General features: G+C 36.5%; 4 protein-coding genes and 2 long non-coding RNA genes across 15 annotated transcripts; 4 read left to right on the top strand and 2 right to left on the bottom strand.

Annotated features, from left to right (window-relative positions):
* Nucleotides 1-8754: 8754 nt before the first annotated feature.
* Nucleotides 8755-10873, top strand: CDC42EP3 (CDC42 effector protein 3). Its single transcript, XM_087936001.1, has one exon. It carries the CDS (start codon nt 8905-8907, stop codon nt 9673-9675), a length of 771 nt encoding a protein of 256 aa, XP_087792127.1. The 5' UTR covers nt 8755-8904; the 3' UTR covers nt 9676-10873.
* Nucleotides 10874-22022: 11149 nt separating this feature from the next.
* On the top strand, nt 22023-22356 carry LOC148127642 (uncharacterized). Its single transcript, XR_015740986.1, has 2 exons — nt 22023-22115; nt 22221-22356. It is a non-coding gene; the product is annotated as an uncharacterized LOC148127642 (long non-coding RNA).
* A 62785-nt stretch (nt 22357-85141) lies between these two features.
* Nucleotides 85142-96795, bottom strand: NLRC4 (NLR family CARD domain containing 4). The gene is given in 9 exon segments (XM_026695521.2): nt 85142-85501; nt 87284-87448; nt 88864-88956; nt 89974-90141; nt 90971-91063; nt 92400-93527; nt 93530-94387; nt 94891-95293; nt 96677-96795. Coding segments are annotated over 8 exon segments (3114 nt in total). The 5' UTR covers nt 95153-95293; nt 96677-96795; the 3' UTR covers nt 85142-85154.
* Nucleotides 96796-101715: 4920 nt separating this feature from the next.
* YIPF4 (Yip1 domain family member 4) lies at nt 101716-111918 on the top strand. Its single transcript, XM_026695523.2, has 6 exons — nt 101716-101943; nt 105356-105518; nt 106229-106400; nt 107504-107581; nt 109087-109200; nt 110473-111918. Exons 1-6 carry the CDS (start codon nt 101844-101846, stop codon nt 110608-110610), a joined length of 765 nt encoding a protein of 254 aa, XP_026551308.1. The 5' UTR covers nt 101716-101843; the 3' UTR covers nt 110611-111918.
* Nucleotides 111919-116477: 4559 nt separating this feature from the next.
* Nucleotides 116478-264116, top strand: BIRC6 (baculoviral IAP repeat containing 6). 10 transcript variants are annotated; one of them, XM_026695516.2, is made up of 74 exons: nt 116478-117004; nt 128085-128266; nt 129545-129682; nt 130333-130526; nt 131996-132107; nt 134378-134460; nt 135650-135872; nt 135957-136117; nt 136775-136833; nt 137657-139051; nt 143315-143464; nt 143938-144163; nt 145007-145167; nt 145781-145909; nt 147987-148118; nt 148345-148523; nt 149132-149262; nt 151021-151182; nt 151296-151427; nt 151725-151822; nt 152900-153047; nt 154034-154167; nt 155359-155505; nt 156261-156349; nt 157703-158017; nt 158414-158513; nt 159592-159806; nt 159961-160169; nt 160375-160721; nt 162459-162678; nt 163089-163222; nt 163644-163781; nt 167238-167365; nt 168007-168138; nt 169239-169454; nt 170424-170607; nt 171584-171739; nt 173482-173615; nt 174756-174909; nt 175439-175597; nt 176175-176329; nt 177274-177400; nt 179769-179879; nt 181304-181437; nt 181732-181859; nt 184831-185393; nt 186806-186981; nt 187558-187654; nt 188052-188246; nt 190662-190862; nt 191974-192253; nt 193368-193624; nt 193912-194020; nt 195283-195504; nt 196771-197551; nt 198113-198256; nt 200115-200244; nt 201127-201258; nt 203618-203785; nt 204726-204899; nt 209130-209326; nt 212078-212378; nt 215732-215949; nt 217636-217800; nt 218230-218398; nt 248145-248355; nt 251599-251744; nt 252694-252804; nt 254007-254224; nt 254746-254907; nt 255699-255776; nt 256423-256611; nt 261806-261940; nt 263435-264116. In XM_026695516.2, exons 1-74 carry the CDS (start codon nt 116728-116730, stop codon nt 263612-263614), a joined length of 14547 nt encoding a protein of 4848 aa, XP_026551301.1. In that variant the 5' UTR covers nt 116478-116727; the 3' UTR covers nt 263615-264116. The 10 variants fall into 10 exon arrangements, with proteins under 10 accessions (XP_026551301.1, XP_026551302.1, XP_026551305.1 ...); XM_026695517.2 differs by having other exon boundaries at nt 116539-117004; nt 155359-155493; XM_026695520.2 differs by having other exon boundaries at nt 116539-117004; nt 155359-155493; nt 156261-156448; nt 175439-175555.
* LOC148127641 (uncharacterized) lies at nt 232902-235192 on the bottom strand. Its single transcript, XR_015744090.1, has 2 exons — nt 234914-235192; nt 232902-234034 (listed from the first exon to the last, which is right to left on the bottom strand). It is a non-coding gene; the product is annotated as an uncharacterized LOC148127641 (long non-coding RNA).
* Nucleotides 264117-288358: the final 24242 nt, after the last annotated feature.

The following is a 288358-nucleotide window of genomic DNA, read 5'->3' as shown; positions in this document are numbered from 1 at the left end:
CCACAGCAAGCATTGAAGACCACACATCTTAAACTTGCCACAATTGAGAAACGTTCTAGAACACTGTTTCTTAAAATATGGTCCTAGGTCCTTTCATGATCCTCCAAGACTCTCTTAGGAGTCTGCAAGATCAAAATAGTTTGCCAGCCTACATTGAAAAATAATACAATTTTAAAATCATTTCAATCAATCATAAGAAGAAATAGCAACAAATGCATTAATTTTAATTTTTAGTATGGTAAATATCAATAAATATAATTCATACAAAAACTTTTATGGAGCCCTTTATAATTTTTATAGGTAGTAAGAGTCCTGAGGGGAAAAAAAGGTTAAGAAACACTGTTCTACAGCATTATCTATCCTACCTAAATTTGTGTCATCTGCAAATATGATAAGCATTTCCTCCACTCTTTTGTTAATGCCGTTAATAAATTCTTGAACTATCTTGGTTCTGCAGTTCATATAGTATATTCCAGCCTGTTGAAAAACTGTTAACAAATACTTTTTATCCAGCCCTTGTATTTCAATAGTTTTGAACAGAAAAGCATGGGTTACAAGAATAACCTTGAGGAAGAACAGAAAGAAATGCAACACAGCAAGGGTTAGAATTGATTAAAAAAATCTAACCCTTGCTATGTTGAAATACAAGGGCTGGATAAAAAGTATTTGTTAACAGTTTTTCACCAGACTGGAATATACTATATGAACTGCAGAACCAAGATAGTTCAAGAACTTATTAATGGTATGAACAAAAGAGTGGAGGAAATGCTTATCATATTTGCAGATGACACAAATCTGAATCCCAGGCAGAATGTAATCTGAGGCAACATCTCAAGCAAGGATCTCCTTTGTTTGTAAGAAGATTTTTTAAAAAGGGTTGGGTGGGTGGGGAGAGAGAAGTGCATCTCAGGGTGCAAGATTCTGTTACTATAACCTTACAATAAAAGTAGTATTAGCTTGTATGTTTTTGGTTTCCAGATTTGGCCTACCTTGGAAGGCAGATATGTACTTTGTCAAATATCAAAAAATAGTGTGTCCACAGCATTTTCATTACCTCTGTTGGAATTATAAATAAACAATTAAGATGTGGTCTGACAAGGCTGGCCTTGACAAATTCGGTAGGTCCCCAGTTCTCCATTCAAGATATGAACATTTGCCTTTTTCCAAGTCATCTGGTTTTTTTCTGTTCTGCAAAATTTCTCAAAGAGAATACATAAAGATTCTGCCAAACTGTCTGTAACCTAAGTGCAACCTACCCAATCCTGCATATTTAAACTCATTCAAGGTCAATAGATATTTCCTGATTATATTTCTAATTGTGCTTGAATTGGAATTCTGCCTTCCCAAATGCAGAGTCTCTTCACAGAGAGGCTGAACCAGAATAGAAGCAGATTTCTCGGATTCAAGAAGACAGCTCGTGGAACAAGCTGGAACAACACATGGAACAAATTCATTAGAAGGCCACCTCGTATTGTTATATCACATTATACAATTAATTTAGAAATCCCTTGTGATATGCTGTTTTTCAACAGCCATTCGGTCAAACAACTGTACTCTTACAAACTGTTCTCAGATTTAGTGAGAGCTTATTGAAAGATTCAGGAAATCACATGGTACTCTCCCCTTAAGCATCCCTTTTTGAAAGTGTATTTGTGGAAATTTCCTACTATAAAGTTTATTTCTACCCTTTGTTAGACCAGGAACTTACCTATTTCACTGAGAGCCAGAGCCCAATCAAAGAATCAATATTCTTTGAGTCCAGAGGTGGTATTCAGCAGGTTCTGACCAATTCTGGAGAACTGGTAGTGAACACTTTGCATAGTTCAGAGAACCGGCAAATACCACCTCTGACTAGAGATTTTACAGTATCCTTCCCCTGCCACACCTACCAAGCCACACCCAAAGAACCATTAGTAAAAAAATTTGAAACCCACCACTGATTGTGTCTCAAAATGGACAGTGGGTGGAAAGTTAAAGGAGAGGAGCTACTGTTGTTTCCTTTTGAATCACAGGTGTGACTTACTCCTCCAACAACACCTACCACTAATGAATACTTACAGAACTAATTAGTACTTATATACTGTAGTTTTGAGACTGATTTACACATCAGGCCTCAAAGCTCTGTCAGTGTACCTATATTTTAAAAACATTTTTGTTTCAGATGAAGAGCTTTGCAAAAATTGAAAGCTTGTGCATTCTTTCTTCCATTTTGACTGATCCTCATTAAATTAGTTTGGAAAGTTATCATTCACGGAAAAGACAGAATCAGGTGCCTTTTATTTTTGAGGAGGCGCTGTTCTTTGCATAGCAACTTATGACCTGGGAAACTCCTTCACAGTCATGCAAAATAAAAAGAAAAAAGAGTGAGTTATGTGGTAATGCTCATTACAAGCATGGAAATCAGAAAAAAAGGGTTTACTTGGGATATTTAGGGTATTAACTTTTAATTATATAAAAGACTAACATGGATAAATAGAGTTGCCAAGTGGCACCCAACCACAAGAATGTTGAATCAGGCCTTTTATGATTCATCTACACAACAACCTATTGTTGGATACATCATCCCCACCCATCAAATTGTTTCTTTAATGGTGCAAAATAGAGGAGGAATTCCTATTGTTCTACATTCCATCTCTATTCCGCTGCCATTAAGTACATAAAAAGATTAAACCTAACAAAAGGACTCTCCATTTGAGATTGTTGATATTAATTCTCACACTATTATTATCCGTACAATATTTGGTTTTTGCTGATGTTTAATAAATCATCATATTTATGGTACCTATAGGAAGGGGCACATGAGCTTGCTGTGATCTGGATGTGGGGATGGATTCAGAGTGTGATCGGCAAACTAAACTGGAAATTATCTATAGCAATATTGTCTTCTTCAGAAAAATTTAAGAGATTCGGACATAATTTTATTGCTGAACTTTGGTATAAATAGTAAAGATTAATAGAGCAGAATTTTTTTTAAAAAAAAATAGAGTTACTAAACAAGGACATCCATTTTCTCCAATTTGTTTCATCTCATAGAAATATGGAATATTAAAATGAATAAGAAACTTCATAGTTTTCATTTTAAAAATTTCGTATATTGTGACTGCAAATGATAATTTAATTTTTCATCCAATAATGGAAAACTAAAATACATAGTCTATCATTCAGGGATAAATTGTATTTAAAACACAGAGAATACTACTACCGGTAGCAAAATTAACAATTTAAACAATTTTTTTGAAGAATCCTTTATTTAACAATTGGTCAATTCATATTTAGCCTTCCTTGTTTAATTATGGTAATAAGTTACCTCTGCTATGGATAATTTAAAATTAATACTACAGTTGAATTTTATATGCTGCCATGCTCTATTTTTTTTTTTAAAAAAATGGATTTTTGCTCATTTTACTTTCTTATTTTTTTATCATGTCATATATACACATATTGTACATACATACACAAACACAGAGAGACACATACATAGATATAAATGCTATATTATTTTTAAAGGCAATTCTGTGGTACAACATAAATCAGTACGGCTGCATGTGGCATATAAAGGTGGAATTACTGAATTAAACCTCCAATATTCAGAGTAAGAATAAACATTGCCTTACTGTCAGGGGTGTCAAACTCACTTCATTACTGCAGCATGACATGATGTATTGGGACTTTTTCCCCCTTGGCTAAACCAGGCATGGGTGTGGCCAGTGCGTGATGCATCCAGCCCATGGGCCAGGAGTTTGACAGCTCTGCCTTATATAAAATATAACCAATAAACTAGCTTAAAGATAATCACTTGCATGTATTTTCTTGCCTGTCTTTTCAGTAATTTAATGCACATTAGCAATATTTTGACTCTACTGTGTTTCTCTCTCCCTCCCCCCCCCCCCCCCTCTCTCTCTCTCTTTCTCTCTTTTAAGATATAAAACTGGTTTCATGTTTTCGGGACCAGCCATTATTTGCACAGGTTTCTCAGATTTACATGCACATAATTTTTCCATAATAGTCTTATAGTACTAGTGTCCTTTCCTAGCAGCTATTACACAAACTAATTATACTAATTATACTAATCTCATAACATTTGAAGAATAACTATATTGGCAAGGAAACTCTACAAAGCCATAATTTTCAGGCCTACTCAATTTGTAATAGGTAAATGAAAACCTCACAAGTCTACTGAAAAATTTCAACTCTCATCATTTATTCCAATTTCTGCTCATGTTTACCTTAAATCCATCAACAAACTTGTAAATTTCCCACAGTAGGTTGAATAGCTGCTCACAAATTATATAAGGGGACTCTAGCAAAAGAAAATCCAAGTGTAAGCTAGGTTATTTATAATTCATAAATTTTATTTATTGTTATATTCTGCAGTCTGACATGTTTGAATTGCATAGCAAAGAATTCTGGAGGCTGTGATCCCCACATTCTCTATTTTGATATCTAAATATTAATAAGAAATTGGTTGCTTTTTGAATTGCAGAATAAAAAAATTAAATAGGTGACATTTATACATATAGTCTTTCTTTCTAATGACTGCTTATTTGTTTCACTTGAGATAAAGAAAAATACAGAAATAAAAACAAAAACAACTCTCACCATTCAAATTGTTCCATTCATGAAATAAAAATTCAATCCTATTGATTACAATAAAACACATAGCATAGCTGTCTTAAAATCCACAGATGCAATTGAGATGTACAAATGTTCCAGAAGAATACCATAAATATTTTTAAATGGTCAACATGACTAACTTCAAACTTATTTAGATCACACTAATAGTTAAGGTCCTTTCTGTTTAGGGGCTTGCCTTATTTCTAAATGTCCACAAGCTTGGAAAAGAATTATGTAAACAATGAGTAACATAGCTTTTATTATGTAGCTGTGTTCTAAATTGTCATTGTCACCATAGTTTTGTAAGTGTGGATTTGACAACTGATTTCAGTATTTCAAATGAAATGTTCTCCTAATCAGTTAATAAACTTTACACAATCTATAAGACAATTAATAAATGTTATATGTTAACAAATGTACAATTCTTTTGTTGTATAAAACCTGTCATTGGTTCAGATTTCCCACATGAGATGATTTGAAATAAGTCAATGGAAAAAGCACTAAAGAGACAAGAGAGGGATTATAAAAATATAAAAGGGACATGTATATTTAAATAATTAAAAATATGTTTTAGTATGCATTTATCCCATATATTATTATTTCAATTTTGTCTTTTCTTCTATTTCAGATCTATCCTCTACTGCAACGACACAAACTTTGCAACATTAAAAAACAACAAAAGGTGAGCATTTCCCATAAACCATCTGTCAGAAACAGTTGATTTGTTAAATTAAATAGCAATAGCACTTAGACTTATATTCTGGTCCATAGTCCTTTACAGCACTCTCTGAGCTGTTTATATTGCTCCCAACAATCTGGGTCCTCATTTTATTGACCTCAGAAGGATGGAAAGCTGAGTCATTCTTGACCCAGTCAGATCAAACACCTGGCTGTCGGCAGAATTAGCCTGCCCTATTGCATTCTAACCACTGTACCACCTTGGTTCTTAAATGCTTATTAAATACCTACATTTAAATACCCACATATTTTTCCAATAGCATATGTTGAGGGCACAGAGAGGCACCTTCAGGAGAAGAGGAGATATGTGGATTGTGTTATACTTAGGAATAAAAGCAAATATATGTGTCCCAAGTTAATTTGATATGAACCAAACTGGGTTGATCATCAGAACGAGAGGTTTAGTCTTTCGGTTCCTGACAAATTCCTTGAGGATGGACTCAGTATGAGTCCAAAAGCTTGAAAGACTAAATGTCTGGTCCCAGTGACGACCCAGATTGGATTCTATGTGATACTTTTTTAAGCTGTTGGGTTCAAATTCTGAGCATTTACATGTAGAACCATGATAGGATAGGTTTACTGTTTCTATATTTATGCATTTTATTAGAAAAAATTATGTTCCAAATATCTCTAGATTGAAACTCCAGCAATCTAGTTCTTTACCCTATAAATGATTTGTATAAATCAAAATGATTAGAATATGGACAGGATTTTGATTCTAAACTGTTGTCCCTTAAATAAGAATATGATTTAGGTATTTTTGATCAGCTATTTGATTATTTTTTACCCAAGGCTGCAAGCAATCAGGTAGTAACTTGGTAGTGCTGCCTGGCACTTAAATTGAAGAAAATTTAGCATAGAGAATCATTTTAAAACATTTTTAAAAAGTATAAAATAAATCTTCATAGGAAACAATGGAAACACAACTTTGTTCTTACCCATTGAAAAATAGTTTTTTAAAAAACAGAGTATATTATCAGGCACTTAGCTAACAGGCATATCAGAAAAAGAGGACGCCTCTTCAACATACTATTCACATTTTTCAGCTTGATGTTACAAAAGCCAGAGAGACACATATTTCATTCTATTTTCTATAGGCATTATCATCCCACCTTTTTCAAGAGATGAAATAATACCTGTGGTATATTTTGTGGTTTTTTTAGTCTTGGGGGAAGCAAGGACAGAAAAAGCAACCATGGTTGTTGTTGTTTTTTTTAACTGTTTTTCGACTACAGGGGTAATATTACAATCAGATCTGAGAACATGACAGACTGCAGGAACAAACAAACCAGTCCAAGCAATCTGAAATATATCATGAGGCACCTTTGCATGACTGATTGATTCTTCTTAAAGTTTGTTATTTTTAGAATCTTACTCCAAATCCATAAATTAAAGATTTCTATTTCTTCCCTTATTTTTCACAGTATTCGTCTTTTACATATTACTACTAGAAAGGCTATTGCCTAACTGTTCCAGCTTTGCTGTTACAGAAATAACCTTATCCTCCATAATCTTATCTAAATTTTTGTTGCATTCCTCCTTAATCTCCTATTTGCATTTTTAGTACATGTACGTATTTATCTGTTCCTGAGCTCCCACTTCTCCTTTTCTTCAATCTCATTTGTTCTATCAGATCATGATTATTCTTGAGAGCATTCCTCCTCTACCTATATTTTCCTGTGATTTCTCTTAAAAGAGCTCTCACTTCCATTTTCTGGTTATATGCCTCTGGTTATTGACATTCTTGATTTACATATATTTTCTTATTCTTTCTTGCTTGAAGATAAAAGCATGTTTCCAGTCATTGTGCATGCCTCTATCTCATTGCTCAAGCCTTTCATCCTCTCTCTGATTATCATGTTGTGAAAGCCACTTGGATCTTTTCCACATTTAAATTTTGGGAATATTTTCTGTTCCCTTGGTTTTCGCAATATAGTTTTTTCTTGAAGGCAGTTGACTTCACTCAATCATGCAAAGTTTCATTTTTTTTTCTTATCCCCATGATAGGTTACTCTTAGTTTCAGCATATTTTTCTTTCTTATGCTTCTATTTATTTATTTTTTATTTATTTATATTTACTTATTTACAATAGATTTGGTTAAGAGCAACATTTTGAGAATTTTGAAGAATTGTCTTTTAATTTTAAAGGGCTGTAGTGTTGCAAAATTTAAGGATTTAGAATATTCAGTTTTCTTTTTTTCTGTCATTATATAATTGGAATACATTTTGTATTATTATGGGAAGAGCCACGTATACAGCTGTATGTATTAAAATAACTGTAACTTAGTGTGTGTCTTTCCTTATGAAATATGAAATTCAGAATAGGAAGTTAATTCAAATCCCTGATTGAAATCTGCTTTCATAGATTAAATTCCATTTGTTTGTCGAGGAAGTGATTATTTAAGGAAGTGATTATTTAAGGAAGTGATTATTTAAGGAAGTGATTATTTAACTGGTTACTATAACAAGGCTAGATTTCAGTGAGTGACTTTTAACTGATAATTTAATCATGGTTTCATTTTGTTAAATTGTTTTAGCCTAAAATTGGCAGCCAGCCACTAAAAGCAAATTTGGACAGGAACAAAACATGTCAATAAGGTTTGAAAGTATAGTTTTAATACTATGATTATGATTTCAATATTTATATTTAATCTTCACTTGCAACTGGAGTATCTGTATGTTGATGTGTATACATACACACCACACACAGGTAGCTGGGTAGCTAACCCAACTCATTAAACTCTCTGCATGAAATATTACTTGGAACAGAATTTGCCACATTATACAAATAGGAAGTTAGACCAGTATTTGAACCAATCACCTGGATGAGTCAAAAGATTTGTAAGAATTTGTGTAAGCAATTTTGGTGTTGACCTTTAAAACCTCAAATAGAAACATATTTCAGCTTTGTGTTTCAAAGGCAAACAAATGTGAAGGTCCTTTTTGGCATAGATGTTTAAATGGAATGTCCTTAAGTGTGACCGCTAAACATAAGAATTCTATTCCATAATACAACAAGAAAAATGAGAAATCAAATAGTAAATTTATCAAGATAGTTGTGTTTGGCAATTGTGTCCAAGGAGCCAAGTTAGAAAAAAGACTTGTTAGCTTGTTAGCTCTTAGATTACTTTTTTATCTTGCTTAACAAAAACAAAACTACTTCACAGAGTTAATCATGCCAGAACTAATAAAAGTATCATTCATTGTTTCTGCAATAGAGATTGAATGTATTACAGAGAGTAAATACTAAGGTATATTTTTTTTCTTTTACAGAGTTGGGAGAGAAAGCAACAAAGCATTCTAACTCTCTCAGTCATCTTGAAGAAACATACCATACATAAAAACAACCCCGCTTCCAAAATTTTGTTTGTGAGACGGTAGTTATATGAATATTTTTATAAATGATACTGCAATCAATAATGTAGCATAGATTTATACCACACACAAAAGAATAGGTTGGATAAAAAGCTTTGGTACATCTAGAGTATTCCCCCACCCTTTTTTTCTAAACAACAAAGACTTAAGTCTTCTCTTTCCACATAGTGTCAAAAGATGCCAGCCAAAACACCCATCTACTTGAAAGCTGACAATAATAAGAAAGGAAAGAAATTCAAGTTGAGGGACATTTTGTCTCCGGATATGATCAGTCCACCATTGGGTGACTTCCGCCACACAATTCACATTGGGAAAGAAGGACAACACGATGTGTTTGGAGATATCTCTTTCCTGAAAGGAAATTATGAGCTTCTACCTGGAAATGAGGGAGAAACAGCAGCCAGCCAGTATGAAGGATGCAATGATTTCCTAAGGGCAAACAGCACTTCTGACTCAGTGTTTATTGAAACTCCTTCTCCCGTCCTTAAAAATGCCATATCGCTTCCTGCCATCGGTGGTTCTCAAGCCCTTATGTTGCCCTTGTTGTCACCAGTGACATTTAATTCAAAGCGGGACTCGTTGGGACCCCTGAGGAATCCCAGGCATAGTTGTGAGCCCGTAATGGAAGAAAAGTTGCAGGAGAAGAGCAAACACTTGGAGAATGGGAAAATATACAAAGATGACATCTCATGGAAGCAGAAAGCGCCAGCATCATATTATACTAATGGAACAGACAGCCATTCAACTAGCCATTCAGAACAATACACCAAATGGCAAACAGAGGAATTCCTTGACAACCCCCATCTGTCATATGATCAAACCAAGATGCAGCCTAAATCAGAGGATCCTCTGTCAGACCTGGCAGAGCCTCTCCTTTCTTTGCAGCTTGACCTTGGACCCTCTCTTTTGGATGAAGTACTCAGTGTAATGGACAAAAATAAACTATAGAACTTGCTGCTTTGTGCCCTCTCAGTTTTCTTCAAATAAATATATTTGAAATGTGCAGACACCATCCATCCAATATCAAACAATTAAAGTTGCAATCTGACGCATTACTGATAGTCTCACAGTGTTTTTGCTTATTCATAAAAAGGTGTCAAACCTCAGCTGATTTGAATGAGGAAAATTAAGTAAATATTTAAGTCTCAGCTATGGAGAATAAATGAAAAAGAAATAGGCTTACCTTTGGATGGATTGTGCCTTTTTTGTGTATATAAAGAAATTGGTTCTTTTTGCAATTGACATGTTTTCTAAAAACAAATGACTTTAAACTATTTTTTTACATATTTTTCAGCATGGCAAATGTTTTCAAATGAGTACATATTTTAATGACACAATTTTCAGCTGTATTAAAATGTTTCATTAAAACAAGAGATGTCAATGTAATATTTGAACTTATTCTGAAAATCTGAAAGTGTATGATTCTCAAATATTCCATGTATGCCAGGCAGAAGTTTTATGAAATAAAAATAATTAGTTCAAAATTATTTGTAACTCCCCAGAATGATGAAATTCTTTTTACTAGTACTACTATAACGATTGTTGTTATTATATTAGCAATGTTTTCCTCCCCATTCTGGCTGCACTGTTATTGTTTAGTGTTAATGTATAGTTCTAAATTGAAATGGGAATGGCTTTTTCTTTTTAACTATTAAGAATGTGTAGCCAATGCAAACTGGTGCCACTGAAGTTAAGGGCGATTCCTGTGCAAGCTCTTACGCAATACATTTTCAGTACTAGACAATCTGAAGAAATAAAGTGAAGTTAAAGCTGCATTATTTTATGAGCTGAAATCTATTTCTATGCACGTTACACTTTTAACAACTTCTACAAACAGAAACTCTTGTGATTGCACCAGAGAACTGTTGTTTCTTTCCATTTTTTGAGAATCTGAGTATAAACTGTATATTTGTGTGCATTCACATAAAATCCATAGTTTGATCTTTTAACTTTGTCCTCTTGGTTATTAATATTGACAAATGTTTAAAGTTTTGTGATGGATTCTTTTACATTTTAGAAGGAAGCACCAACTAGTTACAATGCTCAGAAGAGATTGTGCTAGATCAATTGGTATTCAGGGACTGTTGTGATGGTCCTGAGTTGCGTAGATACTTTGTGCAATACAATAAAGAATAAATATGTAAAATCGTGTTTGTGATTGCTTTATATATTATAAAAGAATGGATTAATTTAAAATGTGGCTGAGTATTATTTAACATATTCCCATTACATTGTTCTAACTAGTAGTAGTAGTAGCATTGTATACCAATTGCTATGATTTTAACCAGGTTAAGTATGATATATGAACAGAATGGATCTCTACATCATGAGCTGTGTACACTAGTGTTATAATTGAAATAAAGTAGTATCTTTATTTTTATTGCAGTTCAGATTTCCCTACTCAAGTTTTTCAATTAGTGTGGAGCTATTTTGTCACTCTATTATATCAATTATACAATACATAGATTTGTATACACGTGGAAGTGGATGTCTAAACATGGTTCTGCTATTGGACTACATGAGATCTCTCTTCTAGGGCTTAATGCTCACATACTTAAAGTTATTAAAGTAGGACATCCATACGTTATTTCTTTAAAATCTGATATAAAATTATCTGTTTTCATTATTTATATTCAGAAAGCTAATTCATTCCATTTTAACAAAGATAGGGTGGCCTATTTTCCCTTAACATTTATTACTTCTGCAGTGTTAGTCATTAAAATTTTGCCAGAGTTGGAACAATTAAGGAATGCTACCTAATGAGATTTCTGATGCATGTGATACACAGAAGGCAATTACATTGGGCATTAAATCAAGAACAATAGTAGAGCTTTTACATTACAGAATTGTAACTTTCCAAAACCCAGTGCCTTGCAGGTGTGAATAGCTTTGATTCCCCATAATCCCTAGCCTAAAAGATACATTGCACCTGATGCACTGTGTATGTATGTATGTATGTATGTATGTATGTATGTATATGGCATTCAGCTTTGTTCGGGTATTTTCCCATGTCATTGTAGTTGTGTTTTTAAAGTTGTAGCAACCTTTTGGCAGAATCTCATCTGCCATCATCAGGCACCAGAAGCCTGATGATGGCAGATGAGATTCTGCCAAACGCTGCTACAACTTTAAAAGCACAACTACAATGACCTGGGAAAATACCCGAACAAAGCTGAATGCCAAACATGTAAGTACCCTGCAAAAACTTAAGAAATATATATATATATATATATATATATATATATATATATATATATATATATATATATATATATGGATCTTTGTAGTTCGGGTTTTCTCCGCGTAAGATTCAAGTATCTAGGCAACGTTTCGATGAAGTCTCATTCATCATCTTCAGGCTTCTGTCTCCGGCTCTGTGCTTCTCAGAGTAATGAGATTGCAGCTGCTTCCTCCTTTTAACTGCCAGTGGGGGTGGGACTTGATTGGGTGGGGGCTTGGCTGTGTTCTGATTGGGTGGGGTGTGTTCTCATTGGTAGGGGGTTTGGCTGTGTTCTGATTGGTTGGGGGTTGGCCGTGTTCTGATTGGTTGAGGCATGTTCTGTTCAGGTGGGGGCTTGGTTGTGCTCAGGTTAGTCTTAGTTGCTGGGGATTTGAGTTGGTGAGCTGTGGTCTTGCTGTTTGGCTTCGAGTTCGTGGTCGTGCTGCATCTTCATAGTGGGTGTCGGTTTGCTTCATGTATGGCTCGGAGGGGTTTGAAGTGGGTAGTGATGCAGCTGCAGTGCAGATTCTGGTCCATGGTCGTGTCTCATCTTCTGAGTGGGTGTGAGTCTGTTTTCTACATGGAAGTGTGGTGGTTGCATCTTGTGTGGCTCTCATGGGTGTGGGTCTGGTGTCCTTCTTCATGTTAGGTACTGCCTGTTCATGAGGGCGGGTTTCCAAATGGCTGGAAGGCGGAGGTGTCATCTCGTTTGTTCATGCTGTGTGGGCTTTTCTATCTCTATGGCTTCTCTGATTATTCTGCTGTTGAAGTGTTCGGTTTTGGCGATAGTTCTGGTATTTTTAAAATCAATTTCATGTCCTGTGGCTTTGAGGTGTTGGACCAGGGAAGAGGTCGTTTCTTCTTTTTTGATTGAGTTCTTATGTTCTTCAATGCGTGCACTTATTCTTCTGTTAGTTTGTCCAATGTATGTGGTAGGGCAGGCAGTGCAGGGGATTTCGTATACTCCTTGGTTTTCTAATTCGATTTTGTCTTTGGGGTTTCTTAGGATGGTGGATATTTTTCTGTTTGTGCAGAATGCAGAAACCCGCCCTCATGAACAGACGAGTACCTAACATGAAGAAGGACACCAGACCCACACCCATGAGAGCCACACAAGATGCAACCACCACACTTCCATGTAGAAAACAGACTCACACCCACTCAGAAGATGAGACACGACCATGGACCAGAATCTGCACTGCAGCTGCATCACTACCCACTTCAAACCCTCTGAGCCATACATGAAGCAAACCGACACCCACTATGAAGATGCAGCACGCACCACGAACTCGAAGCCAAACAGCAAGACCACAGCTCACCAACTCAAATCCCCAGCAACTAAGACTAACCTGAGCACAACCAAGCCCCCACCTGAACAGAACATGCCTCCAACCAATCAGAACACGGCCAACCCCCAACCAATCAGAACACAGCCAAACCCCTACCAATGAGAACACACCCCCACCCAATCAGAACACAGCCAAGCCCCCCACCCAATCAAGTCCCACCCCACTGGCAGTTAAAAGGAGGAAGCAGCTGCAATCTCACATTACTCTGAGAAGCACAGAGCCGGAGACAGAAGCCTGAAGATGATGAATGAGACTTCATCGAAACGTTGCCTAGATACTTCGAATCTTACGCGGAGAAAACCCGAACTACCAAAGATCCACATATAAATACCCGAGAACCTCAGAAAACAAATATATATATATATATATATTCCTTATATTTAGTGACTTACTTTGTACAATCCATTTAGCTCGATCAATTAAAAGATGTAGCCAGGTCATATATTCCACATGCTAAGTATGGTTGAGCTTGACTTTTTTGTATCTTTGAACCTTGAGTGAATGAAGTCCCCTTGGTTAGGTTACTCAAGAAACCCAAAAAATCGGTTGTCAGGTTTAAGTGTTTTGCATATAAGCCTGCAGGTTCACCTATCACAGGGTTCTCAAGCTCACATCGTCATGGCAGCATCACATGATGTGTTGGGACTTTTTCCCTGTTCGCTAAACTGGGGATGGCCAGCGCGTGATGCATCTAGCCCACAGGCTGGGAGTTTAACAGCCCTGATCTAGCAGGATAAACTGCAGAAAAACTAACATTTTGAACAACATGTAGTGTATTGTATTATTGTACAGCAACTGTTGTGACTTTAACCAGCTTAACATGTTGTATGAATGGACCTGATTTCCAAGGAGAAGAAAGCAAAGCCCAAACAAAGCACAAATGAACTCAATAAATGTGAACTTTCTACCTTTCTGTCAAATCAGCAAAAACATACTAGAAGTGTTGGAGGACTGGGGGAGTGGGTTTGTGGGAATGGTTTCATCTTTGGCAGGGCCAGAAAGTCTTTATTCAGTGTAGCTATAATGGAATCAGAAAATACAATTTTCCAGGACCTGCACTGACCAGAAGTCTGATATTTTTGGCTGCACTGCAAGTTTGAGACAATCTGTTATGTTGCCTTTAAGAAAGTGTTGTTCTTTGGAAAGGAATCTCTCCCTTGGGAAATATATCAGGTGATCTTGCAATTAAGATAATACCTTTCTGTGTTTTGTATTATTTGATTATTTCCCTTGCCACTTTACTGGATAGAGAAAACTATTTGAACAAAATAGCAACTGCTTCTATCTGAGCTCATCAAATGAGAATGCTGATGTTGTGAGAACCTGACTGTTTTCACAGCAGTAGACCACTCAGGAGACACTGCACAAAAGAAAGAAGGCTAGTTTGAAGTACATGCCAAAGGCAATCCTTCTGATATGGCTTCTTTTCTAATGCAGATTTTGAAGTTTTGTGGCATGAAACAAGGGGTGTGATCCAAGATACTTATGCACTGTTATAACCCATTGGTATCATCCAAAACAGTTAAACATATGCTTAAATGCATTTCATTGGAATTGGTGATACTTTAATTTTCACCAATTCTATCTTCTTTTGCTTTTAACTTCAGGGTAAAATCAATTGGAGTTGGTACCAAAGAAGTATTTTAATAGATAGCTTGGGAATAAAAATATTTGCCAGAGAAAGATACATTTTTATTAGGACAAATCATCACACTATAAAATTAAGAGTTAGATCAAAAGTTCTGCAGAAAACTTCTCAGCGATGAATCAAAATGTTGTATTTTTTTATTGCATGAGTGCCAAACTCGCCAGGTCATGTTGCCATCACATGATGTATCAGAACGTTTTTTCCCCCTTTGTAGAGTTGGAGTGGGCATGGCCAGCATATGGCACATCCAGCTTGTAGGCTGCCAGTTTGACACCCCTGCTCTATCATATGATGGACTGCACTATTTCAGTATAAGAAATTGTAATTGCTAATTAGGATTTCAGTGAGTTATAGTTCCAAAACAATTGAAGCTCACCAGTTTGGAGAAATAAATAATAGGAGGCAATTGTCTTAAATACAACTGTAGATTTTAAATTGGAATTTAACTTACCTTCTTTAGCATTCTGGCAATATTTGAGCTCTGACGTTAAACTTGGCCCTGAGGCTCGGATTGCATTGGAAATTCCTGATGTTTTCACCATCTTGAAATTAATAAATAAATTTAACCAGCTCTATCTTGAGTGCTGAACAAATCTTTCCACAGCTTAAGTAGAAAAGTGATGAAGCTGGGTTATCCATTCTTTATTGCAATGGAATTCTATTTTAATTTAATTCTCATTGGACCTATATTATTCATAATTTGAAATAATTGCCTTGCATGTTCACTGGACCTTTGACCAGTAACATCAAACTGGATTTATAGATCTTGCTGGAGATAGACTGCATCTGGAATACCTTTAATCAATATGTTATGGTTTTGTCCTATCCTTACCCTATTCTGGCAAGATGCAAAGCAATAAATTATCCTTGTCCTTGACTCAGCCTTAAAAATGGTCAGCTCTCAATTTGATCCTCAGCACATTCCATCAAAAACAGGAGGTTACAACAACATACTCAAAATGACAGGTTTATGGACTGCACTGGGAGTTAAGATAAATTGTTCCTTAGTGAAAGAAGCATTGATCCAATAGTCTTCGAAATTTTAAATGAGGATCTTCTAGAACTTGCAGTCAAAAACATTAACTAGCATGCTGCTAGCACAAATTTCTCGATACTTGTTTCACTTTCTTCTTTCCAGTTATATTTCCCATTTTAACTCTTTAATTGGGTCAAGAGACATAGATAAGGCTATATATGATATTTGGGAGTGGTTTTGGTTAAATATCTTCTTTTCTATAAATAATAACATTTTTTTAAAAAAAAACATGGGGCAGTGGGGATTATTTTGCAAATAATATAGATTAGCAATTCTCAACCTTGGCAACTTTAAGATAGGAGAACTTCAATTTCCTGAATTCCCTAACCAGCATAGTTGGCAGGGAGTTGAAATCTACTTCTCTTAAATTTGCCAAAGTTAAGAAATGCTGATGTAGATGTTTAAAGAAGTAAGGGACAGTCATGTTTTCACATGCTTTACTGTTGGTTCAGAACAGGGCTAGGGCCAAGGGAGAGTAGGGCAAAGATATTTAGAAATCATATAAGATTGGACAGAGATGCTAAATGTTGCCCCTTTACAAAGTAATAAATTGAAAACCTTTCCTCACATGCAACTAACTTGTAGCTTTGTCCTTGTGACATTTCCTTCACCTGATCCCCAGCCCATACTTGAGGCAGCCTTAAATCATCCATAGCTCTACCATTGTTAAATTGGTGTTTTCCCCTTATGCCAACATAAGCTTTCCTTAGATACATGTAAATGCACTCTATCAGACATTCCTCAGTTACCCTTGGTATGAGATCAGCATGGCTTCCATCAGCCATTTTAGATTGGTACAGTGATATATATAGAGTGCATTTACATATCTCTAAGAAAAGCTTATGTTGGCAAAGTAGGCTAGCAACCAAATTTAAAACAGAAACGGCTGTGAAAGCCTGACTCACAGATGAACACAATACACAAGCCTGATGATGGCAGATGAGATTCTGCCGAAACGTCGCTACAACTTTAAAAGCACAACTATAATGACGTGGGAAAATACCCGAACAAAGCTGAATACCATACATATAAATACCTGTGAAAACTTAAGAAAACACACACACACACACACACACATCTTTTCTAAGCAGACTCTGGGCATTATTATTTCAAAATGGGATCTCTCTTTGATTCCTCACTCCCAGGTTGGAAGCCTAGATTAGCTTAAACAACTGAGCAGCAGTGGCAGCAGAAACAGAATGAGTAGAGAGTCTTTCCTTGCTCCTTAATGAACCCCACCTGTGCCTGTCAGCTGCTTTTGAACATGATTTTGATACTTTTCTGGCACATTTTAAGCTTATATTTAAAAGGAGCCCAGTTATCTAATAATGGAGCTTCTTTTGAGTGCATCAACGCAAAACCAGAACAGGTTTTGAAAGATTATTAAAACAGCTGGTCTAGTCATTGTCAAAACTCATCTCCTTCTCCAAACCCAGTTGCATCTTGCATGTAGAAGAGCGACCAGTGGATATTTTCCAGCTGCCTGTTTGGTGGGAAGGCAGAGAAACAAAGCTGGGGGAATCCACCCATTCTTGTTCTTAATGTGTCTTGTTCACTGTTAAGGGCTTGTATTGTAATGTCGTTGCATATGCGACAAATAGAGATGACTAGTGGAAACAGAATATTTTATGGTAGTAGTTTCCTGCTGGGCTTAAAACCTGTTGGACAGGGGTGGGATTCTACCAGTTTGCACCTATTCGCTAGAACCGGTTGTTAACATTCTAAGCAGTTCGGAGAACCGATTGTTAGAAGCAATTACTAGCCTAATCCTGTAAGGAAGGCAGGAAGGAAACATTCTGGTGTTGCTTACAGAAACTGCCTCTCCGTTAACCCTTATTACATTCTTGGCACAACTAGACTTCCTGTCTCAGGAACATCTTTGGAGTTTTTTTCCCCTCCTTTACTGGTACTTTGCTTGTGTGGAGTGACCATTCAAAGTTACAGTGGCACTGAAAAAAGTGACTTATGACCATTTTTCATACTTATGACTGTTGCAGAATCCCCACAGACATGAGAGGCCAGGCAAGGAGATGTGTGCCTCAATGTGAGTGATATTGAGTTGGCCACGCCCAGCCAATAACATGACCACCAAGCTACACCCACCACCTAAGCCACGCCCACAGAACCAGTTATTAAAAATGTTGAATCCCACCCCTGCTGTTGGATAGTATTAACTAAGCATGAGAAAAAATATTTATGTGAATGTTAGAGAAAGAGAAGTTCACTTTTTCTAAAACTCAAAGCTCTTTCTTAGTTCCTTCAGAACAGAACTCTGCTAAGAAAGAGACGCCTGAGTAAGCTGAGCTAAAACTGTGGTTAAAGAGAAGTAGATAAAGAGCTAGTGCTTAAAAGCAAACAATCTTTTCGTGCTATTCATTACTTTCTCTTTTCAATGCCATTTACTTCTTTTTTACATTTAATGGATAATTTAATATTGGCTATCTCTGCTTCACCCACCCTCTCCCCCTCCAAACAAAAAACAAAAAATCCACCCACACACTTCAGGATCCCTGATATAACAGAACTGAAGGTTGAAATATAAGTATTCCATGTCAAAATGTGAAATAATCTTAATCAAAACCATAATGTATTTTATGCACCAGCTAAAAGCCCATTACTTTATATAACCATTTTATATTTGACTTTGGTAAACTGATTTAAAAATATGCATTTACTCACATGGCGTAATGTATAATAATAATTCTATTCATGTATAAATATATAACATAGAAATTATACACGAATAAAAATATACTATTCAGATATTAATAGCCATTTTGATCTAATGGTTAAGGCACCAGGCTAGAAAGCGGGATATCATGAGATCAATAGCAATAGCCCTTAGATTTATATACCACTTCACAGTGCTTTAAAGCCCTCTCTAAGAATCAGCATATTTCCCCCAACAATCTGGGTCCTCATTTTACTGACCTTGGAAGGATGAAAGGCTGAGTCAAACTTGAGCACGTGCTCACAACCAGTGAACCAGTTATTAATGTAAGTGCAGCCCACCTCTGCTTCCACCCCATTCCAGACCAACGATAATGCAAAATCCTCCCATTCCCTGTCTTCCAGCTCTGTTCTCCTATGTGCAGGCCAAATGGTCGGGTTTGCTGGTTCGTGGAACTGCACAGAATCTTAACAACCGGTTCACCTGAACTGGGCGAACTGGCTGCAGCTCACCTCTGTGTGTTGGATATGATGACCCGTCTTGAATTATCTGTAAAAATAAAAGTGGATACAAATAAATTTTAAAAATTTACTTAAGGATCATATGATTTATCACAGTGAACTCTTACATTGCTTCCCACTTGATCTGGCTGTGCAAAACAATTTATGCATTTCAGTGAATATTTAGTAATAATCAAATGACCTTATAAAGGTGAAAATTACTCAGACAGGAAACAATCCTTTGGTTCATTGCATAAGCAATCCCACCAGAAGAATAACAAAGATAATTATGCTGCATTCATACACTGTCTTTAGTTTTGTTGACCCACAAAGGTAGGGAATGGTGCATGGTTTTCATTAGACAATTAATTGTACAATATTCATGACACCACTTTCCATCATTTTATGGCCACAGGCTCTGCAGAAAATCCCCTGAGACAAGATGATGAATGGTGACTTTGGACTGCAAACTTATCTCTTCTTAACGAAGAGTAGGAATTACAAGGCAGGAATTCATTTAAAAATAATAATAAGCTGTTCTTCCCTGCCTGGTGCACCCCAGATCTCTGGGTCTAAAATTCCCTTTAACTCCAGCCTTTTCATATCTGTAGTCTAAAACATCTGAAGGGTGCAAGATTGAAAATGCTTGGTTTAAATTATAACCAAGCAGACTGAATAGGCAAACATACTACCAAGGTATTCAAATCTAGCCTTGTTCCAAAATCTTCTAGGGCTCATTCTCTGGGCTGCACTTCAGGAAAGCTTAAGAGCAGAAGTGGACATTTCCAGGATATTTATTTGGAAGAACAAAGATGTAAATTGAGATGTACTCCCAAACAAATGTGCACAGAGCAGAATATGGTTTATTTCAATAAACTCCTCTTCCTCCCACAATCAAGTATCTTGATCTAGAAAGACCAGAACAGCCACATCGGTAGGGTCCAATCTTTTCAGCTGGAGGCCTCAGTGCCAGGATTGTTTTATCAAAGATCTTCATTGGTTATTCTGAAAGATCTGGGGCTGAAGAGCAGGATTTTTTAAAAAATGATCTAAATAAATCAATACATATGTTATTTCAGTAGGGTAATTTGCCTTAATGTCAAAGGTAATTCTCGCGTAATTGCTCATCCACTACCAATTTTGAAGAGAATTGCTCTTTGTTGCAGGGGTGCCACTGGGGCTGTCAACAGACAGCACCACAAATGCAGATCAAACCCAAACATTTATAAAATGGTCCACAGCTGTGAACACTGGAAAGAACTGCCAGCATGGGTTCCAGGGATACAGTTGTTTAAAACTAGGCTGCAAAGCTTTGGTGAAATTAATAGTGCTTTTCTCGTTCATGAATCAAATATGTGTGCAGTGTATCCTCACTTATCTAAACAGCCTGGGGCCCTCCAAAGCAACCAGACAATTCACAAGCTGTGATAAATCTCAGAGTTATGTACACAGAAGTTACACAGCTGAGGAAGTACCTAGAACTCTGAAAATGTAACATACAACTGTTTCATCTACTTCTGTATGTATACCTCACAAAACTACATTTGTATGTCCATGGACATTCATGTAGCTTCTTTACTGAAGAACCTCTCTCCAATCCCAGCTATACCATTTCTTGGGGGGGACCTTAAATGATTGGTGCTCTAATTTACTGTATAAAAATAAATAATAACAAAAAAAAAACCCCTTTCCGCTCTGTCTCCATGACTTACAAAAGGGAAAAAGTAAATCCCAGTCCAGTACTCATCATCCAACATACAGAAGCCTTTGCACCAGGGATGGGATTCTACCAGTTCGCACCTATTCACTAGAACTGGTTGTTAACATTCTAAGCAGTTCGGAGAACCAGCTGTTAGAAGAAATTACTGGCCTAATCCTGTAAGGAAGGCAGGAAAGAAACATTCTGGTGTTGCTTACAGAAACTGCCTCTCTGTTAACCCTTATTACATTCTTGGCAGGACTAGATTTCTTGTCTCAGGAACATCTTTGGAGTTTTTTTCCCCTCCTCTGCTGGTACTTTGCTTCTGTGGAGTGACCATTGAAAAAAGTGACTTATGACCATTTTTCACACTTACAACTGTTGCAGCATCCCCACAGTCACGAGAGGCCAGGCAAGGAGATGCGTGCCTCAATGTGACTGATGTTGAGTTGGCCACGCCTAGCCAGTAACATGACCACCAAGCCATGTCCACCTAGTCACATGACCACCAAGCCACACACACCAACTAAGCCATGCCCACAGAACCAGTTGTTAAAAATTTGAATCCCAAACCTGCTTTGCATCCCTTTTAAGGATGGCTTTTCATCAAATTTATAGATCCTGCACTGGAGTGCAAAGTCAGTGAACCCAATGCTTTGTACATGGGTAAAAATCAGAAGATTCCAGCAATGTGCAATGACTAATACAATCACAAAAGTCAAGCTGGCAGATGCATGTGTCATTATACATGACACATAATAAAAAAAGAGGAAGAATTTTGATTATGAAGTTCAGAGTTGCCTTCTTGACTTCTTTGCTCTCCCTGGACACCTTTGCAAGTTAACATATTTTAGGCTGCCACAAGCCCCAATAACATTGTTCATGTATTTCATTTTGTGATTTGATTTTCATGTAAAGCAACTTGCTTTAATCGATTTGATTCATTTTAACACAACCATCCTACTTTTGTACAGTTTTCCCTCCCCATCCCTCCACGTGACTGCAGTCACACTATAAATCAAACAGCTCCAGGCAATAAGCTCTTTTCTTCCCTCATTTCTTCTCTTTTTTTATCTTATAAATCCTCCTGAATGTAAACCCGTTTTGGAAGTCAGGAAATGAGGAGGTTGCTGAATTTGAAAGGATGCACATACCCTTCTTTTTTTTTTCATAGGATAAGGATGTTTTGGATCATGGCCAGCATCTCCACAATAACCTTTGTGGAGGAGGGGCGCTAATTTTGCTTTTAAATCCCATCAGACAAGGTGAGCATATTGAACTTGGAGAAAGTGACTATTTTCTTAAACTATGGCTAAGCACCCGTGAGTCTTCCAAAGTATGCATATTCCTTCCTTTGTTTCTTTTCTCAGATAATCTGTTGCTGGAGATGGAGGAATGGAAAAGAGCAGATCATCTGTCCATGTTTGGACAGTAGTGAGCACATGGAAGTAACCACTGATGCAATCTCTGTGATAAATAATAAAATAACAGGTGCCTGGCACTGGTCTATTTGAAGCACTGTCATACTTAACTTGGCTGTTACACAAAAACAGATGTCAGGGGAAGGTCAAATTTAGGGCAAATCAATTAAGTGTGAACAGGTGCCTCCAGACCACCATGAAATGTATTGCCTGGTTAAGGTAGAATCCAGAGGTCTTCAACCACCATGGAGATTAGAGAATTTAACATTTTAGGAAACCTCAGTTTCACGCTCTTTGAACCTTTCTTGGCGGAAGAGGAAGGTATGTTGTTGTGGAATGAATCTTTAATCTCATGAATTTTCATGGGGTATTTTATTTTGGCTCTCACTTAACATGAGCTTTAGCTAGGAAAGAAAGAGTATGAATTACTCTGAGGCTAGCTTAAACACATACCTTCAGAGGTGCTGGTGACAACCCTTTGAGGTAGACTAAGTAAGGAAAAAGCTACCATGTTAACTACTGAGATCTAGTTTATTGTTATGAGATGTAACCAGAGGTGGTATTCAGCAGGTTCTGACCAGTTCTGGAGAACCAGTAGCGGAAATTTTGAGTAATTCAGAGAACCGGCAAATCCCACCTCTGACTGGAGGTTTTACAGTTTCCTTCCCCTGCCATGTCCACCAAGCCACGCCCATAGAACCAGTAGTAAAAAAAAAAATCGAATCCCATCACTGGGTATAATAACATAATCTTAAAAGCCTGACAGATTTTCCCCCCTTTTCATTCTAAAGAGAATTGAAGAGGGGCAATCTCAAGTTTCTTTCCCCCATCCTGTCTATCTGAGATTAGTAGATGTTTACATAACAGTCATTTAATTCCTCAAGGCTATCTTTATACTCTTTACCTGAGCTGAGATTATACGGGAATGGAGGGGTCTAGTACTCTAACTTCTCAACAGTTAGCAGCTATGTTTCCGTTCTTCGGTTTGTCAGACAAGAGAGAAAGTTACTGCAACTGACACCCTGCAACATGACTGGATGGGATGGACTGCAGCTTAGTGGCTGTTTCCCAGGAATAGACAACATTCCAATGAGGAGAGGGGAGAAAAGCAATGACACAATCCAGAGCTGCATCAGAGAAAGATATTTAGGATAGCTCTCCAGGATATATCTTTTAGGGTTGAAGTAGTACAGGTTTTGTCTGTCTACATCAGGGGTGTCAAACTGGTGGCCTGTGGGCCAGAAGAATCACGTGCAGACCATACCCATGCCAGCTCTACGAATGGGGGAAACATCACAAAATATCCTGTGACAGCAATGTGACGCTGCGAGTTTGAACCCGTGGCCTTAAAGATGTAAGCAAATAAAGAACTGAGCTTTGATGGGATTGTTCAACATCATTCTTGGGCTCGGTCTGACACTGGAGAATCCTTAAACATCCATTCTTCAGCTTTCCAAAAGTCTGGGTTGGTGAAGGGTACATCCATCTCTAATTTTGTTATCAATTTTTGACAAGCAAATTATGCCAAATTATGCCATTATCTTAAATTCACTCAATCTTGGAATACTGAGAACAGCTGAGAACACCAAGGGCTGATCAATGTTCCTTCCAGATGAACAACAGAAAAGTGCAAAAACACTATTTGGTTAATGTCCTCCTCACTGAATTGTAAAAAGTTTTGGAATAACCAAATTGTGCCTACCCTTACTTCACACGAAGTACATAGAAAACAATTTGCTAGCCTCATCTATACATCAGTGCACACACACACACACACACACTTCCAGTACATGGTATGCATCTGACTAGCAAAGCACCTTGAACTGTGAGAAGAATTAACTGGCAAGAGACACCATTCCTTTTCTCTCAAAAAGCCACTGCAAATGACAAAGCCAATAGCTTAGCAAGTTGGCATTTTTGAAACTAGTCCCTTCTCACATTGACATTAGCCATGATTACTTCTTGCTGTAGCATCAGGCATGGAGAAAAAAATCAGGATTGACCAGGACGGTTGTAACAGTTTGCAGATCCCTGAGCACAATAATCCAGGGAAAAGAAATGGGAATGAAATTGACATGAGTTCTGTCTGTTTGCCTTTGTTCTTTAGCAGGGAACCAGCTGGCTACAAAGGTTAGGATGTTGTGCTTAGCTATTGTGTATGTAGAGGCATATGAATGTCTATGTGTTTGAAAAATGGAAATGGAAAGTCCCATGAGAGATATTTTGGTGGGTTGGAGAACATAGCGTAAGTTCAGAAGTCAATAAATAGGATGCGAGAAGAGTTCTTCTCAATGGGGACACCACACCACTGACAAACCATTGCCAATTATTCTCTGAAATTCACTTGTTTGCTTCAATTTCAACTAGACTGCTGCAAAGTTGGAAGGAAATCAGCTCAGCCGTTGAACACAGCTGGCATTGTGTAAAGTCTGCCACAGATCTTGAATTGGCAAAGAATGGTTGTGGAGAGGTTACTGGAATCTTTTCCGTATACTAGTTGTGCTTCTCAAATGGGAATGAAAATGCAAAGTTTGAAGTAAGACGAGTGACAACAGAAAGCAGCATTCCTAAACATGGGGCTCTTCAGACCAATTTTCTATGTCAGGGGTCACCAACCTTTTCCTCAGGGACCACCAAACTCATAATTTTAAATCCCATGGACCAGAGACCCTGGGAAAATCCCCCCAAAAAGTCTGCAGGAAAATTCCCCACCCCGTTTTCCTACCAATTGATCATTCTTTATTTGGGATCACAGGATATCATCTCCAGCTCCATTCTCAGGGGGAGAGAGAGAGAGAGAGAGAGAGACTTTTGGCTTCATGCAAGGAAAACAGCAGAAGCAGCAGAAATCTTTCTTTCTCTCCCCCAAACTCCACCAGAAATGAGTCGTTGTGAGACTTGTTGCACCAGCCTCCTGGAGCCTTGCAGGGTCCCAAAGACTCATTTCTGGTGGAGTTTGGGGGGAGAGAGAAAGACTTTTGCTGCTTTCCTTGAATGCAGCCAAAAGCAGAAGAAAGAAGCGGAAAGAAGTGGCCAGGCGAGGCGCATGGGGCGAGTGGAGCAAGTTCTCCCCCTCTGCCCTTTTCCCCCTCCCCTCACTACCTCATGTTGTTCACAGTGCAAGTGATGCAAGCCTTGTGTTCCCACAGGCCATGTGCGAGGCTCAGCCTTGTGTTCCCATGCAGCCCGGATTAACTGCTTTGGGGGGTGCTTTGGGGTGACATTTCTCTGCGGACCACCAAAATTTTCTTGTGGACCACCAGTGGTCCCTGGCCCACTGGTTGGCGACCACTGTTCTCTGTGACTAGAAATCCAGAGACACCTGCTGTTGCCACAGATTTCTGAGGGAATTCATGGTGGAAGGATATCAAATGAACCTCTAGTTGTCCCTGCTAATTGTGAGCTTAGTAGCTAGTGGGAAAAATATTAAAGAATATGGTAGGCACAAAAACAAGTCAGTTTTGTTAAACAAATAGCAACGGCAATCTTCTTAATTAAGAAATAAACATTATAGGAAGGGCAAAACTGTATCTCTGTTTTATTTATTGCTCCTTTACAAAATCCAATAAAAATTCTTCCAGTGTATACATGACAAACTATAAAACCGTATAAAATAATGCAATATATAAATAGTATAAAAACCTCCTCCAAGATAAAAGTCAGACCAGCAGTTATAAGTAAAGCATAAAGGAACAACAATAATAATAGCGTGACAATAGAAGCTATAAATAAAAAATCCAGTTCTTAAAATGGAACTGGGAAAATGAGTTTGTAGTTTCATCTAGTGCCCCATAGCTCATCATAGAGGTGCCAGATCTCCCTCTCTTAGTCACTTGTTCCATAGAGGGGCACCCCGACAGGAAAAGCCCTTTCTTTTGAGGATACTGGTTGCCTCTTGCAATGAAGGACCTTAGGGGAATGATCCTAAGGTCCTTGTAGGTAAAATAACTTACTTATCTCATCCCACAGTATTCAATGGTAATATCATTGGTATTTCAATTTTAGAAAAAGTTGCAGGCTGTTTTTCTGGTTGATTATTGTCCATATCAGGAAGGGTTGGGATAGCACATGCAGAAGGTTGGGATAGGATATGCAGGAAGCTGGTTGGGATAGCACATGCAGAAGGCTGCAGGTTCAGTTCTTGGCATGTCCAAGTAAATTTTAAAAAGCAACCCTCAAGCCTAACATTTGAAAAGCCACATCCAGTTGGTTTCAATCTTGCTAATTTAGAAGGAAGTGTGGTTTGATCTGGCAGGAGGCAGCATCCTTTGGTTTGTGTGTTTTTGTTCTTCACTTTCTTCTGATCAGGATGTGGGATCAGAACATAAAGAAGCCAGGTTTATCCATTGGCTTAAATGTGATTACTAGAGTTCGCCAAATTTTCAAGAATCAGTGAAAACAAAGGAGGAAATGACTTAAGAAAGGTTGCTCATTCTTCTGAATCATCCATCCATGGACCCAGTCATATTCATCCTCAGGCTCTGTATAGGTAATTATTTCTTAACCAGATCATGGGATTGGTATAAAGAGAAAATATTTCACTCTAAATGCCTTTGAAATCAGGATGTGTTTATTAAATATTTAATTGTAAACTGTCAAGAGACTTTTCTGGTCAGTAATGTAACAAAATGAATGAACGAACGAACGAACGAATGAATGAATGAATGAATGAATGATGGATATCAACTCTAAATCAGGAGTTCCAAATTGTTCAACTCATCTACTCCTTCATGCAGTTTCAGATGGTTTATTGGTCTCCAAACATTTATTATATGGACATAATTTTTAAAACATACAATTTTAACTAATAATCAACAACAATAATGGCTAGTCCCATCAACCATTGGAGGCCAAAGTGGTCATATCTATATCTAGATGTTTTTGGAAGGATTACCTCCTATTCTTCTTTACCATTGGCAATTTATTGGCTTGGCTATCCATCTTCCGCCACTTCTTCCTTCAATTTGCAACCTTGCCTCTAAATTTTATGGTACTGTATAAAATCCTAAAAAGACAATAGACATGACTAGCATAGTTAGAACAGAACCACTTTTAAAATATTATTTACATCTGCCAAGAGTAATTACTCTACAACAGTCCAAAAATGCCACAGTTGATATATTATTAGAAAAGAAGTTAATTGATTCAGTGGTGAGATTCAAATTTTTTTACTATTGGTTCTGTGGGCATGGCTTAGTGTGCGTGGCGGGGGAAGGATAATGTAATATCTCTAGTCATAGATGATATTTGCTGGTTTTCCAAAATACTCAAAATGTCCACTACCAGTTCTCCAGAACTGGTCAGAACCTGCTGAATTCCACCTCTGCATTGATTGATTTCAGAGCTGTTGTTTAGCTTCGAAGTTAAATAGTCTGAGTAGCAGGCCAGTACTGTACAGAGAGTCGTCAACTTACAATTTGTGACTGTTCAAAGTTGTAACTGCATTGAAAAAAAGTGACTTATGGCCATTTTTCACACTTACAACCGTTGCAGCATCCCTGTAGTCACATGATCAAAATTTAGATGCTTGGCAACTGGTTCATATTTATGACCATTGTAGTGGGGTCATGTGAGCGCCTTTTGCAACCTCCTGACAAGCAAAGTCAATGGGGAAGCCACATGGACTTAACAGCTATGTTACTAATTTAACAACTGCGGTGATTCACTTAAGACCTGCAGCTAGAAAGGTAATAAAACTGGGCAAAACTCACTTAACAACTATTGTATCCCACTTAGCAATTTTGGGCTCAATTGTGGTTGCAAGTTAAAGACTACCTGTGTGTGGCAGGGTTCTGGAAAGTGCTCATCTATGGCTATGCTGTTGCTCTCAGTTATTAACCCAATATGCAGACCAAATATTTGCACCAACTAGTAAATGTGTTAATACCTGCACCAATTTACAAAGGCATTATTAGCATTAAGGACTAAATGACCCCTCTGCTAAAGGTTTTCACTTTATGAGCAATGGTTATCATTGCATTTTAACTATTTTAATTCCTCAAGGTGCTCTGGCACCCCACCTGACTTGTAACTCCAGCTTGCAGATCTTTTTAATCCACTGATTGGTATTTAGGGCAGCTTTTTGCAAGCAAAGAAGCGTTTTGTATTTTTGTAAAGGTAATCCTTGACTTGCAACAGTTCATTTAGTGACCATTTGAAGTAATAATGGCACTGAAAAAAAGTGACTTATGGCTGTTTTTCACACTTACAACCGTTGCAGCATTCCCACAGTCACGAGAGGCCAGACCAGGAGAAGCACCCCTCAATGTGAGTGAGGTCGAGTTGACCACGCCTACCCAGTCACATGATCACCAAGCCATGCCCACCAAGCCACATCCACAGAACCGGTTGTTTAAAATTTGAATCCCACTCCTGACTACCAGATGCAGGAATCGGGAAAACTACAAGATGAAATGCACCCTGCTGACCACAAACTGCTCTTCTAACTTTCCATGTGCACTTTGTATACCAAAGCATTTCTTCTGTCCTTTTTTTTCCTTTTTCTGACTCTTTGGCATATGAAAATACCCTTAACCAAACCTTGCTGGCAGGCAGTGGGTAGGAAAGAAATTTCACCCCTGTGCGTTCCAGCCAAGCATAGAAAGCAGCTGGCATTTCAAAGGTCTATGCGGGTGACTATTTCCAGAAGGCATCTTCGATGAATGATAACAGTGGAAGTTCTCAGAGTTGCTAACAAGAGTTGCATCTGTCGTACCACTTAGTGCAACCTATTACAAAACCATCAGAACTAACCATCAGATGACTGCCAAATACAGTAATAAAAGGGAGAAGCTGATAATCCTTCCAATTTTCTGGTGTTACATGTCAACCAAGTTTGCTTTCCCACTCGAAAAAAAAAATAGATAGTGCAAACCCTAAAATAGATACAACGTGAAAGGATGTGTGTGTGTGTCTGTGTGTGTGTGTGTGTCTTTTAAAAAAATCATTACCCCAAACACTAGGAAATCCCAATTCTGCCCATGTATATATGGCTCTGCCCACTTCATTTCATCACTCATCATTCCACTAACTATGGCCTTCAATTACCCATAAAATATTGCATGGCCTACCTGTATCCCACTGTTACTCTGAATTTTTTTTTAATCACATGTTTTAATCACATTTCAAGAAGTGATTTGTTGCGTCTAACTGAAATAGCAGACACATTGGCAGCATCTTCATGGAACTGTAAACCATAAATGTTGGAATTCTGGTTTATTGGTAAAATCCTAGATGATGTACTGACTACTAATCTATTAATTCGAGTGCCTCCATGGGGATGTGTGTGTCAGAAAAGTCAAGATGGTGATTATAACTGCCTGATCAAAACATGCAATGCAAATTTTAAAAAGAGTTATGGCTTTGATTGTACGATCATGACTGTCATCTTGCCTTTTCTTATCCTCCCTGCTCTTATGGGTTCATCAGACTCTTTCTCCTGTTGGTCAGCTTTAATCATTTCTTTCTTTCTTTCTTTCTTTCTTTCTTTCTTTCTTTCTTTCTTTCTTTCTTTCTTTCTTTCTTTCTTTCTTTCTTTCTTTCTTCTTCCTTCCTTCCTTCCTTCCTTCCTTCCTTCCTTTTTCTTTTTCTTTTTTCTTCCTCCTCCTTCTTTCTTTCTTTCTTTTTCTTTCTTTCTTTCTTTCTTTCTTTCTTTCTTTCTTTCTTTCTTTCTTTCTTTCTTTCTTTTTCTTTCTTCTTTTCTTCTTCCCTCTTCCTTCCTTCTTTCTTTCTATCTTCCCTTCTTTTTTCTTTCTTTCTCATTCTTTCTTTCTTCTTTGCTTCCTCTTCCTTCCTTCCTTCTTTGTTTCTTTGTTCTTCTTTCTTTCTTTCTCTTTCTTCTTTTCTTACTTTTCTTCCTTCCTTCCTTCCTTCCTTCCTTCCTTCCTTCCTGCCTGCCTGCCTGCCTGCCTGCCTGCCTGCCTGCCTGCCTGCCTGCCTGCCTGCCTGCCTGCCTGCCTGCCTGCCTCCCTACCACAAATTCTGATTCATCAGGTCAGGATATTCCAGAAATCAAGATCAAAGTACAACTTTAGATTTCAGTTTTTCTGAACAAATAAATTAAAGTAGGTGAACATTTTTTTTATTCTATCAGAATGGCTACCTAGAAAATAAAACTTCATACGATGCCTTTGCTTTACCAGTCACCTGCTCAGGGGAACTGGAACAGTTTGCTTTAGAAAACAATGCACCCAATTGCCATGCAAGTTTCTGCTTCAGTCCCCGCTGTGTCCAATTTCAGGGGGAAATTACCGGTGGGATATATGACCCCTCCCAGCCTTCAGAGTTGGAACTTTCTGCCTTGTGATGCTGTAAAAGTTAACACATGGGGAAAGAATGGCTATGTAATAATTTAACTGCTGTGATTTTTGCCAGTTTTCAGGAACTGCTACAGGCACACAATATTAGTTCTGATGCAGCCTGTAAATGCTCAGCCTGGGTATATGCTTTGTGTCAAGCTAATTTGTAGTGGATTCCACATGTTGTATGAGTTGTCATGCAGGAAACTAAATCTGGAAGCTCAGCCCAAATACTGGTTTCCTAAGAATTACACACATCCCATTTCGCAAACATTGAGATTTTGGCTCACCTAGCTTAGCTGTCTGCTAGTTCATGAAGATCTAATGATTTCAGCAGGATGGCTTATTGAATAAATCAGGTCATTCATACACACACTGTGCTAAAACCACATTGTAGCTCAGCGTGCTATGTGGCTAGTCAGAGCAGCATTTAATGGCACATGTTTTGGATTTGACTGACATTGAACTATAGATAGGCAAGCTTTGCGCCCCCCCCAAAAGGCAAACAATTGTAGTTTTATGAACTAGATGGGATTCATGATTAAGTTAAAATTTATCTAGCAAATGCTGCCTAACCTTTCTGACAGTTTTACTGGCAAAACTCTAGCTTTGTGGTAATGTGAGCTGAAGGCCTTTCAGTTGTGAACGACTTGAGTTCCAGTGCTGTGCAAGTGACTTGTGATAGAGCCATATCACATGAAATTAGAGCTGTCATGTGCAGGGTAAGCTCATATGTCCTCACATTTCCAATATAGAAGTCTGAAGCATAACAGCTCTAAAAGCAGCTATAAAAACAACTCTACCGAGCTTACATATAAGTGAGAAGTACATTATCTTCGACACCGAAATATCCTACACTGTATGATATTATTTCTAAGGCTTCATATATAATGACTGACTTTCATTATAGGCAATTAACCATTCGGTCATTTCCTCAAATTGCACCAATTTTGCCAGATCTCGGCTTCAATAATGATCAACGTTATCCATTTTCGATTTTCCTATAGAAATTCTAAGGAATGGGGGACTCCCATCTTACAGAGACTTAAAATAAATGACTGGCTACATTTAAAAATAAAAGCAGCATCAGTTTCCTCGGGCCCATGCCTTGGGGGGGGAAATCACAGCAGGCAATCAATTATCACAATTTGCCTTAGTCCAATAAGCTTGTCTGTATTATGCTACTGGTAAAAATAAGCTTTGCCTGCTTTGAGAACTGTCAATAAAAATGAATGAGTGAACATTTTCCAAAACCGGGCCTCCCAGTTTTCAGCAATTTAGGTACAACTGAGCGTGTCTGGATGGGGAAAGAAACCTCCAGCACTGTTGGCTAAGCTCCCATAAAGAGAAATACTATTGTACATTGGAATTAGAAATATAGGTAAGGAGGTCTACCAGCTGTCCAAACCTACAGAAAATTATAGAAATCTTGTTTACTTAATTTTCTTGCAAAGAAAATCTTTACCAGCTAGTTTCTTCACTGTAAAGAGACAAGGAGATAAAAATCCAATTTTTACCTTGGAAAAAATTGTAACATATAATGATATTTTGAATAAGAAAGGGAAACTAATCAGGAATTACAAAATCAAGGGGTGGAATTAGCATGGTGGCCACCCTTGCAAATACAATCAAGATATGAGAAAGATCAAAGACATATAGTTTCTATAAAGAGTCAACAACACTTCATCGGATAATGCTAGCAACAGATGAAAAATTAATAAAGGAAATATCCAGCTATTTATTAAGTCTTAAAATGGAAGATGAACAGGTGAAAGAAACAATGATAGCATGGGCAAAAGAACTTTGGAAAAACTATAGAATTAGATAAATGGGAAAATCTCTGGGATGGGAATTATAAATTGACAATGGCAACTACCTACAAGGAAAACTTGTATAAAATGTTTTACAGGTGGCATTTGCCATCAGCAAGGCTGGCAAAGATGTTTAAAGATATGTCCACCAAATGTAGGAAATGCAGTCAAATACCAGGTTCATACTATCATATGTGGTCGACATGCCCAAAGGCAAAAAAAAAAAAAATGGATGAAAATACATACATGGTTAGATAAAATGATAAAGCAACATATAGATTTAAAGCCAGAAATATTTTTGTTTGGCACAGTACCAGAAAAATATGATAAAGGGAACATATATTTAATATTACATGTTTTGACAGCAGCAAGAATTGTATTTTCACAGTACTGGAAAAATGAGGAAATTCCTACAGATGAAAATATAATTAAAAATATTATATTGTGCAGAAATGGATAGGTTAACATTAAAGATAAAGGATAAAGAAGATACAGAATATTTTTAATATGGAATTTGTTTTACCAATTGTTAGATAATGAGCTATAAATTAGAAGTTGGAAGAATATCACTTTACACAAGTAAATATTATTATTATTATTACTATTATTATGTATAACTAAATTGACCCAGACAATACACTGTTTACTAATCATTATGTATGTTAAAGGAAAATGCATATTTTTTTAAAAAAATCCAAGTTTTACATCTCAAGCAGCTGAAAGAGAATCTCTGTTTTCTTTTTCTCAATTGAATGAGACGTCATTCAAAGAGCTATCCATTTTAAACCCACTAATTCTTAAAATCAAATTATTTTAGAAGAGCTTAAGCAAAAATTATGCTTCTATTTCTTAGAAAATTCAACAGAGGCAGCCTGGAACATTGAATTAAAATGACAAGACTTCCTTTTCTCCCCTGATTGTAAAAAGCAAAAGTAGGGGGAAAAAAGTGGAAGGCAGACTTTTGCTGACTATTTTTTATGCTCTCTTATTGGTCAACTGGAGAGTGTCCTGGGCAATACATTAGTGATAGTATAAAACTGCTGCCAAGTATTAGAGGCTGGCAGTTGTTTGGAAGTGTCATCTATTTGTCATACGCCATTTCCTTTCATTCATCTCACTGCCTCTTCTTTCTCTCATTTGTAGGAGGAAATCCAAGAGATTGTTGCAAAACCCCTTTGTCGTTTGGAATTATTCTTTGGTTCCATTTTCAAATTTCTGTTTTATCAAACTCTTGTGTTCTATCTCTCTATTGGACCACTGTTGAAGAAAGCAGAGTGCAGATTGTCTTAAAAGTATGAGCTTCACATAATTTCCTTAGCCTTGTGATTGGCCAAGCCAAAGCAGAGCCTGGTGCTCATTGTCTCTACACCGTGTTGAGCGATTGACTACATGGCCTCTAAATCTTGTTCCAAATTGGTGATGGGTGGCATTTTGCATCATATCTGACAGCAGTAGGCCAGGAAAGTTGAGTAGAAAAGAGAATTAGTTGTAGGCAGAGTTCTGCTCTTCCCCAGAGAGAAATAACTAGTGGGTTGCCTCTACTGCATCCAAGAATTAGCTAGCTAAGGCTGAGGCTTCATTGGCAAAACATAAAGACAAGAGGAAGGAGTTCTGCAAAGTGTTCAATGATGGGCTGTCAATATTCTTCTTTCTAACTACTACATTGATATTGAAGTTGGAGAACTTGGCTCCTTACTGTAAATTCCAGATAGTGTGGAGACCAGCCAGCTGATTTTATTCCTCTAGGCAGAACAACAAGGGAAATCTGGTAAAGAACATTGGGGAAAGATAAAACATAGGAAAATAAATTGGTAAGAAACTGTTATCCCCAAGGTATAGAATCAGCATGGTAGAATAGTCCAGCAAGACATTTGCTTATTGGATTTTGTTTCTCTTTGAGTAAAGAAAAGTCCAATTGCCACTACAGATCAGTCAGGTCTCTGGACATTAACAAGGTGAAAAGGAGGATTTCTTCAAGATCCTTTTGAGAATTTTAATAATACACAATCAGTATTACCATCTTTTTGCCCCTCCAATGATATCTGCAGAGAAATACCAAACTTCGACTATCTTAATATTTTATTTAGTATCTATGATTTTTGAAACTCAGTATATATTCCAAGTTGTTAAAGAAATTCAACTGAACAAAGATGCAGTCTTCCCCATCATCCCCAAAATTTAACAATATTTTGAAGGTTCCTAAAAGTACAGTATCTTATGCACAAAACAATTAATCACAAAACAATTTTTTTCTGTTGAACACAAGCACTGTTATTTTTTAACATTTTTTCTATAAAGTTTCTATAAAGTTTTTAAAGAACAGCATTCCTATATTTATGATCTATATCAAACAAAACCCTTTATTTTCATTAGAAAGAGCTTATCTGCAGAGTACGGTGGAAAATGTGATTATTCTGATTAATAAGTCACCCTCACTTTGATTTCTCAACATTTACATCAAACAGACAGATCAAACAGACAGATAATCAGAGTTGGAAGGGACCTTGTAGGTCATCTAGTCCAACCCCCGCCCAAGCGGGAGACCCTACCCCATTTCTGACAAATGGCAGTCCAATCTCTTCTTGAAAGTCTCAAGTGATAGTGCTCCCACAACTTCCGAGGGCAAGTTGTTCCATTGGTTGATTGTTCTCATTGTCAGAAAGTTTCTCCTTATTTCCAGGTTAAATCTCTCCTTGTTCAGTTTCCATCCATTATTCCTTGTCTGGCCTACAGGCGCTTTAGAAAATAGCTTGACCCCTTCCTCCCTGTGGCAGCCCCTTAAATATTGGAAGACTGCTTATCATGTCTCCCCTGGTCCTTCTCTTTACTAGACTAGCCAAGCCCAGTTCCTGCAACTGTTCGTTGTATGTTTTAGCCTCCAGTCCCCTAATCATCCTGGTTGTTCTTCTCTGTACTTTTTCTAGAGTCTCAACATCTTTTTTATAATGTGGTGAACAAAACTGGATGCAGTACTCTAGGTATGGTCTTACTAAGGTTTATAGAGTGGTATTAGTACTTCCCTTGATCTTGATTGTATCCCTCTGTTAATACAATTTAGGATTGGATTAGCTTTTTTGGCTGCTGCTGCACACTGCTGGCTCATATTTAGCTTGTTGTCCACTAAGACTCCAAGATCCCTGTCACAGTTACTGCTATCGAGCCTGGTTTCACCCAGTCTATATGTGTACTTTTGGTTTTTCTTGCCTAAGTGTAGGACTTTACTTTTCTCTACATTGAACTTCATTTTATTAGATATGGCCCAGTATTCTAGTCTGTCAAGATCCACCTGGATCTTGAGCCTATCTTCTTGGATGTTAGCTATTCCTGCCAGCTTAGTATCATCTAAGTTCCCCTTCTATTTCCTCATCTAAGTCGTTAATGAAGATATTGAAGAGTACTGGGCCTAAGACGGAACCTTGTGGCACCCCACTGGTTACTTCCCTCCATGTAGACTTAGATCCATTAAGGACTACTCATTGAGTACGGTTTGCCAGCCAGTTGCAAATCCATCTAGTGGTGGTGCTATCTATTCCACTTTTTTCTAGCTTACTAAGAAGTAGGTTGTGGTCTACTTTGTCGAATGCCTTGCTGAAATCTAAATATATTATGTCCACAGTATTTTGCTGGTCTACTAATTTAGTCACTGTGTTGAAGAATGAAATAAGATTGGTTTGGCATGATCTGTTTTTAATAAACCCGTGCTGACTGCTAGTTATTACTTTACTTATTTCTAGATGTTGGCAGATCTGTTTTTTTATTATCTTTTCCAGTATCATCCCAGGTATTGATGTTAGGCTGATTGGTCTATATTTTCCTGGGCCTCTTCTTTTCCCTTTTTGAAGATGGGAACCACATCAGCTCTTTTCCAGTCCTCTGGTAGTTCCCTGGTGCTCCAAGATTTTTGAAAGATATGGTGCAGTGGTTCTGAGATGACCTCTGCCAGCTCCTTTAAAACTCTGGGATGTAATCCATTAGGTTCTGGAGATTTGTTTTCATCAAGATCAGACGGGTGTTCTCTTACTATTTTTTTGCTTATTTTAACTTTTATTTCTGGTCTGTCTTTTACAGTTATGTTTTTGGTGGGTTGAGCTATAGTTTCTTTTTGCGTGAAGACGGATGCAAAGAATGAGTTAAGCAGTACTGCTTTCTCTCTGTTACCTGTTACTTCCTTGCCATCTTCTCTCTTTACTAGCTTTAAAACTTTGGCTTCATAACGTATGACCGTATGAAATATTTGGCATCCTAAGGCTAATGCATACATTGATGCTGCCTTTGGAAAATCACTTAAAATTATTCAATTTAGTAGTGAGCCGTTTGTTCATTGTAGTAAGACAGGAGTATTAAACTCAAGGCCTGCAGGCCAGATTTGGCCTGCAGGGTGCTTAAATCACTGCAGGGCTGTCTAGAGAACGCAAAGGGCCAGCCTGCGGTGCCTCTGGCAGCCAAAGCAGGGCATGCAGGTGGCTGTGTGGGGCCCCCGGGGCCCCATTTTGGCCATCAAAGTGCTCCAGGAGGCTGTCCAGACCAAAAACAGAGTGTGGGGTGTGTGCATGCCCCCCTGTGCCCCATTTTGGCCAGCAGGGTGCTGCAGGAGGCATCCATACTATCTCCTTCCCACCCCCATGGCCGGCCTGCAGAGGAGAACTACAACACTGACCCAGCCCTGGAAGAAATCCAGTTTGATATCCCTGTGGTAAGCAATCACATAGGATCAAACAAGTTTTTTGCTCCATGTCATTGATGTTTTTTCATTCTTAATCATACAATGTAATGAGACATTTGAAAATCAGTTTCATGTCATAGTTAAGGCATCAGGCTAGAAACCTAGCCTGCTTTCAGCTCCAAGCCAGCTGGATGACCTTGGGCCAGTCACTATCTCTCAGCCGGAGATAAAAGACAAGATTCTGAAATCTTGCCAAGGAAACTGCAGGGTCCTGTCCAGGCAGTCACCAGAAGTCAATACTGATTCAAAGAAGGAGGGGAGGCAAGAGGCGAGAGGAAGGGGAGAGGGAGAGGGACAGGAAAAGAAGAGAGGAGAGGAGAGGAGAGGAGAGGAGAGAAGAGAAGAGAAGAGAAGAGAAGAGAAGAGAAGAGAAGAGAAGAGAAGAGAAGAGAAGAGAAGAGAAGAGAAGAGAAGAGAAATAAATCATTGCTGGATAAATAGAAATTAGCCTTCTTAGGAACTAGTACAGGGCTGTCAAACTCCTGGCTCATGGGCCGGATGAGTTACACACTGGTCACGCCCACGCTGTTTAGCGAAGGGGGGGGAGTCCTGATACATTACGGGACACCGCTGTGATGACATGAATTTGACACCCCTAAACTAGTAGATCTTTTAGCACTCAGCTGTGTGTTTAAGGTGATCAGAATGTGGAGGCTTCTATCTTCCATCTACCCAGAACTCTTATTACCCATTGTTTAGATTATCTCTAGCTTTTCCTTCCAAAGATAGAAGAAAAAGTATACAAGCAATATTCTATTCAGTTGCTTAGATTAGAAGATACAATCTTCTCCTTGTTTAAGGCAAGGGTGGAGCAGCTGTTTGATGGCCAAACCATGTAACATTTGGGGGAGCTTAAGATCACAGAGTGGATAGGACAATCTCATACACGTCGGTGGGACTAAATTTTGAAACAGTTTGGGAGAGCTATTTTAGTAGAGCTTCCAGATCTGAGTTGTAAAAATCTAAACAATCGTTAGATGGCCGCAATATACTAGAACGATCCGTATCTTTTTGCTGCCATCCTGTGGTTATCTGTGGATTTGCAGCCAATATATGATACCCTGAGTTTGGGATGTATACTCCTGTGCAGTGTTCATATATTCTGTCTCATCTCTTTTCCCAGGTTTTTCCCAAATACACTTACAAGAGGGGCCCTGGCTGCATCAGCCTGGAGTAGCCAGTAGGAGTTAGGCAGATCTCCGTCTCTGGCTACATCATCAACCATGTTGTTGTGCTAAATCATGTTCATGGGAAAATTGTATTAGAAGAAGAGGGAAAACACTACCTTAGCACCGAAAGAGCTAAAGAAAACATAAAGCTCCCTCAACTGTGGAGTGAGGATACTTTGAAGACAACGTAATGAGAACATACCATAAAACAGCAGTACCCAGAGCATTGCTCATGCCAATCGGGGTATGTGTGTGTACGCTAGGCATGAGTTCTGAAATGCTCGGTGCATAGTTAGCTCCTCTAACAGGCCAAGTACTCAAGAGGCCAAAAGTTCAGTCTGTACTTCAAGCATGATTTTTCTTCCTTACTTTTCTGCATTTTACAATGCAGTTTTCTGCAGGGACCTTAATAACAGCATATGAAATAAATAAAAAAGCAAAGCTTATTGCTTTTAAATCTAGAGAGGAAAATAAATGGAAACATTAAGCATAATAAACTTGCCTGTATCTTAGCAACTGTACGGAGAATATCTCCCTGGTTTCTTACAGTTTGATGGTTATCAGTAGTTCATGCAAACAGACATCTCCATTTTAAAATTGAAAAGAATTTCTCACTGCTTTTATAGGCTACCACTGAGTTTTACACTGTGGCGTTCTCTAGATAATTTCCCCCCTCCACTCATAGACTCTTTATCTTGATTAAATCCCCCCTGAATACACCGTGCTAATAGCTCTAGGTTCCTATGCATCCCATGAAAATATCACAGAAATCAATTTTCAGCTCAGAAAGGCACAAATATCCATTAGCATCTTCAGAATGGACAAAAAGATCAATAGTAACAATCCTAGGTTTCATTTTCATACAAACCAGTACTCAAGGCTTTTTCAAGCATAAATTCAGAGGTACAAAATACAGAACATTACAAGCAGTAAAATTGATCTCTTTATTTCTGGAATACATAGTTCATGACAATCAAGCCCTCGAACTTTCCCAAACTTCAAATGAGATTAAATGATTACAAAGTATAGATTAGTTTTTGAATATTTACAGAATGGAAGCAAGGTTAAAACTGGTGAGCTGAAATTCTCAGATGACAAAGATTCAACCTTATCCAAAGCATTATTAAGTCATTCTCCTGATAAAGCATGGGAAAATCTGTTAAATTCAGGATGATTTTTTATAAGAATATAACATTAAAGAACATTGCTAACAGAATGTAGAGCTCTGTAAATCTTTGAAAGGTGCTTTCCTTTTATGAAGATCTGAATGACACTCCCCAAAGCTTTTTTGAAAAGCAAACTGACCCTGTTAATACTAATATTAAAGAGAAGTTGTAGTAAATTGGATTACTGGTACCATCAATAATATTTTGATCTAGTATTGTTATTTGATTATTTTGGGATGCCTAATACAATTACAATTCTTGCAGACTCTCTGGCGTCCTTCCAAAGTTCTAGGAAAGCAAGCAGCAGAAAAGCTGACTCCTAACTCTTGCGTCTTTGTTTGATCAATAGAAAAGACACAAGAATAGCAACATAGTAGAATTGGTTTTCAGGATTTATAAGATTCAGCCACTATTGTCAATCTTCAATACACTAGAAAGGATCTTGCTTAGAGAAGCTGCTCAAATGCAGTGTTGGCTTTGTGTTCTTCAAGGTTACAAAATAAGTAGATTTCAAAAGGACACAATGTTGCCTTTCTGGACGGAATGTCTAATTTATTTGCAGAAGGCAAATTAATTATAATCCATATTGGATGGGGATTCCTTCAGCACATTTCTATCAAGTCTTTCTGTTACAAATGAGATAATTCAAAGGGAAACTAATATGACCCAACTGTGCTTCAAATTTACACACATCCCACCCAAAAAATCTGTTTATGGAATTTTATCAGAACCATGATGACATGTGCTAGAAGTTGTATTAAGTGGGGAATGAGAATTGCCATACTGTTGCAGCTGAATGCAAAATATATGTTAAGAATTCTTAATAATAAAGATGAAGGCACTAATTTTCATCTTGACATTTAGATAAATTGACATACATTTAACACTGATTGGGCCACATACAAAAACATCTTAACAAAGTAATTTGTCTTTAGTTTTAGTTTAAGAAAATAATAGTTACAATTATGTTTCTTGAATCAAAACCTTTTAATGTAATTTCTCCATAGTATTAGACTGAACAATAGAATAGAATAGAATAGAATAGAATAGAATAGAATAGAATAGAATAGAATAGAATAGAATTCTTTATTGGCCAAGTGTGATTGGACACACAAGGAATTTGTCTTGGTGCAAATGCTCTCTGTATACATAAAACAAAAGATGCATTCATCAAGAGTCAAGAATCATAAGGTACAACACTTAGTGATAGTCATAGGGTACAATAAGCAATCAAATCATACTAGGAAACAGTCAATATAAATAATAAGAATGCAAGCAACGAAGTTACAGTCTGAGTTAGATTGAATACATCACATTGTATTTTCAGGTCAAACACGGTATTTCATTACTGAAGGTATTAAAATAAGCCTCAATATTACTGATATAAAACTTGAAAACTTTAAAACAAGTGAGAAGTTTTCAAGCAATTAAACAATCCCCTTCTTGTGCCTTGGAAGGGCACATTTCATCAAGATCTCAGTCTTGCCAAAGATACTTTATACTCTACAGATGATTCCCTTCTTTGGTAAGGATGTGAAATAGTTTTTATTGAAGTAAGGAGGATTTTTGAAATTTCAAAGTGTTTTCAGCTATAAAAATGATCAACACACAAGTCACCTGTTTTAAATACATATAAATCTCTGTTATCAACTACCTGGCCTTTCTTCAATCAATTTCAGTGGAGATAAGTGTCATTTTCCAAGCAATTAATTTACTACAGAATGTTTTTTGTCACGGAAGATTTGAGGTCCCAGAAAAATAGTTGCTTACCAAGTAAAAGGAAAAGGAATCCCTGTGAGTTTTACTCTGCTAATCTTTGCCAACTATGGGGGGTGGGGTGCTCATCTCCTTTTCGAGGCCATTGACTCAGCTCTGTCTAAAGATATTTCTGCATTCACATGGCCACTGTGATGTCACAGAATGTTGTTACCTTCCTACTGAAGTGGCACCTATTTATTTACTCACATTTGTGTGCTTTAGAACCGCTAGGTTGGTAAGACTGTTATATCGGTGGATCAGGTCACATAAGAGGCGAGACGCGAAAGTGAACAGTCAGCTCTTTATTGTGACTTCAGAACAAGGACAGCTAAAGCGTGCGAGCCACTTGGCTTTATACAGCCAGCCGGCGGCTCGGCGGCCAATGGCAGCGCTTTGAATCTCCCGCGATCGGCTCGGCCAATCGCGGTAGATTCTCAGCGCTCCAATCACAGGCGTTCAGTGAACCAATTGGGTTGCGGTCCGGACGGACCAATCGGAATGCGAGTTTACAAGAATGTTAATACAGAACAAAGACCTAGGGTGAGGACAGCAGCTCACCCCCATCATGTGGCTCTTGGGTCTCGGACCTAAGCTGCCAGCTGACAAGCCCACCATCTTAACCACTGACTCACTATACTTGGAGTCACTGGATTTATTTACAGGAAAAAATTAATATTGTAACTATTTTCTGAAAGTCTCCTAGGCTGTTTACCTAATAACAATAGGTAAATCGAGATCGTTTCCTCTACAACTAGAATATCTATGTTTGATAAGATTTCCATTTTCACACATTTTTCCTTCCACTTTTGTTACTTCTGCCACTCCTGTACCACTCCTGCAGGGACCCCAAATCTCCAGAAAATGTTTCTACGCACATCAGTGGAAGAGAGCTTACAAAGGAAAGAAGGAAATCACAAAATGTGTTTTCTTTCTTTGTTCCTCCATTGTGAGCAGAATGTCACCGGGAACAACATCTAGATCCAAATGAATATCTCTCAGCCAGAGCCACCTCACAGGGTTCTTCATAGAGGGAAAATAGAAGGAGGAAAGAGTACTATGTATGTATAAGGTAAAGGTAAAGGTTCCCCTCACACATATGTGCTAGTCATTTCTGGCTCTAGGGGACAGTGCTCATCTCTGTTACAAAACCAAAGAGCCAGCGCTGTCCGAAGACATCTCTGTGGTCATGTGGCTGGCATGACTAAAAATGCTGAAGGCACACCGAACGCTGTTACCTTCCCACCAAAGCGGTCCCTATTTTTCTACTTGCATTTTCCCACCTGAAAACCATCATGGATCCACTGTTAGATCCCATGCAGTTTACATACCAAGCAAATAGATCGACAGATGATGCTGTTAACATGGCTCTGCATTACATCCTACAACACCTTGAATCTCCAAATACCTACGCAAGGGTCCTCTTTGTAGACTTCAGTTCAGCATTCAATACCATCATTCCAGACACTCTTCTAAGTAAATTAAACCAACTGTACCTGAACACACTTGTAAGTGGATCATAAGCTTCCTAACAGACAGGAAACAGCAGGTGAAGCTAGGCGGAATCACATCCAATACCTGTACAATCAGCACAGGGGCCCTCCAAGGCTTCTCCAATTCTCTTCTTCCTATATGCCAATGACTGCATCTCAAACGATCCATCTGTTAAAATACTGAAGTTTGCTGATGACACAACAGTGATTGGTCTCATTTGAGACAATGATGAATCTGCATACAGACAGGAGGTTATACAACTTGCCTCGTGGTTTAACCGGAACAATCTGGAACTGAACACACTCAAAACCATAGAAATGGTGGTAGACTTTAGAAGAAACCCTCCTATACTACCACCTCTTACAATACTAGACAACACAGTACCAACAGTAGAGACCTTCAAATTTCTAGGTTCTACTATATCACATGACATTTTAGGTGTCCTAAAATGGACACCTAACATCAAAAACGTCATCAAAAAAGCACAACAAAGAATGTTCTTTCTGCGCCAACTCAGAAAGCTCAAACTGCCCAAGGAGCTGCTGATACAGTTCTACAGAGGAATTATTGAGTTTATCATCTGCACCTCTACAAGTGTCTGGTTTGGTTCTGCAACCCAACAGGACAGACACAGACTTCAGAGGATAATTAGGACTTCAGAAAAAACAATTACTACCCACCTGCCTTCAATTAAGGACCTGTATACTGCACGAGTCAAAAAGAAGGCTGTGAAAATATTTACAGACCCCTCACATCCCGGACATAAACTGTTTCAATTCCTTCCCTCAAAAAGATGCTATAGAGCACTGCACACCAGAACAACTAGACACAGGAACAGTTTTTTCCCAAAAGCCATCACTCTGCTAAACAAATAATTCCCTCAACACTGTTCAACTATTTACAAAGTGTACACTGCTATTATTGTTAATCTTCTTACCACTCCTTATCACCCATCCCCTCCCACTTGACTGTTTCCTAGTATGATTTGATTGCTGATTGTACCCTATGACTATCATTAAGTGTTGTACGTTATGATTCTTGATTCTTAACAAATGTACCTTTTCTTTATGTATCCTGAGAGTATTTACACCAAGACAAATTCCTTGTGTGTCCAATCACACTTGGCCAATAAAGTATTCTATTCTATTCTAAATATAATAAATTAAAAATCTCAGCAAAAAAGCAGAAAGTACACTCCTGATAAATATCTAAAGATACTTAACCTCCAGATAAAACTCGATAACTGCTCTTTTATTATCATATATGTTATGTATTAGCATACTTACCTGTGATTGGTTGGTCCGTGGTGGTGGGAAATTCAGCGAGCCATCACTGGCCACATCTGCAAGCAGCCCGACTGTAAAAGGGCTGCCACGGTTTCTTCGGTGAGCAGTTCTAGATAGAAATAAAGATGATTGATTACTACACTGGCTCCTTGAGTCTCATTCCCACGATCTAACAAGATACTTGCCTTCTTCCCAGTGCTATACATTCCTCTTTTAATTGCAATAGGAAATGTCGGTGCTTGAATACTTTCAAAGATCACTGTTGCTACTTTAGGTCTGCTGGAAAATAGCCTTTCCTTCCCAAAAATGGATACTACAAAGAGAGAGGAGATAAGGAAGGATAAAAAAAAAACCTTAGTTTTTTGGAATTTACTCACAACACCCTTAACTTAAAGAGTTGTATAATTACATACAGGTACAGTATAATTTTTCCATATTTGCAAACTCTTAAAAGGAGGGAGGAGAACTTCTGAGAACAGAGATTAACTTCAAGCTAAATACCAAACTAGAGGTATTGTGCTGACTAGGAATTATGGGATTCTAATTCAACACATCTGAAAGGCACCCTATAGGCAAGATAATTCTACAAAGTGTAATGCACCAGGTCTATCCATCATAGATGTGAACAGATGGAGGAACAGTTGTAGCTAAGATACTTTTCACATATGGACTGGCACCCATAAGAATTAGTCTGATGTTTTTGTATCCATAAATTCAAGCCATAATGGCCATGTAATCACATGTAATTGTCATGTAATCATATGATAACTGCATACCCTGATTACCAATAAATTAAATTTAAAGTAGGTGGGGGAGTTACTGCTTTGTAAGATAAATATTTTATTTAACATATATTTTTAGTAAATATAAGTGCAGGTTTTATTTGTTGGGCTATAGCCAGGCTGTGGCCTTGAACAGTTTTTCTCAGGTGCCTCACAATTTCTTTTTAATCTTGCTGCCTTGTGGATGGAGCTTTGGCTGCCCAATGCAAGTTCTCCATGGAATGCCAAAAATATTTGACTTGTTATTTGAAACGTATCCCTTTGGTGCTGTGTGAGTGTTGTTCAGAAATGTGCAGTTGGCTTGCTAGTAGATTTCTGGAGAGCAAAATTGAATTTGGCAAGGGACATGGCTGTTCATATTGCTTCCAGGTGAACTTTAACTTCAGGATCATTTAGCCCTGTGGTATTTAACGGTGGCTGTCAGAACGGCATTGCTTTTGTTTAAATTTAAAATCTGTTTGTTTTGGACTAAAGGAATAGGTATGCGTTTTTTAATATCTAAGTTTATCCTGTTGCTAAGAAAAATCTTTTCTCTTTAGCAAATTCATAAACTATGCATTAAGTATTTGCTTCCTGATATTAATATTGATTCCTAAGCTTTAATATTTCCTCTGTAAAATTATTATTGCACTGTCTTTCACAGAACAATATTATTTTCAATTATCAGTTAATTACTGATTAGGTTTACCATTGTTATTCAGCACAAAATTGCAGAAGGCAATTAGTGGGCTCATGAACTATGCTTTGTCAAAGCCAAATAATCAAGTTAGCATGGCTTAGTACAATGTATGAACCTAACCACTGTTGTCCATGGTTTACAGTTTCATCTGACTGTGGTTGAGTTAACAAATCACGTGACATTGCCAATATTATCAATGCTTGTCCTCTCCTTAATGAATCCTAAAAAAGCACTTGCCCTGCCTCATTGTTCTAACCACTGGAATAGATAGATAGATACCGTGTTTTTCATATAATAAGGCCAGGCCTTTTTTTTTTTTTTTTGAGCCCCGAAAAAACAGCTAGGCTGCCTTTCGGAGATGACTTAATTCCCCCCGCCTTGCATCTTCGGGCGGGCAGGCGGCGACTTCTTGGATGTTGACCTCAGTGTTGGTGGGGCACTTTGTATCAGGGTCAACCCAGGCAGCACCATCTCTGGGTGTGCAACAAAAGTACTTCCTAACGGCAAGCCCCCCCGCCATTTCTCCCCCATTTTGCATGTTTTAATATAGGCCTTAATTTTGGGGGGGCTTAATTTCATTTCATGCCTATAAAACATGCTGGGACTTCCTATTGGGGGAGGCCATATTGTTGGAGAAACAGTGTAGATAGATAGATAGATAGATAGATAGATAGATAGATAGATAGATATAGATATACACACATACATACACACATACATACATGCTTATTGTTTTTGTTACCATTTTCATTTTGCCTCAGTTTGTTCACCACTTTTTAAATTTATTTTTTTAAAAAACACAGACAATTATAATGCAAATCCATACAAAACTATGCTTAAAAATGAAACAGTACAATAGAAAAAAAAGAAAAGAAATTAAGTATATTCTAGTAGCAATTAACAGTTGTAGTGTATTTAGACACTAATACTATCCATTCAATCAAAAGTACTTTGTATACATATACCAAATTGTTCCAAAATGGGAAACGAATGCCAATTGTGGGCTTCCAATATTTAATACTTCACAATAGGTAAGCATGACAATATAACTCTATAACCCCATCAATTGGTAATTGATAATTGCATTTTCTGTAAAGATATTCTTGGAATTGAAGAACCCCATAATTTTTTTTCTAAACAAAGAATTTATTTTCTGAAAACATTTTCCAGACATATGCGTTTGTTAACCACTTTGAAATCTTTTTTCCTGTAATTTTGATGAAGATATTAATGCACTTTATTTGAATAGCCCCCCCCTCCATTTTCCACATTCTGCAACAATAGTAGAAGAAAAATGCAGATCATTTTAGAAATAGCCAGGAAAAATATTAATCAAAATAAAACATCAGGGGCTGCATTCCAGATGGAGCTTTGTTGTTTTAGTTTTTGTAATTTGATGCTTAAAGAACTATAGCTTGACAGTCACATAATCTGCTTGCTAAGGGTTTTATTTCAAAGAATTCTGCCATGTCTTTTCCAGCTGTAGTAGGTATGATGGGATAAATACAAACATTTATCTATGTGTCCCAACCATTTCTCCTTATTTCCCAAAGATATTCTGCAGTAAGATACTAATAATTAAAATATCTGAGGCAATCCCATCCTATGTACTCTATCAGAATAGGCCATTTATGCAGTCTCCTATACAAGAGCATTTTGCTACATTTTTGAGGAAAGATGTTCTACAACTCTGTTGCCTGTCTGCCTGTTCATGCCTTCAGATCAGTGTTGGCTCCTGTCAGCTGCCTGAAGATTTACTGGCAAGATTTTCAGAAGTGGTTTGCCCTTGCTTGCTTTCTAGGGCTGAGAGAGAGATTGGTCCATGGGTAATCCTCTTGGCTTCATGCCTAAAGTGGGCCTAGAATATACAATCTCCCAGTTTCTAGCCTTAACCACAACATCTCTGTAACTATGGACCACTAGGAATGAACAGATCAGTGGTGCTATTTTGTTTACGCATGGACAGAGTTGCAAAGCTTTGTTGATAACACAGACAATGCTGGCATTTTTCTTCATAAAAGCTGTGAGGCGATTAATCAACACAACTATTTCCATAGTATGGACATGTCTGTCAAAACTATTAGCAAAATCTCATTATAGTTGATTTTCCTGTCAAATAGACCCTTCTTGATGAAAAAGAAACAAAAAAAATCTAGATTTTTTTTAAAAAAATCCTTGCATATTATTTTTGATTATTGCATGCAGATTGATATATCATTTTGTTCTGTCAGTTAGGTGATCCAATACCCAAAGTAAGAGATTTGTTTATAGTCAGGAAGTTGGAAAATAGATATAAAGATATATCAGTGTAAAACCACACCAACATTAATGCTTTTCTACACCATCAAGTAAATTATATTCTTCATCTTGCCATACAATCTTCCATTTTTTTACTATTAACATGAATGTGGTACATAGATATCACAACATATGCATTCTATCATCTATCTGTACAGTTTTCATAGCTGAAATGATTGGCAAACTATCAAGGGTAGTTACATAGCTATATATACATACATACAGATTTTTGTAATATTCGTTTTCCCATTTATTGTGAGCAAGCTCATAAAACAAAATTGGGCAGAAACTATTACATATGTATAAAAACTCAGGAGTATTAATTACTCCAGTTTATATTTATTTAGTCTCTTAACCAACACAATGTTATTCACCTGTAGCATCAGGATATAAAGGAACTTTATGTTACAGTACATGCAATTTATACCTAGTAATAAAAAGTTGTTGTGGGATAGTTCCTATCCCACAAATTTATTCACCGTTTAAGAGCTAATATCATTACAGTAAACATATCTCTGTATCATAGATTTAAAGCTTTCTATTGTCATGAGGAAGACTTGAAAGGTCTTGTAATAAATAATAAATGACATCTGTTAGGAATTCTCATTATTTTCTTTTCATGAGGATTTCAAAAACCTTTTACTTATTAACAGTCATGAACTATTTCCACTATATAGTTAATCAAGAGTTAGTCAGGTGTCAGCTTTGATGAATATACAGAACATTGATTGTGTCAAGCCGGAATTTACCTACATTCTCTTTCAAATAATGTAACAAAAATATTCCCAGTTGACCCCCCTGCAAGAAGCCCCCCCCCCCCCGTCCCCCGGCCCGGGCCCCCCCCCCCCCCCCCCGCCCCCCCCCCCCCCCCCCCAACCCCCCCCCCCCCCCCCCCCCCCCCCCCCCCCCCCCCCCCCCCCCCCCCCCCCCCCCCCCCCCCCCCCCCCCCCCCCCCCCCCCCCCCCCCCCCCCCCCCCCCCCCCCCCCCCCCCCCCCCCCCCCCCCCACCCCACCCACAAACAAACTTATTCACCTTAAGCTATAAATCCATGAGAGGAGGCTCACTCAGAGAGAGTCACATAATGATACATATGGAGATGTTGTGCCCTCCATTTATTAAGGCAGAAGGTTGTTTTTTTCCTTTGGCAGGAAAAAGAATCCATGTCATTTTCTGCTTGTCTACTAAAGCACATTCATCGACATTATTTCAAATCAGAACCCAACTATAAAACCATGTATTATGACAGTTCCTCTTTATTTACGAATAGTAAATGGCCTCAGAAACAATCACGCAATATATTCAGCAATTAGGATTAAAACTCTTCTCTGATGCAAGATAACCCCCACAGGCAAAAGAATTCTTTTAATACGATTTTATACATCTTACTCAGTAGTATCTCTGATCAAATCTACCACAGTTAATTGTGCTTGGCTGGCTGAGTCACATTATATTCTTGTAAACCAGTACTTACATGGTTTTATCCAAAACTCCAGAGAAAAGATATTATTTTTGCTCATTAGGAGGCAATAAAACACTTAAATAAGTTAGTTGCAAAATGTTAAAATATATGCATTTTGTACAATAAGTAAATTAATGATTCAAAATTGAAAATCATCTTAAAAATAAACCAAATTTAAAATATAACCCACAGATTCTTTGTATGTTTATTATCTTGCTAGATTACTTAACTAAGAGCCAGTTTTGTGAAATAGTTAAGGTGGTGGACTAGAAACTAGTTTTCTGCTGAGTTTTGGAACTAGTTTTCTACTGAGTTCCAATTGTCGACTATAGTAGAACCTCTGGTCATGAACAACTTCTGACTATGACAAAATGGTTCCGACCAACAAATTCACATTTTGAATCTGGTCACAATTCAGAAATAGGGTGGTGATCAAACACGATTATGGCCAATTTCCCCTTCCATGCCATATTTTTTAAATAATGCCTACATAGATTTAGATTATATTGTAGTGCAGAGGGAGAAAGAGGAGAGTCTGTGGCCTATGACAGGAGAGCCTATGGCATAGGCCAGATCTTAATAACCTTGTTTAATATTATAACAATAGGCTATACTGGTGACAGAACAAGGACATTGGTAGGGAATGTGGGAGGGTTATTGATCCTGGTAACATTTTAGGAGAAGCTATGACTGAATATGTCTGCATTCAGTTCATAAATTCACAAACCCATTGAAATGCCAGGGAATATTTATTTTATTTATATGATGTACAGTGAAGATAAACAGTTGTTATAGTTCCATTTTGTAGTCAAGCACTACCAGGAGAAATTAAAAATAAATGAACTCATTAAAATGTCCATAATGGGATTTGGGCAGACACCAAAGCAAATAATACACTAACACAATGGAGATTAAAAACACTTTCTTTTTCTTTTAAAGTTTGATTTTTCTGGGAGAATGGTATTACACAGACAATAAGTAAATTTTGCTGGTCACTTCTGCTGAAATAGGTGGATTTAGATCCCTATTCCCCATTTCAGACATGCTTATGACAAAAGCAAGAAGGAATTTAGTGATCTGAATTAACTACCTTAACCGTCATCCATATTTATGTCAAGTGACATAAAGTATGCAAGAGGGTGAGAAGAAATGTTGCTTTGCAGAAATACAGTTATATGGGTTGGGTATGGATTAAAAAGGAAATGTATTCATTATTTCCATTCCTTTGGCCAAGTACAGGTAATCCCTGATTTACAAACCACAATTGGGACCATAATTTTGGTTGCTAAGCAAGACAGTTGTTAAGTGAGTTGCACCCAATTTTGGGGTCCTTTTTGTCACAGCTGTTAAGTGAATCATTGGAATGAAGCATGCAATCATGAAGCAAATCCGGTTTCCCATATTGACCTTACTTATCGGAAGCTAGCTAGGAAAGCCACCCAATGGCAAACCTGTGACCTTGGAGGCTGCACCTATTGTAAATACATGCCATTGGCTGAGCACCCAAAGTTTGATCACATGACTCTGTAGATGCAACAACAGTCATAAGTGTGAGAACTAATCTTAGGTCACTTTTCTTCAGTGCCATTGTAACTTCAAATGGTTGCTAAAAGAATGGTTGTAAGTCAAGGATTACCTGTAATGGAACAGTCTTCCAGCCAGTAGACTATAGAGCAGGGGTCTCCAACCTTGGCAACTTTATGACTTGTGGACTTCAAGTCCCAGAATTCCTCAGCCAACTTTGCTGGAAGTCCACAAGTCATAAAGTTGCCAAGGTTGGAGACCTGCTATAGAGGGTAGAAGGAATGACCTTGAAGAACAGGAGGAAGATTCACTATTAAAGCAGCAGTTGAATAAATGGGGCCTGAGCCCAGGCCAAGAAGTAACCTGAGAAAACATCTCAGACAAATCCATAAAGCAATGGAAGGGGTAACACATGCAGACTTGCAAGACACTCTTACTCAGTTACAAAAAAAAATTGTCCTGACCTACATGGCATTGATTTCTTTGTCAGATCTACCTTGTCAGGCTGACCTAGACTCAGCTATTTTACTACAATATATGCACCTCACAATGCTATTGCTGTTTTTAACCGAAAAGAGATAACTTGAAACGAAGGCTAGAAAAGCAGAAATATTGAAAAAAACATGGTATTTTTCCCAGGATGAATATGTAGGCATTAGACATAAATTAAAAACAAAAACAGAACTGCGTTTAGCCAACTCTATAAAAGACGAGGAACAAAAATGTATATATTGCCAAAATCAAGCAATAAGAAAAGGATGAGTTAGGTATTCTCGTATAACGTGGAGTTATATTTATGTAGCCTGGAAGGAAAGCTTACAGGCCTCATATAGCAAATACACTGAAAATGTTTCTCTCAGGTCTAGCACAAAACTGTAATGAAGAATTTATTAGGGTAAGGGAAAGCAATAAAGTTCTCATTTTGGCATTTAAAGATAAAGATATTTCAGCTTTAACCACAACAATGCAAGAGCACACAACAGATATAAACTCAGTGTAAACCACTCCAAACTTGATTGCAGGAAGTACCATTTCAGCAACAGAGTGGTCAATGTCTGGAACTCAGTACCTAACTCTGTTGTCACATGCTCAAAACCCCACTCCTTTACCCTCAAACTAACCTCTATTGACCTCACCCCATTTATTCTTATTTATATTGTATTTTAAGTGTTTGACAAGTCAAATCAAATCAAATCAAATCAATCAATCAATCAATAAAATATCCCCAACCCCTCTCCCAAAATGAGAGACCATTAATCACTAGTCCTTGAATGATATACCTTATTACTTTATCACACACAAAAAGGAAAACGGAAGGATATAGAAAACAAATAAGCAATGGCTTAGCAAAAAAAAAAAAAGAGAATATTGTAGGAACTAAGCTGTGATTCTACCATGTTTTCTGGACCAGATCTATCATGTTAGTTTACTTGTCTGGGCACAAACAAGTGTGCATCTCATATTAGTAGCTACATTATTCTAATTAAGAAAAGGATGAAATGGGAGCTGTTAGGAATCAGAAACATTTTCTGGTCTTCTTCACTTGCTTGCAGTTGCATGACTCTTGGCTCCTTCAATTACTTTGTACTTTGCATCATTAATCAGTGATGAGAGATGCCAAGAACCAGTTAACTGAAATCCAACTAGCTATTGAAGCACATTTTTTATCCTTCTATGGATAGCAAGTCATCAGTTCAAGTTCTTCAGAAAATTAAACAAAGGGCAATGGAAATGACTCACGTCAACTTTCAATTTACTGTTTTTGTTTTCAGTGGATCACTGTAAGTGGTTGGTACACTAAGCTCTTTAAGGAATATAATTTTGTATTGGCAATTTTACTAGATTCCTCAGAATCAGAGGCCTTACAGTACATTTAGACTGGTCCAGTCTTCAGATCTTTCAAAATCACCCTGAAGAACACAAGAAAGTGAGGACTTCAGATCTGAGATGCCTGTTTAGAAAGGCTGTGCCCTAATTTAAATTCAGTTCTGAAAAGGTGCTTCAGAACATACAAGAGAGTAAACATCACAACACCTGGAATTACACAGAAATTGCAAAGAGCAGGTGTGTGAATCTGGGAAAATCCATGATTGCTTTAAAGACCTGCAGACAAGTGCGTCATCTTTGAAACACATTTTCTAAATTATTTCCCAAGAGTTGTACAGCTCTAACATTATGACTTTTTCCCCCTGTGTCCTGTCAAGGGAAAGGAATCCATTCATGTCCAGGACCAGGAAGATGTTCTAAGAAGCAGTAGAATTATGAAAGCAAGACAGTTACAAAGCTGTTTTCCCTGGCATCTAGCTGATGCCACAGCATCACACATGTTTATTAGGGGGGGAACTATTCAGACAATACTCTTGCACTTGAGTACACTCCAAAATAACCATCCAATTCTGCTGGAAAGAAAACTAACTATATGCAATATGGCAGTTCCCAATCTTTCATTCAGATGACTGGAGCTTCAATCTATGCCTGTATACTACTAGTTGTATCTGCCAAGCGTATGTGGAATTGATGGAATTAGTATTGGCTCTGCAGATCTGGGAATTCAGAAGTTGATAGTTATAAACCTGTCTGGGAATCTCCCTCCATGTGCAGTTAAGTGGACAGGTATTATATGGAAAAGTTGGATGTTTTCCACTGGCCACATCCTTACATATTTCAGACATAGCTATTTTTCTCACACTTCATCAGAAAAAGCAATTTTGAGAATATGAGATGACTTAGAGTATATCTTATTGCCAATGAATCAAAATGATCTTGCCTTCTAGAAACCCAGGTTCCCTGGGGAGCAAGCCAACATTACATAATATCCTGGTTACTTGCTTGCCTGTCCAGGGACAAGAAGCATTCCTGAAAGCTTGCCCGAGAAACACAACAGGCAAATTGCTAGTATGACAATGGTTCATAACTGTTTTATATGGTGAGATACTTTCCAGCAAATTCTTGCTTTTCTCAGAGTTATATGCCAAAGTATGGAAGGGATCAAGAGTTCAAGATCTTATGTTGAAAAGAGGCTATCAAGAGACATTTGGATCTGAACTAAGGATTTTTTGCACACATTGAAGGCTAATTAAGAGCAGGACCAATCTGCTTGTCATCTGTATTGATAAGAAAAATGCATGGGAACATAACCTCGAACTTAATTGGAAGGTCAAGTTTCTCCATGAGGTGGCTAGACAGTCTATAGATTGACTTAACTGCGAAAGGAATATTTCCCCCACTGACCCCTGATTCTGGCCAGGCTGTTATCAAAATGAGGCAACAGCTGGCTCCAACACTAATTCTTTATGTTGCTTCATTTAGATAAATGCCCCCATCCTGTCCAGAGCCTGGAAGAGGTTAACTTCACAAAGACAGTATATCAGAAATAGTCTTGCTGGACAGGAAAAGTGCTTTCCTCAGTTATATTCCAACTGTTCCAGAAGAGAGTTTGCAATGCAACCCTCTTCTGGATTCCATAGCAATAGCAACCGTGAAGGAGGCCTTTTCTTTAAATAGAAGTAGCATTGTTAAAACAACACATTTTAAATAGTGTAATACTCAATAATGCTTTGGTCCTAAAAGTGCCTTGATCGATCAATTGATCGATGGATGATTCCCTTGCTTAAATTACTACACAGTTTTGTCTCAGAGAGCCAGATGTATCCAGGCCTTCCCAAGAAGTGCTTTCAAAACTGTTAATTGCAATTGGGAGCCCAGAGCATCAAAACTACTCTGGGCAGCAAAGTTGAAGCTGACTCAGTTGCATAGATGCCTGACCAAGAAGAAAAGAGAAGAAAGAGAGCTTCAAGAACTGAACAGAACTGAATCTGTTGGGCTTTATCAACTATTACCTTTGATAGTGGTTAAGGAGACTGCAGTATACAGAAGGAATAGAGACCTATTCAGGATTGGCAATTCAGTTTCAAACCAGGTTAATTTTTGATTAACTCAAAGATAGGCAGAGAGTACTTCTATCAGGAACATTTATGAAGGAAGGAGATTAAAACTGTTGAGGTGGCAATTGCAGCTATGCCATTGAAGCTACCCTTTATGTATCGTGTGTGTGGTGCACATAAAAAGTGGGCAAGGCTTCAATTGCGTGGTTGTGGGCACTCTTTTTGACTTGTTCAGTGCTTTCCTGCTGACATCCCTGACCTCAGATAATAGTGGCCAATTATCCTGAGAAAAGAAGAAAATGGTTAAATATCCTTAAGCATGTATCTGCACTTTAAACTTCCACCAATTTTATAATAATTTATAAGTACTATAGCTTTCTGTAAAGAATACCAGGAAAGAAAATTTAATGGCATACTAAGGCTCTTAGTTAGAGTTTCATAGGCTCTCCTGACAGTGCTACATGGTTTTTCTAAAGTGGAAAAAATCATTTCAAGTGGTTTATGAAGTTATGAGGTATATTATATTCAGTTCAAAATGAAGTTAAGAATCCCCCTGAAAGCAAAATATTTGGGGAAAGAAGAGGTGATTGTAAATCTGGTTTGGAATTTCAGCTCTTAATGTTACTGACCCAAAGCAACAATTAACTGGAGTTTCCAATACTGGCACCTTCTGATGTAATTGTCCTGGGGTGATCAGCAATATTATTGCGCTGAGGTCAACGATATGCTATTTGACTGGCTCATTGGAAAACCAAACTACTATTGCCCTGTGTTTTTTTACATCTCTTCATAAATATTCTTTCCCTTTTAAATGTGTATAGGCCGAAACAGCCTGTTCTGAGGTGACTGGAAATGGCAACTTCTAGTGCTAAAAAATTAATTTCCTATTACCCAATGCGTTTTAAGAGTCTCTGGGGAAATTCTTTTGAGTACCTCAGGCTGACAAGGCACTATTTTCACTCAGGGTCCAATAGTTTATTTGTGAGCTGCAGATATCCAACTGTATAAAGTAACCTCACATCAAGATTTTAATGTAAATGGACACTATCTCTGCCATGATTTAATTATATTAATTATCCTAATTACCTGAGAACTTATTCTGTTTGAAAAAAATACAACCACAGGCTTTCATGACGAAAATGTAGGATGTTTTTCTTCCTTTTATTATCAAAGCATATCATGCAATATACTATTATACATTGGTTCAAACTTATAATGGCACTGAATGAGTAGTGGTTACAACCGATCCTTACAACTTATCACAATGTCCTGTGGCCATGTGATTGTGATTTTTGATCTTCCCTGGCCTTCTCCCACTAGCAAAGTCAATGAGGATGCCAACAGGAATTTGCAACTTGAGGTCCTGTCATGTCTTCACTTAATGATTCACAAAGTCCTTGTTTAATGATGGCCATTGGTGATAAAGCCGTATCACTTAATTATGGATATTAATTAATAAGTCCACTCCAAATTAGTGTTATTAAGGGAGGACTGCTGGTATTATATACAAAGACAGAAATTTTACATATTTGCATATCAATAGTGACTATGCTTTAAAGCAAATAGTAAAAACCCAGGCTTTCCAGAGATTCTTCAGCTGGAACTCCAACAACAATGGTCAAAGCAAGGAATGTGAGAATTAGAGATTTCTTTTTTTTAAAAAAAAACTGCACAACCAGAGGTTCTTCAGTGCTTTTTTTTGACAGAAAGCTTTTATTGCACACATTGCAACTATCCAAAAGAAAGGGCAGGCTCGAAAAGTCAACACCCTCCTAATAATAATGATGCACTATGAATTGGTTGGCAACATCTATTTTGCTCTTCAAGTTCATGGCAACCTAATCTGAACCCTAAGAGGGTTTCTCCTCCTAAGGGATTTTCTTAACTCTTTTATCAGTAAATGTGGTTAGGATGCATTCGAAAAATCAGTGCCCTACCACTCCATTATGAATCCATTGGCGACATCCATTTTGTTCTCCAATTTTATGGCAACCTAACCCTAACCCTAAGTTACTCTTCCCCCTTATGAGATTTTCCCATGTATTTTACCAGACATTACTGTTTTTGAGCCAGGTTTTGCCTAATCTGTAGTTGTACCTTGATATTGCATATGTATGGTTAGGAAGGTGCTCATTATTTAAGCCTGTCCTATCTATATTTCCTGGTAAAATACATGAGAAAATCACATTGGAGGGAAAACTTATTTAGCATTAAGATTGGATATAAAAGGAGGAACTTTTTTTTACTCATCTCTCTGTCTACCCTATTTTTTTGAACTCTTGCCATAGAAAATCACCTGAAAGTCCTCTTCCTAGGATATTTTTGTTATAGTTTTTATAAATAATTGCAATGTGAATGAAATGAATGTAACTAAATATAATTTGATGAACTTCCCTTTGGAAAAAGAATATCTTGAATGACATTGTTGGGCATGCAAGAGCATGCACCTTTTGCCTATCGGGCAATTTATTTTCAAGCTTAAATCCAATTTTAGAGCTTTTTTAAAACAACCTTTAAATCTGCCTTAATGGAAACCTTTTTTAAAAAAATCTCCCTCTCATTATGCATCTACTAAAAATATTTTTCCAAGATTATATATTATTTCTGGGGTTGTTTTTTTCCCAAGAAAAAATGAAGTTTCTGATTGCATTGTAAGAGCATCATTTCATACTGAGTGTGTGTATGTTTAATGTTTGGTCTGCAAACCATCAGACATGCCTTGCATGCCCAGCAATGTCATTTATGATAAGTGGTCTTGGCCCCGTGGGATGGCTTGCGTGGAATTGCTGTATCTTAGCTGTTGCTAAGAAACTACAGATACAGGTTACAGTAATGGCTTCTGCAGAATATGATCTTGAAGTGTTTCCTTCCTCTAGCATTTTTTTTAGCTTTTCCAAGTCTGGCTGGTCAAGTAAGTCTACTTTAATGGGTCATATACAATCAGTGTATTAAGCTATAGCTTTGTCCCGTTTGATATAAGCATTAGCTTTTTAGTCCCCAACCTGCTGGATCTCAGCTCAGGATTATCCAACATCTCTCTTGGAACAAGAGAATAAAATCAGCAACGCTAATCTGTTAATTTGAGGTGCATTGGTTTCAGTGGTGGGATTCAAAAAAATTTACTACCGGTTCTGTGGGCGTGGCCTGGTGGGCGTGGCAGGGGAAGGATACTGTAAAAGTGTCCCAGTCAGAGGTAGTATTTGCCAGTTTTCTGAATTACTCAAAATTTCTGCTATCGGTTCTCCAGAACTGGTCAGAACCTGCTGAATGCCACCTCTGATTGGTTTGCTGTGGTTAAATCAAAGTGAAACACAAATCATGGAGAGAGAGAGGGAGGGAGAGAGAGTGTGAGAGAAAGAGAAAGAGAAAGAGAAAGAGAGAGAGAGATTGTTAGTTTAATTAAACAATGTGTACAGCAATTACATTTTGGGTTATTTTTACTTACTTACTTACTTATTATTTACCAAATTTGTTGGCTTCCCATCTTATCAAAAAGTAGCTCTGGGAGACTTACAACAGTAAACATAAAACTATATAAATAGAATACTACAAAACTACAAATCACAAGAGCTAAAAGATGGGGGGGAGGGAATAGGATGAACATTGTGGGAGGTGGAGCCTGGCCTTTGGAGTCTGGCCTTGGAGCCACACGCCAACTGGCAGAGCCAGGTCTTTAGATTCTTATGGAAATTCCGGGAGGTTGGAGCAGGCATCACTCTGAGAGGAGGGAGGGGAGAGAGAGAGAGATGGTCCAGACTCCAGAGGGCAGGTGCAACAGCAGAGAAAAGGCTTTCTCCTGGACCCTGCCAGCCAGAATTCCCTGGCCAATGCCTCTTCTGCCAGCATGAGTAGAGCAGGCCAATCCCAATTGGATGAGATGGTCCCTTCAGTAACCTGTACCTATGCCTTTATAAATCTTATTCCAGATTTCTTAAATCTGGTGCCACTATAATGTATTGGACTAAAGTCCTTGAATTTCCATAGGTTGTGCTGGCCCAGAATTATGGAATGTGTAGTCCAAGATATCAGAAGTCCATTAACTAGAGAACGATGTTGTATAGCCACTTTTCCTGCATGTTTGTAGAATAAAGCTTGATTCTGAAGTTTCAATAGTATGCTGGCTGGGGACTTCTGGGAGTTGAAATCCATGCATTGGTCAAAGTTTGCAAGGTTGAGAAAAACTGCAATAGACTGAAAGTCAGGAGGGCTAAAAGGAGGGCTAGGGGTATGAATCTGGAATCAGAATTGTGTGCACCAATTGGATATTGTGTGAGGAGAGACACAAAGGGCACATCTGCATTTCTAGCAGTCTGATCAGTGGTGGCATTTCAATTTTTTTACTACCAGTTCTGTGGGCGTGGCTTGGTGGGCATGGCAGGGAAAGGATACTGTAAAATCTCCAGTCAGAGGTGGTATTTGCCGGTTCTCCGAACCACTCAAAATTTCCACTACTGGTTCTCCTGAACTCGTCAGAACCTGCTGAATATAACTTCTGAGTCTGATGACTTTGGCATTTGAACTATTTTCACTCTTACCAACACTTGAATTATTCAGATGTATATGATTAACTATAGGTTCATCAGATTCTCTTGTATTGCACAACACATATCCACACTTTGCCAAGTCCTGGCAAGTCTTTTAATTTAATATAGATGTGTGCAAACACTTGTAGATGAAACGAAGTATAAATTACTGGTTCTGGATTATGTCCTTGTATTCCCATGTTCACTTAGCGGATATTGCATAGGCTTCAGCTGCAACTGCTTTTGTAGTAAACCCAACCAGATGAGTGTCCATTCTGATCAGAATGGCTCAGCTGTGAATTATGCTAAAGATTCCAAACACTTAGCCAGCAATGCAAAACAATGGAAAAATAAGAAGGGTAGCGTTCCTTGTTTGTCCTTGTTTGTTTTCATTTCTTAAGCAGATAGCGGGGACCTTCCTAGAGTTCCCATCTAAATTTTAACAGAGCGCCCAGGAAGTTTGGATCCTGTGGATTGGTGACCCACCCCAGGTCTCCTTTTTGACTTCTGAGGTCAAGAATTCCTGACTTCAAAAGAGCAAGGCTAAAAGAAAGCAGGGAGGCGGGGGAAAATCCAATGTTCAACACACCTTATATTCCCTAGCATACCCTCCTGAGGCCCATAAGTCTACTTCCTTAAATAGTTTTTCTTTAAAAAAACACCTGTAAATAATTTAGTAAATAAAACATTCTAATGGAAGATTACGGGTAAGGCAGGCTGCTAACAAATTAGAAAAGAATTAGAAAAGAATTGTCCAGTATGTCTAAAAGGAAAGAAATAATGAGATGCAGACTATGCAAAGTTAGTGTTGTACAAATATCCTGATTTTCCTTTGCAATAGGCTGAAAGATAAGCATACAGTACAGTGCCTCGGAGTCTTCAGAGATCTACAGTGTACTCCAGACTTCTCAGAAATAATTATTAGAACCATGAAAAATATGCATGATTAATTACAGGACATGTGCTTTTGAGTTCATGTACTCAGGAATTTGCTTTAGAACTTCAAGTCAGCTTGGTCTCAGTCTTTTCAGACAAATAGCCTCACTTGGTTTTTCCGTAGGCTTGTCTTCATTTCTCACAGTTAGATAGCGTATCTACTTAGTCCTAGGAAACAAAAATGCTTTACTCAAAGTAACCCCACCTTGATTCTTTGAGCATAAGAGGAAAATTCTGGTAGGCTTATATCTTAAGAGCTGTAGTGGCGCAGTGGTTAGAGTACAATATTATAGGCTACTTTTGCTGACTGCCGGCTGCCTGCAATTTGGCAGATTGAATCTCACCAGGCTCGAGGTTGATTCAGCCTTCCTTCCTTCCAAGGCAGGTAAAATGGGGACCCAGATTGTTGGGGGCAATAGGCTGACTCTGTAAACTGCTTAGAGAGTGCTGTAAAAGCACAGTATATTAAGTCTATTGCAATAAAGTTCCAGTATTCCTTATGTTGTCGGTTCGAAGACTTGGCACACCTCAAAGGTATAATAAGTAGAGAGTGTTGTGTGTCCTGTATCATCCTCTGACTCCTTCACTAGTTTGTTGTCCAGATCCTGCTCTTCCAAGTGTCTGATTTTACACATCACAGCTCAAGTACGTGTATATAGGACTGACTTGACTAGCAGAAGCACCCAGATGACGCTGGTTTACTCAGAAGCTAATCAGGGTTAATCCTAATTAAGATGTAGATATGAACTGCCTGAGATTCCCAGGTCTATAAGCAAGATGGGGAAGCCAAAGTATGTTCTGGAATAAGGCAATGATAAGCTATTTCTCTAATGCTGCTGATAAAAGAATATCTTTGCCCTTGAAAGCACCTTTTTGGGGGGACATAAATGGGCCACAGCTTTTATCCCTTCTTTTCTAGCAAATTTTTTTGCTGTGGTAGGACTGTTTTTCTACAAACAGGGGCCAGACTTTTTCTTTTTTAGAAATCAAAAGCTGGAGTGAGGAGATTAGACTTTTTGTTGTGTTTCAGAAGTCATCTTTCTTTGGTTTTCTACAAATTGGTACAAATGTCTATTGTGTGGATGCTTGCTGGTGAATATTGATAACAATATTAAGGGAGTCGTAGCAGCCATAAAATGTAGAGTTGTGGGCACACTCAATCTGCCAAGTGAAGCTTGCCCACCTCTGTTCTTTGCTTTGATTGATCAACAAGTCTGCAAATCTAATCTTTTTTTTAAAAAAAAAATCTAAGTTACTTTTTGGAGCAAAAAAATCCATGCACATTTGAAAGGTTTCACGAGATAGCTTTGCTTTCTCAGTGAGAGGAAGATAATGTTCCTCAGTCTACTTTTGGAAATGTCAAGGCACAATAAAGATTATTAAGCATAAACCATATGGAGTATTTTCAAAATCGACCAAACATGAAATCAACAGTCCTTACCTAGCTTATCACCAAAAGCTTAACTGGGTTCAAAGAAATCAATTTAGAAAATGTCTTAAAGAAACACTTTGTCTTTCTTTAATGTGTGTGTGTGTGTATGTTTGTGTGTGTACCTTTTTTTTTAGGTCAAAACATATCGCAGTTTTAGCACATGCATATTTCAAATGACATTGAAATGACATCTACCCTGTTTCCTCGAAAATAAGACTCAACTGGAAAATAAGCCCTAATGCGTCTTTTGGAGCAAAAATTAATATAAGGACCTGGCCAGGACCTGTTCAGGGAAACAAGGTTAGTAGGTACCTAGAACAAAAAGAGAGGTACTGCTCCAGGCATCCCTTGGTTCACATCTTTTCTCTGGGACTCATTTTAAGAGATAGAAAACGTCTTTAGGAACAAAAAGGGAAAAGGCCCAAGAATGAAAGCTTTGTGGCTAAGCGGTAACACAGGGTAAAATTGAAAGAAAAAAAATTCCACCCTGCACCAGAAATAAAATGCCTGGATACTCGGTGGAATATATTGAATGAATAAATAATTAAAACTTATACATTATTTTGTTTCATTGGTTTTATCCTGTCTTCTCATCAACAAATCATGCTCCTAGCTGCAAATAAGAAGTGGGGGGGCATTGGGGGAAACCACATAGACATTAAAACATTACAAAAAGCACCTTAATAAACAAACAATGGTTGTGCAGAAAGGCAGCCAACTTGCCTGAATAAAAATTATTTTGCTTGCAGTTCAGCCAAGAAAACTGAGAGGGAGTTAGCCGGCCTCCCTCTGCCAGGAGCTGCAACACTTTGGAAGGCCCCCTTTCACTTCTCCACCAAACATGTCTGTGTTAGTGGCAAGAGGGAGAGAAGTTTCTCTATCAAGATCTGGGGAAGCTGGAAAAGACGTTTTGGGGTCACAACCAGGACCTGAACTTGTGATGATCAGGAACAGACTGGTAGCTCCTAGAGTAAGAAAGCCATATATTCTCCATAAGCTGCTCCAGAAGAACCTTCTGTAAACCACAATGGAGGATGTAAATAGCGCATATGTCAACAGGCTCAGTTCTGACACCTCCCAAAATGGGTGTAACTGGTGCCATTCTGTTGTAGCTGTTCAAAACACACTACTGTCCACTTGCAACATACAAGTAGTCCTCGACTTACAACAGTTCATTTAGTAACTGTTCAAAGTTACAACAGTACTGAAGAAAGTGACTTATGACCGTTTTTCACATGAACATTGTAGCATCTCCATGGTCACAATTAAACTGCTTGGCAACTGACTCATATTTATGACGATTGCAGTGTCCCAGGATCACGTGATCATCTTTTGTGACCTTTTGACAAGCAAAATCAATGGGGAAACCAGATTCACTTAGCAACCATGTTACTAACTTAACAACTGCAGTGATTCACTTAACAACTGTGGCAAAAAAGGATGTAAAATGTAGCAAAATCACTTAACTATGTTGCTTAGCAACATAAATTCTGAGCTCAATTGTAATAGTAAGTCAAGGGCTACCTTTAATGCTTATCCAAATTCAGATCTGATTCCAGGAATAAATTCATATTGTAAAACTGTCCACCACAACTTGAAAATTTTCAGTCCTGTTGGGTTTCTTAATTCATCACTATCCATTTTATGACCAGGCATTACTGACATTTTACATTTTAGATGCTTTTATTTAAAATAAAAATTCAACCAGAAGTACTTACTAAGATTTGTACAAACTTCAAGAGTAAACCTTGTTCTAATGCCTAAATATTGTAGCAATACAGCATAATTCATTAGTTGCTCAGTGATAGCCATTCCTAAAATATTGTTGTTTTATGAAACTTTGCAAATAATCGGGATAATGCCAGTCTTCCTGACATTTAAAAAGTGATAGCCCAGAAGGAGAGATTTGACTTCTCAGGATATGAGTGTTTGGAAAGCAGCATAGTTTTTAAAACTGGACTGGATTCTCATTTTGGGGTCTCTAAGATGTTAGCATTTTCTTAGTGGTGTGGCAAGGCAAACATCAGTGTAAATGAAAAAAAGGGGGGTGAACTTTTTGCCACCCTTAATCTGATCCTACAAGGCAGGATATCACCACCCTTAATCTGATCCTACAAGGCAGGATATCACTTTTGTTGGATCATTTCTTTTTAACCAACTAGCACAACAGAGTGGACATGTCATGTCATACTCAAATTTTCTTACCGTTTTCATTTTTCCCAATTCTATCTCTGTGTGTTAGAGTTCCCATGCCCCCCCAACACAATCATATGGTACTAAGAATAGAGATGTCTCCAACTTTTTGACCAACTCTATTGGGCCAACTAATATATGACTAGTCATGCCCCAAGGCTCAGCCCCGGTCACATTCCCAAGGCACATGCAAACACAAAAGAACACAGAATATCTCCACAAAGTTCCCGTACCTGGAGATCTCCATTCTGCTTGCCAGGCCTAAGCTATTTTCCCGAATCTTTCATTCTGATTCCACTATTTTATGCAAGAACTTCAACCTTTCTTCCATCTAGCCTATTTAATAGGGCCAAAAAAAAAATCCCAGTCGTATTTTTTTTCCCAAAAATCAAAATACAATTTTATAAAAGAAAGATAAAACTTTCTTCAAGTTCAGCTTGACTTCTGGTGATTCAAGGACTAATCTAGAAGTAGTTTGACACTTTAATATTTTTATTTTCATTATTTTCAGTGGCAAAGCAACGAAGGTGACAGTGGCAAGGAATTGGTAGAAGAAGATTCTGAAATCTCCTGGAGCAATAGTAAGACAGGAAAGTTGTGATTTATGATCTGAAATTTAGTCAATAAACAAATGAATGATGTCAATTTATTTTGGGAGAGTGGATAAAAGCATGTGTTTATTCACCTTTACTTCATAACAAAAACAATATTTGTTTATTATGCCTCTAAGCCATCGCTATTCCAATGGAAGTGTAGAGGTTACAGCATTTCATGAGTATTTCCTTGTGCTATTTTTAAAAAGAACCTTTTCCTGTCTGCATTCTCTCTTCAGGTATGGAGCCTGTACTCAAACAATCCCAAAATGTGAAAATTATTTCTCCTACACCCCCCGCTTAAAAAAGAAACTTTTTAGCACGGTGGCTCAGTGGCTAAGACGCTGAGCTTGTCGATCAGAAAGGTCAGCAGTTCGGCAGTTCGAATCCCTATCACCACGTAATGGAGTGAGCTCCCGTTACTTGTCCCAGCTTCTGCCAACTTAGCAGTTTGAAAGGATGTAAAAATGCAAGTAGAAAAATACGGACCACTTTGGTGGGAAGATAACAGCGTTCCGTGCACTTTCAGTGTTTAGTCATGCTGGCCACATGACCATGGAGATGTCTTCAGACAGTGTTGGCTCTTCGGCTTTTAATGGAGATGAGCACTGCCCCCTAGAGCCAGAAACAACTACCACATATATTTCAATCTCAAAACACTCCAAAACTGAAAATGTTTTAGTCAACCTTACCAGGGTCTTCTAACAAATGAGGGAAATAAGTATCAGATCCCAATGGCCTAGAAACCAGCAATTGCTCTTAAGTTACAGTCACTTTTTCCAAACTAGTGCTCTTCAGATAATTCACAACCACAGCTTCCAAAATTGCCAGTCAGCATGGTCGCAATTGGTTTCAACTGAGCATGGATGGGTGCACACTGTTAATATCAGTCAACATTTGCCTAGATTGCAAATGGAAACAAGTTTGCAGATTACTTGGCATGGGTATATTGCAACTGCAAGCAAGGTTCAGCTAGAAAGGCAAGCCATTCCTCAGCCAAGAATAGGAATATCCTGTCTGTAGTTGTGCTGTTCAGTTGTTGGGTGAAAGCCAAAATGTAAGAGAGTGACTTTTGTAAATTGCTGGACAGACTCCATCAAGTGACAGCATTAACTTTTGCCCATGTGGGAGCTGACCTTCAAAGCCTTCAGCCCTGCAAGTTCTTCATCTTATCTTCTGGAATTCTGCCCTCTCTTCTGCTAGTCTAATCTTATACTTATGACCTCACTTTCTTACAAAGTTTGCAATTTGAATAACACTGTCCATGTGCAATGTTTACCAAATGTACATTATTCAGCACAATCAAATGGAGAATGTCTGGATAATAAATCCAGATGGTAATAATTTTATACTGGTGGAATAGTTTGCTATTTCCTTCTTTACTACTGTTAAACCAGCCATGAACACCTTCAACCTCTCCTTTATAGAAAAGTCTGGAACAAAGTCAAAGAATATGACATAGTATTTATTTATTCTTATTAGAAAAATATATATGGCCACCCGTATTATATAGAACAAGCCTGGGTGGCAGCAAACACACAAATAATAAAAACACAAGATTAACACACCACTGGCCCCATAACCCTGTCTCAAAAAAAAATGCTGGAGTCACCCACCCATTATGGCTCAATGCTGCAGGAAAGAGCCAGGTTTTAACAGCTTGTGGAAGGCAAATCCGCTATATCTCATATGAAAGGCTAAGTCTTCCATAGATGTGGTGCAGCTATAGAAAAGAATCATTCCTAGATCCCATCAGAACAACTTTTTAATATAGAGGACATCCAGCAAGTTCATTCTATCTAAGCTTTGGGAGAGGTGAATGTTCTCAGGAACAGCATGTATGACATGACGTTAGGTTCCTCAAATGACCTAGCCTCATGTCATACATGGCTTTAAAGGTGGTAGCCAGCACTTTGACTTGCACCTCAAAACTAACTGGGAGCAAGTACATTGAAAAAAGTGGAGTGCCCGAAACTGCATGTGCCTCTGCGTACTGGACCAGTTAACCCAGCCGGACTCCAATGTAAAGCAACCCTAAATGAGTTTATCTGATAATTGCCTAGAATAATCTTCCAGGGGTTGTCTCAATCTCTCTTTACCCAGAGGGATCTAGTTCAGCGATGGTGAGCCTTTTTGTTGTGGTGTGCCGAAAGTGCACATGTGCTGGCACCCACAATGCAATATGCCCCACCCACCCCCTGTGTGTGCATGTACAACACCCCGCCCCGCCCTCTTACCTGCACTGTGCATGCACGCACATCCCAGCTGATTTTCAGCCCATTTGAGGCCGTTTTTGCCCTCCTGGAGGCTCACGGGAAGCCTCTGGAGCCTCAGGAGGCTGAAAACAGGCCTGTTTTGGCACTTTCAGTATTTCTGAAAGGCCCATTTTTCAGCCTCCTGAGGGCAAAAATGCCTCCGGGAGGGCAAAAATGGCCTCAAATGGGCCGAAAATCAGCTGGGGGGGTGCGTGCATGTGCAGTGCAAGTAAGTTTAGCTGCAGCTCATGTGCCCACACAAATGGCTTTGTGTGCCACCTGTGACACCCATGCCATAGGTTCGCCATCATGGATCTAGTTTAATACAAGGCCACAAGAGAACTAACTGTGGGTACAATAAGTATCAGATCCCAATGGCCTAGAAACCAGCAATTGTTCTTAAGGTACAGTCACTTTTTCCAAGCTAGTGCTCTTCAGATAATTCACAACCACAGCTTCCAAAATCGCCAGTCAGCATGGTCGCAATGGGTTTCAACTGAGCATGGGTGGGTGCACACTGTTAATATCAGTCAACATTTGCCTACAGAGAAGTAAGGACAAAAAGAGCAGTCCTAATAAAGATTTTCATCAGCGTGCCATCAGATTAGCTCTTTGTCCTTTTCCAGTGGTGCTCTAGGCATCTCTCGAGTCATTTCATCTCTCTCAGTGTTACTGTAAGTCAGAGGGTTCTACATGATCTGTGAAATAGAGATTCTGCACAGCATGATCTGATCCAGTGCCTAGCCACATGCTCATTTCAAGCTGGGACCAGAGTCTCAATCAGACTATACACCAGAGCTTCAGAAATAACCCCAAGTTGCCTCTAAAATCCCAGTGGGTCCATTAAAATCCTGGTGTGGGGGACATGAAAAACATCCTTCCTCCCTCCAACAAAGAGAATCTCAGGTTCAAAGAAGGAATGATGTCTCTGCAGCAAGGTATTGATATTAACATCCCCCAATCCTACACCATGTTGTCACTGTTGTGTGACAAAAATCAGGTGCAATGTGTGATTACTAGTATGAGTTGGGCCATTAATAAGCTGCATCAGGTCCATGGTGGCCAAGAACTCCTGAACCATTCAAACTCTGGGCTAGAGAAGATAGTTTCAGAACCATCAGAACTCTACTCCCAACCCATTCTAGCAAGGGCTCCAATGTTCATGACATCCACTGCAATGAGGTCATGCTAGCCTAATATAGCCAGCTAATGCTCGGTCCCATGCACCAGACATAAGATGGAGGGCAAAACTGGAAATGGCACCCTCTTGTTGCTCTTTCTGCTGAGCCACCACAGACGATCACTGCTCATCAACTAAGTAGAGAACAGCTCACCTAGACTAACACCTCTACTGCAAACACTACCATCTCTCTATAGGTTCTCCATCATCTTGAGGAGCACAGTCTGAGATGGAATTAGGGCAAAATGTACCACCAGCTGCTCCACCATTCCAGCAGAAGATACCTGGAACTCTGATCTTCATCAACCATAGGCTGAAAAACATTCAGGACTTAACTTGTGTTTTTTTTTCCCCAGCCTTTTAGATTCTGGGGACAAGGTGACCTTATTTTAAAATTTGCTACAACACATTTGATTTCCACAGAAAGTTTTTCACCCAAATATTGATTTATCGATCTGGTTTGCTTGCAACAATGAAAAATATTGCAATATGAAATAGTACAGGATACTGAAGTAAGCAGAAAAGCAAACCACTTAAAATACAAATAGTTTTACAGGCTACATCCAGCCGGGGGAGCAACTTTCTGCAAAATATGATAAAAGACTTGTGCGCTTTTTACTTAGTAAGTAAATAGACTTAAAAAGTGAAAAACGTTTAAAGTCTGTTTACTTAATGCATTTACTAAATATTGTTAGTAGTTTGTCCAGATTTTACTTTACAAAAAAAGTATTTTTTTTCATAACCAAGCTTTCCCAAGGCAAGAAACAACACATTATAAACAGAACATTTTAAAATTAAAATTAGTAAAGTGCAATGTATAAGCAATTTGTATTGTGATGATTACTGTTGAAGGTGCTTCCTCTCTCTTTAGAAGTCATAATTAGAGATACACTGCCTCTGATTCACAGAGGACTCTTAGGACACAACCAGTAACAGGAGAAAAGTCTTTACTTAGTGGTCCAGGAAACAAAGACATGTTTCTCTCACTTTCTCTTTCCTCCTGCTTATCCAGAAACAAATTGGTCATCCGGAAACAAATTGGTCATCCAAAAACAAATTGGTCATACAGAAACAAATTGGTCAAGAGGGACAGGTTTGATTCATGGTGCTGCCAGATAATAGAATATGAGCCTGCTTGCACCCTCATCTTCTTCAAGTCTCTCCCACTTGGGACTTTTTCATGGGTAATGGTACTTCCCATAGTTTATTCAAGTCTGAGGACTCCCCATCTAAGGACTTCCCAATACGATGGGATCCTTCCTTGGCAATGCTTTCAGCATAATCTCACCATGAGTTAAAGTTGATCAAACAAATGATCAAACATAGCTCTGGATGTTCCCCAACTGAACAAACCACTCTAATGATTGTCATCTTTATTCTTTAGTAAGGCTTATGCACGGGTAAACAATAGTTGATACCCATAATAATAAATAAATAATAATAATAAATAAAAGCAAGCGGCAGAGGATTTTTGCAAGTGTAGCAGACAGTTGAAGAAGAGAAGCATGCTCTGGCAGATTACGTGAAAGACGGTGTTGAACCAGCTTTGATGGAGGTCAACAAAAGGAAGCTGCTCAAAGTGCAGCAAACCAAGAATCAATACAGGAAAACGGCAATGCAAACTCAGGCTGACAGCTGGTGCAATAAAGCACTGCATGGACAGTTCCTTGAAAAGATCCAAGGAAAAATAGATAAGGAAAAGCCCTGGTTATGGCTTACTGTTCTGTCTCATCTGTGACCACGAGGTGAGAGTCCAAGTTTCCAAAGGAATATAAATAAACAGACAGGACCAGGAACGACAGAGTTAAATTCCTTTGGCTGGAGAAGTCCTTGGCAGTCTTCCAAAAGCTGCCTGCTAAGTCCGATAACAAGACAAGATCATAAATCAAAGGCAAACGCTGCACGGAGAATTTGTCAAAGCTTCTATCCCAAATAAACAAGTTGTCCCGAATGAGGATTCAGAGCTAACATGCCCCCTTTTATTTCCTGAGGGGCGTGTCAGTCTCTCATATCAGTCCCTGATTTGACATTTCCTTTTACGTTGAATTTCACGTCTGTGTCTACGTCTTTGCCTTGCATCAAACCAACATTCCTCAGTTTGATCCTCAGCCAGAGGCTCCGCTACGTTCTCCTGATTATCTGCCGACAACCAGGGAGGAAGGTCCTGGGGAGGAAGATGATTCCGAATCCTCCAGCAAAGCAGGCTCAGACCTCAGAGCCAAATCCTCCTCTTCCTCCTGGCTCAAGTCTGTGTCCTCCAGCAAAGCAGGCTCAAACCTCGAGGCCAAATCCCTCTCTTCCTCATAGCTTAAGTCTGTATCTTCTAACAAGGCAGGCTCAGACCTCCAAGTCTCAACAGCTGACCAACAGAACACTGAAGAAAGAGACAGAAGGCCTGATTCTTGCAGCCCAAGAACAAGCCATCACAACAAATGCAATCAAAGCCAGAATAGGAAAATCTGCTGATGACCCCAAATGCAGACTCTGCAAAGAAGCGGACGAAACCATTGGTCATATACTGAGCTATTGCAAGACAATCACTCAGACTGACTACAAACAATGTCACAACACAGTCGCTCAGATGATCCACTGGAACTTGGGTCACAACTACCATCTGCCTGTAGCAAAGAACTGGTGGGATCATAAGCTTGAAAAAGTGGTCAAAAATGAGGACGCAAAACTACTGTGGGACTTCCGAATATAGACTGACAAAGTTTTTGAACGCAATACCCCGGATATCACGATTGTGGAGAAGAAAAAAGTGTGGATCGTCGACATTGCCATACTTGGTGATAGCAGAATCAATGAGAAACAACTTGAAAAAAATCACCAGATATCAGGACTTGAAAACCAAACTGCAGAGACTCTGGCATAAACCAGTGCAGGTGGTTCCAATGGTACTCGGCACACTGGGTGCTGTGCCTAAAGACCTAGGCAAGCACTTAAAAACAATTGGTGCTGACAAAATCACCATTGGTCACCTGCAGAAGGCCACCTTACTGGGATCTGCTCGCATAATCTGCCAATACATCATGCAGTCCTAAACACTTGGGAAGTGTTCGATTAGTGTATCGTATCAGTGTGTGATACGATATCCATCATAGTTATCTCATTTGCTGTGTACACTGTCATTTTTGTGTATAATAATAATAATATGTTATTATTATACTATCATAAGATGCCAATTTTTGGTTCCTTTTCACAGTGATATTGCTTTTGTGATGCAGAAAAGATTAGCTACCATCTTCTACGGGCTTACCAGAGAGAAAGTCCATACTGTATTTTAAAAATTGCATTTACAAGTTAGGAGTAGAGATGAATAGACGTGCTTTACATTACTTGTAACTATAAATCAATGCTATAAATCAATGAATTCTATATTCTTATCCCTCTTTTTTTTCAAACTTGTGGGGTTTTGTGCAACAATAGCAGTATGTCCAGTGTTGACTGATAAGATACTAGTGAGATTTCTCACAATGTCTATACTTTTAATGAAGTTTTGCCTTTTTGCTATTTGCCTTTTCTGATTGTTTATTGCTTACCAACTACAGTATTATCACTGCAACGTTAGCAATGTAATAATTGCCCCAGTGCTGATTTATGTCCCTGCAACATAATTAATTTCTAATCCTCCCTTTTCATAGTTAAATAGCATTATTTCTTTGTTTTCCACTATTTTTTTAAAAAAAAATCAAAATGGAGAGAAAACAGATGCAAGATATAAGTAACTACAGCCTCCTCACTTTCTTGGTAATTGACTTATCAAAAGCAAGAGTGTTTCCAGAAGTAATGATTTCCAATATCAGTGCAACTCCCAGAAATGAGAAGAAGAAGAAAAACCAAACAAGGAAAAAAGCAGCTCTTGAACCATCAACAAAGGTTAAATTGGCTTCCACCCTATCCTCTGCCTTGTACAGTCAAGTTTTTTTTGCTGCTAGCAATGAAAAATGTCTCCTTTGCCTCTGGAAAGAAAATATTCTTCTACTAAACTGCAGTTAAGTTGCACCCCATTTCTTTCCTGTCGCCTTACTCTGAGAGAGTTGCATTTAATTCATACGTTTCCATGTCATACTCAATCCCCAGTAAAAAGACTGAATAAGCATCCAAATAAAAGCCCTCAATCTAGCAAATCAGCTATCGTAAATAAATATTTAACAGTTGTTGCTAAATATAAACAAACTGTTGTTAAACATAAATATTTAACTATTGTAAATTAAATGTTTAATAATATTTAATAGGCTGCATAACTCCTGAATCAAATCCTCCAAAGGGGTCTCTATTGTGAGATTGATCTCGAAAGAATCTGAGGGCAGGACAAGAAGCAATGGGCGGAAACTAATCAAGGAGAGAAGCAACCTAGAACTAAGGAGGAATGTTCTGACAATGAGAACAGTTAATCAGTGGAACAGCTTGCCTCCCAGAGTTCTGGGTGCTCCACCTCTGGAGGTTTTAAAAAAAAAAAGATTGGACAGCCATTTGTCTGGGATGGAATTAAGGACTCCTGCCTTGGGCAAGACTAGAGCACCTCCAAGGTCCCTTCCAACCCTATGACTCTATCATTTCTCTGATTTAATGATATCTTTTCAAACTAGTGTGCAAAACGTGTGTGTGCAAAAAGTGTCTTAATTGGTTTATTGACACACTTCTTTAGAATGTTTCATGCAAATGAGTGCAAACTGAATGTGCCATTTCTTTTCCCGGTCCTCCCACTTTTGCCGTGCACACTCAACTTTCAAATCCTGTGGATTGTATAGCCATAGATCTTATTAATGAATAAATTAATGTCCTCTGAGAGCCTGGACCAGCACCGGGTGGCTATAGAAGTGGACTTTGTCCAGGCTGGGACCACACACTCCTGCCTAAATCTCTTTTCTTTTTTTAAACAGCAGCAAATTTTCCTTTTCAATTTATTATAGTGCTCCTGAAATAAGTATTGATCACCAGCACTTCAAACACACATTGTGACTGACTGGCCTAAAGACTGCCGACCATGTTTGTGAATCCTTTTGTGCCCCCATGAATGAAGCATTTGCATGATTTTCTACAGACCCACCACAGTACAGTTTTTGGCAGATGTTTAAAAAGCCAGGAAGACTAGCAGCCATAGATGAAGTTGAATGGCTTGTTGCTTTGCTGTGAAAAGTCTGCCTTGGGAGAGAATCCAGCTACTCTAGCAGTAACCTTTTGGCAGAGGCTGAATGCAGTAGACAGATTGGTGGTGGGGGGTGTTGCTTCTAATCTGCTGGCGACTAGGACAGAGCCCACTTGACGGATGCAGCAGGCTGGCCTATGCAAACAGATTACTTCACCTGTAACACTTGCTTCTTGGTGAACCTAGGGAAATTGCAAATTTTGGTGTGCATTTTCTAATTGCTGTGAAGAAAGAAGCTCAATGGGTCAAAGCGCTGGATAGAAAACCCAACCCATGTAGGTTAAATCGGCCAGAAAGAGGAGAAGACTGTACAAATCATTGCAAACCTACAATGAAGTCAGTGTCAAAGCTTGCAGAGGGCTTTCTGGCTTTTGCCACCTAGTGTATCAAAATGGTCGATCTGATAGAAGAAAGCATGGAATAAGCCTTACCTGGGGTGAAGCTGGAGAGCATTTCTGTTAAGTCCCACAGTACCTGTAGCTAGAATCTGAAAACAAAAAGATGCTATGGCACATGTGAGACCAGGATTTCACCGTTGACCTCTGCAGGTGCAGTATGGGCACCAAGAGATTTGGTGGGAGGAGTTCCTGACAAGCGTTAATCTGGGGTGTGGGTTTTAACTTTTTCAATGTTATAAACCAGGAGTCTCCAAACTTGGCAACTTTAAGACCTGTGGACTTCAACTCATAGAATTCTTCAACCAGCCAAATCTTAAAGTTGCCAAGGTTGGACACCCCTGTTATAAATTAAAACAAATTCCCACAACCCTACCTCCTAAAGCAAGAATTAGGACTTAACTGGTTTTCAGTTTTTAGTCTGGAACTTTTAATCACTGCACCAAACTGGTGCTCTTCTATTGTTACTCGTTCTAATTATTTACATTGTGTGACCTTATGAGCTCCCTTGAGAGCATCTGGGCTAAAACTAGTTCAAGTAAATAAAGAGTATATGCTCCCAATTCTTCACCAAGGGACACAATCCAAACAAAAATGTACATATTTTGCAGTCATAACCAAATTATATTTATTAAGAATGAAGTGAGCCTTTGTCCCAGGAGAAGGGAGTGTGAAGAGCCCCAACAGCCCATCTTTCACTGAAATAATTAACTTCTTCTACATCAAAGATCTAACTCGAACACATCTAATTATTCATATTTATGAAAATAAAGGTGACTTGTCATCATTCCTCAACATCTTTATGGACAAAGCACAGTGTGGGAGCAAGCAAGAATAAAGCACAGGACTTTCAGGGCCTGTATGTTTTGTTTTGTTTTTATCTGGGTGTCTGGCCTCCTCAATTTAAGAGCTCTTCTTTCTTCTGAATCCAACAGGCCTTTTAAATTTCAACCAAACCATGAAATGTCACGTAACTTTTAAATGGTCATTCCACATGCTTTATGTTTATATATTTAGGACCAACATTTAGGACCAATATTTCTTCCAAGGTAACATGCATCAGTAAACTGTCTATGGAGATTCTCAATCATCCAGGTCATGATTGTCCCAAAGGTGCTTTTCAAAAGGCAACTGGATGTTTTGACTTTTTTTCCTTGAAAATGTTTCACTTCTCATCCAAGAAGCTGATGAAGGTTTTTAGATGAGAAGCAAAATATTTTCAAGAAGGGGAAAAACCCAAGAAAGCCCAATTACCCTTTGAAAAGCACCTTTGGATGTCAGTAAAATGTTGATGTTCCAGTAATGAGAAGTTAGGGGCCAACATTTCTTCAGGAATTTCCCTACCAGTCATCAGTTAATCTAGAAATTCAACTACAGGAAAAGAAGAGCCACGGCAGTCTTTAAAATCCACTAGCAACTTTGGGTTTCACACAGCAACTTGCAAAGGTTTCAGATTTAAACAAATTTCAATGCTGTTGACTTGGATGGCGCCATGTCAGAACGAAGCCAAATATTTGGCTTTCACTGAATTGTGGATTTGGGCTACCCGGACCCCCCAATGAAAAGTGTCCCTGTGGGCATGACCTTGCTTCCACGGAAGTCAAAGAGACTCTTTGCATTGACTGCGCAGCAAGTTCTATCAAGCTCTCTGTGTTTGTCTAAGAAAAGCTAATGTGGAATTTAACAGAATAAACACTTTAGCAGTGAAGATTACAAAGTAACGTTTCACTTGGACTTTTTCTTAAACAGAAAGGAGATGTTTGGCTGCCAGTTTGGGTGTTTATTTTCCAGTTTCCATAGAAAATAATTGGTCTCATATTATTTTTTTTCCCCAGGAATAAATACCTTTATTCATGCTTCCCAAACTTTGCAGCATCCACCGCCAAGATTCATGCTGAGACTCCATCTAAGCTGTGTGTTTCCACAATTCACCGAAGACAGATAAGGCCCGACCGTTTTTCTGTGCAGTTTTGGATGGCTGGATGAAAAACACATTTCTTTTCCAACACATTTGTCCTGCTGACATCTCCTGTTCAATCCAGGGATACAATAGCAAAAAATAAAAATAAAAATGGAACAATAGATTGTCATTGAGCCAAATTGTTCCAGAAGAGCACCAATCCCCTGCTTGCATAGAGCATTATTTGTAATTTCATCACTTTCCTTCTCGTTTTAATGTCCATTCACAATCTGATTTTTTCTTTCTTTCTGGATCAAGCACTGCATATATCAGGCTCTTAGAAGCCACATTTCATAGTATAAACTCATTAAACTGAGCACAGGAACCATTATCTGAAGTTAATTCACAAATGGTTCAAAATGTTATACTGAAAAAAAAAACGTGCCACTTAATCGCAGGTCCTGAGATCTATGCTTTAGTGGTAAATTCAGTTTTACTCCACTCGTCTTAGTTAACAGTTCTGCCAATAATACTATTCAAATATCAGGTATTTCCATAACCCATAATTTATAACCCAAGGCCATGTTAAAATTTTGGGGCATGGAAATTAACTGAAAAACAGTCACCCAGATCAGAGCTTATGTGTATGCATATGTAAATTTTCAAGCATTTCCTTAAGAGCAAAGGCATCTATTGGCAACAACACTCCAAATATTTTTTCTCCTGGATTTACTGCAGAACATTCTTTTGTCCCTTACTCACCCTCTCTCTACCACAGTCATCTGCGGCTATCTAGAAATATTGGGCTGTTATTCTTCTACTGTGCTCCTGGTCATCTCTGAACCAAAAACTACCTAAATACTTTGACAATTATATTAATTTAAAATATTCCTGGAAACAAAGTGTAATTTTTATTTTAACGTTGACTGCTTTTTCTTCTTCTTTTATATATATAAATAAATATATATTTGTCAAAAGGAAGGAGAATTTACTGCTTTTTGTTTTTTTCCAGCACGCAGCCAGGGGTGGATCCTACCTGTTCAATGTTACATTTATTTGATCAATTTTTCCTCTCTTTTTTTGTACACTATTTTTTTCTTTTTGTTATTGTTAGTGTTGAATGTATATTTTTGCTTTGTTTCATTTTGTTTGTTTTTCTGTTTTCTGTTTTACCTTTTACGATCAAACAAGAAATAATATTTTAAAAAATATGTGATTTAATGTGATTGCGATGGTGGCGCAGTGGTTAGAGTGCACTACTGCAGGACACTTCTGTTGATTGCCAGCTGACTGCAATTTGGCAGTTCAAATTTCACCAGGCTCAAGGTTGACTCAGCCGTCCTTACTTCCAGGGTGGGTAAAATGACCCAAATTGTTGGGGGCAATATGCTGACTCTGTGAACCGCTTAGAGAGAACTGTAAAGCACTGTGAAGTGGTGTATAAGTTTAAGTGCTATTGCTATTAATTAATCAAGATCCAATATGCTAACAATAACAAATCATTACTTCTTCCCCTCTTCTGCTTGCCCAATAATCCCAATATAGCAGATATATGCTGCAGAAATACATTAGATGGAAGCAAAGAGACTCAGAAATTTCAAACTCTTTGCTGCCATCTAGTGTTCACGTGAAGATGTTCAGATCAGGTAGCTTTATTCTAATCTAGCAGATAATGAAATGAAATGAAATAGTTATCCCAATGAAAAAAAAATCAGAAACTTATTTCAATCAATCAGAATAGAGCTGGAAGGGACTTTGGAGGTCTTCTAGTCCAATCCTGTGCTCGGACAGGAGTCCCTATACCATTTCAGTCCAGCCTTTTCTTAAAAACCTTCAGTGACAGAACACCCACAATTTCTGAAGGCAAGTTGTTCCATTGGATGCTTCAGATGACTTAGCACTATTTCCCCTTGATTAAGCATATCTTTTAATTGAACTATATGTGTTAATTTGTTTGCCAGTATCTGTGTTACTTCCACAGTTGTCTGATTAATGGCTGCTATATAAGTAATGATCGCTGTTCCTGTTTCCTGCATTTCATTTTCAGATGACTCTTCTATTTGCTATTCACACTTACATATGGTACTCACTTGTGTATATCTTTATTTCAAAAAGTTACAGCTATGCATGGATTGTTCTTTCAAGATAATGTTTCCTGCACCTGAAGAAGTAGGCTAAAATTCACACAAGCTTCTGCTTTCTTAATATTAGGGATCATTTCAATAATATTTTTACTGTATTGAACTGCACAAAAAAAGAAAGTATTTATGTATGCCTTTTAAGTGCTATTAAATAACAGCCCTTCATTTTTCATGTTTGGGTGGCCATATTTTCTTGTAGTTAACATAATATAAAAAGTATTTAAGAATATAAGAAGAACTAATAATTGTAACTACGGCTTTCTAAAATATGTCTTCTGCTCCATGAATTTGTCTCTGTTCTCCCTTAAAGCCATCTGAGCTGTTGACTTGACCAATAACTTTCTGGATTCGTAGGAAAGATAATTAGACATCTCTTTTTGATTTATACTTATATGTCCACTTCAAAATTTTGACAGCTGGTTTTGCTATAGAGTGTTCATGTTATTAAAATATTGGGGAAAAATAAATTACATCATCTTGCAAAAGTGATTTCCTGAAAATAATTAAGCTTGGCAATGTGTGCTGATTCTAGCATTTCTGCCCATTCCTTCTTTTTTCCTGGTTTAGCAGAAATTGATAAATAGCGCCATCTAATGTGTGAAATGCACATTGAAATTAAACTTTATAAAGATTGACTTATGCAGTACTGCTCACAACTAGATTTTTAAAAATTATTTATTGCTACTCTTTGGTATTTGTTTATCCTATCCTAATTTTAAGATCATTATTTTTAAAAATTACAACATTTAAAAAAAATCTACCCTGGAAATATCAGAAAACTATACTGGCTTAAAATATCTTTCCCAATTCCTAATTTCCATCCTTCCTTCACCTTTCCTGACACCCTTCCTTAGAGTAGGGGTGTCAAACTTGCGGCCTGCACACTGGATGCATCATGCACTGGCCACGCCCACCCCTGATTTAGCAAAGTGGGGGAAGTCATGATACATCACGTGACAACGACATGACAATGCAAGTTTGACACTCCTGTCTTAGCAATTTTTACAGGTGAGTAAAAAAAAAGTGTAGATGGTCTTCTGGTTTGAGCTTCTTCGGCGACAGACTGAAGCCTCATCTCTGTGAGGTTTTGATCCATGCTCGCTGCTGGAGCGCCCCGAGCTAGCTGGTTTTGGGGCTAAGCCACCCCGTAGAGGTGGTGAAGAAGGGGGAGACTGCCTGCAGGGTTGAGGAGAGCCGCATCTCTCCTCCCCAGCTGGCCATTACTCCCTTTCCTGAAGGTGGCTGTAGCAGTGGTCAGAAATGGCCACCACAAAGAAGAACTTGACTGGAAAAGAATGTACAGGAGGAAGATAAGAAGAAAAAGTTTTGGTTGACTGGGTCAAACAGCAAAAGCAACAAATAAGGTACCCTGGAATTGAAACTATTAAAAAAAACAATAACATTGTTCCCTAAGAAGATTTTTAAGCTGCAAAGGAGAGAGAAAAGAGAAAAGATTTGGGTTTTTTAGCTCCTTTTTCCTATACTGACAGCTAAGAGACTTAAGCAAGAAATTGGAAAGAAATCCACTTTGACATTAATAGGCATTTAATGTTGAAAATAAAAAGTCAAAGGGATGATAAAGATTTCTGGATAATCAAAAGCTTTTGAAAACAAGAAAGGAGAGAAAAAGAATAAAAGGGCATGATCTGGAAGAAAGGAGACTGCCTGGAATGAAAAAGAACTTACAGCAAAATCTTAACAAGACTTCTAAAAGATACATTTTAACTGAAACATCGCAACAAAAACCCCAGAAAGATAAAGTGGAAAAAGAAATAAGAAGAAACAGCTTGGGACTATTTGGATTACTTGATGATCTCTGGATTTTTGGTTATTGTATTTGAATGACTAAAATCAATTGGGTGGTTGTTTAAAAATGTTTAAAATGGCTCCATTTTTAGAACTGGCTTCATATTTCAGTTTTTAGAAATGGAGATTTGGAATTATGAGAAACAACAAGAAATGCCTGCAGAACAAGAAGATTGTGACAAAGAAGAAGCCATCTTTAATGAACAAGTAATCTTAGATGGGGGGAAAAAGGAAAGGGGGGAAAGAGAATGGAAAGTTTAAGATTGGGAAAAACAACCCCCCCCCTAAAAAAATAGAGTGAAAAATACGTATAAGATCAGAAAGCAACAGAAGAGGGAAATGCAGAAGAGAGAATTAGAACTAGAGAGACAAGGGGGTAAAAAGGGGAGGGAGAAGATGAGAGGGAAGAAAGAAAGGAAAAGAAGTTATAAAGGACAGAAACAAAATATAGAGAAACAGGGCCTATTTAGAAATAATGGGTGAAAATTTAATGGAAAAAGGGATTCTGCAAAGGTACATAAGATAGTATGGTTATATTAGAAATAGAAATAATTTTAGAAAATATGAAACAATGCCTGATTAAAATGTTTGATAAAATAGCTATCATAATTCAGTGGAATGCTTGTCAATAAATAAATGTAACAAAATGAATATTTAATGATTTATAAAACATATGTGAAGAGAAATAAGGGAAAATTAATTATGGAGATTATACGTGTCTTTAAGGAAGTATGATATTTAATTGAAAAGAAATGTTAAAGACGTTAAGATTTTAATGATTATTAATGATAAGAACTGAATTGGAATGGAATGAGGGTTTATAATTACATATATTTATAATCCTTTTTAAAAAAAGGATATAGTGTGTATTATAAGAATGTACCAAGCAGAATTCGATTGGAAGTTGTGTATTATGTATCATATTGAAGGTCATAACCTTAAGGTATATATTGAAGTTTAAATAAGAGTTGAATGGATGTAATTAAAAGATATAAAGGTGTCATACTCCAATTAGTAACTACAGGAGAAAATTTGTTTAATGAGAAAAGATAATATGAAATTGAAACAGAACAGACAAAAGTATAAATATGATTTGAATTGAGATGAGATAATTAAAATAAAATTGAGAAAATTAAAGGAGGGGAAAAACTATATAGAAAATGTAGAACAGCATAAGATATGGAACAGAACACAAAAAGGAGCATGAAATTGAATTTTGTGTCTGTATAAAGAAGTTCAACCCGGGACCATGCTATTTTCAAAAAAGATGTTTTACTTGTATTTTGTATGTGTAAAAACCCAAATAAAACTTTATTTTAAAAAAAAAGTGTAGATGGTGGCCAGAATTTTGTGATTGGCATCCTCTTCTACATGCATGGTGTTGTGCACAAAAAAGGTCCAGTTGTTGATTGCATGGTTGTAACCACAATCTTGACATTTTTAAAGCACTCTAAAGACCCAGCTGTTACCTTCCGAGTACAAAGTCAAGCAGTAGAGCTAAGGTGTTTTGGCCCACCGGCGGCTGATGGAGCTGGCAGCAGAGTCGGACAGCAGTGAGGAGGTTGGGGAGGAACCTGGGCCAGTCTTGGAGGCTGAGGAAGGCTCGGACGAGGGATCTGCATCAGAGGCAGAGATGGAGCCAGGGCAAGCTGGCAGTCATCAGCTGCCTCCAGGCTCAGATACCAGTGAGGCTAGGGAGCAGTTGGAACCCGTTCCCAGCCTGGGCATACGCAGAGCTGCTAAAAAAAAGGAGCAATTAAGAACTCAGGGTTGAAGTGGGCACAAGGCCACAGGTGAATGGCCCCTCCCATCAGGATTAAAAGAGGAGCAAAAGGGGAGGGGGCTTTTGCAGGAAACAACTCACTCGTTTGATCGTTTGTTTGTTCCAGCCTCGTGAAGATTTGTCTGTAAACCCAGCCTTCCCTGCCAATAGTGAGTGTGGAACTATTTACTAGGTAGTGTTCCAGGATTGATAAAGGTCTGAAATAATTTGTCTACCTTCGCGAGACTGTTTGCCAAGCTGTTGGCTCACTGTGAATGAAATAATTCACATTATTATAAATAGAGAGGTTTTTGCCGGGACTCAGAATTGACTGAGTGCTTTTTGGTGAGGCCTAGAACAGAACATAAGGAGCAACTTCAGTCTGTCTCACCTATGATTGAGAATAAGAAAAATACAGTGTTGCAGGATGTGGCACTATAAAATGCTTTCAGTAAGAGCTTTGATCTGGCTAGGTGCAAGTGGGGAAAGATCCTAAGATATGACAAGATGGTTTTCTCTTTACTTGCTTCCTCAAGTCATTTAAAGCAGCTCTTTTCCATGAAACAAAAGGTGATCCATCAATAAAGTTGACCCCTGAGGGGCTATTATTAACTGAAAGTAAATTGCAATAAGGTAAGGTCAGCTCTCCCAGGTAACCCAGAAAAGAAATGTATCAGCTAAGTCTACTTTAAAATAAAGCTACATTAACAAAATCTTGCGAATCTGGAAGTGCAAGACTTCCCGCCACTACTTTTAACTGCTTGATTTGGAAAGCCGGGCCCATTCTCAACTTCTTTCTGTGACTGATACAGATACAGATTAACAGAATTGGAAGGGACCTTGTAGGTCATCTAGTCCAGCCCCCTCATCCAAGCAGACCCTACACCATTTTTGACAGATGGCAGTCCAGTCTCTTCTTAAAAGCTTCCAGTGACTGTTGAACAATGCTGCTAAAGCCTTCCATTACATGTGAGCAGGAAACGCCAACCCAAATTTGAGCATTGAGTTGAGAATTACCCTGTGCCTTTTTAAGAGGGCCTATTTTCCTGATGGTCATTATAATTGAAGACTACAAGTTTGAAATGTTAAGCCTCTAACAGCTCCTCTTGTACCACTTGCTCACTCAAGCTAAGTGAGAAGAGGTGATAAATAAACACTTCATACATAGACTTCATACATTCCATACAGCTACACTAATCCTATGCAGCTTCTGCAGTCATATGAGGTAGGTCAAGGCAAGGGTGAAATGACTTTTCTGTAGAAGAATTTTAATTAGCTAACAATCCAGCCATATACAACAATACCTGACAGTTAACAATTGCTACTGTTTGGGACTTATATTTCAAAGTAGCTTTTCCAACATACCTTTTTCTCTTAAAAAAAAAAGATTAGACATTGATTGGATAATCATTTAATATAACTACTGCAACCCTTCTTCTAATCTGATTAACAAGCTTCTAAGTAGCATTAAGGACATTTTTATTGCACTTGTGGGAAGGAGTCCAACTAAAATGACCCCAAGGTTGCATACCTCCAAGCACAATCAGGAGTTTTTAACTGATCTAACTATGAAAAACAAAACAATGAGGAGGGTTTTTTGAAATTCACCATTATCGGAAATTATTTCTGAAATCATAAAATTTCTGAAGAACTTGGTTTTGTGTAATATTGTTTGTCTTGAAGTGGTTGCAAAAAGCTTTGTTCCTGATGTCAGCAGGGGTACCTAGAATTGGTACAACCCATTGTTAATTTCTATGGTCTGTTTGATTTCCCTTCTAACTGATTTGAGTAGAGGTACTCCATATATAACAATAGAGGGACAAGGGAATGCCCTTGAAAGACAAGAAGAAGAATCACTACCAAGGCAATCATGAGATAAAAGGGAAAGGTCAGGAAAGTAATGTGAGTAAACTTCATAGACAAGCCCCTCACTGATTCACGCCTAGATAAAGAGAAGGAGGGGGAAGCACATTCAGTCTTGCAAGATTCTGCTACTACAGCTTTACAATAAAAGTATTATTGACATTGTATTCCATTGGTTTCCTAGTCTGGTCTGGCTTGAAGGGCTGATAATAATGGACATTGGCACTTGTTATGATTATAGAAACCCAACAGCTCCCAGACCAACGCTGGCTGGGGAATTCTGGGAGTTGAAGTCCGCCAGGCTTAAAGTTGCCAAGGTTGGAAGATCCTTGCTTTAGAGCAGGGGTCACCAAACTTTTGCACCTCAGGGTCCACCAAACTCATCATTTTAAATCCTGCAGACCACTAATATCAATTTTGACTGATGGTGGCTTGCTGACATTTTCCCAGGGTCTCTGCAGAAAGCAGCAGAGACCCTGGGAAAATCCCCCAAAAAAGTCTGAAGGAAAATTCCCCACCCCTACCGATCGATCAGTCTTTATTTGGGATCGCATGATACCATCTCCAGCTCCATTATTGGGGGGGGAGGGAGAGAAAGAGAGAGAGAGAAAGACACAGAGAGACTTTTGGCTTCATGCAAGGAAAGCAGCAGAAGCAGCAGAAGTCTTTCTTTCTTTCTCTCCCCCAAACTCTGCCAGAAATGAGTCTTTGTGAAACTTGTGCTGGTGCAGCCTCTTGGAGCAGGAAGCCTTGCAGGGTCCCAAAGACTCTTTTCTGGTGGAGTTTGGGGGAAAGAAAGACTTTGGCTGCTTTCTTCTGTTCTTATGTCAAGTTGTTCTGGTGTGCAGTGCTCTATAGTGTCGTTTTGAGGGAAGGAGTTGAAACAGTTTATGTCTGGGATGTGAGGGGTCTGTAAATATTTTCACAGCCTTCTTTTTGACTCATGTAGTATACAGGTCCTCGATTGAAGGCAGGTGGGTAGTAATTGTTTTTTCTCCAGTCCTAATTATCCTCTGAAGTCTATGTCTGTCCTGTTGGGTTGCAGAACCAAACCAGACAGTTATAGAGGTGCAGATGATAGACTCAATAATTCCTCTGTAGAACTATATCAGCAGCTCCTTGGGCAGTTTGAGCTTTCTGAGTTGGCGCAGAAAGAACCTTCTTTGTTGTGCTTTTTTGATAACATTTTTGATGTTAGGTGTCCAGTTTAGGTCATGTGATATAGTAGAACCTAGAAATGTGAAGGTCTCTACTGTTGATACTGTGTTGTCTAATATTGTAAGAGGTGGTAGTATAGGTGGGTTTCTTCTAAAGTCTACCACCATTTCTATGGTTTTGAGTGTGTTCAGTTCCAGATTGTTCCGGTTAAACCACGAGGCAAGTTGTATAGTTGTTTAAGTTTATTTATTTATTTGTTTGTTTATTTCTTTATTTATTTTGTCAAACAATTATTAGATAACAGGTATAAGTATAAACATGGTTATAAATACATAAAATCGATATGAATGAGAAAAAAAGAAACAATGGGACAGGGACAGTAGGCACGTTTTGGTGCGCTTATGCACCAAAGTTGTATAGGAACGATGAAGCAGCATCTGGAAGTGATGATTTGCAAGCTGCCCCCTCTAAAGTGTATTTCTTGATTTCTAGTACACATATTTCAGGATTCCTAATTTAACATTATCTAACCTTCAGCTCAGTAAAAGCATTCTTCAGATAAATATGGTGGTTGAATGGAGGTCAAAAGCTCTCTCAGTTGCACTGATGATAATGAAATGATGCAGGTGGAGGAGACTAAGGAAAGAAAAATGAACTTTCTTTCTTTATCAAGTCTCTTATTTTTACCCATACATGGGTGTTTACACACCAGTTCAAAATTTGCTAAAAGATCCTGCTAAGGGATGAGATCACAGGCTTTAGTTACCTGCTTGTATTGTGAAGTTATGTTTCTTTTAAGAGATACAATAGTCATAAAAGGGAATAAAATGTTCGGATGACTTTCATTGCAAAATAACCTTTATAATAATCTTTCTTGTTTTTTGCATCAAATAAAAGAGGGGGAAATTAAAGCATCAAAACCCCAAAGGAAAATGTGCAGACATAATCTTGTTTATACTGACAATATTAGATTTGTCTTTCAAAATAGATTCACTACTATTATTAAAAAAACAAAGAATATTGTAATTGTTTATATATTATAATGCTGTATATTAAAATTCAGATAAAGAGAACTTGTATAACACCAACTTTCCTTCCACATTTTAAAAAGACTGTGCTTTTTTAAAATACACATTTCATATTTTTTTTCTGATTTCAAGGTTAGATTCTAGAGGGTTTCCCCCACTCATCTATAAGTCTTTTCCACCTGTAAGTTCTTCATATTAAGATACTTAGAAGTATATTTCATTGGGGTTCTGGGAATGATCAAATTGTTGTATCTAGAAGTGGCTTGATTGAAGAAACTATTACGTGCAACTCATTTCTATGACTTTCCTTTGCTTTGTTAATTTCTTGCAGCTCATGGGTATCAAACTGCCAGCCAGTCAGATCAATCTCTTGTAAAGAAACCAACTGGTTTATTAGGCGGGCCAGTGCCAAGACTAAGAGGGCGGAAGGCGTGAAGCCTTGTTCTTGGCTGAAGTCTAGAAATGTCAGCTTCTTGAGATGAGTTAATGCCTTCAAGATAGTGAGCCATCCCTCACTTGTCAAGGAAGTCTCTGCCATGTCCAGATGTTGGAGATCTGCCAAAGGTGCTTTTGCAAGAAGAGAACCTCGGGAAATATGTTTGAATTACATTCAGTCACTTCTTGTTTCTCAGATTATACAGAAAATGTAATTGAGTGTAGGCTTAATCATATATATAATATAAATGAATGTTCAAAAATGGCTTATACCGAATCTTAATATCGAGGAGAATACAAAGATAATGCTTTACATCTCAAAATCAAATCAATTAGTATTTAAGGTTGAAGGATCCTATGTCAGCATTCTCAAGAGCAGGAATCTGACCTCATCAAGGATTTGACAAGCAGGTTATATAGCCATAAGAGAGGGGAGATTTATTTATTGGAACTATTTAGGGATAGGCAAAATTTACTGAACTATATGAGGTTTTTGTTATGATTTACTGTAGAATGCTTTTTTAATCTCAACTGTCGGACATATATGTTGCTGTTTTATTGGGTTTTTTTGTATTTTTTCTAATATGCTGTTAGACCCTAGGGTTGCTACAGAAAAACTGGTGGCTATATAAATTAAAATAGAGTCAAAAAGCATGTTTCCGCATATGCCTGCAGAAGAAAACAGAAGGAAGAGACCTGTCTGAAATTTCTGAGGCAAAAAGCAATGACAGATAAAGAAGGGACACAAAGTAAACACTTAACTTTCCACCAATATCCAACTGCCTGCCTGATCAGAAGGCTATGTGGTGCTAAACTTTAGTCCCAATATATATAGGGACTTCTAACATACCCAGACTTTTAGAAAACTTAAAGTGTAAAAGCAACAGATTGTTTTCTTCCAAGATGCTTCCATAGAAGTTTCATAGAATTGTGAATCATGTAGCAATTTAGATAGTGTTGTGGTAATTTAGACCAGAGTTCCCCAACCTTTCCGGCTTTGTGGATCAGCTGTGGGGAGAAGGAGAGCGGATGGCTACGCATGAATGGTGGACAAGCATGTATGTGTGTACAGCTCCATTTGTGAGAGTGGTGGCTATGCATGCTTGCCGCTCATGCAAATGTAGTGTGCTTGTGCAAGTGGAGATGCACTTCCGCTGCCTAGTTCCAAACAGCTCAAGGCCCAGTAGTGGGCACAGCCCGGAGATTGGGGACCCCTGGTTTAGGCTGTGTCCCAAGGAGGCCTATTGTACTGCTAAATACTGAAACATAGTTCTGTTTTTTTCCAGTACCAAGTATGAATATTTATCTAATTTTTGTTTTAGGTCATATTTCTATATACATAAACATGCAGAACATCTGCAAAAGTCAGCTGAGGTATTGGAGGGACTGTCTCAATCAAATCTATCTGTCAATCAGATTTGGCAGAAATGACATGTTGTAATTCTATGTACAAAGAAATGTCATCTGACAGGAGCCAGGAAGAGACCTGTTCTGCCACAGCAACATCCTTGAGAACATCGTCCCTTCTGAGGTGAGATTAGCCCTGTTCCTGTTGGCCTTCTAGAGGAGTCTGAAAACATGGCTTTGTCATCCGACCTGGGATCTGGTGATGTGGAAAGTCTGATAAATGGTTGTGCTTTCAAGAAAACAAATGGCGCTCTTCCACAGATTGTTTTAATATTTTCATTATTTTAAGAGGATTTTTTAATGATTTTGCCATTATTTTTTGGTTGTGCTTGAATTATTTTTGGATTTTTAACTTTATAAGCCACCCAGAGTCACAGAGGTAAGATGGCTATATTTATTATATAAATGAACAAATAACCCTTACGATAGCCTTTTGGATCAGAGCTATTGCTTTGAGTCAGTATACATGTGAGTCCTTCACTCTTGTTTTCATGAATCTCATTTAATACTGCAAAATATACTTACTGAGAATTCTGGCCTCAGAGTTGGTAGTTCTCCATTTCTTTAGCCCAAGTTTGGTCAACTGTGGCATTTTCTTTAACTCTTCTAACTTAACAAGGCAAACACTCACTTCATCCACCCAAGGGAACATCAGAATTTTCATCTTTGGTAGGACATTTAAGCTTTCAACTAAAGAAAAGATAAATTCACCTGATTACTTCTGATTACTGTTTTGTTTTCCCTCTGTCTTTTTTCAGGATGCTTTTCAATCTCCCAATGTAGCCTGTAACCAGTTTGGTGATTAACCAAATCAGACCTAGTTTAACTTTACAGGCACCAGCAAATTCAACTATATAGAGGCTGCCATTTACTATGGCATTAATTAAAACATAGTCTGCAAATAAGTATTAAAGAGACATAAGCAATGCAGATAGATAATATGCAGTTCAACATACGAATCATTATTTTATTCCCATTTTTTGCTGCAAAGGGTTCCCACATTCCTATTATATGATTTTTCACCAGGCCATTTAGCTCACAAAACTCGTTCTAAGCTTGTTTGTCTGCAACTCTCGATCAAGCCTTCCCTATCATTAGCCCATTTCTGAATTGCATTCTGTTGAATTACTTTATAGAAAATGACCTGCTAGTGGCATTTTAAAAGACACCTTTAAAATAGGATATTAGTTTTTAGGATTTATTTGTTCAATATTATAGAAATTTAGTTTATATAATAATATATGATAAATAATATTGTAATTGTGTTATATTATAAAATTATAATTAATATAATATATATAACATACATTACATAACATAACAACATAACATAACAATAAAATAAATATAAATTTATTTTATAAAATTTTATTCAATATTATAGAATTCTTATTTTAGGTTTGTATTGTTAGGAAGGACAAGCTATCATATATAAAAGCAGACAGCAAACTTCACTCATCCATATGCTAATTATTTTACCTAGCTGGTAATGAAATGTCCACAGAAGAAAAATGAGCTCAGAGAATACCAAGAATCCAACAATTTTGCCTTGAACTACATATATTTTCCATTCTTGCATATTTTTCTTTTCAATCCAAGGCCCAAATTAAGACTGAGATTTCTTAGAACATAGCAGTAGCAATAGCACTTAGACTTATACACCGTTCCATAGTGCTTTATAACAGGGGTCTCCAATCTTGGCATTCTTTAAGACTTGTGGACTTCAACTCCCAGAATTCCTCAGCCAGCTGTGCTGAATTCTAGGAGTTGAAGTCCACAAGTCTTAAAGTTGAAGTTGAAATCCACAAGTCTTAAAGTCTTAAAATTGCCAAGCTTGGAAACCGCTGCTTTATAACACTCTTTGAGCGGTTTACAATGTCAGCATATTGCCCCCAACAATCTGGGTCCTCATTATACTGACTTTGGAAGGATGGAAGGCTGAGTTAACCTTGAGCTGGTCAGGATCAAACTCCTGGCTGTGGGCACAGTTAACCTGTAATATCGCATTCTAACCACTGTATCGGCATAGCTCCTCTATTGAGCAAAACACCAAAATATGATCTATGATTGCAACCTTTTTCCTGAGAGAAAATTATCTTTCTTACCTAATCGACAAAGAGCTTCTTTTCCTCCATTTCCCAAAAAATTGTTGGATAAATCAAGTGCAGAAAGTTTGGGTAAGCTGCAAATATTCTGAACTATAAAATAAGAAGCACACAAGTGAATTAACTCATCGGCATTGGGAAAGAGTATGAATTAAGATAATTAATCTGTGCTTTGTGATAAATTGCTACTAATAATGACAGAAGCAATAACAGCAGTCTAATTATATGCATTTAATTGTTTTCTGAATTTTATTATTTGGTCAAAGTTAAATGAGGTTAAATTAAATTAAATACAAAGGGATAAAGAAAAAGGTCCAGTTCTGGAAGATCCATAGGAGGAAAGACTGAAGATGAAAACAGAGATAAATCTCTGAATGACGTAACAAGGTTAGAATCACCCTTTTGAGAAACTATGTCTAAAAGATTCTTCTATCTCTAAAAGAAGAATGGGATTTTTGGCTTTCCAGATGTGGCTGAAATTTTAATTTCCAGAAACCCTGACCAATAAAGCTATTGTGAAAAGGATCCTGAAAGTTACAGTTTAGTAGCATCGGTAGGACCCCAGAAAAAGGAAGCATTTTCAATTGGTCACCTTGGTTAAAAAGCCTGAGAGAGGTAATTTCATCACATACTGAGTGTGCCAGGTTGAAGATGGCTGGGAAAAATCAGAGTTCAAGGGATGAATAACGTTTTTTTGCATGCAGAAAAGCAGCAAGCTCAGGGGGTATTTCCACCATAAAGGATCCAATAGCAACTAATATGACACTGGTGTCGGACACCCTTAACAGCTGCCACCAGTGTCCTAGAGTTGGATAAACAGTCTGAACTGCATAATGGTTATAAGGTTATTCTGTTTTGAAAGTACCGTTTTTGTTCTACGGTATAGATTACCTCAACTTACTATCCTTTCTCAAAATTCACAATCAATAAGACCGTTAATATCTGGAGACTAACAGTTTGGGATGGGGAGAATCTGTTCTAGAATTGTAAGCAATGCTATTCAGAACTTCATCTGTTTTAGAAGTTTGATATAGCCCCAAGAATGATATTATTACTGGATAACTTATAAATAGAATAAGTGGATTAAAATAACCAAAACATTGATATTACCTAGAATTTTTACAGCAGTCGCAGAAATGCAGCAATTAACCAAATAAATTTCTTCTAGTTCTTGAAGATATGATATTGATTTTACTATACTTATCATTCCATCTCCAACATTTGTAAGCTCTTTCAATTGCAATGAATTCAATTTTTTCAAATTCTTTAAGCCTTCAGCTGTAAACAAATTGAGGGGGGGGGGAAAACCTAGTTAGCGTTTTATTCTCTTACAACTTGCACATCCACAACACTACAGTACTCCCTTTTGAAATAAGCAACATTCTATAAAGTGCAGAAAAGCAAAAGAAATGAAAAACATGGTGTAAAAACACTGTGCTTGTGCCATTTTCATTATTAAATAGCATGGTTCAATATGGTGAACATAATTCAAAGGCAACTAATATCCAATTTTATCTCAAGCATGCATTTCTAAGCAAATTTATTTTCTTCCTTTTCCTTTTGTCTTTTAATAACCCTGTAATCCCTTGCATCAGGGTAGAGTTGAGGCAACTGAATGGAGCTGAGTATTTACTGTCCGGATACCGTTTCTGTCACCAATGCAGAGTTTGCAGCTCATTGTGTCCGGAGGGAGAAATAGCTGAACTCACAGCCTCCTGATTGTGAGATGAGAACTCTACATCTAGGCCACTAAACTACTCATGCATTTCTAAGCAAATAGGATGTCTAATTTAAGGACTATATATATAATCCCCATATCCTGCTAACCAGGAGGAACATGCAATGTATTGACAATCACTTGAGATGCTTTAATCTATTTTTTTTCAGGATAGATTAAAATTACTTGACTGGTTACATGCATGGTAAATATTCAGCTTCTTATTTATACTAAATTTAATATTTAGAATTAAAACATGCAATCTAACAACAGGATAAAATGAAGGAAGAAAAAACAAAGGGAAGGGTAGAATATATAAATGTTATTAAACATAAATAAATTTCAACAGAACTCTATAGGATACTATATGGGTTCATTCACTAAAGTTACCTAATCTGTCAGCAGTGTTCTCATTCATCTTGACATTATCAAATGTAATCTTTTCCACATTAGCAAGGATAGATATTGCATCCAGAAGTCCCCCTAAGAAAAGAACATTTGGTTTAAAATAATAATAAAAGGACGGATGGAATTGGATGGATGAACTTGCAGACGGAGAAACAGACACCAATAATATTATACCAAGACAGAAAAGAGACTTTCTTCCATCCCATCTTCATATACTTCTCCATTCTCCATACTACATCCAAATACTTCTCTATCCTTCACATACATACCTTCAACAAACCTGAAAGTAATATATGCAGGAGAAAATAAAAGGAGATTTTGAGTAAGCAGATGTGTTTTCTTTCTTCCTTAAACTTTGCTCAATCTCAGGGTAGCTTAGGCTTTATCACCCTTTACCGAGACGGTCAAACTATTTTCCAAAGCATCAAAAGGCAAGACAAGAAACAATGGATGGAAATTAACCAAGGAGAGAAGCAACTTAGAACGAAGGAGAAATTTCCTAATAGTGGAAGCAATCAACCAATGGAATAGCTTGCCTTCAGAAGTTGTAAATGTGCCATCGGTGGAGGCTTTCAAAAAGAGACTGGACAACCATTTGTCTGAAATGGTATAGGACCATGATGGCGAACCTATGGCATGTGTGTCAGAAGTGGCATGCAGAGCCATCTCTCCGGGCACGCCAGCTGTTGCCTGTTGCCCTTCGGGGTTCTGGCGCGTACATACACATTGACCAGCTGGTCTTTGTGTGTGCAGGAGCACTGGAAACCAGAAGAGCAGCTCCCCGGCACATATGTGCATGCCAGGAAGCTGAGCTTCTGGTTTCTGGCGCACACATGTGCACTGCCTGGGTAGTCTTCGCGCATGCATTTGCAACAGAAACCAGAAACTCAGCTTCCCAGCATGCACGTGCGCACTGGGGAGCTGTTCTTCCAGTTTCCAGTGCTCCCACATGCACACACGCTCCCATTTCGGCACTTGGTGCCGAAAAGGTTAGGATCTCCTGCTCAAGCAGGGAGTTGGACTAGAAGACCTCTGAGGTCCCTTCCACCTCTATTATTCTATGTTCTAATTGTTCTATGTTTTAAGATGACTGAGGAGCAATGCATTATGAAGGTGAAGGATAGGAATAGTGAATTTCATGTCGATATAATTTTCTGCCAATTCAAGTAAAGTTAGGTAGCACTATAATCCAGAATAGAGATAACAGAAGATGACCTTAACAGAGATTTTATTGATATAGTGAGGTATACTCCACACAAGCCTATGGAACAGAAATACAAAAGTGTATAAAGAGGCATTTTGCATGGGGGTCTGGAAACTCCCTGAACAATATACATAGAGGAATCTAATAGCACACTCCACAAATGAATCACAGTAAACATGTTATTTGTCAACATTATTGTTCACATACCATGCTGGTTTTCACTCTGCAGGTCTTTTACTTTTATAGTTTTCAGTACCATCATTTGGGTTATCTGTTGCTCATCTTCGATGCTAAGAGGTGTAGACTCCACAATAAGATCCTGCAGATTAGTACAGCTATTGAGGACTTCCCTCAACTTTCCTGTGAGGCCAGGACATTTGTTGATAATCAGTCTCAGACGTGCGGCAGAACAACATATTTTTTCCAGATACTTAACATCACCCTTTTCTAATTGATTGAAATCTTTTAAGGTAATTTCTAAACCTCTGAGCTTTCGATTCCAGTTGAAGAATAAGGACACTGCCTTTTCGGGGATGACACTTTTCCATGGTGTCCTTGTAGCTGATGAAGTGCCAAAAAAGTCTAATTTGATGACTTCTAACATGCTTACACAATTAGAAAAGTAGTCAAAAAACCCAGAGACATAGGTAGGAATGCTCTGGGTATTGATGTACAACTTTTTATCATAGAAAAATTCCTCAAACTCCTCCTTTACAGTTATTTCAGAGATGCTTTCATAGAGGAATCTAATAGCACACTCCACAAATGAATTTTCCCGAGTTGCTATTAAGCCTTCTTCTTCCTCAGCAGCAGCAATTTGTTCATATTTCTTGAGTTCTTCTGGAACTAAATCACAAACAGAAGGCAATCCAAAAAGACTACCCCCCTGATGAATGGTTGATAAATAGCTGATAACTTTTTTGGTGGCTTCAGAAGACGACCCACAGGTATACAAAAGTAAACTGTGGTGAGTAGTAATTATAGCTGAGAAACTCTTAATCCTTTTTAGATAACTGAGTCCTCTGGTTACTTCCTCATCACTATGGGATCTCAATAGTCTGGAAAGTCTTCTACCTGCAATATATTCTTGGAAAGATTTATGAAAAAATGTATATGCTACTTTTAGTCTCTGAGCTGTGTACTTGTGCATAAGGCCGATAGATAACAGCACATTTTCTTTTTCTTCACTGGGAACATCCTCAGAATAAAAAACAAATTTTTGCTCAAAGATTCCATCCAAAGCCAAATTTCCACAGTGAATTAGGCTGAGCCGAAAATGTTTGTCACTTATCTTTCTGGTCTTGTACTTGTTTTTCCCTACCAACAAATTGTATAGGTGGAGAACAGAGTGGTTTGTGTATGTGGAGTGAAAGTGGATTCTCCCATTTGGATGGCACAAGCAATAATCACAAATAAAGGGGTCCTCATAAGGTTCTCCAGCTGAGTCCCTGAATTCTGAAAAGTGGAATCTAAACTCTCCAATTGAGACAGCAGGCCCTCTGCTATTGTGGCTTCTTCCAAGACATTTTTAACTAGTGTTTTTGCACTTTCCACGGTTAGATCACCTGTCTCAGCAATCAGTGACCCAAACAGCCTCAGACTTCGAATTGACTCGGTCCTTGTAGTAACAATAACTGTATTCTTGAATCTATGACTTTCTTTTATCAGTGCTTCTATTTCAGGGCAGCTCTGGGATTTGAATTCATCATACCCATCTAAAAGGAAAAGGACTTTTTCCTCTAGCAATTCTAATATCTCCATAAAGTCTTCTTTACATATTCTATAGTTCTTCCTAAGAAGCTGCTCACATATGGTCTCATATAGTCCTGCCTCTACCCCACTCAGGCTGATGAAGAAGACAAGCTTGAACCTCATCAAAGAAGGATGATCTTCATTAGCCCAGAGTAAAGCAATCTTTTTGAGGAGAGTCGTTTTCCCCTTCCCAGCTTCTCCCTCTATGATACAGGGACTTTCAAGTTCATCTAAAAGGGCATTTAAAGTCATTTGTGCCAAGCGGGAATTATGGATATCTTTCTTCCAAAGCAAGATATCAGTATAGGTATTCTTCAAATCAAAGATGATATCAATTTCTTCGCCCAGTGGATGAAAACGTTCAAAGGACTTATGCCTATATAAGTTAGTTAAATCTTGAGCTAAGTAATTAACATCTTGTTGTCTAACTTGCCCATCTGTATCTAAAACAAAACAGAAAGATCTGAATGAAATCTTACTAAAGAGTATGATTTAACTGATATATTACGACAATACAAACTAAGTGAGATCAGATAGAGGCAACCTACATTTTATACTAGATTTTAATTAGAGCTGTTGTCCAATCTGAGCTGTACAAATCTTGATAAGTAGAAAACCCTTTCATATTTTGCTACTATTTAGTAATTATCTGGAGTTTTGAAGCTCAAATCTTTTTGGAGCCCATTTCAGGAGCTAGTTCTAACTTTCAAAAGCTTTCTCTGGTGTGGTACAATATTCTTGAAAACTACTGATTTCTATAATTTTAATGGTTCATAAAAGTCTGAGCGGATGACTTTCTCCTGACACTACCTCTATCTTAGACAAAATAATAAAGGTTAATTTGTACTTAATAAAGCAACTAAATTTGAAAAAATGGTAATCTTAATAAAGATACTATAAGAATATAATAATAATTAATAAAAAAATAAATTAGGTATCTACTTACGGCTTCCCTGTAATTTCTTAAAAAGGAAAAAATCTATTTTCTCCAGTGATCTCACCAAAATACCACAGGCTTTGTCACCTTTTTCCAAAATGGAGCATATCAATTTTCTTGACGCATCCTGCCTTACTTTTTGGCAAAGGATGCTATCTTTTTCTTCATTTGACAAAACAGATTTTGCAAAAAGACAATCTACAATTTTCTTGACGGTTGCCATCTCCATTCTTTGAATAAGCTGTTCATGGTTATTCTCTAAAAAATCCATTGGTGAGAGCAGATGGTTCTTCTAATCTGAATCTAATCAATTCTACTCCTTCTCTGAATAATGAATGCTAACTTGGTTTGACTGCAGGTCATAACTCTTATTCTGAAGGTTCAAATACAGCAGCAGAAATGGTTGGTAATCCTAGAGGAAATGCAGAGATTTTAATAATAAAATATAAACTTCACAAATGCACACAGACTGAATCATAGCCCCATGCTATGATGCTAATTATAAAACTTGATATATATATATATATATATAAAAATCATTTTCCAAGTTTTACATTCTGCACAGAATCTTCTTGGATAAATAATATAATATTTTCTATATGGGATGGGAAATGTGAATGGTGAATTAATATATCCATATCTACCATATTTATTTCCCTTCTTGGAATGCGGAAATCCACAGCAAACTGTCAAATCATTGAATCCACCAAAACCATCTCCTAACCGTAGTACAAGATGTTCCAAAGTGGTTCATTTTGTGATGTGACTGTCATTAAGAAAGGCTAATTCCTTAAACTCTCTTACAGTGATGAACATTTTAAAGAAATACATTTCTTCAGGAACATAACAAAATCTTAACAATCAACCTGGCCCTTTTGACAAGAAGATATGTTTAAAGCAGCAAATGTGCAGTTCGATTAATTAGCAGCAAACTATCAAATATACTGGAGACTCACTGGAGAAGAGCTTAGTGCTGAGAAAGATTGAGGGCAATAGAAGAAAGGGATGATAGAGAATGAGGTGGCTGGATGGAGTCACGGAAGCGATAGGCATGAGCTTAAATGGACTCCGGAGGATGGTAGAGGACAGGAAGGCCTGGAGGAACGTTGTCCATAGGGTTGCAATGGGTCAGACACGACTTTGCAACCAACAACAACAAATATATATATATTGTAGTTTTTTTAGGCATCGAGACAACATATAGATTTTCAGTGTCCTTCATCAAAATATCCTGAATTCTAAACTTGCAGTTGGCTCAACTCATAGGCAGTCAAGAGATCTGGACAGGAATAAAAGCAGTATGCATGACACAGAGCTAGCACCAAGGAAAGCAGAAAATACCCATAACTTTGTCAGGGAGCTGCTCATTGCTGTCTTTCACCTCCAAAGTTCGTTTGTAGAGTTTGGTTTCAACAAATATATTAAGACTCTGGAGCCGTAACCATGTTCTTTCCCCCCACCCACACTGCCCTCCAAAAAAAAAAAAAAAAAAGGAAAAGCATTTTGATTATGGGAAAAATATAGTACTTTGAAGGAGCCCCAGGAATCCTGAACTGGAGCTGCAGGGGCTGGATCTTGAGGAGAGGATTAACAGACCGATCTGGAGCTGCTTCTAGTAAAAAAATGTTCTCTGTCCATGTTTCCCACGCCCCTTCCTCCCCTCCTTCCTTCCTTTCACAAATGTAAGTAGAAATAATCTTCAGAGAATACCCATCTCTTGTTACGGTTGTTCTATAATACAAATCTAAAACAATGTCTGAAATGTTCAAAGTATGTCAAGCAAAAAGAAACATACCTGTTTTGAGAAGCTGTTAGGGAAAATGTTACCAATCGGTAGCAGTTTTAAGTTCCTTCTCACACCCAGTTGTTGAACTTTTGACACTTGTTTCACTTAGCTCACAGAACACTTACAACACTTCCGGTTTTCAGAAGAGGGGTGTTGCAAGAAAGGGTAGTGCTTACAGAAGGGAATACTGTCATTCAAAGACAGCTCTCCACAACATTCATTACAAATGATCTGGCAAGGAAGCAAGTGTACGTGTAACTTAGGTAAGGCCTAGGTGCTTGCTCCAGGTATGCTTTCAGCTGAAGTATAAACCTGAGCAGGTGGAATATACTTAATTCTTTGCCCAGAAAATTTCAAAGCTCTCTTTTAAAGTGAATTAAAGTTGTGACTTCTCTGTGACAACATTACAGCATCTTCCTGTGCGCCAGAGAAAAATGTTTTAAAATAAAATTAAAATTTCTCTAGATCTGCACATGAAGCCATAATTACGAAACACAAAGGCCTAATTAAAGCAGGTTAAGAGAAGATTAGAGCAGATTAAGAGAATACATTTTTATAGAGCTACATTTTAGTTGCTGGAATGTACTGATACAGGCCAAGGAGTATAGAACTTTTTGCTAAATATAAATTAACTAGCTGACTAAATATTCTGGACTCAGAAATTAAACATCTGTGATCAGGATATTAAAGATGGAATGGAAACACCTACATGGGCCAAGAATAATAAAAGTAAGACGAAAACTAAAAAAAAATCAACAACTGATGCATGTCCCTGGGCAAGACTCCTAGTAAGAACAATAAGATCTTCTTACACAATTGACCACAACCTCCCCTTTGCTTGGAAAACCTAAAGGAATGTCATACCTCTGGAAAGTATTAGGTTTGTCATCTGCTATGTATTAGGCTGTAATAAGAGCCAGCTGGATCATACCAAAGATTTAGAAAGTAGGAGAAATGGTGATCCTGTAAAAATTAGACATCAATTGCCACACATCTCATTGCCATATTTGAACATCAATAGCCAATGGGAAGAGGTGGTAGAAACTATAATCCTAAAATATTTGGTGAATCACTCCACCATTCTGTTCCCACCGAGATTAGCCAAACACCTATAGGAAGCATCCAGTAGAGTACGTTATAAGGTCAGTAGCACCATCTTGTTCATATATCCCACCAGGTCTTTCTTCTTTAATTTGTCCAGATAGCCTACCAATAAACAACATTTCAATAGTAATGTTTGTTGGATAAAGGACTAATAGGGTAAAAGTGGACAAGACTAACCAGCTAAGCGTGCAAGATTCTGCTTCCATCGCCTTGATAGGACTTGCCCAGTTGGAGTTTAATTCCAAATGGATCTGAGCAACTTTATTCTAGATGCCTAAATTATTCTTCCCAGAAGCTCTTCAAATGTTCTTGTAGCCTGTTCTCTGCAGCAATGAAGGGGACACTTTATAAAAGGCTGCTGGACAGCTATTTGTGGACAACAGGAAAAATATTCACATTTTGTTACTCTTTTTGCCACAATGTAAGATTGGTTCTTACCTGTACTAAACTTGTAGGTCTTATCTTTCTCCAGTATCATTCTAGGCATCTCTGCTGCTGTTTCATCTGCTAGAGTTTTTCAGAAAACCCCCAAAAAACCCACTTCAGCATTGATTACAGTGAAAGGCTACATAGGAATCATCCAATCTAAGTTCTCCCTCACATGCCTATTTTAAAGTGCAACAAAGGGTTCAGTTGAATTATCCATTGAAAACTCAAGAAAAAGCCTAAGTAATTTCTGGAACCCTAACCAGCAAAGAGAAAGCAGTCATAGAGTGACCCAACTATAGCAAGAGACTAGCAGTTTATCTTTCATTACTAGCTCACAGTGCAAGTACTTGTCAGGCTCAAGCTCAAAGATGACACAATGAAATTCAATGAAATCCATTCTTTTATTTGCTTACAGGTGATGGACAGAATCTTGCCAAACTAAAGCTATATCCATCCACTCTAATATATATATCCTGAGAGATGCTAGGATGTGGCTGAACATCTTTCTCCCCTTCCCCCAGTGGCGGATTAAGGCTCAATGGTGCCCTAAGCACTGACAAATCTTGGTGCCCCCTCCTTTGTACAAACTGTACAAATGAAGCCAAGCTTAGGCTACCTAAAAGTTTTTGTGGTGCCCCCTTTGGGCCTGGTGCCCTAAGCACATACTTAGTGTGCTTAATGGTTAATATACCTCTGCCTTCCGCATCTGGTTCAGCACTGCGGGACTCTTAATTTGGGCTTCTCTTTGGAATGTACAACTGCTTCTACCATGAGAAAGCTCTGTTGTTGCCAAGACTCCATCCATGGCTTCTTCTCCAGGTGCACATTCTATCACACTACCCCAATATAAAACCCAAACCAACATGCAATCACCAATGCTCAAGTCAATGGTTGCCATGAATTCTTGAGCTGCTCCAAATTCTACATCACCAATGCAGTTTGAACTTACCAAGAACTAGCCTTGGCAGTCTACCGTCAACAAGGTGACAAAATCTAGGCAGGAATGCGTCTGTGCAGCAGGGAAGTCACTATAGTAATAATAGTTGAAGGGCTCCATAGAGCCCAACTTCAACCAGAGGGTTTCACAGCAGGGTGTCTGTGGAGCTGTATTCTGAAATATATCTAGGTAACAGTTGCTCCCACATGTCCTGGGACTGTGGCTGATAGAACATTTATTTGCATTCTGTTGTTTCATGAATGAATTTCCTCAGATTGTATTTGGTATTAAAAAAGTACTGGACTCTTATACCAACACTAGCTGGACACCTGTGCTTCACTATGAAACTATGTGATCGACCTTAGTTTTTAGGAAGGAAAATAAGGGGGCGGGGGGGGGGAATCTGCCTCTGCCTACCAGCATCCATCCGTATTCATCTGACTAGCGTGTGAGAGTGTGAGAGACTGTCAAGTGTGTGAGAGAGCTGAGGGCTATTTGCAAACTGAAACAGTATTTGCTGTGTGAGCAAGGAAACAGCAAGGACCCTGGGCGTGGCTTAGCTCAACTGTTCTGTACTAAAGCTGGTTGCTGCTGTGAAACTAAAACTGAAACTCCTCTCCTCTGCTTGTGTTTTGCATTTGGAAGAGATTTCTTTTCAGGTGGTTAGGAGGAGTAGAACTCCTTAGCATCAGAGTGTGTTAATATTAATATATGAAATACTAATGTTCTGATGGTCATTTTGAAAAAATCCTTTCTTAGTGAGCACCTAGAAGCCAAAATTCAGGGACTGTTTCAAAAGTGAAGGAAGGGGCAAATGAGCTCTAGAATTCACCCCACTCTCAACAAATAAACACCATTTCATATGAAGCATTAAAAATGTATATAATATACAAATTAAATTTTTATAATTAGAAACAAACCCATTAATTATTCTTGCTCAAGGTAAAAGATGAAACTGGTTACATTTTTTAGCTCGCTCATTTTTTATATTTAATATGGCAAGTCCAGATAGCCAATCCTGGAACATTGTACTCAAGTAATTTTTAATCTATGTCAATTTTCAGAAAATCCATTTTGCCCTCGCTTCTTCCCCTGAAATAGCTATGAAAAGCACCAATGCTTTTACATATCTGAGACAACACATACATGTGAGTCAACAGAAGACAGGATTGCTCATTAGCAACCATGGATAGCTGATAGTGAATCAACTGGTTTTTTTAATTATAAAATTACAAACAAAAATTTAAAAGTATAATGCATACAATAATATGAAAGTATTAAAGTAAAAAGTAAAAAGCATAGTAATATAGAAAAGCATAGCAATATAAAAAAGGAGGAAGCCAGCAATTTATGGTACAGTAATTTATTACTATAATCTCTGAGAACACACTAAACCAAAATAATATATTTTCTTGGTTAGCAGGATGGGAACATAGACATTGGCCTGGTTCACTACATGTTTAATCACAAATTGATTATTTTTAATTAACATACTTATACCACATTGTCCTATCAAGGGCTCAGATTCTGGTGTAATCAATGAAGTATTGACTAGGATTGGGGAAATCCATATTCTAGTCCACTTTGAATTATAGAAACTCATTGGATGACTTTGGGCCACTTGTCTTTCTTCAGCTTGAGTATAAAATGACTAACTCCCTCATGTATGTAAACCTATCCTCTGCTGCTAAAAGTAATTGAAATGATTTTTCATACTGCAGCCCGATATCTTTGGCGCATTAATGGTCTTGACTGATGCATTTCTGCCAGGAAGTTTACGTTAGACTGCAATCAATTCCTGTTTCTGCCTCTATCTGATGCAAAAGTGAAGGAAAGGCAGAGGGGTAAAAGTAATTGGCCACAACTTCAATTGTATTCAAGGCATATAAGAAGACATGTAAAAGCATCAGAAATGCTTCTAACACCAGAAAAAGGTTTTGAAAAAGCGTATCTGGAGGATGTTTGAGCTTTGGTTTATCTGAAAACTATTATCATTGTAGCGTAAGTTGCTCCAACTGTTATATAACTGACCGCTGGAACTCCGTGCTGATCTACTGCAAATAACTCAAGAGATCTAACAATAGATTCAATAGATACATTCTGCCTCCTCAGCATTACAATACTGACTGAGCATTAATAGATCAGCAGAACAGGCGCTTGCTGAGCAAAACCCCTATTTTCTACGAAACAAAATAAACGCACAATGCAAGGAAGTAGCCAATCAGAGTGTTATAACCGAAGCTTCTTTCGTGGCGGCATCATCATCATCATCGTCACAGGCGTGGAAGTTTCAAGCAAGACGGTACAAGATGTACACCCACCCCACTTTCCTTTCCAGAAGAACTGTCACTCCCCCCACCACCACCTCGCTCCCATTTTTTTTTTCTTCCGTCTCCCGTCTGGTCCTGATCCAACCAATGACCAAGCACCAGGGCTCTCCAGACCAATGAAATCCAGTTCCGAGGCAATCGGGAAGAAGATCTTAGCAGCCAATCAAAGAGGGCTTTACGGGAGCCCAATCGGAAAGTCGATCTCAGGTTTGCTGCTTGATGCTCAGTCAGCTGGAGGAGGAGGAGGGGGAGGAAGAGGAGGCAGGAGAAGGGGGATGATCTCGGCCTCTGCGGGTTGCTGTTGACCGGGCTGGCCGGCGGGTTCCCTTCGGCCCTCTCTCGGCTCTCCGACCAAGCTGTCGCGGCGGGCGGAGCGATGCAGCACCCGGGTGCCCCCAAAGCTTCGCCTCCGCTGCAGCCTCTCTACGCTCCCAATAACGGCGATTTCACCTTCGTCTCCTCGGCCGATGCCGAAGGTAATGGTGGAGGGAACCGAACAGATGCCAAGAAATCCGGAGCCCTCTGGCGCAGCCTGGCCTGCGTGGCAGAGGCACCTGCGGGAAGAGAGGAGGGTTGGACTAACAGGTCCGGTAAATAAGGAAGGATCGAGTAATGGTGTTGGCGGAGGGGGAAGAGGGGAGTGTGGAGCTTTACTGAGTTATGCAGAGCCGCTAAAGAAGGGAGTGCAGGCTAAAACTGCGTTCTGGTGGTTTCCTTCCATTGTTTGTGGGCTCTCTTCCATATATTTTACACACACACACACACACCAGCGCACAAGGCTGTGGATGTGGCACCTTGGTTATTCACTCTGATAGGGCATCAGCACAGATTGCTGTTGTGCATAGATCTCTGTAGGGCACTTTTGAGCAGCTTGCTGGGAGTTGTAGTCAAGTAACCCCCGGAGGGTAACACTTGGGGGTGAATTAGTTGTTAGTCAAAATGAATAATAATAATAATTGAAGTTGAAAACTTAAATTGATCACATCCAATTAGTATGATTCATGGGCTTGGAAGTATTTTGGGAGAAGGATGGAAAAAGTGAGAGTATAGTGTTTGAAGAATAAGGTTTACAATCTCTATTGATCATGGCAACTATGGTTTATCAGAAACACTAACACTTTTGATAACCAGTTGCTGAAGGACATAGAAACGAATTTGCGATTGAAACTGCAGTTTATTAACAACCATGTGATGAGCTGCTTCAGACAAAATGCTGAACTAGACATGCCTTTGAGCTGAGTTAATATGGATGCCATTATGTCCTTAAATAATGCAGGTAGCCCTCCACTTATGATGATTCATTTAACCACCATTCAGTTATAATGATGTTGAAAAAAAGTGACTTACAACTGGTCTTCATACTTCTAACCATCACAGAATCCCCATGGTCACTTGATCAGTATTCAGGTGCTTGGCGACCAGCATGTATTTATGATGGTTGTAGCATTCTGCGATCATGTGATCTCCATTTACAACCTTCCCAGGGAATCTCCGACAATCAAAGGGAGAAGCTGGATTTGCTTAATGATTGCAATTAATTATCTTGGTGATTTGCTTAATGACCATGGCATATGCAGTCACTCTGGATAGCGGGATGGGTGGCACACAAATTAAATAAATCAAGGAGAGAAGCAATCTAAATTAAGGACAAATTTCCTAACTGGGAATGATTCAACAGTGGAGCGGATTACCTTCAGAGGTTGTGTGTGTTTGTCTGGAATGGTATAGGACAGGAGTACAAACTCGGGTTGTCACGGTGGTGTCACGTGACATATCAGGACTTTTTCCCTTTGCTAAACTGGGTGGGGGCGGGGCCAGCAAGTGACACACCTGGCCTGTGGGCTGCAAGTTTGAAACCCCTGATATAGAGTCTCCTGCCTGAACAGCGAGTTGGACTAGAAGACCTCTAAGGCCCCTTCCAATTCTATTATTCTGTTAAATAGGATAAAATTGGGTGTAACTAGTGTAACAACCACATTGCTTAGGGACAGACATTCTAGTGCCAATCGTGGTCCTAAATAGAGGACTACTGTATTAAATGTATTGATATTTCCCAGGTTTTTAATGGAAAACTTCAAAGCTTAACTAGTTCTGTATACTGTATTTAGCTCTGCACGTCAAAACTGAACATCTTATGAATTCTACTGATGGTTAAACTGTTCTTTTTTTAAGTTAAACCTCCTTCATGCTCTTCAATCAAAGCATTTTTGTGCAGTGAACAGAAGAGCATAACAGAAGCTCTATGGATTTTAGAAAGAATAGATGCAGTGCTTCAGCAGTATCTGAGCGTTATTGTTACAGAAATAACAGGCCAAGTTTTTAATCTACCCTGCTCACTGATCAAACAGTCATCTATTTTGTATAATTGGGAGAGTTTGGCTGCATCTTATTCTAGATTGTGAAAAAGTATCTTATTCTTATATATAATAAATTAAAACACAGGTATTTTCTCCAATTCTTTATTGTTTTTAGATTTGTCATATAAAATTGCTTTTCTTTTAACTTATAAGATTTTAGAAAAATCGTTGTCGGTAAGTAATTGTAAGTCTTATGCAGTTTAAGGGTCTTTCACTTCTGCCTAACTACATCACTGACATTTTTTTTAAAAAAACTGTATTTTTCTGCCATGCCACCTACATGAATGTGGACTATGTGATAATGCAGGAGAACGAACACATTTTATAACATATCCTGTCCCCACCCTAGCGTTTCATCTGTCAGTTGTTATTTGGCTTTTTTTTCATGTAATGTTGTTTTGAAATAATACTAAGCCTGTGTTCAAGTTCAGCCTGAATAACAGCTGGGAGGTGGGCAGACAATACTAAAACAGCAGAGTAAAGGTTACTACAGACTCCTGTGCCAGTCTGCTGTTTGAATTATCTAGTCCAAATCTTTGAGTCACTCATTAGTTTAAAGACCTGGAGAGTAAACAGATCTTCTCTGCCTATTATTTCTCCTTGCTTGGGCAGCTGATTTACAGGCTGAGAGAAGTGGAAACTGAAAGGTGTCAAGATCTAAATCTACAGATCAAGCCTTGTCTCTGTGATTAGGGAATGGTTTTCCTGACAGCTGATAATGAGAAGATGGGAAAGTATTGTCTTTCCTACACAGGAAATAATAACACCATCCTCTAGCAACAAACAAAGCATATATGGACAGCAAATCCTATATTGCTTTAGTTTCCTGTTGGCTAATCGGGGATGAGAGCATTTCAACTGAACTATAGGGAAGAAGCAGCTGAAACTTCATGCTAAAGTGAACATTTCAGTTCTCCATAGTAGATAATATATTGGTATTTGTTGTGGCTTTGTGAAACATCAGATGAACATGGCACCCCTTCCTGAAGTTTTGAAAAAGCCAGGTCCTTTGGAAAGCTGGTATTGTTGCTGTAAAAACTGTGTCCAAGTATCTGCCCATGTGTGTGCATGCTACTTTGCTGGTGGCCCCAAATCTAGTGTCATCTATGCATGCATCCAACAACCTCTAAAGCAGTCACAAGCCCTCCAAAGGATATCATTGCTTTAAAAATTTAAAGTTCATGTTAACATATTTTTGCAATGCACTTCTTTTGAATTCTTTATGCAACCAATGTATTTGTTTGTAAGCTATTTTCTTATATGTACTTATGGATAATTTAGCTTCTTTCATTCTCTTACAGTTCTTTTAGCTTAGGGTAATATGCAAAGTCATCCACTTTAATTTATAAACTGTGTTTTCTTTTGTAGAATGAGTTGTATATCAGGTCAACCCAAAAACAAATCAACAATGCAACAACGTAGCATGATATGAGAATTAGGCCTAGCGACTTTCCCTTTTTTTATATCAATACACATTCCAGTAGAGCAAATATATATATTCTTAACTTCTCTTGCATTTTTTTGACTTAAGATTTAAGTGGCTCAATAGCATCTACAGATGTGAAACTCAACCTTGGAGGCGGAAATGTGGAATTTATGAAAGAATCTACAGCAACTACCTTCCTGAGGCAAAGAGGTTATGGCTGGCTTTTAGAGGTGGAAGATGATGACCCTGAAGATAACAAACCACTCTTGTAAGTAACATTGCTTTGAGATTCTTAGCTTAGCTCTGACCATGAAACTAATTTTTTATTTTAGACCAAGGGCTGTGATTTGTGATCAAGGAGTTAAATGAAAAGAAAAGTTGACAATTAAATAATTCTCTATTTATTGACATTTAAATACATCTATCATTTCAATATTTTTGTACACTATAGAAGATTCCATTTTGGCAACATGTCATATTGTACTGTTTAGAAAACATCATAGATTAAAATATTTTTTCAGTAGAATTAATGTAAAATTATTAAAAACTTTAATCAGAAGCTCAAAGCTATGATAAACAATTGCTTAAGGTGTGTATATTTGCATCTGTATTCCATGAATAAAAGGACATCAATTTCTAATAATAGTATAATTATGGATTATTTTTGAGTTGCACTTTCTTTTTCGTTTCCTACTATAATTTTCTTTCCTAGGGAGTAAGAATATAATCATTATTCTCTTGCAATATTTAACATGGAATAATATAGCTGTCAGACAAGGAATGGCTTAGCTTATTGTTTACTGTTTGCTAGTATTAAAAAGTGTCCGTACTTCCACTTGTTCAATAATAGGTAAATATATTTTGGGGGGAAATCTTTCAGTGCTGTGTTTCTTATACAATTCATAAAGTCTGCCTTCTCAAATAATGCTAAGCCATAATTTCAGGACATATTATGGAAGTTCTACTTTTTTGTAACAGAGAAGAATTAGACATTGATCTGAAGGATATATACTACAAAATTCGGTGCGTCTTGATGCCAATGCCTTCTCTCGGATTCAACAGACAAGTAGTAAGAGATAATCCTGACTTCTGGGGCCCTTTGGCTGTTGTCTTATTCTTCTCAATGATCTCATTATATGGACAATTCAAGGTGGGTTAATTTTTTTTTAAAGCACCTTCATTATTTTAAGCTGTCATCAACTGTTAATACAGCTTAACTGTTAACAATCAAATATTAAACTTGCCTGCATCTTCATATAGAAGCTTGAATATATTCTTAAACATAACTGGAATATGGTTCTTTTATCTAGTGATGTTTTTTCTCTTAAATTTTATTTCTCCTTCAATAGATTGCCTGTGCTTATGTTATTCTGCTTTATGTTTATTTTTAACCTACTATTTCCAAGTGAAAGTGGAATGTGTTCTGCAGACTGAACTCTTTTGGCCCTAATCCATTGATAATACATTACAGTGGTTGACTCCTTTTTGAACTGTAATTTTGCAGAGGCCTACTGAATCAAGCTGAATTTCATACACAGGGCTTGAAGATAATAGCAACTCATAGGAACAACTGTTTGAATCTGAAAATTCTATTTATGCAAAATAACTAAAACTATTACTGCTGTTACTGTTATAGTTGATCAGGAACCAGTGATTAATGTGATCCATAATTAATCACTTTTAAAGTTTATCATTTATTATGTTATCAAATTTAGAGAAGTTATTTCAAGTATCATGGAATTCAGTAGTGCATTAATGAACAGAGTACTGCATTTAATTTTTTTTATTTGTTATGTACTCAGGATTTACTAGGGCTGTACTTTGGATTTGAGGTTGAAAAGACATTTTGGAGCAAGTCTAAGAGCACATGTTGCATCTATCAGCATCTCCTTTAAAAATCAACATGACTTGGCAAAGTGGCTGTATAAGAAAATACATATTTGAATTAAGGATCTGTTGATAAGTGTAATGTACATATTCAAGCCCACCCGGAAGCCTAGCACTTTTCTGGGATTTTCTGTCATTTATTTTATTATGATAATCACAAGTTTTCATAATATAATGCAACCATGTTATGAAAACTCGGGAGGATTTTTTCCAGAAAAAGGCTTGCACAATTGCATGAACAAGAGTGAATGGGGTGATTGAATATATTATTTTCCAATTTAAGGAAGACTTTTGGTTTGTCAAAATTAATTATTTTTTCAGTTCATAAGTAACCATATTGATTAAAATATTTAACAATTTTTTAAGGTGGTATCCTGGATTATAACTATTTGGATATTTGGATCCTTAACAATCTTCCTGTTGGCCAGGGTTCTTGGAGGAGAGGTAAGAATTTTGTGAAAGTGGACTTGGTATTTGAAAGTTCAACTTAAATTATTTTTCAAATTGGGATTAGTTATATGAATTGTCATTCCTTAATTGCCCATTTTATGGTCCTATCTATGAACAACTTGGATGAATACTAGTTGCCCATTATTACTGGTTTATCAGAGGATTTCAGCAAGTAAGCTGGGAAGTATAGCAAAAGAAAACATTGAAAAAGTCTATTTATACCACTGAGATAATTCTGCTGTTAAACACTAAAATCTAAATTAAAGTATTCAAAACAAATGAGTATCCAACCTCTATTCAAATACATCCCTTTCAATATAGTTTTTTCTTTTCAATATCCTTTTCAAATCAACCCTTGTCTTTCAGCATACCCTATTCAACATCCTTTCTTGAACTGATCTTATTAGGAATATTTTTCTAACATGAAACCAGAGCCTGCCTTCTTATAGTTTACATCCACCAGTCTCCAAAATTTTAGATCGTTTAGAACAGTGGTCACCAGCCGGTTGGCTGTGAGAAAATTTTGGTGGGCTGCAGAGAAATCTCACCCCCGGGGCACCCCCACAAAGCAATTAATCCAGGCTATGCAGAAACACAAGGCTGCTTAGCCCACATGGCCCACAGGAACCCTCCCCGCCCACTCACTCCTTACCTGGTAAACTTGCCTGCTAAATTGCTATTTTTCCTTTTTCCAATCATCATCTGTTAGGCTGTGCTGGGAGATTTAGATTAGCTAGGAAGCAGGAAATGGTTGGATTTCTTGCTTTCTAGCTGGTCTTTAGATCTTCGGCTCAGCACAGCCAAACCTTCCCTTAGGACTAAAGGTTTGCTTGCAAGCAAATTCAGTGCAGACTCAAGGCAAGCAAATTTGAGAGACTGAGTTAGCCGATGGCAGACAGATAGATCACTGAATGATTCTGTGAGCAACTCAATCTGCCTGCTTTGCCTGATTTTGGGTAAAAGTTGCTGTTTTTTTTTTAAATAAAAAATTCAATATTTACATGCATGGTGTGTTGTGAGTTAATTTTGTGAGTTTGCTGGCTAGCAAATTTTATGTGACAGACTGAACTAGCCAATGGCAGATAGATAGATCTCTGAATAAATCTGTCATTCTGTGAACAACTCAATCTGCCTGGCTGCTTTGCCTGATTTTGGGTAAAAATTGCTTTTTTTATATAAAAAATTCAATATTTATATAAATATTTATAATATTTACATACACGCCATGCCCAGCCAGTCACATGACCACCAAGCCACACCCACAAATCAGGCCACGCCCACAGAACTGGTTAGTGGTCCCTGGGAGCTAAAATTATGAGTTTGGTGGTCCCTGAGGTCCAAAAGGCTAGCGACCCCTGATTTAGAAAATGACATGAACAAGAGGATTTGGGAATTAGGCTTGTAAGAACATATATGACTTATGTACTCAAGCTTGAACAATTATCTTTGTTAGTAGACTGAGTTACTGGAAACAATGACTGAAGTATTTTAATTTACAGGTTGCATATGGTCAAGTTCTTGGAGTGATTGGATATTCTTTACTTCCTCTTATTGTAATAGCACCTGTACTCCTGATAGTTGGATCATTTGAAATTGTTTCTACTCTAATAAAAGTAAGTTCAATATCATTCATGACCAGAAGACCAAAATATCAACAATTTATCAATTAATTTTATCCATAGTACTGTGATGGCGAACCAAGGCATGCGTACCTGGAAGTGGCAGGCAGAGCCATCTCTCCAGGCATACCAGCCGTCGCCCGTTGCTTTTCTGGATTCTGACACGCACATGTGCACCGACCACCTGGTTTTCATGTGCATGGGAGTGCCAGAAACTGGAAGAGTGGCTCCCTGGTGTGTACGTGCATGCCGGCCAGCTGGCCTCCGCACGCACATGCACGTTAGAAACCGGAAGGCCAGGTGGTTGGCGCGCACTTGCGTGCCAGGAAGCTAAGAGCTTCAGGTTTCTGGCACTCCCGTGCTGTGTGCCAGGAGCTGCTCTTCTGATTTCTGGTTGCACGCACATCTGCGCGTTCCTGTTTCAGCATTTGGTATTGAAAAGGTTTGCCACCACTGCAATAGTATATTATGCAGCTAGTATTCATGTTCTACTTTGCTTCTAATTTATGCCTGTAAATTGAGAGCCAATTCACTCTAGTGCAGAACTGTCAAACTCCCAGCCTGCGGACCAGATGTGTCACATGCTGGCCACACCCATGGCCAGTTTAGTAAAGGGGGGGGAAAAATCTCAATATGTCACATGACGCTGTTATGACAACAGGAGTTTTATACCCCTGCTTAATAGTGATTATGGCTAGAAAACAAGAAACCATGAATTCAAGTCCTTAGCCATGAAAATCAGCTGGGTCACCTTGGGCCAGTCTCTCTCAGCCCAACTCAGCTAGGATATAAAATATGATACAATATATGCAGTATGAGATATATAATAAAGCTTGACTTACACTATTCCATCTTTTAATGGCTATATTCCTATAAATAAGTAATTTGACTGATGCTGAAAAACATCAACATATTGTACATTTTTCACATTAAAAAGATATAAAAGAAAAAGGAAACCAGCTTGTTAAGGAAGCTTTGGATAAAATTACTTTTTTCTTCAAATAATAATAAATTGACTATTTTAAAAAGGGGAGGAAAACAAAACAAAACCATCTTGTTAGGACTTTCTCATTTTGTAAATACATTCATTTGGTATTATAGTACTGATTTGGTATTAATTGGAGATCAGCTTCCTGCTACATAGTACCAGATTGTCCACACAGCAATAATTTTGGATTACTGTGCATAACCAGAGTTTATTCTTTTGTTTCTTTATAAAAAAAAATTCCTTGCCTTGATAACATTTCTTTTTTTTCTTTCTGCCAGCTTTTTGGAGTGTTTTGGGCTGCATACAGTGCTGCTTCCTTATTAGTTGGTGAAGAATTTAAAACCAAGAAGCCTCTTCTGATTTATCCCATCTTTTTATTGTACATTTACTTTCTGTCTTTATATACTGGGGTGTGACCAAAATTGCTAGATTTGAACAAGGACATTTTGATCACCATGAAGACTGAACTGTTGGTGGATAGAAAAGGCAAGTGACTGTATCCTATCAGGCAGATGAAGTTTCAGTAGTATCCTTAAGTACATCTGTGTATTATTAATTAAGCATTTTTAATTATATTACAGATTTAAACCAGAGTTTTAGGTTTGTTAGATTTTTAATGAATACGGATGGTAACATTTTTAAATATGTTATTTGAAGAAACTTATTATTTTTGCCAAAAGCACGTGGTCCATATGATAGGTAAACTGTCATGAAACTTGAAAAAAATGAATGATTATTTGAAACTATAGTTCCCATAAATGTATTCATCAGCCAATCCTCATCATTCCTATATTTCAATGTATAATCTTGTCCAATCTTGACTTGGCTATTGAGTTATCAGTTCTGATTTAAAGTTTTATGTTGATCAAAGATTGGTTTAGGAAATTCCATCATAAAGGGAATTTATGGTTGTCATTACTATCACATGAAATATTTGAAGTAACATTTAGTAGTATTTGAAGAAATCCTTTTTTAAAAAAAAATTCACACTGTAAATATGTCATAGCAAAATATTGCTTTACAAAGTTGATTTTGAAATCTTTCAGAAAAAAGTTTTTATTTGCAGCTTTATGAAAGTGGTAAGTGGAAAAAAGTTTAAATAAATAGTATGATTCTGAAAAACTTCTTCAATAGAATAAACATTGTTTTCTTCAAAATTGAACTTGTTTTATAACACCTTGTTTTGCTATTTATGTAAACTGGTTTTGGGGTTAGTAAAATTGTTAGTCACAAAGTTGCATTTGCAATTTGATTATCAAATTTAATACGAATTGACATTATTGAAATGGTTCTTTAATATAATTGTATATTACAAATGAAAAAGACATTCTGCATTGTAAGGATTTTCATAGCTTTATCATTTGCAAGGCACATATTTAATCTAGTCTGCTTATTCAGATAAGCAGATATAGACATACAAATATTTTTGTCAAAGGCATAAATTGCATTGAGTTGCTCATCCAAATAGAGAAACAATTACTTTTGCATTTTTTGAATTTGAATTTTTGGATGTGCATTGACATCTCACTGCACTTAAATAACATACAGCCAGGAGACTTGGAAAAAAGGAACTATATACTTTGCAAAATTGTTAATATATTAAATTTGATTGTATTTGAATCAGTTAAAAAATTATGCATTGTTTAATAGAAGAATAAGTAGCAACAAACTACTGTGGCTATCTGTTGATTTTACTGACAAATTAAATGCTCAATTTCTGCCAATTCTGTAAATCGAGCAGATTTTTATCATTAAGCAGATCAAGTTTAGACCTAAACATTCTCTTATTTTGATGGAATTTAATTTCAAATTTAATTTAATTTAATTTCAAGTTACCAGCATTTAGGAAAATAACTTAAATCCATTCCCAATGTTACAATTTATTAATCAGTGCATCCACGGGATCTGGCTACTTTTCTCAGAATGATAAAAGGAATGTCACACTGCAAGCCCCAATACTTTGGGGCATGTGTACAATACATGATGTAAGGAGTGTCACGAAATGGGATGAGGCTTGTGCTGTAATGCTGCTTTCATCAGTCTTTCCTTCTACACCTTCATGTCATTGGATCCATTTTTTAATGAATATATTCTTGGAAATCAAAGCCAGGAATAAAACAAAAAGGCTTTAAAATGTGCCTTCTATTAGTTCCCCCTCTGCAGAATTATAAAAATTGAAGAATAACAAGTTATATCTACTTTTCATATGAAGGGATGCCTCTACTTATAAAAGCTCTGAAAGTGCTACTTTCTGCTTAAATATAGCCTGCACTTGTAATAAGTGGTAAGTAGCACTTAGACTTATATACTGTTTCACAGTGCTTTACAGCCCTCTCTAAGCAGTTTACAGAGTCAGCATATTGCCCCCAATAATCTGGGTCCTCATTTTACCGACCTCAGAAAGATGGAAGATTGAGTCAACCTTGAGCCTGGTGAGATTCGAACTGCCAAATTGCAGTTAGCTGGCAGTCAGCAATAGTCTACAGTACTGCATTCTAACCACTGCACCACTTTGGCTCTTAATAATCATTATCATTTTCAGAACTATGTATTATTAAATGGTCTCCAGAATGTCCAATTCTATGGCAGACTTTGATTTACAAAAAAAACCCAAAACACTAAAATGGCATAAAAATATATTGGGTATTAAACGATACAATATTTCTGCTTAAGATATAAACATAATATTTTAGTTTCATATACCCTTTTTAAATCTTAATAATCAAATTCAGCTTTAAAGCAGATAGCTCTGCCTAGAGCCAGTTATATGGCAATCTGGGCAATCTCAGACTTCCCATACCCAATGCCCTGAACATATGCTCGGCTGAAGCTTCTATCCACTCTGTCCAGCATGATCTCAAAATCGGCTAGTGTAATCAGCCAATCATCAGAAGCATACTTAAATAGAAAAATGTTGTTTGGTATAAATGCTAAGTCATTAAAATAGTTCTCTTGATTAGAAACTGGTTTGGATTTAAAAGTATGTATTAGGATGTAACAATGTTTTCTGTAAACTTGAGCAGAACCCATTATGTTTCTAAAATTCAATATCATTTAAATATGCTGTATAAAAGAAGCTTTGTCAACAGTTTCCCAGTTGGATAAACTATTTATTTATAGTAGTGCATCAACTCCTACTTTTAGCCTAACATATATGTAAATACATGTATTTTATACAAATGGAATTGTTTGCACAATACATATAAATCTTCTGTATAATATCTAATCCAAGAGATAAATACCCATATTTCATATGTTTAAGATGTGTTTATAAGAATGTAAATAAATTTTTAGGATTACTGAAATACAAGCTTTTGTCATCTGAAAACATGAAAATAATTACAAGGATTTCATTTTATAGCTTTCCATCAACTAAAGTCATGGATATCCATGTGTGAGTTTCACACAGCCTATTGATAATCATGTTTCATCTACTGAATGTTGTAACCTAAGAAAACTAATTCTGCTATACATATACTTTTTTCTCTGCAGTAGGCATTCATAACTATTTATGTGGAATCATAAGTTTCTTTTTAAAATTTTGAGGTTAATTCTACTTTTCTTTCAATTTCATTTTAAAGAAAAAGTTTCCTTCTGCAGCTTACTTTTGCCCCCGCCCTCCAAAGTACCTATTTTGAAAGTAGCATTACACAATGGACTTGTACTGTGTTTAAAAGAACAATAACTATTTTTATTACATTTATATGCTGCCGGACTCCTAGTGCATATGTTGGCACTTTTCTGTTGTCTTATTTTGCAAATTTGCTTACTTTTTGTCATTTGTGCTGTAGTCACTTTTCATTTGGATTACTACAATGCTGTAATGGGGCTGCCCATGAAGACCATCCAAAAACTGCAGCTGGTCCAAAATGCAATTACAGGCATAGGTCTTGGTGCCTGTAGTTTGCTTGATTTACACCACTGTTTGAGCTGGATTGCTCCCATTCCTTTCTGGGTGCAATTTTGAGGGGCTTGTTATCACCTACACAGGGCCATGTTATTTGTGGGACTACCTGCACCTAAGGATCTCTGCTTCTTCTACTAAGTCAGGTATGGTAGGTGCACTCCAGGTCCTTTCCCTTAAAGCTGTCATCTGATGGGACCTTAGAAATGTACCTTCTCTGTAACCATCCCAGCCTTTTGGAATAGCCTTCCAACTGAGATTTGTGGGGACCGATCCTTTTAGCCTTCTAGAATGATGTGAAGACCAAGTGCTTCCCAAGCTGAGAGTGTTGAGTCAGGAAGTTAGTAGTTTGGTTCATCTGGCACCTGATGGTAAAGATTGGTCTGCTTTTAGTCCTGTTTTTATTAGTTGGATTGCTTTGTGAGACAGTAGGCCCTATAAGTTCTGCAAATAAATTAATCTGCCCTGCTTACTGAATTCAAGTCTTGGATATCAATGGCATAGATGTAGGCCATTGTTTTTATCTATTTTAATACCTGTTTCAGATTTTCAAGCTTTCTGTATTTTAGCTGAAACCCTCTAGAACTCTTGAATATGGAGGGACATTTGCATGGTAAACCTATCATTAAATGGACATAATGGTTCCTGTAAGAAAGAAACTAGTAATGTTTCTTTATTTTTAAATAAGCTTATTTCCTCAGCATTAAATTGAATGCTTCTGAGCTTGTATCAATACACAAATAAAAATGTATTTGAATATTCTCATACCTTGAAAATATGTTGATACATAAAGGCTAGGCTTTTAAAAGCTGAAATACAGGACTGTTCAGTCTGTTGATGAGGGCTGTCAAACTCCCTGCCCACAGGCTGGATGTGTTATGCGCTGGCCACACCTACCCCTGGTTTAGCGAAAGGGAACAAAGTCCCAGTACGTCATGTGGTGCCGCCATGACAATTTAACAGCCCTGCTGTTGATTCTTTTCAGTGTCTCAATGGCTTTTGCTAACACAGACCACAGTATCTTTCAGGCTGTCTGATGAACCATAGACACTCCATTTCAGAGTTTTTGAACTTTCTGGCCAGACTAGGCTTGGAAGTGGTAATTAGTGCTGTTCACCACTATGACAACTGCTGTACAATACTCTGATTGTATCATTTCAGATAATGAAAGTTCTGCATTCTGTGGCCTGATGGACATCATTCCACTATGACTGTCTCTTGGTTACTGCTTCTGATTTCATGTAAGCTTCTGCTTATATCATTAGCAATGGGGTCTTGGATCTTGTCTTCTGTTGGCCTCTTTTTCAATTGAATTCGATTTTAGAAAGCATCAACATTTTCCCCATTGACTTATTACCTTTGCGTTATGTATCCAAAAACCATAGCTTCATTATTAGTGCTTCCAATGAACAATGTGATTTTTACTTCCTCCAATATTAAATGATTTCTTTTTGTAATTGGTAGTATGTTCAGCTATTTTCTTCAGCACAATTCAAAGGCATCAATTTTTCTTCAACCCTCCAAATGGTCTAGCTTTCACAGTCAATTGTTAAGGCTAACCTATCTTGGCTGCAAAAATTTAGGTTACCACTAGATAGTAGCAAAATGACATCTTGTGGTACACGATTATTACAGACAGAATACAATTAATTTCTTGTGTCAGTCCAAAATATTGCTATCAAAGGGCTCAAACAGCTCAAGACCTCATTATTTCCTTGGAAATAGTAAAAGTAGGGGAAATAGAAGAGCAACTCGAATGGGGACGTTCCAGAACTTAAACAGAAGTCCAAGTATCTTTTTAAACGTACCAAAGTGGGATTTACTACTAACTTCCAATACGTGGAAATGCAGTGGTATTATCTTACTATCCTAATAGGCAGTCAGGCTGTGGCTGTGAAAATAAAGGCTATACATTCTTCACCCGTTTGGCCGGATCTATAACAAATTTATATTAAGCTTTTCAGAGTCCCAAAACCAATGGGAATCAAGAAACGGACTGCAGTCAGCCTTCTTCGACCGACCGGTCTCTAAAAGTACCTTCCTCGTCACCTCCAGTAATCGAGACATTGTTTTAATAATACATTCGGACGGAGTCTCCAAATTGACTGCCAAAAATTGCAAATCGCTTTTCTCTACAAATCTGAAAGGGAACCTGGGTTTTGTTTTTCTGTCTTTCCAGTAGTTCTATTTCGTCAGTTCAGGAAATAAATACACCCGCCGCTTCAACGGCCATTAAAAGCAGGCTGGAGGGCGGAGACATATCTGACTACGGAGGCAGGAATAGGCAGCACCTGCTGGTCAGGTGACTTAAAGCGAGCTCATCCTAGGAACCGCCTCAGGAGGCGGAAAGGCGCATGTCAATTCTCCTTCCGCCCTTTCACTTCGAGCATGCACTGAACACTCGAAAAGCGGTTTCTTAGCGGCACTCTGCTTCCGGCGCAGTTACGTCACTTCCTACGGACGCCGACGCTCAGCTCCCTCTCCTTTTCTCTCTCTCTCTCTCTCTCTCTCTCTCTTCCCCTCTCCCTTTTTTCCCTCCCCCTTTCTCCGGACCCGGATGCTGACTGGTGGCGGCGGCTCCTCTCGGGACTGTCACTGAGCGGCTCCGCCGGGCCTCTTGTCCTGCGCGATGGCGGCGGAGGAGGCCGGGGGAGCGTCTTGTTCCTCGGGGCCGGTGTCGACCGGGCCGGGGCCGGGTCCAGGACCTGGACCGGGGCCGGGGCCGGGTCCAGGCCCCTGCGAGTGGTTGCTGCTGCGGGACGGCTGCCTGCGTTGCGACGCCGACGGGCTTTGCAGCCTGTGTTACCACCCGGCGCTCAACGCCATCCTGGCCGTGACCGCCCGCGGCGCCATCAAAGTCATCGACGGCACCTCAGGAGCTACGCTGCAGGCGTCGGCGCTTAACGGTGAGGGGGGAAGAGTCGGGTCAGAGGCCGGTCGAAAACGGGACCCCCGTGGGTGGCGGGAGGGTGGGGGAAAGAGTGGCAAGCGGGCGCCGCGGGGTTTGTGTAGGGAGAGAACGGGCGGCGTTTTGGGAAGAAAAGCCCGTCGTGTCCCCTCGTCTCTTCTCGCCCGCTCGCCGGTGGCTTTTCGACCTGTCCCTGTGTGTGTGTGTGTGTGTGTGTGTGTGTGAATGTGACGGTTGGGCTTCGGGGCCTGGAAGTCCGTTTGCTTTGCTGACGAGCGCGAAGGCGAGCCGGTTTCTTTCTTTCTCTTGAGCACCCGTCGCTTTTATTCTTTCGAATTGTGACTCGGGAGGACGTAGAGCCGAAGCCAAATAAAGAAAGGCCGGCCGAGTTGCTCGCTTTGAGGAGGAGGAGGAGGAGGACGAGGACAGAAGTGGAAGTCCAAAGTTGCCTTTCCGTACCGGCCCCCTTTCCTTGAACGGCTCCCTACTTTCTTTTTCCACTTCGCAAATGGTTTATGTTTAAGCAAGGTTCCTCAGCCCGATGTGCTCCGGAAATGCAAGTCCTCAGGTCCCACCGCTGTCATTCCGCATGGCAGTCCTGAAAGGAAGGGCAACGTTGTCCACGAGTGACAGAATCCCAGTTCTGGAAAACTATTTCAAATTCTGACTCGTTTCCACCACCCCGCTTTATAAAACTATGATTTTACCAATTGTTAAAAGAGAATGGTGGGGAAAGATTGACCAAAACAAGTTTCTAAGGAATTCTTTATTAGAAATAGGTATATCCATGTGGTACTTGGTGATTACAAGCATTATGTGTATCGATATGCTGTAGTTTACCAAAGTGTGACTACAGTATGTATAATATGTATCTGTATCTATATATAGTTACATATATTTTGTATATCTGTATGTGTGTGTGTGTGTGTGTGTGTGTGTGTGTATGTATGTATGTATATATATATATATATATATATATATATATATATATACATACATACACATACACATACACATACACATACACATACACATACACATACACATACACATACACATACACATACACATACACATACACATACACACATACACATACACATACTTCATTGCTGTTTTGCACTTCTGGTTAGATGCTAACTGCATTTCGTTACCTGTGTTCATGTGCAATGACAATAAAGTTGAATCTAATCTAATATGCATGGGTACAGATTGAACATAATCTTCACTTGAATGGCCTATTGATAATAACACAGAAATTATTACTATATTAAAAATTCAGATACCCCTTAACTAGATTTGACAAACATTGAATCAATGATTTTATTAATTTAGGTAATGTGTTTTTGTATATTAAATGTTACAACTAAGCAGATTTCTGCTTTTCCTATAATGCTACTTCAGAGTGGAATGTAGCAACATTTTGAAGTAGTTGTACGTTATTACCCTCTGTAGAATTTTGTTATATTGGTCAATTTTTTTAATGCAATATATTTCAACATTTGAAAAACATGTTTAAGACAAGGAAATGTAATCCTAGTTTATCATTTCTTAGTACACATTGTATTTTGTGAAGGTTGTGGTAGGGTTTTTTTTTTTTTTTTTTTTTAGAATAATTGGTACAAATTATTTATAGATATCTAAAGATATTTATAGTGAGAACCAAAAATACCTGGGATAAGGAAGGTTTTGTGTAAAAATAATTTAAAAGGTAGAAGATGATTATAGACCGCTAAGTGTTATGATGGTATGAATTATGCTTTATTTACATACTTGTTTTAAGTGCCACTTTTCTGTTCAAAATAAGTAATTGAGACTTTACAAGTTAAAACAGCATAAAACGTACAAAAGAAAAATAAGAAATCAAAAATAATAATGTTAAAGGCCTTGGTAAAGAGAGTGTTCTAAAGGCAAAGAAAGTGAAGCGGCAAAAGAAGCTCTCTACTCTAGGTAGGCCTCTGAACGCAAGGCTATCATCTCCCATAGATCTGAGAGGAAAATCTTCTGTTAGTCAGCTCATGATATTTTTTTGGATGTTGCTAATTAGCACTAATGTCTTTAGTTATAATTGAAAATTATTTGAGAACCAATGCAGGTTTTTCAATATTATCAAGTTATGGAACATCTGCATTCTGCAGGTCACCAATAGCATCAAAATAATGAGAGTTTCCCCTTGTTTATGTGCATATGTTGCATGTTAAAAGGGGCAGGGTTTTGATTAACCAGTTGTGCCCACTATTTATATGCTGCTCACTGTCAACATGCAACTATTCCTATCATGTTTATCTTGTAATTTTGTACCACTTAATAGTCTATTATAGTTTTAATTGCAATTTCCAAATAGTTTTCAAGAGTACTCCTATAAAGAGTGGAGTGTATTGCAATTACAGTAGTCTTCGACTTACAACAGTTCATTTAGTGACTATTCAAACTTATACCATCACTGAAAAAAGTGACTTATGATTGTTTTTCACACTTATGACCATTGAATCATCTCCATAGTTAGGTGATTCCGAAGCTTGACAACTGACCCATATTTATGGTGGTTGCAGTGACCCGGGATCATGTGATTGTCTTTTGCCACCCTCTGACAAGCATATTCAATGGAGGAAGCCAGATTAATTTAACCTTGTTACTAACTTAACAATTGCAGTGATTCTCTTAACTGTGGCTAGGGTCATAAATGGGGCAGAACTCACTTAACAAATGTCTCACTTAACTGAAAGTTTGGGCACAATTGTGGTTGTAAGTTGAGGACTACCTATAATCAAACTGGGATATAACAAAATAAGTGGTCAGATTGCATCAATTGGTCCAATTGATATAATTTTAAAAATGTGATTCTTGCTGCAGCCACAATCAAGAAAACTGGTAAAAGTTGAGAATAAAATATATATATATTTTATGCTTATTATATGAGTTAGATTAGTGGTTCATCATCATTACCTTATCAAGAAATCTCTTTTAAATTTAGTGAATTTAATTTTGTTTTGTTTTTCAATTTAGCTCATTATCAATATAAACAATGGTCAAGTATAATTGCTTCTTTGGAATGAAATGGAAAATACTAATAATATTTCAGACCAAATGTGAATGACCTACCCTTTGTAGTTTCATGTAAACATGAACAGCATACAGGAAAAGATGGAATCCTGTGGACCAGCATAGGTTAGTGACTTAGGTACAGAGCTGAAAGACTCTTGCATCAGGATATGGCTTGACAGGAAGGGCCAGAATCACTGCAAATCACTTCCCTCAAGGTGCGGGTTTACGAGAGCATCTAGAATACATTGAACAATTATTTGAATGCTATCAGTGTTTGAGTAGAAGCAGAAGATCTGATATAGTTTATCAACTGAGTTGGTTTTCCATTTTCCTAACTGAAAAGTTGATTGAGGTGGATTTTGCTGAAAAGAGCAATGACTGCAACACAAAGTGTTTACATGCATTGGTGTAAAATATGTTATAAAAGATTTATTTAAAAAATCTACTGTGAAACAGCTACTTCACTTTGGCCATTTAGAACAGAAAATTTTTCATTAATATAATTCCAATATTTTTGCCTTATAATATAATCTAGGAAATACATTCCAATGTGAGCAGGCCCATTCTTACTTTCTTTTTCCTTTTCTTTCTTTCTGAGAGAAATATGTTTCATTTTTTTCTTGTTTACTTTCAGTTTCTCTAATCTCTTCTTGCTTACCAGAGGCTGTCCTTCCTTCTTTCTGCCTAGCAGAGAGAGATTCCTTGTTCAATTGCTTACAGTCCTTCCTACTCCTTGTCTAACAGAGAGAGCCATATGGCAGAATAGCCATATCCAGTCTTCCTCCTTGACCACTGCACCTTTTCTTCCTCAGACAACACTACTTCCCAGCTCTTCTTCTTTCCTGTTGCCCTGGCCTGCATAGACTGGTTCTTGTCAGAGAGAAGCTCTAAGTATAAAGAGGCATCAGGGCATCAGTTTCATGGCCTGGCCAGTCAGACTTTTTGGTTGCAAGGGGATCTGCTAGGTCAAGCTGAGGTGAACGGTTAGGTCACTCATGCCAAACCGCCTTTTTCCTGGAATGCATCTTATGTCTTCTCTCAGCATCCTCTGTGCTTACCTAAACATATGTGTAAGTATGTTTCCTGCCTCTGATCTAAGCAAAGAACATGTTAATTGCCATCTAACCATAGCCTAATTCTCAGATCTCATATAGGGATGCTCAGGGTTTGCTAGGCTACACATGCTTAGTAGGTAGGTTGGTTGAGGTATTTTTGTGGCATTTGGATGTATCTGTATTTTCTAATACTTTTTTCCCTATTTATTAATGAAATTTGGCTAAAAATGCACCTTCATGATTTTTTATCAAATATGTAAGTCTTTATGGGAGTGTTATGTATGAGGTCTGATTTATTTATTATGTACTATATCATATTCAAAAGCTGCCCATCTCCCTCATATGAAGTTGCTATTTGAGGTTTCATTTATTTATTTAAAACATTTGTATAGCCACTCAACTTAAAACCAAACTCTGGACAACTCACAACCAAAGAATAAAAGGATACATGCAAATAATAAAAAAGAGAACAATAAAACCAAGATGTTGTGTTGCCATCACAGCAAACTTCCCTGATGCAGCCTGCAACATTCTCACACTTCATCTTCATTTTTCACATTTCATCTTCATCCTATCTCAAAGTGTGGGGAATGCCAGCTTTTAAATGGTTAAAGAAGGTTAAAAAAGTAAACACCTGTTGGCTCTCATGGAGGAGGGTGTCCACAGAGTAGGGCTGCAAAACAATGGAAAAGTTCTATTTGTTCACTGTACTCCTTCACTTTGATTAGAATGCATGATAGAGATGGAAATAACTAAAGTGCATCTTTTTAAAAGGTATGTATAGTTTTAGCGAAGTATTTGATGGTTGAACGAAATAACGTGGCAATGGGATTAATACTTGAGACTCACAGACTCTTTTCAAGCACATATGACCAATCTGAGCTATGTGATACATATAGAACATGCAGAAAACAATTTTGGATGGAAAGCTTCTTTTTCAATGCCTTTTAGAGCCTGCTAGATATCGGGAAATGCCTGTGGCCTTATTGGTGCCCTGGAGACAACATTGCCACTACTGCTCCTAAACCAATAGCTTTCATCTGAATAATTTCTTTAGCGGTACTAAACGTAGGCATAAGAGTACTTTTTCTTCCTTCAGCAGTACCATAAGGCAGAGTTCCCCAACCTTTCCAGCTTTGTGGACTGGCTGGAGGTGGGGAGAGTGGATGGTTCTGCGTGAGTAGTGGGCAAGCCTGTGTTGTGCAGCTCCATTTGAACAAGTGGTGCGCAAGGGTCTGCACGCAGCTCCACTCAGGTACTTGCCTGCTGCTTGTGCAAGTGGCGATGCATGTCCACGCTCACCCGCCGCTTCCGCGGCCTGATTCTGAAGCCTGGTAGCAGCCCAGGGGTTGGGGACCCCTGCCATAACATACATAAAGTACCACTATGGGAATCTTCTGTAATGTTTCATATTTGGGGATTGGAAGCAAAGCTGTTTATACCTAGTACTGTTGGTGTATGTTGTGATTACTGTTGTTACTTTATTTTTATATCTACTGTACTGAAATTGTAGTGAAGTTATTTCTTTATCAAATATATGTAACCACCCATCTCAGGAGAAGTGACTCTCAATAGTTTCTATTTTAATGTTCATGAATATAATATATGAAGCAGGGATGCATGCGGTAGAAGAAAGAAGGGTTTATAAGGAAAGAAGATTCTTATGACATTTATGATAGTTTTTCATAATTTTATTAAAAATACTTCTAATAGAGTTGTGCAAAATGTTGCATGTATTGTTTCATACACAGAACAATTAGTTTTGATTAGTCCAAGTCTAAACTAAAATATGTTTTTATGTTGATTCATATATGGAACAAAACAGATTCTAAATATGACCAAGACATGATTATTCCAGGCAGAAATGGTTTGGGGAAAATAGGAGAAAAAAAACAAGAGGCTTGAGGGATTTCCTTAGTGACACAATGTATGGATATTGGTTGTAATGACTGAGCAAAGTCACCAGAAGGAAGTGGTTGGGCCAGTGGGCGATGCAGTGCTTGCAGATTTTTCATTACTGCTGAGACCATCAATAGTGCAGGATATTGGTGACAGTTGAGGCTGAGGGAGGGAAGAAAAGAGGTTGGGGAGATATAGAAGCAGGCAGGCCCATAAGAGTAGCTTATTGGGAACTGCTAAATAGAGAAAGCCTGGATTATGTGTAACACACATCATATGTGTCTTATCACCACCTAATAATCTGAGAGTTTTCTGGATTTAGTTTCATCCAAAATCAAGAAAAGCAATAGCATTCTGTTCATTCTGCTGGAGCCTCCTCCTTCAACTACTTCAAGAACATTTTTTTTATTTCCATCAAAATAACAGCATTCTCATTGATTTTAAATTGTAACCATTCCATGCTATTTTTACTACATACAATAGACAGTATGTTATTTAATATACATACATTAATTAATATTTGCACCAATCATTTTATGCATTCATAGTCTCTTTCACTTCATCATTCCACCAGAAATCCTATTCCACATTTCTCATTAACATCTCCATATATCTTATTTTGTTCTAACATCTTCCACACCCTCTTTTGTTAAATCCATTCACTCATTCTCTTGGGATATTAATCTGACAGTTTTTCTTCAGGCCTTCTATTTTCCTATGTGGTAGTTCTATTTTCACTGTTGCTTCTTGTACCTTCCCCTCCCCCTTTTATTCTATGTTGTCTTGCACAAGTTCTCAATTAGTTCATTTCCAGTGATTTTACTGTCTTTGTCATAAATCAATTACTAATACAAGAATTGAGAGGAGTAGATCAGGCAGAGAAAGAACTATAGAGAAATAAATTCTTGTCTAGGACTCATATCTGCAACTTAAATAATCAAAGAATAATTGACCTCTTGCAGTCAAGGATTCTAGATCTAAATTCAAACAATGAATTTGGGATATGGATCTCCAAAGAAACTTAAGCAAAGGAGTCACACCACATTTTTTTATCATATTCTCCTGTAAAAGTTCCCTCTTATCTATTATAATTTTGGAATTTTGTAAGACTTTCACTTTAGCTAGGCTGGAGACTAGCAGTCTATTTTGGATATTTTAAGGACGCTCCTATGTCCTTCTGGTTATATCCATTTAGTGATGGCTCAATAGCAATTCTAAGTCATATGCTACTATGTTGCTCCCTATATAAGGACTCTGGAAAGACATTCAGTTATCCAATCTTAAAGAACTATCCAGCAGGGAGTATGATTTCTATGTACTGTTACAGGTACTCCTTGACTTATAAACACAACCATAAAATTAAGAATGAATGGTTCTCAGTTGTCAGAACTGAAGAACCTTCTCGGATGAGAAGCAAAATGTTTTCAAGGGGAAAAAAAACAAAGTCCATTCATTTAGTGGCCATTTGAAGTTATAGTGGAACTGCACTGAAAAAGAGTCTAAATTTTGATTCCACAAGCCTTGGGATTCTGTAACAGTTGTGTGAAAAATGTTCATAAATTACATTTTTAGGGCTGTTGTAACTTTCAACAGTTATTAAATGAATGGTCCAGGTCTACCTGTAAGCAAGTGAAAATAAGAGCAGGTTATACCTGCTTTGGTACTACTCTGTGCTTTGACCCTTAATTTAGAATTTATAGGACAGATATCAAAGAAAGAGAACACTAAGAGGGAATGGTAATAAATCTTTAAAAAGCTTTATTAAGAAATTGTCCCTGACTATAATTATGTGTTAGAAGAAAGCAAGGCAAGATAAAGAGGGAATACAGCCTGAATAGGAGACAGAGAAAAGAGTTACTTTAGCCAATTCCTAGAACATCCCAGGTATACCTATTAGTGTGAGAGTAATAAAGGTTAAGCCTGGGAAAATTCTGTCTGTTGTGTACAAGCAAATAAGGAACTGAACTTTGACTGGATTGTTCTATGTCGTTCTTGAGCTGGGCCTGACGTTCTGTTACTGTAGCTTCACAATAAAGTACAGTTAGCTCATCTGGTTGTGTCTCCTGTCTGGTCTACCTGATAAGACTGACATCAATATTGCAAGTCTCCTACTGTCTTCCAAGGAGAGGAATTTCAGGAATGTCCTCTGACAGTCAAGAAACTGCTATCCACCAAGTATCTGGCAACAGCATTGTTGGAACCCCAGAAGCTAGTAGATGTGCAAATGACCACTTTGTAGAATGCTATGATATAATTAATGCAACAGCTGAAGCAGAATTTGCCTCAAGTCATGGCAGCACAACAAATTGCAGCTCAGGCAATGCTTCTGCATTCCCATAGGAGCTTGCCAAAACCAGGATCAATTCTATATTCACTGCTCAATCTGATATGTTTATGGCAGGCAGACCAGTGGAGTTTTCCCACTGATCACACCAAAATGAATTTTGGATTAAGTTTGCTGAAGGAAGCAGCAGCTCATTCATTGAGGGAACCATCTGATATTGGACAGGACCAGGACCTCATGTGTGTGTAAACTTGATGCTTTGGCGATCCCATACAAGATGGAAGATCTGGGAGCTGAAGCGGTGTCAGAAGTGAATAAGGATATCCTGGAAGAGCTACATCAGCATTGTGTAATAATAGACATTGACTGGAAGCGAAGAAATGGTAAGGGGAATCTACAGTCTGTTTTTCCCCATATCACCCTCTCCCAATAGCCACCTCGGAATCTAACAAGAGGAGAAGCCATGCAAATCAGATCAGCCAAGGTTTCCGTGTCATCAGAAAAAAAGCAAAAAAGAAGGGATCGGGGATTGTACAGTATTTTTTCTACAGGGCTCCAGGACTCTGCCAGATCATGTCTATTAAAAGTGCTTGTGTCTTAAACATCAACAAGATGCAGAAATTGTGAATCAACAGGGTGATAGCCAGCAAGTAACTATCTCATTTCATAGCAGCCAACCAAGAAAACTTTGCCAATATGTCCCCTTCCAGTAGTTCCAAACAGGATACTCCACCATTTGAAAAGAGCTCAATAGGCAAGCATACTTAATTGCGTCTCTTACTGTTACTTTAGATTCTAGGGAGAAGGTGGAATTTTCTACTGTTGTAGAGTCTGGGACAACCATAAATTTCATAAATATAGGAACAGTATAGAAATTAAAGTTTGCCATAGGTAATGCTTGACTTAGAACCACAATTGGGACTGGAATTTCCATTATTAAGTAATGCAGTCATAAAGCACAACTTTACATGACAGCATTATGTAATCCTGGCAATCCCCATTGCCATCGTTAATGAAGAATCACAGATCATTAAGTGAGTACCCACCCCAATCCAATCTTTACTTAGTCCCTCCTTCCCTTCCCTTAGTAAGCTAAGCTATTGTCTCTTCTTTAACTCACCCAACCTATCTATCTCCCACCACATCTCTGCCCTTTTGGACACCCTGCACACTGTCTTGCAGGTAATAAGTAGCCCCAGAACCTGGTTGCCACGCCAGGTTGGTTGCCACGCCATTGATCACTGGCTTCTGGGTGCGCTGAAGTTCTAGAGCTACAAGAAGCTCTGGACCACAGTGCAGCAGTGAACCTTTTGTAGTGCGATAACAGTCCAATCTAGCCCAGAAACACAGCACAAAGCAGCTGCTCCATGAAGCCCCAGCAGTTCAATGCAAAGCCTCTGCCCAACACCACAATGCATAGTCACCTCCTCTAGAAGCCCCAGTGGTGCTGCGTAAAGCTGCCACCTAGCACCGCAACATTAAGTCCCAGAGACACAGTATAAAACCACCAACCAGCAAAGCTGCCACCTAGCACCGCAACATGAAGTCCCAGAGACACGGTATAAAACCACCAACCAGCAAAGCTGCCATCTAGCATTGGAGCATTAAGCTTCTATCTTAGAAAGCCCAGCCCAGCTGCCTTCATTGCTCTGTACTCTGCATACTGCAACCTCAGCTGATTTTCACCATCTTCCTTCTGCTGTGATGTAGCAGCCCTGGGCCTTCAGAAGGAACCATATGAGGCCATCTTCCCCATGTCAAGCTGGGCATACTTGGTCAGCAGTGAGAGCAAGAGGACAAGAAAGGTCAGCTACAATAACGTATACAATAGTTGGGACAATATGCTGAATCTGTAAACCACTTAGAGAGGGCTGTAAAGCACCGTGAAGCGGTATATAAGTCTAAGTGCTATTGCTATTGCTACGATGGCAGGGGCTGGGGAGTGTAGGAGCAAAGGCATACATGGAAGAGGTAGATGGGGACTTGCATTGCCTGGGCAATCTCAAGTTTGGGCAGGCTGTCAAGCACTCAAATTCACATGACCACAGGGGTGCTGCAACGGCTATAATTTTGGGGATTGGACATAAATCTTATTCAATTCTTATATCACTTAAAAGGGTTGTTGAACAAAGGCAGAACTAGAACTTACAGTCGTTTGGTTTTTAGACTTGTATATCAAGAATGTATTTTCTTTTACTACTCTTGATAATGTTCATTATTTGCCACATGTGCATACATGTGTGTGTACTTTTCCTCTTCAGAATGCATAAAAAATCTATCTTTTGTTCAGATTATTTTTCATCAAAGATTGAACAATTTGATACATTTATTTAGTAAGTTATGAATTAGATGGATGTTTGGAAGATATTTTAATCAAAGTTATACTGAATAGATTTTGGATTTTGAAACATACTTGTCTATACCTACAAGCATTTCTTCTATAAAAATTTCAAATAATATTGTTTTTTAAAAAATCCAAGCGTTTTTCAGCTTCGTTTCAGGTATTTCTCAACTTAGTGTATGAAAATAAGGAAAATGAGTGCCTCTATACTAGGAGAAGCGGCTACAGTATTAGAAGTTAGAATACCATTCATTGATCTTCAAATGTTAGTGTAAAAGGTGCGACAACTTTGTTAAAATCTTCTCAGAAGTCGTGCATAGTGTCTTTCCATAATAGGCTTTCCCTTCTATGATTAGTGAGAGGAGATTACAATATACTGTATTTCAGCAGGATTCTATGAATCTGTTTTCTTGAAATATCTTTATTTTATTGTTTTGCTTTTTATATTTTACAGCTAAGCCAGGTGGACGGGTGAAATGTCAGTACATTTCTGCAGTGGATAAAGTCATCTTTGTGGATGATTATGCAGTTGGATGTAGGAAAGATCTGAATGGCATCTTGTTGTTGGACACAGCTCTGCAAACTCCAGTTTCTAAACAAGATGATATAGTTCAGCTTGAATTGCCAGTGACAGAGGTAAGTGATTAGTAGACTTCTGCAGGTACCCCACATACCAGATCTAATTGCCTTTTAACTTTTCCTAATGAATATGTATTTTTATTATAATACTGTTACTATGCTAGGCGAAAAAAGACTTTGCCTCTTCCTCATTTTCATGTGTTTATCATATGCAGAATCTGACTTTCATCATCTATAGGACCTCTCAGTAATCATACTCATGAAGTAGCCTGGGATTTTCATCTGGTCAAAGAATTGATAATTATGCTGATTGGTAGTAAATTTCAGAAACATGTAACCTAAATAATCCATTGGGTCCCAGTTTGTTTTCAGACAGGTTTCAAGTTGATGATAATTGCCTTTTAACAGTTTGAAATGCATCTTCCTGGTTTACCTTCCTTGATAAGATTTATGGAACAGAAGAGGCATATTTTTTCCCTATTTAAAATCAGCTATAGAGAGATTGGTTAATATCCTTTTTTCCTGTTTGCATGTACTTTAATTGAATTTTAGCTATTGGTAAATTTTGAGAAAATCAATCACGGAGATCTATTTAACTAGAATAAGAGTACTTAACTAGAAAATACTATTATGTGTGCACACTTGCATTTTGCCAATTGTGCTTGGATGATAAGAATTGGATGAAAGAGTCAAATAGGAACTCTTTTGTTGTTGATCATGCAACCTTGTTTTACGTTTTTCAAGCTTTCAATGCACCACAGATAAGTTACTTTGGAATGCATATTGGTACAAAATACAGTAAATGTCATGGTTCACTATGAAACAACGTTTTAAATGCATGGGTAAATACAAATCTGATGACCTTGCTACTTACTATTATTGTTGTGTTTACTATATTATATATTATGATACATGCATCTCATTTTAAATTATATTTTTATTAATTTTTAATATATAGTACAAATGATACCACTTGAAAACAAGACTTGATGATTTAATTCCACTCTGAAAAGTTTTATATTTAACAGAATATGAAATACTAACAATTAAAAAAAAAGGCAGAAGGGAAAAAAAACCCTTTAAAATTGTGCTGTCTTACCTCCTTGCCGATAAGAAGACCTGAAAGAGTTCTTTAAATCAGTCTTCAGAATGTGCCACACATGCATCTTTCCAAGAATATATAATCATTTTTATTATGAAAGTTGTAAGTTTAAGTAAGGGATCTAATTGTTTATTATGATCTGAACATGAATCAGTTTCTTCTCTTTTTTAACCAACTTCTATGGGTACTTCCAGTGCTAGTCAGAAGTGAAAGATTCGCTTTTTGTATCTCAGGCTCAACAACTGTTGTCTGCTTGCATAGAGAAGATAGATGTGTCAAGCACAGAAGGTTATGATTTGTTTCTTGCACAATTGAAAGATGGATTAAAAAATACCTCACATGAAACAGCAGCAAACCACAAAGTTGCAAAGGTAAGAAATCTTATCACTCTTTGTAATGCCACAGGGTTATCTTCTTTGCTGTGCTAGTCTATATTTTATTTTTAATAGTTGTTTTCCCTTGGAATGAATCTGTTAGTCAAGGCTTGAACATGAATATGCCATATAAGGATTGGGAAGGGAAAGTTGGACACTTTCTTTTTAATTATCATCATGTGTTTATAATACAGAGAGGGTCCATTTTTTAGCCATTGTTGTTTCTGTCTTAATGTTAGACATTAGTTCCTTCACGGTAAGCAAAAGAATGAAAGGGAAGTCTTCGAAAAATTTTATACAGTTATTCTTTTTGAATAAACTGTTTTCAGAATAAACATAAATTTAGTTTTTATGTTTATATTTGTAGGTTTGAGTATCTGCATCTCCTTACAGTAGCTATGTTGGGCAGGGCTGCTGACAGTCACCAACATCTGGAGGGCCAGAGTTGTACTATGTTTGCTTTGTTTCAAAGCAAAATATCTCAAAGATGCTGGTGTAGCATTCTTATTTTTAAAGACTTTTTATACTCATTAGCCTTTTTGTCATTTTATTGCGTTTGTATCCTAAAAAATACATTCATATTGTGTTTTGGAAGCTGAGGTCTTGTACTCAATAACTGAAATTCAATTTATTACTATTTTTTGTAGTGGGCAACTGTTATGTTCCATCTCCCTCATCATGTATTGAAGTCTGTTGCCAGTGCCATTGTAAGTGAACTCAAGAAAATAAATCAAAACATTGCTGCCTTACCTGTAGCTTCATCTGTTATGGATAGATTATCTTACCTCTTGCCCAGTGCACGACCGGAACTTGGTGTGGGGCCTGGCCGATCAGTGGATAGGTATGGAGAAGTTAATTCACATTTTTAAAAGCTGTTTTACGGTTTGTTCCATTTGCATGTGTTTTTTTAGTCTGATCAGAAGCAATAGCACAAAGTTTTTGGGGTGACAGATTGGCTATTTTCAATGCTATGTGTGACAGTTCCTCTAGATGAATTCAGAGAATGCTTGCTTGAGGAAGAAGTCAGAGAAATGGTAGGTTGCTTTTTGGAATTGTAAGGTTCCTATGTATACTCAGCATCACATGGTTTATATAAAGGAGTCACTATAGTAGCCTATATATGGCAATATATAGTTCATATATACCTGTTAGTAAAGCCCTAACCTATAGAATAATATTTATTTCTATAAGTACCTCAATTCACTTGGACTCCACAGGTTTCTTTGAAAATAAACATGTAGAATGCTGCATGTACAGCATCCAGCTGTGCAGGAAGAAAAATGCTGAAGTAATTTGGGTAGTAGGGAACATTCTTCTTAGAATATTGATATATTGTAAATGGTTATGCTTCCTTGTCAGGCCATTTTGCATCCCGGATACAGTATTCAAAATTTCCAACATGTCTAAGATTTGAGAGTTGGCAATTTATCTGATGATAGATAGTCTTCCTGATTTACTTTCAGGAGTAGAGTTAGAATGGTTTCAGACTTATTTCAGAGTCATCTTGTATAGCTAATCATAGCACATCTTAGATACTCAGGTTTCTTTATGCAGAAAACCTTGTAAAGATCAGGTACTATGTTGTTTTGTTTGTTTGTTTAGTTTGTGGAAAGCAATTACATCCATACAAGGAAATACAATTAGTGTTGTGTTTGCAGGTACTTTAAATATGTCTTTAGATATATAAAACCAATGTGAAGATTGATATTGGGGTGGGAGTGTTCTTGTTGAGCTCAGTGTATAGGTACACTTCTATGTGCTGCTAGTTTTGGCAACGTATTCTCTGGGGGAAAAAAGATTATAGGGAACCACATGACTTATGGTTTATCCATTCCTGTTTTTTGAAATAATTTCTGAATAATAATTCCTGAAGGGAAAAGCCCAGATTCTCCCTCTTAAGCATGTGGAGAAAGAAAAAAATTGCTACCGCATTTTTTAACTTTTGCAAACTGGATGTTGCATTATAACAGTGTCTTGTAATATACCTATAAATCCATGTGTTAATTTTTTATGTGAGGCAATCACTGTTCTGGGAGATAACCCTTAACTGTGAGCATGTATCTATGGTGGAATACAAATTCTATAAGGGAGAATTATACTATGGGTGATAGAAGGAGTAAGAAATTCAGCAGATGGAGGAAGAGAAATACAGGTGATTATTTAAGTTGTGATTTTATGAGCAGGGTGCAAACAGTAAATAATTTCGGATCTTTTGGAAGGGGCAGTGATCTACTTAAGATTGGAGAATTAAGAAAACTAGGGAACCTTTGAACTATTCGAAATTTGTAATTCCTTTTTTCTTCTTCCAAGGTCTTTAATGTATAGTGAGGCTAACAGACGGGAAACCTTCACCTCATGGCCTCATGTAGGTTATAGGTGGGCACAGCCAGATCCCATGGCTCAAGCTGGGTTCTACCATCAGGTAAATAAATAGATTTCTAACTGAAATCATACAAATGTATTATTCTTAGTGCTGTAAATGTTCAGTTTTTCAAAAATAAAGTTTGCCTTGGGGGGCAAAATAAAATTTACAAATGTTAAATTTTAAAAATGCTACAATTCTGGACAAATGTTTATAAAAGATATTTAAATCTATTTGTAAGGCAACTTGAAGGATATAAGATGGGGAACAACTACATAATTTTCTTTGCATGAGGTGGACCTTGAATTTGAAATGCTGTATGCCATATTTGACCCTGAAGCACAACTCAACTACTTAGAAATAAACCACAACCAGCATATTAACGATGTGTTTAATCTCAGTAAATGGCATCCTCTGTATAACCTCAGTAATTAAGTAGGAATGGGCCTGACCAATACTTGATTGGAAGGACTTCAAGGAATACCAGAACTATAGAATACTAGACTGCAAAGCAGAAAACATCCTAGAAGATGGCAGCGGCAAGAAAACTATTTGAAGACTGTTTTATCATACTACTTTTTTTAAAAAAACCCACCTATACATACAAACATGGGTGGGGAAAGCATCCCTTATCCCTAATCAACTCTCCCATTATAGCTTTTTGCCATCACTTTTAGCAAATAAATTTTTTCCTCATATGACCTATACATGTTCATGAGGGTACTTTTGTGCATTTTCTGGGTAACTGGATTTGTTTCAAAACAACTTACGATCCTGCAGCCTCCTATCTATTCACTATATTCACAAAAATCTTTGAGGCTTAATATATAAGAGCTTTCTAGAAGTAAAAAGAGCCCTGAGGTCAGCAATTCTTAATATGTTATCCTAATCGTTTCTTGGGTTTTTTGTTACTTAAAAATATTTTTAAAAGAGGGGCAAGTGAATTTTCTTTGTTAGATAATTGTTGAAATAAGCAATCTTTCCCATATTTTTATTTTATTATGCTAATATTTCTAAATAGAGAAATAATAAATAAACACTTTATTTAAATTATCCAAATGGCATATACAAATTATTAGGGGCAGGATATCTTGCTATATTATTTTATTATTAAAAAGAGCAAACATTTTTGTAAATCATCTTTGTTTCAAATCAGGTCATTCTTTGTTGTAGGACTATATACTATTCTTAATTATTGATTTTGAAAGATTATAGGAGGAGAGGTGTGGCAAAAGAAGTCAGGAATCTGGTAGAATTTTTTCTAACTAACAGTTTTTATTAAAATGCATAAGCTTTTGTGAACTGAAACTCACTTCAGCTAGTAATGTGGCCTCAGAAGATCATATAAAATATAAAAAAATAATGCAGGGTAATTCACTGCTCATTGCCAGGAATTCAAGTCTCACTGGCTCAAGGTTGATTCAACCTTCCATCCTGAGATTGGTAAAACGAGAATGCAGATTGTTGGGTTCAATATGCTGACTCTGTAAATTGCTTAGAAAGGACTGGAAAGCACTATGAAACAGTATATAAGCCTAAGTGCTATTGCTATTAACTATATGATATATTTTATATGTGGCCCAAGACAAATTGTCTTCACTCAGTGTGGCCCAAGCAGGCCAAAGAGTTGGCTTCTCATGATCTAAGGCAGATTGATGTAGGATTTAAATCGGGATGAGGTGAGTGAAGAAATCAATTATGTCAGGCAAATTTCCAGTACTTTATCAATTACCAATTGCAATATGTTATAAACTTCTTGGATTTGTTGAAAATTTCTGAGGTCGTCTGTAACCTTTTGATATTTGCAAGTACAAGAATCACTCCCCAATAGTGGAGTTAAAGTCTCATTTTTCAAAACAGTTATTTTGAAATTCGCTATAAAATGTCCTGGGAGAGTAAGAAAGGCTAATAAAGCATCCAGCTATAGTAGCTGCTTGTTAAGCCTTTTTCTAAAGACAGTTCAGTAATTTCCAAAGGAGAAATAATTGCAGATGAGTATTCCAGATACTTATCCATTACTACAGCAAAGCTTTTCTGTAGTTACTTATGGCCAAATATGTTTTATTCATTCAGGATATTCCTGCCTCAATGTGTGATTTTCTCATTTTGTAACAGCATGAGAGAAATATTGTTACACATATATATTTTGCAAGAAGCTTATCCCTTCAGGAACTTGCATTTATCCAGAAGACATTTTTTCTTTCCTTCTTTTTGTATGTGTATGCTAAGATAGTAGCAATAATAAGTTCTCTGCTATGTGTGGGTTTGTATATATGGGATACTGTATGTCACATTTAAACTTTCATTTGTTGCTCTCACTTCTCCTGTAGCCTGCATCATCAGGAGATGACAGAGCCATGTGTTTTACGTGTAGTGTATGTTTGGTATGCTGGGAGCCAACAGATGAACCTTGGTGAGAATGTAATATTTGAGACATATCTGCATTGCTTTCTATTCTTTATTTAAGGCTTACCTTAGAAACTGAGTTAGATCTATTAATTTAGATCTTTTTGTGACATACTTAGGTTCAAGTTTGACTATAGCATTTAAGAAATTAAAATGTCAAAATGTAGCATATGATTTTCTGATAGAATTCTTTTAGAATTTAATATTTAAATATTAAATACAATATTTTTGAACGTTCAGTAATAGACATAATTTCCATTTGAGGAGTTTTTGTCTTGTTTAAAAAGAACACAAGAGTATTTTAATAATTAGATTGAATAATGATGTCTTTAGAGAATGGAATGAAGAACCAACCATTATTTCTAATCATCATTCTTAAATAATACTTGCAAGCAAATCATAATAATTTCAGAAACAATGACTTCCCATTATTATTCTGGAACTTAGGGATAACTCTCAATATTCTCTTTCTTATTTTCCAAATTGTCAATTGATTTTAAGTTATTTACATACCAATTCACAATCTGAGAGAAAAATGTTGATAAAAAGTATCTATTTTTCTAATCACTCATCTTCGTACACTTTCAGAAGCATGCATGTTTACAATTGATTCTCCTAATATATTGGTTTCTTTCTCCTTTCCTTAAAATAATCACTTTTATGCATGTTTGAATTGTGAATTACATCTCAAGATGCTGAATTATGAACTTTAACATGTACAGTAAATCCATTGCAGTATGAATACGTGTTATGTGAACCTTTATGTAAACCTTTTTCTTCAAAATCACAAATTTCACATGCATTCAGGTAAAAATTAAAAGTGAATGAGTTCCTTAATGCTTTCTGGATCCATACTGTGAATGATAAGATGGAGGAAGTACAGCTGCATATGTCACCGACTATAAAATCCTAGAGGGTAGTCTCAGCTCTCCAGATAAGATTGTTGGAGGTACAGAGAGTTGCAGTAGAAGAGTAATGACCAAAAATCACCTTTGCTCCTTTTCTGCAAAAATGGCTATGAATAGTTTGCTCACAGGAACTTTGGAATCTATACTTTATCTCTTTGACTTAGCTAGCTTAGTGCTTTTATCTTATAGGCTAATTAGCCAAACACCTTAGCTTATACGCAGCAAAATTACTAATGAGACAAAAGTAGTGCTGTTACATTTTAACACTTATCTTTCTAATCCATTAAGGTCTGAACATGAAAGACATTCCCCTAACTGCCCATTTGTGAAAGGTGAACACACGCAGAATGTGCCCCTCTCGGTCACGCTGGCAACAAGTCCAGCGCAGTTTCCTTGTACAGATGGCACAGACAGAATAGTCTGCTTTGGATCTGGAAGTTGCCCTCATTTTTTAGCTGCTGCAACAAAACGAGGAAAGATCTGTATATGGGATATTTCAAAACTTATGAAGGTATCTTGTTGTCTTGAGCTATAATGCTAATTATGTGAATATGAATTTGCATCTAAGTTTAATTATGTTTTTAAATTTGCATAGGTGCACTTGAAGTTTGAAATCAATGCTTATGATCCAGTAATTGTACAGCAACTTGTATTGTCTGGGGAACAGAGCTCAGGGGTTGATTCAAGAAGACCAACAATAACATGGATAGAAGATTCGTCTAGCTGTTCAGATATACCAAAATTAGAAGGAGACAGGTAAATATTTGATTGAATGTGAGTGTGCTTATTTCTTTGGAAGAAGATATTGTCATAGTGTACTGAGGTAAACTATCAATATTCAGTTCCTTCCAAGAGAAGATAGCTTTGTTTTCACAATACAATAATTTTGGGAATGTGGACCAAAATATTAATTTAATTTAATGTAATTAATTTACATTTGCTCCAATATGAAGGGTTTCTTTTTACACAAAATAGTTGCTCTAAAAAGACATTTTTGCACTCATACTTTTATTATTATTTTCAGCAGGAAATGTATTTACCTTGATTTATAAAAAAACAGAATATATGTCCTGATGATCTCACTAGTATGAGAGTATAAGGTCAATTGACTCTCCTTATGGTTAACTTGACGTCCTCAACAAATTCTTTCCCATGTACCTTCTAAAGCAAAAATACGGGCTATTTGCATCTGAATTAGAGGATCGTATCTATAGGTTAAATCACAGAATGGATTTAAAATGGAAGTATAATCATAATTGGACTCATCAGTAGCTTGCCTAACTAATTTAATTTAATAATTTTATAATATGTTGGTATATTAACAGATTTTAATGCTAAAATTTATGTTTAGAAGTAGGTATATTGTATTAAATTGTTTTCTTGACTTATTTTCTCTTATTTTCTTGACTTTAGTGATGATTTGCTAGAAGATTCAGACAGTGAGGAGCATTCCAGATCAGAATCAGTGACTGGTAGGCACATAATATTTTATTATGAAATAGAAATAACATTACTTGCAATTATTTGCAATGCTTTTGTCAATAAAGAGTAAGAATTACATATCTTGCTATTAGTCTTAATATTTTGATTTAGAATTAAGAAATAAAGAAAACTTTTTCAACATAAGAAACAGTAGGGGGAATAGTTCAGTGAAAGTGTGTCTCGTGATCCTTTTTCTTCTGTTCCTACCTGCAATCTTTTCAATAGAAGGGGCAGCCCCCAAATGATTTTTTTTTTAAAGGGCTGGCTGATTGAGAATAATGTCTTCATGCTATTCTCTGAGGAAAATGTATTTGAAACCCTTAAATCTTTTTGAAGGTGTGTTCTGACCGGCCCTTATTTTCCTTCAAGGTTAGGATCTGTACCACTGATGCTGAAAATATGCATAGGTTTCCTCTTATTTCTGTTTTAGGCATTGGATATTTTATATTTCACTTTACCAGTATAGAAATTATACCTGTTTGTGTGATGATCTCATATTAACACATTATGCAGATGTTTTATACCATATTTTAAATGCATTTCTCTACCATGTAATTTACTTTTATTCTGTAAAATTTTTAGGTGTCAGACGTTCACATGACAAAGCATGTTTGCCCCATCCTCAAGCTTAGGCAAGCTACAATTACCTGGTTTGGATAAAATAGAAATATTTGAAGATATTATTAGATGTTGGTTTGCATATGTGTGTGTGTGTGTGTAAATAAAATAAATTAAATATAAAAGTTTACAAAAACATAATTGTTCTATGTATAAATTCTGGTTTTTTTTAACATTGTATGTTTTATTTTTAAGGACACACATCACAAAAGGAAACCATGGAGGTCAGCCTTGATGTAACTGCTCTCAGCATTCTTCAGCAGCCTGAGAAACTTCAGTGGGAAATAGTTGCAAACGTACTTGAAGACACAGTGAAAGATTTAGAAGAACTTGGGGCAAACCCTTGCCTAACTAACTGTAAAAGTGAAAAGATGAAGGAAAAGCATGTGGAACACCACAACATTCCCTTTCCTTGTTTGTTAGCTGGAGGTTTATTAACATACAAATCGCCTGCTACCTCTCCTGTTAGTAGTAATTCTCAGAGATCACTGGATGATTTAAGCAGGACTCAAGCTGGTAGTATATCAGACCTGGGATCAACTGACAACGAATCCTGTACTAATTCAGAACTGAATTCTCCTCTGGTAAGGAGGACTTCACCTATATTACTGCTTTACAGCATTAAGGAATCTGATGAAAAAGCAGGAAAAATCTTTTCACAGATGAACAATATCATGAGTAAAAGTTTACATGATGATGGTTTTACAGTCCCACAAATCATAGAGATGGAGTTGGATAGCCAGGAGCAATTGCTGTTGCAAGATCCTCCTGTGACATACATTCAGCAGTTTGCAGATGCAACAGCCAGCCTAACTTCTCCGGACTCTGAGAAGTGGAACTCAATGGTTCCCAAACCTGGAACTTTGGTTCAGTGCCTAAGACTGCCAAAGTTTGCAGAGGAGGAGAATTTTTGTGTAGATTCAATCACTCCTTGTGCAGATGGAGTTCATTTATTAATAGGGCTGCGGACATGTCCTGTTGAATCCTTGAGTGCAATAAATCAAGTAGAGGCCTTGAATAATTTAAATAAATTAAACTCGGCACTATGTAATAGAAGGAAAGGAGAAATAGAATCTAATCTTACTGTAGTGAATGGTGCAAATATCAGTATGATCCAGCATGACTCACCAGCAGACGTGCAGATGCCCTTAATAATCCAGCCAGAACAACGAAGTGCTAGTGGTGGTTATCTAGTGCTTTATAAAATGAACTATGCCACTAGGATTGTGACTCTAGAAGAGGAACCTATAAAAATTCAGCATATCAAAGACCCCCAGGATACCATTACCTCATTGATTTTGCTCCCACCAGACATATTGGATAATAGAGAAGATGACTGTGAGGAACCTACAGAGGAAATACAATTAACTTCTAAGAATGGCAGCGAGAGAGAAAAAAGATCGGAAATCTCTACTCTTGGGCATCTAGTAATAACCACTCAGGGAGGCTATGTTAAAATATTAGATCTTTCAAACTTTGAAATCCTGGCCAAAGTGGAGCCACCTAAAAAGGAAGGTACTGAAGAACCAGACAAATTTGTCTCAGTAATATACTGCTCAGGCACTGATAGACTCTGTGCGTGCACTAGAGGTAAGATTTTTGTTTGTTTAAAAAAAATGCTTCATTTTTCCAGGTTCCTCTGTTTATACCCTGTGGTGTCAGCTGGGGAAAGAAAAATCAAAATGATAGCTGTGACCATCTTATCAAAACTCTGCCTTCTTGTTAGTTTCTCCCCCATGACTTCCACACATATATGAGTGGAAGGACTTCAGTCTCTCAGCCACAGCTGTTGTCCTGATCTTTAAGAGCATGCTAATAGACGCCTACTTAATTCTTTTTTGTATGTTTTTATTTAAATTTAAAATATTATTTTGTACTATTATCTATTTCAGAATAAAAACCTTACTTATTTTATGGGTAAAATTTCAATGAAAAAAATGGTGAAAATAAGTCTCCACTTAATATTATAGAACAAAATTATCATGCAAAACATACAAGTATCTAATGTAACTGCTTTTCTAAATGTCCACACACACGCACACGTGTGTGAGATTGAAGATAATTTTTTTCCTGAATTAACCAAGTTTGTAAAAAATTATTTTTGAATTCTTTTTACGATGTTTACTAATAATACATTGTTATCTTAGTTTGCATGTACCATTTCCAACAGCTTTAAAACTAAATTGCTGTTTGAAGGTAATGATTTTGTTATGAGTGTATTTTTTTTTTTTTGACAAATCCATTACCAGCCATTTTCAGTCAGTTTCTCATAAGCAAAATCAAATTTAAATTTTCTACCCAGTTTGGCCCAGATATGTCTAACAACTGCTTTCAGTGCTGGAAATATAACCAAATTCCTATTTTAATTAGTTCCCAGAACTTGCCAAAGTTGCAAGAATACAAAATTATATTCAAGCTATGCTCATATATTCAGTATATCCATTCCAATACATAATTGAGATTAACAGATAAACTCTATGATATTGATTAAAATGAGGAAGATAAAAACTACTATTGTTATAAGAGTAACAAAATTCTGGCTATTTAATTCATTCATAAAATATTAACTCTTAATTTAGGAATGTGTTTAAAATAAAAATGTGTTTATTTTTACGGCACAAATTCTTCCCCACAGACTTAGAGGGCATTCTTGTCTTAGTATCTGTTTTAATCGGGTATTTTTACATTTTTAAAATAATCTTACAATCTAAACCGTATATTTTCCTGGAAATAATAATCTCTGGGAAATAAATAACTGGACAATAAACAAATAATAATAGTTTAACCATTAGCTACATTTGACTTCCAATTTATTTTATTTTATGAAATCTTGCAACTTCTACAAATTTAGAAAGGAATGATGATCATTGAAAAAACCTGAATGTTATTTGCATATAACAATAGTTTCCCTTCAAATTCAGTTAGCATATTCCATTAATTTCACAAGTTTGTTTTGTAAGCTGTTCCAAGGGTTCCAACACCAGATTGAAATTTTAATGTAATAAAGGACAACTTTTATAAATTCCATATTGTAGTAGTTGGGTAATCTTGTTTTTGTGGTTTTTCTCTGACAAGTCTATGGTTACAGTATAACATCTGAGTTTCAGAAACTTTAGTTGTAGTTTGCTGTTATTGTTTATTATTATTATTCAATTGGTTTTAATCCTCTCTTCACCACCCTGAAGTTTGATTTAGCTTTTCCAAACGTCATCTTATGAATAATATCCTAGATTTCCTAAAAAAATTAAGGGTATGGCCAATTCCTCTGAGTGCACATCTGAAATTATTGGAAAATTTAAGATATTTTTTAAAAATTGTCTGCTTGCGTGCTATGTCCAAAAAAATGAAAATTAATTTCATTATAATTGGTACATACGTTGTTCCCAAGAAATTTTTTATTAGAGTTATTATTTTACTTCATTGTAAATATATCATTTGAGAAGGCAATGATTTTACAGATTTTTCTCTGTATTCCCAATACATTTATTTTACTTGTTTTAAGAAATATTCTGTCCAACTGAACTAATTCAATTTTAGTAAAACTGTTTTGCTGCCTTTTGATGTTGTTTTAGTTTTAAATGGTAATAGTAATTAATGTCTACTATTGTTATCTGTTATGAAAAATTTTTTTTACAGTTTTACAACAGGGAAGTAGTTAGACATATGAGTGTTCCAAGCTAAAGGATCCCATTGTCAAGTCTTCGGCTCATAACTCTACTTATATGAATTTTTCAAACCTTAAAGTTTGTTCTTTCTTAATTCTTCATGAAGCATTATCTAGATTTCTTGCATACTGTATCTCTGGGATCAGAGAAATAATCTGTTTTCCTTGTGATTGAAATACAGTTAACTTGAAAGAAAACATCAATTATTTTTTTTGTCTTTTTAATAAATCTCTTAGAGATTTGAAGACCTTCTTTGTAACATGGCAAGTTTAATATGAAAAAGTAACATTTTATCTGAACCCCAATTTATCTTTTTTAGTTCACAGGCTTTTTGCATATTTTTTCTTTTATCTACTGTTTACAAATTTTGTTACTGTATATTTCTTAGTTTTTTGCATTTCATTGGACTCAGATGACTCTAAGGACGCTTTCTTCATCTATTTGAAAGCTGTAAATCTGGTAGTTTGTTGTTCAAGTTTGAGATAAGATCTCCAATTAAATTAGTATATTCTGATTTTTCCCTTTTCTGATACCTTTAAATCTCAAATTAATTATTTTGTTCCAATCCAGTATGTCAGCTAGATCCAATCTAATGTCAGTAATATATTTTGAATTTTTCCAATATCAAGCTCATTATTCATACACCATCATAGGGTTTTTGTGCTGTCCTGCTCACTCTCTCACACACACATAATGGTGGTTTAGTGTCCATTTAGCTAATAGTGGTTGAAAGCTTTATTTTTTTTAAACTATTAATGAAAAACTAATGCTTCTATAGGATGATTTCTAATAGCAATAGCATTTAGACTTATATACCGCTTTATAGTGCTTTACAGCCCTCTCTAAGCGGTTTGCAGAGTCAGTATATTGCCCCCAACAATTTGGGTCCTCATTTTACCCACTCGGAAGAATGGAAGGCTGAGTCAACCTTGAGCCTGGTGAGGTTCGATGTGCCAAATTGCAAGCAGCTGGCTGCAACAGTAGTAGCCTGCAGTACTGCAATCTAACCACTGCGTCACCACTTTTCTAATAAAAAGAAAAATTACCTAATATATAGATTAAAAATAAATATAGAAAAGAAGACAGACTAAAATAGAAAATAGAGCAACTTAGAGAATGATAGTACTGTACTGTAAAAAAAGAAGAAAGTGAATGACAGGAAATGACCAATCCTGAAAAAACTGTTCTTCTCATATTTGTCATCTTCCCTTATTTAGAATGAAAACCTAGCAAAAGTTTTCTGAAGATGATTTTAAAATCTGAGCATGCTATATTCAGAAAGATTCCTCAATTAATCTATTCCTAAATTGTTTATGAGTTTTATTATATTTTTGAAACTTTATCAACATGCTGATTTGGGACCGGAAGTAGACAGTAAATTATAAAATATAAATTATAATCAGTATAGATTATATATTCTTGCTATCAATCATGCTGTTCTATTTTGAACTGGTTTTAAGTTTCTAGTTCCTTTACCAAGTCAGCTCTGGATATAAGGACTGTTAAGAGCTAGTAAAAGTTAGAACAAACCATCCTAACAACAAGGAATCTAAAAGCACGCTTAACTAAGAGGCTTTTTAAGATTGTGTTGAATTCCACTTAGTTGGACAGCCAAGTAATCCTCCACTATATGGATTAAGTATTATTTTCATCTTTTAGACCATTGTTGTTTTAATGTGTTTCTTCTGGATACCCAGGGGCTCATCTGAAATTATTAGAAAATAGAGGTGGAGCTAGGTATCATCTTTTGTTGATATCTCAGAATGTACCTCTGCATAACTCTCGTAGTGTTTTATATAGATATTAAGTAGATTAGGAGGAAAACAATCATCTTCTAACCTGAAGGAATGAATGTCCAAGGAAATGAACAAAAGTTCTTGAGCACCATGAGAACTGACAATCCAAGTGACAATGGAATTGCTGCCAGTGGTATTCCAAGAACAGCTCATCAAAACTTGACCCAGGGGAGTCAGAAGAATCACAATTCCTCCATTTTCTTAAGAAAGATCATCCCATCAGGAAATATTACTGTGCTATACAACATTCTCAAAACCTGATTTGAAGTAAACTTGTCTCACTCAAGAAAATACCCCCCATTGAAGCATTTTGTCAAAATGAGTTGGTGCATGCGTATGCTTAATTTAGACTGTTGTGGACTTCCATTTAAATTCTCAACTCTTTCTTTTAGGTGGAGAACTTCATTTTCTCCAGATTGGAGGAACTTGTGATGATGTTGATGAAGCTGATATTCTTGTGGATGCATCTCTGTCTAAAGTGACGGAGCAATTAACGGAAGGCACCAAGCCTTTATCTAATCCTTCAAGTCCAGGCATTACAGGTAAGTCTTCAATCTTATATTCATATTTTCAGAAGGTATACTGTTGAATTGAAGAAACACAATACAGTACCGTTATAAAGTCATAAATAAGCAGTATGCTTAATTTTTTTGGTTATATTTTGCCTGCCTGCTGCAAGAATTCTCATCTGTTTTATGTGTGTTACTTTTGCAGAAATATGCTTTCCAAACTCAAGTAAATATTGAAACTTGAACCAGAATGTTCATATATTGTTTTTCCCCAGCAACAGATGGCTAATCAGTTTTATTTCTAAATGCCAGCTAGAGACTCTGTAACATAACATGCATGGAAACATGGTGCCATGAAATATGTGTGTGTATATTTAGTTTTAGTGTAACTGAACTAAAGGACAAATTAAATATTTTAAAAAGTGCTGTAGCTTCTTGTGGGAACTACTGATTTTTTTGTGATTAAATATTTTTAAAAATCTTTTTACTTTATAATTAAAAAACAGGAGTTGATCTTCTGGTGGACCAGCCATTCTCGCTTGAAACTTTGACATCTTTAGTAGAGCTTACTCGTTTTGAAACGTTGACACCACGATTCTCAGCTACAGTTCCACCATGCTGGGTTGAAGTGCAGCAAGAACAGCAACAAAGGCGACATCCACAACACTTGCACCAGCAGCATCATGGAGATGCAGCTCAACATACCCGGACTTGGAAATTGCAAACTGATAGGTAAATCATTTTTGATAAAACATTTACCTCCCTACTTTATTTAAACATTGAATCTCCTGATATCTCGAGTTATTAATAGAATTCCCTAGTAGGAGCCTTTTATATTTATTATTTTTTTAATCCCTCCTTTATTATTTTTATAAGTAACTCACACTTGCAAATATATCTAATACTGCTTCCTCCTTCAGTTTTCCCCACAACAACAATCCTGTGAGATGAGTTGGACTTAGGGTAGGCCAAAGTCACCAGCCAGATTTCATACCTAAGGTGGGACTAGAACTCACAGTTTCCTGGTTTCTAGCCTGGTGCCTTAGCCAATAGAATAAACTGGTTCTCATTTGTATTATATTACATGTAAAGATTGGAAGTTGATGCATTCTATAAATTGGTTTTAAATCCAGAAATTTCAGGTAGTCTACATTTATATAGAACAATGTCCTAGAGGTGTACAAACATTTCAAATTTGAATCATTTCAGCACAAAATGTCCTGTCATGTATGCCAGCATATTGCATTTCATTTTAAAAGTGTTCTGAGTTTAAGATACTTTTTTAACATTTGCAAAATGATCAGACCATTTTACAGTTAAGCATGCTGTGTAAAATACTTGAAATGGGGCATTTTAATTCAAAATCAGTGCAAATTCAAAATGTTCTATACATTCCTAAAGTTATTTCAACTTGAAAATGTTACTGCACCTTACATCTACAAATTAGGATCATACTAAAATAGAAAAATGGAAAAGTTGTAAACATTCATATTTTCTTATTGTATAGATAAAAATAAATTGGAGCTCTTTATCTCATTGAACATCATTTTCTTCCTCCATCTATTTTCTCTGTAGTAACAGCTGGGATGAACATGTTTTTGAACTGGTTTTGCCAAAGGCTTGTATGGTTGGACATGTGGATTTCAAATTTGTTTTGAATTCAAGTATCACAAACATTCCACAGATTCAAGTGACTTTATTGAAAAATAAAGCTCCAGGCTTAGGAAAAGTCAGTGGTAAGAAAATAACTGAACAATTTGTTTTCAGTAATATTTATATCTTTCAAAATGGCATTATTAAACTATTAGTAACTTGAACATGTTTAAAGCAATGTCAAATGAAATGAAATATAATGGTTGAACAGTGTTCCATGGTGAACAGTAGGTATCACGACATGTCAAAATGCGATAGCATCTCCTTCAATAAATACTTTTGCTTGTTTTAAGAATGAGGAAATCCTATAAATGCTAATTTTGATTTTGATACTTTTTCTTTGTGTTGCAGGAAAATTTGAGGATAATGTGGCAATTCCCATTTCTCAGATTTAACAATGTAGTAATTGCCCCACAAGCCCACACTCTTATCAATATCATAATAGCATTGGTGATCATATTAATAGTAATAAAATCTATTTTATTCTTCATTCTTACAGCATAGTTTTGATGTACCACTCAAAAGCCAAGAAATTTCAAGCACCAATTGTTTCAAAGTTCATGATAGTTTTAAAATATTTAAACATAGTTGTATAACACATCCACAACATATTATATAATAAAACTATGCTCCAAAAGAGATTGTGTCATTTAAAAAATGTAAAAGTGTTTTTTTTCCTATGTGCTTGTTCCCCAGAAGCAGCTGTAGATAGACAGATAACTTTTCCTCTGTCACCAACTCATCATGAAATGGAAAGAAATGGAAAAACAGGGCTGGATGATTTGAATGAAGAAATGCAAAACATGGATGTAGAAGAGTCTCAGTGTGAGTTTTGCTAAAGTATAATATTCTTTTAAACAGATTTGCCACATAGAAGTTTGCTAGATAAGTTTTAGAAGGAAGTCTAGTGAACTTTTGCTTCTGTGTTTCATTAGTAGTTTCCCCTAGTGCTTGTCATTACTGATTGAAGAGGAATGGTTTTAGGCCCATACAATGGAAGTATGTTCCATTGTTATTTAAGATGTTTTTTTGCTAAGATACTCATATAGTTAATTTATTTATTGTATTATATTGTTCTGGTTTTAACCCTGTATTTATCATTTAGAATTACAATTGTGAGAACAGTGGCTGCATATATTATATAAATCATAATGAACTAACTAAATAAACAGTTTCTCTTATCCTGGGATTCTGCTTACTACTGGTTTTACTGACTAAAATCTGCTTTACCTCATTCATTCAAATATGAAAGAATTTATTAGAATGAACGTAATACTGTACATTCATTCTGGTAATTAGAGTTGGTAATCAAATACTGGAGTTTCAGTAATCCTTCCATAAACAATTCATTCAGGTGCCGCTATTTGCCTGAAAGAACCATCAGAAATTATTGTAACTCAGAAAATCAAAAGAATGGAAAGGTCTTATCGGTTCCTTGAAAACAATCCAGGAGGGAATCTCAATGTCAGATTGCAAGTGCCACCAAGTTTTACTTCCTATTTTTGCTTGATAAGTTGGTAACTTTGAAGTATGATTTCCTCTGACAGACTTGTCCCATTATATTATTATAATTCTTTGTGTCCCCCCCCCCATTGAAAAGAATGCAAGTCCTAATGAATTGCTACATAATCACAAGAAACTAGCGCAACAACAATGAAATTCTAGAAATAAACTTTTGCACATATTGTCCTGTAGCTTTATATTTCTTTATTATACTGATGCATGAAGAATTTCTGTTATTAGTACTTTAATAATTGCAATTTGGATGTGTAGTTAGAGGAGGGAATAGATGAAGCCATCCACTTCTTTTAAATGCTAATGTTCCAGGGAGATCTTAGTTTAATATAATTTTACATTAAATTAATGAACATTGAAAAAACTGAATGTCTAGATCTTTAAAAATAATCATGCAGGCATTAAAATTTGAATAAAAGGCCACTTGATATGCTAACATTGGCGACAACAAATGTGTTAATAATTTTGTAGTCAGTGTAAGAGAAGTAACTTTCTAAAATCATTAGGCTCATAAATGATAAATTTAAAAGAGACATTTGACAGAGAATAACATTCTATACTACAATGTTGAAAGTATTGAAGACAGTTCTGTTTATAATGAATTATGAAAAGAAAAATAGAAATGAATGCTTTTCTTTTAAATTGATTTAAAAAAATCTCATTAAATAGAAAAGCAAAATGAGACAAGAATTGTCTTTTCAAGAATATATCCTACTTTCAATGTTATTATTTTAAAAGAATTATTTGATGTATGTATGTATGTATGTATGTATGTATGTATGTATGTTGTTAGGAATGTAAGTCACCAAACAGCTATTTGGGTTGGAAATATATAAACCAGGATAAACATTTTAATACTGTATCTTTAAGAAAATGCAAAAATTGTAAGTGGGTGTGGTTTCTCAAACGGCCATAAGATGGAGCCAGAAACCTGGGTTGTTTAGTCTTTGTCTTAGTCTCAGAAGAGAGTGTGTCTCAGTAAGTTTCTGTTTCCTTCTGTTGGAGAGTATTGCCGTTCCTCCTAATTGACTGATATTCTTGAATTTGATGTAAGTCTGATACTGAACTGTTTTTGACACTGGACTTTGTTACTGGATTATCCTGGACTGAAAACTGACTGATTTAACCTGTGAATGACTTTGGACTGCTTATTTTGAACTTTGCTTAAACGTTTCTGGAAGTAAACACCTATATTTACTGTATAGTGTGTCTGTGTGCTGTGTGTGTATTATTCAAACACTTCTCTCAATATGTCTCCCAGTATGCGCTCATTCGCCTAACGGGGAATTACCTCAACATATGTATGTATGTATGCATATATGTATATGTATATATGTATAACGTTTGCTATGATCAGTGTAATTTTCCTTTTTTATATTTTTTAAAGGCTTTCGGCTATGTCCCTTTTTAGAGGATCATAAAGAAGATATTTTGTGTGGACCTATATGGTTGGCTACTGGACTTGATTTATCTGGACATGCTGGAATGTTGACACTCACAAGTCCAAAGCTTGTTAAAGGTAATACTCTTGGCAGAATATCTGGGGGGACAAAATCTAAAATGTGTTTGTTTGGGTTTTTTTAAATGATCAAATACAGGCCTGATATTTAGAATTGATTCCTGACATTTAAAATGTGAATGTTTTTGTGGTAAAAAGTTGGCTGATAACTGTTTCTAATGTAAGCATGCATAACAAGTTTTCAAGAATTAATTTATTTTTCTTATGTCTGTCTGTTTTATTCTAGGCATGGCAGGTGGCAAATACCGTTCATTTTTAATCCATGTGAAGGCTGTGAATGACAGAGTAACAGAGGAAGTCTGCAATGGAGGAATCTGGCCTGTTTTAAGGATACCATCTCTGAAACCTCAAAATAACAAGGGACATTCACTTGCATCACTTTTAGCAAAAGTTGCAGCAGGCAAGGTATTTAAATGATATATAGACAAAGAATGGTCAAAATTATTTTCCTTTAATCAGTCATCTAAAGCCATCTTGTTAGGAGACAAATGCAGGAGCCTCTTGCAATCAGTTCATAATACACGAACATGCTTAGCATGACATACAAATATTATGATTATACTTTTCAGAATCTGATATTTCTTACAATATGCTTAACTGCTGAACCTAGTTTAAAATGATATGCAGACCTAACATGTAGTATTTGGGACATTTTTTTGATAATATCACTATTGTTTTCTAGTCATTTTCTCATATATAGTTGATAAAATAAGCAACATACTAATTTCTCTCTCTCCTTCTTTCCTTTAATTTTTGATAGTTCTATCTTCATGCTTGCATTATTAAGAACATTGTAATATATAATATGCTTACATATTTTGAGAAACATGGTAAAACCTGTATATTGATGTTTCAAATTTCTGTATAATGCAAGATTTTTAAATTCTGAGAAAATCTGTTTTGGTATTAGAGGACAATAATGTAAGTAAATTTCATAATCTGGCAAAGTGAAACATACTTGTATGTATGCAGAATATGACTTTTCAAATACATGAGTTGTTTTTTAATAACAGGACAAGTCTTCTAATAAAGCAGAAACCAGTACTTCCTCACGGAAATCTGACAACCTACGAGGATGTGATTTGCTACAAGAAGTCTCTGTAACAATTAGAAGATTTAAAAAAACATCTATTTCAAAGGAAAGGTTAGTTGGTTATCAGTGTGTATATTTCATAAATACATTTTTAAACATGCATTCAAAAAGAATGTAGGTTGATGTATTACTGATATTATTATATTGAGCTACATTGTTTCTAAAACAATAATATATAAAACAATAATATATAAGATAGCTAACTATATTGAACTATAACTATAGTTATTGAATATAAAAATAAAGCTTTAATGTTTAACTGTTTAATTTAGATTTAATTAAAATAATTAAAAATTACATGGCACATCTTAAACTTTTTCCCCCCCAAGTCAGATCTGACAACTCTACTTACAAGTCCATGCAGTTTTATAGACAACATTTTTAATAGTTGTTTGCTGGTATCTTTTTTCTGCAGCTGAGACAGAGTGACTGACTCAAAGTGACTCAGCTGGCTTTTATGCTTAAAGCAGGACTAAAAATCAGAATGTCCTGTTCCTAATCCAGCACCTTAATTACTAAACTGGCTCATTCTATAGTGGTCTTTGACTTATGACCAAAATGGAGCCTAAATTTCCATTGCTAAGCAAGACAGTTTAGTGAATTGTGACCTGTTTTAGGACCTTTTTTACCAGTTATGCAAATCACTGCAGTTGTTAATTGAATCATGCAGTTGTTAAATGAATTTGGCTCCCCTCCCATTGACTTTGCCTGTTGGAAGCCGGCTGGAAAGGTTACAAATTACATATGCCCCTGAGACATGGCAGCTGTCATTAAATACATGCCAGTTGTCAAGAGCCTGAATTTTTATCACATGACCATGGGGATGCTGCAATGGTTGTAAGTGTAAAAACTGTAAGTCATAAGTCATTTTTTTCAATGCCATTATGATTTCAAAGAGTTACAAAAGGAAAGGTGGTAAGTTGAGGACTAGCTGTGTAATATAATGTTTTGGTGAAAACAAAACCTTTAGAAAAGTAAGCGTTTGTAAAATAGTAACAGAAAAACACACTTAAGATTTTCTACCCTAGCTTCTTTTTCCCATTGAACTAGAACACAAACTTAATGGTCATAGTCATCTTCAAGTTACAAGTAGTCTTCAATTTATGGTCACAATCAGGTTCAGAATTTCAGTTACTAAGCAGTGTACTCACTTTACTTAGCAATCCCAGTGCTCCTGGCTACCATCACCCAAGAATCATGGGTTGGTAAGTGGAGGAAGTGCAGAGATACCATGGAAGTGGGGAAGGCTCGGTGTAGTGAGTTGGGGTGCTGCAATTTGATGCAAAACCACAGGTGCCCCTAGAAGCCTCAGCTTCCCCACCCAGCCTAGCAGTGTTTATGATTGCAGGACTGTAGCAACTCCCCACACCCACGTAAGGCAGATTTGCAGCCATCCAGGGCAGATTTGCAGTCCCCATGCAGTCATAAATGCGGGTGAGCTGCCAATTTTGATACTGTGACACCCAGGGACGTTGCAAAAGCTGTAACTTTGGGCGTGGATCGTAAGTCCATTTTTCCAGGACCATCATAATTACGATTGCTGAACAAATGGTTGTAAGTTGAGCATTACCCCTACGTAATTAAGAATTGTTTTAGCGGGTTGTTTAAATAACGTGGATTTCTATAATAAGACAAGTTTTGAATTTCAAATCTAAGAGGTAAAAAACAGTTTCAGGACTTTTTAAAACCATATTAGAGAGAAACCCTAAGCTTCTTCTCTTCCTTCTTCAAAAACCTTAGCAGTAATAGTTTACCCCCAGTTCACTGATTTACTTCTTTCTTTCTTATTGAATATTATTTCTTTTCTAGAGTTCAAAGGTGTGCCATGTTACAGTTTTCGGAATTTCATGAAAGACTTCTTAACAGCCTTTGCAAAAAAGCAGAAGATGGAGTTGTGACAGAACATGCTCAAAGTCTTGTATTAGATATCCTGTGTTGGCTAGCAGGAGTTCAATCCAATGGACCAGGGAGGTAAATAAATAAATAAATAAAGGAGCTCCTTAACAAATTTCTTACCTTTGTTAGAAATGTACTCAAAAGTAATGATTGGGTTGTAAAGTCTGCTTTTGTTTTTAATGTTTCAGTTCAAGAGAAACCAATGAGAGCTTGTTGTCTAAAACAAGGACATGTCTTTTCCACATAATTCGAGTATGCTTTTTTGAAGCCGGACGAAGCATAGCACATAAATGTGCACGATTTCTAGCTCTTTGCATAAGGTAATTATGTTACTTGGTGTTTTTTTCAGCTTAAAGTTTTCTTTTACTTGAATATTCTAGCTAACATGATGTAAAATGTTAACAGGTGATCTTTTATAGAGAAAATTAACATTTTGTAGCTCAATCTATGGGAGCCATTTCCATCAAATTTAGTATTTCTAGATAGATGGAAATTGGATTGCACATTGATTAAGCCCTTTATCTGCTGAGACCTATGGATGTAAAAAAAATTCTGAATAATATTTGCCGATAAACAAAATAAAATATTAAAATAAAATTGATTATATATTTTTGTAGTAATGGGAAATTTGAACCAAGTCATCAAGGATTTAGCTCGGTCCTTCTGAAGGCGTTGCTTGGCAATATATCTTATTTACCTGCAGCTGCGACTGGAGGTAAGATTAAGGCTTTTGTTTTTGGAATCAAAATTGATTTCTTCTGATACTTTCTATCTGTTTTTCTTTGTTTGATGTTCTTTTCTGTCTTAATACTAATCTTGTATTTCACTTATTAGTCAATTCCATGCTTGTATGTATGTTAATGTTATAAACATACATCCAGAGTAATATAACCTAGGAATACTGCCTGAGCAGGTATCAGTGCAAACTTACCACAATCAGTTAACATTGATTAAAGGAATATTTTATTGAATGTCCCAAAGGTGCTTTTTCTCAGGAGGCAACTGGACTTTCTTCCTTTTTTTTTCTTTGAAGAAGTTTTGCTTCTCATCCAAGAAGCTTCTTCAGCTCTGACTGGATGGTGGGGAATGGAAGGATTTATATTCCATGCAAGACAGCTGGTTATTTGCATTCTTTTAAAGAGTAATTGAGGCCACTTGAAGGTTTATCTGTGTCCTTCTGGGTCACCTGAGTAGTGCAAATGGGTGTGGAGCCTTCTTGGCTGCAGGATGTTTTCTGCCCTGTATCCCTTCACTGTTGAACACAGGAGCAGGCTGTTGGGAACGAATCTGTGGTGTCGACATCTCAGACTGAAGTGCAAAAGGTTCCTGTAGTCTGCAGTTGTTCTGGAAATCCATTCATTCTCCCACACCATTTCATCCCAAAGTGCATAGCTAAAAGTCTATGGAGATTCTCAGTCATCCAGGTCATGGTTTTCCCAAAGGTGTTTTTTTCAGGAGACAACTCGACTTACTTTTTTCTTTGAAAGCGTTTCTCTAAAAGAATGCAAATGACTAGTTTTCTGCAAGGAATATAAATCTTTCCATTCCCCACCATCCAATCAGAGCTGAAAAAGCTTATTGGATGAAAAGCGAAACATCTTCAAAGAAAAAAAGAAAAGAAAGTCCAATTGCCTCCTGAAAACGCACCTTTTAGACAACTTTTGACCTGGATGACTGAGAATCTCCATAGAATTTTATTGAATGGATTTTGTAGGTGTCTGTAAACATATATTTAAAGATTGGTTTTCTATCTTCTTAAGGCTGAACATCTATCTATATGTGTTCCTTTTAGGTTCTGTGTATTGGTATTTTGTTTTGCTGAATTACGTAAAGGATGAAGATTTAGCTGGCTGCAGTACTACTTGTGCTTCCCTGTTAACTGCAGTCTCTAGACAATTACAGGACCGATTAACACCCATGGAAGCACTCCTTCAAACAAGGTAACAAGGGGAAAACTGCATCACTTTTTATTCATTCAATTACTAAGGTTACCCACACATCAACCATGGGTGCTTATAAAGGATTAAAAATGAAATATCAGTTAGTTAAGCACAATAATAAAACAGCTATGGTGGAGGGGGAGAGACACAGCAATTAAGCAGAATTGTCAGAAGTGGCATCATATAATCAGAGTGAGTTGGGCAGTCTCTAAATTTGATAAATAAAAATAATAATATCTTAGCTCAATGCCTATGTTACAAGCCAGCTATTTAAGGCTTTCTTGGGAGGAATTGCTGCTTCAAAAGGCAGTGCAATGACATGGAAGGCCTATGTCATGGGTGTGACATAGTTTAATATACAGTAGCTGAAGTATGTGTGCACTGTCAGGTCCCTTACAGGACAGGCAGAAATATATGCTGAATATACTTGATGGTAATATCAGTTTCCTATTCTGTGACAGAGCTGAGGTTAAAACTGTGGAGCATGTCCTTTTATATTGCCCTATGTATAACGCAGGCAGATCTAAGTTACTGTCTCTCCTTGAAACAGACCCTTCTAGACCCACTGTTAGTAATTTGTTCTTATATTGTCTAGGGGATGGCTCCTCATACATCACTTCTCAGGTTTCCAGTTTTTTTTTTAAGAGCTCTAACCATCAGAGGAGAGTGCTGTAATTCTCTTTAGTCAAGTTTTGGGTGACCAATTGTTCATGACTAATTTTCCCATGTTCTTCTTTTGTTGTACTTGTGTTTTGGTCTGTGACCGCAAATAAAGTATTATTATTATTATTATTATTATTATTATTATTATTATTATTATTATATCAGTTTCTTGTTTCTTAAAATGCTAAAGCTTTGAGAAAAATATTTAATAGTTTTAATAGTAATTATTATTCATATCCTTAAAACTATATATTTGATTGATTTTATCTCATTAACCAAATTCTTCACATTGCCTAGTATCCTGCATTACATTGTTTTTTCAGGTATGGATTATATAGTTCACCTTTTGATCCGGTGCTCTTTGATTTGGAAATGAATGGTTCTTCTTGTAAGAATATATATAATAGCAGCATTGGCGTTCAGTCAGATGAAATCGATTTATCTGATGTTCTCTCAGGTAAGCCTATGTATCCACTTGTAACTGTGAGTTGAAAGGTTTTTTTATAGTCAATATTGTTTGCTTTTGGCAACAACATGGTTATATAATCTTCATGTTATGATTTGTCATTGAAGAAAATCAAACTCAAAATAGGCTGAACTTATTTTGTTTTCAGCAGAGTTGCATTGCATTCATTGGAAATGATTATTTCTTCATATTATATTAGCCTTTGAGATAGATCAGGGTGGAATACAGAATCTATAGACATCTGGAACTCTGCTAGTGCAGAATATAATAACCACATCTTAAAAACTTGACAGAGTTCCTTTGTCTCTCATCTTATACCCAAGAGAACCAAGGCAAGGCAATTTTGAGTTTCTTTAGGAATTCGTCTTGAGGTCTCTAGGAATATGTATATATATATATTTTATCAGTATGACAATTTTGAACATTCTGAGATCAGAACAAATAGTTGGACTGGTTTTAGTGGCATTGTTCTGAATGTTCTGATCAGAGGAAACAATTTTAAAATTGGTATTTGGAATTTCCCAAGAAAAACAAATTTTGTTTTTTATATCAGAGCAAAAGATTTCAGTTGCTTTGAGTTTAATTCCAATGGAACATTCTGACAGAGTGTTGAGTTATCTTGAAGCAAAATCTATTCCTTGTTTTGTGCAAACCGCTGGTTGCCGCATTCTTAAAAACAGAATAAAAGAAGTTAGGACTATAGGAAAATTGGAGATGATTCTTTTCAGAGGAAGTTTGAGCTGAATCCCAGTTCATTCTTCAAAAAAAAATAAAAAATCCCTGATTTGGTTTGGTTTTGACCAATCATGCAAATGGATATATTAAATTGTTTTAGAATTTTGAATAAAGGATCCAATTATGCGTGGAAGTCATTTTAACTTAAAAAGAGAGTAGGAGTTGCTGATTTTTCTATGGCATTTCTTTCTGCTGTGGTTTCTTTGTGTTTTCATGCCATATGAGTTGTACTGAGATATGGAAGAAGCAAGGATTGAGATTTACAAGTTATATATTTCTCTTATATGTGTTAATTACATACATAGGGTTTTTTTGGTTTGGATTGGGTACTTAGTTATTTATCTTTTCTTCTCTCCTCATTTTACATGCATGATAGCAATAAAAATCACAAGTTATTTCTAGTTACCATATGAGTAAAGTGATTTATATTATTTTTTCCCAATTCAGGGAATGGAAAAATCAGTAATTGTACAGCAGCCGAAGGTAGTTTTACTTCCCTCACTGGACTTTTAGAAGTTGAACCTCTACACTTTACTTGTGTTTCAACTAGTGATGGAACAAGAATAGAAAGGGACGATGCAAGTACGTTTACTGGTATATATATTTTATTACTTTTTTCTATGTAAATCAAACTGTATTAGTAGTCTGAAATAATCTTTCCAATAAGAAACTTACAGTGAATTTGAGCTATTAATTGTTAAATAAAGGCAGTGGTGGGATTCAAAATTTTTTTACTTTTGGTTCTGTGGGTGTGGTATGGCTCAGTGAGCGTGGCTTGGTGGGTATGGCAGGGGAAGGATACTGCAAAATCCCCATTCCTAGCCCCCTCCAGGGGGAAGGTTACTGCAAAATCCCATTCCCTCCCCACCCCAGTAACCGGCTCTCCAGCTCCGTTCGCCTGTGCAGGGCAACTAAAGAAGACCCAGCCAATCAACTGGGACACAGGAGGCAGAGAATAGATGGGGATGGGGCCAGTCAGAGATGGTATTTGCTGGTTCTCTGAACTACTCAAAATTTCTGCTATCAGTTCTCCAGAACTGGTCAGAACCTGCTGAATAAACCACCTCTGAACAAAGGGTATTAACACATTATAATTAATCACATAATTCAGGGTTTAATTTAACGATGAGAAAAATCTGCCTGCCTTGGAAACCGATATTTTGATTTCCCTATTCGCACCGTGAATGTTGAATCAAAGTTCTGTTAAAAATTAGATTGCTTGTGACTTTTTTCTTTCTTTTGAGATTGGTTTCTTGCTTATTACCCAAACTGTACTGTTTTCAAGTTCACTTTGTGTCTTGCCTTTCTTCATACGTGTCTTTTTCTTTTGTTTCTTTGTTTCATGCCAGTGAGTACCTTTGGGGTTACCCCAGCAGTTGGAGGCCTCTCATCTGGGACAGTAGGGGAAGCCTCGACAGCCCTGAGTTCAGCAGCCCAGGTAGCTTTGCAGTCTCTCTCTCATGCAATGGCCTCAGCCGAGCAGCAGCTCCAAGTGCTTCAAGAGAAACAGCAGCAGCTTTTGAAGCTTCAGCAACAGGTTGGAGGCCATCTCTTTCATGATGTCTCTAAACTTCAAAAGCTGAGAGAATGGTTCCCTTAATTGCAGAAAATCTCTCTTATTTGTGAGAGAGAGAGAAAGAAAGGGAAAAAGAAATCAGGCATAACTATCAAAAGTACATCTTTAGAAATAGGTTAGAATGTAACAAACATTCTGATCTTGAAAGTGGACATGGGTTTTTTATTGGTGCAGAAAAACCTTTCTTATATATGTTTATGGTTCCATTTAAAAAAAAACTTATTTTGGATTATGAAAAAAATGTGAAAATACGGAAAATGTAGTTGGATTTCTTTCAACAGAAATAAATATGTTGCTGTTTGATTAAGAGCCTTAAAAACTTCTTTTCATTGCACTCAGGAAAAGATACAGAGTTACATTTTATTCCTTCTAAAGTGTGTGATTAGCTGCAGTCCATCTTAACCATTCTAATCTGTGCTTGTCAAGCTCAAAACTCAAGAGATCTTCCGTTAGCAAATTTCAGTCTTAACATCTTTAGAAAATCCTTTGCATCTGAAGCAACCTGGATGAAGCATTTAAATTTACATTAATTTTATGATATCTGTCTTGACTTAGATCATAAGGTGCAATGACATGCTTTTGTATTTAACAGATTTTTATGAGTAATGCACATTCCTACACCGAGTAGTCCATTAAAATGGAACTTTCCTGAATATGCAAAAAAAATTAAAACCTTTTTTAATATGAAAGAACCATCACAATCAGGGGCACATAATATAAGAATTTCAGGTTGTATTCATAGTGGAAGGATATACATCTGTCGTCCCATTGAACATAATGGGTTCCTAGATGTTTACAATTGTGTGAACTAAGGACTTTGATTAAATTTAGATTTAAGTTTTCAGTCTCATGCATTCTTAGATATAATATTCTATTAAATACCAAATATATTTAAGTCAATTGGGCTGCACTGGACAACTTTAGCTTGCATGGTTTATGCAACAGGTTATCTCTCTAAGAGACGAGTTCAGTGAAAAAAAATTCGGTGAGTTTTGAAGTGTTCTACTTTCATTTCTTGCACTGTTATTCACTTTTTTGTGCTCCTTTTTGCATTCTTTTGGTAAAAAAAACCTTTGGTGTGTGAAATGAAAGCTGAAGCTATTTGCTTTTTTGTTTGTTTTGTTCATGCTGCTTATTGCTAATGCTTTTAATTGCTACTGCCTTCATGGGCAGCACCAGCCGACAGTACATATGCTGCTTTTATTTCCCCTGCAGAAAGCAAAGCTGGAAGCCAAACTACATCAGACAACAGCAGCAGCTGCTGCAGCAGCATCAGCAGTTGGTCCTGTTCACAACTCTGTGCCTTCCAACTCAGTAGCAGCCCCAGGGTTCTTCATTCATCCGTCGGATGTCATCCCACCCACTCCTAAAACAACCCCCCTGTTCATGACTCCGCCTCTCACACCACCTAATGAGGCAGTTTCTGCTGTTATCAATGCAGAGCTTGCACAGCTTTTTCCGGGTTCAGTCATTGATCCTCCTCCAGTTAACCTTTCTGTACACAACAAAAATGCACACAAGTCCAAAACGGTAACTAAAGAAAAAGAAAAAAGAAAAAGAGCTTTCATAAAATTCCAATCTAAAGATCATTAATGACAGGAACTATTTTGACTGCTTGGTAGTTTGCCTTTTATCTAAGTGTTGAAAGTATATTTTGACAGGGAGTTTTGTTAAAACCTCTTATGCAATAGTCCCAAATCTATTAAACCTACATTCCATATAAGGAAGCTAGTGCAAATAGCTTGTTAATGCTTTGGACTTTTCCATTGGTATGCTTAAAAACTAATCCGTATACAATATGAGTGATCAGTTTTTCAACTTTGAGTTTTCAGTCTGCTCTTTTTTACTTTTGCATGTGCAGTAGCAAGTGACTTATGCCAAATACAATGTATTTATATATTGATCAGGTTTTCGTTTCCCTTTCAGAATCCACTTGGAACTGGACTTGCTCTTGCAATATCTCATGCTTCACATTTTCTTCAGCCACCTCCTCATCAGTCTATCATTATAGAGCGAATGCATTCAGGTAAAATAGTAGTTTGTAGGTTAATTCTTTCTAAGTTAATTTGTTTTGAATAGCTAATATAATAACTAGATTCCAAAGCCGGTACAGTGGTATCTTGGTACTCAACTGCTCCAAAACTGACGCATTTTGACATGAAAATGTTATCCCTGATACTCATCATTTGTTTGGTACTGGATATGATGCAGAAGGAAGGGGGGATAGCTGTAGAGGGCTGACAGGAGGTCAGCCATGCTGGGAAGGTCACTGACAAGGGACAGATAGGAAGTCCTTCTCAGCCAAAACAAAGAGTCGTGTGGTAAGTCACATGGTTTGTTTAGTACTCATCCTCCCGGAACCTCTTCCGAAAGACAGGTACTGAGGTACCACTGTATAGGTATGACCAAAGCCCAAAAGATGATTTTGATATTCTTATATTTGGTGTTTTATAATGAATTGATTTTTCTATTTCCCTCAATTTCAGAAGCTTACTATGTAGCCTAGAAGCTGCTTAAAAATCCATAGAGTTGTATAATAAATCATATGTTTCTATGATTTGTTATACAACTCTATGGATTAGAATTATACAGAAACTCTATGTTTCCATAGGTGCAAATCAGTATTTTTTGTTTTGTTTTAGCTGAAAAGATTTGCACATTAAATGTAGATGTTATGTTAAAATGTGAAAAGAGTATTGTGTTGAACCCCCACCATTTTGAAATAATTGTTAAATAACTTAGTAATTCTTCAAATAAGAGGAAGAGGTATTGGGAGTGTAGTAAATGTTTACCTTACATTTAAAAACATAATTCATGATTCAGGTTCATAGAGATAACTTTGACATCTCTCTGGCTACAGTTTGAACTAAACCAAAAGACACAGGCATGTGGGTAGAAAAAAACTATTGATGTCTCAGCCATAAATTCCAGAATAATCTGTACTGTGCCAGCAGTAACTAAACTGTAAATATTTCCTTGTTAAAATTAAATATTTTTGACAACATGGATTCTGTTTGTTAAGTTGTGGGCTATGGCTGCCCTTCTGGCAAAGGCAGACTGAGTTCATTGTATTGGCATTTCATCAAAACTATTTCTGTTCAAAGGTGCAAGGAGATTTGTGACATTAGACTTTGGCAGACCCATCTTATTGACAGATGTGTTGATTCCAACTTGCGGGGATTTGGCTTCCTTATCAATTGATATTTGGACACTCGGTGAAGAAGTTGATGGAAGAAGGCTAGTTGTTGCTACAGATATTAGCACCCATTCTCTTATTCTGCATGATTTAATACCACCACCAGTTTGCCGATTCATGAAGGTAAAAATTCTTTCAATAAAAATAAGATATTCTAATGAATATATATTTCAATATGGTAAATGTTATTCATAATAGGTAATGTTCAGTTTTACAATATATTTCCTATTTTCAAAGAATGAAGTGACATGGAAAGGCTGCATGTCTTCTGTTTCAGATTACGGTCATTGGTCGCTACGGAAGTACAAATGCTAGAGCCAAAATTCCTTTAGGATTTTACTATGGACATACTTACATCTTGCCTTTAGAGAGCGAGCTGAAGATTATGCACGATCCTTTGCGAGGTGAAGTTGAATCTGCAAACCAGCCAGAAATTGATCAACATTTAGCTATGATGATTGCACTGCAGGAAGATATACAGTGCAGGTAAAACGCATTGTTGTTTCTGTTGTGTTGTTTTGTTGATGTTGATGTGTTAGTGAGATAATGCAAGTTGTTGAATGTTAGCAAAATGCTAGCCCTGTTTAAAATACTGTTATTTAACTGTATAAGTATAAATATTCTTATGTCCTGGGATCTTTTTCAATAATTTATTTATAATTAAGACATTTTTTCCTTATTTCACTTACAGGTATAATTTAGCTTGCCATAGACTTGAAACACTTTTACAAAGCATTGACCTCCCACCACTGAACAGTGCTAACAATGCTCAGTATTTTTTACGCAAGCCAGATAAGGCAGTGGAGGAAGACAGCCGAGTATTTTCTGCTTATCAGGATTGCATTCAGCTACAGCTTCAATTGAATTTGGCTCATCATGCTGTACAAAGGCTCAGAGTAGCTCTAGGAGCAAGCAGGAAGATTCTGAAAGAACAGAGTGATCCTAAAGAACTAATTCAGATGTCCTCCACGGAACAGTTGCGCACAATTATCCGATATCTGTTGGATACTTTACTTAGTTTACTCCATTCTTCCAATGGTTGGTAACTCAATTATTTTTATTAATAAAATAGCAAGCTTGCTATTTTATTATCAATATTGAATATATATATATATATGTGTTAGTGTCAGTGGAGATTTTGAAGCCTTGTAGAATGTTTCAGATTAAATGAACGAGACAAAGGTTAAGAGAGTAAGACTATAAAAAGTATCAAATTAAGGTTAAAATCCCAGTGGTGGGATTCAAAATTTTTTACTACCGGTTCTGTGGACGTGGCTTGTTTGGTGGCCATGGCTTGGTGGTCATGTGACTGGGTGGGCATGGCCAACTTGGCAAGGTGGTACAGCACTTTGCTGCAAGTAACATTGAGTTGTCGATGCCCACTCAATCACATGACTGATGCTGTAGAGACAGGGTGATTTCCTACATACCTTCCCCCCCGCCCTTGGGCTGACAAAAAAAAAAAAGCCCAACTAAACATCGCAATTGCCTGCCAAGTCTCCTTCTTCTCTGCCTGTTTCTTCTGTATGGCTGAGGAGGAAGACAGCAGCCGACTTCTTGCTCTACGAAAGAGGCATCTGGAGACTGAAAAAGAGTAGCCTCCAACCGCCCCTTTTTCAGTGCAAGAAGTCTCTTCCAGCTGCCCCTTTTTCGGTGTGAGAACCGTTTAGCTGCCGCTCTGCTTCTCCAGTGGGCAGACACATGTTGTGCTTTTTTCGGTGGGGCTGGAGAACACGCAGCAGTTGCAGGCGTCTTGCAGCAAAAATTATTGATCTCCAGCTTCGCTCCGCTTCTCCAATGGTCCGGTGCCGCCCTGTTCTATGTGCCGGCTGCTCAGACTTGCCGGGCCCAGCACAAGAAGCCTCCCCGGGGCTGGACTCCAGCCACACCAAGAAAAGCACGCAGCAACAGCAGCAGGCATCTTGCAACAAGGGGAGTGAGAAGCCCCAGGACATCTGCCCACCCACCTGCTGGCTAGCTGGGCCGGGCCGGACTGGAAGAGGCTGGTCCGCCAGGAAAAGGAAGAAAGTGCTCTGGGAGGGTGGGCAGGCGGGCGAATTTCCTGGGGCTGCTGCACATGCATACTGCATGTGTAGCGGGTGTTCAAGCAGTGCGCATGTGCAGCAGCTGCAGGACATCTGCCCAAGCTGCGCCGTGGCCTCCGCATGGTAGGGAAAGCTAGGAAAGTGACCGGGGCAAGTGAGCGACTGGGTGACCGGGTCAGGGGCATGGTCAGCCAGGCGACCCACACCAAATCACTTCTACCAGTTCGCCTGAACTGGTGTAAACAGGTTGAATGCTATCTCTGGTAGTGAGTCTTAATGAGTTGAGGGAGGTCTAGTCTACAGGGATAAGAAAGGCTGTGTGTCTGTGTGTGTGATGAGGGGGAGCTTCACCGTATATCTTGATGTGTAAAACCAGCTTCTGTATTTTTTAGAGAAGTATCCATGTGTTCTGTTTTTTTAGTGATTCTCCTTTTCATACAAATAGAAGATGAAAGGTTTCTAAATCTTCTAAATTAAATGACTGGTGGCATTTTAAATTTTTTATTATATTGTAAATCACTCAAAGTTGCTGTATTATGAGATGGGCAGCACAGAAATTCAGTTAATTAATTAATTCAATAGGAACCTGTGAGACTACTAGCAATATGGTCACTGTTGAGATAACATCTTAAACTTGTGTAATCTGTATTCACTTCTAGAATCACGATCAACTAAGTATAGAATTTTTTTGTTTGTTTGCAATCTAATATACTTCATTTCTTTTTCTAAGGGCACTCTGTTCCTGTGGTTTTGCAAAGTACATTTAATGCTCAAGCCTGTGAAGAATTATTCAAGCACTTGTGTATTAGTGGGACTCCCAAAATACGTTTGCACACAGGTCTTTTACTGGTTCAGCTATGTGGAGGTGAAAGATGGTGGGGACAGTTTCTCTCAAATGTCCTGCAAGAATTGTATAATTCAGAGCAGCTTCTTATTTTTCCACAAGACAGGTACTTTTCACATTACTTTTAATATATCATCAAGCAGCATCCAGTCTATTTATTATTGAAATATAGAAAGATAAGCAAGAGGGGGAAAGCCTTATAATAATCGTAACAATTTGCAGTTGTAATAAATGAAGACAATCATAATTACGTCTGTAAGTTGTTGAAACGTATTCATTTCATAATAGGGATCTGCATATTGATATACTGTACATAGCCGGTCATGTACCTGCAAAAAAATCTCTCATCTATATATTTAATGATATCAGTATGATTTAGTTCTTTATGCCCAAAGAACAAAAGGGAAATAAATGTTTTATTTCCTAGCATCAGCTTTTTTCTCTCTCTCTTGTGAAGTATTGCTACTCATTTAATTAGCCGGGAATATTTTCAAATGACTTACTTTTTATATTTAGGGTCTTCATGTTGCTTTCTTGCATTGGTCAAAGATCACTCAGCAACACTGGTGTCTTAGAAAGTTTGTTGAATCTCTTGGATAATCTCTTGTCTCCTCTTCAGCCTCAAATACCAATCCACAGATGCTCAGAAGGTACCAAACATTTCTAAAATAATATTAGATTTTTATAAAAAGTCAGTCCAACATTGTTAGTGTAACTGCTTTTTGCAGGATTGTAAATTACAATTCAAATCACAATTAACTGGAAACAGACAATTAACAGAAAACCTTAACTCTTAGCTACCATCTATTGGTTATACATATGGAACCATTGCACATTAATTTGACTGAATCTAATTTCAAAGCATTCATTTTAGGTATTCAAATTTATTCCCAAGTAGTTGAACAAATAATTTATTCCCATTGTTATCAAAGTTTAAGCACTCTTTTTTTTTTTTGCTTTTCTGGGTAAAGAGAAGAGAAACAGATATGTAAAATATTTTGAGATTCTGGAAAAAATCTGTTAGTATATTTTGTCTTAACAATTACCTAAATAAATTCTCTTATTTTGAAGGCGTTCTGGACATTCCTATGATTAGCTGGGTTGTAATGTTGGTATCTAGACTCTTAGACTATGTGGCAACAGTAGAAGATGAAGCAGCTACATCTAAGAAGCCTTTGAGTGGAAAAGAGAGAGAAAGATTCTTGACAGGTTAGTATATACTACTTAAGATGATAAAACCTATTAATGAGCATACAGTCTCTGAAAAGGGCAGTCATGTTTGCATAGAATAGTAAACTGCAATTTTGGATCAATCTTATTGTAAATAGCTATGAATTTTTGAGTGCATCTTTGTCAGGTGTGAAAGATCAGGCCCACATGTGAAGGTCCAGTTAAACTGATTTATCGTTAATCATGCCTTTGCACAGGAATCTTTTCATCTAATGGTTAGCACCTGCTTGGGGTTACATAATGGAATTCGGGGGGGGGGCAGGTTGGACTTACTTTGCTTGTAACTATGTAGGGATTTTAGGCTGATCCCTCTTTTTACACCGCACCCCCAGGTTCTGCCACTCCTTTTACAATGTTCTTACTCCACCCAATCATTGTAATTGCTAAACTAACCATTAATTGAAAGCTTAGGATATTACTGGAATTGAAGATCCTGCACTCTTTTTCCAAAATAAAATAATCTTAATTTTACATTTTAGAGAGAACCAGTATCACAATCTCAGACACTGAATTAAGCATTTCTACTGATTAGCTGTCTATTAGTTCAGTACTTGCCAAAAGAAGGGGGGGGGTTTATGTGGTCTGGGCATCCTCGCTCCCCAGTTTAGGAGCACTGCCATTGTGTTGGAAAAATTATTTATTTATTTAACAGCTTTCCAGGGTGCCATTTGTTCAGAGCCATGGTAACTTTAAACAATTGTTGAATAAATGTCCATTAAATGAATACCTATAATAACCAACACTGCATTGCCCTCAGAAACCAATTGGTAACCAGTTCAGCTAACATAGCAAGGGCTTCATGTGGACATAGTGAGGCTTGCCTGTCACTGCTTTGGCTGCCACATTCTGAATCTATCTTTTTTTTTTTTCAAGGACAGCCCATGTAGAAAGCATTATTATATTCCAACCACAAAGTAACCAAGGCTCGACTGTGATGAAAGCCTATCAATCCAGAAATGAGCATAACTGGTGCAGCATAACTGGTGTTTCTAAATAGGCTACAAAGTGAAAATCAGAATGTCAAACACTTGCAAGTGTAAACATTGTAAAGAATAGTTTTTAGTCACACCCTTCTAATCAGTTCTTTGGTATTTGCAAATAAAGTTAACTTGTTTCATAATATTCCCAGTGTTAACAGCTAGACAGAAGTAGGCATAAAGTTTGGTGGGACTTGTCTGTTCACAGAATAACTGACAAGATACATGGCCAGTCAAAAAGCACTGAGTTACTGTAACACAGCCTGAGGATTCTTTTCACCAGCCGCTATCTGCACAGGTTGCTCTTTACCATTGTAGCTTATCTTTACTATTTTTTTCCTTGACCTCATTTCTAGTATCTCCCCATTTACAAAGAAAGCCCTGAGCAACAACCACCTACTTTCATTTTCTCAGATTATCTATAGATCTGTGTCATATTTTGAATTATTCCTATAAGAATATTACAGTCCAGCTTCATTTCTGTCCATCTATCAATTTAGCAACTGTTCATCTGTTTAAAAGTTGCTTTAAAAATTCAGACATGTCAGGAAATCTGTATGCCAAGGGACATATCTGTAGGCATATTAATGCCCAATGGCATAATAATAAAGATGATGGATTTTTGGATTAAGCCATTAGGAAAAACATAGGGATGGGCAGCATTTGATGTCCAGAACTGAAAAAGTTAGCTATTTTGCTAACAAAATAGCAATAAGTGTGTACACATGTTTGTTTAAAGAAAAGTACCAGTATTTCTTTTCCTGGGGTAAAACAGTAACTATGCAATCCAAGTAAAATACACATTTGAGTTAAGGATCTACCAATACCCATGTATTATACCCATGACCAGTCCTTTTCTTTTATTATTTGTTTGTTTGTTTGTTTATTTATTTGCTTCAGATCTGAAGTAATTCACATCCCTAAAAATACTGCTTAAACACATTACACTGATGATTAGCCTAAAGTTGATGGGAAAATACTTCATTATTCAGGATAGAAATCCCTCCCACTTGAATAATTAAGTATCATCATAAGGGCTTTTTGCTCACTTGTGTTTGCTTATAATTTTGTATTATAGAAAACAATTGATGACATTTATCTACCTATTTGAATTGTTAGTCTGCTTTTCATTAAAATGAATTCAAGAGTGGAGTGTGATAAAATTGGTGGTAATCATGCAGAGTTACAAAAGCAACAACCATAAAACAGTGTGAGCCACACATTAAATAACACAGCAGCCCAGGTTTAAGTTGAAGTCTGGGTTAGTAGGCTTTTAGTTGACATAAATTCTAGCTGCTGTTTTCTCCCCCTCCCATACACGTTTCAAAAAATTCTGGAATTGTATCTTCTGCTTTGTAGTAATAGATCTATAGTCCTCAGATTTTGGGATAGTTTTCCAATTGTTTGATTAAGAGATACAACCTTTTAGTTCAGCTTAATTTCAAAATATACAGTAATTGAATAGTTTCTTTGCTAAAAAAAAATTGGGATCTTAATTGTTACAAAGAAAATGTTCTAAGGTCCACTCAGTTTCAGGCTGATTGAAGGTTTTACAGCCAGTGCCAATCAAGTTGCCTGTGAGATGCCATGAAGTACAGGTAGTCCTCAACTTAACAACCAGAATTGAGCCCAACATTTCTGTTGCTAAGTGAATCTGTTGTTAAGTGAATTTCCCCCATTTTATGACCTTTCTTGCCACAGTTGTTAAGTGAATCACTGCAGTTGTTAATTTAGCACCACAGTTGTTAAGTGAATCTGGCTTTCCCATTGACTTTGCTTGTCAGAAGGTCACAAGGTGATCACTTGACCCCGGGACATTGCAACAGTCATAAATATGCGCTAGTTGCCAAGCATTTGAGTTTTAATCATATAACCATGGACATGTTGCAGAGGTCATAAGTGCGAAAAAGGTCATAAGTCACTTTTTTCAAAGTCGTCACTTTGAACGCTCACTAATTGAAGTTGAGGACTACCTGTACGCAACGAAACAGTTCACACTGGCTCTGAAAATACTGGTGAAATTTCAGGATAATATAAGATGAGGCCAAGGCAATTTAGCCTGAAAGCTCATCCCTGGTTGATATACACACATTTATTGCATAGGACTTCCTTTCTCATCTGATTTTCTTGTGCAGCATTTAATGTCTTTTCTGCCTTCCTTTTAAAATATACTTATTTGTTTGTTTGATCATTCAATTAACATTTCATTTCAAAAAAGCCCTGTTTTAAAGGATGCAAGCTAACTGTTTCTAAATACCGTCTCTGGTCCTTTCAATAAAGCTAAATCAATTATTTTCCTAGCATCCATAACAATAATTCAATCAATGTTTATACCCTTTAACAAACTAACAAAATACTTTTTTTTTCTTTTTTCCAAAATATGTATACTGATTTTTGTGTATATATGTGGTCTGTGTGTACTACCAAATTTGAAATACCATTTTGTTTTGCTTTTCAGGCAATCAGTGGAGTTTCATTAACAATAATTTACATACACAGAGCCTCAATAGATCTTCAAAAGGCAACAGTAGCTTAGATAGGTTATATTCCAGAAAGATCAGGAAACAGCTTGTTCATCACAAACAGGTAACTTCTAGCTCATATTAATGATTTTCTTTCTTTTTCTAAATTACAGGAGGATTTGTGCTTTTGAGATACAATTCATGTTTTATATTCAGAGCAACATTTTATAAGTTAGGTAGCATATAGCTGGGATGCACTGAAACAAGTTAAAGGAAATTCCAGTTGCCTGACTTTCCCACAGCAACCATGAACCTAACTGAAAGCGTGACTGATACTGACAATATAATAATTGCAGACAAGGGATCTAAGGAAATCCTATGCGTGCCCTGCAGGGTGGAATAAGAGATTTCCACCATCTTGGTAGAAGAAGAGTTCACATAAGTTTGAAACTTTGAAGTAATGTGAGAAACCACTGTTCTATTTAACTTGCTCATTATACAACGTTTGAAAAACTTGACAGTGAGGACAAACACTTGGCAAATATCTGCTCCTATATATAGTGTTTGAAGCCTCACCAGTTTCTGCAACCTTAAATCTGTTACTGAAACTGGCTTTGTAATTCAAGTCTGTTGGCAGCCTGTTAAAGTTTTATAAATATAAAAACTAAAATTTAAAAAACTTTAACTTGACCATCCTATGAAAATGCATATCTATTTTGCATCCTATTATATACATTTTTATACACTGTTAATATTTTCTTTTAGCAACTTAACTTATTAAAAGCAAAACAGAAGGCTTTGGTGGAACAGATGGAAAAAGAAAAAATACAAAGCAACAAAGGATCATCCTATAAACTTTTAGTAGAACAGGCAAAACTAAAGCAGGCCACGTCAAAGGTATGATGTTCTGCAATTATATTTATTGTCTTGTGCAGAAAAATATTTTTCTGCAAATTCAAATATGTTTTGGGTTCATTGTTTCCACAAATGATTTCATTGTGCCTCTTAAGGCCTAACCTGTTGATTCAGTTACCTGCTATATCTCTAGTTTTAGAACTAGTCAATTCTAACATAGGTACCTGTTCATATGTATGTATATGTACATATATTTTATGTAAGTTGTTTTCTGAATAATGCTGTGGGTTATTCACATCAAGATAGTTCCTTGTTATAAAAATTAAGATTACATTAGAATATTTCAACAATTCTCCAACTGTGCCCTTTTTTGAGTCATCATAAAAGGTGCATGGACAATATCCAAATAATTATGCTACTAATTAACTAAGGCCAAAGGAAGTTGGATTTGTCTTTTTAAAACAACTCCTCTTTCACTATCCATTCTCTTATTATGTGATGTAGGTTGCTCTTCAAGTAATATGGTGTTTTAAATAAGCACTCTTTGGTCCACAGAATTGTCTGAAATAGTCTTGGCTATTAGTTTCAGTTATTTCTTTTAAGAATATTTGTTTATTTATTAAATTTATATGACACCCATCTCACAGTTAGAGGCAAGTTGTACAAAGTATTGAGAAATCTTCACTTGAAGACCAATAATCATTCCCATGATTCAATTTTCACATCATCTAACCTAGAAACCATTGTATGTTAAGGCATCAGGTTTATCTAGTGTCTTATCCAAAGGGTTCAGTGTAATAATACTTGAGTAACAGTTTATGTAATCAGTTAATTTGTTTCTTACAAGAATTATAAATTTGAAAACAATGTTATTCGTGCTGTGTTTTAGGAAAGAATCTTATGTATGTATGTTAAATAGACATTTATTTATTTGGACTTATTGTGTAATATTGTAATCTAAGGCTTACATAAGATAAGAGAACTCAGTGTTTTCTCATTTCTTTTTGATTGAAATAGTGTGTTATTGATACTAGTGATTTATGTGGTTGATGTTTTTTTCTTTCTTTGTGAAATTATCTACTCCTATGATTCAGTGAATAGTTGAATAATGGCAAATGTGTTTGTGTTTATGATTTATGTAGCATTTTAAGGATTTGATACGCTTACGACGGACTGCAGAGTGGCCCCGTTCTACATTAGACACTGAAGTATCAACTGCAAAAGAAACTCCAGAAATTGAGCCCCTTCCATTTACATTGGCACATGAGCGCTGTATTTCAGTAGTGCAGAAACTGGCCCTCTTCCTATTGTCAATGGATTTTACTTGTCATGCAGATTTGCTGTTATTTGTATGCAAGGTATGGATTATGCAATGCAGTTAATAGAAATAAATCTGATCAAAACTTGAAAGCTTGCATTTCAGTACACTAGGTTGGATCCGTAGTTCTCCCAAAATTCTTTCCCAATAATTATTTGTCATCCAAAATTATGATGACTTCAACCCCTTGAGGGAAAATAATAAAATAAAATTATTTGAGATGATAATTTTAAAAGATCCACTGTTGTTCTGATCCCAAGGAGTTTCACTCTGATAGGATAACGTTTCAATAAAAATGTTTCAACAAGAAGAAAACTAGTTGTTGAACTTTAAATATAATTCCATCAATACGATGTATCTTTTCCTAGCTGTTGTTTATATAAAATCATCTATATTTTTTCTCAATGTATGTGTGCTGAAACAAAAGCTATGTATTGTATCAAATAACAGTTTTGCACAAACCTTTAATTTATGCTAACCAGAGCACCTAAATTTTGCTTCTTTTCCCCTCTTGACTAAAGATGTAGCCTGTGAAAAATATTGCCAATGTGCCTGATAACTGGCAAAAATCTGAACCATGATAGCAGAGGGAGTGGTGGGAAATAAACCAACATTTTGTTGGGAATTTTTGAAAGTGGTGTTCAGTTAGATAGAAACACTGTTGGTTGAACCACAATAACTTGCAATTTCTAAGATGAAATTAAAAATAAAGACATTAGAAATGGGGAGGGGCACTCTTTATATGAGAAGACCTTCCCCAAGTTGCAGATGGAAGGCATCAAACTAAAGTTACATATACTCCCAAACCAGGAAGATTATCTTATTTCTTCTTTTGATCAATATCAATACTTCTGATATTATTCTAAATTCCTTTACCATTAGTTATAAATACATGTGTAAATTACAATTACTAAATATTCAAATCTAAATTTTGTAGAAGTGTTGTGTTCTCCATAGATATGAAACAAGTTGCAGCAAAGAGAATTTTGTCTACCTGTTTTTATTTCAGGTTCTTGCTAGAATTGCAAATGCAACAAGGCCTACAATTCATTTATGTGAGATTGTGAATGAAGCTCAGTTAGAAAGGCTACTACTGCTTCTGGTTGGGACAGACTTTAACAGAGGCGATATCTCTTGGGGAGGAGCATGGGCTCAATATTCTCTGACATGTATGCTGCAAGATATTCTAGCAGGTTTGTTAAAAATTATTTTTTATCTATGGAAAATGCTTTGGTTACCTGCAGTGGGGAACGATGAAGGAGTAATAAATTAATTAGCCTTGAACCACATCAGAGACAATAAAATAAAGGTTAAATACAGGAATTAATTCCAGGATAAAATAAATAAAAACATGAAACAAAAATATGTATGTAGTAAATATAGAAAAATATTTCATCTGTTTATGATATCCCAATTTGTTTAGTATATAACAAGTTCTTAGCTGAACTGCCTTCTCTATACATCATTTTATAATATGTAATGGAAGCACCCATGTTTGGTCATGGAATCTAGTATGTCAAATGCTGCTCTTCATAATAGGCCCTTCATAAGAATTGCATCAAATTCATTGGCAGGTACTCTTTATATTGGAAAATGGTTTTGTTCTTAGCCAGTCAAATTAAAGATGTATTTTTTCCCAATAATTCCATGTTTCCTTGGGTACTGATATCTGAGACTCCGAAAATTTCCTCTGCCTGGGAGGCAGTTGAGAATGGGAAACCCATATTATGAAACAAGTTTGGTAATTCAGCTTATGCAGGGGATAGGCTAAGCCATATGTTCCGCTAAACATTTTGGATAGTCTATCAGGGCTGCCAATAGGTTAAAAACTTTAATTATTGAGTGACTATATGGAGTGAAAACTTGCTTCTGCTTGACTGCTGAAGTTAACATGTTCTTGTCAATTCCCACTATGCTACTTTAAAAAATGGAACTGAACTTATTCCAGTGAGGAAGTTTTTGTACGGCCCCACAATTCCACACTATACCTCAGCATTGGGACTATTTTTTGTTCTAAATATTTTCAGTGGGTGGGGGTGGGACAAGGTACCTGGCTAATTATATTTAGATTATATAATCTTTTGGTACATGTCTCAGCTTCCACCAAGCTTCTTTTAAAATTGATAGCCATCTTTGACTGTTCCAGTAACTCTTCCCTATACCATTTAGGAGAACTGTTAGCTCCAATAGCTGCTGAAGCCATGGAGGAGGCTGCAGTAGGAGAGGAGGCAGGAACTTCAACTGTAGATTCAGATGACGCTCTTCAGCAGTCTGCAGCTCAGTTAGTGGAAACTATTGACGAGCCTTTAGCGCATGACATTACAGGTAAATCAATATAACTTGCATAATGGCTTTGAATTGTTAAAACTGTTCTTTTTTTGCTTTGGCAATTCTGCTAAACATTCTTGGATTTCAGTAATTGTTGAAAAGTATGCAGCTCTGCTGGTGTCAAGTAATATTAAGCAACTTTAGTACTCAACAGCTAAAAAGCCACACACAAAATAGGCCAAAGCACAGATTCTGCTAGAGAGAAGTTCCCTGAGGATGGGCTCCATCTCAAGTCTGAAAGCTCAGAAAAATAAGGTCCTGCAACATTATTCTGGGACATGTATATTTGCCTTCTGAGCTTCTTGTTTTCATCTATAGAGAGATAAATTCAAAAGAGATAATCAACTAGCCCAAAAGAGAAAACTTCAGCACCTCTCCACCAGTAATCATCACTCAGATCAGCATAGATTAACGTCAAAGTTAACTTCAGACCAACATCAAGTAAGTAGTACTTCAATCAGGAAACTGCCAAGGAGCCATCAGTAAACAGCCCAGCCAAATAATCTCTAAGACCATCCCCACCCACAGAGATAGGCAAGACACTAGAATATAAACTGACAGCAAATTTCAGTCGCTTCTAGCACAGATGAAGTTACCTAGTTAGGTAATGGAATGTTTGCAAGAAAACAAGCAAGATCAGAGAGCACCAAGGACTTCTCATTGCAACCCTGAGCGACAAATATTCTCCTTTATTGATATTTGCCTTCATTCATGAAAACTTGATGCAGTCCATAGCAGATGCAAGTCTCTAGATAAGATGTGTCCAACTTGCAATCCATAGGCTGTATGTTGCCTGTATAGCTAGTAATGCAATCCCACAAGATAATAACATTTTTTAAAAAACTAAAGCTAGATATTAACTATGTTATATATTTTATGTGCAATTCCCCTTCATTCAGTGCCGCCCAGGCAAGCCAAAAGGCTGGACAAGCATGCTTTAGAGTATAATGTAGCCTCATTTTGCTTTTCCCCCCCACATTTTTGTGCATAATAGAAATTCAGAGCTCACATTCCAAGACTTAAAGAGTAGATAGACAAAGCATTTCTATTTTCTGTTGCAAACTAGGTAATCTTCCACCTATAACCACAAATGGGCGCAAGATTTTTGGTAGTTGAGCAACGTTTCATGATCTTAGTTCTCCCAGTTGCACTTGTTAAGTGGAGCACCAGGAAAATGGTCCAGGCTTCCTGAGCATGTTATGGAAAAGAGAGGACCAGGGTCCTTGACTGTACCTGAGAGGCCTAGACCCTCTCTCCATCCCCACTGGGGAGAGCAATCCCTCTGCACACTAGAGAAATAGATGTCAAATCTGGCAAATATACTAGCAAATGCCATTTCGCTTCCCCACCCCCCACCCCAACAGAAGCCCAGGAGGCCTGGATCCTCTCTCTGCAGAATCCCACATTCATATAACCATGATTTACAATGTTTTTGCTGGAAATCTACATTTACGTTTGGTTTCCGGCAAAAAAAAATGCCAATTGCAAACAGTGAATTCAGTTAATGACCTCAGCATTTGCTTACTGACCATGGATTCATTTAATGGCTTCTGGAAAAAATGTAAGATTAATAACAGGCACAGCTGACATCATTCCGGGCTCAATTATGGGTGGAAGACAAGGGCTGCCTGTATTTTGTTTGTAAGCTTCTGTCTTTATTGTTGTAAGCTGCTCAGAGCCATGACAATGGGGTGGTCTGTAAATTCAGTAAATAAATAAACTATTTTAATCACCCAAAGGTACTCCACCTTTGTCATCTTTGGAAAAAGACAAAGACATTGATCTTGAGTTATTACAAGACCTGATGGAAGTTGACATTGATCCACTAGATATTGATTTGGAGAAAGATCCTCTGGCAGCAAAAGTCTTCAAGGTATGGAACATAATGCATTTTTAAAATAGCTGCAAAACACCTGTGACACCGCCTTAGCTCTTTTCCAATTGTTTGTTTCTGATATTATCATGATAGAGTCCTGTACAATACACAGGTATCAATACTATTTTCAGTATAAACCTCTTAGGTTTATTTTGTGATTATTTTGTATATATAGGTTATATTTTCATTCTAACAAATATTCATAAAAGTCACGAATATGAAGAACATAGTTAAAGTGTAAGTGGTATTTCTAGACATTCTGTAAAGTCCTAATTTTAAAATGCATCATTTTAACCATTTTTATTATTTTTGTATGTGAAGAAATGGAAGAGGGGAAATACCTACAAATATAAAAAAAATAAAAAATGATGGAGGAAGAAAAACATATTGTATTACTTATAACAAAAAGCAGGTGTTTTAAACACATCATTATAACTTGAACACATGAAGTAATATTATAATACTGATCAGTATTACAATGATAGAACCAATTCATAACCAGAAAGTAGGTACATATTAGTGATCTGAGATTGTAAATCTGAACCACAGATCCGATTCTAGAAATGTCACACTACAGAGGCCACTTAAGCATTTAATTACAGTTGGATCTGTGAGTATAGATTCTTTAGATTCTTTTCATTAAATGTGTCACAGCATATGATTAAAATAAACTGGAAGGAGGGACATTCAGAAGGCTTAATGATCATAATAGGAAACATGTCTGTGCTAGATTTGATTTTGAGCATAATAGTAATAGATCTATTGTAATTTTTGAATTTGAATTATTTGATACTCTATAATTCATTTGCTTCCATTCTGGGCATATGATCATGTAAAGCAATCTTCTTCGAAGATAATTTGGATTTCAGCTCCTTTCAACGCGGCCATTTAACATGTGATTGGAGTGATAGTCCAAAATAATGAGCTGGGGAAAAGTGCTGTAAATATTAGCTGCGCAATTCCCTTTATTCTGTCAAAATTATAGTTCAGTCAAAGAACATATTGATCTGAAAGCTGCCAGTATAGTTGGCAGTTTATATGGTAAAAATAAAAGACAATCTAGTTGACAGTTGCGGAAAAAAGGTTTTTATTTTCAGGAATTTCAGACCAATGAATGCTTTTTTTTATTTTATAAAGCCTATAAGCAGCACCTGGTATGATTATTGGGGTGCTGATTATGGAACATACAATTACAATCCTTATATTGGAGGTGTTGGAATTTCTGTGGCAAAACCACCAGTTACAACTGAGAAGAATGGATCACAGATTGTGAGTGTATCAGTCTCTCAAGGTAAGCATATCTGCTAGTTTACTTTGCAATCCAATTTGAGAAAATTCTGCATTTGTGGTAAAAAAAAATACATGTTCTCTGTTGGCATATTTCAGTTATGCAAACTATGCTTAAAAGTCTATTATACAGATAGTAATTAAGATACTGATCCAGTATCCTATTAGACAAGAGGTGTACATGTGAGCATAGACAGATTATAAAACAATGTTGCATTTTTAAAAGTCTATTAAAGGTAAGAACTGGATTTTTTTCTGTCTTGGAAACATGTCTTGCTACTTAGAGCAAAGATCTTTCTGGCTTGATGTATTTAACTCTTTGCTCACGTTTGCACATATTTATAATTAGCTCCTATGTTAATTCATTTTAAAAGTATTTCCAAATGTATGAATCAGTCAAAACTCTTATTTATATAAGAGTAAACAAGTATTTAATAATGTACTAAGGCTTAATACAATATTTACTATTAAAATATGTAGAATTTTACCTGTTTGATGTAATTTACAAATGCATTTTATGATTCTTTCCAAAGCTTTAGATGCACGTTTAGAGGTTGGATTGGAACATCAAGCAGAACTGATGCTGAAAATGATGTCTACTCTGGAAGCAGATTCCATTTTGCAGGCCCTGACCAATACATCTCCTACATGTAATTTTGCACAGTTAAACCTCAGCATCTCTGAATGTTATGGTAATCTTTCTCTTGCTATTGTAGATAGTCTGGAACTTGTAGCTGAATAGTGGATGTATTATGTCAATTATACCTAACAGCAACATATCAACTTCCCAGTGTACGCTTAGTTTTACATACCCTATTAATTTCTTAGTTCATGATAAATGTATATGAGAAGGCTTTTTGCAGTGTATTGTAGCTCCCTATTAAGGATATCAATTTATCTTTTTAGGATGTTCTTAAGATGTTATTTCAACAAGTGTCAATTTGTCTAGCTAATATTTATCAACTTGGTGGTTATTTACAGTATACATCAATAAGCATGTAGACAAACAATGAAGCATTGATTAATATAGGTGATTTCTAGAACTTAGGATATGCAAAGAATTTAATTCAATTTCCTAGCAATATGTTTGCCAGATTAATTACAGTTTGAACTTAAGTTATTGTATCATCAATCTGTTTTTTCAAGTTATTTAATTCAGTTTGAATTCTAGGAAACATCATGATATTTTGGAAGAATAACACATTCAGTGATAAACACTATGTGATTCTCTTTTGTAATTAAAAATGTCTTGCCTTTTTTTTTTGCTAGTAACTCAGTCTCCTGGTGGAACAGATGATTCTTTGCTGCGTGGGTTGCACACTTCAAATCAAAACAATCAGTTTATTATCCAGTTGTCCTCCATTCCAGTGTTAAGTGCATGCTTCAATAAACTATTTTCCATGCTACAAGTCCATCATGTTCAGGTACATGATTGTTGCTATTGTAATTTGTAGAAAATTCATATATTATGTAGGCATTTAGGATCAAGAAATGTACACTTGCTCAGCACTATATTTTATTGAGTTGATGCCTAGTCTGCTATTGTTTGTGTTTTCAGGTTGATGTTCCTAATAAAAGTACTTGACAGTGTGCCACATTACTTTAATAAATGTAATGTAAATGTAATTGAAAATAAATTGATGTCTGTATTTCTAGAATAGACAGACATACAGATAATCATTAATGATGTACTTTTACAAATTAAATAGTATATTCTAATGCTAATCCTTATAGGAAAGCACTAGTTAACAACACAATATTAATAACAATTTTAATTAAAAAGTTTATCACCATTTAAAAATATAGGTATGCATGTGTGGGGATTAAGACTCACATATTATACTAAAACATAATACAATACATTTTTGATGTAGGATATACACTGGTGCACTAGTGCTTTAAACTGTAGTTTCTCATAACATTTATCTAACATATCCAGTTACAATATATTTAAACTGGAATTTACAGTATTACATTTTTATAATATCATCTTCTGGATTCTGAGATTGTTTTCATTAATTTATACAATTATATTGTTAAAGTATATTCGTAAGTTCAAGTAAGCAGTGGAACCTTGGGGGAGGAAAACAAATTATAATGCCACAATAAAACAAACACAAATATTTAAAACAATAACAACAAACACAATTTGGATGTTATGTTGATGCTTTGACAAACTGATTATAATCTGCTTTTAGTAACCATGCAAATTACAATATGGCAAATATAATGCATGCAGTCTGCAACAGTAGTTTATTAACCAAAGTAAAAATTGATGTTTGAAATCTTAATTTCAAGTTATCAGTTACATGGTTATCATGTTTTAAGTATACCTTTTAAATAACATTTGCTAATAATTGTTCTCTAGCTTGAGTCCCTACTACAGTTATGGCTCACATTAAGCCTGAATTCTGGAACTTCCGGAACTAAAGACAACTGTACTGACATTTTCTTATACAATGCCAACCGGACACCTGTCATTCCTTTAAATCAAGGTGAGCTTCATCACTATGCACTGCTACATTGACCTAAATCAGTAGTTTTAAAAATATTGGACTTCTGCTGTATTCAGTATACTGTACTACAGGTAGTCCTTAACTTACAACAGTTCATTTGGTGACCTTTTGAAGTTACAGTGGCACTGGAAAAAAGTGACTTATGATCATTTTTCACACAAACGCTGCAGCATCCCCATGGTCATATGATCAGAATTCAGATATATGGCAACTGACTTGTAGTTATGATGGTTGCAGTGTCCCGGGGTCATGAGATCACCTTTTGCCACCTTCTGACAAGCAATGGGGAAGTGAGATTCACTTAACAACTTGACTTATTAGCTGCAGTGATTCACTTAACAAATGGGGCAAAATTAATTTAACTAATGTCTCACTTATCAACAGAAATTTTGGGTTCAATTGTGGTCATAGACTATATATTCAGATTGGATTTTTTGTTACATTATATGGTAAATTGAAGAACTATCTCCAGTTCAAATTAACTGTCAAAAAGAAAAAGATAGGAGATCAATACTTTGAGTCCTTTATACATCAAGCTCCTTTATATTTGAAAACCAATTCCTGAATTCACTTTTTCTTTCTACCAGAAAACTTTCTGGAATACATTTTTCCCACATTAAAGTATGGTAAAAACGAATTAAGCTTTCAACTGGAGTTAATTCTAACACTGTTTTAGGTGATCTCCATATTAGGTAGACAGCCAAAAGTCACTCTGACAGTAAAATGGGCAATACATAAAATAGATAGATAGATAGATAGATAGATAGATAGATAGATAGATAGATAGATAGATAGATAGATAGATAGATAGATGTGGCCTTTAGGCTACTTCTTAATACATTTAAGCAATTCAGGAATATTTAAAATGATAAAATGTGCAGATTACAGAATCAGTTAGGTTTCTTTCCCTCATTCATACCTTAGAATAGTTAGCATAAGTGAATGTCTTCTTATTCTGTGGTATGAGTTGCCTGCTGTTGCAAACCATTCAGAGTCACTTAGGTGAGGTGGGCGGTATAGCAATTTAATAAATAAATTAATTCCTGGATTTCTTTTATTTGAAAGAAATTTTGTATTTACCACTCTGTAGCATCTCCAATCAATTTGACTTCAAAATAAATTTCAGCATTCTTAATCTCTCTTGGTATGTACAGGTAGTCCTTGACTAACAACCATTCATTTAGTGACAGTTCAAAATTACAGCAGCATTGAAAAAAGTGACATGGCCATTTTTCATACTTATGACCATTGCAGCATCAACATGGTGACATAATCATCATTTGGATGGTTGGCAACTGGTTCATATCTATGATGGTTTCAGTGTCCTGGGGTCATGAGGCCCCCTTTTACGACCTTCCGACAAGCAAAGTCAATGAGAAAGCCAGATTCACTTAACAGTTGTGTTACTAACTTAACAGCTTGAGTGATTCACTTAACAAATGTAGTAAAAAAAAGGTCGTAAAATGGGGCAAAAGTCAATAATTGTCTCATTTAGCAACATAATTTTGGGCTCAATTGTGATTGTAAGTTGAGGACTACCTGTGTTTGTATTTATGTGTATGCACACACACATCTATCATGTATCTAAACTGCTCATCTCCCAAAGATTTGGTGCCTACCTTCTTCCTTTTTTCTATCTCTGGGGGCTGCACAATGTACTGGTATGTAAGCTTGAGGGTTAGGGCTATATTACTATCCTTTTTTTATTAGTCTGTAAAGAAAAAGAGCAATAATACTTATCCTAGTGTCAGTTGGCCAATTCGGTCATTAATATGCCATATGCTGATTGCCTAAATAAGACAACAAATGTTGCTTCATATATTATCAAATTTTTACACAGATGTCCCACATTGAATTTGTTTTTATGTTGGAAATTGCTTGGTTTCTACATGCAGAACTTGACATATTCTGACCCCACTGAGAACATGTGAAATGATCCCATGGAGTGTGATTGTCTATGATAGCAACTCAGTTAATTGCTGTGGATACAGGAATAAGTCCATTACCAATAAATAAGTAAAAGTCTTGGTCTTCATTTCAACAGAGAGGAAACAAGCCAAAGCAAAACCAGAGTCTTATAATTATTATTTTTTATCTTGAATGATGATGAAATTATAAGTTTTTTCTGTCCCGCTCTTCCAGTTTCATGCATGTTATTGCTAAGTGACTTATGTAGTTCATTTACTCGCTTGGAAGATCCAAATACTAAAGGCTCTGGCATAATGCTTTTTTTCCCCCGTATCTAAAAAAATGATCAGTTCCCTTTTCAAATAATTCAATAATAATTCCAAAAACTGTGACTTATGGTTATGATATGCTATTTTTTATTTCTTTGTTTTTTTTTCAGCATCAGTAACTAGCTTCCTGACTGTCTTAGCATGGTATCCTAATACCTTGCTGCGAACATGGTGCCTTGTACTTCACAGCCTAACTCTCATGACAAACATGCAGTTCAATTGTAAGTTCAAGTTAAGCTAGAAATGTAATTATCATTTTATAAAATAGTAAATTTTAAAAATCGTTTTGACTAAAAGTAGTAGACACCAAAAGTTGATGCCTCCTTTTAATCAGTGTATTTGTTAAAATAGCATAAAATAAGAACCTCTTATATTAATTCTGTGTATGGAGCATAAGAATTACTGATCAAATGAATCTAGATTTCAATTCACAACTTGCTAGATCATTACATAAAATATGCTTTGTGTAGACCATATCAACTCCATAAGTTTATACTGAATAGTGGATAGCAATGACTGGGTGGGTAATCTTTCCATTGGCAAGTATGCCTGAAAATACCTTTCATGCATCCAGCACCTAATTTTAATTTTTAAAAAATCTGTTCTTAAAAAGCAAATTGAAAAATTGACATACCTGAAAGAAAAGATCAATTTCTAAATACATTTATTAGGACTGTATGACTGTTTGGGATTCAAAACAGTTGTTTTGAGTTTTAAATGTTCTGCCCTAAGCAAAAAAACGTTCCCATACAATTCTAGTCTGAAATGTATTGACTTTGCAATAATTCTGTTTTGAATTCAGATTGAGTCCAAACACTTTAAGAAATTCACTTCCAGTGAATCAGAACAGCTATCTCCAGCCCAAAATACAGATTATGGATTGAAACAAAGTATTTCTGAGAATTCAAAACATTTTTAATTTGATACATTTTACAGATCACCTACATTTATTAGCATAAGCATTCTTAGCAAATAAAAACTAGATGGATATAGATTTCTGCTTGTGCAGTATGGCTACTACATAGAAAAGGAACACAGTGTTAAAGTGGAATAGTAATATACCAGTACATCCTTAGGTGCTACTGTGTCTTCTGGTATATGTGTGTTTTGTGGCTATGTCCAACCCAATACTTTGTTAAAGACTTTCTCATAGTAGCCATTTCGTAAAAATATCTGTAAGCATCCATAATGTGGTTTCCAAATTCTGTTAGCTCCAAAGATGCATTGTTTATTCCCAGTTTTTATAATGTTGATTAATAATCTTGATAAACATAGCTGTTGCTCCTCCTATATGTATTTCTCCCACACAGCTTGGCTGCTTGAAACTGGTGGCCCTTCTTTTATTTTGAAAGTGACAGATGGAGCTATGAAAGAGATCTAGTACCTTATAGCTAAGTATTTAAGACATTCAGGGTGGCAACTAGAGGTCAGGGTCTCTTTTAAGTAACAGAATGGAATCCTGACTTTATTAACCCTCCTGGCATATAGGAATGACTTAGTACTGAAGTATTTGATAGTTGGAAAGGAATGTATTTTAAAATTCAGAATTTCAGAATACTGTATACTATATATAGAATGAACATTTCAGAGTCATAGGTACTATAATTTAGGCTGAAGAAGAACCAACCTTTTATTTGTCTTACAGCTGGTTCTAGTAGTGCCATTACATCTCAGGAAAGTACTGCCCAGCTATTGGTATCAGATCCTAATCTTATTCATATTTTAGTGAAGTTTCTTTCTGGAACAAATCCCCATGGAACAAATCAACATAGTCCACAGGTAATATTTTTCATTCATATTAATTTTTTTGCAGATTTGATTTATATATTATCCTTATTTTTGTATTATTTGGATGGCCAGTTTGAAGCATATATAGATAAATGTTAAATCTTTTAAGAGAAATAATATGAGTATTCAAACCTACCAATTAACATTGCCATTTTAAATGTGAATATGTAGATCTCAGTTCCCTTGAAATCAGAATGAAATGCAATTTTAATCACATTAGTTTAATCACAAACTATTTCAGACTATGTAGTTATTCAGAATATAATACAAATACTTCTCTTTCAGGTTGGCCCAACAGCCACCCAAGCTATGCAAGAATTCCTTACTCGTTTACAAGTGCATCTTTCTTCAGCATGCCCTCAGATGTTCAGTGAATTTTTATTAAAGCTGATACATATTCTTTCAATTGAGAGGTAATGTTTATTATAAATACCAAAAATTATAGTTTTGGACTATAGAAACATTGCATGTGTTTATTTTTAGAATTTTTCAATTTTCAGCAAACGATATTAAATTACCATGTTTCTGACTTGTTAAACATATTAAAACTATTCCTTGAAACAAGAATTAAAGAGGAAAAAACATTTTTATCTGAATTCAAAATAAACCCTAATCATAATTATTTTGGACCCTGCAAAGTAAAACTGAAAACCACCAGCATGAAATTCTTTTGGCAAGCTAAGAGAATGATTACATTAAAAAAAAAATCCAACAGGAGCAATACATATAAACAATAAAGACAATATCTAAGATCATGGAAGTTATTTAGTGATGCATTATTGTTATTTGGAAGTTTACAATAAAAATCAGCAATGGTTCAGAAAATAAATCAGAAACTAGGTGTATGCATACAAAAGGAAGGGCTCCTATACAAACCATATTGGATCAGGCACCCTTTAGTTTGGTGGGCTTCTTTCACTAACCCCATGATGGCGAACCTATGGCACAGGTGGCATGCAGAGCCATTTGTGCCGGCACGCGAGCTGCAGGCAAACTTACCTCACTGCGCATGTGCGCACCTCACAGCTGATTTTCGGCCTCCCAAAGGCTTGAGGAAGGCTTCTGCAGACTTCTACAAACTTTGTAGGTAAAAATCTAACCCCATTTCGTCACTTCCGTTTCACTGAAAAGTTTTCAGAAAAGCAGGAAGTGATGAAATGGGGCTAGATTTCGGCCTACAAAGCTTGTAGAAGCCTGCAGAAGCCTTCCTCAAGCATTTGGGAGGCCGAAAAAGGCCTCAAACCAGCCGAAAATCAGCTATGAGGCGCAGTGCAGGTAAGGGGGCAGGTGGGGGGGATTGCACGCACATGCGTAGGGACCTGGGGGGGTGCGCATTGCCTTCTGGATGCTGGCATGCGAGCATGCAAGTGTGCACGCAATTTTTGGCACAGGAGCCCAAAAAGGTTAGCCACCACGGCCCTAACAATTCCTAGTTGCAATAGTACTTGCGGGGTGGGGGAGGGGTTAAGGTTTTCATCACATGTTATGATGGCCAATATTTTGGGCTTAATGAGTTCTGTTAGCTGCCATAGAACTCTTCCTAGCTCCCATAAGGAGCTAGTTTAACTAAAGGCCTTCAAAAGTATTTATGATATAAAGAAAGAAAAGAAAAAAATAATTTGAAGGAACATATTTATAAGACAAAGTGTTTACAAATTTGGAGTCTTCTGAGAATAAGGATAAATCCAAGGCTTTTACCACTAGCCATCACCAGCATGATTTTATATTTTAGATTGAGGGTAATTACAACAAGAAAGATTTAATTGCATTTGCTAATGTAGCACATTCAGACTAAGGAATTAGACTAAAGACACAGCATGAATTTGTTAAGGAAGATAGGAATTTACCACAGTTAATGTATTTTCAAATTGATGGAATAGTACAAAGTGATCTTAAGAAGGACATGACTCTGAGAAAGATTACAGGGTTTGACACACTCAGAATCAAGAGAAACTATTGGAATGCATTTTTAAATAGTTATTGAAATATGACGCAGAGACAGAATAAACTAAACATTGCTTGTTGAAGTGAATGCAAAATGTTAAAGATGTAATTACAGCAGCAAAATGGGAAAAAATAATAAAATTCATTCCAACTTATATAATTTAGGGGGAAATCGGTATAAAATCTGGGGTGGGATCCAAATATCTTTACTACCATTTCTGTGGGCGTGGCTAGGTGGGAGGTGGCCATGTGACTGGGTGGGCATGGCTTTTTTTGTGCAGCACCTACCCACCCCACACTCTGGTTATTTTTGCCTCCTGGGCCTCAGGGAAGCCTCCGGGCGGGGGTTGTTTTTGCTGCTAGGAGGCTTCCCTGGGGCCCAGGAAGGCAAAACACAGAGCATTGCGGGGGGGCACTTTGCAGTCATGCCCCTTTTTGCCTCCTGGGCCTCATGAAAGACTCCTGGGCGAAGCAGTAAGACAGCGAGGGGGATTCTGACACAGCTGATCGTCAGGAGGAAAAAAAAATACTGGTTCAGCCGAACTGGTAGCTGTTTTTTTACTTTGGCCGAACAGTAGCATGTTCGAACTGGTAGAATTGGGATAAACACTGTATAAACACTGTATAAAATGTATTATAGAAAGTATCCATCATTGATTACCTAGGTGGACAAATTATATAGTAAGTGCTAGAAATGCCACAGTCAAAAAGGAACATTATATCACGTCATGCTCATGCCAAAAAAAAAGCCCTCAGAAGTATTCAGAATTTTATACAATAAATTTGTATTAAAACCATAAGTATTTTTATTAACAATTTTTAAAATATAAATAAAAAGCATCATGATGTACTCAAGTAGTAACAACACAGTATTAAAATTGGCAAAAGGTTGGTAAAATGAAATTTGGCTGATGATACAAGATTGGAAGACCAAAATTGGGAATTTGCAACAATGAGAAAACAGACAATATATTATTCATAAAAAGTTTAACTGAATGTGAGCAGGAATGGCTTATTTATACATAACAAGCTACACAGCAAGACAAAATTATGCACTTGGAATATGTTTTCTAGGGAAAAAAATTAAAGATCAATTAAAAATGATTGAATGACTTAAAATATAAGCAACAACCTCCAATGTTTAATGTTTAATCATAAATATTTAAGTAATGGTTAGTGGTTGAAAAAAATGGAAAAGAAGGGGGAAATGTGCTAATGAAAACGGTTTTTACAATTTTCTCTTATGTTTCATTCCTTATTTTGTGTGTGTGTGCGCATGCACATGCGTTTTTGTGTGTGTGTCTTCTGGTATTTTTATTTCTGTGCAGGTTTTTGGCTAAGCTTATATAATAAAATATAAATATGCAGTATGTATACATGCATGTATTTTGATTTTCATTAGCCTAAATAACTCTAATTTTCATTTCCCTTTATTTCCAGGGGTGCTTTCCAGACTGGCCAGGGTCCTCTGGATGCACAAGTGAAGCTTTTGGAATTTACCCTTGAGCAGAATTTTGAAGTCGTTTCAGTGAGCACCATTTCCGCTGTCGTTGAATCCATCACATTTCTAGTGCACCATTACATTACATGTACCGACAAAGTAATGTCTCGTAGTGGTTCTGACAGTTCAGTGGGTGCCCGAGCATGTTTTGGAGGCCTCTTTGCTAACATCATCCGGCCAGGAGATGCCAAAGCAGTCTGTGGAGAGATGACAAGGGATCAGCTCATGTTTGATTTGCTCAAGTTGGTCAATATCCTGGTTCAGCTGCCTCTTTCAAGCAACAGAGAATATAGTGCTCGGGCTCAGGTGGCCAGCAGCACCATGGACAGCGTCTCCGATGAAGAAAAGGTTTCTGGTGGAAAAGATAGCAGTGGAAACAGTGGGAGTACTCAAGGCTCCACTGTCTATGTAGCTGATCTAGTCTTAGCAAACCAACAAATTATGAGCCAGATTCTGTCTGCTCTGGGCCAATGTAATAGCAGTGCTATGGCAATGATCATTGGTAGGTATTTTAATTATGCATGTATATCATTTCTGTATCCTGCTTAACCATCTCAAAAGAGCAGAGCAGCTTGTGTGCAATTCTTAGATAATGCATAATGCTGCCTGCTGTCATCCCAGCTACACCCATATTTAAATACGTTAGCTCTAGAGTTTTTGTTTGTAAGAATATTCTGTATTTCAAATATTTTTATGTAACCTAAATGAATGAATGATTGATCATGTGCGATCAAGACATTTTTTTACTCCTAACAACTACGCAGACAGATAAGCTGGAATAGCTCAGTTAGAATTGAAAACAACACACATAAAAATCTGTGTTAAACCCTGTTCTTCCCCACATACCAATCAATCTCAAGTTTTCCTTTAAAATTTATTTTTAAAAAATGAAGGATGATGTGCAATAATTAGAAAAATATCCATATCAAATATAGAAATATAATACAAATAATAGAATAAAATTCAATAGCCAATTAAGCAGAATAAAACCAAACAAAACAGAAAGAGAAACTGAATACTTTTCTTTTAAAATGCTTTAGCAAACATGTATTCATTAGATACACATTCCACTTTTCTTCCAGAAATTCAAAATGGCATAAGTAGTATTTCATCCTTCAATTTATATCCTCAGTAACAACTTTGCAGCTACCTGTGAAGTGGCTTGAGCTGACCAGCCCAAAGTCACCAAGGGAACCTCCATGGTTCCTGGTCCATCTGAATGTCTTTCCCTATTCCTAATCCACCAGTTTAATAACAATACCATACTGTCTCTTAATCTGGCACTGGAAAGACTACAAAGTTTGTAGCAGTCAAATGGTCTTGAAAACATTCTAGAGTTGTTTTACTACATAAAATGTTATTGACTTCTATGAAATACATAGAATACATCAGAGAGAGAGGCAGAGGCAGAGGGAGAATGAATTCAGTTTCCACCCATACTGAGTCGAAGTACTTACTACGTAATTGACTCAGAATATGATGTCTTAATATGTGAATGGATATGTTTGTCTCAGTGGTCTCTTAGTCAGCTTGTGCATGTTCAGAAAGAAGATCAAGAAGATAGATTTTGAGAGGGAAAGGTCCCACTCTTATACAACAGTGTGAAAAATAATATAATATACTTATTGCTATTTTCTGCCCATTGAAACCTACAAAACTGCACTGGCAATGTTATTATAAATCCACTTTTGCCTTTTTGTTTTGTCATTAACACGCATGATAGTGAAATAGGAGTATGCTAAACTTACTGTCCTGTGTGCTATTTGTCCTTCAACAAAAAAACATGAGTTGATAATTTTATATTATTTTTTGGGGAAAGGTAGAAAGATTATCTTAAATTAAATGGATAATGTTATCTTAAATATTTCACTGTTTCCCAGTGTCTTCAGATTTATGCAATTTCTTATATGCTAGGGGCCAGTGGTTTACATCTTACAAAACATGAGAATTTTCATGGAGGATTGGATGCCATATCAGTTGGAGATGGATTATTTACTATATTAACAACACTCAGTAAAAAGGCTACAACGGTGCAAGTGATGCTTCAGCCAATTCTTACCTACATGGCCTGTGGGTATATGGGGAGACAAGTAAGCGTTCAAAGTATTACCTTGTAATTAATTTCTGATCCTCTGTCTCTGCTGAAGGCTTAGGGAAGTTGTTTGGACTGCTGATTACAGTCTTTTCTGTGTTATAAACTTGAACTGAATTAAATAGGGAGAAGGAAAAGAAGCAATGAATGCTTAATCTAAATCTGGTGAGCTAACTTCATTGCTCTTTTAGTTCTTTCCAGTGAGTTCTCTTTTATTAAACATGGAGGACTCCTTTAAATGACACTGAGATGAAAATGTTAACTGACACTTTACTAATATAAACTGTAGACATTATTCTTTGCAATAGAAATAATGGGTATTGACAGATTTGTTTCACTGCTTTTCAGTTAACTTCAAACTGAATTTTAGTTTCAGGGGAAAAAAACCAGTTCAGATATTGGGAGAATTGTGTTCTTTCATTTATTTTAATTGTTTAAACAGCCATAGAAATAGCCATAGAAATAGATCATTTTCCTCTGTAGCATGACGTCAACATATTTAACTAACTTATCAATTGATTATGTACATCTAGGTAAATGTGTGTGCGTTGTTGTTTTTTTGTATTTCCACTAGGGTTCTCTTGCCACTTGCCAATTGTCTGAACCTTTGCTATGGTTCATTTTAAGAGTGCTGGATACCAATGAGGCACTGAAAGTTTTTCATGATATGGGTAAGGATCTTATTTTCCATATTCTATAAATATATGGAAATTACAATCAAAGCAATCAAAATTACAACCAGAACAGATTTGCCTATGAACTATATGGCTCCTTCTGTCCCTATGCAGCCTTCCCAATTTGTGTACTTCAGACTGCACTTTTGCTCTAACAGTTTTTGACTATTAAAAGAACAGGAGAAAGGGAGGGAACATGTGAGGGGAAATAGTTGCAAAGAGGCTGGTCTCAAATATGGTTTAAATCCTGACCAAGGAATTTTGAATATCCTCTTTTTGTGTAGGCATAATTTTTCCAGATTTTTAATAAACTGTACTCAGCTTTTTGTCAAAACTGTTTAAATTGTAACCAATCATATTGTTATTCTCAGGATTTATTGGCTTTCTTTCTTAGGAGGTGTTCAGCTCATTTGCAATAACATGGTGACCAGTACCAGAGCCATTGTAAATACAGCAAGAAGCATGGTTTCAACTATTATGAAGTTCTTAGACTCTGGCCCTAGCAAGGGAACAGATGGTACTTTGAAAGCAAGAGTACTAGCTTCTGAGCCTGATAATGCAGAAGGAATCCACAATTTTGCACCATTGGGTAAGTTATGTACATAGCTTGGTATGATTTTGAAACACATACAGGTTTCGTGGAATAGAATATGTTGCCAGGTTTGAGGAAAACTCAGATTTTCCAAAATAATATTAAATATTTCAGGTATCATGAAATAGGTTGTCTGAAATTCTGAACCAGGATTTTCAATACAAAATTATATATTCAAAAATTTATAAGAACTATACAGAATTATCTAGTCTTTGGCTAAGATTTGATATAACACAAAAACAGATTTGGCAGGGTCCTTGGAGATCTTCTAGTCCAACCCTTTGCTCAAGCAGGAAACCCTATACCATATCAATCTCTTACACAGAGAAAAACATGGAGAGATTACATTGTAACTGTTTCACCATTAAATTTGATTTACATATGTTTTAGTCAGGTTCTAGTAAGTGTTTAGAGCATCAGTTGTATGGCAGCTCAGATAAGAACATGATTTAAAGTCATCGCATTTAAGCATAGCTTTTTGGAATTAAAATCACTCGATGTTCCTCGTTTCATTGTAGCTAAAAATATTTAAACACATTAGCATTTTTAAAAAATTTCTGTTCTCACAGTGACCAAGATTCCCATTATGCTTTTTGGTTCAGAAATGTTCTCATTTTTTGTGTATTTGCTTTATGTGATAATCATTAGGAAAAATCTATCTTTGAAAAAGACTTTAGGAATGTAACATATTTTTAAAAGCTGTTTAGTGTCTCCCCAACACCACTGAAAAAAAACATTTCCAGAGACTTGTGCTTCAAATTTATATGTACCCAGTTTCCCCAACAATACAGCCTCCCCCAATAGGAAGTCCCAGCATGTTTTATAAGCATAAAATGAAATTAAGCCCCTCCCCCCAAATTAAGGCCTATATTAAAACATGCGAAATGGGGGGGGGAAATGGCAGGTGGGGGGCTTGCCATTAGGAAGTACTTTTGTTGCACACCCGGATATGGTGCTGCCTCCATTGACCCTGATACAAAGTGCCCCACGAACGCCGAGGTCAACATCCAAGCTGTTGCCGCCCGCCCGCCTGAAGATGCAAGTGGGAGGAATTAAGTCACCCCTGAAAAGACAGCCTAGCCATTTGGGGGCTCAAAAAAAAAAAAAAGACCCGGCCTTATTATATGAGAAACACGGCAGTGTTTTTTATTGTTTAATGGTATTTTTAAAGATGGGAGCAGACCATGTAATTAGATGCTCTGTGTTCCCCTGAGATCACAAGTATTTCTCTGACAGTATGAAGCGTGATTGAAAATTAAGAACTTCTATTTAAGGTAATCGCAATTTATAAACATTTGCATTAAGTTTCTGTCATTTCTTACTCTCAGTGGGAAATATATAGAAATTGTCTGTTGTGAGGAATGCATTTACTATTGCGGTAATTTCTGTCAACTAGTAAGGGCAAAGATCATGTGACATATATTTTTGTCCTAGGCTTGATGCCAAGGAACTCCACTCCAAATTTTCCTTACCTTTCACCCAAGACAGCATTTTTTTTAATAGCCATCCTCTATAATATCTTCCCTTCTCCAGAATGGCCAGAAAATCAAGTTTACACTTTCTTATTTGTTCAGGCAGTCAAGTTCCACAGACAATTACTTCCAGCAGAAACGAATTTAAGTTGTTAGACACTTTGTGGGCTTATATATTCTGCCCCAAAACAATTAAATTTCTGATATCTGATAGATGGTCTTATGACAGCCCTCCTTTATAAAGTAATGGGGAGGCTTTTTCTTAAAAGACTTTGGTGAAAGGTGCCAGGAGAGCTTACTTGAAGAGTGTCATTGATTACAGGCTTTCTCTATATAGTATATCAGTTTAGGATAAAGATCACCTTTCAAAAATAAATTTTAAAATCTCCTTCTTTACAGTAGAGGTGGGCCACTCTTTCTCTAAGCATTCATCAGTTGCCATTTTATTCATTCTGGAGAATAGAGTATAGAGAATTATCCATTCTCAAATCTTGCTGCCTGATTTGATTAACCTGTATCTCTCTACTATGCATACACTCAAACTCAGTCACAGTCAATACTTGGAAGGATATGATGTAAATGCACAAAGCCTAAAATAAAGATCTAAATTACATTATGTCTGCCTAACTACGCAATAAAGTTAAGCCTTATGATGCCTTTTTCACACCAAGTCAGAAGGAACCTTCATGTGAACTGTGTAGCATTATCATTTTTAATGGAAGTGAAATACTCACTACTTGACATCACACGTATACTGTAATATTTATTTATTCTAGTTGCATATAAAGAACAGTGAGTAAAATATATGTAGCCACAAATGGAGTTTAACTGCTTGCCTGTGGGCCACACAGATATTAATTTTTTCTCTTCTCCTTTGGCTTTTTGATAATTTTCAAGTTATCTGGAATATTTTTACATTAATGGCAATTATTTATTGAAGGCTCAATTACGTCAAGTAGTCCTACAGCCCAGCCTGCTGAAGTATTGCTGCAGGCAACTCCACCACATCGAAGGGCTCGATCTGCCGCTTGGTCTTACATCTTTCTACCTGAGGAAGCCTGGTGTGACCTTACAATTCATCTCCCTGCTGCAGTGTTGCTAAAAGAAATACATATTCAACCACATCTTGCCTCTCTTGCAAGTAGGTATCTTCACAATATCTGCTTTGTTGTTGAACAGTAAAGAAAGTCTTTTGAAATGATATTATTTGAAATGTGTGAAAATAAGAGTGCTGTTAACACAATCTGATTCTAGGGTCCATCTTAAAAAACTGAAACAATAAATCAACTTGCTGGGCCTATGCCAAATAATGTGCAGTTTTAAATCTGTTGTAAAATTCATACTTGGAAGAAAGGGTGTATCTTAAAAGATCTGACAAAGTTCTAGGAGCTAAAGCGGACAACTTTCAAGATTCTTATACTCATTATCAACATAATGCAGGAAACAAATAAGAAATTAAAAGTCCTATGATAAAAAGAAACATAGCTATAAATAGTTTACATCAAAACTATTCACAATACACTATTTCTCCATACCTTTCAGTCCTCCAATCCATCCATGCTTCTGTTATGTTTATACACAATACCATTCTAAATGTAGAATAATGATTTTTTTTCTTTAGTGTTAATTTTCTTGGAGAAAGAAACTCTATACATTTAATAATTTATAACAACATTGATGTACCTTTTTAAATTTGACCTATACATACCAGCTACTTCTCTATTGGTTTTGAGTAACCTAAAAACTATCTTAAGATATTTGGTCCTCCCTTTCGTTATAGTTTTACCTACTTCCTAATTTTGAGAAGATTCCTATATCTAGTCAGTTGCAGACATTAATAGCAGCCATTTGTTTCTGATAATCTCAATACTTGTTTTTTTACAAAGCTTAGTATTTTAGGGTTATAATTCCCTCTTCCCTTTGTTAGTTCCATAACCAACTGTTCCAGGTGCTATGAGTGTGTGCAGACATATGTCACAAGATTTCATGGTTTTACTTATGCAACAGCATACAGGCTTATATACCACCCTATAGTCTTTTACAGCATTCTGTGAGCAGGTCACAATGTAAGCATTACTTGTATATTGCCCCCAACAATCTGGATCTTTATTTTACTGACCTTGGAAAGATGGAAGGCTATTGCTATTCTATATGTGAATGTTTGTATTTATTTCATGTTTTAAAATAATGAAATTGATGCCTGTAAATTTTGCTCTACATATAAATATATGTGAACACTCCTATCTCTATAGCATGCCCTTCTTCGGTATCTGTTGAAATAAGTGCAGATGGGGTGAACATGTTACCTTTGTCAACACCTGTTATCACAAGTGGTCTTACCTACATAAAAATACAGCTTGTGAAAGCTGAAGTTGCCTCAGCTGTGTGTCTTCGCCTTCATCGCCCACGTGATGCTAGCACTTTAGGACTATCTCAGATTAAACTACTTGGACTCACTGCCTTTGGTAACACTTCGTCTGCAACAGTCAATAATCCATTCCTTCCTTCTGAAGACCAGGTATCTAAAACAAGGTATGTTTTATCAGTAGAGATATCAGATTAATTCATTTTTCCTATGTGAAACAATTTTGCTATTTTATAAGACTTAATGGATATTATTATTCATGCTGTCCCTCCAGCAAACCTCGGGCTTAGCACGGGAGTGGGAGTTGTGTGGACTTATGCCGACCCACATTTCTCTAAATATCATTCCAAGTATGACATTCAGGCTTGGAAATAGATTTCCAGTTGCAGTTTTAATACAGACTGCATCTGTTCGTGTAATGGCACTTGAGAAAGACGTTGGGAGACAGAGCAAAGAGACTCCACCTAGGGAATGAACATATAAGAGACTGCATAGCCCACAACTGGATAAGCGGGTGGGGCAAGATGCTGAGAAGAGACCCTAATTTCTCAGGCAGTAATGAAGATGGTGAGAGAAGTGTATTTTCAGGCTTGCAAGATTCTGTCAATGTAGTTTCATAATAAAGTAGAAATAGCTTATCTAAGCATCTCCTGTATGGTCTACCTAGTAAGACTGACAGTCCCCTGTGGCGACTAGACTTCAACAAACATTTGAATGTTTTTGAAGTTTGTTGGATTAATATGTAAGCCTTTAATGGTTATTGTCCCTCCTTTTATACCTTTGTCTGTTTTAAGAAATCTAATTAGATTTGGGAAATAACCGTAAATAATTATTTTCTGTTCGGGAAGCATTGGATTATAAATTTAGGCCTCAGAGACAATTTGGAAGGCATGAAGAATCAAATTTCTGACAAGCAAGTCCAGAGGAGGGTTTTTTTTTTTAACCTCTGTACTTTTCAAATTTGGATTTTGAAGTTTCACACCATTCTCATTGTACCTTGTACCAAGGGGGCCTGTAACATAAACAATCCTAGCCTGTAATTTTGATTTGAAGAGGGTTAACCCTAACCCTAACTTCAGAACTTCAAGTCTACATATTTCAACAGAGGGTTTTTCTTTCAAAACTAATACTAATTATTTTCATATATTTTTAATAAATTGGATAAACCTGCAGGGGTGGGGGAACAGTACTTTTGGTTTTGCACTTCAACTTACATAATAATTATGTTTTGTGTTGAAGTCAAGATGGAATCTGTTTTAATTATGCTTCTGTCTTTTTCAGCATTGGATGGTTAAGGCTGCTGCATCATTGCCTCACTCACATAAGTGATTTAGAAGGAATGATGGCTAGTGCTGCAGCACCTACTGCCAACCTGTTGCAGACATGTGCTGCTCTCCTGATGTCACCATACTGTGGCATGCACTCTCCAAATATTGAGGCTGTGCTTGTAAAAATTGGGCTTCAGTCCACTAAAATAGGCCTCAAGCTAATTGACATTCTTTTAAGAAATTGTTCTGCCTCTGGGAGTGACCCTACAGGTAAGAGAATAGTTTGATCTCTTTCTAGTTTTAAGCTTTGTGAGGCCTCTGCTCACAAAAAGGAAGTCATATTAGTAGATTATCATGCATTTACATATAGTGAGATTTGAAAATTTGTCTTGATTTTTCCAGTTTGGTAGCTATGTTTTCAAACTAATTATCACCAGTAAAAACTTGGAAAAATAGTGTCTTTCTTAATTAAAACTATTAAAATATCTTGGCAGACCAATGAATTATATGTTGTATTACCCTTAGTAAAAAAAAATTTTTTTTGTTTATATGAGAAGATTTGAATAGCCCTTTACTTTTTGGAAGATTAAATGGCCTGTCTTCTGACTCCACAATTGACATTCTCTATCAGCTTGGGACGACTCAGGACCCTGGAACAAAAGAAAGGTAAATATTTTCTTGAGTTCTATAGATTGTACCCTTCCTTCCGTCTTTACAAACATATCTCTGTAATTTAATTTGGATGCAGCCATTTTGTATGCATAATTGCAGTACTGCAATACATACATACATACATACATACGTGTGTGTGTGTGTGTGTGTGTGTGTGTGTGTGTGTGTGTGTGTATGGCATTCAGCTTTGTTCGGGTATTTTCCCACGTCATTGTAGTTGTGCTTTTAAAGTTGTAGCAACGTTTCGGCAGAATCTCATCTGCCATCATCAGGAACACTATACAGAAGCCTGATGATGGCAGATGAGATTCTGCCGAAACGTTGCCGTATGCCATACATACATACATACACACATATATACGTATATATATATTGCTTATTTGAACTTCAGCCAAGGGAAACTAATAAATTTGGCATTTGGGAATTAGAACAAAATTTGCTTTTATTTGGCAGTATAGCTAGCATCCTCCTTTTTGACTTTGAGTTTCTTGTCAATAAGATAAAGTATACTAAAATTCCAAAGGTTAGGAGTGGATAAACTATGTGTGAGCAGCTTGTATGTGTGTACCACTGGACATAAAAAAAGATATAAAAGCCAGAAAAATTAATTCTTGCAATATTGTTTGATTGTTGTAAGATATCCAGAATCATTGAAAGTCAGGCACCTTACAAGTTTAATAAATGGTGGTTGGTCACACAGCCAGATATTTAGACTGGATTTGACATGTTTATCCACCTATGAAGTCTTTCTCAAGAACCTACAATAGACAGATATTTTTATTGAATTGTTTTGAAATAATTTTCAGTTTGAGATTATTTTTAGTTTGTGTGCTGGTTTAAAATTTGTTTTGTCTCCTAAACTCTTACTCATATTTTCTGAAAACTGTTTCACAGTATTGTTGCTATGTATTATTGAAGTGCTATTGTGGTTTTTTGTGCTTTTGTTTTTTTTCTATGTGTGCCACCAAGAGTCATTTTGATAGTGGCAACATAGAAATACATTCAACAAATATACCTCAAAAGGTTCCTACCTTCATAGCCTTCCAGAAAGCTGTGAAAACTTGTTTATCCCAGATATTAGGCTAGAATGGGGAGGAACTGATGGATATTAGGCCACTATGGTGGGGAGTGACATTACTGTTTGAATTGATTTTCTGATGAGCTGCTTATTATATATAAGACAGGTGGTCATATAAGCTTTACAAATAAATAAATATTCCTACCAAATGTGTTCATAATGTATTTCCATCTTCTAGAATTCAAGCTTTGTTGAAATGGGTCAGTGATTCTGCAAGAGTTGCAGCGATGAAAAAAAGTGGTCGAGTTAACTATGTCTGTCCAAACAGTTCAACAAGAGAATACGGTCTTCTCATGCCATCTCCTTCACATTTGCATTGTGTAGCAGCAATTTTATGGCATAGCTATGAATTGCTTGTGGAATATGACTTGCCAGCATTGTTGAACAGAGAACTCTTTGAGTAAGTAGCCTATGTATTAGTTTAGAGATCTGGATTAGAGCTTCATGTGTTTTTTTTTTTAATCTCTGCAATGCTTGAGTGCCACAAACACACAAGGGCTCAAACATAAATTGCTGATGTAACTGCATCCACAAAAGAAATGGCTTTCCCAATGAGACCACCGATCCTTTGCTCTTTATATGTAGGTTTTACTGATTTTTTCCCATACGTTTTGACAAAAAGCTAGTATAAGTAGTCCTCGACTTACAACCATTCATTTAGTGACCAATCAAAGTTACAACAGTACTGAAAAAAGTGACTTACGACTGTTTTTCACACTTGTTGCCATTGCAGTATCCCCATGATCACATGATCAATTCGGACCTTGACAAGTGATATGTATTTATGACCATTGCAGTGTCCCATGGTCATGTGGTCCCCTTTTACGACCTTTTGACAAAAATATCAATGAGGAAGCCAAATTCATTTAGCAACCATTTTACTAACTTAATAACCGTGGCAAGAAAGGTCATAACATGGGGCAAAACTCACTTAACTTTTGCTTAGCAACAGAAACTTGGCACTCAGTTGTGGTCATAAATCAAGGACCCCCACTGTAAATTTAAAAAAAACATACACAAAGCTACGTGACCGTCTGTTACAATGATTATCATTCAGAAATATGGACCTAGTTTTCCATAAACTTTCATAATCTAATAGGATTTTCCTGTTTGCTTGGGCAATGTATATACTCTGTATCTCTTGTAGAGGAATCTTTTCTGTTTTCACTTAAAATGTGGGCATTTTCAAAATGCAGATTCTGTACTAGTACAGGGCAATGGCAAGGGTTCTATAACTGCAATTCAAGGACAGGTTTATTTATCTACAAATTAGCTTTTCTTAGTAAGTGTTAATTTAAGAATTTCAGTTTAAAAATTTACATTTCTTAATTGGCAGGTCTAGTCCCTCTTAAGGCAGTGATTTATTTTGTGGCATAAAAAGGTATAAGAAAATTAACTGTACAAATATTTTCAGTAGGATGTGCATTCAAATAAACCCCAAGTTCTGAACAGAAATAGGGCGGTTTGGCCTGCATCTTCAGTTTCTTCAGATAATGAACAAGGAATTTGCAATAAGCTAGATCTGTAGCTAAGCCACAGGAAAACTTCATCAAATTTATAGAGCTTCAAAGTAATGTAAATTGGAGACAATAACAATTGAATTCAGGGCTAGCTTATATGTCATTAATATATTTGTTTTTCTAATTAGTTTTTTCTTTCTCCTTAGGTCTCTGTTTAATTGGTCCATGTCTCTTCCGTGCAATGTGGTTTTGAAGAAAGCTGTTGACAGTCTCCTTTGTTCAATGTGCCATATTCATCCAAGTTATTTTTCCTTACTTATGGGGTGGATGGGTATTACTCCTCCCCCTATCCAGTTGCAACACAGACTGTCTATGACAGATGACAGCAAAAAACAGGATCTATCTTCGTCTTTAACAGATGACTCTAAAAATGCACAAGCACCCCTTGCACTAACTGAATCGCACTTGGCCACTCTTGCTGCCTCATCACAGTCTCCTGAAGCTATTAAACAGCTATTGGACTCAGGGTTGCCCTCCCTCCTTGTAAGAAGCCTTGCAAGCTTTTGCTTTAACCATACTTCTGCCTCTGATTTCAGTGCGCCATCAACAGACAATTCCCAAGACAGGATCAGAAGGCACCACATTCCACAGCACTTTCATAAAATGCCCATCACAGCCGATTTAGTTGCTCCTGTACTCAGATTCTTGACAGATGTTGGAAACAGCAACCTTATGAAGGACTGGTTAGGTGGCTCTGAAGTCAATCCATTGTGGACGGCACTTTTATTTCTACTCTGCCATTCTGGTGCTACTTCTGGAGGACATGCTGCAGTGCCACAACAGAATAGTGCTAGACCTACTTTGCTTACTTCAGCTTCAGGAACAGGACTGACTACTCAGCAGAGAACAGCAATTGAAAATGCTACCGTTGCATTTTTCTTGCAGTGTATTTCTTGCCATCCTAATAATCAAAGATTGATGGCTCAGGTAACATAAAAATTAATCTGGATAGTCGATGTAGCATAAAAATATCACTTTAGCTGTATTTGAAGGACTGGTTGTGAGCTTCTTTTTTCTGAGCTTTCCTTGTGGTATGGCTAACTCTTCTATTCTGGCACCAATGATGAGATCAGAATTCAGTAAATGTGGTGCAGAACAACACAGTAACTTTACAGAATAAAGATCTTAGAACTGCTGAGATTCTTATGCTAGTGTATAACATGGGAAGCAACTTCAAGAACATACATAGCAATTGCAAATTTTACTACAGATCATAATGGGTTCTAGCTGTGTTAGAGATCGACAGTGGTCTGTTTCAAGGTCTAGGCACTAGGTAGGGTTGGAATAGCCCTTCTTACAGTGGAAAGTGAGTTTAGTGAAGTTCCTGAAGGTATACTCTGACTTAAGAGTTATAAAGGGAAAAAAGTAGTGAAACCAATAGATCAACAAATGTATGCCCTATTGTAGATACAACAAAATAAATATTCATAATTATAGCTCATGAATATTTATAACTCTCTGAATTTTTTCTTTCAATTCCTTTTATAGGTTCTTTGTGAACTCTTCCATTCCTCTCCTCAAAGAAGCAATCTCCCAACATCTGGAAATATTTCAGGGTTTATTAGAAGGCTTTTTTTGCAGCTGATGCTGGAGGATGAAAAAGTGACAATGTTTCTTCAGTCACCTTGCCCAGTAAGTTGTCTCTCCACATTCAGTAGTACCACTGCTGCCTACCCTCATTGCTAGGTAAAACTCACAGTAACTATAAAAATAAAAGTTCATCCTATCCATTCCTACTAAAAAGGAAATATTAAAATATATTTTCCAGCCATGGTGATGTAGATTAGCCTTGCCCAGCCAATAACTACATATTACACAGTTCTTTTACAATATACATAGTTATTACAATTTTATTCATAATCATAAATTCTGTAAATTGTCCATATGCATAATCCTGTTCTACATAATTCCTTATACTAAAATTTTGATAATAACCTTGAAATCATAAGGTGCAAAAGGAAGAGTGTATGCTTCTCACATCTTGATAAATCCTATATTTTACCATCTGTTAATATTAATTATGCCTCAATTACTAGTGTAATACATTTCCATGTTAATTACTTAATCCACTTGCCAATTCATTGCTCCTGAATAATGGGATCATCCCTATTGTTCATGTTCTTTGTTGTGTAGTGTGTGCTGTTCCTTCCATTTTCCTTTTCAAGTAAAGAAGTTTAGAACATCCATTTCATCTTGGTAAATGTTCACTGTAAATCACTGTAATAATCTGTTTCTGATCTTTTCTTTTTTGTAGTGCTTTAATAGAAACAGTACACCCTATTTCTTTTAATAACTCAAGGTCACAAAAACTGTGCACAAAGATTCTGTCCTTTTTAGAATTATTAATTAGGTAATATGGCAAACAGGGTGATGATAGAAGCGATGGTTGATGTTCAAGTCCTGGACTCTTTGTTTAGTTACTGTCTCAAGATAAAATCTGGGAATGGAATTCAGTTATACTGTACAAAATGATATTATGAGAATGTCCTAATTTAAATGTTTCTCATCTCATTTGTAAGCTGTTGAAATCCCCTGAATCAAATTGCATTCTATAACTAGCATCCATTGCAAGATCATTTGTTTTTGGGGTTCCTGGACAGGATATGCTTTTTGTTGCTATTGACAAATATCTCCAGTCACAGGCTTCCCCAAAAGAGAAAAAGTTTTCTGATCAAAAGAACTAATTTCCTCCTCCCCAGCCAGCCACTCCTCAAAACAAACTTTAATGCTACCTTTCCTGAAAGCTTACCCTGTCCAGGAATCCTCAAAACAAAAGATCTTTAAAGAAAAAGGAAGTGAACCAGGGTATTGAGTGCAGCTTCTTCCAAACTTGACTCAGGGCACAAGGATTTCATAGGCTGCCTCCCTGCTCGCTTTCTTTTTCTTTTTTTCCCCTCCTCATTATTTTTGGCCAAGCTTTGGAAAATGAAGCTATCCAGAAAAGCTCCTACCCATCCATTCTCAAGTATTGGAATGTTCAGTTTGCTGGAGTTTGATGTGTTCCTTTGGGACATGCTGCTCACTCATTGCTGGTGTGCTGCTCCTAAGAGGAGAGGAGAAGAGATAGTGCAAAAAGAGGGAGATGGGGAGGCAGTTCAGCATGCTGGATGCTTGGACAGGTTTGGAAAGGAGATGATAGGAACAGCTCAATTAAGTGTGCATAACGTATGGGAGAAGAGGCAGAAACGGGAAGAGAATGGGCATCTGTAGCTGATAAAGCTTCCGGATACTCTTCAAGGGCAGCTTCACGTAGACCATGCTGCAATAATCCAGTATGGGTGTGATTAGTGCATGAGTGACTATAAGCAGAGCCTGCCAATGCAGGAATGGACTGAATTGGTACACAAAGGCCCTCTCAGCCACCATTACATTGAGTAGGAGTTGTGAGTCTAAGGGGAATCTCAGATACTACACAAACACACACTATGAAATGTTTACAGCCTTTTTATTTCGAAATTCTTAAAACAACTTTATGTTTCTTAACTTTTAGCTGTATAAAGGTAGAATTAATGCTACCAGCCACATAATTCAACATCCAATGTTTGGGGCAGGACATAAGTTCCGTACTCTTCTCTTGCCAGTCTCAACAACACTGGCAGAGGTTCTTGATCGTGTATCAGGTAAGTTGCTTTTATAAATAGGTATTTTTTTGTTCTAGTCTTTGGAAAGTGTGTGTGTATGGGAGGGAGGGAGGGGGAGAGAGAGAGAGGCCTTTCATTGATGGATTTATACATAAAACAAATGGTTTTTTACTTCATGTATAAATTTATTGCTCAATACAGAATTTTCCATGGTGGAACGTATAATAAAAGGGTGTATTTATATTAGAGCTGAAGAGTATGTCTGTATCATTCTATAATACTCTTTATTTTAGCAGTCTTACAGCAGTTTCATTAAAGTGACTTAACATTTAAGAACCAGATACTGCCCAAAACTATCATATTTAGAAAGATGCTATAAATCGAGAAAAATATTTCAGCAATATATTACTACTAATTTAGAAGGCAGTGTAGCAACATGGGACCTGTTGGTTTGAATTACAACACCCATTATTCATAGTTAAAGGACAGAGGTGAGGTTTGCACAGAACAAATTTGACTGGCTTTAGAAATATACAATAATGTAATGAATATATTCAAGTTGCACCAAATCCACCTTATTTTCTTCCTGTTTATCACTGATATCAATACTGAATGAATCTTGTAATGTGTACATATTAGTGCTGTGCAAGACAAGCAAAAGAAGTACTTCACAATGCACACAGCACAAAAACACACCACCTCTCTTTGATTATAGTATCTCTTTTACAGGCTTACATGACTATGTTGGAAACTGTTCTTGGCCTTCTCTGCATGCATGTCCACATACAGCCACTTCATTTTTTTTGCAAAGCATCTCTTTCAAATACTTTCTACAACCCTAGTATGTGTGTGTGTACACCTTTAGATACATAAACAATAAAATAGTAATGTTTTCTACTTAATACAATATTTTGTTTCCAGATACTCCTAGTATAACAGCAAAATTAATTAGTGAACAAAAAGAAGACAAGGAAAAAAAGAATTACGAAGAAAAAGAGAAAGTTAAAGCAGACAGTGGGTTTCAGGACAATTACAGTGTTGTTGTTGCATCTGGTATGTCTAATTTTATATCAAGTTATCACACCTGATTGGGATAGTATGAGGAGTAGTAAACTAACTTTAATATTAAATTTAAAGCATCTTTTTAAAATAATGTCAGCTATCTTGATGCTTTGCATTCATTGACCATAAGATTGGAGCATGGTAATTTACAACTTACTGAATTAAAGTTATGCCATGTGTTCAAGCAAAGGTGAATGAGGCATTAGGTGTAACATTAGACAAAGGGAATCCCAAACATTTTTCATCATCACTAGAGTCTACAACTCTCTCTTGCCTTCCAGAAGAAATAACAGAAAAGACAAAAAAAAACCCAAAAATCTGAATGGAGATAGGCTGAGAAGAGGGATAACAAAACTAAATGAAGATGGAGCATGGGATATTAATAATTGGATAAGGAAGAAAAATACAGTTTGCCCTTTACTTATATAGGCTGAATTCAATGAGGGTAGACATAAGGAAAAGCTGAGAGAGATGACTACAAAAATGTATGTAAAATCTTGGGATAGAAGATGCTTTGCTGCAAAGCAGAAGTTGCTTCTCCCATGCAATAATATCTGCTGTGTTATGAGGATATAACATGATGCCTCCATCTATTCAAAAGTACTTATGTAGGATATTGTCTCTCTTACAAATAACAGTGGCGCTTACATGTTTGGGAACCCTTTTGAATTTTTAAATATTTCTGCTCAAATACGACTTAAAATGTGATCTTTTTTCCACATGTCCTAAAACTGAAGAGAGCTCAATTAAGAACAACATTGCATTATCATGTTTCCCAGGTGAAATATGGTTCTTATACTTATTGTTCACCATTTACCAAACATAACTCTTTGCATTTTAGCCTAAAACTTCTATTTTGGTCTCATCTGTCCACAGAGCATTCTTTCAATAGTCCCAAAGATGCTTTTTCAAGAGGCAACTGGACTTTTTTTTTTTTTTTTTGAAAAGTTGGAGCCGTGCTTTCTGCAGGATGCTTTTTTCCCCTGTGTCCCTTCTTTATTGAGCACAGGCACAGGCTGTTGGGGATGAGTCTGTGCTGTCTGCATCTCAAACTGAAGCTCAGATTGTTCCTATAGTCTGCAATTGTTCTGGAAATCCGTTCATACTCCCGCATGATTCGAAGGGCGTTCATCCCAAAGTGCACAGCTAAATATCTATGGAGATTCTCAGTCATCCAAGTGATGACATTCTTTCAATAGCCTTCTGGCTTATCCATGTGATCTTTCACAAACTAGATGAGCAGCACTGGGGGGGTTTGTTTGCTTGTTTGTTTATTTTTTCATTTATTTTTGAGAGAGTGAGTGTTGGCTTTCTCTTTGTAGCCCAGCCATGCATACCATTGTTGCTCAGTGTTCTCCTGATGAACACTGACATTCAGCAGTGCAAGAGAGGCCTCTAGTTCCCTGGGCTTCTTTGAGATTACTCTGATTATTACACACCTTGCTTTTGGTGTGAACTTGTTTGGCAAACCACTCCTGGGGAGAGTAATAATGATGGTAAATTGTCTCCAATTGTACACAATCTGCCTGATATTGGACTGGAGGAGTCCAAACTATAACCTTTCCCAGCCTTTTCCATCAACAACTGTTTTTCAGAGATCCTCAGATATCTCCTTTGTTCAGGCCATGACATACTCCCAAATACCTGTGTTGTGAAGGTTGGCTTTAATAGTGAACACCCAGACTTCTGTTCTTTAAATAAGGCAGGTTCTCCCACACTCACACTTGATTATCATTCATTGATTGAATTTTTCCTTGCTATCTTAGAGTAGAGTAGAGTAGAGTAGAGTAGAGTAGAGTAGAGTAGAGTAGAATAGAATAGAATAGAATAGAATAGAATAGAATAGAATAGAATAGAATAGAATAGAATAGAATAGAATAGAATAGAATAGAATAGAATAGAATAGAATAGAATACTTTATTGGCCAAGTGTGATTGGACACACAAGGAATTTGTCTTGGTGTAAATACTCTCAGTATACATAAAGAAAAAGCACTTTCGTTAAGAAACAAGAATCATAACATGCAACACTTAATGATAGTCATAGGGTACAATCAACAATCAAATCATACTAGGAAACAGAGGTTTATATAATTTTGCCAAACATAAATACAGTATATAGCTAGATCATTTCCCTGAATAAATAAAGGAATAAGTATAATGTGCTTTGTTGAACTGAGCTCTCTTTATCTAGTGTTATTAGTTATATGGAGAACAGATCCTGTTTTGATTTTATTTATGCAGAAATATTGAAAATTTTAAAAGCCTTTAGTAGGTTTTAAGCATCAGTGTAAATACTGTTGAATTGCATTGCAAACTGTATAAAATGTAACACTTCGTTTTCATTATAGGTTTGAAATCTCAGTCAAAAAGGGCTGTATCGTCCACACCACCTCGTCCACCTTCAAGACGAGGGAGAGTGGTGACAGATAAAGTAGGCAGTTCCTCCACAGGAAATGATTCTTCCAGCAAAACTATTAGTGTTCCTGTTTTTCACCTATATCATAAATTGCTACCAGGTACTTTTCTACTTTTTTAAAAATTAGACCATGTTTTTCAAGAATGCTAAGATACATAAAATGAGGTTGAACAAGGATCTGTACATTTTCTCAGATTCACTATAAAGAAACCTTGATTTGAAATCAGAAGTTTTCTAATTATATGAAATAGTCCTATGGAACATTGTATCTATAGGCCTGTAACCTTAGCATTATAAATATATCTAATGTTCATGGATAAACTTACAGTTGAATCAGTTATTTGATTTAATATATGATATACGATAATGTAATCTGTTTAGGTAAATGTGTTGATAAGATTTTGTTAAACAAGTACTGTAATAACATTTAAGTATTTATCCAGACTAATATTGCATGCGTAGTTTTATAAAGGAACTCCTTGACTTATAGCCATTCTTTTAGTAATTGTTCAGTTATGATGGCACTGAAAAAAGTGACTTACAACCGGTCCTCTCACTTACAGATACTGTCACAGTATCCTTGTGATCACAAGATCAAAAATCCATCCTTGGCAACTAACATGTATTTGCAGTGTCCCAGGGTGATGTGATTTTCATTTGCAACATTCATAGGGGACTTCTGACAAAGTCAGGAGGAGAAGCCAGGTTCACTTAATGTCCTTGGCAAAAAAGGTCAAAAAATTGGGCATGACTCATTTAATGACCACATGGATTAGCATGGGAAATTTGAGCCCCAATTGTCATTATAAGTCAAGGACTACCTGTAACAGAGATTTTTTTCAATATTACTAGAAGATTTGAGAAAAGAAGCTTCACCGTGCTTAAAGAAGTGCTCTAATTATAGGAACTGATTGCCTAGAAAATGAAAAAGACAGAAGCTGCTTATTCATTATGTTAATGATAACTGCTTATTTAAGTCATGGTTTGAATTTATCAGTTAAATACCAATTTAGAGCTTCTTGTAACTTCATGTGATTTAGGTCAGCCACTGCCACCTGAGATGACCCTTGCCCAGCTTTTGACTCTGTTGTATGACCGCAAACTTCCTCAAGGATACCGATCTATAGACTTGGCAGTTAAGCTTGGCTCGAAAGTCATCTCAGACCCTAGCCTTTCAAAAACAGATTCATTCAAGCGGCAACACACTGAAAAAGGTATACTTATAAACGGCTTTATAGGCACTGTTTTTTTGCTCTGGTTCTTTGAATGGTACATAGATGTGGAAACATACATAAACTTATTGGAAAAGTATGTATGTATGTATGGTATTCAGCTTTGTTTGGGTATTTTCCCACGTCATTATAGTTGTGCTTTTAAAGTTGTAGCATCATTTCGGCAGAATCTCATCTGCCATCATCAGGCTTCTGCATAGTGTTCGCCTACTCATCTGATGGCAGATGAGATTCTGCCAAAATGTTGCTACAACTTTAAAAGCACAACTATAATGACATGGGAAAATACCCGAACAAAGCTGAATACCATACATATAAATACCTGCGAAAACTTAAAAATATGTATGAATGTATGTATGTATGTATGTATACTGTATGTATGTATGTATGTATGTATGTATGTATGTATGTATATATATCGATTGCATTATTATTTTGTGTGTGTGTATGTGTGTAAATATAGATATGGAGAGGGATTTATACAAAATGTGGAGAAATAATTGGCTTTCTATTGAAAATAGAGGGAGAAAGATTTGCCTTGTGGATTGTTTAAAACACCAGAATTAAGAAAATAAAACACAAACAAAACTTTTGTTCTGTTTGTATAACCTGTTAAATCATAATGCAGACATCAAGATAGTTATCTAACACAACTTCATATTGTTGTTTACTGCTGCAAAGCAAACTAAACTCAGAATAAAATTGGCCCTTTCAAGTTTCAGATGTTGCATATGGTTTATGTCTTGTGATTAGAAATTTTTGTGCCACTGTTACTTTAGACTGGATGGGGTAATATTGAGGGGGCATGGGGCCGAGGTAAAATCCAAGGGCTAAAGGAACGGTTGCTAAGTACATGGTCAGAGCTGAAGAAGATGCAGACAAAAGATTTCTGGCAACTGTATATATGCTTGCCAGGGAGATAAGTTATTATAAGATTAAATATGTTTTACTATGGGAAGAAACTTCCTGTGAATTAATAACTTGAGTGTCTTGTGTCCTGCTTTTTTTAAATTTTAAGAATTTCAAATAATTTGTTCTGCACTTGTCATAATGATAAAAACAGCTGGCTTCATATGTGGAACAACGACTTTGAACTTAAATTGGGGCATTTCAAGTTCAAGACAGTACACATTCAATGTATTATTCATAGGGGACGGTGCCCCAGCATTTTAAGAAGGCTGTGGTCCTCCCTCTTAAGAAACCATTGCTGTACTCCACCCAGTTGGATAATTTCCGAACTGTCTCCAATCTTCCCTTTTGGGGAAAGGTTGTTGAGAAGGTGGTCATGCAGCAGCTCCAGAGGTTTCTGAATGAAACAGATTATCTCAACCCCTACCAGTCATGATTCAGGCCTAGATTGGGGACAGAAACAGCATTGGTCGCACTTTTGGATGATCTCTGGTGGGAGCGGGATGGGGGTAGTGCATCCATCCTTGCTCTACTTGACCTCTCGGTGGCTTTTGATACCATTGACCATGAGATTCTCCTGGGGCGACTTCGGGGGATGGGAGTGGGAGGCCTTGTGCTGTCTTGGTTCACTTCCTTCCTCTGCAGCCGCTCTCAGTCGGTGTTGATAGGAGGGGAGAGATCCAGCCCTCGCCCATTGCTTTCCATGGGGTTCCACGGGGCTCAGTACACTCTCTGCTCCTGTTCAACATTTATATGAAGCCACTGGGTCAGATCATCCGTCACCATGGACTGAGGTATCACTAGTATGCTGATTATACTCAGCTATATGTCTTGGCCCGTGGTGAGTTAAGTGTTCTATGTTCTCCCTCTCGCTGTGCCTGCAGGCTGCTAGGGGCTGGATGGGGAGCAACGGGTTGAAACTAAACCCTTGCAAGACCGAGTGACTCTGGGTTTGGGGTTCATTGTTTCAGGGAGAATTACCACTTGGATGGAGTGGCACTACCCCAAACAGACACTTTGCGTAATCTGGGGTTTTTCCTGGACTCACAATTCCTGTTCGAAGAGCAGGTGACGGTCATGGCCAGGAGGGCCTTTGCACAACTGTGGGTTGTGCACCAGTTATGCCCTTTCTTGGATCAGTGGTCCCTACTCACAGTCACTCATGCCCTGGTCACTTCCCGTCTTGATTATTGCAACGCGCTCTATATGGGGCTGCTCTTGAAGAGCATCCAGAAGCTCCAGTTGGTGCAAAATGCAGCGGCCTGCATGGTTTTGTGAAGACCCCAGTGTGCACATGTGTCACCTCTCCTGCAGGAGCTGCATTGTTTGCTGTTTGCTTCCGGGTGCAATTCAAGGTGCTGGTTGTCACCTTTAAAGCCCTTCATGGTTTGGGTCCGGGTTATCTGAGGTAACATCTCTTGCCAGTCACATCTACCCGACCCATTAGAGCGAGGAGGCAGGAAATGTTGCGGGTCCCAGCCCTGAGGGAGATAGACCTGGTGGGACCCAGAAGAAGGGCCTTCTCCGTGGTGGTTCCCTCTCTCTGGAATATTATTCCCCCAGAGATTAGAATGGTCCCCACTCTAGCACTCTTCCGAAAGGCACTGAAGACCTGGTTTTGCCAGTGGGCCTGGGGAACCCAGAGAGGAATGGAGCCCATCAAATGGCTAGTGTGATCTGCTGTCGTCGGGGCGGGGGAGGAGTTGGGTTTTTTTCCCCAAAAAATATTGTTCTATTGTACTTTACTAATTTATTTGATTCTTTTTGTTAGTTTTTATTGTTTTTTTTATTTTTTGTTTTAAATATGGCTTTACATTGTGTAAGCCGCCTCGAGTCGCTATGGGCGAATAGGCGGCAATATAAATAAAATAAATAAAAATTATACTCAACCTTAGAAAAGGTTTGAGTTCTGTTGTTTTTGTTTGGATGAAGTATGGGGAAAAGCTTGAACAAAACCGCTCCATTTTAAAAGCTGAGTTTATTCCAGTGGAGGAAAACCCGAAGCATTTTCAGTGTTCCAGCCACAGAAAACAAAAATTGGAATGAGTTTCTTACTGCCCTACTTTCATTCCAAGAATAAGCGAAGTGGCAATCTATGTTGTTTTTTAACAGCCAGCCTATATAAAAATTGTCAAAAGTAATAATTATTCACCTTATTTTTTCATAAGAATTTTAAAAGTTCTATTTCAAAATGCTATTTCAGACTTGAAATACTTGTAAAATGACTGATCACAAAATTATTCCAGTTCAAATCAGTTCAATTCTTTTAACATTTTGCACATTCTTCTTGTCCCATTTTGTGCACAATGCTATATCATATATCATACCTAGCAAAAAAAAATTGTCCAGAACATGATGGCAATTGTCATTATTTTAGTAAAATAGGATAATAATAATAATAATAATGCAGTCTTAAAAGCTTGGGAAGTTTTCAACTAGTGATTTGTGATACAAAACCCGGCCACCTTACTGGGATCTGCTCGCATAATCCGCCGATACATCACGCAGTCCTAAACACTTGGGAAGTGTTCAACTAGCGATTTGTGATACAAAACCCAGCATGGTTATCTTGTTTGCTCATTTTTGTGAATAATAATAATTAATAATAATAATAATAATAATAATAATAATAATAATAATAATAATAACAATAATAATAATAACAACAACAATAACAATTTACCTGTTGCAAATATACAGTGACTATGGCAAAAGCAAGCAAGAATAGTACCAATAGTAATAGGTGCCTTGGGTGCAATCCCAAAACAATTGGAGCACCACTTGAACCACCATAGGCATTAACAAATTTGCCATCAGTCAATTGCAGAAGGCAACTTTACTTGGAACAGCTTCTATCCTGAGATGACATCTGTAACACCATCAGACATCCAAATTTGCCTATCCCATATCCTTTGTAAGGACTCAAAAATGCCAAACCCAATCTGAACATCTAGCTGACTGCGCAATTATCAATAATAATGATGGTGATAATGATACTTCTGTATACAGAATTAGAATAATCTATTACTTTCAGTATTTTTCTCTTGCCTCAGAAATATAGAATTTCAGAATCTTATTGCTTTTTCATTGTTTTTGACAAACTACTTTCCAATTTTGCCTAATTCTGCAGAGGTATACAAGTGTTCTGTTTGTCCAAATATATTTCTCCTACTTAATGTAGATCATGTATACTAAACAGTAGTGTGCTAGGCTGTGTAAGTCTAAAATCTCTTCAAATAAATGTTATTTAATACTATTTTTTTAAGTTTGGTTATTTTTATGTATTATGTTATGCACAAATAGAACATGCAGATTTATTGGGACCTTGCCCTGAAGATGAAGCAGTCACTCCAGTTGAAGAATGCATGGATACGGTGCTGGATGAATCTTTTCTTGATGCATGCCCTCTCCAGTCCCCATTGCAAGTTTTTGCTGGAATGGGTGGGTTGGCCCTCATTGCAGAAAGACTTCCTATGCTTTATCCAGATGTGATCCAACAAGTAAGTCAAAAAATATGTGTATAATTGACCTAATTAAAAGTTTAAAATTTATGAGAAGAATGGAACAGATGGCTTAATGGTGGCTAAGGTACTCAAATGTGTGCATTGTTGTTTCTATCTTGGCATTTAATAAACATTGCAATCTATATTCCAGCTAAGAATTATTACATATAACTGTAAACTTGTATGTAACCTGCTTAAAAAAATCTAGTGGATGTTACTTGTATGGAGATGGATTAATATAATGATTAAAAGTACTGGAATTATTCAGGGCTTGCCGGTACAGAATCTGAGAATGTTCTAAAGCAATTTGTCTTAGTTTTATATGTTCATATTGTATAAATGAGAAATTTTGCAATTGATACGCTCCATGATTTCAAACTCATATTTATCCCTGGTATATTGGAAAATGTCTCTTAACTTTTGTAATGTCTTAACTAATGTAAAATAAGAAATTCAATATTGAAAACTGTTTCCATTTCTCTTAATGTCTATTTTTTGTAGGGAAAGGCACAGACTCTTGCATCCTCTTACTAAATTTTATCTGGATTTCCAAATAACTTCTTCCACCACTGTGATATATTTATTCTCCTGTTTTCTCACTTATATATTTAAAAATCAGAAAAATGAAACTTCACCATGGAACATAACTTATCATACATACATTGGGTTTGTTTTTCAAAAGTAACTGGTTTTACTCAAAAACAATAATGCGAAGATTCCAATCAACTTCCCTAGATGAAATTTCATAACAGAGTTTTGAAGAAAGTTTAAAAATTCAAATGTCATGCACTTAAGTAATCTTGTATCCTCAGAATCGTGAGTCAAATTTGTATTTGGTTGAAAAACATTGTCTAAAACAATTCATCCCCATATACTCAGTAAAACAATATCTTGACGCCTTGTATATTTTTTATTGTGAATAAAGTTGATAACATTTGTACATTTCAACTTACAAAAGGAATTGCTTTCCAGTAGTGATACTTTGCTACTGAAGGTGGCAAAGGTTTAACAGAAATAAGACCAGTTTTCCATTTGAAAAAGGAACACAGGTAGTCCTCAACATATGATCACAATGGAGCCCAAAATTGTAGCCATAAGCTGAGGCACCACATGTCCAGACTCAATTTTACAACTGTTTTTACAATAGTCATAAAGCGAGTCACTACAGTAATAAAACAAACACATAATTATTAAGCAAATCTATTCTTTCAAATTAGCATTTTTGATACATCAATAAAAGCCACAGATCACAGTCATGTGACTGGGATGCCGCAACTAGTTTTAAATGCAAACCCAAGTGCCCAAAATGTGACCATGTGACCGGGGGGTGGCAGGGACAGCAGTCATAATTTCAAGGAATGGTCATAGATACCATTTTTTAAAGTTTGTTGTAATTTCAAACAATTCTTAAATTGGTTGTAAGTCAAAGACTACTTGCATAAGGCACTTCTTTTTTTAGCAGTGAAAAAAAATCTAAATGTTTCTTTTGTCCTTTTTTAAAATTATCCTCGCAAATGGAAAAAGTGTTAAAGAATACAACAATGTGCAGTGTCATCATTATGTCAGATATTGCCCACAAAGATAATTTTAAAACATACATAAATAAAATATAGCTCTGGCAGAAATGTTGTTTACCCCTTGCATTAAACAGACCAGACAATTTAATGAAGGCAGTGGACATATTTGGATGTCTGAGGTGATGATAGGAGTATTTTCTGTGAATAATTGACATAAAAATGCTTTTGTAATTCATAAAATTATCATAGTGTATGTTGCTAGTCATAAAATATGAGTTTACCTGGTGAGATTCATTACATTATATTTACATTTTTCAAGATAATCTCTACCACCCCAGCTATTTCTTTCTATATTTCTAAAAAAGTAAAGGTTCCAATCATTTCTTAATTTTTTTTACATGTTTAAATCCCATCTTTATTATTATTTAATATAAATAACTTGAGGCAGGAAATTTACATAATGCTCCTTCCTCCACAACAGCAAACTTGTGAGATGGGTTGGGCTGAAGAGAGTGACTGGCCCAAAGTTACCTAGCTGTAAGTTACCTAGCCGTACTTTTATGCCTAAGGCAGGACAAGAATTCAGTCTCCTGATTTTGAAGGCAACACCTTTACCACTACATCAAATTGGCTCTCCATTTTTTTCTCCATTTTCTAAATATATCTATGGAACTAAGTATGTCTTGAGGCCAAGAGGCATTCCTGTTGTAAATAAAAGTGATGTGAAAAGCTTTGCAGCATGCCAGCTTCTCATTAAGTTTTCTTAAGCTTCTAAAATAAACACATTAAGTACATTAAACAAAAAGCAGAATCTGGTAAGTGTCAAAGGTGGTTTTTATGGATATTGCATTGTCTGTCCCCATCATGTGGTAAAAAAGAAGTATTTAGAAAATACCACTTTGAGTTGTTTCAAAATCCCAACACTGGAAGTAATAATAGAAACTTCCTACTGATATATTTACTTCCCCTTATATGACAGAAAATATAAATGGTTTTTTTTGAATATATGGATTACTTTTTAAAATATGTGGCAGACAATTTCATAGAAATTTTCAAAAATACTTACATATTAGGTAAATCTTGACTGTCAATTTTCAGTTATTGTTATTCAGTTGTCAAGAATGTTGTAAATAAATCAAGGAATTGTTTAACGATACAGTTTCTACCTAAAACATATTTTTAATTATCAATCTTAGGGGATAGTATTAAGCATCTTCTTTTCTTTCTGAAGGTGAGTGCTCCCGTGATTACATCCACCACCCAGGAGAAGCAGAAGGACAGTGATCAGTTTGAATGGGTTACCATTGAACAATCAGGAGAACTGGTTTATGAAGCCCCAGAAACAATTGCAGCAGAACCGCCACCAATCAAATCAACAGTTCAAACTATGTCTCCCATACCTGCTCATTCTTTGGCTGCATTTGGATTATTTCTTCGCCTCCCAGGCTATGCTGAGGTGCTACTTAAAGAAAGGAAACATGCCCAGTGTCTGCTTAGATTGGTGCTGGGAGTTACAGATGACGGTGAAGGAAGTATGTACTGTAACTACTAAGTTTATTTGGGGACTACCGCTAAACAATTATTCTGAATGTGCAATTAGACAAGTATTTGAAACAGATAAAACTGGCTTTTCCATGGAATTTCGGATTTTTTCTGGCTTTGGAAGCAAAGCATGTGATATTAAAAACTTGTCCTTAAAGACATATATCTTCATTCTTCCTTCATTGCACAGGGTAAAAATTGTTCTAAGCTAATACAATTAATTTCTTTTTGAAAACAATGAATCATTATTGTTTCCAGGGCTTCTTGTGGATTTTTGAATAATAGCAGTAACTGACAGCCTCAGTATCATTGGCTTCGTCCTATCGTTTTGTAATAAGGACATTGGTAGCCTTGCAGAAATTAAATATCTACACATTGGCCTAGATTTTTTTTATCTGGGTTATTTTTTCTTATCTGAACTTATCTATGTTCAGATAGTCTTTCACAAAGTTAATAAGTCAAATTACTCTTAACTGGCACCTTGATCTGCTTTTGCTTCCCCTTCCCTAGGTTTGTGTTGCAGCTTTCTTATGTTATGCACACAGTGGGAGACAGCATGAGGCAAAGTTATCAGAAAGTTACTGTGTGGATATTCTCTCTGTTGGTATGCAGAAGCATACTTGATTATAGCCAAACCATTTCCCACTTCTTGACCACTGTCATTCTGCTTGTTATTAATGTCTTTCTTTCACAAATTAGGAGAAATTATTGTTCGATAGAATTCAAAACAATATAAGATTTCTCCAGTTTGGTTATTATTAGGTAATAATCTTCTTCCTTGAATGACCTGATGTATGACTGTGCTTATGGTACAGTACTTCATGTGCTGCAAAGATCAATATTTCTATGACTTAGAAATTTGAGTTTTGAGAGGTCCATGTGTAAAAAATACAGGAGAAACAGTTGAATTTTATAAACAATTATTTTAGCTATTCATTTAAAGAGCAAAAAATATTGATTTGTCACGCCTAGTAAGCATCTTAATTTTATCTGAGAATTTTTTATTAAGATCTTTTGTATATCAGCTATATAGGTTTTGCATCTATGTAGAAACCAACAATATCTTATATAGCTAAGATATTTTGGTCAGAAACCTACCCCATTTTATATGAACAGAGTTCTTATTTTTTCCTCAGTTGCTTTTCCATTGCTGCAACAATCAGGTTGGGAGTATCCTCCATTTAGTTCTGAGATTTTCTTTCTCAAAGTCATTTTGCTTTTCTTTCACATTTTCTGCTCCTTTTCTATTCAATCATTTTATCTAGGAAGAAAGGTTAGCTATTTGTAGATAGGCAAAATTGTCAGGTTGCCTTTTCTACCGTGTCGTAGATACAAAACACAGCAGTAAATCGTTCTTCAGTGACATTTTCCTTCTTTTTGCCCTCTCTGAGGATCAGGTTATGGGTGTCTTTATCCACTGTCCAAAATTCACAAAATATACTTCTGCTCTGTAATCGGGTGCTTTTATCAAACAAAACATTACATGTTTTGAAAATCTTAGCTGGTTTACACAGCTGATTGCTCCGATATCCAGCAGTGAGAAAACGTCTGTTGATCTGTCCCAGGTCACACACTTAATTACCACCCCACCCCCCACAGACACACATTATTAAAAGAAAGAAATCAAGATTTCCCCCCAAACAGAACTTCACTTCAATTCTCCTAATACTATTACCTACTCCTCCATCATCACCACCCCACACAATAGTGAACCACATTCCTTATTACTGCTATTGCCTAGGAATTCTGATGAATACTGTTCAGTTTCACTACTGTTGGCTGCATAGTTAGAACAAGGCTCCATATTGGAAAGAAGTAGGGATGTGCCATGCACCTGGGCTCAAGGCAGCCTTAATGGCAAGGAACACACTGTTAATACTATAACCCCCAGTGAAAATGATCATCAATCCCCAACTGCTGATAGATGCTTTCTTTGGGAGAAGTAAACTTTCCCCTCCCCTGAACTTCTGGAAGATAAATGAGATCTAGCATCATGCTATGATTAAGACTATTCATCTCTCAAACCCATAAGTAATTGTAGCCAAGTATAAAATTACTGTACAGCTATTTTGATGTCAGGCACTGTTGCTTTGCGCTTGACTTTGATCCCAGAAAGCCCACAATTGACCCGAACACCTCCCTTTGATGGGAAAGACATTCTCAATCAGTAGTTTCTCATACAAAATACTGTGGTGTTGTTTTTTAATTGGCACTTTGATTCTGGCTTGTATGGAAGCTATTAGCCATATTTTATAGTTCCAATCTAATGGGAAGCTCTAGTTAACATCTTCTGTTGTTTTCTCATTTCTGCAAAGGGAAAGTAAATGTACTGCTTGAAGTTTTTGCATTTTTCAGCTTGAGCTTGTTAAGAAGAGATTTGATGGTCTAATGCAACCAAAATGTTAATAATGATATAAATCTTTTAACATATATTCATTGATTTCATAAAGTTACTCATATACAGGAAATAAATCTTATAGATTAATTGCATGTATAAAATTTATGTTCCCAAAGGAACAAGGCAACACTTATTGAATGTAATGCCGTGAATGGTTTTGAAGAAGATCTATTTTATCCTCTTGTAAGAAATATTCTCATATAAAAACTTTCTAAAAATTTGGCCTATATTGTAGACCAGGCGTGTCAAACTCAAGGCCCACGGGCCAGATGTGGCCTGAGGGGTGCTTAGACCTGGCCCAAAGGGCTGTTCTGGAAACAATGAAGGACTGGCCTGTGGTGCCTCTGCCAGCAAAAACAGGTCCCAGATCTTGGTTTTCAGCTGGGACTGCAATGCTCTGCCAGCGAAAACGGAGTTCAGGAGGGCCTTGAGAGGCCACACGGCCCTCCCAATCTCCCTTTTCTCTGGCAGACGGTTGCAGGAGGCAATCCTAGCCAAAAACAGATCCAGAGCCTGTTTTTGCTGTCAGAATGCTTGGCACTCTGAGGTCACCCTGATGTGGCCCTCAAGGAAATCGAGTTTGACACCCCTGTTCTAGACAATAGTCACATGCAAAGTATATAATCCTCATGATGGCCTGATATGTGAAAAATGTTAAATAACTTAAGAGCCATGCTTTGTTACTTACCATACAGCAAATAATTCAATGAATACACTATCCTTTCCTGCTGGGGCACTTTTAAGCATATTAACACTATATTCTAGATACACTTCATAATGGAAGGGCAATGCATCTGTTTTCTATTACTTTCCTGCAGTCAGTGATGCTTAAACCTATAATAAAAACAAAAGCAGTATTTTGGACACCTAATAAAATATTTGGTATGTATTTGCATTATGCTAAGCCATTGTGATTGAAATATTTTATTTAATTCTTTTCTTTAGGTCACATTCTCCAGTCTCCTTCAGCTAATGTTCTTCCAACTCTTCCATTTCACGTGCTACACAGCTTGTTCAGCACTACGCCTCTCACTACTGATGATGGAGTACTTCTTAGGAGAATGGCCCTGGAAATTGGTGCAGTTCACCTTATTCTTGCTTGTTTGTCTGCTCTTAGCCACCATGCTCCAAGAGTTCCCAATTCTGGTTCCAACCAAACAGAGGTGAGGCTGACTCCAGAATAATTATCTCAGAATTATAAAGATGTTGGAGGTTTTTTTTTTTAATAATCCAACTTTATGTCCTCTATTATCGATATCTATGAGGATTTTGGCACTGGTATTCTCTGAATAGTTGACTGCTCAAATAATTGCTTCCAGATAACGATTATTCTAAATTTTCATAAACAGGGAAATTGGAATGTTAATGTTTCTGTCTTCATTTTGTATAGCTAAAACACTCTTTTACCAGTTTTAATTATCCAACTCCTTTTGGAACAAAAGGACCTCAATTTTCTAACCTATTTAAACATATAAGCCTATCCGTATGGATTTCAGAGCATTGATAGTTATTTAAAATAATGCTTGTTTTGCTTAATGGTCCAGAAGAGTAGCATGATATTGAAAGGATGGTACAGTAATCAATTTCCACACTAGTATGCTTGCTAGAGGACCGTTTTTCAAGATTATTTTACAAAATGAAGCTGTCAACATGAAGCTTTCTCAGCAGGTTCTTTGAGAACAAGTCTTAATTAATTCATTGTTAGAGAATACAGTGTTTTTATCGGGCCTTGTCCTGAAGTATCTATCCCAAATTCCTTCAGTCTTTCTAATAGCAGTTCTTTGTTTATTAAAAAGGCATTATTATGTCCAGTTTTTATAATTGAGGCTTGCATAAGCATTGTGTGATTTTTTGGAAGTTCAGTGGCCTGGAACTTGGTGGAAAGATGTCAATTTTGTCTGAGTTCCAGAAAAACGGCCAGTTCATATAAGGTTTTTTCCCCCCTCTAAAAACTGACTGATAAAATTTCCTAGCTTCACACAGGCTTTCATGATGTGACTTTTCCCTATTTGTGAGGTGGAGACCCTTTTAGTTCATACAGATATTGATGTCAATATAAAAACATTATGGCAACTGTCCAGTCTTACTTTTAAATAATATAATTGCTTCAAAGACACATGATAATATAACTTTGTACATACTAAGTCTTTTGTAATGTAGAACAGAATGTTTGCTACTTAGGCAATTAGTTGCAATTATCAATTTAGTCTCAAAACTGTAAGCTGTTGATAAAGAATATTCATGAACTTAATAGTCATTCAGATCAACCTTTAAGGAAATTTGTATTTTTCCAATTAATACCACAAATGATTTAAGTAATTATTTAATGTAACACAATGAATTATCTGAATTTATGGATGGATGGATGGATGGATGGATGGAAGGATGGGAGAGGTAGGTAGATAGGTTCTGAGTCATCAGATGAAAAAATTATATTTTCTCAGAAACACAAGCCATTATACCTGGTTGATATTTCTATAGAAACGTGCACCCTCATTTTTGTTAAGCAGATAGGGAAGCAGATCTTTTTTTAATCTAACTTTCGTTTACGTGTGTGTTTGTCACTGTTAAGCACTAGAATCAGATCTGTCTTACTGATAAAAAGTGTGTAAAACATTTACATTCAGCAAAGTAGATAAATGTTATTCAACAGTTCAGGTACAATGGATAAGCATTGATTGTAAAGACCTGTTAGAATCTTTGCTGAGTAAGCTTTCAACTATCCCTTCTTATCCATAAGCCAGATACCAAAATAAGAAGGGCTTATTCAGTAGGATTTTGTTGATTACTTTGCTCTAGAATATGAATCTATGCAGTTCCAAATGGCAGTTTAATTTTTTTTTAACTAGCCGCAGATGTCAAGCGCACACAATAGTGCATCAACAGAAGAACAGCAACTTTACTGGGCTAAAGGCACTGGATTTGGAACTGGTTCTACTGCTTCAGGATGGGATGTGGAACAAGCTCTAACTAAACAAAGACTGGAAGAAGAGCATGTCACATGTCTTTTACAGGTATTAAAACAATACAATATTCATATACATTCAGTTTTCCAAAAAGTAAATTTTTCATTTGGGCATTACACTGAATTACCCTTTTATTGATATTGAATGCCATCTCTTCCATTATTAAAAAATTTCTGACATTAACATGCGGCACCTGGAATCTGTTTTGAGCAGAGAAGTATGAGATTTAATTAAATCTGATCATTTCTATAGTGATTATTATATCGGGAGTGCCTACATTGTTCACTAAATGGGTGTTTGAAGTTGATGAAAAATGCTTAATTTTATTTAAATATATTATTTTTATGCAGTTATGAAAAAGAGATTTTTAAATAGTTTTCCTACATATTGTATATAGTAAGCACTACTACCTTGTAGTTGATATTCTTTATGTGTATATCTCAGTGAAATTCTCAATTTTTCCCCCTTAAATTTCAGGTTCTAGCTAGCTACATAAATCCTGCAGGCAGCACATCAAATGGAGATATCCAGTCCAGCCATGAAAGTAGAGGACAAAACAGCAGTGCCCTTCCATCAGTTTTGCTAGAGCTACTTAGTCAATCATGCCTTATTCCAGCAATGTCTTCTTACCTTCGCAATGATTCAGGTAGCATATTCTTCTTTGTTTTTCAAAATGGCTTGTTTTTCAATCCAGTGTAGAAATGCTAGGGTTTTTTTATATATATATAAAAGTTGCATCAAAGTATATCATGAAATTAAAATGCATTGAAGTTTCTGTCAAATATATGAGAAACTAGCAGCTTGAAGATTAACATAATTAGACTTCAAACAATGAGATGTATAATTTATCTTTTGTGCTTTGCAGGTTGATAGAGTGTACATATTCATTTCTTTATCACATGTTCTTATATAACAAAAACATCTGTGCTTTTTTGGTTTTCTGTAAATTGTGTATAATATACATTTGTGAATGTGAAAGATGAATATTCTATAAAGTATGATGCTGTCTACAGCAGTCTGGCTCAGAGGTGTTTCAGGATAAAAATTATTTTTTCATTACGTCAATTCCATTTTAGCTGAAACTGCACAAAGTTGAATCCAATTCAGTACAGTTTGTCAAAAGGCTAAAATTTATTTATTCAATTGTAAAGTAGAATTCTGCCTTTTCTTCCTACAAATCCTACAAAGTCTTTCTAAATCTTACTTGTACATTGTTATGATTCATAGGGATGGCAAAAATTATTCAGTTGCGAGTTCCCCAAAATCTAGATGTCAGTTGAGAATGAGTTAAAGTGATAAGCTATAGCCAAGAGTTCATAAAGGATATCAAAAGAAGCAACAGACAACAATAGTCCAATCAAGTCAACTTGCAAGAATCAGTTGTAAAAAGTTTTATGATTTGGTGAAATGTTAAGTAATGGTTCTAATAGGCAATGTAACCTTTTCCACACTGATTTTTTTAGTTTTTCTTAGGCAGCTTAATTTTGTTTAACTGACTGCCCTGAGAAACTGAATGCCCTTTTGACTTTGTCAAAAGATTCTCTAGTGCCTAAAGGCCTGATTCCTGACACATTGGACTAAATTATATTCTTCATGGAAACTTTGTTTTGTTCAGTTAACTTTTTTTATAAAGTATAAGTAAAGTACCTGGGCATTAGGGAGCAGGTGTGATATTTGCCTGGTATTAATATTCAGAATGCATAGCGTGCATTCCTTAGAAATGTTTTGAGTTCTACTAAGTTTTGAGGCATAGTACAACTACAAGCATGTTCTTGTTATAAGAACAGATCTTTTTAGATTTACATATTTTTTTATTTGATATGCTACAGTAAAAGTTAAGATATTTGTTAGTCATGTGAGAGCAGGTAATGTTGTTAATAGAGTTAATCTTTCTGATTAGGTTAATTTGTATGCATGGAGGTGGAAATATTACCTCCCTTGTGCAATGGATCCTTTGGATTAAACAAAGAGGTCTAAAAATTGGGTCTAAGTTATTGTTTTAACTTAGCTCCTATCTAAAAATGTTGAATTCCCAGTCCTACTTGTTAATTCTTTATGGCTGTGCTTGCATTCCTGCAATTCACATTCACTGATCTTATTAGCAGTTTGTTATGTTTGTTGTGGTTTAGAATTCCAAGTGCCTTACTGTTTTTACTGTAATTCTAATATTGTTTATTCAAAAAATTGAATTAGAATTCTGAGTTGGAAGCCTCAATATTTATTGACTTCTGGGGAAGCAATGACAGACAGTGGACAGCTATGCAAGAGGGAGCAAATGATTGTAGTAGAAAGAGAGTCCAATGAATTAATTGGCTCCCCAAAATCTCCTGATTAAGAGAAGGGCCTGGGATCACCCTTATTTCTCCATAGAGATGATTCCTGCAATGAAACCATAAAACAGTAGGCTTTATTGGTCTGGGAGCCAGGAAAATCAGTTTTGCTCAACCCTCAATTCAGAGTCTTTAAAAGAACAGTGGATTCACCAACTTTCTCTCTTAATCATTTTAACTAGCCGTTGTTTGTAAGTTGCATACTAAAACCCTTCAGAAGGATGCATTTTATTATATTGGGTAGTTTTCCTTGAAACCTCAATGAAGGAAATTTCATGTAAGTTCACGGGGGAAAAAATTATTGGGAAATAAGCACCAAAGGGTGATTAGAAAGATTACTTCGGAATGTTTTAAACAGATTAAGAAGCCAGATTGACTCTGGATAAGATTTTTGAAATAATTATAAGAATGCTTCCTGTGGTTTGTTTAAAAATACATGAAGAATGAGTGTAAGAAATCTTTCCCTGGGAAAATGTTGTGCCTTAGAGAAAACAGAATAAGAGACCACTTGAATTTGGCTACTAGAGACAGTGACCACAGTTCTAAACGGTTTTCAAGATGGCTGCACATAAGGAGGCTGCAACTAGCTGCTCCTTCTTTCAGTGTATGGTGTGTATGATTCTATGTGTGTTTTGGATTCTTTCCTTGATTGAATCCTCTGAGGCAAGGGTCATCTATAGTTGGCAAGCCTTGCTACAATTTGGGCTGAAATGTGAAAAAGCTATTACGGATGATTTTATACATTCTCATAACATACCGAAGGAGGCAGCTAGGACCCTGGGGGAGCCGTGGATCACTATCACTAGGGAGGAGGAAGAGGAAAAGAAACAGGAACAGGAAAAGAAAGAGGAACAGGAAAAGGAAGAGAGGATGCCATGCTGGGGTTTTCTTTAGGCTGAGTAACAAAATGGATGAATTAAGGCTACAGATTGCAAAGACTAAATTCATCAAGAACTGCTGTGTTTTGCTAATCACAGAAACTTGGCTTCATTCACTCATTCCAGATGCAGCTATTGAGCTGGAAGGCTACATAGCTCACCGGCAGGACAGGAGTAGAAATTCTGGAAAGAGCAGAGGGGGAGATTTAAGCCTTTATGTGAAGAAAAGCTGGTATATCAATACAAAGACTGTAGACAGCCACTGCTCCATGGATCTGGAGTATATGACTCTTAAATGTAGACCCATATATCTTCCACAGGAATTCAGTGTGGTTTTGATTACTGCAGTCTATATCCCACCTGGTGCCAATACTACCATAGCTTTGGGATTCTTGTATAACACAGTTAGTAATCCACAGAATAAGTATCCTGATGCTGTGCATATCATAGCGGGAGACTTTAATCAAGTTGATTTAAAAGCAGTGCTCCCTAAATTCTATCAGCATGTTAAGCATGCTACTAGAGGAGCAATCATATTGGACAAAGTATATACCAACATCAAACATGGCTATAAGGTTATACAATTACTACATTTGGGACAATCAGACCATATGTCACTGCATTTAGCACCAGCATACATCCCTCTTAGGAGTCAGGCTCTGCCTTTAATAAAGACAGTGAAATCTTGGCCAGAAGATGCTTCCCAACAACTTCAGGATTGTTTTGAGAGGACAAATTGGGACATCTTTTACCACCCTGACCTAGAGGAGCACATTTTAACTGTTCTGTGCTATATCAAACACTGCACAGATATTATCACGGTGGATAAACACATTAGGATCTATCCCAATCAGAAACCCTGGATGACCAAGGAAGTCCAGCGCCTCTTGCGTTACAGGACCAAGGCCTTTAGGTCCGATGATGGGGCAAGATACAGTGTTGCCAGAGCTAATCTGAAGAAGGGTATTCGGAAGGCCAAAACTGATTATAAGAAGAAGACTGAGGATAATTTTTATAACAATAACATGAGGCTGGTATGGCAAGGGATTCAACAAATTACCAACCATCAACCAACCAATGTCATCCCCGCTGAAGGGGATGCTTCATTGGCAGAGGAACTGAATCATTTCTTTGCTCGCTTTGAAGTGGAGACACCAGAGACAGATAAAATACAACCATCAGCCAATTGTAGCCCCCACCTCATTGAGGAACAGGAGGTGAGGAGCATTTTGAGGGCTGAGTGCTTAAAGACTGCTGATCAGTTAGCTGGAATCTTTATCAGGATCTTCAATCGATCTTTATCCCAGTCCACTATTCGATCTTGTTTGAAGGCTTCCACCATTGTTCTGCTGCCAAAGAAGTTCCCTATCAATAACCTCAATAATTACAGACCAGTGGCACTCACTCCTATCATCATGAAGTGCTTTGAAAAATTGGTCTGCCGGCACATCATCTCTGGTCTTCCGCATACATTTGATAAACACCAGTTTGCATACAGAAGAAATAGATCTATCAAGGACGCTATAGCCATCACTTTTCATACTACTCTGACTCATCTAGAACAGCGAGGGGAGGGGGGGTGGCTATGTGAGGATGCTTTTTGTAGATTTTAGCTCTGCATTTAACAAAATTCTTCCACATAGACTAATGTCTAAACTTCTGGACGTTGGACTTTCTTATTCAATCTGCCTTTGGATTATGGATTTCCTGTCTGGCTGCTCACAGAGGGTCAGATTAGGTAATCATACCTCTTCAGCCCTTATTCTTAACACTGGTACACCACAGGGTTGCATGTTGAGTCCCTTACTCTATACTCTTTATGTGCATGACTGCATTCCCACTCACACGAGTAATACTATTACTAAATTTGTAGATGATACAACAGTGGTGGGACTCATCTCCAGGGGGATGAGTCTGTCTACTGAGATGAGGTGGACCAGTTGCTTTCGTCGTGTGGAGACAATAACTTGATCCTCAACACCAGTAAGACCAAGGGGCTTATAGTGGATTGTAGAAGGAACAGATCAGACATCTAGCCCTTGCTTATCAATGGAGACCGAGTGGAGCAAGTGGCCAGTTTTAAGTTTCTGAGTGTTACCATAAAAGAGGACCTGACCTGGGGTGCTCACATTGCAGCACTGGTCAAAAGGGCCCAGCAGAGATTATACTACCTGAGACTTCTCAGAAAACAACAACTGAATGAAAAACTACTGGTGACCTTCTACCGCTGCACCATAGAGAGCACCTTAACTTACTGCACCTCTGTATGGTTTGCCAATTGCACAGTGGCAGATAGGAAAGCACTCCAGAGGGTTAACATCATTGCCCAGAAGATCATTGGTTGCCCTCTCCCCTCTTTGGAAGAGCTTTATAGCTCCCGCTGCCTTAAGAAAGTTCAAAATATTCTCATCCATCACATCCTGGGCATCTCTTTTTTGAACTATTACCATCTGGCAGACGGTACAGAATATTAAAAACAAGCACAAATAGGCTGAAAAACAGCTTCTATCCCAGGGCAGTAGCTCTTTTGAATTCTACTGTATAGAACAGTGTTGGTGCGGTGTTGGGGGTTTTCAGTTCAATGTGTGGAGTGTGAAGGATTTGTGTTTGTGTTTATTTTCATGGTCATGATGTGCACTGAAGATGGTGTTTGATTTCGCTGTATTAGGTGCAGTGACAATAAAGTAAATTAAACTAAACTAGAGGTTAGTAGAAGACAAAACCCTAAAGATTATAATTAAAGGAGAAGATCCACTAATTCAGAATGGAGAAAGGAATTTTAATCCTGGAAGTATTTAAAGATATTTGGCAATAATATACTCAGAACTTTAAGATTGTCTATTATAAGGAAAATGGGTTCAAAAGAGGGGTTAGAAGATAGAATTCAGAAATAGACTATTTTGAATATGAACTTAAAATTGACTGTACGCAAGAATGATACTGAACAAGATTTTATACAAGATTTACAAATTGAATCAGCTGATATTTTAATAGCTAAAAGGGAGATACAATTAATAAAACAAAGGAGTATTTGGGATGTGTGGAAGTATGTCATGGGCAACTTTCTTACTTGGAACAAGAGAGATGTGTTTTATTTATGAAGAAAGAAATTGGATTTTGAGACACTATTTGAAAGGAATAATCATGACTTTTAAAAGTAAAAGGAAGGTTTATAAAGTTGGCTTATTTGATCAAGGTTAAAATGTATATTATTTTTTCTAAAAGCTTTTAATGTTTTTTTTTAACACAGGACTGAATAACGAGGCTTTTAACATTCATTTATAGATAAGATATGGGAAGAAAAGATGTTTTCTTGTATTTTTACAGAAAATGACAAGCTATAGTATTAAAATTGAAGGAAAGTGTTAAAGTTGAGAAGACATTTCTGAGAGGAGATGGAAAGATGATAATACATTAATTTGTGAGACATTATTTGAAGAGATTAAAAATTATTTTTTATTATTTTTTCAAATAGTTCTTAGTAGAGTTATAATCTGATTGAATGATAAGGCTTTAATGATTTGCTTTTAGATAGAAGGTAAGAGGTTTTACACTATTGTAGTTTGCAAGAAAATAAATTATTGTGTAAATGAAAGGAACATGAAATTGAGTTGCTTGTTTAAAATTTGTATATAATGAAGTCATTTTTGTTATAAAGAGATATGCATTCCCGAGATTCCTTTATCACTGAGACATAAAGTATCATTTAATTTAGTAGAATTAAAAGAATGATTCAGGTAGTGTTAATTGGGAGTGAGAGATTCTGCAGGGTTTGGTATTATGTGTACTATTTAAAATCTGCATGAAGCTTCTGGGTGGGATCATCTGTCACCATGAGATGAACTATCAGTTTGCTGATATAAACTCAGTTTTTATCTCTCTCCTTGGTGAACTAAGTGATGTGGTTCATTTGTGGGGGGGGGGGGATTCTACCAGTTCGCACCTATTCGCTAGAAGCAGTTGTTAACATTCTAAGCAGTTCGGAAAACCAGTTGTTAGAAGAAATTACTGGCCTAATCCTGTAAGGAAGGCAGGAAGGAAACATTCTGGTGTTGCTTATACAAACTGTCTCTCCGTTAATCCTTATTACATTCTTGGCAGGACTAGACTTCCTGTCTCAGGAACATCTCTGGAGTTTTTTTCCCCTCCTTTGCTGGTACTTTGCTTGTGTGGAGTGACCATTCAAAGTTACAATGGCACTGAAAAATGTGACTTATGACCATTTTTCACATTTACGACTGTTGCAGCATCCCCACAGTCTTGAGAGGCCAGGCGAGGAGATGTGTGCCTCGATGTGAGTGATATTGAGTTGGCCACACCCAGCCAATAACATGACCACCAAGCCATGTCCACCCAGTCACGTGACCACCAAGCCACGCCTGCCACCTAAGCTACGCCCGCAGAACAGGTTGTTAAAAATTTGAATCCCACCCCTGATGTGATTGATATCTAGCTTGAATGCATGGAGAGGCTATAGTTATTTGGATGGGGAACAACAGGCTTCAGCTGAACCCTGGCAAGAATAAATAGTTCTGAGCTTTGGGGCCTTCTGGTTCGATCTTTGATATTGGATGGGATGTCAGTGCCCCTAGACCCAGTGTGCAATTTGAGGGTCTTCTAGACTCATGACTGTTTGTCGAAGAACAGTTGGCAGTTGTAGGTTGAAGATCACCTGGTAGCTTCAGCTGCTTCAGAATGTAGCTGAATGGACAACGAAGCGTAGTCCCAAGAAAGATTCACATTCCATCTGTATTCTGTGATCTCCATTGGTTGCCAGTTTGCTTCCAGGTATAATTAAAGGAGCTGGTTTTGACCTTTAAAGCCCTACATGGCATAAATCAGATTATTTGAGGGTCTTTGTCTTCCTAATTACATCTACCCATTTCAATATGCCAGGCAAGAGGGGAATACTGTGGGTCCTGTCCCCAAATTAGCACCATGTGGCAGGACTCAGGTGGTCTGTTTTTTTCTGCTATGGCCCACATCCTCAAGATAATCATTCCTGCCAAGTTGAGGGTAGCCCAATCTCTATTAGCCTTCTGGAATGCTCTTAAAACATGTACACTTTTTTTTCCTAGCAACCTTGGGGATCCCAGAGAGATTCTTCAAGTTGGATGCATCACATTAAGTGATGTTTGTTCTCCAGCTTTGGGGGGTTTGTTTATGTTATATATTTTATTTATTTGTTTGCTTTGTTTTGTTTTTAGACTGTTTTGAGGCTTTTAACGATTGTTGTGTTGTTTGCCACCAAGAATCACATGTTTGTAATATGAAGAGCTATATAAATATTAAAAAAATCTTTTACTTTTGAGACAGAAGCCATCAGGTCATGATTTGGCAGGAGAACATCAAAGAATTCTGCTAGGAATGACATTCAGGCGATAATTTGGGCAGGGTGCCTTCTGTTGGATTAGGAAAAGGAAAGGACACTTCGAGAATGGGCAGAGAACTAAAATAACACTTTTGCCAGCCTACAAGATTACTTCATAACAAAAAGTCTTTGGGGAGAAAAATCTATTTGGGTTTTTTAATATGGCAAAAACAGCTATTATGGGAGGGTTTTTTGATTTATCAGGCTTTGTGATTTATCACTTAGTAAAGCAGCAGTTGCAACAATATGCAAGCAGGTTGAAAGACATTTGCCACAGGATAACTTCCATAGAATAATAGGTTTTTGTATGGCATCCATCCAATTATACCAAGAAGTCCACTCTTTTTATCACTATATAATTTAAATAGGTTTTTGAAATTATGTCTCTCCAAAGCAGAAATGATAGAAAGCAATTGCTTAAGAGAAGTAAATTATCCAGAACAGAAACAAAGATTGAAGCATAAAGCGGCTTAGTCAAAGTGGAACACTTAGGGATCTGTTGATAATAAAAGTTAATGGTCCCTAGAAAAATTCTCAGAACTTTTTTAGTAGAGTATGGAACATGTTACTGTACAAGTAATATGACTGGGTTTTAAATTAGATTCCCAAATTTGGTGTCCCAAATAAAAAGCTTCTGAGAAGTAAAAATGCAGTTTTTTGCTGTATATTTTATACCCTTCAGTGTCATATGTGACAAAAATGCCTTCCAATGTGGTTTTCAAGAACTACCACTGGGAAGTTATCCACATACTGTATTAGTTTTGCTTCTTCAGGAAGGGTTAGTGTTTTTTGTGAACAGTTTGTTTGTTTATTTGTTACATTTATATAGCTGCCCCTCTTTCAATAAACTGAGCGGCTCCTAATTAAAGTAATGTTGCAAATATCCAAATCCCTGGAGTAAACATGCCCAAGTGTTCTTGTTTTATGAGAGGTAAAAAATAACAGGTTCGGGCGGGTGTGTGGCTAATTAAGCCTTCAAAATGGTTACATTATTTGAATTCACAGTATTTGAAGTGATGTTTCTATAGAAAATGTGGCAATTGGTTCCAACTCAATAGAAACCCTTCTTTTGAACTATTACCATCTGGCAGACGGTACAGAATAATAAAAACAAGCACAAATAGGCTGAAAAACAGTTTCTATCCCAGGGCAGTAGCTCTTTTGAATTCTACTGTATAGTACAGTGTTGGTGCGGTGTCGGGGGTTTTCGGTTCAATGTGTGGAATGTGAAGGATGTGTATTTGTGTTTATTTTCATGGTCTTGGTCATGATGTGCACTGAAGATGGTGTTTGATTTCATTGTACAAGGTGCAGTGACAATAAAGTAAAGTAAACTAAATAGATAGTAAAAAAAAATAAGCATAACTTTTATATTTATATTAATGAAATATTATAGTAAAGGATAAAAATATAAATGTATGGTTAAGAAAGTCACATAATTTAAAAAAAACCAAAAAATATATAAATATTCCTAAAGGTAAACTTACCCTGACAAAAATATCTTAATTGCCTTTCAAAATATTTTAGCAGCATTGACTGAACTGTTGTCTCTTTGTTTATAATCTTTATAATATGCTGGTAGATGCAGAGTGCTCTAGCCACATCAGAACGAATTTGCATGCTCCAATTGAGGTTAGGGTCAGCATCCATAATTAGCAGTGTCTAAAACCTGAGCCACAACCGCTCATGTGCTAGCCTGACATTAACTGAATTTTGGGCTCCCTAAAACACAGTCTGGTATCAATTGATAATTTGTACTAAATCAAATACCATAATATTTGAATTCACATTAATTGCAACCTATCCGAATCAAGAATCTGTTTATAAAAGGATACAATGAAGGAGACAGAACAAAGATTTATGACAGTAAAATGAGTGGTTTGGCAAGGATAGTAATAAATACTACAGTATTAGTACAGGGATAGTATTTGGAACAATGGGAGGAAAAGGAATTGCATAGTGATTAATCCCAAACAAAGTGACATAATTTTTTCCCCGTTTGTCCATTCTGCCACATTTTGGAATGTAAAAAATAGGGATCAAAGGTTTTGTCTCAAGACATATTTGTTATTGTGAAATAAGACTCACTTCATGAGAAATTGCTCACAGAGAAGAGTTGATATCAAAGAGATCTTCCAGTTGACCACTTCAGTGACCTCTGGTTTCTCCCTCTATATCTCCCTCTATATCAAAGAAAATATGCAGCAAATATTATTCTGGTACATCCAGAGAGACGAAGGCCCCATTTGTAAATACAGTAAATACTAGCATCCAGTTTACCTAATGAATCCCTAGCCCTAATAAGTGTACTAAAATATAAAAAGTAATGTTAGATCTAAGTTATTCTAGTTCGGAAGTGGAATAAGAAGCATGTAGTCTCTGTGCTTCCATGTTCAGATTTTCCTGAGGCAGAAAGGAGAAGAAAAGGGATTGCAGAATAGAGTAAGTTGCACTAGTATATATTAACAAAGTATTCAATCCTGAGACACGTAGACATACAAAGAGAACAGACTGATCAACAGTAATAAAAATGGAAAAGAGCCCTGGTTGTGGAAAAAAGCAGGATTAAAGTTTTCCTTTAAAGTTTCAAATTATAAAGGGTGAGACAAAATATTAATAGTTTGGGAGTGAGTTGGTATAGGAATGTAAAATTGATGGCCTGAGTATTGTCCCTACATTACAGACATTAAGATTTCTGTCATTCATATTTTTACAATAAAAGTGGACAATAGCTGGAATTTCATCCTATGGTTGACCATTCCATTTTTTGTTGGTAGGAGAGAATTTGGTTTTAAGTTGTTAAATCTGTAAAGCTAACAAATGGTCAGTCTGCATATCTTATATTGCTATAGTTCCTGGTTGTAAGTACTTACTTCTACTGATGAATAACATATATGTGTTCTCCAGTCCAGAGCTGTGTCATCAGCTTGTTATGGATGTCCCCTCACAAAGTACCCATTACTAGGGACTGCAAGATGGTAAATTCCAAAACTACAATGGAGAGCAGTGCAGAATCTGCCTTGGTAATCTCTTCTGGACCTTGGACTGCTTCCATTTCTTCTTCTATCTGCCCGGAAGTGATGGGACCAGATGCCATGAACTTAATTTTTTTTAATGTTGATGCAATGAGCATGAATTTAGGGAGACTGGAGACACAATGGAGGACTGGGTTGCCTGGCATGCTATGGTCCATGGGGTCATGAAGACTTGGCAACTGAACAATTTCAAATAAGCTAATTTACAGCATGCATCCAAAACCCAGGACCCCCACCTGCCATAAGATTTAAATTTGGTGAATTTTATAAAACATTTATGACATAAAACAGAAATGTTCAGAAAACATTTTCTCTGCTGATGTTTGACTGTGCTATACGGTACAACATGGGTTAGTTTCAAGGCAGATATACATATCTCTGAACGTCCCAAAGGTGCTTTTCAAAAAGCAACTGGACTTTCTTTGTTTTTTTCCTTGAAGACATTTTACTTCTCATCCAAGAAACTTCAGAACTGAAGAAGCTTCTCGGATAAGAAATGAAATAAGTTCAAGGTTGCTAACCATGACCTGGGTGACTGAGAATCTCCATAGATGAGTGATGGCTAACCTTTTTGGGCTCCTGTGCCAAAAATTGAGCTTGAGCTTGCGCACTCGTGTGCCAGCACCCAGAAAGCAATTTGCACCCCCTCCCCTGCGCATGCACGCGCAGTCTCCCCTTACCTGCACTGCGCCTCACAGCTGATTTTTGGCTGGTTTGAGGCGTTTTTTGGCCTCTCAGAGGCTTAAAAAAAGCCTCTGCAGACTTTGCAGGCCAAATAATCGGTCCTTTTCATCACTTCTGGTGTTTACATGAAGTGACGAAACAGGCCTATCATTCGGCCTGCAAAATCTGCAGAGGCTTTTTTTCAAGCCTTTGGGAGGCTGAAAAAGGCCTCAAACCAGTTGAAAATCAACTGTGAGCTGCAGGCATGCGCAGTGAGGTAAGTTTGCCTGCGGCTCACATGCCAGCACAAATGGCTCTGCATGCCACAGGTTCACCATCACAGCCATAGACATACAGCTCTGAATGTATCCCAGCTTTTCCAGTAAAGGCAATACGTTAAAAGCTGTATCACTGTTGAAGGCATTGAGGAATCTGGTAGGAAATATCTCTGAAGGGATGGTCCAAGGGGTTACATGTTGTCTAGTTTTGGTATTAAAGTTCAAACTAATTTAGGGCCATATAAAAGTGTATCTCTTTCCAAATGTTGTATGCCAAATGCTGTGATATGGGGGCTCTTTCAGAAACACAGTGAATAATTAATCATTACATCCCAAGGACGTCTCTACTGTGACAAATTCCACCTCCTCTCTAATTCCAGTTCACCCATGGCTCTAACTTTCAAAAGTATTCTAAATAGTCAACATATCATAGTCCTTTAGAAAAGTTGATTTTCTTGTAATAGATAATTAGAATTTTCATCTAAGTGGTTTTCCTGGATTGCTGAATAAAAGATGTGATATTAAACTTGTGATTGATTATATGCCATCAAGATGTTCTCAGTTCTTAACGACTGCATACATAGATTTTCTCTATGTTGATCTGTCTCTAATCTGATTTTCCAAGTTTTCCAACAGCGCACTTATTGGCACTGTAACTGAGTCCATACATCTTGTTGCTGATCATCCAATCTTTTTTCCTTCCACTCTTCCCAGCATTCTTCAGAGAGCTAGGTTTGTGCCTGAAATAAGATAATTTGAACCTAATCATATCTGCCTTGAATAGGAACATGGGGTTGATTTATTCAATTATTCTTTTGTTTTCTTAAATGTTCACGGTATTCTCAGGAGTCTTTTTCAACAATAATGTTCAAAAACAACAGTGCTATTTTTATCCTGCCAACTGTGTACTATTCTCAATTAACCGCAGTTAATTTATGGGCCCAGATTCATAGAGCTACTACCTGCTGAGACATCATTTTAAGAACTTGATTCTTAATATTCAATGGTCAGATTATTATAGAGATCAATGGGCCAAATTAATTAAACAAGTGCTTCTGATCCAGCAAACTCTTGTCACAATTTCTCTCCAACTAACCAAGCATTATGAACTTCTCAAGAGAGCTGGTTTTCACCTGTGTCCATAATATAATCTAAGCCTGGTTATTTGTTTCAGTGAGAACTTCAACTGGTTCTCAACTTCAACTGATTTCTTCTATGATCATTTGTTTGATTTCTTACCAACCCATGGTATTTTCTGTAGTCCTTTCCAATACCAAAGTTCAAACATATCAATGCTCTTTTTTTTCTAGTTTTTTAAAGTCCAGCTTTTACTTTCGTAGAGAGAAGAGCCATTGATTAAACAGTTCTGATCTTTGTAGGTATAGACACATCATGACATTTGAATATCTTTCCATAGCCTTACTGGCTGCTCTAGTGAGTGTAAATATTATGCGTAAACACATATATTTTAAAAATCTCTTGATTCAAAGTTATTTCACTAGAACTCTGTGTGTGTGTGTGTGTGTGTGTGTGTGTGTGCGCGCGCGCACACGCGCGCCCATGCGTGTGCAGGTATGCCACTTTAAGTCACTTTAAGACTTATTGAGACTGCCTGGAAAAAATGTAAACATTCTAAATTGATCATAACTATTGTCAAGTTCAAATGCTAATCTGAAGAGACATTTAATTGTACCTGATAATTTGACAAGGATTGACAAATAACTTGTTACGATCTATACTTTACTGATTTCTGTTTTTCATTATTTATCTTGGACTTCCTTTCAAAAATATTCGTAAAAAATGTATGGGCCCTATACTGTCCTTTCTCCTTTCTCTATATGCATCTTTCTTTGCCCCAAGAACCATGTGTTCATTGTTCACTTCTGCTCTTATACTCTTCTGTTTTTCTTTTCATTTACTTCAGTCCTGTTAGCTTTTATCAGTTCTTTATGTCCAATTACAATATGTATCCTTATTTCATATCCCTTTGTTTGCATCCGATGTCCAAATATGGGTCTCCTTTCATTGCAGAGAAATAAAAGTATTTTGCCTTCTTAATATCCTTTCATAAATCTGCGCATTTGGCCAGTCTCTCAAGCATTAATTTAGTTCTAGCAATATACAGTACATATTTTAAATTAAAAATGGGTCCTTGTGGATAAAAACTTTAGCTTCAGCTTAGAAGTTAGGTTCAACCTACCTATTCTTAGTTTTTTTCATCTGTTTAATGTCCTATTTCCTGTTTTAGAAATTAGAGTTACATCAGATATTAAACAGTAATAAAGGACAACTGCCTTGTTATATTGCCACATTTAGTATTCAAAGACATTACATTTTTTTCAAAGATTATTTACTCAAATATTAATGATGTTTCTTATAATTAAAATGTTTTTAAAAATACAGGCAAAATAGGAAAGGTAACAGCATGGACCATAATTCTTTAAATTATTGGTTTAGTTGGCACATGGAATAGGAAAACAATGTGGTTTATGTACATTTAACAGCACAGTCCTTCCTTTAGAAAAATTATAAATAAATCCCATTGGTTTCATTATGGTTCCCCTCCCCCATAAATATTACAGTCCAAGAGACACTTTAAAACTGTAAAAATGTTTATTTAGATCAATTAAGTGGAATTTTAAGTAAATGCATGAAAGATTTCCCCAGGCTATTGGCCATGGAGAATATATTGTTTGGAACCAATATAATACCATAACACTTTGAAACCATCTGTTTTTAAATCATACATGATTCAAATTTCAGTTTCTCAATGTATTTCTTTCCAGTATTCTGTTAAAGTCAAGCTTCTATAGCAAATACTGTGTTTTCCTCAAACCATGATTTCTTTTTTTTAATGAAAATTGCCCTTGAAATAACAATTTGCAATACAAACATTGTTTTACAATTACAGGTTGTATAGAGTGTAGCTTATAAGCATGGATATAAATTAATACCTACAAGCATTATATTGCAGTACCTGACAGAATTGTCAGCAGTATAAGAAATAAAACTATTATGGAAGCTAAACAATGAAGATTTTATTTAGTCATAATATGGTGCTGAACAATGTTTCTTTCTACATTTCATATATATTTGTATAAATTTTAGCACTTAGTAATGGTAAAAAGTGCACTGGATTCCAACCCAGATGTTATTTAAATGAATCCAGAAGCTTAATGGGGATCAGGTAAATAAAACAAGTAGGTTTCATGGCACCATTATCTTTATTTGTAACCTGCTTATATTATCAATTTCTCCCATGTTCACTGGCAGAAAAACACTGTATGCATTTTAGAGATTGAACATTGACACTCAGCAATTAGAAGTTGAATACTGTTTTCATTTACATGTAATAAGCTTAATTAGATTCAAAGATATATTTTATAGTCAGTGGTGCTGGGCCTTTAATTGGGCAGTTCTGTTTGGAATGTATATTTTCTTTTGAGGCTTTGTTTCCTGTTGGATAGAGTTCACTGATCCTATTTGTCATAGCTGGCCTTTGCACTATGTGCTTTTCCAGATTTCTAGAAAACCATCAAAGTGTTGTGTAGATATACACAAAAATTATTACAAATAGATTAAGCACTGTTCCAATTATTCCCAACAGAGCTAAAACAGATTCCTCTTTTTCCTCACTTTCTTCTTGCCTTTTTACATCTTCTAGCGTTGTAATGGCAGCGCTCCTCATTTTTTCTGCAAAGACCTTCACCAGTGTTTGGACTGCTGGCTAGAAAGAAGGAAAAAAATTACTTACTTTGTGGATCCTCCCTCCGCTTCACACATATACATACACACACAAATCCAATACGTACATAACCCACATATTAGTGCACACGTATTCTGTTTTGTTTTTTTCTAGTAAAAAAAGAGAAATTTATAGTTCATTCCAATCTAATTTTAATTTCTGAACTGAACAGTTTTTTCCCAGAGTCTGCACCTGTACTTTACATAGTAAACATATATGGCTTACTGAAAAACAGATAAACAGGAAATAGACAGGTAGTTAAATTGGTATACAGTATATGTTGATATGTCAATAAGCAAGTTTGATCACATAGCCCAAATTAGGTTAGCCTTTTATATAAAAGGTAGAGTGGTTTAGTGGGTTTTATATCTAAAAATCTGCATGTTGACTGGAAAGGAAAAAAGAGAAAATTGTATAAATGTTGCCATGAAGTGTGGCAACAGATAGCACGATGATGTTAAGAAGGTTTTGAAGAAGTGCTATCTATACAATTTATGGTAGATACCAGCTATTGTCTTTTGTTTCCTTTTTGTTTTGTGGTGATTAATATAGATTTAATATTGACTTTTGTTACATGGTTCATCTTATAATTTTTTGGTGTCAAAAATGAAGATGTAATCATGCTGGGATTTACAATTTGTTGTATTTAAATATTACTCTGTTGGAGAAAAAATATTGCCAGTCTAATCTGAATGGAGTGCCAGACAGTTTACACACAATATTCAGAAAGGCATATAACTGAATGCCTGTTGAAATTACATGTTTTTGAATATTTTAATTACATTTAAAATTAAAGAGATTGCAGTAATCAAAAATTAATAAACTAATTTACGCTTAAAGATTTGTAAAAGCCTCTCTTACCCTACATTGCATCAGGAATAAAATCTCATCAGACATGCTGCTTACTCCTCACTGCAGTGGAAAAACAGCCTTATCTTCATGGAGGGCTGTTTCTTTCAGTCAGAGCAGAAATTGTATGCATGCATGAACAATTCCTTGATAAATTAGGCTGCAGATGCAATAATGTTAGAATATCTTCCAAGAAATGCAGGCCTTATGTCGGTTATCCATTAAAACAATGTTATGTTTGGAAGGAAAACCCTGCTCTTCTTATCCAGGTTGTATGTTTGTTCCCCTTTTCAATTTTTTGAATCTTCGATCAGATGAAGTACATTCTGTACCAACAGTGGATACACAGCTGAGGCTTCCAGATAAAATTTAATCTCCCACTCTTTGTCAAATACATGTAGCTGTTAACCCAAGACATTCCAGAGGCATTTGATAACGTGCTGTCGATCTTGTGAATTCTCTGAGACGTTTCCTTCGTGTTGCTGAGTTGTAAATCCAAATGTAGTAGATGCAGTAATATTGCCCTGTTTGTATTTTTCTCCAGAAGGAGCAAAGTTAGTTGTTTTGCGACGAGGATGGGAGTATTACACACCTGCATTCAGAGCATCTGACAAATAATCCGAAGGCATTCTTCAGAGCATTGCATAACTTAGCAGCCAGTCAGATCTGAGGAGTGGAATGTCAGTGGCTTCAGTTGCATACGGTAGTGAGTGGTGACATTGATTAAACATGCAGTTGGCACTTGCTGAATAAAGAACAGCTACAAGTCCCCCTTGCAGACAATGAGTTGCATAACAATGCATGATGGTTCTGCTGTTTCATTGTCAGGCTAGGCACATTTTAATCCAGCAACACTTGTGAAAGTGTGCTGTGTATAAGGAAGCCAAATTGACAAAGTACTATGCTACAAATAACAACCTTAAGGCATTTAAGCCGCAACAGGATTTTTGGTTCTTTTGCTTTTGAGTTTTTTTTTTCATTTCAACAGCTTTTGGTAGACTGTTGATTCAAAATGGAACTGTCGTTTTGAAATCTATTCATTCCCCTCCTGTTCTCTCTTTGAAGAATACAGGTCAGTGTGAAAATAACATCATGTACAAAATAAATGTTCCCAGCCTTTTGTCATAGGAAGTAATCTGATATTCTGAGCAGGAATTACAGATCTGTGCTAATGCAATTTAGTGTATTAAGTTGTGGGTAATAAAATGCATATTTTCTTAACTGACATATATTTCATTATGAAGAAATTGGTAGACAATTATTTTGGATGAAAATAGTTTTTGCTTGTGTGTTTGCATCCTTTATCCATAATTAGAATTTCTTTCTGTGAGTGTAATTTGTTTTAGGTAAATTGTGGTATTTTTATGGTATTTCTTTAAACTTTAAAAACCTCAGATATGTGTTTAGCATAAAAGCAAAGCATATTACAGCACAAAGCCTGATGCAAGATGGTCTCTATCAGCATGGAAATAATTTTGAAATAATTTTGGAATTAATATATACTAATTGTAGGGCTGTTTTGTGGAAAAGTTATTTGATTAACAAATTGTTTGATTATTACATAGCTTAGTGTAAAATATTTTCCAATCTGAAGACATCTGGGGGAGTGTGTTGACAAATACATTTATTTATTTATATAACTTTATATTATTTCAAAAACTATTATTTTCAACAAAAGTTGTGTATTTTTATATTGAGTTCTGCTACTGACTCCACAAGTTGATTTCTGACTGAGTCTTGTTGATCTCTTTACTGATTCTTGTCTGTCAAGATACAACATCAACAACTGGTATATGTGTGGTGTGTTTTTTAGAAATAATATTTTGCTACTCATTTGAAAATATTTTACAGTAATCCAATAAAATTATATGCTGTAATAGAAGTAGATATTTATTAGCAACTTTGAGTATCTACGATAGATCTGAATACTTCTGTTTTCAGTCCATTATTCTTCCTATCTATAAATGACAGTCTCCTCTTTTTCTTACCACTTTTTATGATTTTACCTATTCTTGTTTGAATGTTTTGCATTTTGAAACATTGTAATTTTTTTATATATGCAGGAAATATTAAAATCAGCAGGTGCTTTTAGTATATGAACTATACAAAGTTCTTGATCAATATAAAAGCTAAAGTAGTGTCGGTTGTGGTCTTAACTTTTCTGCATTAAAGACATAACTTGAGGGCAATCAACTCAGTGTTCCACTATGTTACTTATATCAAATATAAATAATTTCTTTTCCATATTACAAAAGGATCCTTACGGTTTCAAGAGGAGCAATCCTACAAGTGGTTATTATGGTTTTGGGTTTCATATATCACCAAGCAAGAAACATTCATTGTCATTAGAGGGTAATTTATAGTATGAAAAGCATATTGCCTTCCAATGGTTTTGAGGTATTTTAATCAGAGCATTTAAGTCATTATCTGAAGAAATTTCACATGTTATTGGTCCTAAATTATTTTGATTTTTACGTTCACCAGCTTTTCTTTTCACGGGGTGCTTTAACATAGGGATATTAATTAATTTGTTCTACATTTATAATAGAAAAATAAAAATAATTCACAAGCATTTGAATTTTATTTTAATCCAAATGCTTTATTTAAAGGGTTAAAATTGGCTATGTAAAACAATCTATTGGAATTCAGTATTATGTTGGTAATAGTATTCCAAAACCTGTACAGATCTATTTCAAAGAAAAGAGGAAACAGAATTTGGATTTAAATAAATTGTATTAATTGAGGCACCAACCTCACAAAATGTAGTTGCAAAATTTAGGTAGTACGGTTCAATAAGTCTTCTTAAAATACCATCTATAAGAGGTTTTTTTTTTAATCATCTATTTTATTAAAATCCCTTTAAAAAAATGCTACAAATTGTGAAAGTTTTAATTAAGCATAATTATTCTTACACTTTTTCCCTCACTTTAAATCTCAGTGGCCACACATCATTTAATTTAAATAAGATTAGAATTAGTTGGCCATTTTCCAGAAAGAGTGATTTAGATGAATTTGAAGAGCAATATTAAATAAAAAGTGGTAGTAAAAAGGAATCAATAAAGAAATGATTATAGACAGAACTATGAATGGAAATAACAGTTCATAAGAGCCCAATTCTTGACAGAATTTCATATTCTAAGAATTTAGTTTCATTTTTTTCCTTTTTGCTAATTTTTATAATGACGTGTTATAACCAAATATGAGCAAATATATTTACATTTTTATTAGAACTGCATTGAACTACTAAGAAAAGCAACTAACATCTTAGACATCCTTGATTTTGTCTTAAGCTAGTTGACTTTTTTCCCCAAAGGGTGAAATTAAATCATTTCTCCCATTAGGTAATTAAAATAAAGTAGAAGCAACTTATTTAATCTTTTTTTTAATCTATGGTTAAAAGTCTGTTTTCATATTGTTCTCACCAACTTTAATGTAGTGGACCAGGGGGTCCTAACCCCCAGTCTATGGACTGGCACTGGTCCGTGGCATGCCAGCAACCAGTCTGTGCAAATAAGCAAAGCCCCTGTCCACAGGATGCAGGCAAAACCACGTCCCCTCCATTCTGTGAAAAAACTCTTCTCCATGGAGCCAGTCCCTGATGCCCAGAAGAGAATGAAAAAGAGATTTTGAATATAATTGATTCCTTTTGTTGGGAGATTCTGCAAAGTTTAGTAGAATCATTCTGTAGAATAATGCATGTCAACTGCAGGAATCAAAAGTTGATAAATATAGTTAGGATTCATCTGTCACATTAAGACATACAATGGTTTATGTAGTTTTGATTTAGTATTCTGTTTAAACTTGATGAATTGTGATTTATTCAATAATCCATAACTAAGCTTGATGTGTAAATCTAGTACTTGGTAGCTAGAATTCATAAAGTGTGAGCATTTGATGACTAATAAGTAAGTTGGAATCCAGTTTGAGCAGTGGCTAGGAAAAGCTGCAGGAGACCCTATACCATTTCAGACAAATGGCTGCCTGGACATTTTTAAAGAGATTGAATAACCATTTGTCTGAAATGATATTGGGTTTCCTGAATCCAGCTTGAGCAGGGAGACATCCAAGGTCCCTTCCAACTCTGGTATTCTGTATTCCTATTCTGTTATGAGATGAAAAGCTTTTAAGGCTCTGAAGTGATAGTAACTTTGCCTTCATTACTGTAATTTTAAAAATACATCAGTTTTACCAAATGCGTGCTCAGTGTTTTGATACTATATTACTATTCATGTGACAAGCAATCTGTGAAAAACAGAAACATCTAAAATCATGGATATTGTGGGGGTGGGGGGTGGGGATGACATTGAACAAGCATATTGCTGGACCAGAGCTTGCATTCCAAGGTCAGAACCTGCATTTTGTCATTTTGACCAAACTGACTGGAATTATTTCTTTTTTTACTTTTGTTAAAAACAGTGTTTCCCTCTCTTGTACAGAGCTATCCAGGCAATCAATTCTTTGCAAAGCAATTGAATATTGAGTGTTAATTAGACATTTTATAAGAGAGCTGCCTCCAGTTATTGTTTAAATAGATAAAGCAAAAGTCATTAGATGTCAGACTTCATGCAGGCATAGCTTGATTCATGAGTCTTCAGACATTTATACACACTCACTCTCCCCCACCCCTGTGCTTAGTAACTAGCTAACAGCAATATCTTCGAAGACCCAGCGTGATTAGATTGAAGCTTTATTGTAGAATTGAAAAAGAAACATCTATGCAGAAAATCAACCATTACAGAAGGCAGAAGGCAGCTATATCCACATGTGCTGGAACACGTGTAATCTCAAGTGTAATCCTTTCTTGCCATTCCTTTCAAGGCAATAAAATTTGTATTGTTTTTTCCCAGACTACAATAAGGAGATCAATTGTGGTGTGATTATTGTGAAGTGGGGGGAGGTATTTATTGTATGAAATAGAACAAGACAAAAAAGAGGAAAAAATATGTTTACATAGCAATCTGATGTTGAGTCCTGTGCTTCTCATCTTATCAACATCAGCCCTTATACTACCACCATATCATCTCGTCCTCGTCCTCCTCCTTCTCTTTGAGCCTGAAGCAGCCAGGAGCATCTCCCTCTCTTGATTTCTTCATATGGGAAACTGGAAGGCATTATTCCTTTCCATGTGTTTGTCACCACATTTTCTTTAGAGAAAAACTGGAGTTTTGTTAGCATTTAGCTCTGTGGGTTCGACTTGTAAATAGTAATGTGTTACTCTCTTGTAATTCTTTGAATTTTCTATCAGTGCAGAGTTGCAAAAATGTCTGGGATGCTCTGCTGAAATAGGTCACCTGACAGTTCATCTAATAGTCCTGTAATACAGTTATCCAAGACCAAACTTTTTTTTTAATGAGAGGGGTGTTGTCTATATTACAGTTTTCTTAGTCATTCTATCAGTTGCAAATGGTATATGAACTCTATCAGTGGGAAACTCATCTGGTATGAAAAATGCAATTCCTAGTGTGTGAGCAAAGGTAGTAAAGTCCTTAGCATAAGAAAGTTGTTGGATCCTGGGTTGGAAAGAGGCATTGGAGTTGTCTGTTTTGTTAAATTCTGTCTACCTGATTCATTGTGTGGCTTAACTGTCAGGGTCACCACTTTTTCTGATGGAAAAAAGCATGAATGGAATGGAATGGAAGGGAATGGGAATAGAATTCTTTATTGGGCAAGTGTGATTGGACACACAAGGAATTTGTCTCCGGTGCATATGCTATCAGTGTATATTCTAGCAACAAGTGATAAATCATCATCATAATCATCATAAAATACATTCATCATAAATCATAAGATACAAGAACTGGGTGATAGTCATAGAATACTAAATAAGCAATCACTATAAACCATACTAGGATACTAAATAAAACAATATAAATTGTAAGATACAAGCAACAAAATTATAGTCATAAGAAGATAAGGAAATGGTTAATAGAAAAGATAAGAAGAAGAATTGTAATACAGCCCTACTAGGTAGTTTGATAGTGTTGTGGGAATTAGTTGTTTAGCAGAGTGATGGCATGGAGGGAGGAGCCAGGGGTGCGATTCTACAGGTTCGCACCTATTCGCTAGAACCGGTTGTTAACATTCTAAGTAGAACCGGTTGTTAGAAGCAATTACTGGCCTAATCCTGTAAGGAAGGCGGGAAGGAAACATTCTGGTGTTGCTTACAGAAACTGCCTCTCTGTTAGCCCTTATTACATTCTTGGCAGGATTAGACTTCCTGTCTCAGGAACTTCTCTGGAGTTTTTTTCCCCTCCTTCGCTGCTACTTTGCTTGTGTGGAGTGACCATTCACAGTTACAATGGCACTGAAAAAAGTGACTTATGACCATTTTTCACACTTACATGTAGCATCTCCACAGCCATGAGAGGCCAGGTGAGGAGATGTGTGCCTCGATGTGAGTGATATTGAGTTAGCCATGCCCAGCCAATAACATGACCACCAAGCCATGCCCACCAACTAAGCCACACCCACAGAACCTGTTGTTAAAAAATTTGATTCCCACCCCTGAGGGGAACTCTAATCCAACATCAGAAAAGCTGCAAACAAATCAGAGCCATTGTTTAAATCCTGGGGTTGGAGTCTGAGATGTCTTTCCATAGTGTAGGAGTAAGGAACTGAATTTGCTGTCAAATTTGTTGCAGGCGTGTTTTAATTCTGTACTTTTCAGATACACAAACATGCATATATATACTACAGTAACTATCCAATAGTAAAGCCTTCAAGGACTCGGTATTGCTACATAAAAACTTGATTGCACCTAGGAGAAATGCCTATGTAAAAAAATTACAATTACAAATTACAAAATATAGTAATCTATCTTTCTCTGTGAGTTGTAGAGTTGTATTTGTCAGTTCTGGGGTTTCAGTCTCTCTTTCCCAACCTGAAATACAGAGGTCACTATGCCATATTTACATAATGGTCAAGTCTAGTCTGTGGCTTTTTGTTTCCTCCTCTTATTAGATTCAAACCTCATAGTAACATTTGAAATATTGTAACTGAGACCATGTCTTTTAGTGATTTTGTTAGCACCATATGTTTAAGAAAATGTACTACAAAAGCAGAAACAAGGGAAGTTTAAAATTTTAAATTGCTTAGACATTTTGAGAACAAAAATGTGACCTGTGGCAATAATTTTATGCTTTGAAGATCTAAACTGACTAATTATAAAGCAAGAAAATGGATTCTAGCTATTTTAATTGAATAGCTGGAGTATCTATCCTCTGTTGTAAATCTTTGGATAGTTAATGAGATTCCTGCACAACCTGTTAACTAAGACACTCTCAGGATTCAGTGTTGTTAGTAGTACTTTTTCATAACCTTTGGATGGTATTTTCAATGATTACTGAAATTATTATTGAATTTACATATGAACCCTGCAGGTATATTTTTTGGGGAAAAAAAGAGACTTTGGTTCAATCTTCAGTGTGAGTTTGCAGCATCAGAAGCTTAAATGACAAAAAAACAGGATATAATCACCACTGTCTGAATAAATGTTATGGCCTCTATGATTTCTTAAGATATGAATAATACAGAACTGATTGTAGTCAGCTAATAAAGATGAGAAGGAGCTCTTAACATAGAAAAGATGTTTATTTGAAACCAGATATGATCACAAATATATCCTTGACAGTTGAAAACACCACCTTTTATTCTAAGCCTCAACTTACATTGTCACAGGAGCATATCCTAATCTCATAATACCAAAATGAAGTGCCACATGTTACAAGTTGAATGGGTTGTATGTGTACCTTTTTTATCTTCATCTGCATAAATATTTAATAGTGTAACATTCAGAGTTGAACTCAAATAATGGATGAAGATGGAAGAAACAGAAACATATCCTTTGAATAAGTTATTAAACAATGTTTATAAAATTGTTGTACATATTTTGTGTGGTTCCAGTTGGTTTTTTTGCTTAGCTTGTTTTGAGGCACATGGGAAATATTGCATAATAATCCATTTTCCATTATGCTTGCATATGCTCGATTCATTGTGTTCTTTGAGAGTACATTTCAATAATATAAAAAGAACTTTTTTATGTCATTTGTATTTGGTTAAGCTATACTTGGAATGTTAAATGGTTTGGAAAACAATTTAGAGCTGCTCAATATTATCCATTTAATGGTTCATTGGGCTTGGTTATTCTTAGTTGGGAGTATCTTGAAACAGTAAAAAGGAATTTAGGAATACGGATGCTTCCAATTAATGTATAGCTTACGGCAAAAGTTTATTTTTCAAGAGACATTTCTCCATAAACGTTGGCTAGAATTAATACAAATATCAAATATAAAGTATATTGGGAATTTTGCAGTGGATGAGGATATAAATATTTTGACTAATGGCATTAGATAATCTATAGCTTAAGCCAACTTTTTTGTTGAATGAAATATGCCATTAACTTTTGATTTAAAAATACTGTGGAGAGAACTGTTTTAGGATTGGAGTTGTATATCATAAACATAGTGTCAGTTCAGATTCTCAGGGTCATATGTGAGAGAAAAGAATCTTTGCACAAATACCAAAATCGAATATGAGTTTCCCAGATAATAAAGCCATTGACAAATGCTACTGTTTAGTACTAAGTAATGTATTCAAATTTCTTCTTGTCTTCCCCCAATAAAAAGATAAGAATTTAGAGAACACCACATAACCAATTTTAATTACGATACAATTGTGTTTTTGTATAAATCTGGGCATTCTGTACAGTTCTTAATTCTGTATAGCATTAGCAAAACAGTTTACTGTGAAAATTTTTATAATATGTCTCAAAATATTGAACTGTAGCTATTCTCCTGTATTCTTTTTGAAATACATTGAGTTTGAATATTTGGACTCCCAGCCATACTTAGTGACATTTTCAAATATGGCTAATGGTTGAGATTATCACAATTCCAAATCTTGAACTGTTAAAACAGTTGTGTAGTCCAGTGAAGATAAGGTTTATGGGTGGCATGATAGCAGCCCTTCCAATATTCGAGAGGCTGTCACAGAGAGGAAGGGGTCAACTTATTGTCCAAAGCACCTGAGGGAAGGACAAGAAGTAACAAGTAAAAGATCATTAAAGAAAGATCAAACCTAGAAGGAAAGACAAATTTCCTGTCATTGAGAACAATTAATCAGTGGTACGGCTGACCTTCAGAAGTTATGGGTGCTCTATCACTGGAGATTTTTTAAGAGGAGTTTGGGCAACCATTTGTCTGAAATGGGGTAAGGACTCCTGCTTGAGCAAGATGTTGGATTAAAAGACCTCCAAGGCCCTTCCAACTCTGATATTCTCTATTCTGTATTCCAGCCCAAATAATTTTGTATTATACTCCTGCTCAATATATGGTTATTCTAATACAGAATTATTTGGGAGGGAATTGTCATTGCTACTAGAAATTGATTTTACCAGAGTGTATAAAAACAGATATATCAGTGGAAGGCAAAATCACAAAATTCCACCTTACTTACTTTGACTGTGTCTTGCAGTCAAACTGATTGAAAAAAGGCAGTTTTGCTTGGAATGGTCAGCAGTAAAAGGAAACTATTCAGTCCAGCTTAGTTTTCCTTTAATAGTGCAATAGACAGAACATTGAAACTTAGCAAATGATACCTATGAAAAAGGTTCATTTAGGAGTGAGGACTACCTTTTTTGCTTTATAAGTTTAATTCAGTAAGGCAATCAAATAAAATGATTGGAATGCTAAGATTGTATCCAAAAGATATACCTTCAGATGTTTAATAAAATGGTAGCATTTTCTGGATCACCCTTACCAAGTCATGTTCTTTCAAACCAACCTAAAGGATAGTTGTAATTTTTTTCCAGAATGCTGCAGAAAAGGCATACACACAAGGACAGTCCTGTTTCGTCCCCCTCTCCTCTGCATTCTGATCTGGCATTGATACTAGATAGGTACCAGAGATGAGGCTTTTATCTGCTTTGGCTAATTAAAAAATTGTTCCTGTTCTTGAAAGACAGACTTTGGTATGTCAGTGACGCATATGCTGCTTTTCACAAGCTTGGACTACTGCATTGCATTCTCCTTCAGGCAACCCCTAGATGGAAATTGCAACTGGCTCAGAATGTAGCAACATGAGTTATAAATAAGAAGATTATACTAATTTAATACACATCATTTTAAAGACTACATAAATTTCTTTTTTTTAACAAATTTTATTCAGTTTTTCACATTAAAAACAATTTTGAAACATTAAAAACAGCAGTTATACATGCATATATGCATACTTAATTCTATTATTGCCTTTTCCATTCCAAATTTTCAGTAAGGAGAGAAACAAACACATTAATTCTAGCCTCTTTCATTAATCTCAATCGAAACATCTTTTTGTTTCATTTCAATTATTTCAAATATAATCCTTTAATATTTATTTTAAAAATAAAGATAAACAATATGTGTTTGCCTAATAATAATATAAAAAGTTACCAGTGTCTCTCCTTGCTTTTAATAGTCTATATTAACTTATTAATTTAGTTGGTTCTTTAGTCTGTCATATTCCCTTTCCATTACACATTCTTTTTATAAATTCTAGATTAATACAAATTTTAACACTAAAAAAAAAGCAAGTATAGGTTCTCCCCCTTTTACTGTTTTGAGTGTGACATCTCAATGATTAAAATATACCTTTATTCCCTCATCCTGATTCCCAGTAAACCATTATTTTTAAGAAGTTACAATAATAATCATTACATCTTTTCCTTTGGATTCCGCAGCATATATCCCCCCCTTGATTTTTAATAAGAGTTATCATTATCTATATTACCCTATTTTCTAAATATTTTTAATTGCAGAAATATTCTTATTACCCCTTGTCACCCAGAATCCCCTTTTTAATTCATCAACCAATATCTATGAAAAAACAATTTTTCAACATTTTACTATTTCCGTATTTCTTTATTTCATGCACCTGTTTCTTACTGCTTCTCCTTCCCCTCTTTTCTCCATATCTTATCTCATTCCAGTTTATATCCCTCTCTTTCTTAATATCTTCCTTTCCCCTTTTCTGCTGAGTCTTTCTGCCTTTCCTGACTTCACAGGTATTCCCCCTTTTGATTGCCTTCTTAAATCTCAACTTTTTAACCTTCCTTCTTTCCCCACTTCTTTGTAGTGTTCTTTGTGTTAATTGTCTATTTAAAATGTCTTCTCCTTGAATCGACTCCTCCTCCTCTGAAGCTCTTTCTTCTTCTTCTTCTTCTTCAATCGCCATTTCCATTTTTTCTAACACAGAGCAAAGTGATTCGCCTCTTTCCTGTAGTAATTCTCTCATATTTTTAAGTTCCATTTTTAATTCCCGAAGAGATATCATCATTACACACTCTTATATTTTATGATCGTTAAAGTCCACAAAAAAAACACTTTTACTTTCCTTCTTTCTTCTTTCAATTTTTTAAAGTTCTCAGTTATTCCAGCCGAGGGTCTATACCAAAAACATCAATCAATCCCACAGTCAGTCTTTCCTTGCTTTTTTCTTTATTCTGGTTCTGCTTTCACTTTCTAAGATTCTTACTTTGTTTCAATATTTCTTTAATGTTATATCCACACAAGTTCATTCAGAAACAGGATGCTTTCCCTTTTGTTTGAGCTCAAGTTTTTGTCAAAAGGTAGCACTCTCCATTACACAAAGTCTTCACCTTTTCTCCCTACTTTTTTATTTAGGGTTTTTTGAACCTCAATATTCCAGCACAGTCCAGTTTCCAATTTGTAAACTTTATTATTATTATTTTTTGACAATTTTAAGTCCAGCTTTATTTTATGCCTGTTTATTCCCAAAATATTTTAGTCCAATTTAGTTAAATCTTTAGTTCCAGCTTCTTCCTTTCCCGGTTCGAAGCCCCGCTTAGCTGTCAAAAATATTTTCTTTTTTTTTCCCTTTCCCTTTGTAATTTCATCGCTCACTTTTCTTTTCTTAAAAATTCCATGTTACCTTAATCCCGGGGTACTTTTGTTTAGTTGTATTGCCCAGTTGTCCCGGTTCCAATGTTATCCACCTCTTTCTTCCCTCCTGCACAAATCTTAATCCAGCTGAGCCCTCCTCTTTGGGATGGCCACCGCTGCAGTCGTCTTCAGGGGGAAAAGACCAAGCCGGGGGGAGATGTGGCTCCCCTCAACCTGGCTTGCAGCTTTCTCTTACTCTGCCGCCCCTCCAAGGCAGCTTCAGCCCCTAATCGTAATAATCGGGGCTCTCCAACGAAAGAGCATGGACACAATGCTGCAGAGAGTCACGATCTACGGTCCGTCAGTGAGGAGGCTCCTAGACTACATAAAGTTTTTTGAGTATTGAAGTTCAGGTTTTGCAAGTGACAAAAAATATGATTTGTAGTTTTTGCCATGGGAGATTTGCATTAAACAGGACCAATCAAGAAGATTTGCCAATGGGAAAAATGTGATTGGAAACTAGTAGCTTTATTTCACAGCTGTTTCAGCTTGAACTTGAAATATAATGGAAGAATTTCTGAATTTTCAGAATCACCAGTGCAGATACACCTAAGAATAATTTATAATAAGTGAGTTGGACATAGTAAAGTGAAACAGAAGGTGAAGAAATTGTAGATTAACTTCAAAGATGACTTACAGGTAGTAAAATAGCAAAATATGAACTGTACTTTTAGACTGCCTTTTTTTTTTAAAAAAAGATACTTGATCAACTTTACTTTGAAAAACACAAATAAAGTCAGAAATGTATCAGCATTCAATATTTGAAACTAAATAACTGTTCTCAAAATAATATAATCTGAGGAGAGAATTAGGAAACATACATGTTAAGATATATTTTGAAGTCGTAGTCATTCCATGAATTAGTGTCATAATTCATAAAATTATCATCTGTCTTATACTTTCTAGTTTCATGAAAGTGAGCAACTTTCAATAAACATTTATAGCCAGCCTTCCACAAATTTGGCCAATTCCTTTTTACATCTGTTAAAATTAATGGCTGTTATGATATCTGATGAAGGAAACATAACTGTGTGTTGTATAAAGAAAATCTTTTTTATTCTTCTTCTTGAATTTATTTTTTTATAGTGAATTTGCACTTTTAAATGGTTTATTTTATACTGACAATCTCTATACTGTCTTATGAATAAAGTTCTGATTTTACAATTACAAAACAACCCAAAGCATTCTAATTTTGCCTCTTATTTTCAACAAACATTTATAAATAGTTATTTTTATTAACTAAATAGAATCTAACTTAAATGTAAGTAGCTGGAATTTTATTTTATTTATTTCTTTTCTTCACTTAGTTTTGGATATGGCAAGGCATGTCCCCCTTTATAGAGCTCTTTTGGAACTTCTCCGAGCTATTGCTTCGTGCACATCTATGGTACCATTGTTGCTTCCCTTGACTGGAGAAAATGGAGAAGAGGAAGAAGAACAGTTAGAGTCCCAAGCCTCGGTTGGAACTCTGTTAGCTAAGATGAAGACATGTGTGGATACTTACACTAATCGATTGAGGTATTTCTGAGATTGATTGATTTTGAGAAATAGCATAATATAACTAGTTTAGTTTAGTTTATTGTCATTGCATCTCGTACAATGAAATTAAATGCCATGTTCAGTGTACATTATAACTATAAAAATAAAGCACAAATACACATCCTTCACATTCTATACAATTGAATTGAAAACCCAATATTGCATTACTATTGCACTATACAATAGAATTCAATATAGTTACTGCTGTGGGATAGAAACTGTTTTTCAGCCTATTTGTCCTTGTTTTTATTATCCTGTACCGCCTGCCAGGTGGTAATAGTTCAAAAAAAGGGTGCCCAGGATGAGATGGATCTTTAAGAATGTTTTGAACTTTTTTAAGGCAGTGGGATCTATAAAGCTCTTCCAATAAGGGGAGTAGGCAACCAATGATTCTCTGGGCAGTGATGCTAACCTCTGGAGTGCTGTCCTATCTGCCACTGTGCAGTTGGCAAACCATATACAGGTGCAGTAAGTTAAAATACTCTCTCTGGTGCAGCGGTAGAAAGTCACCAGCAGTTTTTCATTCAGTTGTTGCTTCCTGAGAAGTCTCAGGTAGTATAATCTCTGCTGGTCCCTTTTGACCAGTGCTGCAATGTGAGTCCCCTAGGTCAGGTCCTCTTTTATGATAACATCCAGAAACTTAAAACCGACCACTTGCTCCACTCGGTCTCCATTGATAAGCAAGGGCTGGATGTCTGATCTGTTCCTTCTGTAGTCCACTATAAACTCTTTGTCTAAAAACCCTGCATAACTCTAGGAATTTTTTTTTTATTTTTGGAACCAACAGATGCTAGAAATTTTGGATACATTAAAACAATAATATTTAATAAATTGAGACGATCACACCAAAATTCAGAATTGATCTGAATTCCAAAACAAGTGTATTAATAGAAGACAAGACAAAAATTATGAAACCAAATTTAATGTTTTTTAAAGAATAGTACTATGCAGCACTTCATAGGGATGATAACTAACCGTCTACACCTTCTTAAGCAACTCCATCTTACTCTAAGAGCTCGTGTCCTGGGATCATGTTGAATATTAATTATTATCTTCATAGTTGGTACTTCACTGTATTACAATATTTATCAAGTCACACCTAATTTTTAGTTTGTTTTAAAGCATAAAGGAATTGGAGAAAAAAGACCCCTCCATCTAGATTTTTTAAAAAGCTAAGCTGATTGTAGAACAATTAAAACCTGGTGTAAATAGGAATGCTGTGGTGGGTTTTGAACAATATATTTCTCCAATGGCTGGATTTGAATTATGTTCAAAGTTTTCAGCATTATGAACTTATTTTTTCAAATATTTATGGATATACTGAAAAAATAATGAAATTGTTGGTCCTTATGTGCCCCAACAATTTCTTACCATGCCAATATATGTGTATTGAATATTGAATACACAAATAGAATATAGAAATTTCAATTGAAATGTACTTAATGTTTGACAGCTGAAAATTATAACTAAATTATTAAATTTGGGCAAAAAGAATAAGACCCAAAACCAAGATTCATATTGATAAATTCCTAGCCTCTTTTTCTTTCATAATGGAGACATAGGATACTTGTGATATGTTGCCATTGTTCTTCAGAAATAAACAGGTCATTAATGAGTCAAACCTTTCCAAAGAGCATCTTAAATAAGTCCTTGAGGAACCCCAATATTAAAGAAAAAAATGAAAAAGTATCTTTAATAAGAGAACTAAAGAAAGAAAGAAATTCCCAAAATACACAGTAGAAAAAAATGAAAAAGTAGTCAACTTCTTTCTCACTCAGAATAGTACATAATACAAGCAGAAAACATTGGCAAAATATAATGAAAAAGTATTATAGCAATAATTTGAGTAGAATATATTAAAAACAGAAAAGTTATTGCATTGATTCCACGGAATTTGAAAATAATGATAATGGAGAAAAATATTATTGCCCACAAGAGGATGAATAGGTATAAAAGCTATCATAGAAAAGCAGCTTGTATTAAGTTTTAGAATGAAAAATGTGCAAAAATCTGGGTCAAGAGAAAGAATATCTTTAAAAAGTTTAGTAAAGAAAAGCAGACAGAATATAATATAAATAAAAGAAAGCCATTGATAATCAGACAATAAAAATAGAAAATAATAATATTAAAAGGGAACATGTTTGCCTGTCCCATGAATTATAAAATAACCAGAAAAGGGGGCAAACAAAATATTTCAGAACAAGAACAGCAAAATAAATTTATATGTTAAAGCAAGCATTCAGAATAACGAAAATACAACAAAAATATCCAGAATCTAGAAGTTGGATTAAGAAAATCAGAACAAATTATAATTTGTATTTCTCCTGACTCCAGATAATAAAAAGCTTTTACCAGAAGAAGGTTTTATGTTGAACAAAAATATTATTTGTTATACTGTAGATGAAAGGCACATTAAAATCTGATAAATAAAAGCAGTAAAACAAGAAGTATTAGCCTATTAGCTTTAATAAGAGTTAGATGACAAATTAAGTTAAACGTAAGAAAAATAAATGAAGAAAAGTAGTCAAATTAATCAGACACAAGGAACTTAGAATAAAATTTAAATGCTGATATTTACACAAATATTACATGCACATGTTTCGCAACTTAGCTTATTCAGCATACTAATTATTCTAGTTTCTGAAATAGATTTTATACATTTACTTTGCTAGAATTTAAAGAAGCATTTATCAGCATTGTCTTGATAGAGAAAAATAAATAAAATTTGGATAGAGAAAAAAGGAAAGAAAAATTTTATATATACACGTGTACACACACATACACAAGAAACCTGCATTTGTTGGGGATATGCAAAACTTTAGAAAGAGGTGCTTTGCAAAAAATTGCTTTGAAATCTGTTCCCAGTTGTCTCAGCATGTGCATAGGTAGTCAAACCATTTTGTTAACAGTTCTAGCAGAAGTGTGCAATGTATGCACATATGGAAAACTAGAGGCCATTTTCAGGTAGTCTCATAAACCTTGCAAAAGATTTATTGCTTCAGTGTTGTTTTGTTAGAGATGTCCTGTTTATCCGTTTCAAGAAGAATGTGGTTCAAATTCTATATATTAAATTTTATTCTTGTTATATGGTTTCCATATTTTAAAGGCACATGCCAGGTTAATCTTTCAGTGTGTTATATTTAAAGCATATTTTGCAAACATTTTCACTTCTATCAAAGTTTTTCTTTTTTAAATCTTGTCCAATTTTGACCTATTCTGTAGATCAAAAAAAGACAAGTCAAAACCTGGAGTAAAGTCAGAGACTTCAGATCAAGAACCAGAGGGGCTGACTCTTTTGGTGCCAGATATCCAAAGGACTGCTGAAATTGTTTACGCTGCGACAACAAGTTTGCGTCAAGCTAATCAAGGTAAATGAGCATGAATTTTTGCATTCCATCTTTTAGCAGTATACAAGTTCTCAACAAGACTGAGATAACAATGAGTTCAAAAATGAAAAACTTTAAAACAAAGTATGGACAAGTAGATAAAAAGTAACATGCAATCATTTTAAAAAATTAAAAAATACATCAAATGTATCTGATGTAACTAATATACCTGGGCAAGAACTTCATCATTCTTCCGGAGACATAGAAAAATGAAACATTACCCCAAGTTCTTTTGCATACGTGTCTCAGGTGTGGAAGATCAACTTCAACACATGAAGTTCCAGTTAAACTGGTGTATTGCCTGTGCCCAGGATTCTAGTCAACTAACCGTTAGCATTATTTTGGAGCTAGATGAGGGTTAAGGGAAATTCAAGAAAGGTTGGAATTAAGAAAGGTCTGTTTGGTATCCATTTGTGGCAATGTAGAGACTCTAGGCCAGGGGTATCAAAGTGGCGGCCCACAGGCCAGATATGTCACACGCAGGCCACGCCCACCCCAGCTCCACAAGGGGAAAAAAACATCACTATACATCACGTGATGGCAATGAGACACCAGGAGTTTGACACCTGTGTTCTAGGTTGATTCCACCGTGAGGCTGTGCCACTCACTCTACACATATACTTTTTCCTTCCATCTGGACTACTTTGCCAGAGACTAGAATATCCATCAAGACTATGCTATTAATACAAAACTACTGAAGCTTTTATTTATGCTGCTTTTACTTCTTTTTAGAAATTCCTGTGATAGATAGAATAGGACCAAGCCCAACATTGGTTCCAAAAAATGCCATTATGTTTGATTTTAAACATAGTGTCTCTACAATTAGGATGAGACTGTTTTTTGATGATGCAAAATGGTACTTCTGAATTTTGCAGTAATTTAACAGTTATAACATTAAATGTTATATGTTTTTTTGTAATCATTACAATAGAGAGAAAATTGGCTGAATCCTCTAAAAAAGCTGCAATGAAACCCAAGCCATTGTCAGTTTTAAGATCTCTTGAAGAGAAATATGTAGCTGTAATGAAAAAGCTCCAGTTTGGTAAGTAAATAATCTATATTATAGCATTAAAAAAACCCAAAGGCATCTTTGTTGCTTTTGTTGCTTTGAGGTTTAATTTTCAAACACATTTTTAATGGAATATCTATATGAAAGATTGACAAAAGAGACATTTGTATTACTCCTTGTAGTCCTTTCAGAATGTGTTTAATGATTTAGACAATAAAAGAAGATACAACCACCCACAATTCCTACCCTCAAAGCTACATATAAATTAAAATTTGCCAAAAATGTTTGCCAAAATTCTGGATATAATTACCTGAAGTTTAGTACAAGTTTAGTATTTGTAATGGAGTAAGAAAGAGAAAACCAGGAGCACTAGAAAAACTTTCAAGGGAAATGCAACTTTGACAAATAAATTTGAAATAAGCAAGAAAGGTAACATTGTGCAAATATATTTTGGGAGGCTTTTCGAAGAATAAATGTTAGTGAAGCAGAAACAGTATCATAGTTTGAGGAAGACTATTGCCATTTTAGAATTTAGAATCTATAAAGAATTCTATTATGTTTTTTGCATTGTTTGTGTTTTTGATCACTAGTTTTGCTTTACTTTGTTTCTATTTTTTTTAATTGTTAGCTGCCCAGAATCATGTGTATGGAATGGGCAGCCATATAAAGTGTGTGTGTATGAGACAGACAGACAGACAAACACATATAAACACACACACACATGCACACATGTACACACAGAGAGCGGGGTTTGTTGGACACTTGTTTCATTCTACTTTGGAGGGGAAAGGAAGAATATGTTAAGGAAAAACTAGCACAGTTAACACTTACAAGAGAGGAGTATATCTTTACTTCCTGCTTGTGAGCACCAACAGGCATCAGATTGGCCACTATGAGAAAAGTGCTGGACTAACAAATGTCTTGCCCTAAACCAGGAGAGCTATCCTTGTTCTTAATTTACTCACCTTCTCCTATAATTATAGTTATTGTATCATTACTGTTGTATTCTGGAAGAATACATAGGTAGAATAACTTCACAGTTTTAAATTACACGGTATGTAGAGATAGTGTAGATATGAACTGGGGAGGAATTTGGACTGACATTTTAATCTTTTAGAACTGTTTTGTGAAAATATTTTTATCTACTGATTTGTTTTTATTAAATTTAATTATTTTATTCCGTTAAAATACATTTTTGCTCTCCTAAGTAAGAATGCAATGCTTTTTATTTTTAGATACTTTTGAGATGGTTTCTGAAGATGATGATGGGAAACTTGTGTTTAAAGTAAATTACCACTACATGTCTCAGGTGAAAAATGCCACTGATGCAAACAGTGCTGCTAGAGCCCGACGTCTTGCCCAAGAAGCTGTAACGCTTTCTACGTCACTGCCACTTTCTTCATCATCCAGTGTTTTTGTTCGCTGTGATGAGGAGAGACTAGATATCATGAAGGTAAAAAGCCAAACTTATATCCACTATGCTAGTTAAGTAATATACTTATTGGACCTGGGAAGATTCAAGGGGCAATTTAGGCCTCTGCTTCTATACATCTCTTTCCCACCTGATAGAATTTGATAGTTCAGTTAGTTCACTTTTCAAGTCTAGTGCTCAAGTTCTTATGGAAACAAGTTTGCCAGAAGCTGTCTCCTAAATTTGTTTTAGTTTTATGAACAGAAAGATGACGGAAGAGCAAAAAGGAAACAGGAGAGACAAGTCATTGAAATAAAAAAACAGAGAGAAGTAAAAACTCTAGGGAATATCATTAGCTGCAGATAAAAGAGGCTGTGCCCATCTGTTTAGGAGAAACAAGCCAGACAGCCATTCAGAAGTAAGAGTAAAGGTAAATTTAGCCAAAGACTATTGCTTGAAAAAGTAAATTAGCTAATTAACCAGTTGTAATTTCTATGGCAAATTGTGTTCTGATCTGGTTTCTTTTGATTCGTAAGAATAACTGAATTTAACTTTTTCAAAAGGTTTTGATAACTGGCCCAGCAGACACACCTTATGCAAATGGTTGTTTTGAATTTGATGTATATTTTCCACAAGACTATCCTAATTCACCTCCACTTGTCAACCTGGAAACAACTGGAGGACACAGCGTGAGATTCAATCCAAACCTATACAATGATGGCAAGGTAAATGGTTGGTCAGACTCATTGCAGACCAGTGTGATGAAAACAAATCTTCTATTCATCCTTGGTGAAGTTGGCATCTACAGTTTTAATTTAGTAGAATGAAAATATACTGAGATCATTATTTGCTTTGTGTAAAATAAAATACTGTTGCCTGGAAAGGCCCCATAAAATACTATTAAGATTAGATAGATAGATAGATAGATAGATAGATAGATAGATAGATAGATAGATAGATAGATAGATAGATAGATAGATGGAATATATGGATCTTTGGTTATTCAGGTTTTCTCCCACGTAAAATTGGAAGTAACTTGGTGACGTTTCAACGAAGTCTCATTCGTCATTTTCAGGCTTGTGTCTTCGGCTTTGTGCTTCTCAGAGAACTCTGAGAAGCACAAAGCCGAAAACACAAGCCTGAAGATGACGAATGAGACTTCGTTGAAACATCGCCAAGTTACTTCCAATTTTACACGGGAGAAAATGTGATTAACCAAAGATCCATATACAAATACCCGCAAAAACCTCAGAAAACATATATATATTCAGATCCACCAGTCTCTGTATATTAACTGTATTTCTGAATTCAGTGTATAACATCAGAGTTTATTTTCAGTAGAAGATCATGATGATATATTTTATAATATAGCAGTCACCCCTTGAAGACAGAGGAAGACACTTTACCGTTTCTTAAATTATACAGCACTCAGCTTTGGACAGGAGAGAAGCATGTAATAGCATTTATGAAGCCTAAAGGATTGGAGTCCTAAATGGTTCAAAATCTTTATTTTCAGGTTTGTTTAAGTATACTCAATACCTGGCATGGAAGACCAGAAGAGAAGTGGAATCCCCAGACATCGAGCTTTTTACAAGTATGTAACTTTTTCTTCATTAGTGTGTATAAGTCATGATGTTGCAATATATAAATCCTACAACATTTGCATCTAATGTCAGAAATCAAATACATCACTGCATGAATATTTTCATTTTTCCTTCATTGCATCTAGCCCCAGATGCCTTGAAAGCAAGCTGTTAAGTAGAGTGTTTGCATTGAGATGGTTAAATATAATTATTCTTTACAAAATGCATATTTACTCATGTCCACTATAAACATATTTAGCCATGGTTTGCAATAGGTTATCAAACATAGCATATGGAAGAGCCTGTGGATAAACAAGAAAATGTTTATCGAATTGTAGCACAAAATACTTAATTGTTTAATTGTTTTATGTTAAGAAACAAAACGGAAATGGATCTATGTTGACAAGAAAAAAATGGTAAAAACACGAACAGAATCAACTGTTTTGTAAGCCTTTTTAAAACATTGTTAAAGGCACACTAGTACGTTTAAGGTGTTATGATAGCATATAAGCACTTAAACAGAGTAGAGTATCAATTTGTTAACATGAATCCATCTCTGCGAAGGGGCAATGTTAATGGAAAGCTTCCGTTATTTTTATGTTTTCATTCATTCTAATGTTAAATTATAATATAAAACATTTCTTTTTCTTTCTACAGGTACTGGTCTCTGTGCAATCGCTCATTTTAGTTGCAGAGCCTTATTTCAATGAACCAGGCTACGAAAGATCTAGAGGAACTCCAAGTGGCACACAGAGTTCCAGAGAATATGATGGAAATATACGGCAAGCAACTGTTAAGTGGGCAATGCTTGAACAAATCAGAAACCCTTCCCCATGTTTTAAAGAGGTATGTAATTGTGGTTGTCTAAATGATCTAACTTTGTAAATCTAATGGTCTTCAATTGAACCATAATGTAACCAAGCCAAGGATATGACCTAAAGTACATGTTTCTCATGGAGATAAGGCATATAGATTAAGCAGCCATCGTTCTATTTCTCAACTAGAATGCCTTTGCTAAGCCTACCAGGCATACTTTTCTTGTTGTTCCTCACATAGGATTCTTTCACTCAACAGGGTGGGGAATAGGCCCAAGGAGTGTGGGAACCTAACAGGACAAGAAGCAAACCCCAAACCTGCAAGGACCCATTGGGGCAGGATGGTGGGGGAGGGGCTGCTGCAGTGTCTCTGGGATGTTTCAGGCAGGTTTGCTCAGCACCGTCATAATTTTGAATGGTCTTTACATTGAGAATTACCTGTATATTGATATGTGAATTTACTAAAACTCTATTTCTCAAAGTAATACAGACCTCTTCCATTTTCCCTACAAGAATAATTGTTCACAAAGACAAGTAGTAAAAATAGTTCTGCAAATTTTTATTATATAAAGTGAAATCTCATTTTAATATATTAATTGTGGGGATGCCAGTTATTTGTAAATTATCTGTTTAAAAGAACTAGCTATTCTCCCAGGGCTCGGGGATGGGGAGATGTAGAATTCTTGGCTTGTAGATATTTGTATATATAGTGTATTCTTTGGATGAATGGGTTAGGGGTTTTTTTGTGTGTGTGTGTGTGAGAGAGTGTGTGTGTGAGTGATTTGAATAGATTCAGTTTTGTTTACTTATATGTATTACGTATTTTTATTTTTTATATTGTTGCTTGTTTTTATATTGTGAGCTACCCAGAGTCATTTTGCAGCCAGGCAATGTCTAAATACACTGCTCAAAACAATAAAGGGAACACTTAAACAACACAATGTAACTCCAAGTCAGTCACACTTCTGTGAAATCAAACTGTCCACTTAGGTAGCAACACTGATTGACAATCAATTTCACATGCTGTTGTGCAAATGGAATAGACAACAGGTGGAAAGCATAGGCAGTTAGCAAGACATCCCAATAAAGGAGTGGTTCTGCAGGTGGTGACCACAGACCACTTCTAGTTCCTATGCTTTCTGGCCAATGGATTGGTCACTTTTGAATGCTGGCGGTGCTTTCACTCTAGTGGTAGCATGAGACGGAGTCTACAACCCACACAAGTGGCTCAGGTAGTGCAGCTCATCCAGAATGGCAAGCTGTGGCAAGAAGGTTTGCTGTGTCTGTCATGTAGTGTCCAGAGCATGGAGGCGCTACCAGGAGACAGGCCAGTACATCAGGAGACATGGAGGAGGCTGTAGGAGGGCAACAACCCAGCATCAGGACCTCTACCTCTGCCTTTATGCAAGGAGGAACAGGAGGAGCACTGCCAGAGCCCTGCAAAATGACCTCCAGCGGGCCACAAATGTGCATGTGGCTGCTCAAACAGTCAGAAACAGACTCCATGAGGCTGGTATGAGGGCCCGACATCCACAGGTGGGGGTTGTGCTTACATCGCAATACCGTGCAGGACGTTTGGCATTTGCCAGAGAACACCAAGATTGGCAAATTCGCCACTGGCACCCTGTGCTCTTCACAGATGAAAGCAGGTTCACACTGAGCACATGTGACAGACGTGACAGGGTCTGGAGATGCCGTGGAGAACATTCTGCTGCCTGCAACATCCTCCTGCACAACCGGTTTGGCAGTGGATCAGTAATGGTGTGGGGTGGCATTTCTTTAGGGGGCTGCACAACCCTCCATGTCCTCGCCAGAGATAGCCTGACTGCCGTTAGGTACCGAGATGAGATCCTCAAACCCCTTGTGAGACCCTATGCTGGTGTGGTTGGCCTTGGGTCCCTCCTAATGCAAGACAATGCTAGACCTCATGTGGCTGGAGTGTGTCAGCAGTTCCTGCAAGACGAAGGCATTGATGCTATGGACTGGCCCGCCCGTTCCCCAGACCTGAATCCAATTGAGCACATCTGGGACATCATGTCTCGCTCCATCCACCAATGCCACGTTGCACCACAGACTGTCCAGGAGTTGGGGGATGCTTTAGTCCAGGTGTGGGAGGAGATCCCTCAGGAGACCATCCGCCACCTCATCAGGAGCATGCCCAGGCATTGTAGGGAGGTCATACAGGCACATGGAGGCCACACACACTACTGAGCCTCATTTTGACTTGTTTTAAGGACATTACATCAAAGTTGGATCAGCCTGTAGTGTTTTTATCCACTTTAATTTTGAGTGTAACTCCAAATCCAGACCTCTGTGAGTTGCTAAATTTGATTTCCATTGATAATTTTTGTGTGATTTTGTTGTCAGCACATTCAACTATGTAATGAAGGAAGTATTTAAAAAGAATATTTCATTCATTCAGATCTAGGATGTCTTATTTTTGTGTTCCCTTTATTTTTTTGAGCAGTGTATAAATAAATAAAGTGTATCGTTGCTAGCAATGTATATCATTTCTGCAATGACCTGATTTGTACAATTGAGAAACATGTACATTTGAAAAATTGAATCAATGACATAATATTTCTTCCTGCAAATTTAACATTATTTTATAAAAGCATCTTATGGAAAAACATCTTTTAAATTAAGAACATTCTTTTTTTTCATTTTATTTGATTGTTCAGTGTCCCATATCTAATTATGCATACAAGTGTAGAGGACATCCTAAAGAAAGAATACATTCAAAGAAAGCAATAGGAATATCTTGTTTTTGCTAAACAAAGTAATATTTAAACCCTGTTCACTTCCTTGAAGTTTTCTCTGCACTATACTTACTTTGTTGGAAGTAGCATTCCTAAAGCATTTGCAATTGTAGAAGTTGGCAGTAGAAACTGAATTACCAATTTATAAGTAAAACAATGGTGAGCCTGAACATTGCACAGAAAAGGGCTTTGATACTTAAAGTACAGTGAAAACAAGCCAGACCACTAGCTTCCACTTTTTAAGGCCATGACATGTTAAAGACAGTTCTAATGAAATACATAGTTGGCTTCTGTTCTCCTCTTATTATCTGTACATTTCTTTACTTACTGCCAAACTTGGAAGTGACCTTGCAAGCTTCCATTTGGAGCCAAAATAAATCATGCATAGCCCTGGCCTTGTTTAAGATTATATATGTGTCTCTCTCTCATCATCCATCAGTCGTATAACCCCCACCCTTGTAATACATTACTGCTTAGTTAACTCCTTGTGATTTTTTGTTTCTGACACAGTATATATAGTAGGTATTGTTGCCAAGTATTTTTTTGCAAAATTTTCTAAAGCATTGTGTGCAGTTAATAGATAAAATATCTATTGGCATTTTTAGTGCAAAATCCTAATGGTCCCTTGGAATTAAATTTGGCCAATAGTAGCATTAAATTAACCTAATACAAGCATAAATAGATCAGTGCATAGGGTGCCAGCATTCCTTCAATTGTATTTAAGGCTTGAGTATTGTACCACAAAACTATATGTTCCTAAACCTTCCCATTTTCTTAGCAATTTTTTTTGTAATCTTAATCATAAATAATATTCAAAGAGGTTGTTTTTAAACAATGGATGACTTCAACTGTACTTAAAGCTAGTAGGAGTTATATTTGGGTTTCTTTATTTACTTCTTTATTTAATTATTATATATAATCATCCAACTATCAGATTGGGACTTTGGGTGAATAACACAGAATTAAAACCAAATACAAACACTAACAAAAATAAAAACAATAGAACAATAATAGATAATTTCGTATCAATCATTGCATTTCTATCTCAATTTTGAGGCACCAGGAACTATCATGATAAATCAGAACAGAAACATCTCTCTTTTGCATAAGATAAGGTTTATAAATAAAAGGTTCTTTCATGTAATTTGTTATCAAGACTTTATATACTAAAGGTAGAACAAGTGTCTAAGGCTTATTTCACACTCCTAGTTAAATGTGATTTTTTTTAAATTTGATAAGCATTAAGCTGCATGAAATTCAATAAAGAACTCCTTTCCTTTCAGTTCTTTAAAATCTTCTCAGTTGAATGGCTGGTAAACTGAATAAAAAACAGGGAAGTAACTCATGATTCAACATATTAAAATCCATTTAAGAATTGTTTAATCTATAATAAAACTTTAACATCAAATTAAAATACAATAAAGAAAATTTAGCTAAGAATGTGAGCTCAAACACAAGTAAGTCTACTCATTATGGAGTTTTTATTATTTATTTATATCCCATCTTTTATTATTTTTACAAGTAACTCAAGTTGGCAACCATATCGAACACACCTTCCTCTTCCCATTTTCCCCACTGCAACAACCCTGTGAAGTGAGTCACACTAATAGGGACCAGCCCAAGATGGTAATCTCCCCCCGGCTTTTATGACTCCCCCAAGCTTTTATGAGTAAGGCAGGACTTGAATTCACGGTCTCTTGCTTTGTAGGCTGGTGCCTTAACCACTAGACCAAACTGGTTTTTGTTGACCAAAAAAAGTAAAAGATCAAGCCACGCGGTTGCTCTCCTTCCATCCCTTGTGAGAATAAATTTGCACCAGCATCCATTGATCTCACAGATAGTCAGATATTAAAAGTCATACAGGGCAAATTGGTAAATAGAAAATTTTCTGAGATACTCCGGTTCATGTATGGTAAACACACACCTTTTGGAAGATTGTTAAACAAAACAAATTTAAATGTAAATATGTAAAAAATGTTATTTTCATAACTGAAAACAGTTGTATTTGTTCTAATCACTTTGGTCTGTGAAATAAATATGTTGCAAGGAGATGCTGTTTTGTAGATGTTTTGTTTAGTAAGAGAGAAGAAAGTTTATGTGAGAATTTTTTGAATAATGAAATTATTTTTTTTAAAATCAGTATTGTAGCCATTAAAAATTGTACTCTTAGTTAAACCAATTTAATTATTTAATTCAATTCTCAAGATTGTTTCTCATCATAAACACAAAGTCTATCAGCAGTGCTTTAAAGTAGCCATCTCTTTTCCCACTGTATTTGCCCCATGAACTTAGGAAATGAAGCAGTTCCTTTCGTGTTCACCTCAGAAGCATTGTGAAGCTATACTTGCTCTTAATACATAGGATGGACATGTGGATATTTTAGACCTGTATATATTAAACACTTTGATACTTTAAAACTGTAAATTCATAGCTAATTCTTATTTCTGTTCCTATTATTTGTTATAGGTTATACATAAACACTTCTACTTGAAGAGGATAGAGATTATGGCTCAGTGTGAGGAGTGGATAGCAGATATACAGCAGTACAGCAGCGATAAACGGGTAGGCAGAACTATGTCTCATCACGCTGCAGCTCTAAAGGTAAGAAGCTAAAAATCATATGCATTCATGGCTATCTTCAGCAAGAAAGAGTGAGTGAGTGAGTGAGTGAGTGAGTGAGTGAGTGAATGAATGAATGAATGAATGAATGAATGAATGTATTAAGGTAGGAAGTTCCTTAAAAATTAGACCTTATGCATACTAAACCTGCTGCCAGATTGAATTGTTTTTATTGTCTTTTTCCTTCTTTTTGGTTTGGAAAATATTCTCCCCACCCTAATGTTGAAGCATTTTAAAATCACTTCCTTTTATGGAAAACAGTATTTTTAGTAGGAGTAATTTTGGCTTGCTGGACAAGAGAACCTGCCTTCACTTTTCAAGAACAAAGTAATTCTTCGCCCAAATATTCCTTTGTTCTTGAACTTTTGTTTCTGTATCCCATTTCCAACAAGTCATTTTTTAAAAAAATAAATCCTGCTTTCTACTTTCATTCCAGTGTTACACATCCATTTCCAGCTTTTCAAGGACCATTCTGGAGTTAGGTCTTTTTTTTTAATCAGTGTTTTCCAAGTCGATTGTTATGCATTAGCTGAGCAGCACTGCTCTCTTCAGATCCATGATCATCTTATAAAAATTTAATCCATATGTGGGCCTTTCTGCGTGGAATTTCTTTCTTGACATATGCAGGGCAGCTCCTTCTCCCCAGCTTTTTTATGTTCTTTTATCCAACAGTGTAAACTTGTCTGGACCTCTGCTCCACAGAGATGAGTTTTTAGAAATGTAGTCTTTTTTTCAGTTAGGAGAAGTCGATCCCCTTCCAAGTAATAAGCCTAGCTTCTTACCAAAAGTATGATGGAGAAGAATGGTTACTTAAGTGCTGCTGTAATTCTTCTCCCATTTCAAGTCTCAGAAACTGAAGGGAGTTCTTGAAAACTGTGCCTAGTCATGTGTACAATGCATGGGATGTGTTTCCCATAAGCGCTAGAAAATTCCACTTGGTTTTGTATAATCATATAACCCATGTTCACTGATAAATGCTTGAATAACTTCGGTTACAGGTAAGTCAACCATTTTCTCTCTTGATCCTGCACTTGAATCTGCTGTTCCATTCCTAGGAAGGCTAAAAGTTAAGGAAATTAGAAAGGTCTTATAAAAGATGGCATATCTATATCCAAGCAATCTTTAAAGTATGGTATCAAATGACATCTATCAATAGCATTAGAAAGAGCTTCTCCCACTAGCTGAAGGTGGCTACTGTAAATTTCTTTAAAATCTTGCTCTTGGTTTGTGAAATAAATCACTCTCTGTATTATTCTCAGTTAATACAGTCCTGAGATATAAATCCCACCCAGTTCAATAGGACTGGTTTCTTTTCATTTCTGTACAATTTCTGCTAGTCCATAATTTAGCAAGCAAATAACAGACCAGCCTTGGCTCTTATCACCATATGAAATGTATAATGGTTTTACTCTAATGGGGTCTCAAACTCAAACTGCTATGAAAGGGAACCTTTCCTATCTATGTTTCTGTGCACAGCGTCACACAGCTCAGCTGCGGGAAGAGCTTCAGAAACTCCCCTGCCCTGAAGGCTTGGACCCAGATGTGGATGACCCTGACGAGAGATGCAGTGCCATGACTAGTATTGAGGACACTCTCTTGCACGAGCAAGTCAAACCAAGCAGCAGCAAAGACCTCCCAAGTGACTTCAAATTATGAGCTATGTTGACATGGACTTAATAGACAGGCAAGGCTTTGAAGCACAAGCCAAATATGTCAATATTTGTATCTAAGAAGCTAATTATGTAATAGGTAAAGAAATTGAAACTCTAATATGCCCTTCAGGATATACAGTTTAATTCAAGATGATCTTTTATTTACCTGTACAAGAGTGTAAACTTTTTTGTGCTTTTATTTTCCAATTGTGAGAACCACTGATTGGTATGTTTAAAAGTTATGTATACAAGAATGGATAAATCACTGTTATATAAGGGAAGCTACCTTAGGAAAGAATGTTTACTGAATGTTTATTATTTTTTTTTTACTTGTAGAGTGAGGGCAGTTGTAACAGAATATATATTGGTCATTCTTACAGCTACTATTTAAAGTCAGACAGTTTTCACTGAATTTGATAGATTTTACGTTTGGCCATATCTCCATTCTCATATTTGATTTCTAAAGAGAACCTTCTGTATTCTTCAATAAAGATCAAATGGACATGCTCCGTCTTATGATTTACTGGTACCTTTTTAAAACAATCTTGCCATGAATACATTATAGTTGGAGACTTGCATTTGTATGACTGAATTTATTACAGTCAACATATTTAATTTTATGCTTAATTAATTCTAAAATGCAGTTGAAATAAATGCACATGGTTTTACCTCAGCCAAAATGTGGACTACTAAATTAATCTTTTTAAATTTTTTATTAATAACTCAGTGATTTTTACTCAAGCAGACAAAATATTTTGCACAATTGAAGAATTTTGAAGATTTCTTGCCCGCTATTAAAATGTATTTTTAAAAAACGGGATTTTGAATTAAGCAAAAAATACTAGTTGGATATTTAGAAATATTTTCAAGTAGCACTCATGTTTTTAGATGCAGAGAAAGCTTTTGATAATCTGAATTGGCAATTTTTAATTCAAAAAATTTATAATTTGAATCTGGGTACCAAATTTGAAAATATTGTAACAACTATCTATGACACACAACAAGCTAATATAATAATAAACGGGGAACATACCCACCCAATAAAGATAGAAAAAGGAGTGAGACAGGGCTGCCCACTATCCCCACTGCTCTTCATATTATCATTAGAAACATTATTAACGCGAATTAGGCAAAATTCAGATATAAAGGGATTAACGGTTAAGAAAGAGGAATTTAAATTGCAAGCATTTGCGGACGATATGATCTTCTTTATTGAAGAACCAATAGATAGGGGACTAAAATTGATGAAAGAACTGGAGAATTTTGGAGCAGTAGCAGGACTTAAAATAAATAAGAAAAAAACTAAATTAATGACCAAAAATTTAACAGAAAATCAGAAAATAGAATTAGAAGGAACAATGGAAATACAAGTGACAAAGAAAGTGAAGTATCTAGGAATTTGGTTAACACCATACTGTAAGTCACTTAAAGAAAATAATTATGACAAATTGTTACATCAGGTAAAGAAAGATTTAGAATCATGGAGTAAACTTCAAATTTCACTATTAGGCCGGATTGCCACCATTAAAATGAACATTCTCCCTAAATTTCTACATTTATTCCAAACGATTCCAATTAAATTACACAAAAAGTTCTTCGAAGAACTCAACAAAACAACCCTCAAATTTATTTGGCAAGGGAAAAAACCCAGAATAAATGTTAAAGCAATGCAAGATACAAAGAGCAGAGGAGGGTTAGCAGTCCCAAACTGGGAGTTATATTATATGGCCACCTCATTAGTTTGGTTGAAGGACTGGGTGAAGTTAACTAATAAAAGAATATTATTTCTAGAAGGCCGCGACTTACAAAGGGGGTGGCACGCATTCTTATGGGATATAGGGAAAACCAGTCAAAAATATTTTCATAGACATTTAATTAGAGACGCGCTACTAACAATTTGGAAGAAAATTCGGAAAAAACATTACATAAAAATACCAATATGGATTTCAACAATGGAGGCGATGATTTACCCAAACAATTTGGAAATTACTAAAATGATTAAATATAAAGACTTATTGGACTCACAAGGAAATTTGAAATCGAGGCAGGAAATTCAGGACCAGGGACTAAAAATTGATCAATGGGTTTATCTTCAGATTCAAAGTAGGTACAAACAAGATAAGAAAGAATTTGGAATTAACAACAAACTTCACCAATTAGATAAGATTTTATTAGGACCGGACAAAAAAAGCATAACAAAATTTTACAATTATTTACTAGAAACAGAATTAGAAGAAGAAATTGTAAAAGGGAATATGATTGCGTGGAGTCGGAATGTAGGACGTAGTATTACACTAGCAGAATAGGAAAAAGTTTGGGGCAGGAATAATAAGATCACAAAATCGGTAGCATACAAGGAAAATCTTTATAAAATGTTTTATAGATGGCATCTCCCTCCTTCAAGGCTAGCGAAGATGCACCCCAACATGAGTCCGTATTGTTGGAAATGTAAGAAAAAAGAAGGAACCTTTTTCCATATGTGGTGGACATGCACAGAAACCCAAAATTATTGGAAGAAAATCCAAACTTGGTTGGAAGAAATTACAAAAGAGCAGATCGAGTATAAACCAGAGTCCTTCCTACTAGGGATCTTTGACAAACAAATTTCCAAAAAAGCTAAATATATAACAATACATATATTAACTGCGGCCAGATTAGCCTTTGCACAATACTGGAAACAACATCAAATTCCATCAGATGAAGTGATTATTGATAAAATTTCAAAATGCGCAGAAATGGACAAACTGACTCTGGCACTAAAAAACAAAGATACTTCACAATATTATGATAGTTGGAATTGGTATAATTGGATTAATCATAGATAAATTATATATCATAAGGCATAAGAGGAAAGTTTTAACTGATAATAATGAGATACTGATATATGTATAGAATAGGTGTATATATGACATAAATCAAAGGCTATAAAAAAAAAAGATCTTGCAAACTGTAAAATAAATAAGAATTTTTTTTAAAAAAAAAAGAATTTTGAAGATTTCTTGCCCACTATTAAAATGTATTTTTAAAAAACGGGATTTTGAATTAAGCAAAAAATACTAGTTGGATATTTAGAAATATTTTCTCAAATATTTCATTTGAGAGGTTTACATATTGCCCTGAGTCAGATGATTGAGCTGTCCTCTCATCTATTTTCCAAATATTAATTTGGATATAGTGAGATTTTTTTTTGTAATCAGATGGTTCAAAGCTAATAGATTATTAGATTCAGTATGTGTAACATTTGGAAACACAGAAGGAGAGTTATATTTGGAAGTTGAAACAGGTTTACAAATATTTGTTGGCAATACTTTATTTATCATTTAATATTATCCCCATTATCTTCTCAAAATAAGATGTATTTCAGATTAAGCACCACTTCTTGATGTGTCTTATGGCAAGGATGGACATATTTTTCAAAGCTTTAAAGCTAAGCTGTGATTGCAGCAAAGGAAATGTAATAATATCAACAAAGTTGGTTTTACACCATCATAAATACAGTCACACATAGATATGGTACAACAAATAGTATGATTGTAACACATCTCGTATTCAAAATATCACCAACTGGAAAAGAAGAAAAAAATGGGTTGAAACAATATATATAACAAACAGCCATAAATGTTTTTAAACAAGATCTATGAGGGAAGAATTTATTCAATGCATGATTTAACTTTTAGACCACTGATGCAATTGTACTGGATCTTCTCCTGGCTCAACCAGCGTTTAATACAGTGGAAAATCTTACACAAATTCTTTCTTTTGACTATAAAGTTATATAAATATGGCTGACCTGTGGAAAAGCCACTTCACTATTATCATTGCTTGTCCTTGTATCTGTGGCTCTTGATACAAAAGAAGAAATTATGATATAATCCAGAACTTGCAACTTTTTTTATCCTCTCCTAAATAAGGCCCGCTGAAGAGCCATAACATTGCTAGTATGGCTTTATCAATAGAAAACATAATGTACCATAAAAAATATCAAACTTCAGAATTAGTAATAGATGGATTATTTGATGTATGAAATGGAATCCTCCAAGGGTTTCTGTTGGGACTGGTTTGCTTTAATTGATTGATAATAGTTCTGAAATCCGGAGTGGCCCAGTTTGTATTGCCACAAATGATTCAGGGTGGGGGGGAAATTAAATTATGAAATGATCCCAGAACATGTCTCCAAGTGAGTGAAATGGCTTTAAAGTAAAAGCTACATTAAGGATAATTAAATACCAAGTGTTGCATGTGTTTCAAAAATTCAAATATACACTTACAGAGCCTAAGCCCAATATTTGTGCTTCCCTAGTTGGCCATTCAGCCACAAAGAATGCTGAGTTGGACAAACCTTGTCCTGATCCATCAGAGTTATTTTAAGTGTTGCGGCCATCTTCAACTCTGGGCAAACATTGCTGCTCAACTATACAATTCCTTTTCATAGACCGTCTTTTTAGGTTGGTAAAACATTTCAATGATTAAAACTATATGGGCACTTTCACAAAAGAGCTTTCATGGGAAGGCTCTCTGTTTACAAAAGGGACACAATGAAGGGAATTAGCTAAAAAGCATCTTTAGCAAATAGAGAAGAAAGAAGAATGGAAGGGGAGGGAAGGAAAGAAGGAAGGAAGGAAAGTCTTTAGAATGCTTTCTTACAACCTCCACAATTTTGTTTTTTTTTTCCTGAGTTGGTGGACAAGCCTGCAACTGTTGTTTCTATTTTTAAAGAATGGTCAGCAAACTTTGGCAAGATGCTTTGTAGGTGGGATAGAAGCTTGGCAGTGTCAAGAGAAGCTCCCATGAATGTCACAGTGCCAACCCTTCTCTCAATGACACTGTCATTGAATACTATTATACTGGAAATGCCTACTAGAAAACAATTGTGTTCAATATAGAGAAAAGGATCTGGCTGACTTCATGAATTGATACTTATACACAGCATTCTTGCTTTATTCCAAATTGCTACTTCTGGCTGTTATCCCTTGAACTGTTTTGCCCCAAAGTTTCCATTTTCTAACTCTTTCCTTCCTCCCATGAACTTTCCTCTTCATAGATTTACAGATTCATTTAGCTTCATAATATCTGATGGAGTTACATTGCACCGCAAGATGTGTTCTGTCTGAGAAACAAGCTCATAACTTCAGAAACATTTTTTTCAGAATTGCAGCTTACTCTCTTGGTTCTCTGCTTATATTTGAACTTGTAATTTTCCTTCCTCCCTCCCTTTGTGAGACGTGTTGTTATGAGGGACAAATTGTCGCTATTACCTTTTTTAGCAATTTTGCTTAGAAAGATAAGTGAACTGTTTTATTAAACTAAAGATTTATGAAGTCATTTTGACATAGATATCTTGGAAGGAGACTATGTCATTCCCATTAAAGGCATGAAATAATATTGATGTTTATTTATTAACTTTGTCCTTGCATTTGGAATGCCACTCTGACGCACCACTTTGTTCTAAAAATGCACAGCTACTGCCGGTTTAATTGCCATTAACTAACATGCCTCTGTATCATATTCTGTGTATTTTATGCTCTATGAAATCAGGGTTGATTGCTGGAAAACACAATTATCCATCTAATGAGATGTAAAATTTTAGCCGTAAGTTAGGGGAGAGTTCCACAGTATTTGGTGCCCTCTAGAACACTGTTTATTATGCACCTGGAGTTTATGGAAGCTGGCATCCTAGGCATCGTCAGAGGACCAGATTGGGAATGAGTAATCCAAGTAGAATATGTTCACAATAAAATGTTTTAGAGGGATGTATTGAACTTTTTTTCATTATTTCATTCAATTATGTCCAATTTTTTAGACTTCCTGGACAAGTCCTTGCAGTTTTCTTGGCAAGGTTTTACAGAAATGGTTTGACATTGCTTCCTTTTTAGGGCTGAGAGATTGACTGGTTAAAGGAAATTTAGCTGGTTTTGTGTCTAAGGCAGGATTAAAATTTACAGTCTCCTGGTTTCTAGCCTGATGCTTTTATCCCTATACCAAGCTGTCTCATATTGAATTTATAAACTTCCTTTTTTGCTAATGAAGAACACCAACTAACAGTCATATCCAAAAGCAGATAATACAGTACATCTTGAGTATAATCTTTTATACATATTTTAAATGTGTAAATGAATGCAAAAATTTTAAATTTGCCTCTTCAAGTCTCCTTGATGCAGTTTTGCCTTACAAAATCTAAAACAAATCACCTAACGTGAACGTCTTAAAACAATAGATTGAATGAGAAAATTCTTTTGCTTCATAGCTTATGCTTTTATCAGACAGTATATTAACTAGATTTATCTTCCAAGGTTTCAGATCATTGTCATATTATGTTAACAGACAAAGACATAAATATTGTGATTTCTTCTTAATCATCAAGACCTAAATAAGTTCAATTTTCTTCTTATTTATCTTCAGGAATTAAAATAGTTCTGCAGTGCTCTTCTGTTCTCCATCTCTGCAATAATTATCCTTTGTCTAAAGCAGTCTTTCTCAATATGGGTACCTCCCATCATTCCAGTTCACTGCTCTGCTAGCTGAGAGAAGGCTTGGTTTACAACATCTAACAAATTCAATATTGCTGTACTTATTGCATAGCAGTGTGAGATCGGCACATCACAATCCAAAACCAGGGGACATGAATTAGGTTAGTCTTCCTTTTAGAAGTAAATAAAGGATTGTTTTATACAGAGAGAAGAGTATCAGTTATTCAAGGTTAACTCAGTCCTGCAGTTTGGTTCAGAATGAAGAGATTGTTTATGCTGGCTAATAGTGCTTGGCGTCAACACATTAGGAGGGTGGCTGGCCTGGATGAGGAAAGCTGCTGGAAATACTTTTAAAACTAATCCACAAACCTAATGAATTATGAGCTTTTTAGGGGATTGACATTCAAACCAACAGGATACATATGCTCTACCTCAGGAGAAAATTTCTCTTGTTCAAGCCCAATTTGTCATGTCTGATAGACTCATCGTTCTAGGTATTTTGGCAGCGATGCAGTACAGGTAGTCCTTGACTTACAACAGTTCATTTAACTGTTGTATCATGACCATTCAAAGTTACGACGGCAGTGAAAAATGTGACTTACAACTATTTTTCACAGTTATGACCTTTGCAGCTTCCTACGATCATGTGATCAAAATTCAGATGCTTGGCACCGGGTTCATATTTATGACCGTTACTGTGCCACAAGGTCACGTGATCACCTTTTCTGACCTTGTCACAAATCAATCGGGAAGCCAGATTCACTTAACAACCAGATCACTAACTTATCAACTGCAGTGATTCCATGTGGCAAGAACAGTTGTAAAATGGGGAAAAACCAGAGGCGGGCTGCTGCCGGTTCACACCAGTTCAGGTGAACTGGTAATTAAAATTCTGCACAGTTCAGTGAACCAGCAAATCCTAGCACTGGCTGGTCCCACCCCCACTCATTTTTCGGCTTGTTTTTTAGCCATTTTCAAGCTGTTTTGGGGGGGCTGTATTTCTGGCCATTTTGGGGGTGAGTTTGGGTCATTTTTCCGGCCAAAACTGACCTGAAAATGCACCCCAAAAACCAGGCTGAAAAACAGGTGAGGGCGGGGCCAGCCAGTGCTGGGATTAGCCCCATCCGGCTGAATCTTACCTCTTTGAGATGACTGGCCATGAGGTGGGGCTTGGTATGATGAGTGATGTCACCCACAAAGTCACATGACCACGCCTACCCAACCAGAGAACCGGTTGTTAAGTTATTCCAATCCCACCACTGGGCAAAACTTATTGGTCTCACTTAACACCACCAATTTTGGGCTCAATTGAGGTCGTAAATCAAAGATTACCTGTAGAACTTTGTCATAACAGTGTTCTAGAATATTGTTTTTTATTTCCAGGTTTATCTAGAACCCTGAGATTTCTTGTTGCCTCTTGCAAGAGTTGTGTGGGGGTTATATAAACCCTTTTTTCAAATAAAATCAATTTTTCTGTCGCTATTCAAGTCTTTTAATATTCCCAAATGTGTGTTCTGAGAGACTTGACAAAGTCTAGACCATATCAGAAAGAAAAATTTAAAAAAAATTATAAAGAAGCTTTTTCTGATCTTATAAATGTTTTTATAAGTTTATATCATAATCCCATAAGCTACCCTTTCTAGTTTTCGAACTCATTAATCACAAGTTCATTTTTTCTTTTTTCTTCACCAAAAAGTCCATAAATTTTTTTCCTAGTCACTAATAAATGTAATAATTAATCCTTCTCTATGCAAACAAGTTAATCTTGCCATCTCTGTTAGTTCAATCATTTTCAACCATTCCTCTGCTGTGGGTATATTGGAGTCTTTCCAGTTTTGTGCATACAATATAGTAGTCTCACGAAGAATATCTCAATTCAAAAGTTTGTCATACAATATTCTTGCTACTTGAGAAATGGAGAGTGCATTCACATTGTATTACAAATACTTCTTCCATACGTCTTCAGTCTAGCATTTCTTCTTTAATTAGATTGTTTTGGGGTTGTAGTTGTTTTCAACTTCTCAGCAGATCCAGTAGCACATCGTATTTCCTTCTCATTTCACATCAATTTCGTGAGATACTGTACATGATCAGTCTAAGAACCAGAGTCTGGTCCAAAGTCACCCAATGAATTTCATCAGTAAAGAAGAGGCTTCCCAAGTTGTTTTTCTTTTAAACCTTCTTCCGGTTTATTCCTTCAGTTAATTAAAAAGGAAAAAGGGAAACAATGCAAGCAAATCACATTTTTTTAAATTGCCAACCATATTCAAGCAACTTTCATCTTTACAGCAAAGCCATTAATCACCATAAACTCATTTTGTCTAAAAGCAGTAGTAATAGATTGTTCTATGTAAATCACTTTATTGCCTTGTCTGATGTCAGTTTACTGAAATAGACATGCTAATAAATACCTCCCATGGGAGCACAGTTTGTTTTGAAGGTTGGTAGGAGGGGTCTCTTTCAATTGCTGGCAAGGGTTGTGTGTTGAATTTAATTTCTGCAAAATAATACTTTCAAAATATCAAAATGGACCTCTCTCTCTCTCTCTCTCTCTCCCTCTCTTACACACACACACACACAATCTAAATCTGAATGCAGAGCCACAACATAGATTCTAGAACAAGATGCTCTTGGAATATGATTATAATGAGTCTGAAACATCTTGATCTAGAATTAACAAACTATTTTGCTCAGGCCTTCTGTTGTACAAACTCACAACTGAATCAGTGCTGCTTGGTGAATTGCACCACAATATTTTAAATAAGGTCAAATTGGGCTTTAAAAATGGAGACCCTGCTGCTTAAGTGTTGTACCTTATGATTCTTGATGTATTTTTTCTTTTTATGTACACTAAGAGCATATGTTATGCACCAAAGGCACACAATATTCCTTGTGTGTCCAATTACACTTCGCCAATAAAGAACTCTATTCTATTCTATTAATTGAATGAACACTAGCACATAAATGAGCCCAGTCCGTCTACATTCTGAACTGACTCAAGGACTTGTTACATGGGAGATCATAAAGAGGAGATATTTCTGAGTTCAGCATTTCACTAATAGCCAGTGTTTTACAGGATTCTTTACCATATTGATCAAATTTTTAAAACAGATTTTTTTAAAAAGTACAGCAAAAAACAAGGTTGAACTAGATGTAGCACTGCTTAGGAAAAAAAAACTATTAAAAGCAGATGACTGTCATCTCCCAAAGGTCCTCCAAATATGCAAGACGTAAGCATTTTCAGGCATGGAGTAGAGTAGAGCATGCCTACTCTACTTTTCTTTTTCTTAATTGTACCGAAGAAATGAAGCAGAGGAAAAAATACTAACAGAGTTTCTAGTTTTAAGTCTCCTGTTTCCTCAAGCGGTGGCTTTCTGTCTATGCATGGAGCATCTCTGAGGCAGCAACGCTCTCACAGTTGCCATCGTGTAATATAAAAGGCCATGGGGGAACTCCCTGATGGATTGTTCCTTCCATCATTTTCCAAGCTTGAAGAGGGAATCTGACAGCGATAGCAAGGTAATATATTTTAAACCAAGTCTACAGTTGTAAACGAAGTAGTACTATCCCAGTCCATTCTTGCCTTTTTGTTTCTTCTGATGGTGACAAAAAGTGACAGGCTTTGAAAATCTACCCGAAGCCACGGTTCCATTTCCTCCAGCACTCGAAGTGCCAAATTATGCTAAACCCAACAGCCCACTGTTGAATGAAAGAGCCCACAGCATCTACAATGTATTACAAATTGAACATGTTCTTCTTTAATATTTGCATTAAGGTTCTTTTCCCTCTCTAATTGTCAATGTTTTCTAGTCAAATGTGCTGAAACTCAGTCAGAGCAAATGACAAAGGCACTCTGGACGAAAAGAAATGGTATATTAGCAGCTACTTCAGAGAAATGTGCAAGCAAGCTAGAAAGAATTCAGAGAGATGCTGTAAGGGAAGAGAAACCTCCGAGGCAGAGAGGCCAAGACAAACAGAAAGAAATGGGCCCTTTTATCTTAGCAAAGATGAATTGCGCAAGAGTTTTTCCACATATTCACTTTTTCCTTTGTTGTCCTTGAACAAGGAAAGGAATGGTAAAAGTGCAAATAGCAGTTACTGAAGATAGGATAAAACATTTTTCTAGAGAAAGAAACATAGGTGAGAAGTTAAGGAAAAGACACCCTATCAATCCAGTAAACAAATTAACTGCATAAGAGAAATATCCATAAAGGTGATTAAATATGACATTTTATTATTTCAGTGTGCCCCAAATATTTTCCCCCATTTCGGGAACATGTTAAAAAAAAAAAAGATGGCAGGCATGACTACATAATCAAAGCTCTCTTACAACATACATAAAAAAGGGAAGTGGTTCCAATCATGTAATCATAACTGCTATTTAGACTTGTTTTGACCCTTCAGCAGACACACACACCCCTCATATAAAGTCTTCCAGATTTCCCTATGCTGAAAACCTTCCAAAGATACAATTTAACAGCACTGGTTCCAATTAAAAGCCATTCTGTCCTGGTACTTAATCTTTCTTGAACTCTTGATCTACAACGGAGTTCTCTTGGTCGCTGCTAGCTCCCTCCCAATTCAATTTTATATATATTATTTCCATTTTAGGCCATCCTACTCCATAACAAGTCTGTGTGGCTTTTAGACAAAAATTACAGGAAAAGAAAATACATCAAGAGGGAAAAAAAGAAGACAGCTAATATAGATATAATAAAGATGGAAATAGATTTCACAGGAGGCCGGCATAAGTGCTAATCTCCAGGTGTATCTAGAGAGTCAGTTTGGTGAAACACTGTTAGGAATGTAAGTCACCTAACAGTTGTGTTGGAAAATATATAAACCAGGATAGACATTTTAATACTGTCTCTTTAAGGGAATGCTAAAATTGTAATTGGGTGTGGTTCCTCAAACGGCCATAAGATGGAGCCAGAAACCTGGGTTGTTCTCCTTCTGTTATGTATATTAGTGTATTCCTCCATTTTTCCCTATTGACCATTACTGATCATCATTATTCTTGGATTTGATGTAAGTCTGTTACTGAACTGTTTATGATACTGGACTTTGTTACTGGAATTATCCCTGGACTGAAAACTGACTGCTTTAACTGTGAATGACTTGGACTGTGTTTGGACTTTGCTTAACCGTTTACTGGAAGTAAAAACCTATATTTTACTATACAGTGTATCTGTGTGCTGGTTGTGTGTTATTCCTCACCACTCTCACTCTCTACCTGTGTGCGCTCATTCACCTAATGGGGAATTACCTCAACAAACACTTAAAGGATTTAAGGACAGGCAATACCCAGCCTCAAATCCATATTCGATTTAGAAATGTGTTAGGTCCCTTTAGGCAGCTCATCCCTCATTACATGGAGAAAGTGTAGATAAATTGAAGGTCTCCATGTAAGATGTCCTAATTTCCTGGAGAAAGGAGGACAAAGAAAATATCACACATACACACACACCCTGCAAAAATATTCCCAAGGATGTCTAGCATGCTATAGGGTACATGCTCATGATATGAAAATAAAAATGATAGGATCCTACAGCCTATATTGTTTAGACATTTCTCTCAAAAAATCAAAGAGAGGAGTAACCTCTATTTTAGTAACTTCCTTATAGCTTCTTCAAGAAGAGCTTTTTGAACAATAATTACTTTTAGATGAAGCCTTACCAGCATAAAGTTTGTTTTGTCAAGGACATATGATTCATTATAGCTGCAAAGTATGCTGACAACAAATAAAGCATCAGCTTTATTTAAAATTAGTTTAATTCTACTCTCTCTTTGTTCTTAAGTCCATTCAGGGTACAAATGTTTAAAATTCCACCATGGTTATAGAAATTGGTGAAGGTATCAAAGGATTAATCTTTGATCCTTTTTGCATGAGTCAAGCCATTTTCCCAGTACATCCAAAAGAGCCAATCTCTTTTTAATTATACTTTAATTTCAGCCGCAAATAGAGATGGACTTCTGTTCAAATAATTTTCAAATCCTAACCATAGCTAATAATATTCAACACATTTTCTGACTTTAGATTAACTGCTGATGAACTAGGAACTGAAAGAAAAAGCTTTCTATTACTGATAGTTGTTCTGTGCCACAAAAGAAGTAGTATGAATGATATAAACCGGATCAGTGATGGTGAACCCATGACATGTATGTCAATAGTAACACACCATAACATTTGGGCAACACACCAACGTTTATCAACATGCAGCAACAACTATTCTTGAAAGTTGGCCCTGTTCTCACATGATTTTTGGAGAGCACGAGAGCACATCCCATTTATTGTCAAAAGTTGCAGAGGTTGCAGGAGAGCATTCTCCAAAGCCACTTCAAGAACAAAGGCCCTGTATGACCTGGAGCAGTCTCAGGTAAGCCGCAGGGCCCTGTCAAGAGAAAGTGAAGACTTCCTCAAGGTAAGTGGTGAATAGCAGATCCTGGGGAGTACAGGGACAATCCCTTGCTGGCCATGGGGACATACCCTTTTTAAGTGGCAGCTTGATGCTAGGGCTCACTCTCAATTCTGCCCCAAGTGCTGCAGTTCAGGGTGGCCTAGATGAAGGTTGAGGATAGATTTCTCTTTTGTTTGGGTGATACACTGGCAGAGTCAAATTAGGCATTTCTGAATTTTTTATTCGCTTAGCCAAAAAAGTTTGCCATCCCTGAACTAGAGGAATTATAGCAGTTCATCTTTGAATGGAAAGAATGAGAGACACAGGTTTGAGGACTAAAGTGCACACTGAGAGACCAGATAAATAAATGAGTTAGAAAATATTGTTTTGTCTCTAATGTATGAAACAGGTTAGATATGAGATATTTGTGTGTGTGTTGATATAGTAAGAAATTAGAGGGCTTTTTAATTCCTGTGATTTGGTCTTTTCCAGCCTTAAGTCAGCTTGGTTTCAGTTACAGCATACATTAATCAGAAGGAATATGATGGTATCTTCTATCATCAGAAATGAGCTGCAGCTCACAAAAACTTATGCATTTTAATAAAGTTTATTGGTCCAAAAAGGTGCCATCAGATTCCTCCCAATTTTTTGCCATCATTGACCAACACGTTGCTCATCTTACATAGCATATGTTAATACAATTATGGAAAGAAATATAATAATTAAAGATGCAAATGTGATGTTAAATTCCATGTTCCTAAGTTAAGGAATTTATCAAGCTTGGGGTTGGCAAAGAGGAAGAGATCCATTTATCTTATGTAAATGGAAAGAATCTTATCTTCCTGGTTTTATGGATTCATATGTTATCAATTTTTGTAATCCAACGCAGCTGTTCTCTTCCTTCTCTACCCCCCACCCCCTTCTGACCTACCTACTTTTCTACAAAGAAAATTCCTTTGTAAAAGACTTTAAAGAACTCTGCAGGTCTAAAAATACAACAGACTTCCCCACTGGCGCCCTGTGAATATTAGTGATTTTCCTTTGTGGCCGACATTTCTGGTAGAGCATCAGGATGGAGAACTGAAAGTGTCAAAGAAGATCAATGATTTTGCTCCAAAAGAAACTCACCTCAGATGAAAACTGCTTTCTGAAACTCCTGTTTTGAAAACAGCAATTTTAAGGAGATTCATCAACATAAAACACTTGTGAGTTTGCTGGATCAAGATAGAGGTGTATACAGTATATTATAACATTCTCTTCTAATTATGGTCAGTTAAAAGACCACAAGCAGGATAAGGCAGAATAGGCCTCTGAAATTGGAAACACCGTATTGCGTGGTTATTATTTTTCACTGACAACCTTTTCCTCCACTAGTTGCAAAAATCATTTACATATTCTGCTCTGATTTTTTTTAGAAAACATTTTGCTTTTGCTGACTTTATCTAACAGTGATGAGTAACAGAGAAATGTACTCTGGAATATGAAGCAATACAGTAGTATATATTTGTGTTAGCAAAATTGATTGTGCAGATAACTTTTACTATCTGTCAAGAAACTTGTTTCTTGGAGATAAAATGGCATCCTTCCAGTTTGTCCCTTGGCATGGATATACTGTAATTCATATTTGGTCCTATCAGATTTCCCCCTAACCATTTCCTTAAAAAGTAAATCTTCTTGTAACAAAATCATTTATTTAATGTTTTAAATAATATTCTGATTATATTTCCTAACAGTGGCTAACAGCTTTATAGCAGTTTTATTCATCTGCTTTCATAATCAGAACCAAAATTCAGATTTTAAATTAACGAATGTGAAAGGTTAGTGAGATCATTGACTACTTTCCTCTCTTTTTTTCTGATGTGCTTGCATATAGCTGTATGTTATTTTCCCAAACTGAAGCAATATAATTTCCAATTGCCAATGTCAGAACTGACCATAACAAAAGAGAAATGCTGGGCATATGAATTTTCTAAATAATATAAAGGCCATGCATTGTCTGAGTTCCATTTTAGGAATGAGTAACAATTGTTCATATACACTTAGCTAGCAATCTATGTACATTCTGTAGTATTCAAACAATTGGAAATTAAGTGTATTCAGTTAGAAGAAAGCAACCCAGGGTCCATTAATAAGTACATATAATTAAAACAAAACAATGAATTACTTGTTCAACTACAAAAATTGTTTAATCCATTTTTTGGCAACTTTAAGTTGTGTGGATTGGTTTAAACTGTCTATTCTGGTTTAATAGATGGATGGAAACTGAACAAGGAGATATTTAACCTGGAAATAAAGAGAAACTTTCTGACAATGAGAACAATCAACCAATGGAAGAGCTTGCCCTCGGAAGTTGTGGGAGCGCCATCACTTGAGACCTTCAAGAAGAGATTGGACTGCCATTTGTCAGAAATGGTGTGGGGTCTCCCGCTTGGGCAGGAGTTTGGACTAGATGACCTACAAGGTCCCTTCCAACTCTGATTATCTGTTATCTGTTAACTTGTCTTTATAAGCAAGTGCAGTTTGCTGTAAGGAAAATTCAGTGTTGTATAGTGCATTGTTCATATTTGCAATTTGCCTAGAATATTGTATCACTGAGATTAGCTCAACTCAATATAGACACACTGGTCTTAGTTGGTTTTTTTGTGGGGGGAGGAATAATAGAAAATTGGATTGCTATTGCTTTTTCTGATTTATTCTTCAACTATTCTACAACCTTGTGATTTCTCATTTAAATTCTAACCAGATCAGGTTCTACTTATCTTTTGGGAATCAGCCATAATTGATTAAGTGGGATTCAATAAATATATTCCCTATTAAATATGTTTAGGAGTGCAGTTACATATTTTGCCTCTTTTTATTATTTATTGTGAAACAAGAGATTAATTTGTTTGAAGACAGTATTACAGAGTGTCTGGATTCATGCATTCATATATGACTCTTCCTTTGTCTCATTCCCCTAAACTACATGTCTATGTGTCACAAAGCCTGGATCAAAACCAACAACCACAAATTACAGCTTATACTTTAATAAACATGTGCACCCTTTCACATATTTGGAGAAAGATCCTATATTATTTCTGTAAAAATGTGCCTTGCAAGTTACATACATACAGCTGCACATATTTTCTTGCTTAGTCCTAGCACAGCAAATACCATCTGTTCCTTATTGTAGGCGATGATACAATGAAATCTGGAACACTGAATTTTGGATCTTCCACTAATTTTGGCCATGCTACTTCAAAAAGAATTGGGACCTATGAAGCTGGCAACCATTTTATAATAAATTGCTAAGTGTGAGAAAGAGAAGCTTGAAAAGAGATTTTAAACAATATTCCCAGCTTTGAATCAATTTGTAATCTAAAACCAGTTCTTGAAACTATGGGTGCAAGCAGCAGAGAAAGAAAAGCTACAAGTGCTATGTCTTGATTTATGGCTATTGTTTTAACAATTTCCGATAGCAAAAAAACCAAAACAACCCACAATATAGCATATACTCAATGAATAAATGTACAATCTTTTTTGATAGCAGATCTCTTAGATTCAGTGCATCAAAGGAGCATACAATTTGGAGTACAGGAACAAACTGTTGTTAAAGTAAGCGAAGGACACATTTAGTACTAAGTTCATTTGTCAAGTTGACATGACTTGGAAGCTCTCTGCATGCACAATGAAGGAGCATCTGGCTATCAAGAATATTTAAGGCCTTGCCTAGTTAGGTTTTTTTTTTTAATCTGCCATGCAGTATGAGTGAAAGATACAAAGAGGAATACACTTCAGTGTAGGAAAAAGAGATGTTTATGTATTCAAATTTGCTGATCCGTTTTAATCACTTTCAGAAAAGCGCAGTACAGTAAGTCTTAGCCACATTGACTAAGTCTAGAAAAGAAAGACCAATGCAAATACATTAAGCATGGCTGTTGAATTAGCTCTATTGTTATATTAGGATCAGAAATAAAGACCAGAATTTCCTTTTCTCTTTCCTCTGTCCCTGCCTCAATGACGCCAAGCACACATTCTATCTCTCAAAACAAGACATTAGTAATTGGGGCTGAAATTGTGCTTGGGCAGCGTGAAAGGGGTCTTCTGTCTTCTGAACACTGACTTATTTTGTCCACATATCCAGGTCTCGGTGAATTCCTCTGCCTTAGTCAGAATTGCCCTATTGTTGTGCGTCTGCAAATGTTCTGTCAGAAACTCTAGATGGGAATGAAGGTCAGAAATTACTGTCCCTGGCAAAAAGCCAGCTTTGTTGACATTCAGCCAACTTACACATCAATCAATCTTTATTTGTCCTTTTTGATAGACTAAAGAAGGACAGGAAGATGTCTAGGGCCTCCTCCTGTTGATAGGGAGATGACTCTGTATTAAATGAGAGCATCTCAAGGTTGGCTGTCTGGTATCATTGACTAATGAGCCATATATTCAATGAGGGGAGTGGGAGGGGGGATGGAACACAACAGAGGTCACAGACTCTTCTAAGACAGCCCTTTGTGAAAACTGGGTCCTTGGGAAATGAGAAAAGCTGAATCAAAAGAGACATTTGGAGCTTAGTCAAATTTGTTGCTATTTTATTACCGAGCTATAGAACTTTATTTCCCACACACACACCTAAATTGTTTTTGAAGTTTTGTCCGGAAGGCAAGAGTTTATTGCTTTCATGGATAAATTATGTACTATTATCTCTTTTAAAAAAATACTGGTGAATGGATTTTTTTAAAGGCCAATACTTAATTTTGTTTGAGCCCAGGAGTGTGGACTTTTTCACTTCATTGTCATCATTTCCTCCCTAAGATGCAATGTTCTTATTTCAAGATTACCAGGTAACCCATTAGAGGATTTTATCTGTGTGTCTTCTGGAAAATTTATTTTTAACATGAACAAAAGCTACATTTTAATTGATCAGTGAAACTGCCTTAGAACTAAATCTTTAAATACTAGTACTGTATTTTTTGGCAGAGGCTCAGCTTTTTATGATAAATTTATTGGACATTTTTATCATGAAATGTTTCAGAAGTCATCCTGATCACTGATTTCTTTTTTTTAATGAAACTAAGATTATAAGATTATCTGAGCTGCAAGGTGACTAACTGATGATTGATTGATGGATTTTTGATCCCTGTAATCATTGCTTTGTTTTATTCATTTTCCTGGTTCATCTAAAATATCAACAGAATTTTTATGATGTGTTTGCTTAGAAACAGTTATTGAGAGGGGAGTCTGGCTAATTTGATCCTACAAAACCTCCTCATTCCATAGTCTTACCAGTGATAGATCTTTATTTTCTCTAATTTCACTTAATTAACTTGTATAGCTACTCTTGATTAGTATTCAAAAAAGAAATTTTAGCTTCTCTGTAATATTTGCTTTCTTTACAAGTACTATGCACAAATAAAGCATAAACCAAGCAAACAGTAAGCACACATGTCCTTTTGAATGAGAGCAGATGGGTTTCTTTACAAAGAGATTAAGCATTGCAAGAGCTTATTTCCTCTTCTAATTCTCATCTCTTTCTCCTTTATCTGTCACAATTTTTTTTACTATTGTTATTCCTTTGCAATTTTATCTGCCACAATTTTTATTATATTAAACTATTGTTCTGTCTCACTTGGAGCCACAAGTGAGAGTCCAAATGTCCCAAAGAAATAAACATGAACAAATAATACCAGAAACCACAGAGTTAACTTGTCTCTGTAATCGTCGTTGGCAGCTTTCCCAGAAACTGTCTTCAAGCCGAGATAACGCAAGATAAATCAGGAACAGAGGGCTTCTTCAAAGCTATGCAGTAAATAACAAAGTTTGATCCAGACAAGGATAGTTAATTAACACGCCTCCTTATATTCCTTGAAGGGGCGTGTCAGTCTCTCTAATTAGTCTCTGACTTGACGTTTCTTTTCAAATTGTGCTTGACTCAACCTACGTCTACATCAACCCAACATTCGTCATCACTCAAGGACTCTGGTATGTTCTGTGGATCAGCTGCTGACACCTGAGGCATGATTGAAGTGGAAGGTTCTGGAGAGGATGGTGTCTCTGACACTCCCTCATCCGCCTGGCTCATGTCTGCATCTCTCATTAGAGCAGGCTCCAATTCCAATGCCAAACCTTCCTCATCACTCAAACCTGTGTCTTCTGATACATCAGACTCAAAGCTCACAGCAGGCTCAAACATTCCAGTCACAACAGATTATTATATATTCCTTTGGATTTACTTGACATCAGTTTCCAGTCTTTAAGTTGGGAAGGATTTGATGTGACACCTTCTAAGCTTTGACAGCTTTCCTAGTCAAAATCTCCTCATATATAACCCATTAGATTCATAGCAATAGCACTTAGACTCATATACTGTTTCACAGTGCTTTACAGCCCTCTCTAAGTGGTTTACAGAGTCAGCATATTGCCCCCAACAATCTGGATCTTCATTTTACCCATCCCGGAAGGATGGAAGGCTGAGTCAACCTTGAGATCTGAACTATCAAACTGCTGGCAGCCGGTGATCAGTACTGCATTCTAACCACTGCACCATAGTCAAGTACAGTAAATAGCTAATAAACTTGCCCGGTCTAACAAGAAATGTAAGTACAGTATATTTAAAGACCACAAGATAGGAGGAAGATATGTATTGAATGTACACATCTAGCAGACCAAACTCTATAAGTATAACAATAATAACAATAATGACTTACTTGTACAATAGAAGAGCCTGACGATGCAGATAAGCTCTGTCATTGTGATTTATTGTTTACCATATTGTATGAAAACCAGTCACTGTGAACTATCTGAATAACTCTTCTGTCACAAGATCTATCTACATTATCTAAAGTTCATCAGGTTTTATAATTCTCCCTAACTCACTGTTCAGCTAATATGGTTCAGAGTAGGACTAATGACTATAAGTTGTTTTCTGTCAAATTTGCCTATCATTTCATTGGATTGTCACCAAATAATTTTTCTTAGAGATTTTCTGCATTGGATTTTCTAGTATTCTCATACAAATTGACCTCTGCAGGTGGTACATCCTCTTTCACAGTATGCTATAAGATCTTTCTGTTCTTTTTTTGCTGCCAAGTGAAGCTTTTTTATTTTTTCCAGTCCTTTAGACTTGATATGGTTATATTGAATGTATTTAATTTGTTATTGAATTTCACTTGTTATTGTTTGTAGTGTAGTCTTTTGAATAATCAAATAATGGTCTGCATTATTTTTATTTGATGATGATGATGATGATGATGTTAACATCATCTATTAATTCTGTTCTTAGTTTTTAAATGAATGAATTAGACATATTATTTAGTTGATTTTTACTTTATTCTTGGTTATTTTGAGCTTTTTTTTTAATTAAGTGCAAAGATCTGATGGAGAGTCTGAAGAATGGCTGGATCCCTGGACAGCATTTGGAATGGAACAGTGGTCCATTTATTAATGAGAATGTAACAATGGCAGTGCAGAAAGTGAGGGGCATAGCAGTCAGTCTCTAGTTTTGGGTGGATTGATGGTCACCATTCTGGAAGTTTCTTTGCCTGGGATACCTGAATTTACTAGCAATGAAAGCTGATGGGGTTCTCAAAAAGGTATTGGACTGATTGTGGAAGGTTTAGGTTGCTGCTAGTACGGGGCCAGCTGAGGATTACAAGCTCCATAATCAGAGTTTATGGTAGAGGCTCTCTGTGCCATTGAAATCACTCTGGAGACTAGCTTGCAAGAGCATGATTCTGTTTGCTTGGCTCTTTTAATATAATCTAGATCTGCAATTTGGCTGAGACTCTGAAATAAGGGGGTGTCTGGACTCTGGAGCACTGACTTGATTGCACAAGAGCAGCCTTACCCTTGCACAGATCCATTGCAGCTCCTTTGTTTACCGAGGAACCTATAGCAATGAAGCAGCAGAAGCATTGCTGGAGGAAAACTAATTTGGGCAGACTGGTAAGAAGACATGTTCAAGCTTTATATAGGGCAACTCAAGTAGCAAAAAAGAGATGTTTGCTGCCGTTATTTCATCTGCTGAATGTTGCCCAGCAGGTCTTCTGTTCAAGAGAAACATGACTGCTGAGACCATCTGAAAGCTGTTGGAATGAATTTTCACAGCAATTTGGTGTATAAAATGATCAGATGCAGAAGGTTTTTGATTCCAGCTAGATGGGTATCAATGAAGCTGCTGAGGTGTCAGCTCCACAACGTTCTATTTGGATCTCTGCCTGTCCTGTAAGGCGAGAGTAGGTTAGACTTGATCAATAATGAATGCTTTTTGAATGAGAGTGTGTTTCTCTCTCCTGTAAAAAAGGTGGCGTCATGCTTCCCATTCAAGAAGCTTTCCTTGATTTTTGGATACCTTTAAATCTGTATCCAACTTTCTTTTCTAAGAAAGGTTGTAGAGAGGGCAGTGATTCTCCAACTCCAGGGAGGAAGTAGATTATTTGAACTCATGGTTGTCAGGTTTCAGGACAGGGTATAGCATAGAAATGGCATTAGTTGCATTTGCATATGATCAATAGAGAGACTGGGATTGGGAGATTGCAATTCTTCCTATTCTCCTTGGCTTTTCAGTGGCTTGCAATATCATCAACCGTGGTATGCTTCTAAGGCAGGGGTGTCAAACGCACATCACCATGGCAGTGTCACGTGATGTATCGCGACTTTTTTGCCCCTTCGCTAAACCAGGCGTGGCAGTGGCCAATGTGTGACACATCCAGCCCGTGGTCCAGGAGTTTGACAGCCCTGTTCTAAGCATCTAGGTGGGGGGGATAGGTATTGTTTTGCAGGTTCTGTTTCCTGAAGGGCCAGCTTCAGTTGGATATGGGAATGAGGAACCGCCTGGAGATTTTTACTTTGTGAGATGCTTCAGATATCCATCTTATCTCCACTTCTCTTAATAAATACATGAAACTGCAACGTCATTCATCAATACAGGGTTCAGTACCATTACTATGGATCCCAGGCCAAACTTGTGATGTGGTAGAAGTGCTGGTCCAGTGCCAGGAAACCGTCAAGGTCTGGATGGGGAAGAACAGATTCGAACAAACCTTCCAAGACAGAGTAGCTTTGTGTTTGTGGGCCAAACAACTCCAGAGAAATACCATTTTGGATTCTGAATGGAGGTCTATTCCCTCATGCATGAATGGTTAACAATTCAGGGGCTCCTGCTTGATGAGTAAATATAAAAGTGACGAGGTAGCTTTTGCACAGTTATATCTTTTGGTAACGGCTAACAATTACTCACACATTACTCCCAATTGGATTATTGTACTATATGTTGCTGCCTTGAGGAACATGTGGAAGCTATAGCTGGTACAGAATTCAGTGGCCTGACAACGATGGGAGTATCCCAGGATAACAGAATAGCCTGGCTGCTTCAGGACTGCACTGGTTGCCAGTTGGTTTCTATGTATAATTCAAGGTGCTGATTAAATTTTAAGGTCCTGCATAGATCTGGATCTGGTAATCTAAGAGATCATCTTCTCCTATATTCATCTGCTAGACTGAAGGGTGTCAAATCCTTCCAAGTTCCATTTTTGTGAGACTGGCATCTGATGAGATGCCATTAAGGCTCTTTCATGTTTTTCTGAAAGTAAGACTCTGGAAGCAGAGATATTTGGAGAGGTGGGATCAAATGATCAAAGCTGCATTGCATGGTCACAATGCGATCTTCATTCTTTTTGTATGCATGTCATTGCCAGGCTCTTAAAAACAAACAAACCAAGAAACACTTTTTTTATTTATTGTTCCTCACCTATAGACAGAAATCTTGCCAAAGTAAAACAGATTACTTACACCGTTAAATATATACTCCGAGAACTTCTACGGAGGAGCTGTCTTGACTCTCATACAATTTCACTGTCTTTTGCCCCTCTGGAATGCACTTCCTCCATCCTGGAATCTGGACTACACTCGGCCACAGCCATGATATATGTACCAAAACATACCAAAACAGCAGGAACCTGTGTCATGATGGCCCAACATTGGTTTTGTCACTTTGATGAAAACATTGGATGCTGCAGATGCTGCTGTATCAGAAAGTTCTGTTATGTGTGTTAAAATTGCTATAGATAAAAGCCACAATTCAATGCTGAGTTCATCTGATTTAAATTAACTGATTTCATTTGGCTCAAGCTATAGAGCTTTAAGGTGGTTTCTAATCTCCAGTGCCATAGTTCTTGCAACAATAACGTTTCCTCTGGCCACATGGTCTGATTCCTTTTCCTTGTGAGACCTTCTTTTGGTAATGGAGAGGAAGTGGGATTAGGGAAATAATCATGCTCTTTCATGCTGTCTCCAAAGACAGGAGATGGAATGTTATAGCCTTTCCAAATATCAACTCTTGTTGAGGGCTGGCTAAATTTTCATGCCTGAGGCCAAAAAACCCACAAGATGTACATACAACTGCAGAAACAGATCAGAAAGGCATTTGAATAGGGCTCAATACTGAAAACAATGGACAAGGTTTGGAATTACAGAACAGGCCCCATGGTGCATACAGACAGTTCTGTTTTCCTCATTTCTCATCACCAGTAGCTGCTTTTCAGCATCTACAAGACCCCCTCCCCATTTTCCCTCAGCTTCCAAGGGTAGGTCTGCTATCTATATTAGTAAACTGGTTCATGAATACCTAGCAGCCAAGCAGACAGATTACATTTCTCATTATAATTGATTTCAAATTATATATCCAAGATAGAAAATAGCAGTACATCATAAGAAATGTAATTTAATCAGTCTAATATGAATTTTTTCTTCAAAGTTACTTCTTTCATCTGCAATCTCCGAGAAATCATAAATATATTGCCAGGTGACTGAAAAAAAGCAAATATGTCTATTTTCAAAAATGGGAGGAAAAGAATCCCCAAATCCAGGTAATTCAAGCTGGTTAGCTTAATATTAATATTGCTCATCTGTTAAGCAAATTATTAAACAGTCAATTTCTGAGCATTAAAAAAAGAATGTAATACTGCCAAAAGCCAGTATCGAGAATAAATTATGCCAAACCAACATGAACAGTTATAACAGAATGAACTATTTAACTGACCATCAGAATGCAGTAGAGTGACACAGCATTCCCTGTTTTTAGCAAAATATTCAACAAAGTATCTCATGAGATCATAATAAAAAAAAACAATAAAAAATGGGCTGCACTATGCTACCATTAAGGGCATTGTGCCCAAAGAGTGTACATACAGCTTCATGTCAAGATGAAGAGTAGTATTAAATAAATCTTCTTTTTATGACTGCTGTTCAACATTCATAAATTGTTTGGATGAGGGCTAGAAAATATTATCAACTTTGCAGATCAGATAAAGAGGACAATATGCTAACAAATAACCACACAGAACATTACCAAGGTTCAGGAGGACATTTATATTTTGGTAAGAAAATTAAAACCAAAAGATTGGGGTCAGAGGAATCACAATGGGTAGCAGTACATGTGAAAACTATCTGATGCCTTAGTAGATCATAAGCCAGTAATGAAGTGCAGCTACTGACAATGAAAATTCAAATCTTTGATGGCATCAACAAAAGTACATCAAGTTCAGAAATTATAATTCCCCTCTATTAAATGTTTAATTTTACCCAGGATATTGTGTCCAGTTCTGTTTAGGAATGACATTGACAAATGACAATATATCCAAAGCAGAGCAGTCAATATGATAAGAGTCCTGAAATAAACAAACAAAAATTCAGGAATGGTTGAATGGGGTATGTTTAGTCTGAAAAGGAGAAGGCGATGTCTGGGAAGACATGATCACTTCTGATGAGTCTAAAAGGCTGACACACAGAGATGAGGTAGAATTATTCAGTTATTATTATTATTATTATTACCTTTATTGTCAGAGCACAACATGTGTACAATGAGATTGTCTGAGCCTCCAGAATTGTTCCAGAAGACAAGACGTAATG

The sequence above is a fragment of the Pseudonaja textilis genome, chromosome 1, assembly GCF_049901715.1.
Source record: "Pseudonaja textilis isolate UNSWEBS1 chromosome 1, rPseTex1.2, whole genome shotgun sequence".
In the NCBI taxonomy this organism is placed as follows: Eukaryota; Metazoa; Chordata; class Lepidosauria; order Squamata; family Elapidae; genus Pseudonaja; species Pseudonaja textilis.
This window is presented reverse-complemented; position numbering and strand designations above follow the sequence as displayed.

What these genes read in the sequence shown, in the direction of transcription:
- CDC42EP3 (XM_087936001.1), top strand. Translation starts at nt 8,905, where the DNA reads ATGCCAGCCAAAACACCCATCTACTTGAAAGCTGACAATAATAAGAAA.
- BIRC6 (XM_026695512.2), top strand. Translation starts at nt 116,728, where the DNA reads ATGGCGGCGGAGGAGGCCGGGGGAGCGTCTTGTTCCTCGGGGCCGGTG. An exon ending in GAAGCACTCCTTCAAACAAG is followed by an intron (nt 153,048 to 154,033) that starts GTAACAAGGGGA and finishes TTGTTTTTTCAG; the next exon opens with GTATGGATTATATAGTTCAC. An exon ending in ATCCAGATGTGATCCAACAA is followed by an intron (nt 209,327 to 212,077) that starts GTAAGTCAAAAA and finishes TTCTTTCTGAAG; the next exon opens with GTGAGTGCTCCCGTGATTAC.
- YIPF4 (XM_026695523.2), top strand. Translation starts at nt 101,844, where the DNA reads ATGCAGCACCCGGGTGCCCCCAAAGCTTCGCCTCCGCTGCAGCCTCTC. An exon ending in CTCCTCGGCCGATGCCGAAG is followed by an intron (nt 101,944 to 105,355) that starts GTAATGGTGGAG and finishes TTTTGACTTAAG; the next exon opens with ATTTAAGTGGCTCAATAGCA. An exon ending in GAAGATAACAAACCACTCTT is followed by an intron (nt 105,519 to 106,228) that starts GTAAGTAACATT and finishes TTTTTGTAACAG; the next exon opens with AGAAGAATTAGACATTGATC.